The sequence below is a fragment of the Meleagris gallopavo genome, chromosome 7, assembly GCF_905368555.1.
Source record: "Meleagris gallopavo chromosome 7, MGAL_WU_HG_1.1, whole genome shotgun sequence".
NCBI classification, from domain to species: Eukaryota; Metazoa; Chordata; class Aves; order Galliformes; family Phasianidae; genus Meleagris; species Meleagris gallopavo.
This window is the reverse complement of record NC_139410.1, coordinates 7,918,783-8,206,172: the sequence shown is the minus strand read 5'-3', so window position 1 is coordinate 8,206,172 and position 287,390 is coordinate 7,918,783. Positions and strand designations below refer to the sequence as shown.

The 287,390-nt window shown below is 44.1% G+C and overlaps 1 protein-coding gene, 2 long non-coding RNA genes and 1 pseudogene across 16 annotated transcripts in view; all 4 read left to right on the top strand.

Moving 5' to 3' along the window:
• The window catches only part of LOC146543945 (uncharacterized), a 10,939-nt gene extending 4,734 nt beyond the window's left edge, over positions 1-6,205 (top strand). The window contains exon 3 of the long non-coding RNA XR_014884457.1: positions 1-6,205. This exon is cut by the window's left edge and continues 29 nt beyond it. This is a non-coding gene — a long non-coding RNA (uncharacterized LOC146543945).
• A 4,384-nt stretch (positions 6,206-10,589) lies between these two features.
• Positions 10,590-24,269, top strand: LOC104911605 (uncharacterized). Of its 2 annotated transcripts, XR_014884449.1 has the most exons (4): positions 10,590-16,392; positions 18,299-18,467; positions 22,085-22,317; positions 23,250-24,269. It is a non-coding gene; the product is annotated as an uncharacterized LOC104911605 (long non-coding RNA). The 2 variants fall into 2 exon arrangements; XR_014884448.1 differs by having other exon boundaries at positions 10,590-18,467.
• A 36,182-nt stretch (positions 24,270-60,451) lies between these two features.
• HDAC4 (histone deacetylase 4) lies at positions 60,452-275,843 on the top strand. Of its 13 annotated transcripts, XM_085228647.1 has the most exons (29): positions 60,590-60,722; positions 67,854-67,961; positions 83,437-83,531; positions 83,647-83,686; positions 136,262-136,333; positions 166,765-167,009; positions 180,985-181,135; positions 185,042-185,162; positions 191,160-191,281; positions 202,795-202,926; positions 205,709-205,821; positions 209,975-210,091; positions 210,173-210,371; positions 213,888-214,117; positions 224,061-224,318; positions 225,693-225,879; positions 232,575-232,708; positions 238,804-238,924; positions 245,858-245,904; positions 253,442-253,549; positions 254,093-254,148; positions 255,120-255,207; positions 256,475-256,594; positions 258,531-258,628; positions 264,980-265,098; positions 267,228-267,361; positions 272,332-272,416; positions 274,420-274,561; positions 275,032-275,843. In XM_085228647.1, exons 3-29 carry the CDS (start codon positions 83,505-83,507, stop codon positions 275,069-275,071), a joined length of 3,306 nt encoding a protein of 1,101 aa, XP_085084773.1. In that variant the 5' UTR covers positions 60,590-60,722; positions 67,854-67,961; positions 83,437-83,504; the 3' UTR covers positions 275,072-275,843. The 13 variants fall into 13 exon arrangements, with proteins under 13 accessions (XP_085084771.1, XP_085084768.1, XP_085084769.1 ...); XM_085228646.1 differs by lacking the exon at positions 67,854-67,961 and having other exon boundaries at positions 60,591-60,722; XM_085228651.1 differs by lacking the exon at positions 67,854-67,961 and adding an exon at positions 103,053-103,377 and having other exon boundaries at positions 60,666-60,722; positions 83,437-83,686.
• Positions 275,844-278,504: 2,661 nt separating this feature from the next.
• LOC100546653 (uncharacterized) lies at positions 278,505-280,076 on the top strand (annotated as a pseudogene).
• Positions 280,077-287,390: the final 7,314 nt, after the last annotated feature.

Here is a 287,390-nt window from a genome sequence, read left to right as displayed (position 1 = left end):
ATCTTGTACAACCCCCCTACTCAAGCAGTGCCATCTAAAGCTGGCTGCCCAGAACCACATCCAAGCAGCTTTTCAATATGCTGTATCACAGAGCTCAAGGAAGTTTAATGACAGCACCAGAAGCTAGGCAATCCTTGCTGGGCGCCATCTGGCTCTGCCTCTCTTTCTGTGCCTGGGAAAGAAAGAAGAGGCTCACTCGTGGGAGCGAAACCATGGCACATCCCTTTGGAAGTACTGCAGAGACCCACTGGAAGGAGCAAAGCAGGCTGCAGTGGCTGTGATATGACCCAAGTAGCAGTGCTGTGGTGATTGGCCCTGCTCAGGGAAAGGCCATGCATTTTGGCTCTGCAAAGATGCGAGCTGCCCTGCCAGCCTTGCACAACCAGTTTCCAAGCCCAGCGTATCTTTCAGCAAGATGTACAGTTTCACCACCTGCTCCTTTAGGCCTCTGGTTGCCACGCTGCCTATTTGTCGGTGTGTTTGTTTGGCTTTCTGAGATGTGCCTGTCCGGCTCCTCTGGCATCCAACATGCTGCTGCCTGCTTCGTGCATGCTGCAGATTTGGGTTCCTCCTTGGAAAGCATTCACATAGCCAGCTATTTTTGGAACAGAGGCATCTATTGTCTTGCACTACTCCCCACTGGGTTGAGCTGACAGCTGCCAGGCCTCCTTCCCCCAGCACCCGCTCCTTTCCCATGGCATGACTCCTGTGTGCTCCACAGCATCTCCCAATATAGTTCTGCTGGAGCCACACGAGGCAGGGCAGAGCCCTTGCTACCATTTTGTGAAAGCCCTGAGCCTGTGTCTGTGATAGCTCAAATTCAAGCCTAGCTCCTGCATTAAGCAACACTCAGAGAAATTGCTGGACAAGCTGGGAGTTTGCACAGGGTGCATGTCCTTGAGCTGCCATAGCATCATAAGATCATTAAGGTTGGAAAAGGCCTCTGAGATTATCTTGTCCATTCCCCAGCTCCCACCCCACCATGCCCACTGCCCATGTCCCTCAGTGCCACATCTCCACAGCTCATGAACACCTCTAGGGATGGTGACCCCACCATTCCTTGGGCAGCTGTGCCACTGCATCACTGCTCTTGACAGTTGGACTTGGTGATCTTAGAAATCTTTTCCAACCAGAATGATACTATGATTCTGATTCTATACTTCGCAAATCCTTCAGCTATTGCACGCCCATGCATCTCTCCTTGCAGCATGGTGGGTCACCACATGCTTCAGCAGAGCCACCAGCAGAGCTGCAAAAGCAGACACCAGCAAGGGGAACACACAGAGCCATCAGCTCCTTTCCACCTCATGTTCCTCTCCCTGCAGTCAGTTCCGCATCACAGAAACAGTGATTTCGGCATTGATGGCCCCTTAGAGTGTTAGAAAAGTTTCATGCAATCTGTTTACTTTTGAACATATGCTGTGTTCATGCAGCCTGGAGTCTTGCTGCCTCTAATAACTTTGGGTGTAATTTCCTCTGGTTTGATGCCTGGGGCACTGATTGACACCTGTGGAAACAGGCCTCCAAGGGAGTACAAAAAGACTTTGCTCTCCTGGGGTAGTTCATTTACTGCTGCTATTAAAAAAATTGCACATGTTGCTCCTGAGGCACAGATCCTCCATGGGAAGTCACAGGAAGGAGATGGGAGGAGCCAGGAGGCTGCAATTGAACACCTTAGGAGCCTTAAGGAAGGCTGAAATGTCTGCATCTACATGCGTCCGCATGGCTGTGTGTGTGTATAGAGCTATAATGATAGACACGTGTGTCTCAGAGACAGCAAACAGTGCTGCCAAGGACGAAGACTCTTCTCTTTGTCTCAAGGATGTGAAGTCTTTGCTGCATCTGGAAGCTGCCTGGGTGGATGGGAGGTGTGCATCTAACACACAGAATCTCTCCTTGCAGAAAAAAGAACAGCACAACATCCCGATTTTTCTGGTCTCCCTTACTTTCTGAGCACTGCTCCAGAATAATGCCACAGGGGGGTCTGCTGAGCCCACAGCTCCATGCCACAGTGCTCTGTTGCATATGCCCAGTTCACCAGCATGGTGAGCATCTTCTTCCTCAAAAAACCATCCTAAAATATAATGATTAAGGAAGAGCACTACTTAGGTGGCTGGGAAAACCAGTTGTCGTCTTGTTTCAGCAAGAGCAAAGCCAATGGGACAGAGTTCTTCCAGCATCTTTTCTGATCTCAGCAAAGGAGTTTGGGCTGCGATGTGTGCCGTGAGCCAGGTAAAGCTGCATTCAGCAGAACTGGCTTTTCGATGTACATATTAGCAGTATATTTGCAATGTAAATTAATAAGTGCCATCTGCTTACCTCTGATGTTATGAGAATGTTGTCTTGTGACTGTGTGCTATAAACAAGACAACATTGAAGAGGTAACACCTGCTGGTACATATTATCGCAATTTATTTTCAAACATTAGAAGATTAATTTGGTTGGAAGAAATAGGTATAATCTCCTCTTGCTGTGTATTAAGTGCTAATGAGAGGCGCGTGTGGGATTGCCAGGCGATATCCCAGAGGAAGGATGGAGCACATGGCATGCCAGAGCCTGGCTGGTGCAGATCCACGGGGATGTTTGGCTGGTGAAAGGTTGCTGCTTGTTAGAGATGAAGCTTGCTGCAGGAGTGTGTTGATTTCAGGCAAAAATGCCCTCTAGGAAAGAAAAAAAAGATGAAACATCTCTTGTTAGCCTTTGGGAATGGGACAGTCTGAATTTTCACTTCAAAATCATGTCCGATTTCTGAAATGGAAATTATTGTAATGCTGAGGCAGAGACAAAATCCTTCCATTTTAGCAAAATAAAATGCTTCGTTTGAGCCTAGACACGTTTCCCCCCAGTTTTCAGAATCGAAAAAAAAACTTCAGTAATGGATAGCAAGATTAAAGGCAGGGATGCTTGCAGACAGCCTCCCATCGCACCTCTTTATGTCCCTTACTCCTTCTGTGGATGGGCAGCACCACTGGGCAGAAACTCACAGGCCTGGAGTTCGGTGCCTGGCAGCAAGGAGGTTATGAATTCCAGCATGGCTGTATAGGTATTTATGTAGGCAGTTGCTGCTTTGGTGACTCGCTTTTGTTTCATGCTGCCTGAAGCACCTCGAAGCGGATGGGAGTGTGGTGGTGCCGATGTGTCTGCATGGGAGCAGCAGCTTTCCCCATTTTGTACAGCCTGCAGGCCAGGAATTGCCCCTGATGTGTGGGATTAGACCTCTTACCCAATCCCCACCCCCAACACATAGAGCCAGAGGGAGCCTTTTATAGAGGGATGAGGAGAGGAAAGCAGGAGCATCCCTGGGGTCAGGCTGGTGCCATGGCCCATATCAAGAAGGTGGGGAAGTCTGAGCTGGGCATCCTCTAACACCCTCATCTCACCTGTCCCCTGTCCCTCGCTGTCAGGCTGTGCCTCACTAGACAATTAATTAAATAATTAATTTTCTCTCATGATGAATTACCACTGTACTTCCTCCTCAGCTTAAAACTCCCAGTCTTTTAAATCACTCTGGAGATATTCAGCTTCCTCTCTGCCCCTTGACTTCCCTCCCGTGTCTCTCCCCAGAACCTGGGTGATAGAGTCAAGCCTTAACGAAGCATTGGTGGTGACTCAGGCCTGTTGGTTGCTAAGTGTGGTGGCACATGGCCCTGCGCAGAAATGGCACTGCAGGTGTTTGCATGGGGCAGTGCAGGCAGGACGTGGGGCCATTGCTGCTGGGCAGGGGGATGCTAGGGCAGGGTGGGGAAAGGGGCTGACACCTCCATCCCAAGGCACCTATGGCAAGGTGCTACTGCAGATAGGAGTGGGAGGGAAAGGCCCATGTGTTGCATGTCTCCCTTGCTGGGGATGCTTTTGGCAATCGTTGGGTGAAGCTGTGACCATGCAGCTGCTTTATCAAACAGGTAGATACAGGGCACCGTGAGCATGCCATGCTCACCTGCTCTATAGGACACCCCTGCAGTGCTGTCTCCGCCCTGTGCCAGCCGTGGACTCCCTCACCCTGCCAAAGGTGCCACCTTGCATGGAAGCACTGGGAGGAGACGCTGGTAATTTTCCACTATCCCCAGCATAGGGAGGCACAGAGCAAGCACTGAAAACCTGGCGAGGCTCCACCGCGGGTTCACACCTATTGCTTTCGCAAGACGTGTGATGATAAAACCCTGAAAGGCAAAGAAAGGCCATTGCTCTGATTCACTTAGCATGCTGCAAGCTGTCCTGTTTTGTTCCCTCTCTTCTTTTATATTTTTCCCTTCCCCATGTGGGGAGCTGGGGGGGTGGGGTTTCGTGCTCCCATGCTATGTCAGGCCATGCAGTGTCCCAGGTATCTTGACCCTGTCACCTTGCTTCTGCCCAGCGCCCACAGCAGACACAGGCTCTGCTTGTTAGCTGTGACAATTCCTAATTGCTCAAGATGGATTGCTGAAGAAAAAGCCTTCCATATGGTCCCCAGGATTTAATTTTTTTATGTTTTTTTCCCCCCCCTGCTTCTACAACTGTTACAGGAAAAGATATTTTTCTCCCTGTTTGACATATATGTAATCTTCTTCTGATACACAAATGCCAGATGGCACTGCAAAAAGATAATAAATGTGTCTGCAGCCTTCAACAGCTAAGTGTGTGAACCTTGAAAATGGCTATGGAAGAGCTGTGAGTAGCTGGGCCTTATTTTTGGGGGGGATTGCTGAAAACTGAGCGTTTCATCGAAGGTGGTTGGGTGAGCCTGGAAATGCTCTGTGTTGGAGCCAGCCAGGGATGCTGCTGGTGGCTCTGCATGGGCAGGAAAGCTGGTGGGCTCCCAGCATGGGGATGCAGCAGGAATATGTATTTATTCTGCTTGGATAAAGGCTGTTTTTTGATGTGCTGGAAAATACAAACTTTGTGATAGAAGCATCCCAAATTCTTAGCATTTTTATGATGCTGGCTATCTTGCTGGCTTCTCCCAGTGAAGTTCTCCTGCCCAGCTCTAGTTGTGGCTGTTGTTGAGATACAACACAAACCTTTCCAGAGAGCCTTATATGATCCAGGCTAGGATTTACACAGCGGTGAGCAAATAAAATCTAGCTCACCTCTGCTGGGAAATCCAAACTGCAGAAGGATGTGGGCCTTAATACCACCAGTTGGAAGAAGTTCCATGATCCAATGAGCAGCAAGGAAAGCAGATGCCTGAAACAAAGCTGGTGGCAGCCAGTGGACACCTTTCGGTCAGATTTGGAGGGACTTTAGGTTGGGTGTTGAAAGCCCCAGGGAGGAGTGCTATGTCCTGCCTGCTGCAAGGGTGGATGAGCAACGTGGCCCTTAATTTGGTTAGGTGCACCATCCCACAACCATGTTACTGTATGTAAATGTTGCTCAGTGCTTAATATGATTGTTCTAAATATGGGGATGAAAAATGACCGCTGTCTTGCTCTGTGCTCTGAGATAACCTCATAAATGCATTATTTCCTTCCCAAATCTCTCTTTAATAAACAGATACAAGAGCAATCGGGTTGCAAGGCACTTTTGGAAAAGAGCAGTGTTTTTTTTTTTCCACTGAAGCCATTGGGGGAGGGAGGCCATGCGTTTTTCTTCACACATTCAGCTTCTTTTCTCATGCCAAGCCACTCCTGGTGGCCATGACTCAGCCTGGCCTGAGCAATGGATGTGCTTTGCTGCAGAGGTGGCTCATCCTCCATGGGACAGATCTGGCTCCATCTCACAGAACCAAAGTTGCCCAGAGAGGGCCTGACCTGCACTACCACAATTTCTGAGAAGAAATTTTTCCTGATATCCAACCTGAGAGCACCTGGGAAATCATGCAGCTTCCCTGCAGGACATGGCTGTAAGGTCATGGATGCCCTTCTCAGCTCATCCAAGGCAAGCTTGCTACATGTCTGTATCTGTCTGAGGGCAACCATATCTCTCCAGCCTCCTACCAGCTGTCTCCATCACAAACTAGGGAGAAAATATTTGCTGGCTGGATCTCCACCCTGCAGCTGACAACATCTGGGCTTCTCCAGGGGTGGCCAACAGGGCTCACCAGGGAGGCCTGAGGCAGATGTGCTGCTGAGTTAGGACTCGTCTGAGCATGGGTGTTCTCCAGGCACCCGCAGAACCCTGGCAAACTGGGCAGCGCGGTGACCCCAGCTTCTTCCTTTCCACCTGGGAAGCGCTGGGCTTGCTGCTGCAGAACCTATGCTCTCTCAGGGTTAAATAACAGTGAAGACACTGAGAAAGAGCCTGTGGTGCTTTTATCAGCTAAAGAGCTGTTGAGACCGGCAGAGCGGTTATTAGATTTGTCCCTAACACTTATTAAGTTTGAGCCTGTCGCTGAGATGTTCATGCTATTCCTCTATGTATCTGTGGACATGTCAGCCACACTGAGGCATATCCAATTATCCTGTCACCTACACGATAAGGTGATCTCAAATAGTTTCTTTTATTTCTTGGAAAAAAAAGGAAAGGAGAAATGCAGCAACAAAGGGATTCTGCATTTGAAATGCCATTCAGACAGCACATGCACACTCTGTCTCCTTCAGGAGAGCACAGGCACCTGTATATATGTGTGCCTACATACCAACACCACTGTGGGCAGATAACATTGCATCCCACCTTTCTGCCCTTTCCATTGACATTTCCTCTTAGGTTCCACAGAGAGTTTTGCAGACAAAGAAGAAACAGATATACCTGTGGCTCTTTCAGTGTCCATTTTTTCCCTCCTGTGGTGCTGTTGAGAACTTGCCTCCAAAATGTGTGTCCAAGTGGGCCATAGTGCTTGTCTCTGTGCAGTGTTTGTTGCATGCTCCCCTGCTCCCCAGACTCAAGGTCCTTACCACCTGCAGAGGTGAGGACAGGGAAGTGCACGCAGTTTGTGCTCTGCTGACCTGTGTCTCGGTGACCCAAGGTTTCCAGCTTGCACAAGAAATGCCTGGGGCTTGATTGCAAAAGGCATTTCATTTCTAACAGGCAGGTGAATTTGGTGTTTAACTTCCAGTGAGATCTAACTAGCCAGCCTAAATACTTTTACAGCCCTCATTGGGTGCCTATCTGTATCTTTAGGTAGAGAGATACAGGGGGAAATGTGGCTTTTAATAGCTCGTGAGTCAGAGTGAGGTATGTCTGCACTGAGGGTGAGCAGATGAACTGTTGCAGGGTGTGGATGGACCCAGGGACTGCTGAAGGCTCCCACGCCATGAACCATCCAGCCAGGACCTGGCAGGGCTCAGCCTGAGCTAATCTGCTCTCCAGGTACCAGGAGCAACATGGTGTGCAAGAGACCAGCCTCAGGAATTTGAATGCTTGATTTACCAGTATGGTCTCTATTGTTTTTTTGTGTTCCTTGGGGAAGTCTCAGTTGTTCCCAGCAGTGGGTCAGAGCAGCACATGAGACTGGAGATGGAGAGTCTGGTTGGATCACAGTGTCCCATATGGAAAAGAAAGAAAAGGTGTAGGGATGGGGATGGAGATGCATATATTGGGTAGGGAATGGAGATGGAGATAAAGGTGGAGATAGGACACAAAAACATAATGGTGAACAGAGCTCAATTTGCAGCTCTGCTGCACTTTCAACATGACCTGAGCAAAACCCTAAGCCTTAATGCACATGTTCTGCCTTTCTCTGCACTGGTGCTGTGAATTCTGCCCTTCCCTGCAGGGGTGCTGTGCATCAAATGAGCTGTCTGAAGTCTGAAGCAAACAAGCCTTACAGAAGTATTTCCTTTTATTTCTGATTGTGTGGACTCCAGGGTAACTAATTATCATTTTTCCCCTTGATCAAAATAATAGTAGTTATCATAAAGATACTTCAGGGTTTAAGACAAATTCAGACTCTTTTAACAGCATTTATTTCTGAAGAACCTTCATCTTTACTCTCTTTCATGACAGCTGGTTTTTGAGTCATGAGCTGGTTGCAATTATTTTGCCTCTGTAATTCCATCTTCCTCACACTCTTCCTGGCTTCAGAGCCACTGGAGGATGGTCACCTGTGTGGAGCCATGCATGAAAATCGGATCCCAGCTGCAGGCAAGAGTAAGAGGAAGTGAATGTGGAATATTTCAATTTAAAGTGTGTTTATTGTGCATTCTGTCTCTGATTTGATGTAAAAAAATTTGCATGCAAATGACAGCAGATTTGCATCTCTCCTTTCATTGACTGCAGATGTTGAAAAAAAAAATATATTTGAGGGCCTTTTTTTTACAGCTTTCAAAACATCTTAGAGGAAATTTTGGCAGCTGCCCTATTAATGCATCCATGTAAATCTGCTGACCTCTCCTGAAAGCAGCGAGCTGATGTCAGGGTGTTTACACAGAGGTGCTCACTGCAGCTCTCTGCAGGCTTTGCCTTTCCCAGATTTCCAGCATCTTTTGAGAAACATGCACTGCTGACAACCTTGGACACGGAACCACATCTCTTACAAAAGTACATTTTACATGGAAACATGTAGGAGAGTTTTTCTGATCACCATGAGGATGTTTGTTGCATTTTATAAGTTGGAGGTGGAAGAAAATGACAAGCAAGGCCCTAAGCAGCCAGGAGGCATCCAGAGATCCATCGTCTTCCATCAAGCAGGCACCAAGATCATAGCAGCTTTGGGCAACAGGGCGCTGAAATTACTTTCCCTTCCCTTAAACTAGCCTGGTTGTTGAACCCATGGGACAACCAGCACTGTGGGATGTGCCTGGGGGAGGCCATCCCTGCAGTGCTCCCCACGCAGAGCATCCTGAGCAGTGGCTGCATTCCCAGGTATGCCACAGAGCAGAACAAATGCCTTTTCTTCACTCTGGACAATCTGCTTGTCAGAAGAGTGCTGCATATTTACATACAGGCTGCATGCACCAAATGGCCCTTCGTTGAGTGCCCTGCTTTGCCTCTGCAGGAAGAACTCCTGCTGCAAATTTGCAGCCCCAGCAGTGCAAGTGATTGACTGGCCACAAAGTGGGTCCTGAAAACCTCTCAAGCAGCAGGTGATTTCCTCTGCTAATCTCCTGAGTGGTGAGTTGAAAGTTTAGCTTCTCTTTTGGCTTGATGTATTCCAGTTAGCTATGCTTTAGTCATCAACGCAGGAATGAAAGACTTTCTTTTTTCCCCAAAGTATTTTTTTGACTGAGGAAGCTAGAAAAATCACCAAAGAGAACAAAACAAAACAAGAAAACCTGGAACAGGTTGCCCAAGGAGGCTGTGGATGCCCCATCCCTGGAGGCATTCAAGGCCAGGCTGGATGTGACTCTGGGCAGCCTGGTCTGCTGGTTGGTGACCCTGCACATAGCAGGGGGTTGGAACTGGGTGATCGTTGTGGTCCTTTTCAACCCAGGCCATTCTATGATTCTATGATTCAATAAACCAGCCACCAAATATAAACAGGAACAAATCTGTTATGAACCAAACTCTGCTGAGGTTGCTGCAACGCTACAAAAATTGGCAAAAAAGTGCCTCTTCTAAGGCTGCCAGCTTCAAGTAAGATGCTATCTGTGCAGAGATTTTCTTAACATCAGCTCTGTATCTGTCTTCAACAAAGAGATATAAATAGATTTACACCTTTCTCTCTATGGATATGATCTTATATATAGGTGTGAGTGCATGTTAAGTGTATGCACGGGTATGAGTATAAAATATGTACATCTAGACAGAGCCATCCATCTATCGAATGATGGGCCTATCTCGTGCTCATTCTAGAAAGGGTTTAAAAGAAATTGCCTAAATACATAATACATGCTCAGTTTTTTTCTTTTTAAGAGATGAGTCAAGTCAAATGCTATGATATAAATTTTTAATACCCCTATGACCTGATTTTTTTTCCCTCTTGTGCAAGGAAGTTAACAATATGAAATGTCTTTCTGTTGTCTCTAATCATGGGCTGATTTGATAAGCTGTAATTATTATTCATATTTGAGATCTGCAGCTAGGGAGATGCAGGAGGTGTGGGGGCCATGGAAATGTTTAGCTTTGTTATTATTTATTGCTGCTATGAATAAAAGAATAACTATTAGAGAGATTCTGCCAAGTAGTTTGGGCTGCAAATTTAACTGGTTTAAAAACTGTTGCAATCCATTTGCATCTTATATATTCTGGAATACTCTTTAATCACATTTTTTGGTTCCTTACTCCATCACAGAGATTGTAAAACTGGAAGAAATGAAAGGAATCATTTTTGTAGGCCCTATCAAAATGCATCATGTTTGTTGTTTGACCTTGGGCACTCTGTCTCCTTAGGAACACTGGAAGAAGATTGCAAGGAGTAGTCGTATCACAGCTGCAGTTGTGGTTGTTATTATTCATCATCTTGCTGCACACAGCACTCAGCTTGTGCTGAGCAGAGAGAGCTGTGATCCCCATTATTATCAATGCCCACTGCTTTACAAGTTCCTCAGCAAATGTGGGGGTAAGTGGGAAACAGCAAACAGAATCTTCAAGAGTTATATGTGCTCCTGTTGATTTCAGCACTGAAAAATCTATGCGCTAGGGTGATTTCTTTTAGGTCTGTAACCAACGTGGCACCAACCAAGGGACAGAAACAGCTGTTTTTTTAAGAGTCTGGTTAATTTTTCAAGTGATGTAAGTGCTTTGGTCTGCTCCATGTAAAGTCTTTCAAATCTGTGGGTGCATGGGTGCAAATACATTGCTTATTTGTTCCTCTCACCCTCCTGGAGTCATAGCCAGAATTACCTTCAGTTATTATTCTATCCTGTGTCTGTAAGTATAGACTGTTCTTGGAAGAAAAACAAATACATTTGAGTATCTTCCTTTACAAAAAATGTGGGTGTCAATTCCAGGAAAAATGCTCACTTAGAACTCATTGTTGAAGGAGACTTAGCCATGTGATGGCTAGAAACACCAAAAGGAAGAGCCCTGCAATGAGAGGCCATGGCTTGAAAAATACATGGTCAGTTTTAGTCCTGAAATACCCTGTAGAAGGAGGAACACCAGCATAATGTTCGCAAGCAGTAGCCTGATGCATTTCCTGATGGTTTGAAGTGGAAAAAACTCCTGAGTAAATGCTTTCTTCAGGCACTCTGGTATCCAGTCTCTACCCAAAGATCCATTAGTTGATGTAAATGTTGAAGATGACTGTAGTGGAAATGCTAAGTCATGGCCTAAAGCAGTGATTGAGCACCTGGTGGGAAGGCAGGGCCAAACCAGGGGAGCTCAGCTGCATGCAATGCATCTGAATGACTGGAAGGGCTGGAGCCAGGATCCACCCCTTCCCAGACCTCATTTAAGGGTTGGCAGAGGATGTGAGGGTATCTCTTGCTGGAGATTCCTGCCTGCTCTGAGGCCTTCTGAAGGTAAGCAGCTCTTTTCTTTCATTTCTAGTTCTGTGGCTGCTGTGCTTGCGTTTATCCTTACTTGCTGCAGCCTGGGACTCTGCTCCCCTGCTGTTACTGCTGTGTTTTCCATCACATTATAGCATTACAATGGCAATACTATGCTGAGACAGCCAGTGAGCTTTTAAGAAGCTTAAGATTATTTAAGAACAATTCATTAGGGCCATTTGGAAAAACTACACAGTTTCAGTGCATTTCTTTATTCTATTTCTTCAAGTTGGATCTCCTCTGTAATGTAGTCAGAGGCAACCTCTGTGTCCTGGATCCTTTTTTTTTCCAGTGAAGGCTATGCTAGACTTCACATCTGCTGACTCTCTAAGCGTTGTATGTTTACTATCCACCATCACATGGCACAGCTTCAATAAGTGTCTGTCCTTTCTTTGCTACTGCAGAAGTTTGAAGACATGAGATGCAGCATATACCATTTTCCCTTCCTAGAGATGAACAAAGTATATTGTTACGCTCAAAATGCAAAGCCTTTCTCCTCCATTAAATGTTTTCTAACTGCATAGACCAACCATCTGTTTCTCTTTCTCTTTCCATCATTCAATTCTTTGCACGTTATTCAAATTAATTATCAATTAAGAATTGGAAAGACTGGATAATCAAATTACAGAAGGGTAAGATGGTCAATGTACCTTATTAAGAGCCTCAAGGTATTTATTTAAGACAATAAATTCCTGATATTTTGCTTTAGAGATGAACCTTCAGCTCAGTAAGTAAAAGCAGAGTGGCATGTATCTCTTCTTGGTCACTTATTTATGAACATAAGAAATTACATTGACTAACTCCCTTTCCATTTCAGATTGTAATCTTCTCATCTCAGATGTCAAACTAACCCAGATAACAGCTTGAGTCTCAAGACATTCTCCGGAGAGATAAGAGGTTTTTTTATTTTTATTTTTTTATTTCTTGTGCTAAAGTGAAGCTGGTTTATAAGGCATGAAATTAGCTGTCCTTTAACACTATGGTTATCCCAGAAAGAAGAGGGAGTCTATATTTGGGGTGAAGGCTGAGCAGTGCTGTCTGTTGTGCCCTTGGGCAGCTGTAGGATTATGCAGTTTGGCCCACATTTCAGTATCCCTCTGTTGAGCAGTGCTCAGAGAGGGGAATTTATGAGGCTTGGCAGCATGTTTGGCATGCAGAGAGTGCCTGGGAAGATGAGGATAGAGGAGAGCTGATTGTGCCCTGTGTGATACCTGAGAGATTCTGGCTCTGATCATCAGCACAGTCTGATGTGTCTAAACCTCTTCTGGAGTAGTCCCTCTGGCTTTTTGACTTCTTATTTTAGGTGTAAACACATCGTGCGCTCGCAAAGGTAGCGGCTCATCCTCAGGAAAGAAGGCAGAGATGAACCAAAATTCAGGGCTGGAAGACATGACGTGGTCTGGCCTGTAGCCTCAGGGGATGAAGTTCACCTATCCCACTCCTGGTGACCAGGCTGCCACTGGGGTTTATTTGATTGCTTTAACTTTAAACTGGAATTTTACTGATGGGTCTGAAAACCGGCTTTGAGACTGTGCCACAAGCACAGATGCCCTGTAAGTCCTCTGTCCTCTGGAGAAGCCTCTTTGAGGAGCTGGAGCTTCTATCATTTGGGACCCTCAGGTCTCCTGCAGCCAAGAACATCATTGGGATCAATGGCTGTCACCATTTTGTGCAGTTCTGATGAAAACTCATTTGCGTTGATATCATTCCATCTTTTTTTTTCCTCTCTTCTCCAAAGCCGCTTCGATTACCCCCATCCCCTCCAAAGCAGAACCCATCAGAGCCCTGTAGCCATCACAGCCTGCAAAGCGTCCTCTTCACATTTCTCCTAACGCAATTGCACATAATTAAGCAGTACATTTACATGTCAGACTAAGCCCACTGTCCAAGCTGCTTGTTCTGCTTTGTGCAGCGCTGTGCCAGGCATCCTCCAGAAAGGATGCAAATCATGGCACAGAAGACATATTACAAGTGGCATGCAAGATCTGTGCCCACTTTGCCCATTGTGTCAAGAAAACAGAAATGCTTGTCAAAATACCAGCTCGAGTAAGAGCTCGCGGCTTCTGAAGGAATAAAAGAACCATGTTGGCAAGCACAGGACTAGACAGGCAGATGTCCTCCTCTCCACCCACTAGAATTTTATTGGCAATTGAGTTAAAAACCTCTTTGCATATGAAAGTAATGGAGAGGCGCTGCTGTGGCCTTGCTGGCAGGAGACTTGGCTGCAAAACCAGTGAGACATTTGACAAGGAAGCAATATGTTAGCAACGTCTCTTCATCCGTGTTATCAGGGCCAAATTGCCACGGCACTTGCAGCCATGTGGAGGCATTAGATGCAAAGTGATAGACGCCCTGCCATTCTTCCTCATCATTTTCTCCTTTCTCTTTTTTCCTTTTTCAGCGCAGCCTGGTCCTGACACTTCTTTTCAACTGTCTCTGGAGCCAGTCCTGCCTTGTACTGCTGTATGTCCTTAGAAAATCAGCTGCCAGGTGCTGAACACTCATAGTTTGGAGTGATCACTCATGGTTATATGTGGTTCTGTTTGTTTTTTTTTTTTTTCTACTTTTTTTCTATAGAAGCAATTGCACATTCATGCTTTCCTTTCAGAGGTCACATTTCCCACTGGATGACTGAGAGGAATGCAGGCTGGAAGAGTCTTTCCCTCCATTGAATCATCATACAGATGAACTTGTAACTCAATTTAGTTTTCTCCACAGTCTTCAGATTTGCACGATCCCTGAATATCTGTATTGGAAAGCTGAATTCCCTGCAGCAAACTCAATCTTGCTGTGCCAAGCTATGGTGTCTGCGAATTGCCACATATTCAAATGTGCCTATGGATCCCCAGTAGAAAGGTGCTGTAGAGAAATGCACAGCAGTCTGAATGAGCAGGGGAGTGTAGCCATGTCAGCAGTCTATGGGTTGGTTTGGGGAACCTGAGTATATGAGGTCTGCAGGCAAACTGCTGTTCTTATCAGGTTGGAGGGAAGAATGAGGAATGCTCTAGGAAATCTGCCCAATCTCTCAACCAGCTATAACACCCTCCCAGAAAAACAAGCCTAATGATGCAGCAAGACAGAGTTTCTTCTCATCCCCTCCTTCCTATTCTCTTCTAAGGATCATTGGGTTTAATAAGCCATTGCAAGCTGCTGGAGTCACGTTTTGCTGTCTGTACAGCTTGGAGATGAACAACTCTCTTTGATTAAGCATCAAAATATTATGAAAAATTCCTATATGGAACCAAAAGAATGCATCTGTGGCAAGAAAGCTGGAGGGCATCCTGCCACCTCTGCAAAGTGCTCCTGACCCTGGCACATGGACAGCACAAACTACACTGGCTGTGCACAGGGCAGTGTGGAGGCAATGTATGATAAGGCTCCTTGTGAAGGTGAACAGTCTATTCTGAATGAAACTCAAGTTTGTGCAAGAGATGCATCTCATGCCGACCCTGAGCTTTGGAGCTCATCTTCCCTCAGGGTCAGCAGTGAGTTGGTATGCCATGGCAAGCAAGGCTCTTGGCACAACTGCAGTGTGTAAGCTGAAGATGCACACTTATTCTCAGGTTGGCACAAGTTGCTCTCCTTGCAAGTTTTCCCAGCTTGCCTGCCAGCTCTGGGTGGGACAGCCACATCTTCCTGCCTCCCTCTGCTCCCTGGCCCCTCTCTGGCTTGTTGTGTCATTGCTCCAGCCTTAAGTGAGTTCTAGGCAATTTCTAGGATGAGAAAGCAAGCTTTTCTCATTGCCTCAGGTGAGATTAAACATCACATTTTGCTATGATACTAGGGACAAATTGGCTTGTTGAGAGTGCCATGGAATTAGTTTTACCATAAGTATCAAATCCCACCTGGCAATTTCTTTCTGCTTCTCACCATTCCTCTGGTCGTATCTCCTGAGTATGGACTGGTTGCTTCTTGCCGCTACATCCCTGGCCCAGACACAGCAATCTCTTTGTGTTGACTGAAGGTGTTGAAGTTGGTGTATCATCCTCCTTCCTGAGCTGTGATGCACCTAAATATCAGCTGTTTGTTGTGTGCTGAATTGTATGCATACAAAACATGCGACCCTTGGGCAAGGTCAGTGTGCTGGTCTAGGGTCAGAGCCCTTTGGTTCCTCCTTGGTTGGGGGAAAGAAGCCCCAAGAGCTGAGCTGGGCTCTGAGTTCAGCAGCAAGCCATAGGCAGTGCCATAGCAGGTCAGGCCCATGGCTGGCACCTGGATCTAGGTTGCAGCTAGTGTTCAAGAAAACTTTATAGCAGGCTTATGGCTTTCTTTGAGTGCGTTTCCAAACACAGTCCTGCCAGCCAGAAATTCCTGGTTGCACCATCTGGATTCTGTCAAAGGAAAGAAACAAAGGTTGCCCTTTGAGATGTGGCAAGAGGAAGGAAAGAAGCTCTGGCAAGGATCCACCTTTCTGAGGTTGTCAGTGAAGGAGTTCCCAAACATTTCTGCCGTTCCACTGAGCTTCTCCAAGTGCCTGGGCAGTGCTTCCTGGTAAGTCTTGCTTTGCTGCGTACATGGATCCAATGGATTCTTATATCCTGTGCAGCGCGTCACAAGGGAAAATGCCTGCTGAATGCTATAACCAGAGATGTTGTTTCTTGAGCTGCTGGTGAAGCTGTACCACTGTATTGCAGAGCTATGTGTATCACTGTAAACACACATCCTGTGCATTTTTCCAGGGTAAAAAGTGCAACCACAGTTTCATGTTTTCGCGTTTTCCAATTCCATGCAGTAATCAACAGAGTACTTACATTTCTGTTGTCGTGTATCTCCTATGCTGTCAGGAACGTTTCCAGCCTGGGATCCAGGTACAGAGCACCTGACATGTGCAGCCCAATTTTCTTTCTTTTTCAGCCTTATAAATTGCAGACACTATCTGAAATATCACATCATCCCTCAGCAAATGGGCACCAAGTTGATCAATTGTTACTCTGCCCAATAGGTTACTCTGCTCTCAAAACAAGGCAGGAAAGGGGCTGTCAGAGGTGTTACACCTGCTCTGTGTGCTAACATGGTTTTGCCTCAGGCTGGAAAGGAAAATATTATCTGCTTCAGACCTTCAGAGCAACAGGACCAGAATCAGCTGCAGCAGATAGGGCTTTCCCAGGTACGTGCAGTATGGAAAGCTCCAAAAGCTGTTGTCTGGCTTGGGGTATGTTTAAGGATAGCGTCAGAGGAGAAAGGGGCACAGAATAATTGAGGAATTTCATGTGAAATACAACAGTAAGAAAATCTCTTTCAACTGTGCTGGGGGATTTTGTGGTTGAGACTAATGAGGGGGAACGTTCACTGCTCATACTTTCCCCTGTAGATGCAATCCTTAGAGAGGACTGTGTGATTCTTCTGTGTGATTTTTAGTCAGTAAAACATCTGTTAGTGTTTGGTGATGCTTCCTCCTGGTGCAGGTCTGTGGTAGAAGCTGGAGTTCCCACAAATTCAACTCCCAGTACCTTTATACAAGATGTGCAGATAACCCAGAACACACTGTGATGTGATGGTGAAAAGGTGGCTCTTTGCCCAGGCCTACCCTGTCATGTGCAGGGTCTGTGGGAGGATGTGCTTGTGAGGACCTCATCCAGATATTGTTATTGATAAGAATGGAAAAATGAGTCTCACCTCCAGAGGATCTGACCCAAGGTATTGTGCCAACAGTCTCCAGATGTTGATTGCTTAACAGGCTCTTGGGTACCAGACTTTGGCTTCGGAGTTACATCAGTGTAAGGAGGTGCCTTCCCTGCATCCCAGTGGTTTGGAGAGGCTGTTATCCCAATGAGGCATAGCTTCTCCACCAAGGTGCTTGAATAGAAATGTTGGGAAAGAAACCAGGAATGCCAAGAGATGTCTCGGAGTAAGTTGACTGTAGGATATGAAGCATGTGTCTCTGGCCACTCCGGTTATTATTGCAGTTCACTGCCATGCTGCTCTTCACAGTACAGAGCATGTAGTGAAACACGAGTGTATTAGAAAGTTTGCAGTTGATTTTTCCATGCCCAGTCAAGTTCTAACCAAGCATGGGATCCTTATTTTCCTCTTTCCAGTCCAAAAGTCCCACTCATCGCCCCCATCCCAATGGCCTGTGTTCACCTAGAGCATCCCATCAGATCTGGAGGAAAGCAGCTGTTAAAGCCCTCAGTGTAGATGTGTTCAATCACAACATCAGGAATGTGTGTGAATTAATAAAAGTGAACAGTAAATCCTTGCCGTTTTCTGGAGAAAAAAAAAAAAAAAAAAAAAAGGCCCCTGTCATGGAAAGCCATGCTTTCCATAGGCATTTTTGTATCCTTTTTTTTGTGCTTGAGAATTTATTCCTGGTATCAAAGGCTCAAGTCTCTCCTGATAATTTCTTCTGGCCAGGGAATAAGCATCTGTTCTCTCTGATTGTGGGTCACTTCTCTCATGCAAAGCTTGATTAAGACGTGCGCGTCAAGGTCAGAAATGAGGATGAACTTGTATTTTTCACCTAAAAAATAAAATAAAAAAACCAAGAATCTGTAAAAAAGAAAATAATGTGGATTTGTAGTGGGGATGGGTAGTGTGCTTTTGTTGTATTTATGATGTAGAGAAAAGTCAACTGTAGCGTTCTGATGCATTAATTGCTCGTTAGTCATTAGGTTTATGCATTTTTCCCAGGAAAGAATGGAGATATTTGGATGAAAAGTGGTTTATTAAGAATAGCAGGAAGACTAGATGTTTAGAAAGGGGAGGGTGAACGCGATGTGGTTGAAGCATTAAAATAGAGAGTTACAACCAAAATGAAGTGTGCAGTTATCAATGGGGCCATGAGATGGTTGTTGGTCAAAACCAGTTTTGCACAAACATTAGCTGCCTTTGGGGTTCTTGGAGGTGACACGGCTGCAAAGTGCCGTGGCCTTCAGGGTGGTACAACACAGGAGCGTGCTGGATTGCTCATCTGCTGCTTGCAGGGCTGTGAAAAGAACTGTCTTTGGAGGGAGAAAAGACATTTCTGAAATACTTATCATATTTAAAAAACTTCTTATTTTCTTTCTGTAAAGGATGTATGTCTCTGATGGCCTCCAAAGAGATTGGGCTGAACTCCATCCTCTTTTGTCTGGGTCCTGGAGGTGTTCTCAGCCCTGCTCCCTCCATCTCTGCACCTGATGTCCTTGCCAAGCACATTAGGAAGAAGCTCCAGCCTGGAGCACAGCAGCATACACCCCAAAGGTAGGTAGCTGCAAACACTGCTGATGAGCTGCCTAGGTGCTTCCCTTCTGCTCTTGCCTGAGATGTGAAGATCATTCCCCCCATCAGAGTAGCGCTGAGGTCCCAGAAGAGGATCTCCCCTGGTCCTTCCCATGCTGATGAGCTGCTCCAGCAGCATGTATGGTTTGTCCCCATATATCTCCCTAATCCTAGGATCTGCAGCAGCCAAGTGAGATACAGTCTGCCCATCTGAGAGATCCAGCAGAAATAACCTGGCCTGTGGGAATTAGTGTTCTGCTGCTACCCCAGCACACTTAATCAGCTGATGATTGAGCTTTGCTTTGCATACATATGAAAAGTTAACTTGAGCCAGCTTGCTTGCCTTCCAGACTGCTCACCCTGGCCAGCAGGGAGCTCAGAGCTGCATACACACAAGCTGCCTGCACCAGGGGCTGTAGCAATGGTCAGCAGGCAGCATCCCAGCTGCTGCTGCTGGTAGGGTGCTGCAGGGCTGAGAAAAGAGAAAACTCCTTGCTGGGCTGTGTGACTTCAGCTGTGGGTCAGCGTCCAGCTGGAAGGCGGGCAATGCCCTCAAACGGCCAGCATGGATTAATTATTAAATAGATGGCTGCGGGGACCTCAGCCACAGTTGATACCGTGCATTTTTAATCACAGCAACACATGTTGCCATGCAGTGGGGCAGATCACCCTGCTAGGAGATGCTGCTCTGCATCCCCAGCCTCCTGTGGCCGTCAGAGTCATCCTGGGAAGCAGAAGGGACCCAGGTTGCTGCCTCTGTTCATCCCAGGGGTCATATCTCCTGCCTCTGTGATCTCCCTCTAACCTTTGCTTTTACAGACAGGGAAGATGATCCTATTGATCTTATGTGGATTATGATGTTCTGCACATTGCCCTGAAACCTGCTAATTGCACATGCAGCTATTCATAGTGTCTCAGAATAGGAGTCAGAGATTTCTGATGGTGAGGCAGATTATCTGCAGACATGTCCATGGAGCTGAAGGGCATCATTTGGGCATGAGCAGGAGCTGCTTGTGGCATTTCTGCATTTTCCTTGAAGTGACAGTATGGAACATTTCAAAGTAGACGCTTTCTGTCCAGTTCAGATAGAGCAGGCCTCCCAGAGAAGCTACAGATGCCCCATCCCCGGAGATATTCAGGGTCAGGTTGCATGGGGCCCTGGGCAGCATGAGCTTGTGGGGGGAACCGGCCCATGACAGGGGAGTTGGGACTGAATGGGCTCTGAGATCCCTTCAAACTCAACTATGCTATGATTCTATGATTTTATGATTCTATGTCTCTACTATTCTATGACTCTTTGAACTGTGGACTTCAATGGAGAGAGAACTGAATGTAGTCAGTGTGCATACTGCAGTCCTGGTCAAATTGGTTATATGGTGTTAGTACAACTTGGCTGCCAATCTCTGCTGGCTCCTATCAGCTTTTTTTTTTATTTGAATGTAGGTACTATACCAACCAGCTAAAAGCTCATCTTCTGCTGAACAGTGCATTTGTTCTGCTACACTTGCTCCTTGTATGTCCAGTGTAAGCTCTGTGTGCATCCTTTCCCTTCCCTGAGAAAGGAACACAGTGTTAGTTGTATTCAGCAACTGAGATCTGGAGTAAAGAACAATCTTATGTATTTTTTTTAGCTATTGCTACACAAATTCTGCTGCTTTTCTCTCTGGCCCCAGATGCCTCTGGGTTATTCGTTCCTTTACTGACTTTTCTCTAGATGAAAGGAGAATCACTGGACTGGTTTAGGCCATACTTGAACTCTTCAGTGCCAATAAATATGGTTGCAGCTGCATCAATCCATTGTCCTGAGTCTAAACTGCTGCTGCAGCTGTAGTACCTTGCAGAATAAGATACTGCCTCATCAAAGATGCAGCCCACTGACTCCCTCAGTGAAAAGAGGGATGTATTTTTTTCCATGCCTTGGGTTAAGTGTTCACTTACAACAGCCTGGAGCACTCATTCAGAATATTTTAAGAGTATCTTTCATGCTGTCTGAAACACCTGACGGTTCACAATTACTCCCTAAAGTGGGAGTAATTGACTGCACGATTATTCTGTACCTCCTGAAAGAAAAGCAAAATGGCTGTGAATGTGACAGAGCCTCACATCTACTCTGTGATGTTCATTGAGTCTTTGGGTGTAAGTATCCCATCCCATGCAGGTGGCACAAGGCAGCGCTACGACACTGGAATCATGAACTGGAAGAAAAGGATCAAGGTCTTTGGAGACTGGAAGCCTTGGAGATCTGTAAGAGCACAGCATTTGTCTTCAGGCAGTGACTCCTGGAGGTGGATCTTAACAGGAGGGAAAACCTCCTGTGAGAGTACCAGGGGAGTTCACATGAACTTCACAGGCTGGCTGCAGTGGTTGTAGGCTGCATGCAGGCCATGATGTGAGACCTTATGAATGGTAACAGTCATCTGGGATCTTTCCAATTGCTGGAAGATAGATTCTAGAGCCTCAGCAATATGAAGATACCTTGTCTGTATCTTCAGGATATTCAGACCAGCTTCTGATATACCTACAAGGTATTCTACAAGACTGTTTTTTTTCCTAGTCAGCTGCTTGCCTCTTGCCCCTAAATCATCTGAGTGTGATGTTCAATCAGCCAAGGCTCATAAAGGATTACAAAACCTTGCTGCAAGACAGAATTCCTTGTAAAATCAAGAAGGTGTGTAAAAAAGAAAATAAGTGGAAGTAATGAGAGAATCAAAAGAGGGGTGTCTTGGCTGAGAAGAAAAAAATCTTGTTTGTAGAGGTTTATGCTTAACATGGAAGGAGAGGCATTCATATCTAGTAGGTGTCTCAGGCAGGGCCTCCTTGGGTGCATCTTAAAGTAAGATGGTGCTGCTGAGAGAGAGCAGAAGCACTCACTCCTGTGGAGCTGTGGAGCTCTGCACTTAGATTGACAATGTCTTTGCTTCTCTTAGCTAGGCCACAAATGGTTATGCATGCAATCAAAGGAGATGACATGCTGCAGGATTGCAGGCAGCATCATGGCTCTTCGTGTGATGTCTTGTGTGCATGCTTTGACCATTCGACTCACAAGACCATGCATTGCTAAATAAACTCTTTTTACAGCAAAATATGAGAATGATGTATGAGAACTGTAAAGAGTTGGTTAGCCCCCCAAAGTGGTGTAAGGTAGTTTGCTGGACCTTCATGAAGCTCTGCCACCTTACAGCTATCCCATCGTGCTTTCTCTGAGCAGCATGCCACTTGGGCTGTCTTATCATCTCATTGAGGGACAACGTCTTGAGAACAAACTTCTCTGTGAGGCACCTGTTTGCCTGGCCAATGAAAGTATATTTGTCATGTAGCACTCCTTTTATCTTAAGATCTTTCTCTTCTTTTCAGGATAACACCTTTATTAGATGATTTAAAGAGATAAAGATTGTAAATAAGCCAGCTGTGATTTCTGTCACTTGGAAGGAGCTCTTACTTGGCCATGTAGTTCAATAAAGATGCTTACTCTGATTTTTATTTCTTTTTTTTTTTTTTTTTTTTTTTTTATAGAGGTAGGCCCTAAGCAATGCTGCTGATTAGAATGTGTATAGCAGCCTTCAGATTTCCTCTGAGCTTCAATTTCTCCTTTAAAACAGGTCATGAATTATTAAGGAAGGAGATTACCTTAACTGGAATGTATGTGGCTGTTCCATCAGTGAAGTTGGGGATCACTCTGAGGAATGGACAGGTTTCCCGTGGAGGTTCAGAAACCTGAAACTGTAAAGCTCTCCTTGCTTTCCCCACCTCTTACGGGAAGCCTGCAACAGCTTGCAGAAACTTCTGCTCCTCATCATTCCATTCTGCTCTGGACTGGATACAAAATCTTCAGGTTGGATGTTTTCATTTTTGTTTTTTAACAACTTCCTCCCAAGAGCTCTACTTGCTATTGCATTATTATTATTGGGTGGAAGCAAAGGTTTATTTTACCTTTATTTTTATTAAAATCTATTAAAGTATTTAATAGCCTTATTAAAATCCATTAGGGCCTCCCCTACTTGGTGTGGCGTCCAGCTGGATGCAGCACTGAGGTACCCCACAGTTAAGCCCTTAGCAATGCTTTTTCTTGCCCTACTTGGCTTAAGAGTTGTTTGCTGGAGCAGGTCCATGACCCTTCTCAACTCTCCCATGAGTAATTTCACCAGATGCCACTAGAATTAAGGGAGTTGGTGGGGACGAAACATCCTCATAACATTCCTGAGAGAGAGGTCAGTAAAGTGAGGGTACAGGGATGCCCACCCCCTGGGGCAGAGTCCAGAACTCACCACAGAACATCCCTCTCTGGTGGAGCCAGCATCCCTTCAGCTCTTCCAGTGACCAAACCCAAGGATGGACAGTGGAGATATTGCTGCGTACCCACTGTCCTTTCTCAGCCACTGTGTTGGAGCTGGTGTATATCTCATTGAGCTAGCAACACGATTTCCCATTTGTGGCAGCTGGAAGAGTCATAAAAGTCAAGAAGATAGCTTCAGACAGTGTTGCTTTCAACAGCTGGCGTATCAAGAAAAAAAACATCTGATTGCACACAGGCATAATATTTAATATTAGGTGCTTTGAATTTGTCTTTCTTCTTTCCCCTTAAACGTGGTTTGCAAATTCCACCTGGATGGGGGAAGCAACGAGGAGGGTCATGGTGACTTGAGTCCTAAGCAGGCTTTTGCATCCTGGTTGCTGCTGCATTAGGTGCCTGTGCTCATTCGGGGAGGTGAACACCAATCCTGGTTGCCCACCTGCCCCTTCCCAGACTTCTTTCTGTCCCGCTAGGTTCTGGACGGGCTTTGTACTGCAGTGGAAATAAGTTACAAGGACCAATGTTGGCAGCACTGAGCCTCTTGCGTGCTCCTCTTCAAGTACTCGTATGTCTCCATTCCAAGCTCTCCGGATCACCTTCTGAATTCATAACTGAGATGAGCATTCGACCCTGCATTAAGTCGAAGGTGTCCCTTGGGTCTCATAGGTGGTGATAGGAACATCTCAATTCCTGAGTTTATATTCTAATAAATCTTGAAGAAGGTGATTTTTCCTTTCTTTTTTTTTTTTTTTCCTCCCCCTCTCTCCCTTCTTTAATTACCAGCCAGAGGCATGGCACTGATGAACAGCACTGTGCCAGGCATGCTCTCCTTGTCTTGTCCTGATCATGAATCCTGCCCTGCCAGCTGTGCACCAGCTCGGCACTAACAGCAGGTGTCCTTGCAGAATTGCCAAAATCCATCCCTATGGAGATTACCAAGGGCTCTGTTACGCTCCACAGGGATGGCAACACAGTGACAGCAAACAGGACTGCAGATCACTTGCAACTCCTCTCCTCTGTACGGCTAAATTGGCACCAACACATCAGTAGCAACATGGGATCCAGGGAGGCCCCACAACCTCCTCTCTGCTAAATCCGTACACCCTTTGGGATTTTTGCTTTGGAGAGCAAATATTTTAGGCTGACAGTGTCAACGGCTGGTCACAGCACCCTCCCGGGCAGCCTGTGACCAACATGAGCCAACCAAAGGCTCAAGTGAAGAGCAACCAAGGCTGAAAGATATGAATTATTGAGTGGCACTTTGTTCATGCTGCTCTACTCTGCACCTCGTGTGGGCAGGTGTAGAGAGAGATACATTTGACTGTGGGCCCATTTAGAATTAGTTTTCATGGTTTTATGTTCTTCCTTTGCATTAAAGCGTTACGACACTGCAGCTGACCACTAAAACCTAAAACCACCCATAAGAAAATATACATTATATGAAGCAAAACAAAAAAAAATGAAAACCACAACTTGGAGAAATTAAGTACTCTGGAGCGAAACACAGTATAAAACAATAGGAACTGTTATAAATAACACCAGACCAACAGAATCAGCATACCAGTATCTGGTTTGCCAGCACGTACTTAACTCAGATAAAAATAAACTGTTCTTGGAATGAACCCCTGCTTTGATTTGTATCTTGCAGTCCAAGTACACACAAGAAGGATGTAAAATCTGCTAATATAAATATCGCTGGTCTCAAGCTTTTATCAGATGTTTTGTACCAGGAAAGAAAAGGCTCTGTTTTCTGCTCAGGTAATTATTGTGTTCCTCTGAGCCAAGCTCCCATGTTTCCTCCTTTCTCAAAGCCATAATCCTGGGTGTGGGCCCCACACTGAATTACCCTAGCGCTCTGTGCCAGTGAGCATCTCCAAGCCCCACACCCGCCCAGGCTGAGAAGTTGGGAACTTCTAGAGCAAGCCTGGCAGCACAGATGAGCCACAGACTGGGCTGAGAACACCTTGCATAGAACTGAGCATCTTCTGTGGCCATGCCCAGTGGGTGCAGGAGGGGATAATGGGCTTTGAGGAGAGATGCTTGGGAAATGCCTACTGCTGGTGAGGTGGGAAGAGATCCCATCTCCTTTTGCAAAGCCCAGGCACTATCTCATTTCCCATCACATGTGCAATACGCTGAAGACGGAGAGATGCTCTGTCACCAGGGTTTCACAGGATGCTCCCCACCAGGCTGGAAGTGTAGTGTCTGAGCACCCAGGACAGGCCCATGTCCCCCAGCTGTGGGATCTGGTGCTTGCGTCTCACGTAGTGTGACAAAGGGATTGTTGCTGAGCTGCCGGCTTTGTGAATGCTCACTTCTTTCTTGCTTCATATTGGGCAAACAATCTGTGATTAATAACTTATTCTGCGAATTTTGCCTCTGTGGATGAAATCTAATGATCCAAGCTGTAGGCCAGCTAGGCATTGGAAACAGCACAGGAATCGAGAGTGTTTTCTAGAGTTCTCATTTACCCTTTGTCATCTCATTTTCCCCAAGTGAGGCAATTGGGATGTACCAGTTGGCTTGTACCAGCAACCACACCTTATGGCTGTACATGGATGTCAGTCTTTCTTCTGCAGTTCAAAACTATCTGCAGGACCCCTTGCTCCATCTGTGCAACTGTCTGTGCCTTGCCTGGGGCAGGCACTGTTTTACCCTTGGCAACATAGCAGCTGTAGTCATTGCCCTTCTTAAACTAGTCCTGCCCAATTTCCCAGAGATGCTCCTCACCTCAGTGTTCTTGTCACTAGAATGCAAAAAAGAAGATAGCTGGAGCTGCTTCTTGTCCAACATGGGGACATCAAGTGTCCTTGGAACAGTCCAAGCATCTCGAGTGTGTTTGTTGGAGCTCTCAGCTCTGCTCCGAGCCAGTCCTATGGGTCTACATGGCAGTTTAGTGGTTGACAAGATCTTCAGTCTCGTGTAGCATTGGAAACAAAATAATCATCATTACACAGACACCTCCTGGCTCCTGGATAATTTAATCTGCTCGGCCCTTTACAAAAGGCTACAATCAACCTTCAATTGTGTATCTGGGAAATAATGCACATGCAATGCTCCAGAGACTGACGCACAGCAACTCTGCAGAGATACAGAAATGCAAGTGCTGACCACTCTGAAAAACACCGCTTGTAATTTATTTATAGAACAAACACATGCTCAATAATTCCTGGATGCCCAGGCTGGAAAACTACAGTCTAAATGTTGTGGGATAAAATAAAAATCTTGTCTGTTTTCCCTCTGAAGTCTGCACTGCCAGGACGTTGGACTGGCACACCTCAATAGGAGCTCAGTTTTATCCTCTTCTGTTGAATGTATGCATTATTGTACTTATTTTCTTTTTGAAAGGCTGTAGGCTACTTGGAAAGTGCAGGCAGGACTGGTTTCTCTTTTGTCCACTCCTACCTTGCTCTATGGCTCACTGGTGCTGGATTTCCAAGATAATTCTCTCCTGAGTTTCTGCTCAAGTTTTTGCTCAAGAAAGTGCCTCTAGAGGCTCTATCCTGGGATGGGGAGGGATATCCTCTTCGGGTCAGAGAATACTGACATTGCTGAGACAGAAATTCCTTTCAGTGGCTTCTCTTATTTGCCGCCAGGCAGAACAGCTCAGCAATGTCAAGGCACTGATGATACACACATCTCCTTCCCAAGGCTTTAATTGCCAGAAAATATGCAGAAAAGTGCCTCGGTTCTGTTAGGAACCACCTTGGAAGTAGCATGGTCAGGCTGCAGAGCTGGTGTTCCTTTGTCAGTCTTGGTGATTTCCCTTTTTTGGGGAGATTTATTTTTGAGGCTTGTGATTTTCTGTCAAAAGCTGAAGGAAATTCAGTCTGTATCTCTGGTGCTGGTGACAAAATGCATCTCTCTTGGGTTGAGCAGGATGAGGGGAAAAACACAGACAAGTGTGAAATGTTGTGGATCCACATCCAAAACAAAGAGATCAGTCACACAGTGCGCAAAAGTCCTGGTTTGAACCCAAGCCTCCTGCTACTGTAAGGCTATCAAGAACCCCTTGGCTGTTTTGAATCCTGTCCTGATTAGTAATGATGTTTTTAATTGAAATTTCAAGGTTCATTACTGAACGCAGATTAATTAAATTGCAAGGAGAGATAATGAGAAATGTTGCCCTTGGACCCATAAAGGATGGCACGTGGTCTAGCAGGATGCTCACGGCCCAACCCGCAGCTGCTTTCCCCAAAGAACATCTTCCAGAGGGGGAGTCTGGCTTGCACAGGGCTGAGATACGTGTTCCTCCCGGCTCTGCGAATGCTGAGCAGTGGCTGCACACTTGGCACCTTGTAAGTCAAACCAGCATTGTCTCTGAGTCAGGCTTGTTAGTTTTGACGCTGTCCTTCCTAAGGGAAAGGTTTGAAACTGGTGGGTTTCTCTGGGGACGTGTTAATTGGAAACCAAGGCTGCGATTCTGAGGTTTGCTGTGATGGTGGTTGGGTGCCAGGGAGCTGGGTGATACGGCTTGCTGGCCATGGATGTACCCAGGAAACTGCCCTGCAGAGCTGATGGGCTGGATGGATGCCCCTTATGTATCGGCTTTCTTGGCCACAAATTCCAGCCAGATTGGGTCACTTAAAATCATAGAATCGTGGAGTGTCTTGAGTTGGGAGGATTTTAAAGTTTATCTGGTTACAACCATCCATTCCAACCATTCCAACTTCCACCACCTCTTTCCTGACAACCTCACCAACAGAGACACAGCTGTCCAATGGCCAGCTCTGCTCTCATGGGAACAAAGTGAGACCTGGCATGAGCCACACCGCAGGGCTCACAGCCAGGCTTGCCACAGCCATGGGAGGAAGGAGAGGAAGATAGAGAGCCTATCTGCCGTCTCTGATCAATGAGGATGACAGCAGTAGCAGATTGCAGGAAGCATGAAGAGCAGCACAGTCCTCACGAGGTCTTTGTAGCCTTTGTTTGCGACTTATTTTCTGTAGGGGTCTGTGAAAATTAGAAAGCGATGGCTTTAATTGGGCTCAGATGGACCCTGGTAGAATTTCTTCTGACTGCAATATGATGAAGCAGAAAAAAAACAGTGCTGAAGATATTATTTCCTGGAAGATTTTCTATTTCTGTCAGATCTTACTTGCTAGCTTTCTTTCCCTTCCCTGGAGGATGAGCTCTGCTTTCATACACTAGTGGGTTTTTATTTTGGCAAAAAAAGTGTGGTTTTGGCAGAAAAAAGAGACAGTACATCAATGAAGAAGGGAAACCATTTTTTTTTTTTTTTTTCCAAATGCTTCAAAGCTACCGGTTAAGGGTTTCCAAAAAGCTTTGGAGTAGAGACCGAGTGCTAAAGAGAAGGGAACTGGCTCGTATCCTGAATGACTTTCATTTTTTGCTTGAAAAAGCCACCGAGATTTGTTATTGTTTGTGTAGACCACTGTGCTGGAGACTCCCCACTGAGGGATGGGGTTATTTTGTCCAGATATTGCACGCAGCACAGAGAAACACTGACACGAATAAACCCATCTAACAACAGGCACACACTGGGAGACTGGAAATGCCGTGGAAGTTGTGCAGATCCTGCCCTACTTGAAAGGCTTTTTTATGGGACTGATGGCCTGAAAGGCTGACAAGTGTTGTGCACAGTGGTCGGTGCTCCCCAGCTCCCTCTGTGCTGCAGGGTGCAGGCAGTGTCAATGTCCCTGTCCTGCAGAGCTCCCCAGGAGGTGGGAGCAGCTCCTGCCACAGTGCACCAGGAAGCCTTGGAATTAAAATTCTTTCATTCCTTTTGTCCACAAAAGGATTGTACAATCCTTTAACCAGCTCGTTTTATGTTAATGATCTGCATGAAAAGAGGCTGCGGTCTGCCCTGTTTGCATTTCCAGAGATTGGGTACTAGGGAGGGGATAACAGCACACCCTCTGTGTCTGTGAGTTGTAAGGTCTTTCTGCACAAAGTGCCACCTGAGAGCAAATTATTATCATCACAAATGCTTTCTTCTGACACAGACTTCACAAATCATCAGGACTGCCCTCCTGATCTTTATTTATTTTTCCCTTTCCCCACAGGTAGATGCATCCTCACAGGTAGATGCATCCTCACATACCCTGCTCAGTATCAGCTTAACACGGGGCAGACCCTGCTGCCAGCTCTCAGCTGCAGCTGCATTCATCCCCACTGTGCATCCCATACCTGCTGCAGCCCCGTGAGTCTGAGAGGGCTGAGGGCACCGTGCCGGCATCACAGCATCACTGGGAGGGAAATTCTTGCTGCCTGTGCCTGCATGTTTGCAAACGGCCATCGCGGTGCTGTGCATAACACTTAAGCTGAATGAGAGACTAAAGAAAGATGAAATGGAGATGGATGTCCCTGTTTGCATTAGGAGAGGTTTTGAATCTCTTCTCATTTCCTTTCCCGGAGCAGTTTGCAGGCAAGCTGCTGGCCTGCCAGGCCCTGTGCAGTGAGGACTTTTATCCCTGAAGTTTGCTTTCTTTCCAGTAGGCCTCTTAATTACAGCAAATTAAAAATTAAAAGAGGGGACAGGCAGTGAGCGATGGGTAAGCATCATCAACAGCTGCATGTGATGCAAGCTCCGTGAGCGAGCAAGTGGCTCCAGAGATTGCATTTGTGCTGAAATAAAGGCAGAGTTAAAGTCGTGAGGGACCCAGAACCAATTTAGCGCCTTTGTGAATAATTAGCCCCAAACTTTTTTTTTCCGGCTTGGTTGTTTCCCCTTGAAAGGCACTGTTTAGTCAAAATGGACCGTCTTTGTGGGGAAGAATGAATTATTCTGAATCCACCCAGAATTTCTGAGAGCTCTGGGTCGAAGCCCTCCATCACCGCATCTCTCATGCCCATCATGTCCTCAGCCCTCACCAGCAATGGGGAAACTGGATGGGGTGGGGCTGCCTGTGCTAATAGGGAGCATCTGCCTGTCCCGGTGCTTTCTGCTGGGCTTCCCGAGCAGCAGAGCCATGCCTTCAGTGTGAGAGCTGCCTTGTGGCAGCCCCAGCACACCCGAATGGCACTTTGAAGAGTGGAGCTTTCAGGGAGCAGCTGTGGATATAAAAATAAAAGCAGCAGGGAGCAGGGTTATTGGTGTCAGCGGGAAACACGCTGAAGTAGGGACTGGAGCATGGATGAGCCTTCTGTTTTGCTTTTCCTCCCGGCATCCCAGCGTGGTGGCATTGCCCCAACTCCCTGCTTTTCCCTGGGGAAATGCCCACCTCCATCTCCTCCGAGTGCCAAGGCTTATTTCCAGACTGCAAATCATTTCTTTCCAAGAACTCGGTGTGCAGTGCTAACGCAGGTGGGAAATTCCTCTTTTCCCTATTTTCCCCCGTTGCAATGACGCGTTTTTAAGCTGCGCCGTTCGCAGTGTTGTTCCTCTGCCATTAGATGTCTCTGCGTGCTGCAGGCAGCTCGGGCAGGAGGTCACTGCTGGTACACAGAGGTCACTGGGCTGGAGCTGGAGCAGCACAGAAGCTCGGCAACTCACAGCTTTATGTCTGCTTTCCTTATGAACGCGCATTCGGTATGACAGGTCGGCCTCACAAACCCCTTTTTGTACAGAGAAGCCACGCTGCATCCTCTGCAGATACAGCCCCATCCATAGCAGCAAGCACAGCGCACATTATGGATCGCATGCACTGCCAGCACTTGGTGGAAGGGCCGCGCTCTAACAGCTCTCCAGGGGACACTGGAAGCAGCACATGCCTGTCTGTAGCTGTGCATGATTTTCTCCACGTTTGTAATTGCAGCCTTTTCCCCCTTTTGATGGTTATTAATGTTGTTCGTTTCCTCAAAAATTACATCTGTTTAGATGTTAATTGAGTTAATTGTTACCATTCAGCAGCTGGAGCAGCAATTTAGCACCTGCTAATAAAGATGCTCGGTTTGAAGTTGTGTGAAAATGACCATATTATAGGATTGCTGTTGTACCGCTGTGCCAAAAGCGAGGCCGGCAAAGTTAGCAAGCTGTAATGGATGGAGAGAAGTGCTGGAGGGAGGTTTCTCTGAGCAGTGTCAACTTCCAGAGTCACAGATCAGTAAACAAGCTGAGCAATCCTGGTGCAAAGCCGTTGTAACCAGGAAAAAAAAAACCAGAGAGAATACAGGTGGTGAATATGGAGTCAGTATTAAATACTCTCTCTTTTGGATGGAGAAATACAGCTTATTTATGACAGGCTAATTGGGTAGAATCAAAGGAGGAAGGAAAGTAAAAACAGAAAGACTGATGGCACATGGGAACGGATATTTAACTGGGAGTTCTCTTTCCCAGTTACATAACAACTTATCTATAAGAAAAATGCAGGGACTTCATGGGGAGTGAAGAGGATGGTGTTCGGGCAGAGCAGCTCTGGCATGAGCTTCATGGCCCCATGATCAGCAGGGTTGCCATTTCACTGAGGGGACAGGTTACATTTCCCATGGGTTCCCACCTCACTTTCCTCTGGAGAAAAGGGTATTTGAGAGCAGTGGGTGAGTCAGGGCCGGGCTCACTCCCACGCGGCTTCACTATTTTGGCTCCCATGTACTCACACAGCTGCTTCGTCTCCCTGTCTGCCCCCAGCCAGGGCACACAGAGACAGCAGGGCACAGCATTTTGGGGCTGCACAGTGCCCATTCCCAGCACCGCAGCACGGGGAGCTATCTCCGTGCATGGGGACACCAGCATGGTGCAGCAGTAGACAGCATCCCTTGTTTCAGAATGCAGAGCGCTGCATGATGTCCTTCACTCCCATGTAGTGCCTGAGGCTTCTCCCATTGAGAAGCTGGAGCCACGGCAGCCAAACTGCCTTTCCACCTCTCTGCTATTTGACTTATGGTCTTAGCAGACTGACAAACACAGCAGAGATTTGGTTTCCAGGAGACTCCTAAGAAAAGCCTGTGTGCCAAAGAGAAGTAAAATGTGACTCAGTGCGTGGCACAACATAGCTGCCAGAGGTGTTTCTCTGGCTTTAAAGAGATGAGCCTTCTTTGAGGAATTTGGCATAAAATGTGCAAGGTGGAGAGTGATACAGAGATGGCATTTGGGTGATGCCCTGGCACAGAGGGAGCCTATGGCCATGCTGGCAGAGAAGCCAGGAGCTGCATCTCCCTCCTGGCCAGCACGGACACGATGCTGCAGCTTGTCCCATCTTACCACCCTCTGGCAGGCTCTTCTCCAGGCTGCTTTCGGTGCTCGCTAGAGGTACATTGTTGCTTATTGTGATCTGGAAGGGCAATTCTTGCCTTCTTCCAGGAGCCAAACTCAAATCTGAACCCTGGAGGTGCAGCCATGAGCCTCTGGATGTTCCTCACAGTGCTTTCTGGAGGTGGGCAGCCTTGGCTTACAATGCATGCATTTCCCCACTCAGAGGAAGGTGTGGTGCTTCATCTCCAGCCTGGAAGAGCATTTGTTTCTCCACTGCTTGTCATTCACTGCTCTGTTTCTGCATGGCTGGATGCTAGGACTTAGCATGCTGAAGATAAAAGGGTGGAATTTAATACTCTCAAATTGCTTGCATTCCAAAACCTGGTATGGAATCCCTGCTTATGCTTAAATAATCTCTGTGTTTGAGTGAAGGATTATGAACTGGCAGAGGAGGCAGAACTTTGTTTCTCACAGGGAAGTGCATAAGGCAGTCCTCAGGGAAGTCAGCTTGCTCTGGAGCAGAAGGATCAACCCAGGGATGCTTCCAGCAAGCTCCAAATGAGAGCAAGAGCCGGGAGACAGCTGCTCACAGAGGCAGGGGAAGCAATAAATAGTGAGAAATAACATTTAATTCTCACTCCTACTGGTCTTGGAAAGAAGATCTCTGATGCTTCCTCCTACTGAAATCCTGCACCTCTAATGCCTGGAGTAGAGGCACCCATGTGCTGGCTATGGTTGATCATTGTTTGCTCAGTTACAGAACAAGCCTGTGTAACAGAGATCAGAGCCTCCCTGCTGGGCTGGGCTGCAGCCCTGGTACAGTCCTGCTGGCACTGAGCACAGCACTCAAGGCGTGGTCTCAGCAGAGCAATGTACAAAAGGGACCTTCCTTAGTACTGCCTTCCTAGTGCTGCTGGCTGCACTGCTCCTGATGCAGGCCAGGTTTCCCTTCCTTTTGAAGGCAATGAAGGAGTTGATTGCTGCTGAAACAAAATGCCTTGGCTCCAGGTGCCATTTTGACACCTGGAAGCATGTGCCAAATCTACCAGGGCTCTTCTACCTTCTCCTCCATTTGTCAGCCCACTACCATCCTTCCCCTGCAGCTCCAATGCAGAAGCCAGCCAATGGACATGTTGTGCAGGGCTGCTCCTCTCCAACAGATCCCTCTCTGGTACCACTCTCTGTTCTCTCCTTTCCTAAATGTTAATTTGAGGCACACCAGGTAAACACCCAGTAACAGTTTGGCAAATACAGGCTGGGAAAATGATTGCACGAGTCACATGTGTGGGATCCAGAAGGACTCGCTGCATGGCCAGCATCAAAGGTATGAAGAGAGGAGTACTCACTTGCCATGAAACAGTATTTCCCATGAAAGTACTGTGGTGTTACATGGCAGTTACTACATATTTAAATAGCCAGCAGGCACTATCTAAACAAAAGAGACTGAAGGCTTAAAATACAAGGGTGTGATGAAGGGGGGAGCAGAAATGTCCTCCCTTGCCTGCACAACCCCAGCACCGATCAGGAAGGGGCACCCCACATTTAGCCCCACGTGCTGCCAGCCCCCAAATCCTGGTCCCCATGATGTTGTACCGCCTGTTCTGCTGCTTAGGGGCTGCTTTCAACCCAGCAGTGATTCCTTCTGCTGCGTCTCTGCCATCGTGTTTCCGCTGCTGTGACTTGTCCCCGCCTGACTCCCGTTACAACTAATTAGCACCTTGACATTTACCCAGTGAGCGAGGCAGCCTTGATGTTTGCGAAAGAACAGAAGGCACATCTGTCTGCATGATCCATCTGAAGAGGAGGAACACGACTATGTGGTGTTTATAGCAAGCAGTTGGGGGAGGAATTAATTTACAAAATTTTTTGAATGAAAACAATTCCAATAACTTAAGTGCCCCTCTCCCTCCCACATCAGCTGTTTACAAACTGCTGAGTTGAATCTGTCCCACATGTCCTTTGAACCTAGCAGTAACAGAGGAAAAACTTGAAATGCATCCTGAAAAGCTAATTTTGAAAAAAAAGGAAAAAGAAAAAAAAAAAAGAAAGCCTGCCCACGAAGTTCAAACAACTTGTCTTGCTTTAGCTTATAATAATTGTTATGTACTTAGACAATGCTACCAGAACCAGATTTAATTGACTCCGTTTTGCTCTTTAGCCTCATTAAAGTGGATTGTAGCTGTAGCTGGCTGCTTGCTGTTTCTTCCCCCTCCGCACCCACCTGTGAAGGTGCAGTGATTGATTTCATGATGGCAGCAGACTCATGATGTTGGAGTTCCCAATTGTCATGGTGATGGAGCTGGATCTCTCCTCCCACACAGCCCAGCCTTGCCCTGTCCTTCCTCTGGAGGGAGGTTGTGCCCAGTGATATGGAGCACAGAGACTTTCAAGGGTCTGAAAACACTTCCCCAGCCCCATCTGGGACGTGAAGGGAGGAAGAAAGACTCCAAACCTTTTGCATTGTGATTTCAGCTACCCTGGTCCAGCACCCATCACTCAGGTGTTAGTGAAACATCTGAAAGCAGCGGTTTTCTCAGGTTTGACTCCAATTCCTGATGACTCGTTCCTGCTTCTAAGCAAGGGAGGGGGCTAATGGAAGGGAAAGGGTTGCAATTAAAATGATTCTTGTCATTTTTTTTTTCCTTAAGGAAATCTCTAGCTCATTAGCATCGTGTAGCTGTCTCCTGCACAACGTCCCTTGAAGTGCTCCAGAATCAAAGCTGATCTCTGCCCCTTGGTATTTAGTGATCTGCTGCAGCCAAGGCTGATGGTGAAGAAAGAGGGAAATAATTGGCCTCCCCACCCCTTTTTTTTTTTTTTTTTTTTTTTTTTTTTTGCAAGGAGATGATGGAGGGAAGGCCAGAACTAAGTGGGGCAAAGTGATGAGGTAGCATCTGCGTGGGGATGGCTGAGGCTTGTTTGGGGCTCACTGCTTACAGGTAAAAAGAACTGCCCATGTGGTCATAGTGGGGCTAGCTGGGATGAGATATCAGAGTGCTGAGCCCAGTGGGAACAAGCCCTCAGCTTGGTGTGGTTTGTGGGAAGGAGCAATGCATTTTTATCTCTCCATCCAAACTTCTTCCAAAGTCAAGATGTGAAGATGTCCTCGGTGGCTCTAAGTCAGGGCATGGCCATGCAGAGTTTGGGACAGAGGGTGTCTCCAAATGCTTCAAGAGGCCAATGAGCATGGGTGACTTCAAGCTTTCTCTCAGCCAGAAGCTGCCTGTTTCAAGGGACTGAAGTTTGCTTTGCTCTGCTTCGCATTCACACATATAGGCCAAACAGAGCACACGAATAATTCTGTGAGGCTGCCCTTGGATCCAACTGCTGGTACACTTGCAGTGAGAATCATGATGGTGAATGTAGTACTTGGTTGTGAGCTTCTGTGGGTTTATCCTCTGATATCAGCACAGCACAACAACCTGCTTTGCAGGTCCATGCTGTGCATCTCAGAGATGTTTGGTACCTTCAGTCCCCTAGTTCAGAATGCTGCCCAGTCTCAGAAAGTCTTTAGAATTTTTTCAGTCTAAGAAATGCTGTTCTCCTATGGGGTGGACCAGAATCTGGTGGCTCCCCTGCCTTTTGGCATTTATTCTGGAGGAGCCTGATTGCAGATGGGACAGCTGTCCTTCATGCAGTGAGACACAGGACTCCATGCTCTCATTCCACATACCAGCAGCAGGTATTAGGCTCACACACCATTGCATGCAGCATACGGGGACATATACGGAGGGCACAGCTGATGTGGAACAAGGTGCTCAGGATAATGATTTATTTCGGGCTGCCACTCCCCCATGTTGTTGAACATCTGCTTAACCACAGGAATTAACACATTTACCAACAGTCCTTTGATTAAGGATAGAGCTTTATTTTACAGTGAATGCTAACCTGAAACATGCAGAAAGAGGGAAGGCAAGGGGAGAAACACGTGCAGCATAGTAAGCAGCTGCGTTTTGAAGGCTCTGGGATGGCTCTTCTTTGTACTCTGCCTTGTTGGCTGCTCCTAGCAGCATTGCCCATAGCAACCCTGCCTGGAGCAAGTGAGGCTGCTCCGATCCCACGGGTGTCCCTGCAGCGAGAAAGGGACCTGAATTTCCCCCCAGCCCTGCGGAGCAGTGCTCATGCCCAGCATCCATCTGGGAGGAGGCAAGGGATCGCCCATCCATCAGGGCTGCTGAATGAGAGCTACACCTCTCCTCGCTGTGAATTCAGCCAATCTACAAACCTGCCCCTTTTATATTAGCAACTTTCTCCATGTAGCCACGTTCCTGTGGGTTGGGGTTGAATGAAGAGAAGCTCCTCTTTTAATTTTTGCTGTCAGGAGTAACGGGTAAGTGTAGGAGGAGGAATATTAATCATACCCAGCAGGCATTCTTCAAACTTAGAAACAGCATAAGGAAGGAGCCCAAATGATTTAAACATTGTGGGGACCATTTGTATGGGAATCTCATGCTTGAAAACGTGCAGAATACTCTTTTTATTTTTTTCACCCCAATTTAGTTTAAAAGGGAAGTCATTGCTCTCCCACCTTCTCTCTGCAGTGCGGGTCACTTCCGTTAAGAACTCCTTCTTGTCAATCCTCTGCTTCTTTTCCTAATTTCGTTCTATTTCTAGGTTCAAAACAAAATGATGGACAGTGTTTCTGTTACTTTGGATTTTTCTGCTGATGTGGCAGCATGGCATAGCCCTGTGGTAAGAGAGTTGTTCCAATCCCTCTCTTGGGTATGGATAGGCCCCGGACCTACCCACTGCCCTGCATAGGTGCAGGGCGCCTGATGGCTCACCACACATCACTGATAGGGCGCAGCATCTCTCAGCCTGAGTGCATTGGTCCTCACTGCATGAGCCTGGGTGAAGAGCAGCATCCTCTTGGGCCTCTTTCCCTTCCCCTTTTTCTTTTCCTCAACCTATTTTTTCAAGAAGAGAAGCCCACAGCAAGAGCAACTAGTGACCTTCAGTGGTCCTGAAGGCTGCCTAGATTTTCTAACAGGGTTGGAAGATTTTCCATCTCCCATCCTATTGGCATAGAGCGAGCTGATCTCCTTCACTAGACAGAGCACCCTTATTCCAGGTCAGCCTGCTCTCTGGGGTCTGTCCAGGGTCAAGGCATGAGGCACCAGCCCTTCTCCCACCTCTTTCCTTCTGTTTGGTTACTGTATCACAGAAGCTTTACTCAAATCTGCAGGAGTCTACAGCAAACATCACTGCACTGCTGTGCAAAATTGCTATTGTGTCTCACCACTGCTGAAATTGGTTAAGAGCATCTGACTGCGGGCCAAATTTCCTCTCCATCATCTCCTTAAGCATACAGATTGTTTGGCAGATTTTACCACCCCTCAAGCATGAGTTTTAAAGTAAAAAAAAAAAAAAAAAAAAAAGCCAACCACTTGTTCAGAGAGCTAAAATCCTACAGTGAATTTTCTCAAAACAAAACAAAGCAGTCCTGGTGCAGACCCCACATAGGATGCTGGAGAGCTGGGCTTTGCGAGCAAGTGGGCTTCTGTTTTTTGTCAGCGGATCATTAAAACAGATGCTCTAGTGTAGCATTTTGGGGTTTGAGACAAAACTTCATTCTCCCAGCTTAATCTGCTTCCTTGCAGAATTCCCAGCCACTTCTGGTAAGGCATTCCAAGCTCAGAGCTTGTGTGAGGCTGTGGTATTCCTCACTCACAGAAGTCTGAGCCCTGGTTCCACATGTGCAAAATGAGTTGGTCCTCCTAAATTGGTGTATGCTCTTTTCCAGGAACACAGGGTTGATCTGGGCCAGGAAATGTGTCCACTGAGTATGTTGGAGGTGAAAACACTAGATGAAGTGGATAACAAAGCTCTTTCGAAACTGATCAGGTATGGCATCACGAGCCAAAAGAATTTATGCACTCAGGGTTCAGAAAACTCCAGAAACCTCCTGTTGTGCTCTGAGCCTCTGTCTCAGGAGCTGTGGGCAACCCTCGCTCTGCTTTCAGCCCCGTGGCAGAAGCACCCCGAGCAGCAGCACAGAGAGCAGCAAGCTGTAATTTGCCAACAGGGCTGTGTATCTCAATGAGCGCTTCCTACGTGTCTATGGTAAGATTATCCTATCAAGTCCCATGCTTCTCTGAAAGGTAAGTATTTAAAACATGACTAACGTTGATAGATGCTATTATTCTATTTTATTCTCCAGCTTGCGAATAATGTCTCATTATAAATGGGGACGCATTCAGAAAAACATCATCTCCCTCCTGGAACGTGGGCTGTGCCGTCACATGGCTGCTGTGCCTACGGATGCCAGGTCCCTCTCCTCGACCTGGACACCTGCTGTCCCCCACCCAATATCTTCCTCCTCCTATGGCCCTGAGCACTTGCATTTTTGGGATCGCTGCTGAGTGATGGAGCAATGGGAGTTGGGTTAGGGTTAGGGTTAGGGTTAGGCTCTGTCCTGAGCCTTCCAACCAAAGAGAATTCTCAAAATGTGCCAACTTAAACGGCCACTTTGGGAAAATAGTTTGGTTGTGTTGTTAAGCACCATCTCGCCCAGGCCTTTGTGTTTTGGTGGCTCATGCTCGTGTCACAGGACTGGTGCAGATCTGTGGTCTTATCCTGTGAGGCCCAGCATCCCTCGTGCAGGTTCTCACTATCCTCCATCCATCCTTTATAACTCACGCAAAAGAAAACTAGATTTTTTTTTAATTTCCAAGTGTTGCTTTTTCCCTCACCTCCTGCTGTGTGGGCTGGGTTTTTTTTCCCCCTCCCCCCCTTCTTTTTGGTTTATATTATTGGAACATTTCCTCTCCTGTTTTTATTTTGAAAAGGGGAAGAGCGCCTGCATCCCCTGAGGTGTTATTACGCTGAAAGGCTGCTGATTTGACTGTGAGGCACGCTCGCACCTCCCACACTTGTGCAGTCGGTGACGCACACTGCGATCAGTGGAGAGGGGATGAATAAATCCAGCACTCGCTCCTCGCCTGCCATCCCAAAAAGAGGGGGGTGGAGGAGAGAGGGAGGAAAAACTGGGATCCAGGAGTGCAATTTTAATAACTGTTTTCTATAGAGCTAAGGAAACTTGTTAAAATATCTATCTCCATCACACAGGTCTTCCTGGAGCCGTGGAGCTTGCGGGACCACTGAGAGCCTGGCTTTGGTGGCCCTCACCTTATGCTTCTTTGACCCGAGGCAGCACACTTCAAGGCTCTTCCCCTGCTGGAGTGCAAGTTACAGGGGTGCCTGAGGAAGGGGAGCATATGGTCCTGTTTGTACCATAGAGACAATGGCAGGATTTGGGCATCACTTGTCTGCATGAAGACAGCATGCCAAGCAAAGCAGCAAAGTGGTTGTCAGGTACCTGGGCTCCCTGAGCTTAACAGATGACTTGAAATGGCTGATCTGGAGTCAGATTTTTTTTCTTTTTTCCCCTTGTTCTGGCATGGGTCATGCCTGTCTGCACATGACCCTCTGCTGTGGTGTGTGGCTCTGGGAGAAGATGTGCAGCAGGATTAAAGACCAGCACTGAGGTTCCATCTCTAGTTCCCCTCAGAAAGCTTTGCCTACAGCTTCTCACAGTCAGAGAGTGCTTCTCCAGCAGCCTCCACCCCCAGCCTTACTCTGGGAAGGAAGGGGCACAGAATCATAGAACGGCATGCAGAGGCTGCTGCTGCTTATCTGAGCAGTTAGCGCCAGCCCTCAGAGCTGTCACATTAAGGATGCAGCCTGGGTGTAGCTGTATCCTAGCTGTACCCATCACTCACGGCCAAGTGTTTTTATGCCCCACATTTCATCCCTCAGACTATTTTAAATAATTGATATTAACACTCTACAATGAAGAAAATGGACAATAGGCCATCGTTTACCCACTGCATCAATAATAAATGGAGCAATGCCAAAACACATCAATAGCAAGCTTGTTTGTCCTCCTCTCACATTCACGGGGCTCCTGACCTGAAGAGGTAGATAGAGCACGAGCAGGTGACCAGGCTAGGGTACCATCAATCAGGTGAGAGGTATGGTGTAACACAACACTATTCTTCAGGAGACTTACAGTTGGGTAAAGTTTTATGTGCTGTGTAAATGCAACACATGTTGTTTCCTGGTTAGCGCTGCATCCTCTAGAAACTGAAAACTTGACTTCAGCAAGTAGTTTCTGACACAAAGACCCATGTTCTCTAAGCCCCTACTTGTCCTGATGCTGCCAGCATCTCAGTGACGAACAAAGCAGATGCTGAAACATCTGTGCTGAGCGCACTGCTGTGGGCTCCCACATAGCACAGACTGACCACATTAACAATGGATGCATTTGCAGTGATGTGTTCTGCCAGATCAGGGGTGTAATGCCTGGCTACCATTAATGGGCATATGCATTGCAAGATTAGACTAGTTATCCAAAGTAAAACCCTAAAATATGGGTAGTATGGATGTAGAGTGACTGTTTCACACTACAAATCCATTGCTGTCATTTTGCAGTGCTGCTTCACATTGATGCTGTCTGGTCAGCTCCTTAGCAGAAGAGAAATTCGTAGTTTGGAGCATGGGAACTGATAATCTGTGCTCACGTTAAACCTCGTAGTTCCTCATTTCTTGCGGTCTTTGGACTGGTTTCCAACTTGTCTGTGTGCAGCTGCTGCAAGGGAAGATTGGGTCCATGTGCAACGTTGTTTTATTCTTTGTTGCTATTGCAGTTTGTCTTTTCTCTTTCCGTTGTCAAAGTGAAAGCTGCTTTCAGGTTCATCTGCTTCTAGCATTAGCTGCAACTGCGCATGCTGACAACACATCTGTAGTGGCAGTGTTAAGTCAGAGCTTGAAGCAGTGATTGAGCACCTGGTGGGAAGGCAGGGCCAACCCAGGGGAGCTCAGATGCATGCAGTGTACCTGATGACCAGAAGGGATGGAGCCAGGATCCACCCCTTCCCAGACATCACTTAAGTGTGGGCAGTGGAGGCAAGGGTGTTTTGCTGCAGAACCCTGTCTACTTGAGGCCTTCTGAAGGTAAGCAGCTTTTTCCCTTTATTTCTGAGCCTGTGGCTGTTGCTTTTGTGCTAATTCTTACTTGCTGTAACCTGGGATCTTGCTGCTCTGCTGTCACTGCTGCATCTTCCATTGCATTACAGTATCTGATGCTGCATGTTGTTCTGCAGGCCATGTACAAGAAACATCTTCATATCTGCCTGAGCTATGCTGCAGAATCTTTGTTCAGAATTCCTAGTACTGCAGACATGGCATCCAACTGAGTTGGTTGTGCCTCCCACACCAGTCTCTCTGTGTCCTGACCCTCAGTGCTTATGCACGAGTGGCTGCTCTTTAACTGGTTTCCATGGATAGACCTGTTCTGACTATTTGGAGCCATTCCTCTAGAGTTAAAATTCCCATTGACTACAGCTTTCTTCCTTTACAGCAGTTCTTCCTGAAAGCCAACATTTCTAAAGGAATTGCTAGAGATCCAAAATTAACTGTGAGAGTTTCAGCTTTGTACCTTGTTAATTCAATTCCTAACTCTTGGCACCAAGCAAAGTGAAACACCCCTCATGCCTTGCTCTGTCCTGGCTATTACTCTTGCTGTTCTTACCACAGTTAGCTGATTCAGGTGTAATCCTGGCAATAGCATCCCTCCCTCTTTTTCCTCTTTGGCAGGCCCAGCAATATTTGTTTTCCATACCTCTACTGCTCTGTGTTCTGTATGCTATTTTGTGCTCAGGATCTTTTGTAGAAATCCTTGGTGCTGGACAGCTGGCCTCTTCGCTAGCTCTTGTTTTACTTTCTTAGCCCACAAGCTTCATACATCTGAAAAAAGGAGCTGATGCTTTTCAGAGAAGAGAACCTGGAAGACCTGGCTGCTTCTGGGACAATCTCTGCTGTGCTGCATGCTCCTCGTAACCCACATGAGAAACTCTCCAGGCAGCTGGTAATACTACCGGGGAAAAAATCCTCTTGAGCTGAAGCTGAAATGTTTCACTGGCTCATTTTGACATTAAGGAAGGTGTTGGGGAGTCCAAACAGATTTCCACTGGATGCCTACCTTTTTTTTTTTTTTTTTTTTTTTTTTTTTTTTTCCTCCCCTGCTGCTTTTTCTCTGGCTACAGGGCAGAAGATAGAACTGCCCCAACATCAGTTTCCAGAGTCCTCTGTGCCTGGGCAAGGCGCTTTTCCTCCCAGTGCCTGCTGGCAGCCCGGCCCTGCAGCTTGGCTGCCTCCCCTTCCAGTGGGAAGGTTAAAAAAAGAAAACTCAGACCTCAAACCGACCAAAAAATCCCTCCTTGAAACTAAACCCGATTTCCGACTCCCCTTTGAAAAGGAAGTGCCTTTCTTCCCATGCAGCTCTAACAATGACCCTCTTTGCTGTCTGAAAAGTTAAGCTGCTCTGCTCTGATGTCTCATTGAGTCCCTGCAGATTTTAAGTAGCTTGATGTATATGGCTCTCTGCCATTCCCTTGCCAGGGATATTTTTAAATAGCCGTTATTTTGGTGGCAGACGTGAAAAGCCAAGTTCTCTCTACTGCTGGCCGTGCAAATCCTGCTCCTGAGGCTGTGTTGAAATGGCTGATGTCAGGATGCAGGCAACGGCATTTTTGGCACTGCTGGGAGGTGAAATTGCTCTTGGCAGGAGTAGCCCAGCTGTCTTTTACCTCTGCTCATGGCAAGGGGCTAGGTGGGGAAGGGAGGGATTAATGTTTGCTACAAAAGTTTGAATATTTTGGAAGCACTCTAGTGTGTGTTGGGGGGGAAACAGTGACACTGTCTTGTCAGTGTATGGTTCAGCTTATGTTTGCCTCTGTCTTACAAAGGCCTTGAGCCTTCCTATACTGGGAGCTAGTGCAAAATTGCTTGCTAGCTGTGAAGCAGCCTGCTTTTCTCTCTGGAATAGTGGAACTGTTTCAGGACATTATTAGCACTGGGAAGAACTACCCAGTGTGTCAGAAGAGAATTTAAATCAGGCCCAGAGCAACTGGCACTTGGATATGACAATTTTATGGGAGTACTGCAAGGCAGGTATGATTACAGCTCATATAACAAGCTGAGAAGTGAGAGTAAGAAACTGTGAGCACATTAAAGACAGCAGTAGTGTGCAGTCTGGGTGCTCATAAAGATACAGTTCGTTCTGTCTCTTCATAAAAAAAGACCGTTACCTGTTGGATGCTGCTCTGGCTTCCAGTGATACAATTAACGGAATTTGTTTTGGACTAGCATTGATGATCTAACCATGAATAATGTCTTAGATTACATCCTGAAATGTCAGCATCACTGATGGCAGCTACCATCTTCAGGATGTCTTCACGGCAGCGTTCTGGATGTGTTATTTTTCCAGGTGGTTTCAGATAATAGCAGGGTATGAAGAGCTCTGCTGTCAGTAAAATATCAACATAGGCAACTCTCAGCAGGTTGCTGGTAATAAAAGATTCTCATGCTGGCAGCAGAATCTGTGGATTAGGATTTACTGCTGCTTTGGCAACTAGAAAGAGTGAACATTAAAACTATCAGTGCCTGAAATCTCTGGTGTGAAGGGAGGGAGTTTTCCACCTGGCTGGGACCCCAAGTTTGTGTCCCTGTCTTCCTGTGCTGGCCAGCTAACAACCCCCTGGATTTCCTCCCCTTTCCAGCTCATTTTGCTGAAATGCTTTCCTTCTCTAAAAATACTTCCCATCCTTTCTGAGGCTGCTGCTTAGAAGAAATAAAGACAAATCATTTGGCTGCTGAGCATGTATTTTGCAGTAAAGGTTTAAGTAAGAGTTGGGGAGCCCCATGGACCTTAACCAACAGCGCCCATGTACATGGCAGCATGTGAACGGAGATGTGAGGGCTGTAAGAGTTAACTGGCATAGGCTCTGCTATTAAGAGCGCAAGTGTTTCTAGCCAGAGGCTCTGGAAAGAAGTAGTAAGGGCCAGTGGCTACAGGCTTAGCAGCTGAGCTGCAAGGAGACATTCCCACGAGCATCCTTTGATTTATCTCTTATTCCTATCAGCCTCTAAAATGAGCCCGACTGCATGGGGGACTCCCGTGGCCAAGCTCTCATGCAAGTTGCCTTGGGAAGGGGTAAAGCAGACAAGCACCAGTTTCCTTTAATAACTACCTTGCTAGGGAAAGGCTGTTTCTCAGCAGGGCCAGGTGGGATCAGTGAAAGAGATGACAACTACACTTTCAGTGGGAAAGCTAAGGAATAACTGATCATGGGAGAGCTCATAAAAAAAAAAAAGCTGGAAGTCATGGACTGGGAGGGAAGTGAAGATGCTGCTTTGTATTTCTGGCTTCTTCAGAGGTTTCTCTGCCTCGCAGCCCAAGCCCTGGTCTTGCAACAGACACAGACCTGGAAGGTTTTCTAGAGAGTGATCAGTGGAAGGTTTTCTAGAGAGAGAACTGGATTTAGGAGGTCACCCAGGTGCTCACTGCTTGCTGCAGGATGAAGAGAGCTATAGATGAGGCTATGTGCTTGGTCCCACTCATACAGAGTGTGGTTTTAGAACAGACTTTATCCCTTTGTCACCAAAATAAGCACTTTATCCAAGTCTTGCAGCTCCTTGGTTTTGTTGCTGTCACAGACAAAATGTTTCCTTGCTCTCAAATTCTCCACCTCTACTGCTCTTCAGCATAACTTCCTGTATGGCCACAAGCAGTACTGCAGCTAATCATTTTGAGCTGAATTGCATTTGATGAGTTGTCTTGTTGGTGACAGGAAGGGGCAGTTCTCTGAAGCCTTTTTTGTCAACTCTTGGATCTTGTGTTTGGCACAGCGGTGTGCATAGGGATCACAGGTCTCCCTGATAACAGCACTCAGTCCATCAGGGAAAGCACAGAGCTGCAGCTTTGGTTCTAGTCCAATTGCACCACCTTTTTCATCACAAAGAAATATAGTCCTACAATGCTTAACAAAGGCTACTTGTTAGCAATAACTCAGCTGAATGTAAACAAATCTACATAATGCTCCATATCACAAGTCAGCTGTTTAAACACAGAACCTAAGGCATAGCAGTAGATCATCAAAATATATGGCAAATATTATCATAATATCATAGAACTGCTTCTCAAAGAATTAAAATGATCTTTTGGGGCATTTGGCTATCTTCAGCTCTTGAAGGAAATATTTCCCTAGCTGCAGTAAATTCAACTGTCTGATAACTACAGTCAAACGAAGAAATTAGATTGCCTAGTAATAATACATGGGAAGAAAATAACATAGCCACTTTGGGAACGTTACATGGCCAAGTGTGCAAAAATCTGAGGGTAGGAAATCTGATCTTGCTAAAGAAGGAAGATGTTGCAGTAACACCTCAAAAGGATGCAGGTTCCCAAATAATAGGCTTCCTGGGGGTCTCTCTCAAGCCTAACTTTTGGAGAAGCTTCACTTCTGGGCTTACCCACTTGCCTGACAGGGGAGAACTCTGCTGTGTGGCTGAGTTGTTCCAATTACTCTTGCTGTTAACACATCCACACTTTCACTGGTTGTCCACAGCCTGAGGCTTACTGTGCAAGTTGAGCAGACCTCTCTTGCTAGAAATCTTTCCTTCTGCTCTTCCACCATGGACTGCTATGGTCTGGTCAGACCACCTCTCCATCCTTAGAAATGAGTTGTCTCATTCCTGGCCTTCAGTGTGGGTTTTCCAGGATCCAGCCTAAACCTGCTGCTCCTTCTGCCTCACTGCTTTCCAGACGTGCTTCCCGTGCTGCTCCAGCCACAGTCTCACCAAAACTCTCCGCAGATTTTCTTTTCAGTATTTATATAGGCACTGCAGTGAACTCTCCCTCCTCCTTCCTGCTGGCTCCCATGCAGCTGGTTATTTGCCAGGGACTCTCTTGTTCAGTCCCCAATGAATGCACTCCCTTGTCCTGAAAACGCAACATATCCTCTTGTTCCTATATGCAGTGACTTGCATTTGGTTGTACTGAAAAATAACAAGCTGTTCTGTGGAACTCAGCTTCCCATTGCTTTCCAGATTGCTCTGCATCCTTTCTGCCTGTCAGGCTTCTTACATTGCACCCAATCAATCTGAGATTTGCTTGCTGGGGAATGGAAATCATAGTAAATATTCTGCAGTCTGTGCAAAATGAGTTGGTGCTCCCAATGCAGTTGCCTTCAGGCAGGTGCTTGCATATCAGCCCTCAGACCAGTCTTACATTTGGAACCTGCTGTTGTGCTTCCCTGTGGGTGTTGCTGCAGGATTTGAGCTAGATCCTGCACTGCAAGCCCCCTGGTTGCTGGGAATGTGCTGGCTGCACTGAGCATTGGGCTGGGGACTTCAGGTACCCCTGTGGTTGACTTTGTGATGTGATTTTCTGAAGGGCTGAGCCAGTATCTGTTGATATGAACAGGAATTATTCTGTTGGCCTCAGCACTGGATGTGTTTCTATACATGTGTATCACATTCCAGGTTAGTTTTCAAAAGAAGAGAGGGGATGAGTAGAGTCAGGGCTGCGTTCAGTGTAAATAAATACATATAAGTGCAGCATTCTCTTCCTCACAGTGATTTTGCAGAAGAGAAGCCACCTTTTCCAGTGAGCCCTGCACTTCCCAACGCAACCTTTTTTTTCCTTTGTGTTATACTTTCAGTTTTCCAACCTCCAGTCTGGGTTAAGAGTGCCCCACCACTTAAACTCACAGCCCTACATTCCTAAACAGAGCAATTATCCCAGGCAGGTGTATCCATCAGCCTCAGCATTGCCTTCAGCTGCCTCTATATGGGGTGTGCTTGGTGGCAATCCTCTGGAAAGAAGCCTCACCAGGGACACTGGCTAAAAATAAAGTGTAAAAGACTGTGGATTTCTAGCCTGCTTCAAAAGTACTTTGGCTGTGTGAATATCTTTCCAACAAACCCACTACCTGCATGGTAAGATTGTTCAAACAAGGTTCATGGAGATGCGGGGAACCTCTGCTATGCGGCAGAGCAGCCACCAAGGTATTGCTAGCAACCACAAATCAAACTGCTACCGAAAAACCAAATGAACTGCAAACCAAAGCAGAGATCTCATTCCTTGACAGGGAAGGTGAGCCAGAGTTTCAATGAATGCAACAGGGGAGTGCAGCAGCTGTGAGGGAAGAGGCCCTACCACTGTGGTGGTGGGCAGCAGTGAGACAGCAGCTACCCTGTTCTTTTCCTGTGAAAGCAGGAATGAGCACATACTGAAACACCCAAGTTAATTCTGGATTGCCTGCTTCAGCTCACATTAGCTTTGCACCTTCTGCTTGCTCTTCTTTCTTGGGTTTTGTTATTTTCTAATCTGTGTAGGGCATGTCAGAGCTTCCATTGATGAAGAACACTGGAAACCTTCTGAGAAATCCAAGTAAATTAAGACAATTCTGCCTACCTTAAACCCATATGTTTGCCAACACCTTCTCCACACTACCATATTTTGATGAGACAGAATTTTCCCTTGCTGACTCTCCATGGATGTATTCTTACTCATCCATGTATTTTCCTTTTGTAAATATAAGAACAGTGAATGGTTTCTACCAATATGTCCTGCATAGGTGTGAGTCTTGATAGTTTTCACTTCCCTGGATCTCCACATTTGAAGAGTGGTTCACTTTACCAATACTTAGTCCTTTGGTGTTATGGAAGCTTAAGATGATGGGTCACAAGCTTGACTGCTAGTTCAGTTATTTCATCTTTAATTTCCTTTAGAAAGCATAAATGACTTTGCTGAGGAGAAGACGTTAAATCTGGAGGCTTAATTATTGCGGTTGCTTCTTGTCTCCTGTCAAGAAGGTTGGTCTAGGAAAAATTCCCCTTGCTCCAAATACCCTTTTTTCCTATGCCAGTAGCTTGCTTAGAAGTTTCATCCATGCTTAAACCCTATTGACTTCAGTGTTTTTTGGAAACTATATTTAGATGAAAGCGTTAGTTTTGAAAGCGTTGGCTCCATTAGGAACGCATACTACACATTCTCTCCCAGAATTTTTCAGTGTTTTCCTTCTGTACCAATTGTGCCTGGATCCAAAGTTAATCTGCGAAACACAAGAACAGCTGTACGAAGGCAGACCAAAGCCTTGTGCACTATCTCTGACACAGCCTGGTACGGTGTGCTTAAAGGGAAGACCTTAAAATCAGAAGTTACACCAACTCCAGCAAACGCTCCCAGCAAGTTGTAGTTTAACAGCTCACTGCACTAGAGATTTTCTCTATGTTTTTATATTTGCTAGACCTTTATGTTCAGCTTACTTTCCTTTATTCTGGCTAACTGCCTTTGGAGCAAGCTTACGCTTCTGCAACCACCTATGGCAGCAAAGTTCACAACATGCAGAAAAAAGTGCTTCTGCTTGGTTTTCCACCTGCTGTCTGGTGAAGGATGTTCATCATACTAAGCCAGTAGTGACAATGCATCCACTGCCACCGTGTTTCTCCTGATGTGGTGGGAGATCCAGAAGTCGCTTCTTCTCAGGTAGCAGAGGAAGTGGACAGGCTTAAGCTGTGCCTTCTTGGGGAGGACTTCTTGTGCCATTTCCTCACACCCAGTTCATCTCTCGGCTCACTGCTTGGGAAAGAATCAGCATTCTTGTTGATTTGGGTTCTCCTTCTCGAGTGCATAATATAAAATGAAAAAACTATAGTGAGGTCAGCTTGGTTATGTGCTGCTAGATATTTGTCAGCTATTCTGTTTTATTACCATGCTCCTTAGTCCTTCTGCAGCTCCTTATAGACAGCACTAATTTCTGCAACTTTAAGTAATTTTTTCTTAGCAACCTCAGCAGATTTTTTTTTTTTTTTTTTTTTTTTTTTTTTAGTATTCTTTTTCCAGACCAGTGCCACAGCCCAAACTGATTCAGGATTCTACTAGGATTCCCTCCTCTTTGAAAAATAACCATTTATTCCTACCTGTCCCTTCCTATTTTCTACTAGTTTTGAATTCTCTTGAGAACCTCTCTTCTAATCCCAGGAGAGATTAAATTCCTAGGAGTGAGAGAGCTTTTGAGAACCAGAGCACACTGCGTCAGCCGAACTGCCCCTACTTACACGTGCACTGATGCCTACAGAGCATTCCCCAGAAGGCATGATTCCTGCTACCAGAAGCATGCTTTCTTTATCCTACATCTTTAACGTTGTTACGTAGCCTCTGTTGCTTTGCCCAGTGTTACATCTGGACTTTAAGTAGCTTGCTGATTTCCCTCTCAGTTTTATTTCTGCCCACTTCCCTTTTCCAGAGGCTAGCAGTGCTGGAGTTGATGCCATCTTATTCCTGGGCTATTCCTATCTCACCTATGACAGTACACACTGGTGGTGAGACAAGGCATCATCTGGATGTGAAACTCTGCTTTTCTTGGCAGATGGGAAATGTTTGAAGTCCCATAAACTCTTATGGCATCACCTGCAGCTTGTATGCACTGCTTCAAACAAATGCTCAGGGCACTGAGAATATTTTGGAGTGAAGTGCTGCATATTAGTAGCAAGCCCATAGCTGCTCAGATGCTGTCAAGTTATTTTTGATTTTTAAGAACTACAGAATAATTTGCGAGAGCACATAAAAAAGGACTCAGTGTCAGATCTTGCTTTTTCCAGAAATGCAATCAAAAATTATTCTACTATAATCAAATTTGTCTTTGCACGTGGAGAGAAACACATGCACTGCAGGAGGTGGTTGTGTTCAGGTCCCTCTGTGTCCCATAACCCAGGTGTCTGTTCCTTTTATGTCAGGAATGGGTTGGCATCAGTGTTGCGTGGCCTTGCTATCCAAAGAAAAAAAGTAAAGGTTTTGATGAGAAGGTGATTTGTTTGTCCTGCTGCAGGGTAGGAACACTACTTCGGCTGACCAGCTCAGTTCCAGAGAAGCTGAGTGTTCCCCAAGTCTGCAAAGGGCAGGCATTTTTCTTAGCAATATTTACAGCATCTCTTTGAAGCCAAATGTTTTTGGGGTTTTCCACCACTCCCCTCATTCCCATTGTGACTGTTTCCCCCGTGGACAATTTCTTATGGTTTCAGGAGTGATACCACTAAGGGCTGGCCCAGCATGGAATTTCTGCAGTCCTGAACTGCTCTATTTGTACTCTCAGGGCTGGATTCAATTGACAAGAGGCTCTGCAGCCAACCCCCTTGGACTGCACATGTGTTTATTTAAATGTCAGTGGCCCACACAAGCTGAATACCTATTAGCTAGAGCATGCATAAAATTCAAAGCACAGCTACAGTTCATATTTATTGCTCAAAGTACAGCTCTCTTTATTGTTGTCATTTCGGTACCCTTGTATTTATGGTATTATTCAGTCAGCTCTGAGAACTTAACTAGCACTTTGTAGTGTTTCTATACTGCAAGGGTATAATATCCGTCTATAATAAATATATAGGTGAGGGATTTAAGAAACAAAACAAAACAGCAACAACATATAGCATGTGAAAACTTCAGTAAGCAAATATCCCCTGCTAGAGCTGAGGAAGAAAACACATGTAGACACATGCACAAAACCCACCAGTATCACCTGAAGTCACTTAATGAGCAGTAGATGTGAGCTTCCACTCTGTTTTTTCATCTCTGACTTTTGCCATTCTCCAGTGGTACTGTAGCATACATGCTGTAAAGCACCCAGCTCCCATGTGAGGTAGTGGCAGATAGTGCTGTTATGGGCTGGGTGTAAGTAGTGCTCTTCTGGTGCTTGTCCACGAATGACACTGGAACACTTCTGTCTGCAGAGCTGTCAGCCAAGCTTCTCAGCCAGAAACATGATAAGACAGCTCGCTCGTCCCGGGAACGAAGTGAGCAGTTGTGGTAAATGGGTGTATTTCTGGTATACCTGTTAAAATAAAAAAAAAAAAAAAACAACCAAAACCTCAAATAGTTAAATCCAGTGTAGGAAAATAAAAATGCATTTATTCTAAATTGTGAGTTGTTAGAGTTAGGGTAGTATGGTGAGGCTGCAGTTGGTCTTGATGATCTTGGAGATCTTTTCCAACCTGAGCAATTCTGAGTCTAAACGCAGGTGGAGAGATGAGAGATGTCTCTTGCTGCTGGTATTCCAGAAACCTGCCCGATTTCAATTCTAACATTTGCCTTGGTAAGAAAATATTCTGTAAAGGACAATAGTTTATGCTAAGTGTAAAGCTATTTCTAGTGGACTTTAAATTTCACTGGCAACACTCATCTGTGTCCATTCTTTGTTTGGAGGGAGGAGACTTGAGAGAAAAACAGTTTAATTAAAGGAAAAAGAAAAAAAAAGAAAAAATTTTGTTTGGCTATGTTGTTCTGCTGACATGAATGTGAGTGACTCCAAGTGGGATTTTGGGCTCAAGCCCAGAAAAGCAAAAGCACTCCTTTAAAAATAACTATAAAGTTGGAGTTTTGGACCGTGGCTTCAGAGGCTGTTTGGTAGTCAGTCAGGCCTTTGCTGAGCCGAGCTGCCAGTGACAGAGGTGCCCAAATCAGAGTGATGTTCCTCAGAACTTGCCTTTAAATAGAGTTCTGAGAACTTCTTTCACAATAATGTAAGAATCCACCTTCCTCAGTCTCGTAGCAAGGTGTGCATGGGAGGAGCAGAGGTCTGCAGTGGCATAGTCACCTCCAAAATACATTCAAGCACCTGTGTAGGACACAGCCCCTTCCTCTAGCCTGGTCATTGCAATTCCTTTGCTTTTCTGACCTTGATAGCCCTTATTTTGCTTCTGTAATGATAAAGATAGCCACTTTACTCTTGGCTGACTGCAGGGTGCTAGCAGCAAGGCTGAAACACTTGATAGCCTCTATCGAGAAGAGGATAATATCAGCCACAGCTATGAGAATGAACTATTCTCCTAAATATATGATCAGAATCAACAGCCTTGCATCTGTAGTGTTACCAATACTTTAATACATAATGTTTCCTGATAAGGTTGCCAAAATCAAGATGACAAAGATATTCTCATGCTTTTGTCTTGGAATCCAGCAGCTGGGGCTTGCAGTGTCCAGAAGGAAGTATAAAGCTGACCAGCAGAGCTCACCCACCACACGGCCTGTCCTCTTCCCCTGCCAGCCTCCACTAATGCTTTCACACCTACTCACCTCATCCAAAATTACAAACCTGAGCTATCAGGCTACTGTCTGTGACGTGTTCACTTGATCAGACAAACAAATCAATCCAAATCTAACCAAAGAGCTGTACGCTAACACTCTCTCTCCCCCTTGCTTATACAGAAGCACAACCCAGTTTCGGGCCATTACGCTTCCTATCAAATGATCTCAACATTTTGCATTGCAGTCTCTATAAAGGAGCCAGAACATGTCCTGCCCCTCATTCAGTACAAGGTAGAAGGCCTTGTTTAATTAATCCTACTCTCATTCCCAAGCCACACCAGCAACTTTCCTAGAAGTTATCCATATTAGCCTGCTAACGTGTGATGTTTGGGAAGCTTACATAACTGATCCTTTAATATGCACCAAGCAACCTACTAACAAGGCAGGAAGCTCCTGATAAGGATGAATCAAGATCTGTGAGTCTCGTCTCTTTGATGCCAGCGTATCTCAGTGTGAACAGCCTAAACCAAAACTGCTGGAAAGGCACAGACGTATTCCATTGCAACATCCTCTCAAGAGGTACCTATTGTAGACTCTTCCTTTCTTAAAGGAAAAAAATATATGGTGCTTATTATGCAATGTAGATATTATTGATCTATATCTCAATTACTTACGTTCCTTTTTTGGGTTGGACTCCATTGCCTTGCAGATTTTTGAAACAGCTTGTCAGTTTTAGTCCCCATCTAATTCTGTCCTTTCTGGGTTAATCTCTTCTCTGTCCCACTCAGCCCTTTCCTTTAATCTAGTCCTCAAAATCATGAGGTTTCTTTCATTTGTTCTTTTACAAAATGTGAAATTTGACTTTTTTCTTCCCTTTTTCCTGGAAGAGATATCCTGTCCTTTTACAAGACTGATCTTTCCTACTGATCCTGGAAAAGTGAAGTACCTTTCTTTTGTGTCCATATTTTATGAGCATATGCAGATATTTCTAGACTGGAGAGGTTTTGATTCATCTGATCTTGTCATAGCAGATTCTAAATGATATTTTTAACATTAATGGCTAATTATTTATGTCTTAGCTGTCCATTAAACAACACATCTTCAAAGGAGAGGCCAAGATTCAGAGTTCACAGCCAATTATCCAATAGAGCGAAGCAGGATGTAACTCTTTAGTCTTTGGAGATGTTCCTTTCATGATACTATTTTCCACAATTCTATTTCACTGTCGCTGTTCTGGACACCTGTACTTGTGTTGACACATCATGATCTGCTGTGACATTCTTTAAGAAGTCAGAGAAAGTGCTCGCAACTAGCAAGTCTTTAAGATACAACAGGAAAGGTAAATGCAGTGAGAAAATGGTGTTAAAAAGGAGATAAAGGACCTGAGCATTTGCCCTCTGTAGATGCTTCTGTGTCTCTGCATAAAGGAGCTGAACCACTGCTATAGGAATGATCCATGGATGTTTTGGTTTGGCATGAGACTTGTACACCCACTGACTGCCTCCCGATGTGAGCTCAGTGCTGTAACTTTCAAAAATGGATGATTTGTGTGAATACGTCCAGTTATATTCAGCAAGAATGAACCTTTCTCCTTACTATATTGTTTTCTAATGCTCTACTTGGCTTCCTGAGTGCACCCAGCTCATGCTTCAGTTTATATATACCTCCTTTTTTTTTTTGCCCTTCCTTTTGCCCTGTATTTTCTGAATGCACAAGGAAGGTTCTATCTGAAATGATGCTATACCATTATGATTGCTCTCCTATAAGTAGATAGAGAAAATCTGGGGTCTTCCTGTGTTTCCTAGCAAGTTCAAATCCAAAACTAGCTGTGGTTTTAGTTTTGCCATAGGAAAGGAAAAGCGAGGTGAGGTTTCGCCAAGTACAAAACACAGCTGCCCAAACCTTTTAATAGATACATATATTCAGGAAATAAAATAAATAAAATAAAAATTTACTCTAAATTAAAAAAAAAAAAAACCCAAACTTTGACCTATGTGCAATGAAATAGGACAATATTTAGATAATCTAAACAAAGGGAGGAGAAATTAGGAATTTGAAAGGTGCATGCAGTTTTGCCCACTTACTTCATCTACCAGTTCCCCTTTTAGTCCCAACTTTTTAAACTAGATCTATCTTTACTTTTGGACCATGCTCAAAAAGTACCATGTCCAACAAAAGATGATTTACTTTGGTCTGTGCTGATCTAATTTGTGTCTGTGTGCTCTTGTCTTCCATGTGAATAAACCTCATGGCCTATGGGGCTTTGATTCCAGTGTGCTTATCAGCATCGATGCCCATGGCAATCTCCCAGCAGTGGACAAAGCTAATGATGTCAATGCATAGAGTCTGTGATCAGTAATCTCGCACAATCATGATATGCTCTGAATGGCTGTTTTTAATGGAATAAAGCTACAGTAGGAAGAAATTGTCAGGAACTTTATTAGTTTGCCATCGCTTGAGTATTTCATTCTTCTATGCAATGACAAAAATGCCTGGTGATGGATTCTGTTGTGGTTATTTTTTGGTATTATACTGCCTCATTTGTATCTTCAGGTCTCCCAGTAATGGATAAGAAGTCACAGCCTTTTATCCTCATCTTATTCTTAGGTAGGGAAACAGTAATATTCCTGTTTTACAGATGCAAGACTAAGGCACTAATGAGGAAAAGGACAGATCCAGTAGTTTCATTAGCTTGCAATTAGTAACTTAAGATCAAAGATGCTCTTTCCCAGACTACACTACATTGCTATCCTATTTTGGAGGCAGCTATGAAGTATTCCCCAGAGCTCAGCTTCTGAAGTGCAAAGCCCGGAGATATCTTGGTGCTGTGCTGCTAGTCCTGTCAACATTGGTCTACACTCAGATGATGTTCCAGAAAATAAGTATTTTTTAACCCTCCTCCACAGCCTGTTAGCTAAGAGATGTAACTTCTTGCCTGTTCTATCATCTTGTGCATCGTGCTTCTGTCCCGTGGCCTGTCTTTGCAGCAAGGAGATGCCATCCTTTGCTACTGTGACCACCAGCATTTGGAGAGGTGGAAGCTGCATTTAAGGATTCTGCCAGGCAGACGAGAGAAGTGACCCTGGACCCTTCATGGGTAAGTGCTCTGAACACTTGAAAATGCTCTGAACAGTAGGCATGCTAAAAAAGAATAAAATTATGATTTAAAAAAAAAAAGAGAGAGAGAGAAGGAAAAAAAAGAAGGAAAGTGACTCTGATTGAGATTCTGACTGAGGGAAGGTGAGTTGTGGACCCCAAGTGAACTGCAGCGATCTGCAGGCTTTAGCCAGAAGATACATTTCTGACCTGTGAGTCCAGTCACTCTGTGCAACCTCTGCCTGGGTCCAAGAGCTCTGGTTCTGTAAGCTCTACCTTGCCTTCTTGTGTTTGTCTCGAAGAGACTGAATAGCAGCAGATCTGCAAAAGGAGTCTGTGAGTGCAAGCTCTGCCAGCTGCTACTTACCTGTGAAATATGAAAGTTGTTTCTCCTCAAAGGCAATTGCTGCTCCTGAAACCAGGCATTCGTATTTGCTTGAGAAAGCTATGACTGACTGTGAGATGATGCAAGCCTAGGATCTCACTTAAAAAAAAAAAAGTGTAGATATAGGTTTGTTTCCTGCTCTGCCTCAGTTTAGCAGCAATCCATTTTCTTTTGTGCTCCCCACATTTTTAGAGAGCTGGTTGGCACTTACTTTGGTTGGCCCAAAGGGAAAACAATCAAGTGTGTGTGAAAGAGCAAGCACTAGGTCACAGCTCCGAGAGCAGCAGTAAGAAGCATTCCTTCTCTGCAAAGCAAGGGGCTTATGGGCAAAATACAGCCATTCTCAGACAGCTCAATGAAACACACACAACCTGAACAAAAAGTAACTATTCCATTCAACTTATGAATGCTTGTGAAATTTATTTTTTGCCAGCTTTTACAGTCCACAGCCTTCTCATTCAATCTTGAATAATAGCTTTGAATTGAACTGTAAAAGCTTCCGAAGTTTGAAGTCTTTTGACAAGTTAATTTAGCTGTATGGTAAAAAGTTTTTCCCGCAGATAGAATAAAGACATTGTATCATGAATGTAGTAGTCATCCAAGGGAAAGAAAACACCATTAGGATAAGAAATGATGGGCTTTATGGAGATAGTTTGTGGTATAGTGTAATCTACTATCAATATTTCAGTAGAGAAGTATTCTACTTGTCATTCAGCTGCAAGTCAATATCTTCACTTAAAACCAACACCCAGGGACCAGACTGCACATATATATTTTTACTGAAAAAGTAACTTGTTGCTTTTTGTCAGTGTTCTCCTTTCCTTTCCTTTCCTTTCCTTTCCTTTCCTTTCCTTTCCTTTCCTTTCCTTTCCTTTCCTTTCCTTTCCTTTCCTTTCCTTTCCTTTCCTTTCCTTTCCTTTCCTTTCCTTTCCTTTCCTTTCCTTTCCTTTCCTCTTCCTTTCCTTCCCTTCCCTTCCTTCCTTTCCCTTCCCTTCCCTTCCCTTCCCTTCCCTTCCTTCCCTTCCCTTCCCTTCCCTTCCCTTCCCTTCCCTTCCCTTCCCTTCCCTTCCCTTCCCTTTCCTTTCCTTTCCTTTCCTTTTTTTCTCTTCTCTTTTTTGTTAGTCACAGTTATTTCTACTTTATTTATTTATTTTTTTAATCCTATATCAAGCTGGATGCTGCCTCTTTTTTTTTTCTGGTTGAAAGAGACAGAAAAATGAATCAATATTTTCTCTAAGGCTCCCACTGTAGAGAAACACACACACACACACACACACACACACACACACGTGTTTTTTTTTTCTCTCAGCAGCTGCCAAGGATGGAAATTCAAGGAATTCAATAACATATATAGAAAGAATCAGAAAAAAAAAGTCACTGATAAGCTAAATGATCCAACAATTACCCTGGCCTCAATTTCAGAAAGATCTCATCTTAAGTACAGACTTATTTCTTGTGTATTTCTAAATTCAAGCCTCAGTGTGTTACTAACATTGACAACTGAAGGCAGTTGAGGAAGGAAAAGAGATTTGCTGTGTCCTCGTAGCTCATCAGTCCGATCAGGAGGGATAACATCTTAAGGTAAGATCTTAGGGACAGTAGTTTGTAATGGCTGCACCACATTCCTTCTCCATTTCCTACAACACAGCTCAGAGAATCAATGTTATTGCTAAACAAATATGGAATTTATAAAATTCAGCAAAAAACACTCGGAGCAAATTTTGGCAAGGAAACATTTGCAAAGTGTATCAAGCTGAGGATAAAATGACTGCTATAAATATCCAACATTATCTTAATTAGCCTTTGTTGCAAAGCTTTTTCTGTACATTTTTGGATCCTACATTTTCTTTACCCAGTCTTTTCTTTCCCAACAGCAGCACCATGGCTTTTCCTTGTCGCAGCTCAAAGGAGGGAGCAGCTGCCTCTGCTACCCAGGCTGCACGCTGCTGCAGCACAGCTATTTCCAGGTGTGTTTTCCCTCTGCCAAACCTGCAGCATAGGAAGCAAGCCCTGCCCGTTGTGTGGCTGGCTAATTTCCTATCACTCGTTTTTCCATTCAGCGACATAGCATTGTGTGTTCTGTGTTTGGTATTGCTGAAATAAAGAGCATAATTTGAGACAGAGTATGTATGCCTGAAGATTTTCTGAAAAGCATAAATCTGAAGAACAAATTTTGCATTGTGACCTTTATTTTGAACTTATTTTCTTGAAGTGTGGGACAAGGACTTGATTTTGTCCAAGACAACATCAATTACTTTTTTCTTTGAGACTGGCCCTAGTGCTGCAGAATTTAAGCTCTTTAGTCCTTGAGTGATGAAGACTTGATGAAGTGCTGGGTCTGCAGATAAGCTGGAAGAAAAACTTCTGCAGCCAAATACAGGCTTCTTCACCTCAGCAAGCACTCTTTAGTGGATGTCATGGTTTTATGTTTTTTGTTTTTTGTTCCCAGTATTCCGCATCAAAACATCATGTACTGTACTGGGAGTTAAAGTGTTAATGCTCCAATTCCAGGCACCTATCCCTATACATTACAGATGCGGATGAGAACCATCTTGTTCTCCTTTATAGCTCACATTAAGCCAGACTGCTCTGCACAGAAGACAGATTTCAGAGGGTATTGAAAAAAATAACCACAAGAGAGAAGTATCTCTGCTGCCTATGGTCCTGTGCAAAGATAGAAGGTATCAAAATTCACCGGGACAAGAATAGAAAAGGTATACCTGAAAGAAAATGCAGGAGGGGGGCAATGTGGATGTAACATTGTCTGTTTAATTACAGCTGTGTTTTAAATCTAGTGGTTGCTGTTTTTTTATTTGTTTTTTTTTTGTCCTGATGGGAGAATGGATGAAATGAGTACGATGTAGGGAGGACACAGAGCAGATGGGAGTGGGAGATGAGGCAAAGAAGGGTGACTGGCAGGAGAAAAATATCAGGGGAGAGCGATGATAGCAACTAACTGATCAGGAGGGAGGAGAGAAAGCAGTCCACACATGGACGCTCGTGTCTGGGCTTGACTGCAGCACTGGCACTTGGAGTAGGTGTTGCTCTTCAGTGGCAAGGCTCTAGAGGATGCTCCTGCTGGCTTTCTCCCTAACTCAATGCTCTTTTTCCGGCTGAGGAGGTGGTGGAAGGGGCAGCATTAGGATGAAAAGCTGAGAGACCTTCTTTTACTTCCTCCAGATTGCTGTGATTGGGGAGGGAAATGAGCTGGAGCATTGTGATGGATGTTACCTGCTTAAGAACATCAAAAAATGGAACCTTTTTGACAAACAAGAAGTAGAGTTCAGGTAGAGATGAGGTGGAGGTAGGCGGGAAGCTCTGTAATTGCATTTTATTTCAGTCTTTATGAATTAGCTCTGCCAATTTTCTTTTTCACCAATTTTTTATTTTAATTCAAATGGCTTTTAAGTAAACTTCTCAGCTGCAATTACAGTAAAAACAGACCATACTATATACAGTCAGGTTTAACATATAGGAAGAACACTTTTTCTTGCTCATGTCTGAATTCTAGTTTATAGGAACAATGGCAGGGTTTAATTTTCTGTCATTATGCACAGGTTAGCCTAGACTGGATATTAATAGACACATATATTCACACCCACGACCACAAGTAAAGCATCAATCAAATTTGGAAGATAAAACTTACACTCCATGGCAACTTTAAGGGTGCAATTTTCTTTATCTTCTTTCATCTTTTTAAAACACCTTCAGCCATGCAGAAGGCACTGGAGGTGACAGACCCAGCCTGCAGAGGCCTCTGCAGCTTGGAGCTGCAGGAGAGCATCTAGGATACATGTGCGGGTGTGGATGCTGCAGGGACCACTTAGCCAAAGCGATGGTGAGCAAAGCACCTCGCAGCAGCCCAAGAAATGGGGAGCCTTAGGAGAGGGCAGGCAGCCATGCAGCTGTCCTTACATGGGTCCTGCCATGGCCACTGCTCATTAGATCCATTGGGCAGCTTCTGGCATATGCAAATATTGCCTTGTTGTTGGCTGCATGGTCTGCACTCGAGAACCTCTAGACCTAAAGCACTTACACCCACATGTCTCTGGACACTTTAAAATAATTTAGAAGCTTATTTATACATGCAGACATACATGCACGTGAGCACACAAACTGGCCCTGAATAAAGATAGCAGAACAACCATAGAAGGAAACCTAAAACCTCACCGACCAAAGAACAACAAACAAACAAGCCCACAAGCCAGTATATGGTAAAAATGAGACAAAAACGGGCTTCAGCTTTATGCAGAAGTTGTGCTCTTCACTCCTGCGTATCCTTAAACACATACTGAAGTGAGAATATCCCCAAACTTCAGGTCCTCTGCAAGGCAGGCTGTGCTGCCTGTAGGCTCAAGCTTAGAGTAATCAAAATTGTATAATCACAGGATGGCTTGGGTTGGAAGGGATCATGAATCTCCAACCCCCTGCTGCATGCAGGGCCACCAACCTCCACATTTCATACCAGCCCAGGCTGTCCAGGGCCTCATCCAACCTGGCCTTGAACACCTCCAGGGATGGACAGGGCACCCACAGCCTCTCTGGGCAGCTGTTCCAGCACCTCACCACTCCCATAGTAAAGAACTTCCCCCTGACATCCAACCTAAATCTTCCCTCCCTCAACTCAAAACCATTTCCCCTTGTCCTGCTGTTATCAACCCTTGTGAATAGTTGACTCCCCTCCTGTTTGTTGGCTCCCTTTAGGTGCTGGAAGATGTAATGTTTATTCCAAATTGCTGCTCACAAATTAATCTCTTAAAGTAAGACAGGAAAGCTGAACTTAATGGGATGATTGTACTGATGGAGCCATCAGACCGATTCTGACTTCTGCCAAGAAGCAGGCATGTTATTCACGGCATGGAAAGAGAAGCAACCACAGGGGTCAAATGAATACGATTTTCAGATGGCTTTGTAATTGTTAAGCATCTCAAAAAAAAAAAAAAAAAAAAAGGAGAAAAAAGAGCTGTGATTGTATGCAAGAATACAGCTGTTAATTATGAAGGAGGGACAAAGTCGTTAGCGATTCCCTTCAGGTCCCAGCCAGCCCGTGGCTCTGCGCCTTTCGCTTCTCACACAGTGATTCAGGCGCTGTTTCAAGCGGCGCAGCCCGGCTCTGGGACGGGGCAACACAACGGACGGCGCCCAACGGCCGCAGCCCGTCCGCGCGCCGCGCCGTCACCTAGGCGACGTGCGGAGGGGGGCGGGGCTAAGAGCCGAGGCGGGGTCCGATTGGTTCCCTTCCCCCGCCGCGCGCCCAGCCGGGATGAGGCGGAGCGGCGGGGGGGGGGGTGGGGGGGAGAAAAAAGAGGGAGCCGCGGCTATAAATAAACCGCGCTTCCTGATTGGCCGGCGGGAAAAATGGTCGCACCACGTGACTCTCCATCTAAAAATTCCAAGATGGCGGATCCCGTCACGGGCTGAGTCCGTTGGTGGCGTGCGCGCCGCCCGTGTCTGCCGCTGGGCCTTCGCCGCACGGCTCCCACGCTCCTCCCGCCGTCACCCAGGTCAGTACGCGGCGCCTCACGCCGGGCCGGACCGCACCGGGTCCCCGCTGCCCGCAGCGCGGCGTCTTAAGGCTGCGCGAGTTTCTGCTCGCCGGCTTTTAATCCCGGCCCGGGCCTTGCCGTGGTTCCCTAAAGCTTCGACGGCGCGCGGCTGTTTTCCTCCGGGCTCCGGCCGTGCGGCGCGGAGGGTTCCGCAGGGGGGAGGTGACGGGCAGCTGCCCGCACCAATCGCGTTCTCCCTCGTGGTATTGGCGGGTGGATTTGAGCCGCTGTGCCACGCGATTGGATGCCGAGCCCGGTGGGGGCGTGGCTTCGGCTCGCCCTCCTTCGGGCGGTGGGGAGGTGCGGCGGGCGGCGGCGCTGGCGTTTTTTTGTGAATGAGGCAAGGGGGCGGAGCCTCCTGAACGGCCACGCCCACTCGCGGGCGGCCGCCGCTCCTCCCACCCCCGGCAGCAGCGGCGCCGCCTCGGAGCCGCGCGGGGCTCGGCGCGGAGCGATGCGGGCAGCGGTGAGCGGCGGGGCCGGGGGCGGAATGGGCCGGGGGCGGGGGGGCCGTGCGGGGCCGAGGAGGCGCCGGTCGGCACTTTCTCGACCCCGCACGGCCCCGCCGCCTCGGGTTTGGTGGAAGTCCCCAAAAATGCTGTTTTTTCTAGGTTGGGGGGATAAGGTTTGTGCTGCGATGTTGGGCTCCTAACTTAAAAAGCAGAAAAAAAATGGCTTATAGCGCGCGTGGCGCTGCGTAAGGGAGGTGCTGCCGAGCGCCGGTGCGGGTTTTGCTGCAGGAATTTGTCAGAACGATGCTCAGCGCTATCCGAGCGGCGTGGCGAGCACAGCGTGGCCTCTTAGCAGGGGAATGTGTTTGCGGAGCGATTATTTGCCGTTATGGTAGGGCTGTATTTGGCGTTACGGAGGGAGCTGAACCGGCCTTTTATTCAAAGCACTTGCGTAATTGTTTGGGGCATGATAGGGAAAGGTTTTGTTGCTTATTCGCCTCCGAAGATTGGCACCAACCCGGCTCGTTGTTTTAAACGCCCATTTCCTAGCACGGCTCGTTGCTCCCCGGCCCCAAAAACGCTCCCTTGAAGCGAGGTGTGGGTGTGCTGGGTCTGATGGGTGCCCCGTGCTTGTCCTCAGCTCCGTGCCATGCTAACAGCACTGCGATGTGCTGCTGTCACGGGCTGCTTCCAGCTGAGGCCGTGTTCCTTGCCAAAAAGCTACCTGAAGTTAATTATCTGAATTAGGCTTTGATAACAGCAACGTTTCTAAAAGCTAAGGAGCTCTGAAGTTTATATAATAATCTGCTTCTTGGCAAGGCTGCTTTTTTTCTCCTTTTTTTCCCCCCTCCCTCTGCGTTCAGTTCTGATTGCTCTGATGTTTCCAGCCCTTCCTCGTGGAGTTCCCAGCCCAAAGGCTGCCTTTGTCGCTCTGCAGCCTCTCAGAAAGAGTTAAGAGGGCATTGAATTAAGAAAGCTCAGCTGCTTGTATACAAATATACTGCAATTACAAGGCACCAAAGTTATTGCAGAATCCTACCGTCACCATGGCGACGTGCTCACTCAATTACATTTGGAAATGTAAAATGCCACCCAGTTAGAAAGAGTAAGTTTTTAGCACTGCAGATTTTCTGTACGAAGCGAAACGTGCATGGCACGGCTCTCCAGGATGCTCTGCTTCTCTCTGTGCATGAATGGCACGTGTACCTGACAGGTGTCATTGCTGACGTTAAGCTGTGCTCTCAGTTGGCTGAATTGAGGGGAAAAAATGATTCTAAAAGTCTTAAATCTTGAAAATTTATCTTCCTGTTCTTGATTTTTTTTTTTTTTTTTTTAGGGGGGGAGGGGGTGGAGGGAGTTTGCTTCAGGGCTTGGTTTTGGAGCAAGGATGCTTTAGAACAGCCAGAAATGCTGAAAATGACCTGAGGAATTTGTCTTTTAGTGGATGGGATGGAAGCTTGGGATGGCAGCTTTCATCCTTTGCACAGGAGCTGCCCTTTCAGAAGTGTGTGTCCGTGACCTGCAAAACCACTCAGCTCTGTGGCTTTCTTTGCCATCTCTGTTTACATAGAGTTACTAGCTGTGGTTTAGTGGGCAATATTGGTGCTAGGTGGACGGTTGGACTGGATGATCTTAGGAGTCTTTTCCAACCTTAATGGTTCTGTGATATGCAGGCAGGTTTGAGCTGTACAGCTGGGGTTGGGGGCAGTGGGTTCCATGCCCCAAGTATGTGATGTGGTCATTTATCACTTAGTGTTGGCTTACGAGCAAAAAGAATAAAACGGAAGAAAGAATTAAGCAAAAAGAGGTGGAAGCATGGGGGCTGCTTGGCTATGGGCTGCTGGAGAGGTGGAGCTGATTCCAGCCTGCAGCATTAAACTATGCAGTGACCTGTAAGGGCAGGGAGAAGGGCTTAGCGAAAATAAAAGTTAAAGTTGAGCAGGAGCCCGTGGGTTTAGATTACATTGCCCTCCTAATCTCTTTGAAGTGGCTTACTGCTCCCTGGAGCAGACTTCTTTAAAGCCATCTGAAGATGCCTCTGGGATCGGAAGCTTGGTGCAATGGCTGAAGCTTTCCCTCTGTGATCATTTGTGGGTTTCCAGTTCTGAGGCAGCTACAGCCTTTCTATTACATGAACATACCCCAAACCAGATAAAACAAAGCATTGAGGAAGAATGTTTCCACCGCCTATGTAGTATATGGAAGAGTCTCATACTCCAGGTCATCCTTCTGTTTCCAGAGCTGAGAATGGCTAAGAGCTCACTGTGCACTTACCAAGTAATTTATGCTAAAAGGAATTTGCATGCTGAATGTCCTTTAGAACCTGTTGCACAGCCTAACCTCAAGGACTGCAGGCTGACAACATGAGGTGCTTGTGTTCTTGCTTGGCTGAACGCTGGGCATGCCCCACTGAAAGCCCGCTGCCTTTGTTTTTCAGCACCTTTGGGCTGCATTCCTGGAACTCTTGTTGTGTGCCATGCCTTTGTAATATCACTGTAAAATGAGTCCTTGAGTTTGCTTGAGTGCAGCATGTGCTGTCTGGGTTAAGTGGCCAGGTGTGTGCTGAGCAATGCTCCACACAGGGTATGACAACCTGAACGCTCAGGACCCAGCTGGGCTGACTTCATCAGGGGCTGAAAGCACTCTTCTGGTCTCCTGTCCTTTTCCAGCTAATAAAATGGCTGTGTTGTGCTGGTTGGCAATATGTGGATTTGTATTTACTGGGAATACTGCTGTGTGTATGTGTGTAATAATGTGTATATAACACAACTCTTCAAACCCCTAGGACTCTTCTCACTTGTCTCGGTTGGTTTACGATTGGTGTACATGGTCATGTTACCAGAACGTTTTATTTGCTGCATGGTATTTGCTGCTGGCCTGTTCCAAACTACCAAGCATAAAGACCATAAAGAAATATTAATTGGAAGTATTATTTGGATAGTGATAATGATCTTCATTACATATTTGCTAAGTGTTCTTGACTCTTCCTGCTGGCCTCTTTGGTGGTGTCTCCTTCTGCTTTGTTGCTCTCCTAGCTTATCTGTAGCTTCTTTTTAGGCATCCCATCACTTCTCTTCACCTTCTGTTCTCAGTCCTGCTACCCAGCCTGCAAAGTCGGCCATTGGGTTTGTATTCTATCAGATTCCTGCTGTAATACATGGAGCTTATTTTGTTAAATGTGTGTCATTGGACAGAGAAGCTGTCAGGATGTGTCTTGTCACTTCACTCAGGATTGCTCTTCAGTTTTGCATCTGCTTCCCTTATAGATAACCCATGCTTTCCATTTACAGTACTCAAGATCTAAGCACACCAATGCTGTACAGCGATGAAAGGGACCTGGTTTCAGACTTGCAAACAACAGCAACGATTAAAAAAAAAAAAATCAAAACTGAAAATATGATTTTGCCTTACATTGTGTCTTACAGCCGTCTCTTATCTGCTGCGTTCAAGACCTTGGCTTGAGGGGTCTTAAAACTGCTGTAGTAATTAATGCCACTCACATTTTGATTATGTTATGCAGGAAACTGAAGTGAGCCAGGTTTACTTTCTTGTGCAGCGGACCATGTTGATAAGGCAATATATAACAGATGATTCATGAAGCGCTGCTTGTCATTGCCTGCACTGCCTGAATAGCAAGCAGATTTTGGGCAGTGCTCCTTCACTGGGAAGACTTTAGGCAGTTTAAGCTGGGAGAAGAGGAGGGAACAAGTAGATGTGCGTTTATGGCTGTCTTGAAGGATAAAGACAGCGAATTTCAGAGAATTCAGAGGAGCAAAAATGGGTAGCATAAGTGGGGACAGAGAAGTAGGAAAGCACACAGGAGTTGTAAAATGATGTTGGAAAGAGGAGCAGTTAGAACAGTGTAAAATCTCCTGGAATGTGTTCATCCTGTGGTTCTCCGTTTGCAAGGAATTGCAGCTTGGCTGCCTCTGTAATACTTGAATCTTTTTGCACAGCATTCATTACTGGATACATCTTAATCAACTTCATTCTTTTCCTTCATGTTTTTTCTGCTGGATTTTATCTCAGTTTGATAAAAATCTGCCCGATGCTGCTGTCCTCTAGTGCAGAGGAATATGTGCTGAGTTGTGGCCGTAGACACCGCAGCCATCTGCCCCCATGGAATGACTGAATGTTTGTTTCAGACACAAGAAGTAGTCAAAAAGACCAAAAAAAAAAAATAATTGCAGTTTGGAAATTGAATCTTAGGCCAATGAAAAACCTCTTTCTAATCTAGGTAAGATTTTGTTCATGGTTTTTAACCCTAAGAGTGCTCCAAAAAGCCATTTAAAATCATGGAATCACCAAGGTTGGAGAAGACCTCCAAGATCATCCAGTCTGGCTGTCCTACTGCCACTATTTCCCTACTAAACCTCAGTACAACATCCAAACGTTTCTCGACACCTTTAGGGATGATGACTCAGCCTCCTTGGGCAGCCCTTTGCACCTCACTGCTCTTTAGGAAAAATTTCTTCTCCAAATGTCCAACCTGAACCTGTGGCACAACTTGAGGCCGTTTGTTTAGCTTGTAGGACCAGCAGAAAGCCAGAAGGTTGCTAGGAGGAACTGGAGGCTGAGGGTGAAGGTGATGTGTCAGCTCCTGTCAGGGGGCTGTGGAAAGGATGCTGACTTGCCTTGGGGCATCAGTGGCTCAAGCAGGCTCAAGGGTTTGACGAAGCTTTGCAGTCCTGGAACCCAGGAGGTGATGTGGCACACTGGGGACCCTGCAGGTACAGCCTGGTGAGTTTTGGTGACTCTTGTTTGCTTTTGAGTTTACTATCCTCGACCTCTCCTGGACATGTGTATCAGTGTGTTTTATAATGAGTCAGTAAGCTGCTGAATCATAAAATGGCTTAGGTTAGAAAGGAACTTAAAGATAATACAGTTTCAACCCCTCTGCCATAGGCAGGTTGCCAAAGTGAATGAAGTAGTGCATTGTAAGTGTTTGCTTTACGTGGTTGTATAGGATAAGTTAATGTATAGGAGATTAAAATCTGGGCACTGACGGTGTAGCTGTGCTTTGTGTAAATTGGCCTTTTAAAGCATCTCGTTCTTTCATCTCGGTAAGCACTGACATCTGATTAATCTTAATTCCATTTATCTATTATGAGTAGCGAAGAATCTTGATGTTTCACGTGTAGGAAATAATTTAGTTTATTGATTTATTTTCCAAAGAAACAGCGCTTTAATGATGTGCCTGTCACCAAGACTTAATTACTGTTAAATTCTGGGAACGTTAGTGTACTATGACTCGCTTTATGTGAAATCACATTGCGTTTGTCAAACGCACAAGATAGCATTAGTTGGCAGATATAATTTGCATTAACTTAAATCTGAGAGCTAGCTGTGATGGTGGGCCTGTCCCCAGTGGGTGAGCAGACTATGGTGTGCCTTGGCCTGTGCCTACAGCCAGCAAAGGGAAGGTGCAGCATCACAGCTGCATCCACACTGGTGTCCTCGAGTTTCATGCTGAATAAGCAGTTCTTCCAGGTTGCTGCTCAAGATTAAAGATAGATGAGCACGTTGCTCTGTTCTCCTTTCTTCCAGTTTTGTTCCTGTTTCGTATCACTTCAACAAAAGGGGAGGCCTGCAGCTTTCAGTGGGTTGTTTGTAGTAAGTTAATGTATTTTTATTGCATTAAATTATACTAAAATAGCTTACTCAGTCGCGTTACGTGTGCTCTGAAGAAGAATGTTCCAGCTAGTTTTGGTGTTTCCATTTGTTTGGGTTGCTTCTAGAAAAGGTCCCGAAACATAAGCCTGAAACAATGAATGGATTCTGTTGTATGCTGTTCCCAGCAAGGCTTTGGAGAAGGGAGTGCTGTTTAAAGTTACATTTTTATCTAGTTTGTGGCTGGTCTGGGAGAAGGTGGGCTGAGGAGAATGGGAGCATCAGCCTTTGTGTCGGGTGGGATAACTCAGCCTGGAAATGATTCAGGACTTAAAGGCTGTCCATTTCCCTAGGACCAATGGGAGGGGAATACAGGCTATTGGACAAGGGAGGCCCTAGGGGGAGGATTTGTAGGTAAAGTTGAAGTTCCTAGCAGGCTGGGTTACATTTTAGAGCACTGCCTATATACCCGCAAGGTCTCTGCTGGGCTGCAAGCACAGCCCTTTCTTTCCCCATGTAGGAAGAAGAAGGCCTACTCTGCTGCTGCTGTTTTCTACTGCTAGCCAACAAACCCATAGATTTCTGTAACTTTCTGTAGGCAGTGATTAGTGCCACAGACTAACTGAAGCTTTGCAAGTTAATGCCACTGCTGCTCACGGGCACCATGACGTAGGGAGAACCAGATGTGGTTAGTACTGAATATGCTCAAAAAGGTGTCTTGTCTTCAGTCTGTGATGAAGAGAAAGGGAAGGTGACATGAAAGGCCTCGTGCAGTCAGGTTTACTTGAGCCTGGTGTGAGATTTCCTGCTGGTAATTGATTCTTCCAATGGATTGGAACAGACGTTGGCTCTGCATTTGCATCTCAGTTTTTCCTCATCTATTTGATGTAAATGGATCTCCTAAAATAACAGGATCCATACAGAAGATTAATTTATGCACTTTATCCCTTCTCCTAGGCTGATTTTGTTTGAATCGAATGGTAATACTTTGGTTGGGAGAAATTTTATTTTATTTTTTCTTCTTCAGCCTCCACCAGCAGATGTGTTTGAATGAAATGCTCAGCCTGGAAGGGAGGCTGGTTCTCTCCCTAATCCCTCAGAAGTGAACGGCAGGGAGTTTATTCTGCTGCACATGGTAGGTGGTGAATGCTTCGTTGAAGGTTGTGCTTATCCATCCTTCCACTGCGCTCTTCTTCCTCATCCTTGCAGAGAAGGAAGGCTGCTGCCTCATCTGTTCCCAGTGCCATAAGCATGAAGTGTTTGATGAGCTTAATCATAATTATGAGTGAAGTCACAGCATTAGGAAAAAAAAAATGCTTTAAGCTTTGCTAAAGCAGTGAAATGGTGCATGGGAACATGTAACAGCAAAAGGCAATCTGAGTTTTTCACGTTCTGAGTTATCAACCTTTGATGTAATGAGAAGAGCTGGATGCTTCTGGATCTGTACAGAAAAGGTTTATGTACATATCAGTGCGATACAGAACAAAGTGTAGCACTTTGAGTATTCCTTCAGAAAGATTGCCTTGTGTGCTGAAGTGTTGTTCATGGACTGTGAACCACTGCAAATAGGAAAGACTTGTACTACATAATTTTATGAGTGCTCTGTGGTGTTTTCAGGTGGATTTACACAGGTTGTGGTCTTGTGTACCTCTGTGACTGTGTGTGGTTATTATTTTTCCTCGTGCTCTCTGTGTTAGTTTATGCCTTATAAACAAAGATAGGTGGTGGTGGTACCTGGTGCTTGTGTGTGGCCCAAGACATGGCAAATCTGAAGGTAGCTGGTGTTCCTTAGGGGGAATCCAGTCCTCCTCGTTGCCTGGGGTTAGGGAGTTCTTTTAGATGGCAGACCTTCAGCTAGCACCAGTTTTCAGAAGCCATCAGACTAAAGCATCCTTCTGCCAGTTAGTGACAGTATGAGAAATCTCAGCTGAATTCTGTTTGGTAGTGAAAGTGTGCTGCTTCTGGTCTTTGCTATGAGAATGCTGTTCTAAAAATAAACTGAAGTAAAGGGATGTTGAAAGCGGGGGAACAAATGAAAACTTATGCTTGACTGATTGAGGAGATAGTTATCATGGAGTAGTGCTGACTGCAGTATGAGTGAGGTCAAGGCAGGAAAGTTCTGCACCAGGCGGTAGTTGCATTGTAAGGGGAGAAGTAAGAAAACTGAGACTCGTAGATAGACATCAAACTTTTCTGTAAGCCTACCAGCAGCCAGGCTGCCACACCACAAAGGTTGTGCCCCTGAAGCCCAAATAGCAGTTGGGTAAGGAGTATTAGACAGCAGACATGAAATCCTGTAGTGTTGCAGCTAAACCAGACTCTTATCTGTGTAGATCGTGTTTGAAATTGGAGTTTGGACTATATAGATAGCGTAGGAAAAAAAAAAAAAAGGCATTCATGTTTAATTAGGTGTTTACCTAATTTAAAATGTCAGAAAAACCAAGCAACTTGAGACGTGTCCATGTAACATAGAAATGAGAGCATCTTCCTTGCGTGGAGTTTATCATCCCTCCTTGTCAGCAGGATATCCAGTTGTATACCTTCATAGAATCATAGAATCTTTTCATTTGGAAGGGACCCTTACAGGCCATCTGGTCCAACTCCCCTGCAGTGAACAGGGACACCTACAGCTCCATCAGGTGCTCAGATACACATCCAGCCTGACCTTGGGTGTCTCCAGGACGGGGCACCCATCACCTCTCTGGGCAACCTGTGCCAGTGCCTCACCACCTGCATTGTAAAAAGCTTCTTCCTTATATCCAATTTAAATCTCTCTCTTCTAGTTTGAAACCATTTCCCCTCATCATTTTACAACAGACCCTGATGAAGAGTCTGTCCTCTTCCTTCTTAAAGCCCCCAAGTGCCATTATGAATGACATTCCCCAAATCCTTTCCTTTGCTGGAAGCAGCTGATCAAGATGGGATGTTGGGAAGCAAGCTGAAAAGCTGAACAAACTATTGCCTGGGCTTGTGTGTCCCTCCTTTTGGAAATATTGCTAGTGTGGTGTACCCCAGGCTAAAGAGTTAAATGTAGACTTCCTACCCACTGTCTTTTTGCCCTTCTAAGAAAAATCAAACCATACGGCCATATTATTATTGGTGATAATTTAGACTTTTGCTGTGAGTAATGTAAACCCACTTGGGAGCCAAGGTCTCTTGTGAAAATCAGCTCCAGATTTGATATCTTTGACAATTTCTCTGTATGTCTTATATTTGGGCTTTCATTTTGGTAGCACAGATGCAATGTGTGTGCTTCTAGATGTTCAGATTGTTTAAGAAAAAAAAGTAAAATCATCAAAATAACGTAAGTATATAGTGTACCAATGGGGCTTGTATTCCGAGTATTGCAACACAAGGTGTTCTCTGTTCTAGACTGTAAATATTTATCTCTTGTCAAAGCACAGCAGTTACTACTGGGAGCTGATCTGGCGTGCGAAAAGGTTTTCCTTAAGGAATTTGTTTCCTTTTATTTACAGTGTTATCGTATATTTAAATTCCAGGGCCTCAGTGTATAGCTCTGAGACTCATTCTTAACACTGGCAGCGAAAACCTAAATTATCGCATCCTCTGAATGCAGATAACTGAGTTCAGAGCATATGTTGTAACCAGCCAGCAAGTGTGGGTGTGAAAATCAAGCAAACATAGGAAAAGGTACCGTCTTCCTGCAGCTGGAGGAGGCTGCTGAGTGAGGATGAGAGCCGACCGTGTCACTGAGTGCCTTCTTGGCAGCAGGGAATCTGCTTCCAGTGACAACTTCTGGAGTGGCTGCTGATAGAGCGTTGCCTGGGTGCAGGCATAGTGTTCCTGCACTTGGCTGTTGCTTGTCCCTCTCCTCGCCCTGTGGATTTTGTCTCCTTGAGCAGGTGTTCACAAACCTTTGAGCTTTCACTTAGCCTCACTGACAGCACACCTGTTTTGTCCTAAGCCTTCTGCTGGAGCTCCAGTGCTGTGCTGAGTGCTACCTGCGGTGTACTGCTGCTCTGCAGAGATTTATGGGTGATGATGCGAAGCCTTGCTGCTGGCTGAAGCTCCTGCTTTTGAGGAGCTGTAGGCTGCTCTCATCTCTCTGCAGAGATTTATGTTGCTGGGAAGTTGTTTCTAATCTGTTGTGCCATATGTGGGTGACTTAGCTTGAAAAAGGTCTGTTTTTCTTTTTTACTTAAGCTTTTCTATATGCTTGCTGTTTGATACTGACAATTACTGAAGTTTCTGTGCTCCCTATGCTTGCCAGGTAGATGACATACCCCTGCACTTTGTCCCAAAAGAAGCCAAGGGCTGTCAAGCAGGTATTCCAGCTGGAATGCTTTTTTCCTCCCTTAGGAAACAGGCGTATTACCAAAGCTGCATTGCTACCACTGTAGCACTGAATAGCTGTATTTGCTCCCTGGCACTGTCTGGATTACAAAATACAAAATGCGTGTCTCATGCTATGTCCAAACCTAGCTTCTGAGCTTGTCTCTGTGGTTCAGAGCTAGCAAGCAGATAAAATGAAGTGAAAATGAAAACAAATGCTTTCTTTGGCTCCAGTGTCTATAGATATAGAATATATATCTATATAATAATATATAATGCATCTGTTAGGTGTCTCTTCCTCTCAAAACTTCAAGAACAGCAGATGGATGTCCTAGTATCACCTTTTGGAAACAGCTCTTTGCTTCTGAGGTTATCTGCTACCAAGTCACGTCAGCTTCAGCACCAGCTCTGTAAGGTCAGTCTTCAGGGATGCACAGTCAATACAGCCTTTATTTTCCCCTCTCTCTGAAATCTTTTGCAGAATTCACTGTTTCATCTTCTGGGCAAGAAGCTCTTTCCCGAGGCAGCTTTGTCAGGGTGTTTTACAGCTTAATGTCGAGTCCTTTGTGTACTTCCAAATGAGAGTAGTAAAAGATAAATGTCCAAATGATTCTTAAGTACTGTGATATTCAGAATTGAGCCAAATTTTCTACCCCAAAATATCTCAGCATTCCTCTGAACAAAAAGTAAGCTTGCTTTGATCAAGGTGAACTGTTCTGCACAATGTCCTGTTAGAGTTGTGTAGCTCACTTCTATGCAGTATGTTTTAGTGGGCTTGAAGTAGTTTGCAAGAAACCAAAAGCACGTGAACTCTCAGTAGAAATGTCTATTTGCATATTTACTGGCTTATGTGCATGCAGATCTGTCAGCAGCCTCTGCTCTTTTTTGCTTGATCTTATCTCTCCATTCCATTTCAGAAATAAATTCCTACAGTCTACTTCCCCTCGCTCCAGTCTTGGAGCATGCTTTGTGTGCAGAATGTCTGGAAGTGACAGAGGCACGTTTACTTTGTGGTGTCCGACGTTTTCAGAGAAGTCCAGGGTCTTCATCTTCATCAAAGCCAACCAATTTCTGGTGGTGTGTTTGCTGAAACTGAACGTGGCCTCGTGAGGAGGATATCTAAAAGCGTGCGAAGGTGTGAAAATCCAAATCCCAGGAGACTGAATAAGAGACTTCAAGTTTGGGCTATGATGCTCTAATAATTGGCAGTGAAGACTGAAGAGAGGCCAAACAGCATTTAAATTGCTTTGCTTGATTCCTTGCCTGTCTTAGAGAGGCGAAAGTTGTCATGTAGCGTATAAAGTTGTAAAGAGCAATGTAAGTTGTAATCTACAGCACCTTGTGTGAAATAGGATAGATACAGAAACTTGACAAAATGTGAGCTGGGGAGTTAAGCCTTCCTTGATGGCAGGGAGCTGAAGTTTTCTCAAGTGGCAGCTGACAGTGTTTTAAAATACACCAAAAAAAGACCCCGTGGCAGGTACTGCATCAGTTCATGAAGTATGTCCCAGTTTTTGTGCCAGTTGTTCCTTTCTTGCACATACTACAATAGTTCTTGCTTGTCAGCCATGAGCTTGAAATTTTTGACTGAAGATTCAAGTTTTTGTTAAAGAGTGCTCTCTGTTATTACAGTTTAACCCTATTTTAGTTCAACATGCGTGTTAACATTTGTCTGGTGATGATGTTAACTTTCCATTCCGGGCATGTTGGTGGTTTGAGAGAGCCTGACTTGTAATTTAAAAACAAAATGGGTGGAAAAGCCTGGATTTTTTTGTACATAGGAGGATATACCTCTACTTTATCTTCTAATGGTGACTGCTGCCTGTTGGGCATGTTCCTGCAGTTAAATTCTTATTGCCTCAGCAGCTTGGGCAGGTAAGTCAGAGACTGAACAGGGCACCTTGTGTTCATTGGGGTGGGAGGAAGACACTTTGAAGGCGAAGCTCTAGGTTTTGATCAGTGCAATATCCTGTGTACTCTTCATATAAAATCTAGGGGTAGATAAGGCTGGAGGGAATGGCCTCAAGTTGCATCAGGGAGATTCAGGCTGGACGTTAGGAAATATTGCTTTTCCAAAAGAGTGGTCAGATTCTGCAGTGGGCTGTCCAGGGAGGTGGTAGAGTCACTGATCCTGGATGTGTTCAAGGAACGTTTTGATTTTGTGTTGAGGGATATAGTTTAGTGAGAACTATTGGTGATAGATGGATGGTTGAACTGAATATCTTGTAGGTCTTTTCCAACCTTGGTGATTCTGCGACTCTGTGATGCCATATTGGCATTGAGAAAAGGTGTGCAGGTAATGCAGTACAGCTACATGCCATACTGCATAGGAAAACAGAGGCACATTAAAAAAAGAAATGTGAAGTAGCACCAGAAGTTGGAGAGGGCTCTGAGGTCAGTTGATGGAAGATGTGGGAGACATGGTTGCCCGTTCAGAAGGCTTCCACCTTCTCATCCATCTTTCTTACTACAGTACAAAGCTGCCATGCAGCAAGATCTGGCACTGGGAAGAATGGGGTAATTAGACTCAGTGATGTGCCCACTCTTATGGAAGTGGAGGAGCAATTGCAATCAGAAGTTGCATTTTCTAGCTGTGCCCCAAAAGCAGAAGGCTCCTGGGTTGCTGCTTTGCAGTGGGAAGTGTGTTTTGCTTTTAGTATTTGCATGTAAGAAGAAACGAAATACAAGAAATGTTTCACTGCAAGAAAGAAGCAAGAAAACACAGAAACTGTTAATTCTAGCTTTTGTGGATGAGAACATGCTGCTGTTTAATGAGTTGAGCTGTAGCCAGCACGCAGGGTACAGCTACAAGCACTGTGCTGTTAGCTGGGCTACCTGGGCTAACACTGTGCAGTGTGAGCATTGAGTGCTTGAGCAGCCTTCATTAAGTTTCTGGTTGAACTTAATGCTAGTTCAAACTAGCATTACAATGTTTGTTCTTAAAAAAAAAAAAAAAAAAAAAAAAAAAAAAAAAATTAATAATAATTGATATTTTTTCAAGTTAATGAAGTAATTAACAGTGATTGATGACACATGTACTTAGCTATTTTCTGTTGGTAGACCAGATGGGTTAGGCACAGCTAGTGACCGGTAGTTTTGATTTCTTGTCAGACGGAACATGAAGTTCAGATGTGGGCTGTAACAGCTGAAGTAGAACAGTAAAGTTTGATATTTTTCTCTCTGCTTTCCCCTACCTATATAAGAAAGCTTAAATAAACAATCTTAGGTAAAAAAAAAAAGTTGTGATTTGTGCACTTTCAGCAGTTGAGAAAACTAAGCTGAAGTGAAAATGCAGTTGGAAAGTTGAAAGTTTTCCTTGGTTTCCCAAAACTAGGTGCTTAAAGGTGTTGGCATTCTTTTTTTGTCTGTATCATGCTACTTGGAAAGAGGAAAGCTGTATGTGTATGCTTGTCCAAGCAGGTAAGAAATTGCATTTCGGACTTGTTTTGAAAGCTGCAGGAAAATGGTGGCTGAGTCCGCTTGGTTTGGTCAGCAGTGTAGAGAGAGAGCAGTGCTGCTGAAGTGTTATAATGTGTTGCAGTGGTAAGTATTGAAACACTGCTGAAACTTGAACAAATAGGATGATGTTTATGTTGAAGGACTGTGTTTGGATCACAGGTATTGATAGGAAGCTGGTGCTCGTGGTGTGGTGCTTCAGTTGGACTTGTCTGCTGGTCAGAAAACCAGCCTGGCACTGAGAGTGTTGTTGAGGAGGCTTTGATTAAGACTAATACTCCTTTTTCTATCGCTTCTCGATCAAGTACTTTCAAAGAGTTCTGACTTCTTGTGGTTCTGAATTATTGTAGCTATTGAATTGTGTGCAGGGTGCTCTACAAACGAGTGGAGAAATAAGACAAATGCTGTCCTTAATACGCTGGTATTAATCCACCTTCTGTTAAGTGCTGTGTTGAGCTGTCTGATTTGAACTCTTTCAAGTGCAGGAATACTAGGATGGAGGAGAAAAATGGAAAGAGGGAAGAACAGGGCTTCAGAAATGGCTGAGACAGAGTAAATTTTTATAGGTAGCTGCCCAATTTGTACCAACTCCTCTGAGGCTTCAGTGGCAGCTGGAGGAGGCTCTTGAGGCAGACTTTTATCATTTCTCCCTCCCACGCGGATCCATCTGTGAGACTGCTTGTTCTTGCTGCTCTTGCTGAGAAACTGGATCGAGCTCAGAAGCATCCTGCTCTTTCAGACCCTCTGCCAGAGTCTTGCTAGTCAGGGAAGGTTCTGTAATCCTGCAAATTTACATATTCCCAGGTTTTACACACAGTCGGTTGTATTTCTCAAACTGTTGCTCTTCTGTGACCTGTGTTGGCTTAAAATGAGGTGGGGGAGAATCCAAGCCATTGCCCACTTTTATTGGAGCTCCACAGGCTGAACATGAGGTGATATTTACAGATTTGCTAGGACTCCTAAAGATGATACATTCACAGACTTGGGTTACATGTCAGAGAATTTAGACCCGCTTGTGATGAACTTGATTATAGAACATCCCAAGTTGGAAGGGACCCACAAGAGTCACCCAGTCCGACCCTTGGCCCCACACAGCACCTCCCAGACCCAACCCCTATGGCTGAGGTTAGTGTCCCAACGCTCCCTGAGCTCTGGGAGCCCTGGAAGCTGCTCCATGCCCACCGCCCTCTGGGGCACAGCTTTCTCCTCTCCCCACCTCACACAGCTCCATGCCCTTCCCTCAGGCCCTGTCCAGTAACTTTATGTGCTTTTGTGGTATCTTATGGAAGGCCTAAAACTTTCCTTTTTAGGATACAGAGGAGGCACCTTCAGCTTTCTACCTTTTTTTTTGTGTGGAATATGCAAAAAGAATATTCTTCCAAGGTAGCCCTAGGTAAAAAAAAAAAATTAGTGAGGAAGGCGTGTTTAACTTGCAGGCTTCTGCTGGGGTCAGCCTTTAATAGTGGCAGATACAAGCTAATTTAACTTTGAAATTCACTTCTAATGTAGTATCAGTGTCTCACGCTGTATTTTCAGTGTGCTCTGGTACTTTGGCTTTTAAATGACTGAAGTGACAGGGCTACCACTGGATATCCATTTGAGCAACTGACTTGACTGAAGCGCAACTGAAAAAAGCTTTGGAAAAATCAACCTTCCTTCAGAAGTCTGTGTGCCATGGACATCTGTAGTTGTGTGTTTCTTCTTATAAAAAGTAGAAGACCATGAAACTGTAGAAAATGGTGTTTTAATTATTTTTGAGAAGCTTTGTTAGAAATAATGTAACTGCGTATGTTTGTTTGCTGCCCTTGAGTAGCTACAGATTGTTTCAGTGAGGTCACAATCAGTTAAGTTTTTCTTATTTGTTGCTGCTGTTCATTTCCTTTTGCACTGGATGGTGACTTCGGTGCATGTGCAGTGCTGTTTGTATTGCAAGGCCTTGCTTGACAAGCCACTGTCTAAAAATAATAGCAGGACTGCTCCAAAAGCAACTACCAGGAACTGTCTAGCAGTGTATTATAGCCTTCCTTGAAGAAACTGCGTAAATACGAGGTAGGTATCAGTTACTCTTGTAGTCTTAATGTACATATACTATAATTTAACACTTAGAGCAAATATAGTTAGGTACTGAATCCCTTTCTTAGCGCTGTACCATACAGAACCTGTCACAGAGTTAAAATGTGTAGTGCACACATGTAAGTAATAAATCCTCACAGCGTGCACTTGAATGTGAAAGTTGAAGGGAGAGGCGGAAACACAGTATTTGTTCTACCCTTGGCTGCCATGTGAGAATAGCACTTGTAAGGGCTGGCATTGAAATGTCAACACTTGCTAAACAAACGTAGTGTTTTAATTCCTTGAAGTAGTGGGTAACGCTCTGTGTTTCTTAGCTGGTTAGTGCATTCAAATGGTTGTGTTGGGCTTTTGATCTTATGGGTAAGTACTTCTCATTTTGCAGGTACAGAAGTATAGAGACAAGAAGCTGAGCACAGACATGGCACACCACTATCCAGTTTGGTGACAGGCAGGCTCCTCTTGTACCTTTGGTGAGAAGCTATTTGTAATAGCTGAATTAGCTTAGGTTTTTCATTTAGTTGTTAGATGGGTCTAAAACCCATACTTCAGGTACTCAGACTGGTTTTCTGTTCTTCCTCCAAGTGGATGACTGAGTGCAATGCAGGTACTTTTGCAAGATGGATCTCCATCATGTCAGCATGGGGCAAAGCAGAACTGCGTGTGTGGCTTTTCTTGATGACAGAAGAGAAACATGTACTGGTGCAAGAAACAAACATTTCTCACTTATATTCTAGGGAAAAGAAGTTGCACAAGTATATTCTCCTTTCAGCCTTTCCACTGGAGAGCCAGCTTTGGATAGCTGATACAGTCTGCCAGAGTACAGTTCTCTGAAGCACACCCTGTGAGGCAGTGACTTGTCCCACGGTCTTCTGCAGAAGTACTTGCTGTTTGTCTGTTTGCTTTTGTAATTCATGAAAACTTTCTCCTCACACCCTGAGTCAGAGTTTCTCAGTACTGCTTAGAAGGAGCATGTAATGCTTTGTTGTAATTTGCAGCTGGTATATACTGATACTTTCCTCTCTTAGGTGTCCACGTGAAGTCTTCCCTAGAAAAAGAATGGAAATACCTTTTGTGGTGATTGGTAACTTCTATTAATTATGTTTCTGCATACTGTCATGGTAATGCCTCTCAGTGATCTCCAGGCTGAAGGCTTAAAGTCTGCAAAGTGGAATTTATGCCACACCACTTTGCTCTTATTTTTTGTCACACTTCTGGTTATACAGTGTACTTGGGAATGGAAAGGGGAGTCCGGTTTTTCACACAGTGTTTCTTATTTTGGAGGAACTGGGATACAAATTGATGTTCTACTTTTAGTTTCTATTACTGTCGTGGCATGCTGACACGTATTTGTCAAGTGAGCATTGAGAGGATGCTGTGTCTTACGGTGCAGTGTGTTTATAAAAAAATGTAAAAGCTATTACTCCTGCAGGATTTGTTTAGACAGAAACACAGTCTTCAAAGAATTAAAACACGTTGAGAAGATGCCTTGTGTTGTTTGAGGCTTCCAAATATGTTTTCAGTGACAGTTCTGTTCTGGATATTGTTGAAACTATAAGGAATAAATGCTTCTGGAACTGGACGATGCTTTTGAATCCTGGTCTCTTGGGACAGCTTCAGTGAAGTTGTCTTCTGCTGGAGAAGAGTTGAAGTGGTGTTGTCAAAGGGTTGCATGAGTCCTAAGAACTACCACCACTATTTTTGTCATCTTGCAAAGTGGTGGCTCTGGAGGCACGGTCCCTAGAGAGAAGAGTCAGCCCAGGAGGCTGTTTCACACTGCCTCTGCTGTAAATAGATGTAAACCATTATTATTATTGTCTCAAACCACTGTATGCCTGCTCTCTTCCTTGTCTCCTCCTTCCTTCATATATAGATCCTATATTGATAGTTTTTAAAAAACAATCCCTGGACAGTGAAGGCAGCACTTTTTTTTTTTTTTTTAAGGGGCTGCCTCATCAAATCCAGAAGCCTGTACGAAGCTCATGTATGCTGCAGCACTGGACTGTTTGCAGGCTGTGTGTTATGAGAAGGAATCCGAGCAAGCATCAAGCTGCGGTTGTTGTCATCTCAAGCTGAGCATGTGGGATTGAGCTTAAAACTGTTTGCTTGTTTACAGAGCAAGAATTGTAAAACCTTGGTAGATTTTGAAGAAAATCTTGTTTTCTGCCTCACATTGCATATGTAAACGCAGATGAATTAATGCTTTTTGGAAGAAGGTGTTTCCATGGCTTTTTGGAGGCTCCAAGGTGCTGGAGTGCTGCTGCATGCTCAAGAAGCATGAGCAGGCAGAAGGCTTTTGCCTTGTGTTCCTTCTGGTGCTACCTTCTCTGAGATTACTTGCTTGTCCTCTTAAAAGGCAGAGCAGCGCTCATTGGACCCAGAATTGAACTTCAAATCAGAATGGGCTGTGCAGCATGCATATGACTTGCAGCATGTTTAGATGCATTGAGTCAGCAGACAGATTTCGTTTAACTGTGATTTTTCAAGTGATCTTGTCAGCTCACTGTAGAGTTGCTGTCTGAGGTTGCTGATGGGATGTGTCTGATGGGGGCTGCAGATGAAACGAGGTCACTGAGATATGGGTATCCTGCAGCAAAAGGACTTACTTGGCTTAAAACAATCCTGGTACTTAACCCTCAGGCCAAGATTTTGATCTTGGCTGAAATACCATAGTGATTTAAACTCTGAAGAGTAGAGCTTTGCAGACACAACTCTACGGTAATCTTAATTATTGGTTAGTGCACATCTGCAGGTTTGACTAGCATGGGCATATCTGAGATGGGCTGAGAAGAGGAAGATGAATATCTGCACCGTCAAAACATTTGTATGGTGGAACAGCAGGAGTCTTGTTAATTGTTTTTAACTAAATGCACACACAAAAAAAGCTTCCAGCAGCTGCAAAATGCAGGGAAATAATCTTGGAAAACAGTCAGATTTCTTGGACTTTCTGGTTCACATGCAGTCCTGCATCCTAATTGTATCCAGATAGCCAGTGTGATGGGGGGTGGGGGAAAACATGTTGAGATGTATGTGGAAGGAGTGCTGCAGGAAAGAGTGGTGGAGTGCTGTCTGTATGGGTGCACTTTTGGAGGTAGGGGATCCAACCTGGTCATGCAGTTAGAAAGGAGGAAGGCAAGGAAGCACTGCTCAGTGTTAGGAGCACAGTTTTTACAGAGAACTGTTAAACGATTTTGTGTATAGAGCCAAATGCCTTCCCTCTTGGCTGTCTCACATGTGTTATTATTCTGGTGTATAGGTGGTTTGTTGGGAAATGTGATGAATTGATGCCTGCTGGTGAATTTGCTCTTGCTTGCTTTCTAGATATTAGAAGAAGTAGTTGGATCCTCGTGAAGGTGTTTTGTGCAGGTGCCTTCTTGAAACGCATAATGGAAGGCTTGCCCGCTGTACTGCTGAGCATTAAGTGTGCTGTGTGTTGAGCTTGCTGGTATGAGATGAGTAAGATAAGAAATGAAATTAACGTCAGTGCCTTTCATCTAGGGAAGCTGTGTCATAAGGCATGCTGGTTTGTTGAGCCACCAAAACAACTCGGAAGCGAAGGCCTCAAGCAGCTGCAGCACTCCCCCCCCCCCCCCCCCCCCAGTGTCGTACCATATGGTGACTGCAGATACAAAAGTTCCTTATCAGTTGATGGCAAGAAGGTGACAGCACAGGCAGGCATCAGCAGCTACCTGAGGGCTGTGACAAGGGTGCAGCTGAAGCAAAACCAGCTTTCACTGGCTCTGCTGGAGCAGCCCTGCAGCTTTGGAGCCTGAGCTGCAGGAGTGGGGGCTGCGGGTGCCTGTCTGGCCAAAACAGTGAGTTGTGAAGCTGCCAAGGATCATGATGCTGTAAACAAATACCCACTCATCCCCAGGTGGGCTGCCAAAGCAGCTCTTCCAGGTCTTGACCCAGTCCTTCCTGTGCATGTGGGGCAGAGAGAGCCTGTGAGCAGTGTGGGCTGAATCCCTCCTTCTTAGAGAACCACAGGATGGTTTGAGTTGGAAGGCACTTTTAAGATCATCCAGTTTCAACCCCCTGCTATAGGCAGGGACCCCTCTCACTAGAGCAGGTTGCTCAAAGCTCCATCCAGCCTGGCTTTGAACAGCTCCAGGTGTTATAGCCAAGGTGGTGGTTGCCCTTGTCTTGGAAGGCAGTGGCATAGAAATAAAACAAGTCCTGTGTTTGTTTATTCTTTTTTTGTGGATTCTTTTTCTTTCCTTCTATGAGAGAACCTTCTTGGAAAAGCCATGTAGGCTTCAACATATCTGATGCATAGGAGTAAGCAACATTTTGCTTCTCCACTTTTGAGAAATGCTTCGCTGGTGGCGAAATGACAAATTTACAGAAGAACTGTCTTAGGTAGGACACTGAAAACAACTTTTGGCTGCTGTAGGAACCTCTCATTGGACTGCATTGAGATCAGTTCAACTGGTAACTGAAAACAAGAAGCTAGTGGTGAGATAAGTCATGAAAGGGCTGCTGTGCCTGTCCTGGGGAGGTCTGCTGTGCTTGTAATTTAGTCACTCCTGTATAAGATGTGTAGGAATTCTTTAAAAGTAGTAACAAATGTATAGGTGAACTGAATTTGAGTGTGGTTCTTCCGTTGTCTTTGCTCTCCCCAGGCAGTAGTAGCCCCAAACACGCAGAAGTTTAATGTTGATGATCTCTTTTTATGCATGACTGAATTTAGATAGACCTTTGGGGGAAGAATTGGGTACGTGTCAACCAGAGGTGCTGTTATATGGATTTGCTGCTGCTGTGTCAGTCGAATTTCTTCAAGAAAAGGAAAAAAATATATATTTTCATTGTTTTCTCTGTTATTCATTTTGCATCATGTAAATGGGCAGATGGGAATCACAGAACACTAGGGGTTGGAAGGGACCTCTAGAGATGCACCTAGCCCAACCAACCCCCTGCCAAAGCAGGCTCCCTGCAGGTTGTACAGGTAGGTGTCCAGATGGGTCTTGAATATCTCCAGAGAAGGAGAATCCACAACCCCTCTGGGGAGCCTGTTCCAGTGCTCCATCACTCTGACAGTGAAGAAATCCTTCTTTGCATTAGTATGGAACTTGTGTGTTCCAGAATCTGTTAGCTCTGTTCTGAAATTTTATCTGCAGCTGAGATTGTTTGTGCCATAACATTACCTGCTATTTTTATTGGACATGAATGATAGTAATATTTGCTAATGTCTGGTCCAAGCTGACCTGAGTCTTCAACAGGATGTGCAAATTAATGGAACTGGAAGATCTTGAACACTTGAGATGGCAGAGACCTGTAGGGATTAGAAATGACACTTAAGTAATTTTCTCTTAATTTAATATGTAATGTAAGAGAGCATTCCAGGTCTCTGAAAATGCAAGATAGGCAGGGAGGCTTGGAGAGCTGTAATGCTGAAAAACTTGCAGTAGAGAGAAACAGACAGTGAAAGGTTTTGGGTTTTTTTTGTTTTGTTTTGTTGTTCTGAAACAGCATGTGCTTTGCATTGTTCTGCAAACCAAAGAAGTACCATCATAAAGCAGGGCCCAACAGAAGTGGCTGCGCTGGTATTTAAGTCTCAGATTTGCTGTTGCTGCCCTACTGAAAGGGAACACCAATATCTAATGACAGGAGGGAGAGTAAGGTTGAGTATGGTAAGAGCTCTTCCAAGAATAAATGGGACTGTTTGGAATGCAATGGCAAAGATAAATTGTGGGTAGATGCTCATTGTGCAAGTAGCAGTAGTAGTTAATATCATAATTGTCCTCCGCCCAGGGAATATTGCTGCCTTTGCTGAAGGCTACCACACCCTCAGATCTGCTGCTGGAGCAGCTTGGGGTGAGTGCTGCCTGCTTTGCTTTCAGCAACATCAGCTGGTTTAATGGAGATGGGCTGTCTGGTTTGTGCCAGCCTGGCTTGCAGTGTGAAGTGGGTTATGGAGTGCTGGGTGTAAACTGCTCTCACTAGCAAAGCTGTGTGGGCAGTGATGTCTGTTTCCTCCGGACTGTTGTCTTCTAACATGGTGTCCTCAGGGTCTACAAGTTTTCTGCTGAGACATTGAGTGCTGATGATGCTTTCGGTGCAAAGGAGGGAAATAATCTGTGCTCGTGTAATGCTTTGTGTAAAGGAGGCAAGTCATTCTGTCTGCTTCAGTAGCTCTACCTGATAGCATGTATCAGTGGCAGGTCTGGATTATTTTTGGGGTGTGTAAGGGTACCTTAGGTGAGCTAACTTGATGTTTTGCTCTCTTCTTTCTTTAATATGCAGCTTAAAAATAATGGAGAGCGGTGGATTTTTCCTGGGCAGTATGATGTTGCTTCTCAGTAAACTGCTGGAAGCTTGCACAGAGTGGGTGTGAAATGGATTGTGTGGGCTTTTTTCCTTCCTGCTCCAAGACCACTTCTTGGCACCAAGAAGTTTTTCTTTAGACTTCTTTGGGGAACAGATGCGTGAAGTACAGTTACCACTCATACATATGGCTTTTAAAATATGGAAGCTGTTGGACTGAAGTGGCTTCATATGGTATTGTTGAAGGATCAGAATGAACATGCAAGTTTAGGTTTTCAAGGCTTGAATGTGTAGCTGAAAAGTTTTTTGGTTTGTTTTTACAAGGTTAAATATTTGCATTTTCATGGTTATTTAAGATTACACCCATAGCTGTGAAAGTTATTCTTTCTGTAACTTTCAGTGCCGAAAATGATATCCTCACTTAGTCTCTTCTCTTTGGGGGGGGGGGGGGGGGGGGGGGAAGTATAATGCGTAATTAAAATAGTTGTAATTCTTAATTCTCTAATGCAGACATCTTTTTATTGCAGGTTCACAGTTTGAAAACTGTTAGAAGATACTCTGCCACCATATTGGATTACTTTGTGTGCAACTCAGCATGTCACTTTGCCCTGGATTTTATAAGGTGGCCATAATTTAATCCCCACTTTCAGTTTCTATGTATCGGTGAAGCATTGGAGCTCTTTAGAGCTACTGTTACTTGTGTGGAAACTGATCTGTCTCAAATCCCTTCTCCAAAGGACTTGACATTACCAGCAATGAGCTCCCAAAGCCATCCAGGTAAGGACAAAACCCCTTTAGAAACGAGAGCCAGACATCACTGTGCTTGGCCAAAAATGTGCTGTATTTGAACTGCATAATAGTTTATGTGGCACTAGAAGGCTATGTGTTTTTTTTGCTTTTTGCTGCTTTGTCAGAGTAATAATCCAGTCTCTGCTTCTTTCTTCATGATTGAGATCATGCAAAGATGGAAAGTTGCATTGCTCTTATCAGCCATGAGGAATTTCTGCCTGTTTTAGGTTTTTTGATGGTTGTGTCATGTGCACCTGAATGCACTGAAAGGTCTGGGTGTTTGCTGAGATGTTAACCTGATCATTAATTCTGCTAAAACTGCACTGATAAGTCTTAATGTTACATGGTATTCCTACAGGGAGTGGTCACAGTTCTGCTAGTGAGTGTTAGTTGATGTTTAAGAAGAAATCTTTTTAAATTTGAAGTACTTTTTAGTTCGAAAGCAGAGTTTTGTGGGAACAAGAGTTCATTAATCCATCTCAGTGCTGGCTGGGGGATTATCCCTAATGTGTTTTGTAACTTAAGACATGAGTCATGGCTACAAAATTGTGCATTTCTGTCTGCCAGGAGGCTCTGTAGATGGATGCTCAGTTACCTGCTTTTGAGCTTAAAGTCTTGTCAAATGTTTGCATTTAGTGAGTGTCAGGTAAGCTACTGTTAGGCTTTTTAGATTTGTGAGCTTGGAAGAAGAGTGTTTATTTGTGTTCCAGTATGTCTGCTGATTGTTTCAATTCTTGGTTAGGAATAGCGACCACAGAAAGGTAATCCAGTAATGGCGAGGCATGTGGAACTGCTTGTTTAATTATGCTTTTGACAGGTTGCTTTTGTGACTTCCATTTAATCAGTTTTAGGTTAACAGCCAAATAAGACTAAAGTTAAGTCAGCATCTCCTTAGATTTAAGGAACCATGTGTTTGTATGGGAAGGATTTTATATGTGCTTCAGGATGATTAATAGCAGTCCATTAGTGGCTTCTGAGGCTGGGAGCAAGAAATATTACAGCAGACTGGGATGCTGGAGGTTAGAAGCAGCATCGCTGAAAATCTGAACCTTGCATAATACCTGTTTTATAATTCTGTAATGTAGTAGTCTGTTAGATTTTCAGACATCTTTCTGGTGTTACAGGGAGTGGGGAAATTAAATATGTATGAGTAGTGTTCTGCATGTAGGTATTCAGCTTTGATACAGTTTTTGCAACACAGTGCTTTTCTAAAGGTCTGTTTTTCAAGAATGTGGACGGTTCTTATTGGAACAGGTTGCCCAAGGAGGCTGTGGATGCCCCATCCCTGGAGGCATTCAAGGCCAGGCTGGATGTGACTCTGGGCAGCCTGGTCTGGTGGTTGGTGACCTGCACACAGCAGGGGGTTGGAACTGGATGATCATTGTGGTCCTTTTCAGCCCAGGCCATTCTGTGTTTCTCTGTGAGACATTGAGGAGCTAATGGCTTTCTCCATTTTCCTGTACAGTAGTCGGATAGATTGAGCACACAGCTGTGTTAAGAACCAGCAAATAAACCTACTGATGAGCAGCATCTCTCCAAATGTTCTGGAAAGAGAGATGTCATTCCTAGCTGAGCTGTTCTGTTGACTCTCATTGCTGATTTGTCTTGTTCTCCTTTAATTCAAATGTGAGCTCATCCCTTTTTCACCTTGCCCTCGTTTGGTGCCCAAGATCTGTACTGATGATCTGAGAGAGTCCTATAAGAAGTGCCGAGGATAGAAGGCAGAAGCTTCCCATGCAAGAGGAGTTTTTGTGGTGCTAAAAATCAACTTAAGACTTTTGCAACAGACATGTTTGTGTGATTTTTTTGCTGGAATATTTGGTTGCCTCAAACCCAAGGAAGCAGCAGCTCAACTGGGTGGTTCTGGATACATATGCATTCTCCTGAGCTACAGCTCCTAAATTTCTTGGCCCACTGTCACACAGAGGAGCTTGGAGTGAGGTATGCATTGGCTCAGAGAGACTAAAGCTGTGAATCCTCAGTGTTGGGGAGGAAATTTCATATTGGCAGTAACCCTTCAAGTGAAGGACTCCTGTTGTCGACTGTTTTGCTGGAGATCACTTAATTTTTGCAAGTTTTTCACCTTAAAAAAAAAAAATAAAGTACAGGAAGTGATCTTGACAGTATTTTTACATTACAGTGTTTTAGATGTTGGCTTTGTATCTCCAAGTGCTGGGTTGATATTCTAGAGTGTATTGTGATGGGTTTTTACCTCTAGCTCACACCGTGGTGTTCTTACTGCTTGTTTCTCTTTGAGAGTCAGTTTTATAACATTTACTAAAAACAATATCCAAACGTGACATCTGGACTTCTCATGTCACTTGTGATAGCTATTTTGATTATACAGCTACGGGTAATTATTACTAATGATATGCATTATTTAAGGGAATGCTCTGCTTTAACTCAAGAGCCTATTAAATTTTGCTTCAGTGGATATGAGCTTTCTTCTCTAATCTTCTCCAAACCTATCACAAATGGGATTTTTTAGGAGCAACACCATAAATTTGTTGCAGTGTAGCTGAATGAAAGTGTTTTCTTGTTTTTTTTTCCTTCACTCTGCAAAGCTGTCTTGTGGGAATAGCTGCGTACTGAAGGCTTCTCGCTGAACGAGGCAAAAAAGATATGGACAATTAGGCAGTCTAAGGAAAATGACTTTTCTTCCCTTATTGTTGCCATTTCTTTTATTATATTTTGGAGTAACTTTGCTAAAAGAATCTCTAGAGAAGAAATGGTGTTCCCCCGTAGGGGAAGTGAATCCTCAAGAGTTTCCAGTGGATGTTCCAGGCTGTGTTAAGCCCTAGCTGTAGGGTAAAGACCATGACCTTTTATTGCTGATTTCTGGCCTGGAGGCTCTCTGCAGTTCTTACTTGAGCTCTAGGTTGGGATAATCAGCTCCTAGGAACTTAAGGAGCAGGAGGAGCAGCAGTCTGCTGCTGGGGTCCCTCTTTTCCACAAGCACTGCTCCTGATGAACCACCATCCAGCTCCCTGCAGGTACTGGTAAGCTCTGTAGCTGCCTGGGTAGGAATGTGAATCATTTTAGGTGGAACTGCTGGGCAGGCTGGGGGCAGGGGGAGGGGACAGGGCTGCAGTTGAAGGCTGGGGAGGCAGGAGGAGGAAGCTATGTGGAGTTCATCACCACAAAGTGCAGAGGTATTGGGTGCCCTTTGGCGGAGGAGTTGCTGCTTGAGTGCTCAAAGCTGAAAAAAATGCTGAAATTGTGCTATAAAATATCAAGATGCTGCAAAGCATAATTAAGAAAATTAGTCAAATTAAGATAACATTTAGGATTATGACGAAGTTTGGGATGCATGGATAAGCATGTTTAGTTTCACTTCTTAACTTGCTACGTCGCCCACAATTTAGGCTTACCTTGTGTAACCTTTAGTGCTGGTACCAGTTGTGCACAACCAAGTCTGCCTGGGCAAGGGATGGATGTGGGCTTTTTTTTTTTTTTTTAATTTCCTCCCATTGACCTGAAGTGATTTTTGGCTGGCACCTTCTGCCTCTCACCTAATTTTCAGTGGCTTGAGTTTCGCTGTAATGTCATTCTTTAATCAGTAAAGATTGTTCTACTGATACCAGTTATACATAGAGATCAGTTTAAAGAAACCTGAATGCTTAAAGTTAATCACTCAACTGATTTGTATTTGTTTAAAGTTCACTCTCCTTTGTAAAAACTGGAAATCTCCATGCTCAATGAAGCGTTTTGTTTATGAAATGTTATCTTACAGGAATTAGTCTGAATTCAAATGCTGTATTCATTCTTCAGAGCTGCTCTTGTAGGGATGCAAGTGTTATTTACATCTTGAAGTGCTGAATGTTTGATAATTAGGAATATTGAAATTTAAGAATGAGTTGCCTATCTAGTATGGAAAAATCTGCAGTGCGATCATTAAAGCTGAGAGGAGATCCCAGACAAAGCAGAAAAGCTTCGTGATCACAGAACACAAGGAAAATGAGTTAGCAAGTCATGTGCTGTGATTTTGCTAGACTGAGAAGTACTTTTGTGTGGCATTTTATCTGCCAAGTGTAAGAAGCCACTCTCCTTTCACATTCCATGACTTAATGAGGCATGGAAAGCCATTTCATGCACTATACATAAGAGCTTTCCCTGTTAGTCTTTCAAACATTTTGCACCATAAAATAAATATTTTATGCATTCTCTTTTTAAAGATTAAGAAGTTTCTGTGGAGATGCATTTCAAACTGGCTTTAAATGACACTGACCTACTTTCTGGCAGTAATCAGTCTGCTTCTGTAAGTTATCTGGGGACAAGAGCATTCTTTCAATAAACATAAAGAGAATACGAGTAAATTCCAGTCCTCCTTCAGCACAGCTTGGGCACGGCTGATCCTTGGTGGCTGTTGTCTGGAAGGTGATTTGGATATGGCATATCTATGCTTGCCCCTGCTTGTCTGGTGTTCCACTTTGCTATAGCTGAGTTATTTTAGATTGGGCATCCAGGGTTCTATTTACAAGTAGAACACTGAGTATGGGCACAACCATTATCTCACATCCTGTCTTTTCTCTACATGAAAAAACAGGGATTTCTAGTATGCCTACTTTCCCCACTGCTGAGAGTGTGAAGCTGGTTGGATGGAAGAATTCAGCTGGTGGGCAGGACCAGCAGAGGAGCGGGAACTCAGTGGCAAGAGCAGGCATTGCTTGTCTTGAACCTGTTGCTCTGGGAGGAGTTTCAAGACAACCAACTCCTTCCAGGCATGGTGGTCAGTTGAGAAATAAACTCAGCAGCATGATCTGCCATTAAGAAATACTCACTGCTGCTTCTGTTCCACGTGGGATAAAATAAGCTGTATGGCAGCCACGAGGGTGATAAGTAGAAGAAACACTGAAAACCTTACTTTGAAGATGTCCCCGCTTCAGACTTACGACTGACTTTCTTCCCTGCGTTTGTTGGAGAGCTTTGTGTCATTCTTGGTCAAAGCTGGTGTTTTGAAGCCTCTTCTTGTGTTTTTGTACTTGTCAGCTTTTTCTTCTCTAAATGTGTTATTGAGAAAGCATGTGCTAAGGGAATCTTTCTGTTGCCTGGGTTGAGTGCCCTAGGTTGTTTTTTCAGAAGGGCTATTTGTAGTGGCTATACTGTAGATATTCTATCAGCCCAAGGAAAAGCTTTGGCAGCTATCTTAAACTGCAACATATGGGGAAGTTGCTTTGAGGACTGCATGTTATTTTGACAGTGAGTGGAGGTAGGAGGTGTTCTGCAAAATCTCCTGTTACAGTAAAGTTGTCAGCTCTGGAAGAAAATTTGAAAGGCATACCAGTGGAAGATTAGACTTCTCATTATGCATAAGAAATGGCTGCTTCATGATCCTTAGAATGTGTCTCTCTGGGTTTGGTTGTCATTCATGTGAAAAGCGGTGTGGTACACTGTCATATGTAATGTGACTCGGAGAAAGATCTGTATTTCATCAAATGGTGAAGCAAAAGTTGTGTTGATCATTTAGTTGCTGTGATGGCTGCAGAATGATTGGAGTTCACAAGGACAGTGATATGAGCGCTGTTAGAGCTCACGAGTTCTGTGATCCAAACAATGTGTGCTTGATCTGCAGAGATGGTTCTTTTCAGGAAGGTGATACCAGCCTATGCAAAAAAGCTTTGGTTAAAAGAGCTAAACACCTTTGCAAGTCCAAGTCTGTATTTACCTTTCTTTCTTTGACATATTACTGAATGCATATTCCACCTGCGTTCAGATTCCTACAGATGTGTAAGCTGAGCATGTCCTGGATTTCCTCTAACAGGAACAGTATCATTGTGAGGACAATGCAAGTTAAGACTGCTGCCATGATACCTGTGAAGTTTTTACTTTCTGGAGCATCAAATAGCGGAGACTTTCTGTATAAGGTTTTTATTGTACCCTCAAAAGAGAAAAATTGTTCTGTGCTTCAACTTGAGGTTCAAGTTGAAGTTCCTTCTAGGTCAGCGTCCCTGCTAAGTACGTTCCTCTTGCTTCTATTTTTTCTTTAAATGCAGTTCTCGCACTTTAAAGCAGGCTTTTGAAGAATCCTAAAGTAGTTTTTTTAGCCTGTGATGTATCTTGCAGTATAAAGATGAGAAGCAGGTACTTATGGTGAGAGGGAGATAACCGGATTATTTTGATGAGATGTGGGATAGGAAAAGAGTAGGAAAAAAGGTTGCACTTTTGAAGTCGGATGATAATGTTTAAGATAGTCCTTGGGCCATTGTATCTTACTAGGAAAGTAAAAAGACCTTTTTCCATATCCTTATTGCATTTTTGGTATTTACCTCTGGTCAACTTTAGTTTGACCTGTATCTTCTCATGTATGCTTCCCCTAAGTTAAATTTGTTACTAGACTGTAAGGAGTATATTCTCAGTATTTATTTTAAATTATTCAGCTTGCCTTCTTAAGTGCCAGGCTCTTGCATTGATGAGGCTTGTTTGCTTTGCTGTGGTCAGATCAATTAGGACAGTGCTGATCTCGAAGAGTGCTTCAGTTATTCCTCTAACTCCAACTGATTCAAGAGCAGAGGCAGAAAATCCACTTACTCTCAGATGAATGTCAGCCATACATAGCATTTCTCCTCCGTTAAGAGTAGGAACTTGGCCATCTGATTACCTGGGCTTTGGTAGGCATTGTTTGCCTCCACTTGAAAAGAAAATGTTGCTTTATGAGAGCTCTTGGTCAAAAGCTTTGACCAAGGTTTTTTGATTTCTTTCAGAAGGTTTTTATTATTGGTTAGGAGGTAGAAGGATGGAGGAAAAAATTGCACTGATGCTTCTTTTACTGTAGTTTTTAGGATTTCTTCTTCTTGTTTTGTATCTCATATATCTACCAAGACTGATTTTATAGCCAAGAGTGATTGAACAGGGAGTACCAGGTTCAGAGAAAGAAGAACTGTGGATGAGTTGATTCTTCAATTCTTCAGTAAAGGCTTTGACAAGTCTCTCTTTCACCCTGAGCTGCAGTATTTCATGAGTATCCCTGTGCCCTCTGTTCATATCTATTTAGACTGTGTCTCAAGAAAGGCTTCTGTTACCTCTTCTGTTTGTGGCTTTTTAATTTTTCAATTTTTTTCCTTGAACTTCAGTGGTTGCTTTTCTTTTCTCCTCATCCATGGGTGTACTGGCTGGGCAGGGGCTATGGCTGCAGTGACTGTGCAAGAAGAGAACAGGCAAGTAAATCTCTGCTAATATCTTTAGCATCATAATCAATGAGAAATGGTATATGCAATTAATTATTCCCCCAAGAAAGCTAAAATTCAGTATATTAGGGGATCTTTTTTAAAAAAAAAAACAACAAAAAAACCCAAAACCACACAACAAAAAGTTGTTTTATAGTTAACCAAAACTCTTGTTCTACTAGTTACTGGGGAAAATGGATGCTTCAGCTGCTGTGCTCTTACTTGCTTTAAAATACACTGGAAGGCAAATGTTGCTATTTATGAACTTCATACCACAGCCATGGTCTCTGACTTGTCACCTGTGCCTCTGCAGCCCACACTGAGAATCCATGTATGAGTACAGTAATTGGGAATGTTAGTTAATGTAATCAGGTGAATAAGTTTGGCTGGTAGGCCTGTTTTTATAGGCTACTATTAAGCTATTTCTGTGCCCCAAGGAGATGCTGAGGTGCAGGAGGGAGCAGAGGCCAGCTTGGCTGCTGTTGCCTTGGTGAAGGGTTGGCACAGCATGGCCTCCTGCCTGGGAAGGCCTTGCACTGCCTGCCTCTTGGCCAGTGTCCCTGGGGCAGCTAAACCTGAATGTGCTACTGGTGGCACTCATTTTTGGGGTGTTACAGAAGCACATGTGGGGTTCTTTGCCCTGTGGTGAACATGCATCAACAGTCTTCCAGATGACCCAGCAGCACTGGTTTTGACAGGGAACCTGCAGCCGAGGCTGAAGCTTTCTTGTGTTTGCATCTGGCCTGTTTACCTTTGTAAAAGCACTTCAGAACAGTCCTGTGAGCCTGAATTCTGGGGTCCCTGTGCATTCTACAAGAGTGATCATACAGGGTTGGTCCAAAAGTCAGGAGATCAGGATCCTGATTACTTCTACTTGTGAGGATCTGGCAGAGGCCAAAAATTGATGACTCTGGGGGTCTGCACCATTCTGCTAAATGAGGAGCAAAGTGGCAGCATCTGGATGTATGAGCAAGAAGGATTTTGCCAGTGCCACCTAATCCTTCTCTAGGTACTTGTAAGCGTGGGCAAGATGCAGTTGTTTGCAGTGGAGAGAACTTGTGGAAAATCTGGCTGTGCTGCAGCTGCACTCTGTGGTAGGGCTGGGATCAGGATGTTGGAGGAATGACAGATGAATTCAAAGAAATCATTTTAAAAAAGAAAAAAAAAATCAATCCTGACCCTTTCACTATTCAAGAATCTATGTACTCATTCTGTTTGTAGCTGTTATGTTGCCAAACCACATAAATAGCTTTACAGGGAAAATTGTAATAAGAGTGAGGTGTAGCCAATGTGCTTTGACCCGCTAGCCTTGGCTTCAGGTACCCATCTTGTCCCAAAAGGCTGCTGCTGGAGCCATGCAACCCTGTTGGGTTTTGTGAGCTAACGGGGTCTGGAGGCTGTGGGGCTGAATGGCTCTCCGGGCGCTTCACTCACTGAATTGTGTATGTTGATTGCTTGTTGGTTTTGTTTTTTTTTTCAAATTTTTTTTTTTTTTTTAAGGCGTTGCTGTCCATGAACTACTGTGTAATGACTCTTTGCTCTCAGGTTTCACCTTCTGGTCGATAGGCCAGGATCAATGCAGTTATTTGTGGATGTAGTCACTGAGACATCCAGCTAGCCAGCTTGGGTGCTGCCCAGCCTGCCACGGCTGCTACCACACTCGGTTGCCTTACTTGCTGAGCAAAGAGAGGACTGTGGATTTATTACTACTAAACTACTCTAAAGTTGGTTCCGTTATTTTGATCAATTGAAAATTCTTCAAGCAGAGAAACCTTGCAGTTCAGTAATGTTAAGATGCACTAGAGCTAGAAAAGCATAAAGATGATCCATTGAGATTTTTATTCTGTTTCAGTGTTTAAAACTTGTGCTTTCTAGTTTAACAGACTGGTTTCCCTTCTTTAACTCTAATCTTAGTTTTACAGTGGATATAAAAAGAAGCATCTTATTTTAAAACTTTTTCTCCCACAGTAGCATGTTCCTGTTCTATAAAATGCCTGAGCTGCTCTTGTGGAGAGAGATAAAAGCCTGAACTAGACCAAGCTGATATTCCTTCTCTTTGCTGGTCAAAAAACAACCCAGAACAGTAGAAAGTCTGTACATACAGACCAGGCTCTTGTAGTCCATCCAAGCCTTGACTCTTTGACTTGTCACTTTGGGAGAAAGTGCGAAACTTCTTAGCACTTTATTCTGAGCAAGGTGTCCTTGATCTCATGCAGCCTTTGCTGGGAGAAGGCATGCAGTCCTTACAGCTTAACAACAGAGGAGGAGGGCTTAGGAAATCTATTCCCTGCTGACAGCAAGGATCTGATTAGCATTAGATGCTTTTTCTTTCCAGCAGGTGGAAGGCCTGTTCTGCAGGCTGGTAGCTCATGACAGGTTTATCGTGAAGGCTTCTTGGCAGGTAGGGGTGAGCTCCTCCTTTAGTCTGACATTTTTTCCTCTAAAAGCTGTCTTTGTGCAGTAGCTGTTTTAAATGGATTGTTGGACTCTGTCTTTGGGTGCTAAGAAAGAAAACAGAGTTGCAGCAGGTAGGACCAGCCGCTGTCTTGCAGGGTCAGTATCCTATAATAATTGTCACCCAGAATGCATGTGAAATGCGATTGAAACAAACATAGCACTGGTTTGTATTGCTGAAGGATCAAAACCACTTTTTTTTTTTTTTTTTTTTTACATGACAGGAGCATGCATGACATTTCCCTCTGGTCAGTGGGTTCTGTCTTAAACTGGAGCTGCTGTGTCCCGACTTCTGTGTCTGTCATGTAAGACCTCGGCTTGTTTTGTAAGCAGTTTACCAAATCACTTTCTAACTGAGTGCTTAAAGAGAGTTCCTCCTCCTTCACTGATTAATTTTTGGCACAGAGCACCAAATAGCTCTTGCGTCAATAAGTCGTCACAACCTTTGCTTGTCTCTGTCAGCGTAAATACAGTTGGACTCTAATGTGCCCAAAAGTAGGCCAGAGGTTGCTAACACTGCAGCTGCAGAGTGGTCAGGTCCAGAAGTGCTGCGGGATGTATTATTCCTGCTGTGAGAGCAGAGCTGCTGCATGTCAGGTTACAAGCTGGGCCCCTCTCCCCTCTCTGCTCTTCTTTTTTCTTTAATTCTAAAGTTGTAGTTTATATTAAATACATAGTATTAAAACTATCTTATAAAAAAAAAAAAAAGTGTTAATTACCAGCAAAATGTGTGTGCACTGCTTGCTTTTGTCAGGGCGAATGTGGATGCTATTACATAGGGGAATGGGATGTTTTGGGGATAATTGCTCAAAGTAATTGGGTAACAGTTACTTAATCTTTAGAGGGTTCTAGCAGTCAGATGAGAGAAACTTTCTGCAGGGCGGTTTGCTTGAACAGCTCTCAGTGTGCACATCAGGTGCTGAGTGCTTCGGGAAATGGATGGGAGGAAACTTGGTGAATAACTTTGCAGCTTTGAAAGATGAGGTAGAGCTTAATTTTCAGGAATTGTCAAGACTGTGTTTGTTTATTAGCTGGGAATCGGAATTTTACCACAAGGATGACAGCATATTTCAAGTACTCCAGACACTGCTTTTGTTTTCTTGTTTTGTTATCTGCTTGTTTTAAGTACAACCGAATGGTAAAACTAGTGCTCCTTCTCTGGTTGCTATTCTGTTAGAAAGAGCAATACAAAGCCTTTTTTTTTTTTTTTTTTTTTTTTTTTTTTTTTTTTGTCTCTGAGTGAGGTATTTTGCAGTCTTTCTGGAAGCTTCTTCCTTCTGCTGGGATCACTTACCAATGGCTCAAAGCCGCCCTGTTGGTAGGTTTGGCAGGAGACCAATGTATTTGTGCAGATTCTGGCACAAATGGCAGAGAAATATCAAGAATGTTCTTAAATTTTAATGTATTTATTTTTTTTTCCCCCTCATTCTCTGAATCTGTATCTAAATAAAAACAAAACCTGCTGGTGGAGGGAAATTCTTAGAAATGCCATTTCTGCATCAAAGCTGTAGATGTTATTTCACCAATCTGGAGAGACCGGCTGGTAGCAAGCAGTGTGCTATTGAACTTTCTGAGTAGTTGTTTCTGTCCTTTAAAATAACAAGCTGTTGATCCTGATGCATATGTCAGCGTGCTGCAGGCATGCATCAGCCTGGAAGGGCAGGCCTGTGTGAGCTCAGTTAGTGAATACTTGCAGCAATAGTCCGTGTCTGTTTGATGAGAAAGTTGTCCACTTAGAGTTCACTTTCCTTGAGAGAAAGGAGAGTGGCTTGTTCTCAGCCTGAAGCAGGGATTTGACAAGCCCTATATTTTTTTAGTAGGAAATCCTTCATCTTTTGCCAAGTTTTGTGGCAGATGCCTCCTCTTTCCCTTCTTCCTCCCCTCTTTAGCTGTAAGCTGACATTCACAAGGGTATTTATATGTTTTGGTCAAGTTTAATGCATAATCTGTGCAGAGAATGGTTTTCCTCTTTTTCCTGTTACACCTTGAGCTTTGAGAATGGAAGTGATATTTTTCAGTATCATTTTGTTCCTACACCTTAGATGCACCTCATGGCACTGGAGAAGCGGGGTGACCTCGTTGCAGCTTCCAGCGCTTAAAGGGAGCCTACAAAAAGGAGGGGAGTCAACTCTTTACAAGGGTTGATAATGGCAGGACAAAGGGAAATAGTTTTAAGTTGAGGGAGAGAAGATTTAGGTTGGATATCGGGGGAAGTTCTTTACTATGAGAGTGGTGAGGTGCTGGAACAGCTGCCCAGAGAGGTTGTGGGTGCCCCGTCCATCCCTGGAGATGTTCAAGGGCCCTGGGCAGCCTGGGCTGGTATGAAATGTGGAGGTTGGTGGCCCTGCATGCAGTAGGGGGGTTGGAGCTTAGTAATACTCGAAGTGCCTTCGAACCCAAGCCATTCTATGATTCTAAGCCACACAGTGACAATAGTACAGGATGAGTCTGTGGGTATTGGGGTGCTGGCATAGCAGCAGCTTGTCCTTACCTGTACTGATGTGCAGATGGTGTTTGCTTGCTTTACCCTTGTTATAGAGTCAGCTGGGTGTTGGTTGTGCTTGTGTGTAGTTCTCCTAGTGAGACTGAATTGGAGAATCTTGGCAGAAAGTGGCTGCTCAGGAGTGTACGATGCTGTTAGACAGCAACAAGGCTGTTTTGAGTTGGCTCAGGAATTGAGGGTTATGTGTATTCATGTGTGCATATATTTTTGTGTGTGTATCTATCTTAACTCTACTTTGGTTGCTAAATCTTTAACTTGCCAAGGAGAGAGTGAGTGTGTGTGTGTGTGTGTGTGTGTGTGTGTGTTCTTCCCAGACAGGGCAGCACAGCTGCCCAGGAGTGCTTGAGTCACCATCCCTGGGGGTGTTCCATAAGTGTGGAGAATGTGGGCAGTGGGCATGGTGGGGTGGGTTGGTGTTGGACTTGGGGATCTGACAGGTCTTTTTCAACTGGAATGATTGTATGATTCTCAATGAGTGCAGATCAGCTCCTGTTAGCTGGCATGCTTCGTGCTGTGATCTGTTTGCTTGTCTCTGGCCAGGCTCCTCCATTCTGGTCTGGTGAGGCCTGTTCCTGAGGGCTGTGTTTGGCTCTGGGCTGTGCTTGTCAGTGCGACAAGGAAGGCTTGGGAGCCTGATGCTTGTCCTGGCTCATCGAACATCTGCTCACCTTCCCTGTTTCAGGTGTCTGGCATGCCTGGAAGCGAGCTGAGCATTGGCATGGTGTTGAGAGCATGGTAAGCAAAGCTGGGCACTTCATAATGAAGAGAGCATAGACTTCCTAGGTGCTGAGTAAAGCTGTGTGTTCTTTCTAGGTCTGCTTTGCCTTTTTTATTGTTTTTTTCCCCTTAGAAACTGATCACGGAAGAGCTGGAGTTGAATGTGAGAGTTAGTCAGGTAGGGAGGTGGAGTGCTTGTTTCCCTCCCTGAAGAAGACTGCTTGCTCTAGGAGCTTTTACATCAACTTCGGTATAAGAAATGTGCTGGTTATCACGTCCTGAGTTTTCTCTCTGACTTCATTCATGCCTAAATTCCCGAGAGATGATGTCTCATGCATTGCTGCTCTTGAGTGGCTGCTGCAGGACCAGCCTGAGCTTTTAGCAGCATTTTAGTAGATTTTTGGTTTCGGCCAGCCAGATGTCATCTAGGCAAGTGTCAGTCTTGATAAGACAGGTTGGATAAGCAAGTTGAAACTGGATATGTTCACAGGGCAGCTGCTGCATACCAGCTGGTTAGCAAGGAGCTGGCTCTGTGTGTTGGTGCCAAAGCTAGAGTGGCTGTTTTCACTCACAGGCAGTCCCCATCCGCCTTGCTGCCCCATGAAGACTGCAGCACCCTTCAGCAGCCAGGAGCAAGTGAACCAGAGGAACATGGCCTTGAGTCCTGACTGCCTGAAGGCTGCAGATCTTTACTGAAAGTGCATGTTTGCATGCAGAAGGAAATTACACGTGTAGTAGGTGGAGATGCATGTGCATAGGTGGCTTTAGCAAGGAAAAGGGTAAGATGCAGTTGTGCTGAAAGATAACTCTTGCTGTGCTAGAAGCTTTTTTCCTCTTACAAGAAGCAAATGGAATGTGAGCCTGTTTCTTGTGAACACTACAGTCTTTCAAACATCTTAAAGTGGAAGTACTTCACACAAAAAAAGGCATGTGTAGTGTTTATAAACTGTTGTCTGCGAGGTTGTAACTGGCTTTTATTTTGAAGGAGGCATAATGCTCAGCATTTGCTTTTTCACTGTATTTTTCTATGTTACTCCACACATTTTCATCGTGTCTATTAGCTTGACTGCTTTTGTCACGCTTGTTAGTTGTTGTTAGCATCCTGGTCAGTTAATATGTTTTTTATATTGGTAAATTTTAAGTAATTTATCAGCTCAGATAGCCTGCCACTTCTGAGATATTAATTCTGCTGAGTAACTGGGTGGAAGATAGCTTTGTGTGCAGGGATGCTGCAAGGAAGAGCACCCATCCTGCCTGGGGTGTTTTTGCCACATGGAAGCCAGCAGCTTCCTGGACTTGCTCAGGAACAGCCCTGCTGCCAGCTGCTTCTCCTCCCTTAGTAAGAGAATGACTGACATGGTTCTTCTGTCTCACCCAGCTCACGGTTCCAATGTGTTCAGGGGTAGGAGAGCTGTGAGGCTGTAAAGCAGGCAGCCCTGCTAGTGAGAGCCTGCTGTGTGCATCAGTGCCGGTCTCCGTGTTTTGGTTTCAGCTTAATCCTTTTTTAGATGCTGAGAAAACAAACTGCCGTGCGGGTTTTTTTCCCCGATCTTGGACTCATCAAATGCCACTGCAGACCTCTTTCCAGGATAACAAACCCTGAAACATCTAATTATGGATCAGTCTCTCATTCCAAGCATCGCATGCTCAGAAGGCTTTCTGATACGCTGCACAGATTTTTCAAACTGCTGACCTTTGCAGAGTGCCCTTGGCTGTGCCAGCAGAGAGCACGCTGGCAGTTTGAAGATGTTTTGTCTGGCATTTGAGCAGAACTGAAAACTTACTGCTGGTGGGAACAGATGAGAGGGCAGAAAATGCAGTGTGTGCCGAGGCTGGCTTCGTGTGTCTGACAGTGAATGGTGGTGGCACTGTGTCCTTCTCTGCTAGGAGGTGATGTGAAGGGGGAAAGCTCTGGGCTGAGCACAGATTGGACAGCAGCCCCAAAGCAGCAGTGCTTGGTGGGCTGCAGGAGCCCTTTGCTAATTGCACTGCCCTATAGATGAGCACGTGGCTCTGTGCAGACTGCCACAACTCCCCCCAGGTAGAGCGATGGGAGGAAAACACCCACAGCTCCAGGAGACAATAGCTGAGCAGAGGGAGCTGGGGTGATGTGTGTGAAGGATGTGTGATTTGTGATGCTGGAGGCTTACAGGCAAAAATAGCATCATTTATAATAGTAAAAGCGAAGACTTGTGCGCTACGCCTTTGCATTCTGCCAGTCTGTAATGAATGGAGGAGTAGTTTGCTTACAGATGACAAGGAGGAATGAATAAGCACTTAAAATCTCAGCGCTGAAGAAACAGTGTTTTTGTTCTGGCCTCCGAGAGAGCCACAGCCATGCAGCCCCTTTCCTCACTTTAAATCAAAACACCATGAAGGAAACAGCCTTCATTTTGTGCATCCCTTGCTCTCCCTGTGGAGCTCTCTGCTCGCTTCTCAGCCTGCTGGGGCTCTTGGTACAGAGATGGCCATGTGCTGAGCTTTTGGGGAGAATTCCTTTGCTGACAGCTTTTCCCTTTCTCAGCTGAGGAGATGCTTAAGGAGGGGGATCTGCTGCTTTGAGCTCCTTCCCCTGCTGGAAGTCGGGATGGACTTCAGGTGCTGCACTGTGAGTTCGTGTGTGCAGTGGGGATTTCCTAGGAGGAGGAGTGCTGTGGTTTAATCCCCCTGCTTTGTGAATCTGGCTCTCCTTTGGCTATCAGATGGTTGCCCTCTTGCAGTGCGGTGACTTCCCTCTGAGTGTGGAGTGTGAATGTTGCACAGCAGCAAAGGCTGCATCTGTTCTGGACTTTGCAGTCAGAAATGGCAGAAATGGAGAAGCAGCTCTCCTTACTGACATGCTGTGGTGAGAACTGGTTGGTTTTTTTTTTTTTTTTTTTTTTTTTTTTTTTGGTAGTCCCAATAAAATGTTTTTACCCCAATTACGATGTTGCCTGACTAGTGAGCAGGCAGGCAGACCTTGGGCTACACAGCCAACCACCATAATTGCTTCTATCTGTAGTAAAGCTATTGCAGCTCAATTGTTTTAGGTATGCAGTGTAACCTTGACGTAGAATTTGCTTGTCTTGTTGTGAAATTAATACTCTTAATTACTTGGTGCTTAATGATGGACCTGTTAAGATGTGGCCAGAAGTGTTTCTTTCACCTGCAAAATATCCTTTTTCCTGCTACATTTCCCAGTGCCAGCAGCAGGTACGTGTTAGGGATAGGCTTCCTAACAACTGCAGTCTTACGGAATGATTTTGTATTTTCCTGCCATGACTGATACTTCCAGCATTTCTGGTGGCATCTGCACACCACATAATGTAAATACGTGCAGATTTGTGCAGGAATAAGATGAGCTTTTGAAAATCGGAAAAGATTAGGTTGATATCTGTGAATGCTTTTATTAGTTTCATATTTGGCTCTGACTTAAATGGTACAAACCTCCTGCTCTGAGAGGTCCCATCAGCAGGGAGCCCTGGCAGATGTTTCCCAGCCAAAATCATGATGTCTCAGCTGGAGTTGGCCTTCAATGAAGCTGCCAGTCCCATCATACAGCTTGTTGGTACGTGGGCTGACCATGTCTCTCATTCAGTGTCCTGCTTTTAGGACCTGGGAAGCAAAACAGGGAACCCAAGTGAAATACAGTGCAATTCTTGCCATGAGCTTTTGATGGCTCAAATGCTCTGCCTGCGAATTGAATGTATGCAAAAAATGCACCTTAAAAAAGGTGAAATGGTTGAATTATGTGTTCGGTGTGAAGGCTGGAGGCGATTTGCAGTTGGTGTCACTTGCTGCACATTGTGACTGTGGAGAACACATAGTGGATGTGGTTTTCTGTGAATGTGGGATTTGTGAATGAGTCAGGATTGCTCCGGAGAAAAGCATCCTGCAGGGGAGTGCAGGCTGCCAGTCCCTGTGGGTCAGCACAAGCTACGGAATGCTGCAGCCTGAAGGGTTTTAATTCCTGTATGTTGTGTTTGAGGGGAGAATTCATTATATCTTTGCTGTGAGGGTGGTGAGACACTGAACAGATTGCCCAGGGTGCCCTCTCCCTGGAGGGCAGGGTCAGGCTGTGAGCAACCTGGTCCAGAGAGAGGTGTCCCTGCCTATATATATATATATATATATATTCCTATAGCAGGGAGGTTGGAACTAGATGATCCTAAAGGTCCCTTCCAAACCAAACCATTCTATGCTTCTATAAGTGTGGGAATAAAATCACATTTGAGTGCATGATTTGGAAGTGTTAGAGGTGGTAGCATAGGTAACTGTAACTCTGTATTTCCATTATTGTGTCCTGTATCTGAAATGCAGATGTTTTGTTGCATCTTTCGGTGCTGGCAAAGGAAGAACATGCAGGCACGTTCTGGGAAGAAATCTCATCTCTTCTGATGCAGCACATTGCACGGTTTGTGTCATGAAATAAGGCTGAAACATCACTGGCATGTGAGAATCACCTGCATTCAGCTGAATCAGCTACAGCTGCTGCATGGCTGCCTGAATTGATGCAGAGGAAGGATGTGTTGACTCAGAAGAAGGTTTACCATGTGCCTAAGGTCAGCAAATACGTCTGATTTTGAAGATTACATATTTACTGTATGTCCTTAAGACCATGAATCACCATGACAGCAGAAATTACTTAGAAGCACCAGTTAGGGGAAAAAATACCCTGCATGTATTTATGTTGGTAGATGGCCATGTGCGCACGTAGTATATCTATCTATTTATCTCTAAAACTTTGCAGACCGAAAATAAGAGAAGGAGGTGATGCACATGGTGCAGAGATGCTTTTTTGGTAGATAATAGTAACATGATGGGGCAAAGTGGAATTCGTTTGCATCAGTAAACTTGTGAAACAGTTACGTAAGCAAATTACCTGGGTGTAAACTTGTGTGTTCCTTGCGGCTTATTCCTATAAACGTTTGTCTGCACAACTGTGAGGGCTGTTACATGCAGATTAACCTTTCTGAACGGAGTTGTGAAATAGGATCTTTTCTATATGGATTTAAACACCCATCCCTCCTCCCCAAATCAGGCTTACTTTTGCCTTTGGAAACTTCTCTTTGCCTTCGGTGCCTCTGCCTGCTTCACACACAGCTGTGTGTGTGTGTGTGCCGTTGCTGACATTTTTGTGAGCAAGAATGTAAACACCAAATTCACACAAGACTTGCGGAAGAACTCGGCGAATCTAGTGCATCATCTGTTTGTTATGTAATCTGATATAATGGCAGCAAAATAGAAACCAGATGTCAAGGCAGAGCAATTACGATTTTTCATCCGCCGGTATTACAGTAAATGCACTCGGTATGCCTTCCTCCCTGAACGTGGAGTTTTATTTGTTGGGGGACTGGGAAAGTGCTGCAGGGGACTTGAGAGCTCTCTGTGTGATTCTTGCTTAAAGACTTTGTTATTCTGCACTGATGTTCTTTCATGTAATTAAGGTCTGCGTGCTGCTCCAGCTCTGCTGGCTGGGGTATTTCTGACTCAAAACAAGCTGGGTAGAACTGCGCATTCCAAGGACACCACCTCTGTGTCCAGCTGTGTAGGTTGTATGGTCAAGTTGCAGGCTTACTCTAAATTTAGCATTCAAAACGAAGCTGCTTTATTTATCATGGCTGATTAAGCTTTGTAAGAAAATCCTGCCCAAACAGGTTTGGTGCTGACCTTGCCATGGATTCTTGAGCTGAGGAGACAGCCAGGAGGAGAGCAGATGGAAGCTGCGGTCAGCACGCTGTCTCAAATTCACCGTGAGACCAGGGGGAGAAAAGGGAAAATAGATCATCACTGATCCTTGCTTTTGGGGAAATGGATTCTTTCTCCAATGGTCTATCCAGGAGGTTTATCTCTGGTATTTTGCATTAAATAAGGTGATCCCTTGGCACCTATCTTCATATGCACCTTCACAAGTTGAGGCATATGTAAGATCTCAGAGTGTGAGCTGAATTGGATTCATCTGTTTTCCCCTCCTGTTTTTTTTAACCTCCCTGTTGCTGTTATTGCTGAAGATTTTTTTCTCTTCCCTTCTCTCTTGCTCTGCCTGGTTAAGCTCGGGGGACAGCAGCCCTGCTCTGCTGCTAGAGTTGGTGAATGGGGAGGTTGGAGGTGGAGGCTGGAAGTGCAGATCTCGTGTGTGCATTGGGCATTCTGTCTGCTTCCTGCAGGCTGGGATTGACGCTGCTGATTTACGGTTCCTCTCAGTGCTCTGTTCCACTGACAGCTGTGGAGTTTGTTATAGATGAAGCTTTCATGTCCCTGCGAGTAAAATATCTTTTTATTTTGCATTGACAGCTTTTTACTGGGCGGCTGCTGCTTAGCGTACCTTCAATGCAAGCAGGCCTTTATTTTCTGTCTCTCTGTAATTAATAATAAGTCAGAAATCTTTCATGAAGCTTCTATCTTCATTTATCTGTGTTCCACAGATAACTTTAAGAGACTCTTAAATCAGTTGCTTGTTCCAGCCGAGGGAAGTGCTGGCAGTGAATTAAAGATTCTTGTTTCTTTTAAACAGCAAGTTTCTTCTTTTTAAACGCAGCAAAGCAGAAGGATATGAGATCAATGTGAACTCTTACTGCCAGTCTCTGCAAATAGCATCCAATCCTCCCCACTTCGCTCAAGGACGAGATGGAAAGTGGACAAGAGCACCTGGAAAGGAGTCCATTACGTATGATTACTGCTGAAATCTCTGCTAATACCAAGTAACGACTTCTGCCCATTCCTGTAATGAGCTGCCCTTAGGAACAAAAGAATGGAGTCTCCCCAATTCTGCAAAACCAGATGCAAGATGGGTTTTCTTCCTTTTCTGAGCAGAAGGCTGGCACTCTGCATGTTGCTGGATGGTGGCAAATGATCTTTGGCAGGTGAGACTGGTACCATGTGAAGCAGCAATCAGTGAGCCTTGGTGATGAATGCTGTGCTTGGCTTGCTAAGGAGTGAGTGAGCTTCACTTCAGTCCCAGTACTGCACAGAAATGCATACTGGAGCTTCATCTTGCTGAACCTGTACAGAGTGTGTCATCTACAGAACACGCTGAGCTTCAGGAAGGGGCGCTGTGTGGGATGCAGATAGGAAAAAAATATTTCCTCCTGTAATTTGAATCTGATCTGATTATTTAGATTCAACCTTACGATATTAATTTGCAGTCTTTTCTCTCCACTTCTTCAGCCACTGGCTTCCTGTTGTCTCCAGCATCCTGGCAGATGGATGGAGGAGGGGCCATTCCAAGCGCTGCCTCTGGGCACTGTGTGCTGGGCAGGATGCTGCTCCTCTGCTGAGCCTGCTGCCACGGGCACGAGACTGGACATCTCTCCTGCCTCATCTGTGCCAATGCTTTTTCTTGCTCTGCACTGCCTCTCATGTTACTGAAATCAGGCACTGCACGAGCGACCTTAAAACCATAGAAACGTGTCGTGACCGCGCTGGCCTGAGAGAAATGACCTTTTTTCTTTCCAACATAAGTTAGTGGGGATTTACAAGGAGGAGCAATTTCAAAGGAAAACAAGTCAATCCAGTGGCTGCTGGGCTTGATTTCTGTGCTCTGGCTCTGTTATGTTGGTTGTGACCACACTCTGTGACCTTCGTTCTCAGCCAAGCGAACCTGATTGTCCCCAGAAAGCACTCTGCTCCAAAATACGAGCAGTAGGTGGTCACGTGCAGCCAGGAGCTCGTACTATAAAAGCAGCACTTCTGTGCAAAGCGACCTTCAGAATGGCTGCGAACGTTCGCCGTGTTATTTTTAACCTGTTTGGGTAAATTTCCAATACAAATGCGAGTGCCAATCTGATGTGTAACGCTTTCCCAAATCCTTATCTTCTGCTTTCTAGTGCAGTGACACATCAGATGGAACAGCTAGTTTCATAGCTGGGTACAGCTCCACTTTTATGTCTGCAGAACCAGAGGGAATTAAAGACTTCAGCCCTGTTACATCATTACGTGGAATTTTTTTTAAGAGGTTTTCTAAAGACTTGATTTAATGACTTTTTTTGTTTAGTTTGCTTTAAAGAAAAACCACTTCAGGGTTTAAAAATACACGAATGTACTTTGATTAGGTTGTTCTGGCACTGACGTCAGCGTGTGACATTTATCTGTGTACGGATTTGTCGTGCTGTTGACTAAGGCTGTATTTACACAAGTGGGAATATTTTTGTCTGTTGCGAGGACAGTGGGGAACATCTCGGCTCAAACGGTGGCCTTGCCCTTAGTGTTCATGAAGCTTGGCTCTCTCTCTCATACTGCTTGATTCTTATATTGGGATAGCGGGGTGATTTTTTCATGTGTTGATGCTGTCACAAGGATGCTGGGCACCAGCTGGGAAGAGAAGCAGGCAGGTAGAGTGCTGCTGAGCTTGCAGGCTTGGAGAGGTGTAAAGTGAGGCATGAGCCTGCACTGGCCATAAATACATGCCTTCATAAATAAATGTGTAGTGGATATGCTACAAACAGCTGAAAATAGGTGAGATGTACATAAAAGCTGGGAGCGGTGTCAGATGAGTGTGGTTTTGAGCGTAGTGTCAAAATGTATTTGTCAAGCATTTACCTGTTCAGATTGTATTTAGAGTAGCTGCTGTCATTTGCTCTGATTTCTAGTTTGAATTATTGGAAAGCTCTTCATATGGCAAATATCACTTGGGTATTCAACTACTGGAGCATCTCAGAGTCTCCTCCATCTTCTCAGAGTAATGCTTATGGTTCCCTCAGCCCCAACTCCCACTGCTGTGACAGCAGCAGAGATAGCTAAGCAGTTTTCTGTAAGCACTCCTTGTAAAATCAGATTGCTGGAGCATGAGGTTTCCCTAAAGCTGGTTCTGGATGGTATGTATGTTTCAAGAAACTGAAATTAAAGGGCAGAAAGTAGTTGCTCCTCCACCTTTCTGTGCAAATCCCAGTCAGAGCTGGGTACAGTTCTCAGGCTTTTGGCTGTAAGCTGCAGTGGCATGGAGCAGCATTGAGAGCAGGAATTACACCTTTCTGGAATAAGGTGCTGCAGCTGCTGAGGATGGTACCATTGGGATGGCATTGCTATGGAAAAAAAGCCCCATCTGTTTTTCAGTCATTCAGAAAGCAAAGGGCTGCTGCTGTTGGTCGATGTAGCGGTTCAGATGGAATAAATGGTCTGTGAATACTGCAGCAGTATGGGGCCAGGTGTGCGTGCACTTAAGACTAAATGGATGGTACTGTCTGAATGCATCATTCAGCCTGCATTTCCATGCTTGGTTCTTCCATTCTTACTACTCTGTGATTAGAAAGGCAGCTTGTTGGTACTCAGATCCCTTTGGAAATAGTTTTGACCAAAGGATGAGGAGAGGAGAAGGAAGTTGGTAGACTCGAGATGTGAGCAGGTGCAGATGATCCTTTGGATGGTGCTTTCTCACACAGTGAATTTACTTTCTGAGGAGCTTAGAAGAATCTCACTGATGAGCTCAGTACATGATCCTTCTAGCAAAGCAGGCTGTCTTCTTTTTGTTCTTGAAAGATGTGAGAATTCAAATTGTTTGCCATTGGAAGCAAGAGGAATTCAGCTCAGTTTCTGCCTTGATTTTTTTACTTACTAGTTTTTTTCTGCATGCACTCATGCAAACAGAAGTAGCTCATGGAGAAGAGATATCGAGGCTACTGTGAGAATGATGCTGCTTCATAAAATTGTCTTGACGGTCTTTAAATGCTGAAATGCTTCACCTGGTCAACTCTACAGCTGCAAGACATCATCCTATGGTCTCTAGAAAAGATGCTTTAAAATCATAAGGCTAGAAGAAAGAAGCCACGCCACGGTGTTGAGCTGAAAATGCAGTACTGCTGGTAGGCTTCTGCCTTGCAAAGATGTTTTATGATCTCTTAATCATGTGGAACATAGCACAGCTGAAGTACCAGTGCAAGTTAAGCAAAGTGCTGGATGTGTTCACGTCCAGGTGGAGGCTGAAATCTACTGGGATTGTGTTGAGGAGTAAGCTCCTGGGAATGAGGGCTTCTGAGAGGGTCCTTAAACAACCTGTTTGGGTCTAAACAGCAGAAAAACTCTCACACTGAAATGCCCAACAATAAAATTATGTTTTCAGGCAAATTGCAAGTAACTGGATCAAACAAGTTGAAGAAAGTTCACCTTGCGACTTGAGTATTTTTCACCTTCAATACTGGTCTTTTACTTAGGTCAGCATCTCTGGGAAAGTTTCAGCTTCTGCTAGAAGTGTTAAAGCTTCTGCTATTACAATACCTGATGAAACAAACAGCTGGTGCCAGAGGAATGAATTCCAGGGACTAAAAGAGTCTGTTCTCATGTTCAGTTTACCCCATTACCACACACTTAACCCAAAACTTTTAGCTAGAGAGCCATTACATTTTGTAAGCATGGCTTCAGCTGCTTTGCAGAGCTGCTGACACATTCCTCTCTCAGAGCTGGGCCAGTTCTCCAGGGACGCAGCTTTGTCTGATGCACCCAGCAGAGGATGAGGGCTTTGCAGGCCTAAATACTGGGATTTTCATCTGGAGATGGGAGAAACTTTAACTATATGCATAATGAAAAGGAGTTGGCATTATTTGGGCTTGTGTATGTGTCCTTTGCTTATGGATTTGAGCTGTACTGTGGCAACAGGTACCAGTGGTAGTGAGTCTCAGAGTTGCTTGATGATTATAAAGGTGCACTTGGCATCTTTGTATTGACTTTTTATTTGTCACTGACATCAAAATAATAATGAAGGAAACCTGAGTAAAATGTCAGTTTTCTCCACTTCTGACCCTTTGTATATCTCTGAATTTTTTGTAATAGTGATTCAGGAATCTCCCCTCAACTGTAGGCTTGCTGCTATGGCTATGCGTTTTGCATTTGCTGATCTGAAGCATGGCACAGAGTCCAGCAGATCATTTCACATCAGCCCAAAGGCAGCTGCTGTTTTCTGAAGTTTTGTGATCCTTCCCTGGAAAAAAAGAGCTCGGAAGAGCTCTCTGACCTGTGTTGGCTGAGAAGAGGTGTTGCCTTCATTCCTTCTTTCCCTTCTCCCCAAAAATCTAGATTTCCACTGTCTTGCCTGAATCTCAACGAAGGTCGTAAGGTAGTCCATGGGATGTTGGTTTGGGGGTTCTATGCAGACTTACAGTGGGGAAGCTGAAGATGCTGGAACCATGAGTGCTGGCTGGCTTTTCGGGATCCATGGTACCCATACCCTCCATCTTTCAGCTGGGGACTGTTTTACCTTGTGGGACATTCTCTGATTTGTGTTGAAAGAGTGCATTGGAGAGAGGTGGGTGGCAATGCCAAAGGAAGGGACTAGCTGTTTTAGAAGACAACGTGACTAGATCTCTGACCGGTGCTGTTTTTAGCTTTTCTGCCATCTTGCATCTAATGTTTCTTTTCTTGAAGATGTAATGCATTGCCATATGCACAGTCCTTGCATTTATACACATCTTACTCTGAGCATTCATGGAGTGCAGATGTTCATAAAACAGACATTCATGTCTTGAGAACTCCGCTCGCCTGTGGTGAATGGGAAGCCTTCCCAGGTAAGCTGGAGAACCGCTGTAGTCGGTTCCTGAATAAATGAACCTTTCAGCACGTTGGGAAGGGAGTGGAGGGGGCACCTCCTCACTGGTGGATGCAAAGAGTACCTTCCAACGCCAGAGCAAGCTGTCTTCCCTGCTGCTGAGCTCCGTGAGCAATGGGAGCTCCATGGAGCGTGTACTTGGAGGAGGAATAGAACAATCTGTGTGTACTGAAGCAGCATCATTGGCTAATGGGGCTTTCATGAAAAATAGAAACTCTGCTGCTGTTAAATATCTGCACGTACATATATGCATCTTCCAAGGGGAAGCGGATACCTTGTGTCTGTGTGCTCTTTGCCCTTGGTGGTGTATGCAGGGATGGCACTGGTTCAACAGAATGGCTCCATTTCGCAAATATTTTGTTTATTATAAGCTAGGGCAACAGGCTGACTTGAACTTGCTCCTTTAAGTGCAAAGGGGAATAAAAGTACCTGCTGGCCATGTGTTGTGCAGATGTGGGCTGTGATGGGACAAGTGGCTCTGAGGCTGCAGGAAAGTGTTTGTAATGTCTTTGGTGTATGGCTCTTTTCATGCAAAGAGGAAGAAGAATAATTGATGTTCAGATAATGCTCTTTAAGTACAAGTTCTTCTTCAAGAACAGGTTGCCCAAGGAGGCTGTGGATGCCCCATCCCTGGAGGCATTCAAGGCCAGGCTGGATGTGGCTCTGGGCAGCCTGGTCTGCTGGTTGGGTGACCCTGCATGTAGCAGGGGGGTTGGAACTGAATGATCATTGTGGTCCTTTGCAACCCAGGCAATTCTGTGATTCTGAGCAGGCGTGCTGGTTTAATGCTGGCTGGTTACTTGAGATCCTCTGGGTCTTAAAGCAAACGTTCTGATGAGAAACATATAGACCTGAGAGGAAGGTCTGAACTATGCAAAGGGTGGCATAGGACAGGCAGCTGTGTGTGTGCTTAGTACTGAATGAATACTCCTGGTTAAAGACTGGAAATCCTGATCTGGAAAGTAGAGAAACAGACTGCTGGAAGCAGAGCTGAACGTTGCTGTCCAGAAGTTGTGTTTGTTATGATCCCCACTGCTCTGTGATGGATGCTTGCCTTCCTGTAAAGCGGAGTGGAGTTGTCCTGGTGGTGGAATGGAGCAGAACCTGAGGGGGGGAGCAGGCAGAAGGTATTCCTGAGTGCATTGTCCAGCTCGGCTTCGGTTACAACAGAGCCATAGAGCATATTGCTCAACAGGCTGCTCTTTAGGTAAGCATCGATTTTGCAATGCACAACTAGCAAAATTAAGCTCGGTAAATCACTGATGGGAAAACAAAGATTTTCTTTCTTTCTTTTTTCCCAATGGCTTCTATCTGTGGATGAAAGCGAGTTTCGGAGCCCTGAGCACTGAATATATGCTAACCACGTTCTGTTCTTTAAGCTATAATCAAATTTTAAAATGGAGGAATGAGACATCTGCATGCAGGGGACTCTCCTTGCACCATAAAGTTAAAATGCAGCCATTGGGTCCTTCTCTGATGGAGCTCTGATAGCCTGATTGACTCAAAAGACACAAGGTGTGCACTGGCTAATGCCAGATAGAAAAAGGCACTCAAACGTGCTTAACAGCTCACTTGTTGCATCTCTGCCTGTTTAGAGCAGGTTTCTAACCCTTGTTTGCTGTGATACCATCACTGGGGAGCAGCAGCAGCTGAGGCCTGTGTGTGCCAGAGGAGATGCCCCCAGACTGAGCAGCAGGAGCTCTTTCTTGGAGGGCAGCTGCAGTGGAAAGCTCAGTGTTGAACCTGGTGAGATAGATAGGCACAGAAAGGTTTTGCTTCTCTCTAAGGGAGTGGAGAAGAAAGCACATCTCTCAGCATTTCTTCTCACTGGAGGACTGCTGTCAGCCATAGGTGTTCCAGCAGCGAAGCCCTCGGCACACTGAGCTGTTTGTCACGTACCTTTGACCACCTCACCCACTGATCTCTGCCCGTGCACGGCTATTCCTGGAGCTCCCAGCCATCACCAGCACACTCTCTCTCCAGCAGCAGTTCCTCTTCTCACTGCCAATGGGAATTTTTTTTGCTGTCTTAAACAAACGAACCGCTTCTTCTGACGTTTGGGGTTCCTTCTGTACAAGGCTGTTGAGGCAGAGTGGTTGGCAGCCCTGCAGAGCGGGATGATCCAGCCCTACAGCACTGAGAAGAGAGAGGTCTGCAGCTTTGTATGCACTGTGCTGTGCCTGCTTCCAGAGCATGTTGTAGCTGTGTCCTCTATGCAGTGATGCAGAAAGGTAAGGGTACATGCAGAAAATAACACTCCGTTGACACACAGGTAATGGCTTTAAGAGAAGTAGGACTGCCGTTTCGGAAAGTGGAATCCAGATAGAAGTTTGCTATAAAAATTCCAGAAGATCATTGCAGTTATTTTCAAACTGGGATTTCCAGCAACTCAAAGTGGGAAAACTGGCTTTGTGCTCTGCTGCAGGAGAACAGTGTGGGAAGAGATTACTGCTCTCCTGTTCCTGGATGCAGCTGCCTGTGACAGCCTCACAGCTGTATTTCTGCACATCTTCACAAAGCTCACCTAGAGTTCCAAGCCACAGACCTTGCAGCTGCTAACAGCTCTGCTGCCTGATGGCAGCTGCTGTATTGACAAGCACGTTTCTATCAGGGGAGATGCTGGGGGAGTGGAAATGAGCAAGAAACAACTGTTTATGTAATCCATGCTCTATAGATCAGTGATGGCGAAAACAAATCATTTACATGTCTGGTGCTGCTGCACCTTGGGCTGTGCGTGGCTGCGAACAGCAGCATTGCAGGGAAAGCAACCAAAGTGCCCACCTCTGTGCTCTGCAAGTGTGGGCATGGACTGGGAGCTGATCCTTGAAGGAAGAGTAGTTCCCACAGTGGCACAGGTCTTGTTGCTCGCATTCACTTCTTAAATAACACCTCCTTCTCTTTCCTTCTCCTAATTGCCAAATAGATCATTTTTATTTCTCTAATACCTATCAGCCAGAGCTCCCAGGGGATTCCTGTAGCTGCTGGTTCCTCATGCATCTAGAAAACTCTTACCATTCTGCGTTACTCAGAGCTGGTATGACTGAAGCTGCACGTGTCAAAAGCATGCTTGAGGTCAAATCCAGAGTCGTATATAGACATGGCAGTCACTTAACGAGCTTATATCAGATGAATTTGTTGACAGAAATGCAAAAAATAAACTAGTACAAGGAGTTCCAGCTGCAAGGAGCAAAGAGGAATTGAGGTATTGCAGCCTTGAGCCGCGGCATTGATGGCCATCCCTGATTTCTTATTGCTTCATCCTATTTTTCTGCATAGCCTGGTAACTCATTACACAGACAGCAGTGCTTTCTTTTTCCTCGGTCACATTGTGAGCTTTTACAGCCAGATGAAGATACTGGCAGCTGTGTCAAGGCCTCTGCGGGCGCTCATTTCCAGTAAAGGGGAATGCTTTATTTCCCGTAATTGGGATTTGGGGAGCTCTGAGGTGAGTATTTCCATTGGATTGGGAAGTCCAGGGAGGTCTGTGCTGCAGGTTCATCTGCCTGCATTCCCAGTAGGAGTCTGGGGATTTAGGGAAAAGAAGTTTCCTTGCTGTGGCTGTTATTTATTATTTCTCCCATCTAAAGTCGAGCTTCTCTAACATCAGAGAAAAGAGATCGAACAATCTGTTGCAGGTTTTGATTTCTTTTTTCAAAATCCTTGAAGGCACTCCAACACAAATTGTGCTTTACATTTCTGAAACAACATGCTTTGGATTTGGTTGTTTGTAGCTATTGATGGAAAGCTCTTCCTGAGGTATAAGCACGGATCTTTGTCGCTGTGTCTCTTCCATCCATCACCTTATCTGCTGTTCTCACTGTGGCTCTGAATGCCCCTCGTTCTGCTCATTGTGTTCTTGCCAATTCCTAGCGTTAATATAGGAAAGTCAAGGAGTGAACACCCTAAAAAAAGACCTGCCCTCTAAATGTACCTCTCACTGTTATGTAGCACTCCGTGTAGCGACTTTGGGTTGCAAATGTCTCCATTATTCATGGGCAGTGAAGCTCTAAGAGCTACCCAGGTCGTTCCAAACAAGCGTCAATAAAACCTCCAACCACACTATTCTCCATGTGCTGTAGTTTGCTGTCTTTTTATTTTATTTAACAGTTGAGATTGGAAAAAGGGGGAGGTCCTTAGAGAGGAAGGTAGATTATTACTGTACAATATTTAAAAACAGGAAAAGCTCTGCTAGAAATGAAACCTTTTTGAAATAAACAGGGCAGCTCTTTTTCCCACTTGTCAACTTGTTACCACAATCTGTTTACTGATTGCGAGCTGTTTTGGGTTGTGAATGGTGGTTTTGGAGTCTGCTGGAGCGTGCACAGAAGTGCTCTCCTGATAGGAGTGCTGGGATGCTGGTCCTGCCTGGAAGGCTGTGCTGGGAGGACTGGAAGGCATGATGTTCTTCAACCGTGTTACACAGTTCTGCTATGAGCCTTCAAGAACAGCTCAAATTCAGGAGGAATAATCTTAGACTGCATCGTGTCATTTCTGTATCAGTTAGCAGCTGCTCTGCTATGGTCCTGGGTGTCCTTAATAGACTCTGGCTCCTCAGAGGGAGCCCAGAGTACCACCGAGCCTCTGAAAAGTCTTTAAAAAGAGCCACTGGACAAAGGGGAAAACAAATGGTGTGACAGTAACCACTTTGATTTGGAATGCCATTGGGGGTGATACTGTGTGTAAGTTGTGTTTCAGACTGGGGATGCCCAACAGTATTGCTTTCAATGTGTTCTTGCTGTTATCCTAAGCTATAAGTAATAATTTTTGTGATAAAACAATACATCCTTTCTCCTATGGCAGTTATTTTCCACAGTAGTTAATCCTGATTGTGAAAAATTCATGGTGAGGGATGTTCGAAGCATGAAACTTCCAATGTGCAATATTAGGGAGAAGTGACTTACAAGGAGGTGATGGAATTGCTTTGAAATTGTATTTTTTATGTCTCCTTTTACAAGATGTCAGTGGATGCTTACACGTGCTTCGCAGCAGGGAAAAATGCTTTGTTTTTAATTTTTGCCCCACTAATAAACTTTTGTCATGGATGTCAACGAAGAAGAAAGAACATTTCTAGAGCTGACTGTAGGTCGTCATTAAAGCCAGTTTGCTGCACTAAGCCAAAAACAACACAAGCTTCAGTTTCTGGACTTCCTAAATATATTAGTCACACTGATGTTTTCTTAAGCCCTGGCCCCAGGAGCTATAGAAACGTCCTGCGGGGACCATATTGGAAAGCACTGATGTGTTCTTGTCTGTCATCTTGTCCTGCCTCATGTGGTGTGCTGCTGCTGCCCTCTCCTCTATTTGAAGAGAACACGCTTTGGCTTCCAGCTGCTGACACTCACAGACAGCTGCTGGTAGCATCCTGCTGAAAATCCCTTCCTCTCTTCCTTGGCCAGCGCAACAAGAGGCAATCTGTTGTTTGGAGAGCACAGCTGAAGGTGCAGCCTGCCAGGTTCTTGGGCAGCAGCGTAACAGGACACAAGTCCTGTCATGGCTGCATGGGTACTCAGTGATCTGCTTGTAGCAAATGGGAACTCAGTGCTACTTTAAAAACAAACTAAAAGAAACAACCATAAAATCTTGCAATCAATCAGATTACGTACTAAAAAGCAGAGAAAGGGGACCTATGCTCGTGTGAGCATAGGTGGGAAGCCGTAACTTTAAAGCTACCAGTTCTGAGGCTGTGGGAACTCTGGTGAAGTGGTTGCTCCAGTGCTCTTCTTCCACAGTACTTTACCTGCAGCCGTACTTACTGATGGGGTCCCTGGAAATGCATGAGCTGCCAGAAGGTTTTTAGGCACCACTTGTTCTAGCAGCTTGTAATACCTCGAGCCTCGAGGTTGTTCACCTCCGGTGGCTGTGTGTTTGACAGAGTGCTTAAAGCCAACATGGGACTGTGTGTGTTTATACCGAGAAACAGCACGTCAGATTAGCTTCTTAATTTCCTTTCCAGCAACGTGCTGCTGTGCTTCATCAGCTAATTTCATTAGGGTTTTGTGCTTTAGGTTGAGTTTGTTTTCAAATGATGACTAAACCAGAAACTGAGGAGGGCTGGCCACTTCAGTGTCGCAGTGCTAAACGTGCAGTAATTCACTCTTTCATGATGTTTGTCCTTCTGACAAATTTTCTTCTGTGTTTCTGCTCCCCTCTCCCTGTTTCCATCTCGGTGAGTAGATCCGTTGGTCCTGTGTGGGTGGGAAGGCTTCTTTAGGCTGGTCCCAGCTGTACTAATGGAGATGTCAGAATGCAGATGGGAGCTGTTGAGTCACAGCCTGAACCACTGATCGAGCACCTGGGGAAAGGACGGGGTCAGCCCTGGGAGCACAGGTGAAGGCAATTCAGGGATGGAGCCTGACTACACCTCTCTTAGATCTCATTTAAGGGCTGACTGCTTTTGTATGCTCTTCCCTCATCCACCAGGCCAGTCACTCAATCGCAGGAGATGAGGTTGGTCAGGCAGGACCTGCCTTTCATGAACCCATGCTGGCTGGGCCTGATCCCCTGGTTGTCTCATACGTGCCATGTGATTGCACTCAAGATGATCTGCTCTGTGACCATCCCTGGCACGCAGCTCAGGCTGATGGTCCTGTAGTTCCCTGGATCTTCCTTATGACCCTATCCTGTGTATTAACGTGGAGGAGGGGAAAAGAAGAAGGAAACAAAAATGTCTGCCATAAGGGAAAAAGGGAGTAGTCAGCAACCGGGAATAGAAAGGTCAGAATGCATGGCTGGCACTGTGGCAATTGTGTCCAACTGGGGTGTGGTTATGGGCTATCCCTGAGCTCTGCTTGGATTATGCCTTTGCTCTGTTCAGTGTATTAATATTCCCTGCCAAGCTGCAGGGAAGTGCAGCAAAATGGCTCTTGCACACACTATGTTTGGAAATTTATTACGATGCTTTATGTTACCTAGGAAAATCCAAATTGTGTCCTAGAGGGGAGTAGGGGACTAAAAATGACGTTATGGAGAGGTCTGTGTTCGGCTCTGCCTCTCGGTACGTGCTGAGTGTTTGAATGCATCAGCAAGTTTGTCCACATGCTGTTTTTATGCGAGCGTTACGGTCTGACAACTATGAATCACCCGCTCAGCTCTTGATTTGCGTCAATCAAACCACATTTAAGAGAAGCTTTGTTCGCTGTTGTGATCACAAGACCCAGGCGAGTGTGTGAGCGATGGCTTCAAGCAGATTCTTTGGAATGGAGGCTCAATGGTGGGTGCTCAGGCTCTGGGGACGGAGCTGTGGTTGCGGTGGGAGAAGGAGAGCTGCCATTCTCTCCTACTGATGTGCTGGGTTGTCTCTGAACTGTTTGTCAGTTTGGGCTTAAATTGGAGAGACTTGTGTACCCGGGTTTCTCTGTGTGTGGTGGTTGTTTCTTTGGTTTTGTTTTTTTCCCCCAAAGTTACTCTTCAGTGTTCTCTCTAATACAGATTTGTCTTTACATTCAGTTGTTTGTTTGTAAGATCAGAAGGGCTTTAATGGAGCTAAGCTTGTTAGAATCACCTTTCCGCATCTCCAAACGTGGGAGTCCTTTCTTCCAGAATTCTCTCTACTTTTGGGCAATAAATCTGTGCTTCCTGACCTAGAAACTGGGACTGCAGCAGGACTGTGAGCCAGGCGATGTCAGCGCTGGAGCAGAGCTCCCACCTTGAAACAATTTGCGAGCCCAGAAATAAATCTGTATGACAAACTCAGCCATGGGGTGGGAAACAACTTGGTGCCGCTGATGTGCAGGAACCCTTTTGCAGAGGGACTAGAAAAAAGAACAGTCACTGGATCCAGAAGTTTTCCCTGCCCTCCACTTAAGAGTGCTGCTGTGCACAGCTAGAGATCTCTCTAGCAGTTAGCAGTCTGTTCCCAGAAATACACCGAGTTTTGTTTGTTCCCTTTGCAGCCCCCTTGATGAAGGTATGCCTTCGAAGTTAGACACGCTGAGGTCTGTGCTGTCTTGTTTTGTGAAGTGTCAATTCCCTTCCTTGGCTTAACCCCCTGCTATCATTCTGCCCTTGCAGATGAGAGCAGCCATTTTCTCCCAGCCTTTAGAATCCATGTGTGAGGTCCGCTGCTCTTTGCTAGCTCTGATCATCCTATGAGTGCACTCTGCTTCCCTGTTTCCTCAACCTTCCCGACCCAATTCATCCTCAGTCCTCTTGCTCTCCCCATGCTTGCAGCTCATTGAAGTCTCTTCTCCTCCTTCCCGTCCCCCTCTGGCACCGGTCCTTGTGCTCATCAAAACATTGATCTCATGGCCTGAAAGCTTGCCAGCATAAGGCCACTGCTCTTCCAAACACTTTTCTTTCCCCTCTTACAAACGGAGAGACAATATTTTTTTCTTCATTGGACTTGTTCTCTCTGTTTTTTAGAATGAAATTAGAAGATTAATTCCCACTTTCCTTCTGACAGCCATGGAAAAGAGCTAATTTCCCAGAGTCAGAATGCTGATCCTGATCTCATTCAGTTCCCAAAGAAAGTAATAAAATAACTATAGGAATAAATTGCTGTAGCAGATGCAGCATATGGGTGTATGGCAGTCTATTTATTACTCATACTTTACCCAACTTTTTAAATAAATCAACAAATGTTGATAAAACACTAGAGAGCAGGCGCTGTTTTTTCTCTGCATTTGACTCATCTGGACTTGTAAATATTAACTTTTAGCTGGTTTTAACTGTCCTGTTTTTGGACAGCCTTGGTGCCTCCCTGTGGAGATAAACACCAGGACCTGCTTGCCTCTTCCTTTGGGCTTGGGGATGGCATTGGCTGCCTGTAGAGGGAAAGAAGATGACTGATAAGATGTAATTAGCAAATGCTGAGACCTGCCAGTAAGCAGTTTATTTTAACCAACTCCAACCTCCGCCCCAAAACAACAACAAAAAAAAAAAACACCACAAAAAACAAAAACCCCAAACAAACCAAAAACCCACAAGCATTAAAAAAAAAAAAAGGCAACAAAAAAAAAAAACCAAACACTTCTAAATGCTTTTACTTTCAACCTGCTTTCTTAGTTCATTACATCATATATTTATGGCATAGCAGTTCTTAGCATCTATACAATTACTTGAAAGCAGGGTGGAAACAGTCTTAAACTTTGCAGAGCGCTCTCCTGTTCCTAACCATTGTTGTATTTTTCTTAAGCAGTGGCCACCCCCATCCCTCCTCAGTGTTCTGATGCCAGTGGACTTGAACATGGGCCAAAGAATTGATTATGGTGGTGGCAGAGGGCTGTTTCATGCATTTACTGATGCTTGTGGATTATATGACTATGAAACTGGTTGGTTTGTTTTTTTCTCTTTGTATTCAGTGAATAGAGACAGAAGGAGTGACATCCTTTGTGCAGTGAGCAGCCCAAAACTGAACATGGTACTCGAGGTGTGGCCTTATCAGTGCCATCTACAAGGGACGATGACTTTCTCGCCCTGCTGGCTGCACTATTGGTTTTATTTGATTGGAGGTACATGGGAGGAGATGTTCTGGGTGTGTGTGGGATCTTTCTTTACTTGAGGTTTTTAAGTGAAAACTTCCTGTTTTGCTATGCTAAAGAAGCAGAACTTTAAGAAGAAATCTTCTTGGTCATTGTGTTTTATCACAGATAACCACATGCATAGAAAGCTTCTGGATAGCAGAGCTTTTGTATAGGAACTGTGGATAAATTACAGTGCGGCCAGGAACTCTTTGGAAAGGTGCCACAGTCTGGCATCACGTGTGTGGGAGGCACTTGCTTCACCTGGTGCATATATGGATTCCTTTTAGTTGGACATTGGAAATGCCCTTGCCTATCAGTCTGGCTGAGACAATCCCTCTTTGGGTCCCTTCTGAGTTCTCATGCAGGTTGTTGTGGGTGCCCAGCAACTGTGTGGTTGGTCACAGCGCTCTCATCAGTGTTCTCACTGACACTTGGCCACCTGTCCTTGCCTCTAATAAAACCCAAGCACGTTGCTTCAAAACCAGGGAGTACTTGGTAAGGTGCCTGGGATGATGCTGCCATTAGGAGGGTATTTCCAGAGCTGAAAAGATCAACGGTCATCAGCTGCAGTGACTGAATTGTTTTTAAGCACCTTTTGAACTTTGATTTATGAACAACTGCATTTCGAAATTAGCAAATGGCTGCACTTAAGGCTAATGAGTGAGTTAAAGTGGAGGTGCCACAAAAGGCTTTGAAGAAGTGAGGCTGTTCTTGGACTTGGAAAAGGGAAAACTTAGAAAAACAGTGCAGGCTTGTTTTTATAAGGCTGCATGTGACCAGCTTGATGGTCTATCTCCAAATTTCTTATACCCACAGAAGCTTTGAAATGTTGAAGAATGCAGGTCTTACCCAGCAGCTGCTTCCTGATGGAGTGGGTTATAATCCGGCCCACAAGTCCAGCAGCATGGGGGAGGGATCGGCCCCAGCAAGGGCCAAAGGCAATGGGGAGATGCAGTCAGTCAAACCGGGCTCAAGTTTTGGCACCTTTGTGCCTTGTCTCCATTTGGAGCTGTATCCGAAGCGAGCCGAGAAAGTAGGAGGGGAAATATTTCCATCCTGAACCAAAGGAAAGCTTTTGGTTGTATTTCAGTGGAAATTCAAGTTAATCTTTCTATTCGCTTGAGTTCAGTGGAAATTATTAAATCTTCCAGGATATTGTTATATTCTAGCTGCAGTTTGAAGATTTTTGGGATGTTTTCTCTCTGCTTCCCCACCTTTCTGAGTGCTTGGGTGGCTCAGCACCATTTGAACAATGAAGGGATCTTCTGTAGTGCGTGTTGTTTTATTTTAAACTCTTTGTAAACAGCACTCCTGGGCTCAGACCTGTCAATATGAAGTTAACACAAAATCCATCAGGCAGTGCCACCTGTTTTATGGTGTTTTACTGGTGAAGTTAGGTTTTATGAGATAACTATGTAGCTTTTACATGCTGGCGGCATAGAAGCTGATGCCCTTCCAACACTGAGTCCTGAGCATTTTGCTGTCCGCATGGATTCTTCACTCATAGGGTGGTGAGGCGTTTGCACTGCTGCCCAGAGCTGTGGGAACACCATCCCTGGAGGACTCAGGGTCAGGCTGGATGGAGCCCTGGGCAGCCTGGTCTGCGGGGACCTTTGACAACCTGTAGTAAAAAAGGTTTGCAGTGGGATTGCTCTCATTCTGCGTTGGAATGTTTTTTGTCACATGTAGTGAGTGCATGGTGCTGTGTGCCTGGTGGAGCCTGGCTGTACCTATGGAAGGCTGAGCAGCGGTGCTGCAGCACCAGATGAGTGCTGTGCCTCCTTAAAAGGGGAAATGCCCCCACTGCAGGTAAACAAGAGCCTGTTTGATTGATCTGTTTGTATCCAAACTGTGCGTTCAAAGTCCTTCTTTCTCTTATATATAGCATCTCCTTTTGAGGACAGATAATAGCGCCCTGTGAGTAAAAAGGCATTTACAATGGTCTTGGTGTCCTTCAGGACAGCAGGAGCTTGCTGGGTGCACTCATGGAGCAGCAGAGCTCCATCAGAAGGAGCCTTTCACCCCACAGGCTGATAACAAACCCACTATGCAGTGTTTCCCCTCATCTTCTGTATCTGTTTGTATGTCTGTACAAACTGCAGCCCTGACAAAGTCACATGTGAAGCTTTTGGCTTCGGGGATTGCTGCTATATGCAATGCATGCTTTATTTGTGTGTGTCTTTGCTTCTCTGTTTGTCTCCTAACTCAAGTAAAGTGCTTGTCTTCAAAGGGAATGGTACTGGAGCAAACCACTCGCTTTCCAGCATTGATAAGCAAGGTGATTGCCTCACAGCCTGGGAATAACATCCAAAATAATGGAGCTGTGTGATTTTTCAGTCTGCTTTAATCATTAACACAGCTTAATTGCAGGCATTCTCTTAAAGACTGACAATGAATCATACGTCAGGGTTTAACTGCAGCCCGACTTTCTAAATTCTCCTGCCTTCCAGCTCCTTGCATGAGTTCATTGCCTGCTGTGGAGGAGCTGTGACTTAAACCCCTGCACTTTGCAACCTTACTCACATTTACTACATCGCATGTAGTGCCCGACGAGCCTCATTCATTAGGAGCTGCTTGGCACGTGGGGCTCATGCACGATATTCTAGTAAATAATGGGCTCAGGACACTTGAATAGAAAGCTAGCTTCTGGAAACCTCAGCCCTCAAACTGAGCACTGCTTTGCATGGAGCTGCTTTCCTTGGGATCTCAAGACTCCCATGTAAGGGCCAGCAGCTTCGTGCCCAACCATGTACATTGCAACATGAGATGAAGCTTTGGTTAGAAAGAAAATGAACATGTGTTTTTGTGGCTGGTTTTTAACTCTTCCACTGGCACAGGTTGTCCAGAGAAGTGGAGACACCCAAGGTCAGGCTGGAGCTGTGGGTGTCCCTGTGCATTGCAGGGGAGTTGGGCCTTCAAAGGTCCCTTCCAACTCAAACGATTCAATGATTCCATGATTCAAACACCACCTCTATGGGTTTAAGTCTGCGGTGGCCTAGGCTGAGTGTGGGGATGCTACCAGAGAAATGCTGATGGTGAGCAAGCTGGTGGCCCCAAGCAGCACTGTCAGGGTGTGTTTCTAGCTGGCTCTGGCTTGTTTCCCATTTCTTGATACCTTTCTTGGAGTCCTCCTTGTCTCACGTTCCAAAGTTCTTCCCAATACTCAGCCCTGCTAAGGCACTGAGCTGTCTCCTCTGAAGTCAGCTATCAATTTCTTTTCTCTCTCTTTACCTTTTTGCAGGATTTTTGTGCCTGACACTGGTCAATAGGTTTTATTGATGGAGACGAGATGAACAGACTGCGTTTCAGTAGTTTAGGAATAATTGCTGAAAACACAGGCGAGTATTTCTGATTTTGTACAAAGGTGCTCTACATGTACCATGCCGTGTACAATGCTGGTAATGAGATGTTGGAGAACTTTTGGGGAATGAGAAGAAATGGTGTGGCTATTTGAAAGCAGCCCCATGCTTTGCAGGATGGTAAAACTCCAAGAGAAGTAGCATGTCTTGGTACGGGGATATATGGGAAGATGCTTGGGGATGCTGCTTAACCCATCCCTGTTAACATATCCTATCTCCTCCTCATCATGCCCTTTATTTGCAGTAATCAAAATGCTAAAGACTAAAGGATATTAAAAAAGCTTTAACAGTTAATTAGTAAGATTACTGGCCAAGAGGATTTCTCCCCTAATGAGAGAAGTCTGTCATGCCATAAATTCTATTTCGTGTTCTTAGTAGTGTTTTTGGATGTGGGTGCTTTAGGACCAGGGAGACCTGGTTTGGGTGATGCTTTGGGTAGCCGAGCCCAAGGGTAAGGATTCTGCATGTAAAAAGGGTGACCATACCTGGAAATGGAGCTGGGAATCTGGTTCTGCAGGCCTGTGCAGGTAAAGTCAGTAAGGCTGTGCCCACAAGTCCTGTGCCGGGGAGGAGGAGGGGTCTCTGTTTCATGCCAGCTAAGTAAATATGGCATCTGTAGAACAGAAGAAAAGCAGTATGAGAAGTGTCCTACCAGGTGCCTTGTGTGTGTGGTTTGTTTTTTTTTCTAATTTGAATTACAATTGCTGGTCTTGTTATTATTATTACTATTTTCATTCTTAATTTGGAGAGCTGTTTGCATTACCCCTGAACACTTGACTACTGAAGCATCTTCATTTTGTGTGGGCGGACGTGGAGATCTGTTTTCCATCTTTCAGAAGATTCCAGCCAGTGGGGTTGCTTTTTTCATTCACTTCTCCCTTGTTTACCGGAGTATTAGCAAACTGCAACACAAACAGTATGTGTTTTGCCCTAGGAAACAGCAGCAGTCCAGTCACCATTCCAGAAATTCCTCTCGGTTCATTTTTCTCTGTAACAGAGCTTGCAGAGCTGCTGCATGTTGTAAATGTGAATCTGAAAAGGTCAATCCCCATTGTGCTGGAGACGGGGATACGGGATGACAACAGCGCAGTGGCATGGATGAATTTTAAACTGTAGATTGAGAACAATATGTTCAGAGAAAGCTCTTCATGTACATGCCTTGGGTACTGAGGAGTGATTGGAGGTAAAGCAGCGAGGATTTTTCCAGCATTACTCAGGGATTTCTGAACTGAGGGCGAATCAAAAGGCCACATCCACAGCTGGAGAGGGGGAGGAACTGTAGGAGCTGAGACTGTTTTCTGCTTCTCTTTGCTTTGCTGATGCTATCCCATTGGCAGGATAACCGTCACTTTGAGGGGTGTTCCTGTTGGCCTACACTGTGTCAGACATGTGGCTTTGAGCATTGGTGCAGAGCTTGCAGCTGGGGCTTGGTTCTTGTTCTTTAACTAATATACAGGTGGGATCACATGTTCAGGATAACCACATGCACTGCTTTGAGAAACAAAGGAGGTGAATGCTGTGCTGGCAGCAGATGCCCCAGGCAGACAGGAGCAGCAGCTCCTGTCCTCCAGCAAGCACAGGGACAGCCCAGCCCCTCCAGCAGGGGAGCAGCAGCCACATGGGGTACTGATACCTATAGACCTTTAATAAGCTTTCCTCCATCCCCAAACAGCCCTGAATCTGTTTTGTGCCTTTCCAAAATGTGAAATCACCCCTGGGCCGTTCTGCTAACTGAGAGGCTGTGGAACAGCTCCTGGTGGCATTGCCTGCTCCACGGGATCACAGCAGAGGGAACAGCCCAGCAGCTCCAGGAGCAGAGCATTGCGTGGCCGTGCTCACCTTCTTCTGCAGTGCTGTGAGCAGTTCGTTTGGGTTTCCCCCCACCCCCATTTGCTGAAGCCTTGATTTTCAGATACTTTCTGATTACTAAGAATGATGAAACTTCTTGGCATAGTTGTTTTGACAAGCAGCCTTATTGCATTGCTTGCAACTCTCAGTCTTTGCTTTATTTAGCTGTGGCTTTGAATTTCCTGCTTGCGGTGGGGCCTGTGTTTGTTAATTCCCCATAGCTCCAATAGTGGGCCTGCCTTTCCTCTCGCAGCTCTCAGGTTCCGTGCAAGCTGCCCACTGGGCTCTACTTGGCTGGCTTGTGCAGCCCAGAGCCTGGTACTATCAGTGCTATCAGTCAGCGTTGGGTTCTACTGAAGTGTGGAGTGAGCTTTAAACTAAAACATCAGTAATGTGCCATGATCATATGGGAAATTCTGTTTTGAAACTTAATGTTCATTTCTTTTTTGGAATTAGCTTCTTATTGTTGTCTTTCATTTTTCATTTACCTTTAAGGCAGCATCCTGGAGGGAATGGCAAGAGGGCTGGAAGGGCCCCTGAGACAACCTAACAGCCTGGCACGCAGGCTGTTGGTTTGTTGTATCTGCTCTTCTGGACTTTCAGTGTGTTCTTTTGCATGATATTGGGGTTGGTTCCAGTAGGTTTTGCTCAGTTTCTCTCATAATTTCTCTGCTTCTGAAGGTGAGTCCTGGCAGTAGTGTCTTTGGTTGAGAAGGAGATCAGATAGCCAAGCACACAGCACATATTCCATTTCTGTAACATCTGTAGACCTGTACAGGCCCAGGCCCTGGCACAGGGTGCCCAGAGAAGCTGTGGGTGCACCCATCCCCAGAGGAGACATTCAGAGCCAGGTTAGATTAGGGAGCCTGATCTGGTGGGTGGCAACCAGCCTATGATAGAGGGGTTGGAACTGGATGATCTGTAGAGTCTCTTCTGACCTAAGCATTCTGTGATCTATTTTTTAAAGAAAACATGTTTTTTCTTTTGTAATACACGAGAAACGTTTCATCATGCAGCCACCTGCTTCTGCGTTCAAAGAAATCCCCGTGGATTTTGGACTTCACCTTGACGTTAACAATCTCCTGAGTTTTCTTACTGTGTCATTACCACGGTCTCTGGACAGACCTTGAGCACTATGCTCGTGCAGGTGCTGGTGGCATTTACACAGATGCAATCTGTGGGGTTGTTTGCTGCTCTTGATTTTTAGTCCTCTGTGAGATTTCATGTTGCAAGTAAAAGCTTATGGGCTCAAAAGGAACGACCAAGTAATACTTGTTAATATGCTCTTATGTTTATTTTGTCCTGTTTATCATGGAAAATCTGGCACAGAATATAGGTGTTGTGAATTTCTCTTGGCACATTTTGCTGTTAAAGTTAGCACTCCTTTCCCTTATTTTGAAGCCATTGAGCATCATCTGGCAGGTGAACCTAATGTCAGGAGCGCTGTTGGGCTGGAAATGGAGCCTGTGCTGGTTGGGTAGGGAATGGAGACTTAGTTTTCATCAAGTCGCACAGCACTGCTGCACATCCTGCAGTCTCTGTCTAGTGGTTTTTCCATGTGGGGGAACCCATTCTGCAGCTCTCAGTAGTCCCTTTGGAATAGGGAATGACACTGAGCTGTATGTTGAGCAGAGCGTGTCTACACCTCTGTAGCCTGTTGGCTCAGTCAAGTCCATAAAGGAAGGAATAATCCTGAACTTCCATGAAGCCATTCTAGAAGTCAGTACGCAATGCCATTGTGGGTGGATCCTCCAGTTGCTCATCGCTGTAGTCAGCTGGAGGTGATGTTCCTTACCTTCATGTTCCCCCGTGACTGCACACCTCCAGCTGACTACAGTGATGAGCAACTGGAGTGTTGCCGTTGATGTAGGCTGGAGGAGGAAGGATCACCTTTGCAGCCCTGCTAGCAAGAGCCTGAGTTCATTCTGAACTTAAACAGAGCTTGTGCTCTGGGTTGACACCACGGTAATACTGAGTACTTCCACATGTGGAGTCCTCAGTACAGGAGAGGTGTGGAGCTGTAGAGAGGATCCAGAAAAGAACCACAAAAATGCTCCCAGGATTGGAACACCTCTCCTACGAGGACAGACTGCCTCTTGTCACAGCAGGGTCTGTTGTGACAGGATGAGGGGAAATGATTTCAAACTAAAAGAGGAGAGATTTAGATTGGATATAAAAAAAAAGTTTTTTACAGTGCAGGCGGTGAGGCGCTGGAGCAGGTTGCACAGAGAAGTGTTGGATACCCCATCCTTGTAGATATTCAAGTCCAGACTGTATGGGACTCTGAGCAACCTGATCAAGGTAGATGTCCCTGTTCACTGCAGGGGAGTTGGACCAGATGGCCTTTAAAGGTTTCTTCCAACTGAAACTATTCTATTCTACTTGGCTTGAAAACTGGGGTTGCTCCTGAACAGACCCAGGATTTGAAATTTCTGCTTCAAAACTTGCTTTTCTCATGTTACTCTATTTAGTTCAGTGCAAATACCCACTATTTACCCAAATGCTCACCTGTGTCCCAGCGTCCTCTGTCCTGCTGATGTGAATTTACTGCAACATCCCATCTCAGTGGAGTGAGAGGAGTAGTGTTTCTTGTGAAGAATGTGGAGAGCAGAAGGGATCATAGCAGCAGAAGAGCCTGAACTTGGCAGTAAGTCAGAGCCAGAGGCATGCAGGATTAAGCCATTGGTACCATTACAGGCAAAGATCAGAGCTGCTAAAAATGCAATATAAAACATGAAGCAGTATGCTGCTATTTGCATCCTACAGAAACTCTCTGTGCTGAGATCTTGTGCCATTTCAGCTGGCTTTGGGGCCCATTATGAGGGTGGGGGAGCACATGTGCTGGTGATTAATACAGTAAAAGAAAGCATAAGATACTCTGGGAGGGGCTTTTCCATGTACTCCATTGCTGAGACAGTACTGAAATTCATGCAGACTAAAAGGTGCATTAATGGTTTTGATGGGATTTCTGCCTTTCTGGCAATAAATGAAAGGCTTGTCCTTGCTGTCAGCATTGCGGTAACAGCATCCATCTAGTGTCCTTTGCAGTCTTCCTCTCATGTGAGTACAGGCACATTGTTACATATCTAATTGGTTTTCTCTATCTCCATCCAGTTCTCTGCACAAAGCCTGGGTCTTCCTGGCTCTAACATGGTCATTTCCACAAAAACAGCCTCGTTTGAGTATTTTAAAGTGAGAGTTTGCTGTTGAGTGGCTCTGACTGCTGCACCCTTACCTCCTGTTAAAAATAAGCTCTCTTCCTCGGCACTTTCCTTGTGTTGGTTTGTTTATTTTTAGAGCAGATTTGGAATACAGCATGAAAAATGGCCAGCGGCTCCTTCACTGCAGTGCTTGTGTGTCAGCAGTCTCTGGGCTGCATTCAGGATATCTCAATCACTAACATCCAAAATCCTAATCCTGGAGCGGTACACAGTGGCAGGTGGAAGTGTGTCATTTAGTTATGTTCTTAGCAATTAAAAACCCAGTGATTAGTGGTTGCTCCTTCTACCTGGGCTGTTACTTTACATGCTCATGGTGTCACAAGTCTTCGTGCTGGAGCATGTCTGGTAGGTGCTGCTTTGGTCTTCCAAAGGAGTGAGCAGAAGGAATTATCTAAACTTTATACGCTAGTTTCTTAAATTTTAATGACACCTCTTGGAATTATGAGTGGAGCAAGCAAACAAAACTTGTCTCTTGTCTTGTCTTTTAAGAGGGGGGATTGCATTTTAAAATGCTAACATTTTTCCTGCATACATCTTCAATCTGCCTAACGTTCAGGCTGCTGATAAGCATGCTTGGCTCGGCTCTGCTCTTTAAAACGTTTGACCAAAAGGATTGCTTACTGGTGAGGGCTGCTGCTGAGTTCTGCCAGCTGGATGTGTTGTGAAAACAGCAGAAGCTGGGTCAAACAAATGGTGCTGCTCTCTGTAATGCAGCCCGGGGGCTGTGCAACCTCTTGGGGTCCCTCAAGCTCCTGAAATAGCTGCTCCCCAGGCAGGAGATGCGTCCAGTCCAGCTACCCTTGGCTTACTGCTTGTGCCTCTGTGCCTTTGGCTAGAAGCTTTCTCAGACCCCTGAGGGATGCTTTTACTTGGGCAGGGGGATGTCTTCACAGGTGTTTTTGCTCCTGTTTTTTCACCAAGAAAGGCTTGGTGGAACACGGAGAGCTTGCAGCCTTGATTGCTGGGCACGCTGACAGCTGCCTTGGACCCTGCAGCTCCATCAAACCCAAGTCCTCTGTTTGCTGACAGATCTGTTTCCATGTCTTTGTACTTATTTTCTTCGGTGAAGAATTCTCCTTATTTTCCTCTGCTCTTTCCAGTTCTGCCATGCACCCAAGGAGCTGCAGCTTGTGAGGCTGGGGAGCATCTGGTTAGCAGCTAGCGAGATCCCATTGCCAGTGTCCAGGGACCATCAGTTTCCTTTGCCTCCCTTCTCCCTGCCCTCTGCTCCATCCAGGAATTTTCCCCAGGTTTGTCTGCTTGTTGAAAGCACTGGTGTCATGGGTTGCTGAGGAATTATTATTGCTTCCCTTTACTGCTGGAAATGCTCAGAGCCGTTGGACACAGATTGCCATGGAAATAGTTTCATGGACAAGTCCTGTGTGGTGTGGGCTGGAAGAAGGAAAAAAGCCCGTGCTGCTTTGTGCAAGTAAAATACCATCCATTCCCTCTTTAAAGAGACAAACTTTTTTCCCCACTAGCAGGTCATTAGCTTGAAGACAGTGAATGCAATACAGCTCGGTAGTTTCCTTCTTCAGGTGAGCAAATTTGTGCTGGCCAAGGCAGGAATAAAAGGGTTAAGAGGGTGAGCTGAGCTTTGCAGTACATCTCATTCTTCCTGGTTTTGTAGCTTGTTTTGGGAGGCTTCTGGATACAAAGCTGCAGTTGCAAACAATTCTGTCGTGGTTTATGAGTTTTGCCAGCACTCAGTGTTTAATGCAGGTGTCAGAGCAGTCAGTTTGGTGCAGGCTTTCTTTCAGGGCCGGGATTGGAATTGGAGACACATTGGAACCTGTGGAAGACCCAAGCTGTCCTTCAGCTGGATTTCTTCCTGATGGCTTATTCACCTGGAGAGAAGGGAAATTGAAGCCGGCTGTCCAGCTTTTTCTCCTGCCTTTATAATGTGCTTCTTCCTAGGTTTCCTTCTGCTGAGAATTGGTAATAATTTCAAGGGCGTTTTTTTTTTCCTCTCTCTTCACTTTTGTGTCGCCAGTCATTTTTTAAAACCTGCTTAAATATTAGTTGTTATAGAGAAGGCATTATATCTGTGAATTCGTAGCTATCAAACGTGAATTGTTATGCTCTGAATAGTCGGTGATTGTGAGATGGCTGGGAGCCAGCAGCACCTCTCCTGCTGCACGGGTTGTGCTTTTCTGCTGTGCTGGAGCTCGTGGCATCTGTCTCAGCACATTAAGCACCTTGCTTGGCAGTGGGGATCTCCTCTAGGAATATTGGCTTCATCTTCCTGAATCTAGCTAGGATGGAAAGTTTTGCTCCCTTTTGGTAAGGAATCTGCATTAAAACTTAAGAAGTCACCATACAGTTAACAGGGAGAGCTTTGCAGAACGGCCCGTGAAAGAAACGCTTGGCTGAACTTCTGTTCCATATTTAAGCTCAGTACTTGGACTATGCTAATTTCTTGAGGACAGTCACCTCTTCAGATGGCAGCCCCCTGCAGATGGCGGCAGATTGCACCCTCCTCCCCTCCTGCCAGCAGTGTGTGCTCACTGGCAGGATAAAAGCAGGAGGGATGGAGCTATCCGTAAGGCCTGATGAATCTCTTGCCTGCATAATCAAAGTGCTTCATGCCAGGGAAAATATCTAGGCATATATTTATAGTAATAAACAGTGTAGTCTCAGCTCCTTCATTGCAAGCAGGGGTACTGCTGTTCCACCCAGTCTGTGAAAGTAAAATCTACTTTTCGATACTTTGAAATGGTAGTCTTTTTCATTTTTCTTTTTCATTCTTCTGGGATTTAAAAATATCTGAATTGCAAATTTTAGAAATCTGAACATTAATTGGCACTAAGTTGTTACGTATGGATTGTCTGAAGCTGGTAGGTACCAGCGTGGTGTATTCAGGAACAGGTATCTTGGGGCAGTTTTCCTGATGTCTGCAGCTGACAGTAACTGACCTCCCATCGGGTAGGGCTGGGATAGCGGTGAGATGCTGTGCCAAGGTACCAGGTTGGCTCTGCACACAGCACCGTGTCTGAGCCATCAGTGTCAGGCCCTTGCAGGATCTGACAGCCTCCACTTTGAGGACGTGGACACAGCTACATCCCAGTTTCATTCCTCATGGAAGTCCCGAGCTCTTGTCCTTCTGGAGCTTTAGGACAGCACAGGCAGGTGGGAGCATTGGATGGATGGCTGCAGAAGAGAGCCTATGGGAAATGGTTGGGTAAGGTAAGCCAAAAATAGAGCTAAATCTGATGCCGCGCTTTCCTGGTATCGCGTGCTGGGCTACAGCTGTGTGTATGAAATATAATAGCAACCTCTTCTGCCTGTAACCAGAGCAGAACCGGCGGGTGTTTGGGCTGACCACGTGCAGAAGGTGCTGAGTGTCGCAGGGAAGCTGAGCCGCTCACACACTGGGAATCAGAAGGGTGTTTGTGAAGAAACAAATGCTGTAAGTGGTGCTTAGTGCGACTTAGGGTAGGCTGCGTTGGCTGGGTAAATGCTTGGTGTCAAACGGGAGCAGGTAAGCTTTCCATGCTTGGTCTTCCATCTTGCCTGACTACCTATAAGACCGAGTGATTGCTCAGCCTGCCAGTGTGCATGCAAGGGGTAGTCGGGGTGTAGGATGCTGCTTTGCTTCTCGTGCAGGTGCATGCTCCAGCTTGTCCAGAATGGGTTGATTCCTGTTCATCAGTTGTTTTGAAAATTGATACAGAAGAATGGAATGAAAAACAAGATGAAATATGAATATCTCACAGCAAGGGACTGAAGTACACAGTGGCATTAAGAGGTAGATCACAAAACTTCTATCATCTGGCGCTTGACAATTAGTGCATGGACACATCTGCAGTGGTCTGTAGACACCTCGAGGACCTCAGCATTGCTTCACATCTTCGCTGTTTGGCTTATAGCAAAGCTTCATGGCAATCAATTCAAGGTTGCTTTTCATGTTAGCTATTTGAGTGCTGTTTCTACTTTAAGATTAACTGTAGGGAAATCTGCTGGGTGTCTCCTTGCTGAGTTCTGCATAGGAAAGCAGTGGAAACAGGGCTCCATACAAGACTTGCTGATGGTTTTTCTGTGCTGTGCCACATGCTGGCAGTGGAAGGTGGCTAACCTTGAGCGTTAGCGCTAATAAAAACAAGAATAAAACAAATCCAACCCTACATAAACAGGACTGGATTGGCTTTCATCTCTGTGGGTAGCTTCTTCATTATGCTTGCAGGCCATGCATATTTAGAACCCAACTCTAAAATACTTTTATTGTCTTCTCTGGTCTAATCCCTTGTTGTTCCTGTAGGTATCTGCAGAATTTTATTTTTACCATCCACCCTTAAACTATGAGTAAACAGTGCTTAAACACTACGTTTATTTTTGTTCAATTCTATATGCTGTTGTGATGCAGTGGGTTTTTATAGTAGTTGCAGTCAATTCCAATTGAAACCATAATTGGTATTTCTACTTGATAGCTGCTGTAAATCTCAAAGAAAGGAAGAGGAGGATGCTCTCATTTTGTTAGGCTGCTTCTCTTTCGGATGCACAGTGCATCTTCCAGCTCTCTGGGCTAATTAAAATGCCATTACAGTACATGTGGTGCTACAATACAGTCTAGGGAGACGTCCAAAAATAGATTCTTGAGTGCAGACAAATTAGAGAGGAAATATGCGCTGAGCATTTTCTCATAGGTTTAAAGAGAAATAATCCATTTGCTGCCTTAATTGCTTTCTTGTAAATGTTGAAGATTTTTTTTCTCTGTAAATTCCGAATGAGTAGACAAATAAATAATACATCCATGATAATTACTGTTCTCATTACTAATATTTTAACTTGTTGTTATACACCACAGCTGTTAATATGCAAGTCAGGATGTTTTAGCGGGCTGTGCCTAATGGTCGAGGGCAGACTTTTATTCCGAAGCCATTCTGTTTTTGTCACCTGGTATCCCAAGGCTATGAGGTTAGCACATACCTGTTTTTAGCTCTACAGTAATGCCTCTGAGCAGAACCCCACCCCAAGAGGCAATGCAGATGAATACTGCTTGCATGTTGTGTGCAGCGTTGTGGTTGGGAGAGCAAGTGCTGTGCAAAGGGTCAGCTCTGCAGAGCGTGACAGTTGGTGCTGAGGAGGCTGTATGCAGGCTGTGAAAGTGGAATTTTGATTTAATTTTTATTTTTAAGCTTGCTTTAGGGCTGAATTAAAATCCAGTCTCCCAGGCAAGGGTCTGCATTAGTGGCTGGACCTCATTAGGTGAACTGGCAGGCACTGAGTTCGAGTTGTGTCCCTCCCAAATGCAGCTCTGTGCTCAGCCTGCTCCGTGCTGGAATTGAACACATGCAAAGAGAAGAAGCATGGCCAGGAGCACAGCCTGGGGCTGGCTGTAAGCCCTCTGCAGTTGCAGGGCGGCATGCAGATGTAGGGGGATCTGCCGCCACCCTGCTTCTCTTCTTACAGGCTCTAGTTGTGGTGCTGGTCAGGCATGCTGAGCTCTTATCAAAGAATCATAGAACGGTTGGGTTGGAAGAGGCCTTAGAGATCACCCGGTCTCAACCCCTGCAGTAGGCTGGTTGTCCCCACAGATCAGGCTGCCCAGGGCCCCATCCAGCCTGGCCTGGAGCACTTCCAGGGATGGGGCACCGACAGCTCTAGGCAGCAGTGCCAGCACCTCACTGCCTTCACTGTGAAGAATTTCTTCCTAACATCTAACATAAACCTGCAGTTTTTGGCTTAAAATGGTCCCCCTTGTCCTATTGCTATCACATACAAAGTCGGTCTCCATCGTCAGTAAGGATGGATATGAGGCTGGTCATCTGCCTTCAAGCATTTCTGTGTGTTGCTGCATTTAAGCGTGTGTTGGTTGTACCTTAAAGCAAGGATCCTTGTGGGCTTGGGGAGAAGGGGAATGGGTCTCTTCTTCTCCTTTGTAAGACAAGTTCGCAACTGCTTTGCTAGAAAGCAGTAAAGAGAGCAAGGTAGTTATTTGCTCGATGACAAATATAAATTCAGGAGTCATTGATCCAGAAACATCCCTTCTCTCTGTAGAGACTGTAGCGGAAGCTGAATTTCAGATGTGGATGCGTGCTCTTGAAAGGATGTGGTTGGGATATTCTCTTAGATGCCAACTTTTCTCAAGTGTTTTCTCAGAGGTTTCTCCTTGATTGCCTGCAATTCATCTTCTAAAACCAAGGGCAGTGCTTTTGCCGAGCAGGCTGTCACGTCTCTGAGTAATTACCTCCCGTGTCTTGCATATGTGCCTGCTAATGCATCCTGGAATGAACTTGTGTCTTCTGCATCGCTGCCAAACAGTGGATTCTCAGTTTGCAAAGTGCTTCTTTTTTGTTGTATTGTTTCTTGGCTGGGCATTGCTCATCCTGTAATTGTGCGTTTAACCATTATTGTTATTTAGGTGGGAGGGATCTTCCCATTTCTGATTGAACCTTGCACCCATTCGCCAACTTGTCATTGAATTCTTCTTGCCGTGCTCCCAAGTGTGACTCTGTGGTGTGATGTCAGGTCTGAGATCTAAATGCAGCTTTAATGCATTATCATTAAATAGTGAACTACCACACCATGCTGGGTATAATCCATCTAAAAGCAGACGATGACTGAAAGAGGTTTTTAAGTAGATTTGTGCTTGCTTTAGGGTGATTCATGCAGACCTGACTTTCTTAATAACGTGCCCATTGAAACCTTTCAAAGTTTTTTATAAATCCTGGGTAAAATCCCCCAAAATAATAAGTAACATCTTTTAAAAACCACCACTTTACTGGGCTGACACACTGACAACACTAAGTAATTGCCTTCAGCTTCACCTCCATCCATTGGCGGCACTAATCTCTGTGCTGCCACGTCCTTTCTTTCTTGAAGACAGAAATAACTCCTATTTACTGTAATTGTTTCCCACCTTCCCTCAGAGTCTGCCTTTGTGTCTCTTTAGGACTTTCCCTGTTCTCTGGGAGGTCTTTAAAAACAACTGGTGGTTGTTCATCACTTTGCTTGGGGAGTACAAGTAGAGCAGGCTGATTTGCATCAGGCCTAAAGATCTGAACACATGAAAAGCTATTTAAATAACCTTTTCCAGTTCTGCCCCACATTTTTTACTCATCAGAGTTAATTATAGGAAGGCTGCATACAGTTTTCTGGTGGAAATGAACTGAGTGCTTCAGCCTTCTGTTTCGTTCATCATCTGCCCTTTTTTTAGTGGGGAGAAGGAATAAAGCTGCACTTCCCTATCCTTGTCCAATTTGGTTTCACCTTGGATGTTGTGCTAGTTCATTTGGCTTCTTCATCTTTTCTGGAGGCTTTTATCCATGCAGGTTTCTCCCTGTTATTCTGTGTGTACTGTAGCCATCTTGTCTTCATTTTGCTCTTTTCAATGAGGTTAAATCCTGCAAGCCCAGCCACTTCAGAAAGTGACCTGGATATATTTTAAAGAACTCCTTGGAACGCTTCAGGACAGACTGTGATAAAAATGAAATGTTCAAATCCCTGTCAATGAATAATAGCTTCATCTCATTAATTAGTGTGTAGAATTACCCCTTTGAAAATGAAGCTGTGCTAAATCTCATCTAACCTGAGCCATCAGTGAGGCGTGTGCCTCCTTGCAGACCTGCTGGAGGCTGCAGCACGTCTCCTTGTTGCCTGGTTTTGGACTGGACCATCTGCAGCATCACTTCTGGCATCTCCTGCATGCAGCCAGCCTGAGGTCTGTGTGCAGGGCGCAGGGCTCCCACATGGCTGGGACAGCTCGCTCTGCCTGAGGGTGCTGCCTGTTAGGTGGAGTCATCTACAGCCCATTCAAGATTGCGTTTTTTTGGCATCTCTTTTTAGTATCTCAGGAAACACTCATCTAGTAGAGAGACTGAAAGTATTTCGTAGGTAATCTGCTTTGTGGTGCTGTGTGTAGCTGCTAGATTGTGGCTGGTAGAAGTGCCGAGCAGTGATTGCACAGCTTGCCCTCTGTGCATGTTCTTTGCTGCCCTTCTGCAGCAGTGAGACAAGCTGCTTCCCATCCCTGCCCAGGTTTTCAGCATTGCAGAAGCACCCTGTGATCCCCTCCAGGCAATAGCAAGGACAAAACTGGAGATCTGTGTGTGTGGCACAGATATTTTTAGCATCTTTTGTCTGTTTTTTTTTTAGTTCTGTAATTGCCAAAGTTGTCTCTAGAAATGCATGGTGAAGCTTCTAGAGGGTTGGAAGTGAATTCTTTGGAAAGGAGGGAGTGGGGGAAAAGCTTTTATTTTTGTGACAGAAACCGATGATATTCATTTTGGCATTTGCAGACCCAGGCCAATCTTTATCTTATTGCTACCTCATAAGTACTGGCATAAAACATTGTGCATTTCTTATTACACAGAAGTCAATTATGTAGCAGCTGATTTAGGAGAGAGGCTTCAGTAATGGTGGTAAGAAGAAAACAGCACAACAGTAACAGCAGATCGGATGTTTCATTAAATGGCAGCGCTGTTTTGACTTTCTGAACAAACTGTTTGCCCATTCTCTTGAAATGGATCCTTTGCTTCTTGTAGGATCCCTAGGTGGCTGTAGGAAGCTGAGCTGTAGTGCATTATTTCTTGTGTCAGGATGGTAAGGTGCATGCTCTGGCTGTGAACTAGCTCACCCCTCAATAAGTGTGCAAGTTCAATCTCTGCTTGGACCTCTTTTATCGTTATTGGTAGACTAGGAGAAAAGGTGCTTGGAGCAGATATTTCCTTCTTACAAGTGGAGCCTTTCTTTGTCAGTCGGTGTAGAGAGTACAGAACTTCTGTCTTGCATGGTTCCACTATTTAGACTGCCGTGCTTTAAAAAACATTCGTGTTTTTCTGTGATTATCATTCATTTTGCAGCAGAGATCGAAGAGACTGTTGGTTTGGGTTTTTCATTTAATTGAAAATGTAGATACTTCGATTCTTAGAATTAAAAGCAGACACAGCTCTTAAATCCCCACTCACCAACACAAGTGTTGGTGATCTTTGATGTTCTGGTGACACTCAACACACACAGCAGTGTGGGAGCGAGTCCACAGACCAAAATAAAGCCTTGTGTCACTTGATTCTTCTCCGTGCACGTTCCACTGCTTGTGGACGCAAGGCTGTCTGCCCCAGCTGTGCTGTTGATCTCATGGTAACAATCCAAAAGCAAATAATGTGTGATGGGAACAACCTGTTTTATCTGCAGGACAGTAATTACTTGCTTGGGAAGGAAAGCTCAGCGTGGCTGTAGTTTGGTTCATTTACTTATTGCCTGGGGCAGCACTGATGCTTGGGTGTTGGCAGTGGAGGCAAAGCCATGCAAGTGATGGAGAAAACCCAACCACTCTTTCTGTTCAGGAGCCCAAAATGGTGCAAACAGGGAGAAGAAAACAAAGTGTGATTTGTGTTGTTTTCTTTTTTAACATTCCACCAACAGCATAACGTTTTATAGTAGTGAACTTGGCTTTGACTGAGAGATGGGGTGGCTTCTTTGATGTCTCCAGACGGGGTTTGCCTTGATGGTATCTGTGCTGCAGCACGGTAACACATTAGAGGAGATCAAGTGAGACACAACTGCCAAAGGTGTGGGTATTTACAGTGGAACAAACCAATCTGAGATGGAGTATTCATAACCGAAGTACTGGAAACGTACTGTAGTGAAGCATCACCTACTTGAATTTAGCATTTTTATGCTTCAGCTCCTGTTGGGGGGGCAGAGGGGAGGAGAGTGGATGACTAGAAAATCTGGTCTGGCAGTCTACAGCAGCAGGGATCATGTTTTTCTGTTTTAGCTCTACTTGAATGCAAGATATAATCTTTGAAATATTTTAAATAGAGAACTGCTTCAGCACGATGGATTTCTGCATATCATTTACAAAGTATGTTTTTAATGCCTTTCTGAAATCCAAACTTATGCAAAATGGGACTTGTTATGTATGTCTGCGCATTTTAATCTCCTGCAGTGATTTGCCAGTTTTCCTTAGCATCTCCCTGGCATATTATAACCATTCCTTAGCTTCGCTTCACCAGGGATGTGTTTCTGTCTTAACTCTGCTCGGTTCTCCTGAAGAAGGAAGGAATAGCTGTTTAGCTATTGTATGGTAAGGTTTATCAGCTGTCATGTCTGTTTTTGTGAGTTGGGAGCAGTACCAGTTGGATTTAAAGACCAGGAAAACCTGAGTGTGGTTTGGGAGTCTTTTATTTTCTGCTGTAGTGTAAGCAGTTGTTAGGCAGCTGCTGTCCTGTTAACGTTCTTGTTTCTATTGATTTGTGTTACTTGTGTGTTTCTGATTCTCACTGCTGATTGGTTAGTGATTTATTATTATTTTTTTTCTGCTTGGAATATCTAAAATAGCTCAGCTAACCAAAGAGTTGTTGTGATGTTTTTTCTCTTTCCAGATGGGCTTTCTGGCAGAGAACAGCCAGTAGAGCTGTTGAATCCACCTAGAGTGAACCACATGCCCAGCTCTGGTAAGAAGAAACTTTTATTAAATGTTGCTCCTATTCTGGGAATGCAGTAAAATGTTATGCAGATCTGTCTTACAAGTGGATGAGCAGAATGCAAATGCAGTACGCTGGAACAAAGTGTGTCAGAACTTGCATACATCTACTTTCCCAGGCTGGGCAAGTGGGGTTTGGGAGTGGAGGGAGAACAGAGCACAGCAGTCTTGGGAGCTTAAATAACTCAGCCCCAGCCCTTGGCAGGGAGCTGAGGAGAGGCTGGCCTGACAGAGCTTCTCAGTTGTCCTTAGAAAGAAGGGAGCAGCAGAGCAGTGCAGTACCCTATGAGAGTTTTCACAGATTAAAAGGAGAACTGCAAACCAAAGTAGGTTTTCTGAGTTTCTATTAAGGAAAAATCTCCTTGTGTTGAAATGAGTAAAAAGTCGGAGCCAAACTCAGGCTGATCAAAGCATATCATGCTGATCTCCTGGCTATTTGCTTTTCTTCCCTGTCCTAATGATCCTGCTGCACTGTCTCCTGTGTCTTGTCCTTCTGGTATGAAGCAAGCAAAGCAGCCAATGCTGGTCTTGGAGATTGGCTGCTTCTTGAAGGGCAGAGGAGAGAAATCTTACGGCTTGCAGTTAGAGCACTTCGAAAAACAAAAGCAACTGTTTGCATCCAAAATACATGAAATGCTATGAAAAGCAATCTCTTGCTTTCTTTTGCACTCCTGCCTTCTCTTTTCCAAAAGTGTTTTGGTTCCAAGTGCATACTGATAGAAATATTTGTACTAGGGATGATTTGGTATATGAAGCATCATCTACTTTCCAGGTAGGAGCTCAAATTTTCCCAAACCCCAGCTTTCCCTTCTTGATTGCCTTCCAAAATCCCTTTAGGTCCTTTTATATTAAGGAAGAGATCTTGCAGAAGATGTAAGAGCTTCTGGTAATGCAAGTTGGGAAAATGTAAATGAAGTATATTCAAAACAACTTCGGTAGATCAGGAGGAGGGAAATGGGCTGCAATCTAACCTAGATTTTTGTGGACTTAAATGCATTTGTGGGAAAGGAAACCTTTAAGGAGGTTGAGCAGTTGTGCTGGGGGAAGAGAGGAGACCATTCTTACCAGTTATGAAGGTTTGCCTTTGCATTCTGAGAAATCTCTTTTCACTGCATGTGCTCCAAAGCTTGTCTGTCAAGTAAGGCAGGTTAAATTTTCCTAACCCTGAGAGAGATTCTCATTTTAAGTCTTCCTTGATAACACAGGTCAACTTAAAGATTTTCCTACCCATTTTGTATCTGTGTGCTAGATGGAATTTTCTGAGACTGTTAAGTGCATAAGAGGAATCACATTCCTCAGTTCTGTCAGTATATAGATCAATGGGTAGAATTATAAATGTGTGATGACTTTTAGCCTTCTACTCTATTTTGGAATTGATTTCATTGTTGCTTGTAATGTTTCACATTTTCTTTAGAGGTATTTCAGGACAAAGGGTGCTGCTGGTTAAACAGCTTGGGTAACCTGATGCTAGAGTTCGTTGTGCTCTGTGTTCCCCAGATGCTAGGAGGTTGTTTAAAGGTCTATGAACTCTTCAGGATTCATAGAATTCTTACCTTTTGTACTGCGTTTTGAGTATTTTCAATAGTTCGGCTCTCTGCCTACTGAAAAATAAGCAGCTAGACATCAATGGAGAGCTGTGCTCATGTGAAGTGGGCATAATGTGAGACAGGCAGCAATGACTCTGTTAGATGACTTCCAGCAGCATTTGAGCCACAGAAACTTCTGTCTCATGCTTGAAAGCTTAGATCATGCTGGCTGTGTGGTGAGTGAAGGGCAGGAGAGACTTCTGAGGGGAGGGAAACGAAAAAGTGACCTTACACGAGAAGCAGCATTAGCTCTGATCAGCAGTCACTCTTGGGATCCTGAACTTGTTTTGTGCTGAAGAAATCTTCTCAGCCTTGCAGCATGTATGTGAGCCAGAAATGTGCATCTTGTATTTTTAATTTAATTTTAAAACGTGGAAGCAGAGCCGGACAAAAAGCAGAAAGATATTTTGTAATGGCAAGCAAATACCACTGACCTTTTGAGTGGCTTATCAGCTGGCTTTCAAGTGTGGTGCCTGACTATACCTGTGTATCCTGATGAGTTTTTGAAATGAACTGATGGAATAATGGTAGGCAAACCATTGCCCTGTATGTTTTTTGTCATTACTATGTATAGAAAGTTTGCTGCAGATCTGTCTGAGAGAAGAAAGGGAAAGAAATGCCAAATATTGTTTTGGAGAAAGAAGTTGCATTTGGTTTTGTGGGGTGTTACTCCAAGTCTCGGGCATTGCTGAAATAATGGGATTGAAAAACAGCTTAAGGAAAAAGAAAATGCTCAGTCATGTCCTGGGATATTCCCCTCCAAACTTTATTCCCTTGTGGTAAAGCAACTGATTTGTAGCCCTCATGATGAATAAACCCACTGCTGTGTGGCAGAGGATGGTGAGCAACCTGTATCCCCAGTATTGCATTTACAGTTGAGATAAAATCATTGTGGTGAGTTTATAGGAAACCAAAATGTTTTCTCAGACAAACCAAGCAAAGGAGAAGTCTGATCCATGTTCAGTGTTCTTCTCTTGTGTAAAAAAGTAGCCAAGGGATGTAAAATACCCAAGTGCTAAGCACGCTCTATCCCTGTCTCGTGGCAGCATCTCAAGTATAGAACTGAAATGTTTAGGGCATTTCTATGAATCTGCTTCAGGAGTGAATGGGGTTGAGTAGAATGGAGTTCAGTCAGCAACAAGGTGGGGTTTTATGGAGATGCTTTCTCTCCTTTTCACAAAAAGTAAGGATGAATTTGAGAAAAGATGCATTTTCCCTTTTCAAAAATGTATCATCTGTAATTGGTACTTCTGGATTTTAGTTGCTTGTAAAAGGAAAACAAGACAAACTCCCTAAAATCCATATCTCGCTCAGGAATATTATCAACTGCTGTTGATAATAAACAACCTGTTCCAGTTGCTTTCTCTTTGTACAGCATCAGAATATTGCTGCACACTTGGCTTGGGGTAGGAAAGGGTATCAGTTATTAGATGATGGTGCTGTGTTTCCTTTCCTTAGCTTCTGCTTGCAGAATTCATAGAGATTCAGAGCAGGGACTGCACAGGCACAGACACCACGGTCAGCAGGAGAGAAAGCATTCAGGTTCATGAGCACACAGGTGGTCTGTTTGTGACCAGTGGCAGTGGATCACTTGCAGAAGTGTGTTGGAATGTTGGTTTTAAGTACTCTGTGATTTTAGGGTACTGTTTTTTTTTTTGTTTAGCAGTGAGTGTACACAGCCTGTGGCTAAGGGAACTGATTAACATGAAGAAGGGAGGGATAGAATTCTCTTGTCCCCTTACTTTTTCTTCCATGCTTTTAGAATGAGATGTCTTCCCATACTGCACATCTGGGGAGCCAGTCTTAAAGACCTCAAATGTACGGGTACCTGGGTATGTTGTAGATAATCCTCTTAAAAACATTGCTTATGTACTGTTGACTCCATCCTCTAGATTTGATAAACAGATCATCCTTAAGCGTACCTTCACTACTTAAATGGGCGTTTTTTTCTACATAAGGCTGTTTGTTTGTGGTATTCTGGGTCAAGCTGTGATAGAGGCAATAGCAATAATCATGGGCAGGGGATGTCCCAGTGGCTGCCCCATCTCCTGTTCACACAGTCCTGCCCACAGGCCTTTGCTTGTCCCACATGGGCCTGGGGTTGCGCTGGGCCCGGTGCTGCCATGAACACACACTCCGTGCTGGGCAGCCAGAGCCTTTCCTTCTTCCCTGGTCTCATTATCCAGTCTCGCTTCCACATTCATTTGAAAAAGTGCTGATGTATCTGAGAACAAATGGTCTGCGAGAGCCTCTGGACTAATATTGTTACACGATTTTACAGGCTTTTGAAATCCAAGATTAATCCCAGCCTTGACGAGGAAGGAGTGGTAGTTCATTTGGCCTAACAGAGCTGAATAGCATGCTTTTGTTAATTTATCCCTTCAAAGGAAGAGAATGCCCTCTCACTACACTGTATTTTCAGATATTTGCTTGCTTTCTATAGCACGTCTGCTTCAAAAGCTCCTTCAGAGTGATACCGAGCCGGCGTGGTGTGGTGGGGCTTTGAAGCAGGTCCGGGTTGCTGCTGGTCAGTCAGGATTTGGGGCTCCCGACAGGTTCGTGCTTCTGCAGACAGGAGCTTGTTCCTCCTTGTTCACACCGGGACGTGTCAGAATGGGGATGGTATGCAATTTTATGGTGCTGCAGGAGGGGAGCTCACGTTCTGAAAGGCCAGTGCTTTAATGTTAAAAATATCCTTGTCTGTTCTCCATGGAGTCTGGCAAGAGGGGCAAAGCGAGTTCTGGAGAAATCATTTAAATGTCAAAACAGTACGCTAAGATTGAATCATTGTTTGCTTATTAGCTTTTTGTTAGCCTATTTTTTGCTTATTTATTAGCTGCAGGTATTTTTGTCAGACCTAGTGGGTGAATTTTTTCACCGTTAAGATGCTCTGACATACGACAGCAAAGAAACTGTAGGTTAAACTGTAGGTTAAACTGGATTAGAGCCTTGGTAGTCGGTCTGTAAAACCAAGTTAGTACCTGTTGCAGTAAATACAAGGTTTTTTTCCTGCAGTAAGTTAGCAGTGCAAAATGCAGCCTCTGTGATGGCAATTACTGTTTTCCAACTGGAGGCAGTAGTGAAATTCACCTTTGTAATCCACTGTTCAGCAAGGAAAACGTTGTGTTATGCTTCAGCCAAATTCCAAATTTTCCAGTGAGCACACTGGTGTGAGTGTCATGTATGTGAAGCTCCGAGAGATTGAACCACTTTTCCTGCTGCTTTGGGTTTGCTGGAATGGGGACCACTTGAGTGCTTGCCCACAACGTGGTGCCTGAACTTGGGTGGTGAGAAGGAGCTCAGAACTCTTAACCTCTATTTTGTTGTGCTTTTTCTTGGAAGAAAAATGTTTGTCGCTTCCTTTCTTAAGCACAAGGAAACGGCTATTAAACAGAGGAGGTGGGATGAATTAATGGCTTGTTCCTGTTCTAAAAGCTGAAAGCAACACTTAAATCTTGAGTGTGTGAACACTGCAGTGTTTTCTTTGATGAGAGGTAACTAGCAGGCAAGTCTGCTTTATCACAAGACTCAACATGCTGCTTTTCTTTATTCTTCCCTCATCTTGTTAAGCTTAAGTTTGTAGTAATTCCCTATAGATTTCCCTGGATTTGCTTGGCCCTGAATGTTCACCAAATGTTATTTTCACAATACTTCTTCTCTCACTTCCCCCACCAAGGGAAAGGCTGCTTTGTGCTTTTGCTGTCGTATAAAAGCAGGTGAGGGAGGGAAGAGCCTTTGAATGCATGACAGAATTTATATTAAACTTTTTGACTTCTTAGCGAAGGAGGAGATGGCGAGATACAAGCAGACATTTAAAGGCTCACTTGAATTGTTAATCAGTAATCTGTTCCCATTGCCTCTGGCTCTTCTAAAAATAACAGTACTGTGCAGTGAATGAAAAGTGATAAATATTTCATGGAAAGTTGATCACGGAATCCGGCACTTCTTGGGGGAAAATTCTGCATTTTTCAGATGTGATCTATCAGTGCCTTTGCCGCATCGTGTTTTCCGTGTGCGCAGCGCAGTCTGTGTGTGTGTTTTGTCTGGATCCACAGCCCTGGAGAGGCTCGAAAATCAAGATGAAGCCTTTTGTTCTCTACTTCTTCTGTCACATTTTCCAGGTGACGCTGTTGCCTTATGGCTCGTAACAGACCTTTGTTTCATCTGTACGGAAGACAAACCTGTGTGTTTCCCTTTGAAGGCTGTTAAGGATTCTGGAGTGGCCTGATTTACCTTGTCCTCTTCTTCCACCAGCTTCTCCTAATGCCTGCTAGGTGGCTGTGCCCATTAGCTGCTTCATTTGCAGTGTGTATACTTTGATCCAAGTTCTTTTTTTATTGGTGTGCTCTGTACTACAGAGCTCCCTAGAGTGCTTTATGCCAAAATTAACTAGGTATAGTTTATTGCTATGGGGGAAATAGATGTCAGGCCTGTGCCCAGCAGCCATGTGCGTTCCAGGGGTTTTAGAAATACCTCTTTTGACATGCATTTATCAAAATCCTAGAAGCTCTTCCCTAGCATATATTGATTTTCAGGACTGTATTTGGCTCTGTGTTGTTGTTGGGCAGTGGAGGGAATATCAGGTGAATGGCTTTTGCAGTGATGCTTAAAATCATCCAGATGCTGATCTGGAGATTTGCTGTTAATCAATTGAACACACCTTTACTATCCGCTGCTTTTTCCTACCCCTGCCTCAAAACATCCACTCCAAACCCCAAAATAATTTGGATGAAGATAGAGTTTGCCAAGTAAACAAATAAAAATTGTAACCTAGTTACTTCAAAATGAAAAATCCCAGCAACACTGTTGGGCCAAGTTAATGCGAGACTGCTGCCAATCTGAAATGGCCTAACTCTGTGTGGACGTCTGAAGTGCTCAGGCCATGAAAGAAGGGACGTTGTCTTCACCAGATTGGGTCTTTTGAGAGCTAGATTGCAGAGCGAACATTCCAGCCCACCAGTATTGATCTCCTTCCGTGTCCTTGTTCTCCAAAATCACTTCCTCTCCAACTTCTTTAAGAGTACCTGTGGGAATGTCCTCTTACCTCCTTGCCATCTTCTTGCAGTCAGACCATAGCTTTGTCACCAAGCAAATGTGAAATCAGAATTTTCTCTGCATCACATACAGAGGAATTCACACTACAGTGGTTTCATTTAAGTTTACAGTTAATGCTGAGTTGTCATTTGCCAGTTAAATGGCTTGAATCGAGGTCTACCTTCAGCCGGTGTCTCCTTTAACTTAAAACAACTGCTTATGATTAAATGTCTGCTCCTTTGGCTTAACTAATATCTTGTGACTTAAACCACTCAATTGTTACTACTTCTCCATCTGTTTTTCATTCAAGAAATTGTGTCATATTGGATGATTCATTCATATTTGATTAGAGATTTCATTATAAGCTGGTCTTAAGTTTTTATGATCTTAATAAAAGGCTTCAGAATCACTGACTTGGAGCTGTAATTGTAATATCATACAGAATAAATGTACTGCACATTTTTAATGATTCTTTTCTATGTATTTTTTAACCTGTTACAGTTCTTGCTAGTGGATTGTGTGAGGTGAATTCGTTTAAAAGTTTCTAACAGAATTCAGGGGCTGACCATTAACATTGTTCAGAAGAGTTCTTCCAATGCTGTTGTATCCAGGTGGCACTTGAGGGTGCAGTCAGTGAAATTTTGGTCAGACTTTGCTCTCCTTAGCCCATATTTGTAGTCCTGTTCATAAAAGCAGTCATGCTGTAATAATATTATGAAGGTCTTTAAGATCCTGAATTGTTGGGGTATCTGACAAATGGAAGGTTTTTATTTTCAATAATAGAGTGAATCTTGTGTGCAAATTGTTTCTCAGATGAAAATAATGAACGCAATATTTTTTCAATTTCTTCTAAAGCTTGATTAAGCTGCTAAAATAGAGTATTTGAAATAATAATAACAATAAAAGTAATGGGAGGAACTGCATTTGTGCACTGTTTTTTATTGTTCCCAAACTATCTTAAGATCTTAAGGACTTCTCAGCTGTACATAATAATAGCATATATCTGTCCTTTGAATGCTTAGGGATTTGTTTTATTAAAAGAATATTAGACCATGTTATTTTCTGCTGTAGTTTTTGTACCATTTGGTCTGTACAGGCTAACCATCAGGCTGCTCTGAGCCATAACGTATTCTGAAAATGGTTATGTACAGAATTTGACACAGCATATTTAACATGGCTCAGAGATCACTGAAGGCAGTCCCAAAAAGGTATAACGCACAAACTCCTGTATAATGTTTTAGAAGAGCAGGACAGCTGCTTGGCCTGCCTTCCTTGAGCGGGGTGGCAGAAAATGGCCGCTCCTCATTGGCAGTCTTCGTGGGAAGCCAGGCCTCGTCACAAGCCTTGCTGAAAGCTTGCCTTTAGCTGTGGTACTGGGGGATTGGTTTAAATTGACTCTTTGAGGTGTGTTAGGAGAGAGAGGTCGGCACTCTGTTCAGCGTTGGTGATTGAGCAGAATTCTGGCTTCATGGCAGTAGTCATCCTGAGATGAGGGATGTGCAGTGGGTAGGCTGGGCAGAGCTAGAAAATAACAGAAGGGCAGCTATTTTGTCGTGAAGATAAAGAAATGAATGTTTTTGAGAGAAACTAGATGGCTTGTGTATCAGCCACAACCTTCTGGTCTGGACAAAATCGTGGCCTGTCTGTCTGGGGTCGGAGCTTGGATTAAGGAGCTGGGTTCAGAGGGGCTTTTGAAAGGACACTGCATGGAGCCCAAGGTGTGGGGATGAGGCTTGTACACATGAAGAGGAGTTGGGAGATTTAGGCCCATAAGCTGGAGCATGGGTGGGTTGTCTGCAGATGTCAGCTTTTCAAAAGGTCAGTAAAATTGCCAGCAAGCATATATCTTCATCGAGAAGGGGAATAAATGCACAGGTTGCTGCAAATACAAGCCTCATGCTTGCAACCCTCCCCTCTCCCCCCGAAAGTAGATGGGCATAGATAGCAAGGATCCTTGCACAGCATCTCCAGCACCTCAAGGCCTGGTCTGTAACCCCTGCATAGATGCTGGGCTTCTGTGAGCAGTGCGTCATGGCCTGTGCGTTGGAGAGGCATCCAGGCATTCTGAGGGAATGCGATAGCTCCTCACAAGGCTTAAAATATCCAGGATTTGTTCCAGAGGTTCATTATTCTGGTATGAGAGGCTCTGCGTTCGGTGCCAGTGCTCGGTGACCTTTGGCAACTGAGTTGGCTTTCCTTCCCCCAAAATAACAGACTCTGCCAGTCTTCCTAGGGATTTACTGTAGCTGTCACCTGCTCAATACCTGCAGCAGGTAGTAGGGAATTAAAATTAATTTGGTCCTGGGTGATTGTCCAGGCATCTGACCTCAAGTCTGTCTTACCAGCTGTTGGTCTGTGTCCTCTTTAGGAAGCCGAAGCTTGACGTGTTGGTTCTCTGAAAAAATCAATTTTTCCATGTTAAGCCTAGGGTTAACATCAGGGCTCATGTGCAGTAAATGTAAGAATTTTTCCTTATTTGTTTATTTATTTATTTTTACAATCTTTTGCTTTAGTACCACATAGTTCTGTTAAATGTTAATATACTGACTAATTCATTTCACGACTGTATTTTTATGTGCATCCACAATTAGTTCTTATTGCGCAAATAACGTATTGTGAGAGTGACTGAGTTGGATGGAGGTGAAAAGAATTTGCAGGAAATAATCTGGGCTTCTGAACTGTTTGAAATGAAGAAAATAGAACGGTGACAAGAACTGAAAAAACCCTGTCTGAGGATTAAAGCCATTGCAATGTCTGGAAGATGTTTAGAGTATTCTCAATGTTAAATCAGCACCAGGGGAGTTTTAAATGGGAAAAAGTTGAAATGGTGGAGGCAAAAGAACACTTCAGAGAAGTGGCAGTGGTTTCCTGCGTTTCAGTGTGTTTTTCTTCTTTTAATACTGTCTGTCTGAATTCTTTGTTCTTGTACTTTCTTTGAACTTGGAACGTTTTGGTTGGGCTTCTCCTGATAGTTGCCGTCCTTAATTGAAACAGCAGTAGCCTTGCTGCCATTTAAATGGAGGATTTTGGAGACCTGAACAAAATATTGTGCTCATACCTTCTTTTGGCAACTGACTTAATAAGAGGCTAAAGCTTTGCATTTCATGACTGATTAATTGTACATAAATGCAGTGTTGCAGTCTGAATATTATTCTTGTGCCCTGAATCAGCCGGCAGGAACTGGCATTTACTTCTGTTGTGTTTCCCATAAGCTGTCCTATTTATAGCTTACTGCATGGGGAAGGCAGCGTAACTTGTGCTGAGATGAGCCTCAGGGCCAGAGAAGTGTTATCTTACCCGTGCGGTGTCGGCAGGGCTGTGGCCAGCCCCGGGTGTGGGCATCTTCCCTTAGGCATATGGTGCAATGGGCAGTTCTGAATCTTGTATCTACCTCGTTGCTCATGTGTGTGTATATTTATACATATAATATATTTTATTTCAAAAATCATTTCCCACATCAAAAAACTGCTCCCCAAACATTGCAGAGCAGGAATGTCGAAGTCCTGGTTCCTCACAAGTGGTTCCCCTCTTGCTTGTTTGGTTGGTGTAAGCCAGTAGAGCTGGTCTGCCATAATGTCCACGTGGATATTAAGGCCCTGAGATGTTCCTGCTGTGAGCATGGATGTGTGTGCCTGTGGAGCCCAGGGGACTCACCTCCTCTTGCAACCAATGCCTGTTCAGTACCCAAAAACTTAGTCCTAGGTGTGCAGTATTAGAAGTGGATGTCCGTCATGTGTGCACATCAGTTGATGCTGTTCAAAGCAACACATGACAGCTCAGTGTCACGAGTTCTATCTGCATATTCATATTTCTGATCTCCTTACTGACAATAAATATTTATAACACAGAGCTGCTTTTTATTTTGGTGTGCAGTCACAAAGATAACATTCCTTAATCCTCGTGGTCATAAATGTTCTTATTTCTTTCTGTCGTTGCTAAACACACCTGAAGGTGAATGCACTAGATTTTATGTTATGTAGATTTTATGAATTCTGCCACTGTCATAATTTTTAAAATCTATTTAGCCTGTTTTTTTTGTTGTTGTTGTTGTTGTTTTTTAATTCACTTTAATGTGTGTTGCTTCTGTTGTGTTCCAACTGTAATACAGAGAAGAATGGCTAAATTGTAACATGAACTCTCTGAAATGTAGATACAGCGTTGTTAGCTGTATCTTGGCTAATTATGACCACTGTTTAATTTGCAAGGCATCTTTTCCTGGTTAAAAAAGGAGGAGGGCAAAGCAGACCCTTTCAAATGCCGTGCCTATATTGTAGGACTTGCAGGAACGGGGAACACGGAAGCATTGTAGTGCTTCAGGCTTGTGAGCAGAGATCTTCTTTTAGAAGGAGTCAGTATGTAGTCATCACACGACACAACTTCGTCTCACAAGGTCTGGTATCAAAGTGAACAAATTATTGCTGCTGTTAGCTGCTTGCCCATTAGACACTCAGACATTAGATTATTCAGGACATTCTGGGACTCACAAGATGGCAGATGAACTCACAAGAAGCCTGTGGGTTTTATTCTTCCATTTCTGGAATTGTTCTGTAATAATCAGTGGTATTTCTTTCTTCACTGTTCTTGTTAGGGAAAGGTAATGATCTGAGGCCTCAAAAATAGGTTTATGAAGAGATTTTTGATCCACTGGCAGGAAAAAGCAAGCAGATCTAATTCGTGTTCTTCTGACAGTAAGCCAAGAAACCGATATGCTTTTTATTCAAATTGAAAGTTTCTTAAGATGGTATTAGACCTGCCCCATCTGTCTCAGCACAGGCTAGATGGCAAAGGATTTTACTTAACTGAGCAGTGAAGTTATGCTGATAAAAGTGACGGTAATTCCTTTTACCTAACGTGCTGAAGCACTCTAGTGTGATACATGTAGCACACCTTGGACCTGGGCTCCAGGAGCGTATTTATTTGATTCCTCCAGCTATTCAGAAAGGAGCACAATTTAAACAAGCAGCAGAGGTCCCTTCCAAATCTTAAGGTTCTGTGATTCTGTGCTCAGCAGTTGCACGCTTGCCTACCCAGACTGAGATGCAGCCTGAGCTGGAAGCACTACCTACCTCTAAATACACAGGCAGAAAAAAACTGCTTCAGGAGTACGTCTGTCACTTGCATGAATTTTCTTAAATTATTTCTGAACAGACTTCGTTACTGTATTTCAGAGTGAAAGATGGCATTACACAAGCTGAACAGGATTTACCATGCTGTGCTAGTAGCCATGGGGCATTCTCCAGGTGGGAAAAAGCACATGCACACACATCTGTCTACCTATTTATGTGTATATAGGTACAAAACCCATAAGATTTAGTGCATATCATGTTTGGATTGCTGTGTGACGGACTGTCGTGTCCTAAAGCAGTGCCATACAAAATCTAGATCTTTGTCCTTAGCTTTGTTTTTCAGGCTATGGAGTTACAACCCTTCAGTTCCTACATGTTTATAAGGTAGTGGTGTGAAGAAGATAAGATAAAAGCTGGAGAGGAAGGGGATTGAGTCAGGGCTGTGACAGAAGTATTTTGGTCCAAACATGTCCCAGGAGAAGCTGGAGAACCCCATGCATCTTGTATCAAGTGGGTATATGGGTCAGTAGCAGTGACTGTATGCATGAGGTTGAATAGGAAGCTTTCACTTCGCTTTTTCCTTTTATTAATTTGTTTGTTTGTTTGTTTTGAAGTGTGGTTCAGGATTCTTATGAAGTCAGCAGCATTGTTAATGGTACTTTGTGGGGGAAAAGTTTGTTGCCAAAAAAAAAAAAAAAAATCAGTTCCCAAATTATCCCTTCCTTCCCTTTGACTAATTCCAACTCAGGGTATTCTGTAATTCTATAACCGACAATATTAAAACCCAATGTGTTTTAAGAGATGAGTGTTGGAGTGGCAAGCAAACCCATACTGCATTTCTCTGTTCATGGAGATTTTTTTGTCTACCAGTCAACTGTGTTATGAGCTAGACAGTGCAATTAGAGTGAATAAGGGAAAAACAGGCACCTGAATAACTTTACAATACTTGTTACTCCTGTTATGTACTTAGATGACCCATTTGATAAGAGTTTCTCTGCATGCTTCAAAGATGAAGTGCTACTGAAGCAAGTAGGAGAAGGGAGAGCTGAGGAGTAATTGCAGTGCTTGTGTTTCTCTCAGCAGGAGCATTTTCTGTCACAGTATGTGCTCTCCAACAGGACAGGGTCTTCTGTTCTGTGGTTAATTGTGCCATGTCTTCATTTGGAGCAGAAGGGGAGGATGATGCCCCACTCAGACATGTTCCTGTGCAGACACTGCTCTGAAATTCTATGCTCTTTGGGGAAAGAGTTACACTTCCCAGTTTTGGAATTCATATCATTTGTTTAGCTTCTTGGTTGAGCAAGTGAGCTTGCAATATATGAGGCATGAGGATTATCAGTGGTGAGCTTCTTATTTTTGATGGTGAGTTTGTTTTTTAAAGGGAGAGGAAGAGGTAGTTAAAATGAAAAATTAATAGTAGGGGAAAAAAAAGAAAAAAAAGTAATAAAGTAATCTTTGAAATTGCAGAGAACTGGGATGAAAGCATAGGGAAAAGTTTAACGTCAGTTTAGACTATTGCTTTATTGCCTTGAGACATGATGTGGCAGTATCTAAATACTGATAAGAGATGGAAATAAAATATCCGGAAAGACATTGGCAGCCAAGAAACTCCATCTAGCCTTATGTGAAGCCAAATACGTACAACATCTTTAACTGGCTTTTTCTTGTTCTGAGGCAGAGCAAGAGGTGGGGAGGGGTGTAATTTCATCTTGTTCAATATAACAGGGAGTTAGGAGAACTGCCACAAAAATTCCTTATTCATCATGTTCTGGGGACACAGAGATTAATCCTCTGTTCTTTAAGCTATTTGTTCCTGAAGCTAGCTGGTGGGGGTCTCACCATTCAGTACAAAAATTAAGGTTGTATGCACTAACAGAGTGGAAGACCTGTGGATCTTAAAATGAAAAAAGCAACCCACAGATTTTCCTTTTTAACATATACATTCACACTGATCACAGTGATGACACAATATATAGATGCTCTTAGGAAAGAGATTGGTTTGTATTTTGAGCAATGGTGGCAGAGGGTTTGGAAGTTTGCTCTTAGTAAAGGCTTCTGGTGTCAGACCACATACTGCAGGTCTGGGGATGCTCTTCTGCCTTCCCAGAGCATCACAGGGGACATTGGTTAGAGAATGTTCACGCCATTGATTTGCACCTTCTGTGATACAGAAAATATGCCTGGCTTGGGTGCCTGATGGATTCCTGTTTGCATTTTTCACTGTTAATCTTTGTGCCGTATCCTTTTCTTGTTCTGTCTTTGCACTTTTTTTTTATAGCAGCAGCAGTGCTTAGGGCTGATTTCACTGCTTTGAAAGGGGCTCAAAACCCTTCGAAAGTAACTGCCTGACTTGCTTCCCTGCAAGTGCTGCTCCCACAGATGGCAGTGAAGCCGTGAAGCGTTTGTGAGAAGTGATCACGGGCTTACAGAGATCTGTTGCCCTCATCTCTGCAGCCTTCCAGAGCCTTAGGTCTTGTGCAAGTTCTAGGAGATAAGGGAGCAGCAGAGGCAGCTTGAATGTGGGGCTCGGTCTGGTTTTGCAGTGGCCATGGTGTTGGCTCAGAGGCTGTCCTCTGCGCCCCATGGGGAGAAGGGCTGTGAAAAGACCAACCATACCTTGGGGTGCAGCAGGCCCAGCACTGCCAGCAGGAAGAGGGTAGGGGTGGTCCTGCTGTGCTCTGCCTGGTGCAGCCTCACCTGGAGCACTGGGGACAGGTTGGGTACCATGGTATGAGAAGGACATAGAGCTATTGGAGAGCATCCAAAGGAGGGCTGCAAAGATGGTGAAGGATCTGGAGGGCAACGAGGAGTGGCTGAGGTCCCTTGGTCTGTTCAGCCCCGAGTAGAGGAGGCTGACGGGAGGAATCATGGTGGCCTGCAGCAGTCTGCAAGTGCTGAGCTCCGCTCTTTGGCAACAGCAGCAAGGCCCCGAGGGAACAGCACGGAGCTGTGTCAGGGAAGGGTCAGGTGGGGGTGAGGAAAAAGCTCTGCCCCAGGGAGCGGTGGGCATGGAACAGGTTGTGGCCACAATCTGCTGGAGTTCATGGAATATTTAGACACTGCTCTCAGATGTAGGGTTTGGGGTGGTGCTGTGTGGAGCCAGGAGTTGGACTTGATCGTCCTTGTAGGTTTGTTCCAGCTTAGGATGTTGTATGGTTCTACAATTGTGCTGCTTGCTCTCCGTCTGAAGAGCCTTGCAGCTCTCCACATAGAGTCATCTTAGAGCATAGTCTTCAGTGCACTTTCACCAGCTTCTCAGTTGAAGAGGATTTCTTTTTGCCTCGATAGCTGTGGCTGCTTTTGTGTGTATCTTCAACCAGTGGTGTGAAATGGCACAGCTACTGCACAAGCATGCTGGAATTCAGCTCGCCTTTCTGAAATCTTTCCAAAACACTGTTCAAATATTACATCCAAGGCAACACTCTTCTTTTAAACCATTTGGGTTCTTTGCAGCCTTCTTAAGTGCTGAATTTCTTCTTGTTTATAGTTGCGTTGCTGGTAAGTGTTGCACTCAGTGTTGTTCTCCAGTGTGGCCCTCAGGATGCTGATAACAGCCTTGTAAACCATTTCAGGTAAGCGCAGGCAAACTATGCTGATAAACTGCCCTCATCTAAATCTAAGGCTGTAACTGCTTCTCTCCCTTCAACAAAAGAGAAGAGAGTTTGGATTTGATTTAGATGCTACCTGTGCTGATTTACCATCCCTCCTCCCTTGAAAGCATTGACTTACAGATGCCAGTTGTGCGTTTTCAGAGTCAAAAAAGATGGTTTTGTCATATTCAATGAGAATCATTTGTTGGATAAACTCTGTTGTGAAATTGGGTTCTTGTAAAAAGGAAATTGGGTTCTTGTAAAAAGGAAACATTTCATGTTTTCTTGCACAGAGTGGGGAGCTTTGAAGTTTTGATGCTGTTTGCTAGGTTTGAAAAGGCTTGCTGCAGTGCCTCACCAAGAGAGAAGCAGAAAATGCAGTTACTTGGCAACCTGTCTCTGTACATCATTGAATCAGACCAAATTCCTGAAACTCGTAAATACTCATATGCTCCTGCCAAGCAGTAGCTCTCTTGTGCTGTTTCTCACATGCTTACCAACGTGTGCTTTTCCTTGTATTCTTCTAAGAACTTGGGCTGCAATTGAGGGATGTAGCTGTGTGTAAAAGAGCTAACAAAATTATTGATGCGGTCAACATTACAGATGTCAGGATAGAGCACAGGAAATATACTACAGTTTTTCTACACAAGAAAAAAACCTTACTTTTGAGCGAAGTGCATGAGAGGACAGACAATAAGAATTACATGTGGTATAGAAGTCAGCAATATTAAGTTTCTAGCTCTTTAAAGCTACTTTATTCATTTTCTTCAAGCTTTCCTAGAGCATCTTTGATATTAAGTTGGCGTGCAGCTTGAAATGCTCTTTGCTCTTTATCCCAGAAAGCAGGTTCCTGTGTATGACAAAAATTTCTGCTTCTAAGTACCTACTATATAATACTGGTATTATTTTGCACATCTGAATTATAGTATTAACTGCTGTTTTATACCTAAACACTGCTTTACATCTAAAAGAACATGTTGCACATCACTTGTGACTCTAGCTGTCTGCAAGTACTGAGAACGCTTCTAACTTCAACATAGATGATAATGAAGATTAAACCCTTCTTAAATCTGCTACCTCCTTAATGGATTCAGTGCTATCTCTGCTTCATTACCTGCCACAGTCAATCCTGTTGAGCAAAGGAGGGTTGTAACGTCATGAATGTCGTGCTGTTGGTCTTCATCAGGTAACGGGTGTCCTGCAGTGTTGTGGTCAGGAAGCTGTTTGCCTCCTGTGAGATAAAACCAAGTCACTGTTACAGTCACATTGTTATAGCAAATCCAGGCAGGGCTATGCGAAGAGTATGCCTGAATTTTGGAACTTTCCCTTTTTCCTTTAGGTTTCAACCGATTTAGGCTTCTTTGGTAAAGGCGCAGAGGGTTTTAAATTACACTGAAATTTTTGTTCTATAAGCTATTTGTAAGCCAGATCTTAACATGTATGCTAATTTTAAGACAGTCATTTTCACAAGCAGCAGATATTTAGTTTTATGTGTGCCAGATGGATTTGCTACTGGCATCACATGTGAGATTATGGTCAAAGCAAGGAGAAATCAGGCATAAATTCCAAGACCTCATTGGATATGTTTCTTCCATCTACAGGACCCACTGGTTGTGTTGCTTTATTTTTGTCATTGCTAGTATGGCTGGGAAATCTTCTTCATGCATCTGAGATCACAGTGAAAGGAAGAACCTGGCAGTGAAGGATATGTCCTAACATGGGTTTAGTTTCCTGTTGTGTAGTGCCACACAACTGCACAGGCTTCTTGCTCTCGTGCATGCTCTGATGAATTAACTGTGTTCTGCATTGCTGCATATGTCAGGCTGCAGAAGCATGGTCACTTTGAATTGAGGGTGAGCAGCACTGATAACTGTATTTATCTGTAGCCCAGGGCCAATACTTTCAGCACACCATGGTGCTAAGCTTTTAAAAGCTTTCTTTATTGAAGTTTAGAACACGATTAATGAAAAATACTGCTACTTTCCTGTGAAAGGTTACCTGTGAAACCTTGCAATTATTTTCTTGGAAGAAAATGTTGAATGTGTGATTTCATTTTTATCTACTGTTAATCTGCCCAGGTTCCCACTTGTGAGCCTTTCCAGGGATGGATGCAGGAGTGGATGAGCTCCAGTTGTTGCATGACAGGTGATGGTGGACAGGCATCTCCCTGTGACTCTTTCCATTGAGTGGTGCCATCAGCAGTGCCCAGCCCTGGCCATGTCCTTCAGGCTGTCCCACACTGGCTTTTCCACGGAAAACAGTAATCACTCTCAGTGTGGGGCTGAGTGGGCAGAAGGACAGATACCACTAAGTACCTTTGTGGAGCTCTTATGCAAGCTTTTGGTAGTACCACTTTTTCCATTAGCCATGAGTATTTACACTGAGGTGACACAAAATCGAATGGCTTCTTGTTTTGCCTGCAGTGATTTTGTCATGATGCAATTGCGTACAGCACCAGGGATTTCAGAAACAACATGTTTCTTAAGCATAAATCAAGGCAGATGGTAAAGCAAAGTGACCTACCTAATACAGCAGGCTTGTTCTCCAGAAATATGCAGTACAGACAAATGTAATGTCACCTAAAGCTTCAGAGACAACATTTCTGACAAAATGTTGATTGTACAAGGAAGTCAACGTTTGGGTAAGGCCAAGGATGAGTTTTGCTACCTGTAAGTGAACGCTGCTGATCGGATATTATTTCCTGCCTGCAACTGCAGTCAGATTTATCTCGTTCCGTTTTTATCTGTAAACAAAGTTGTTACAGCAGACCTTCTGTATCAGTTTGAAGGCCTAAGTGTCTTGTGGGAAACAGCTCTGTTTTTTCCTATTTATATGCTTTGTCCCTGGAAATAAGGCCCAACTTCCTTGCTAAATAATGTACTATCAACAAATAGTGCTTCTTTACAGTTACTTTGTATATACATCCTTAGAAATTAGAGAATCACAGAGTGGTTTGTGTTGGAAGAGACTCTTGAAGGCTATCTAGTCAGACAGATGCCTGTGGTGAAGGGAAATCATCCATTGGATCAGATTAGTCAGAGCAGCTTTCTGTACCTACCAGCTTGGTTCTTGCCAAACCGATTCAGTTTTGTTTAGTTTTTGCCTCCTCTTGCAGAGTGGCACCCATTTCTCTGGTCATTCAGTAATCCAGCTTCACAGTGCCTGCCAGGGATGGACTGTCCTTCTCCTGAAACAGGATATGGATGGCAAGACCTCAAACCCCTCTGCCATTGAAGGCTGGAGAGCTACAGCTCCTGCTGCTCCAGCCCTCCCTTGTTTTCAGGCATCGCTTCTGGATTCCCAATTACCTTATGCATGAACAGTGAAGGCTTTAGCAAATCTGCTTGGCTTTTTGCAAGGCTTCAGATCAGCACAGTGGAGAAGGTGCTCTGGCACAATACCTGCCAAAGCAGGGCTCCACAGTGAAAGCCTGCTACCTTGAGTGAAGCAAGCTTGAGGCAAATCAGCTGTGAAGTGGAAACATGCAAATTAAAGCACGCTAAATCATGGGAGGATTAGACTTGCAGTGATTTAAGACTGCTTTATTTCAGCATGGAAACATTTACATTAAATTTAATGTACGTTAAGTTCTACTTCTTGTCTTTGTAGTTAAGATGGGTGGTCTGACACATAGGCAAACACAGAAATCTTCCTCTTTCTAGAAGTTTCTTCATACCCAAACTTGTAACAATGGCATTTTGGAAATGCTGAGAACTAATCTGTAATCTTAAGGCTCAGAGTTCAGGGCAGTACTGTGTGCTGGGGGAAGGAACAGCTTCTAGGACGAGACTGGAGTACTCCTGTGCAGTGAGAGCTTATGTTTGGTTAAATTATGGGATTGCATGCTTGTTTTTTTCCACTGTACTGGTACAGAGGATGATCAGAGAATAGTTAATATACTTTTTGCATACCTCTTTTCTTCCCTCTCTCCTAAAGATTGTTTCTGAAGCTCTGTTCCAGCTTCTCTGGGAGCTGGGAGAGCAGAGCAGAGCAAAGCAGAGGGGCTTTTGTAGCCTTGGCATGCTGCAGGGTGTAAGAGCTTTGTGTGGCCTTCAAGCAACGGTTTCTGGCATGGCAGGAGATGCACGGTCTGGGATTTGTCTTGCAGCTCTGAATTTACACAAGCAGTCCATCACACAGAATGCCATTGGACTGCCTTGCCTGGCTTTGCACTATCTTTAAAACTAAATGCCACCCAGAAACATTTAGGTCAGTTGCTTATGTTTTGCAAAGGATTTCCATCTGGTAAGACGGAGTAAGACGAAGTGCGGGGGGCAGATCTACCACTCCTCAGTAGTTTATGCTTCTCCATCTTGATAATTACTTTGACCTCAGCTAAACGTGTTTCTTCCAGCTGAAAGACCCTTTGCTGCTGCCCAGGAGCCCTCCTGCTTTACGCTATAACCTGATTGCTTTGCAGTTTCCATGGATTTTTCCACCTCAAATCCATCATAGTGGTGTATTCTCCACTGCCTTCTGCCCATTGTGGTCTTTTTCTCTGTGGCTGCTTGAGTTCAACACGCCTTTTAGAAACTAGATACTAGAACTGTAAATTTTTATCAGTACTATTTATAATTAAAATTCTCTTTATACTATGTCTATTTTTAGGATTTATGAGCAAGAATTGCTTTTCTGAAGTTGATTCTCTAAAAAGAGCTAAGCAGCTCATTTTCATACATGCAGTGTGTTAAGTGGTGAGTTGCCCCAGAGCTAAGCACGATCTGATGCCACTTGCTGGAATGCCATTTGTGCCTCTTCAGCAGCTTTGTCCTTCTTTATTTTTTCAGATTTGTATTGCTCTGAAGAAAAATAAAAAGCATTAAAAAAGATTTAATTCAAATGGCTTTCGAACATTTCCTAAAAAACAGAATTTCAGACTAGAGGGATGAGGCTGCAGAACACATGGTGCTTATCTAAAGCGACCTAAAAATAAGCTAGTATTTATAGAGAACATAATCAATAGAGATGAATTGTGTATCAGTATCAAACAAGAATTTTATCAGAAGAAGCTGTGGTTTGGTAGTGATCATCTGCCTGGTTAGCTCTGTCTGCCTTCTTTGAAACAAATTTTTGTATAGAAATGTTGAAATGGATAGAAGAACTGAACGTTCCATTTTTGTCACACATTTCAGGTATTGAAATGTGCTGTAAAAATAGATTCTGGGTCTGCAGACAGACTCTGAGAAACTCGTACCCAGCCTTTGCTTTTCTGCTGCTCTTGTTTCCCTCTGGGGAAAAAAGGCATACTGATCCCTTTCTAAACCTTCAGAAAAAGGAGATGTGATGGGAAGCATCCTCTTCCTCCCTATGCTGGCCTTCTTCTCCTGCTGAGAAACTCTCTAGGTTGTTACTGGCTCCTGCCCTGTGTTCCAGTTTATTCTGTGTATATTTCCAGTTATTCTGTTTTGGGTAAGGATAGATATATATCTCCAGACTTTATGTATAAGTCTCTCACCTTTGTTTCTCACAACATCTTGTTTCTTCTTGTGGAAGAAACTCTTAATATTTCCTGAGTTAGAATGTTGGATTCACTGACATGCCACTTGCTTTATTTCTCCTTGGTTTTACCACTTGAAGCTCTTCAGCTATACACTGAGCAAACCTTCCTGCCTAACTTAATGTTTCATGGAACAAAGTGTTCTGACAAAATTTAGTTTAGCTGTGATGACATCTATAGTTAATATATCGAGACCACGTTTCTTTCATTTCTGCACCATCTACAATTATGTCTGATGTGTTTTTATGCCATGTAAACCTGTACTGCCTCATTCATTGGAGCAGTAAGGGAAATCTTGCTTACGTGTCATGGTGGCTGTAGTCAACGTACTGTAGATCACAGAATCATAGAATGGCCTGTGTAGAAAAGGACCACAATGATCATCTGGTTTCAACTCCCCTGCTATGCGCAGGGTTGCCAACCACAAGATAGTATAGTAGATGGTATATAACACAGATTTTGTACGGCTATGAATGATTTGTCTTTGGTTTGAATGCTTTTCAGTTAAAAGTTTTTTATAGTGGTGTCAAAGTAAAGTTGAGGCTTTCACTTCTGCACCCAGCTAGTGTGCAGCTTCCTACTTTTCCATGCATGCTACCAAGGTTTTTGAGACTGATGGGTGCCATGGAGAAGATGGTGAAAACACAATGAAGGAATAGGAGAAGAGGGACCTCGTTTAGATGTCTGTCCTCTTTCATCTAACCTTTAAGTAAGTGTGTACTGTGATGGTACGCATCACAGTAGAATACTTCCCTCCACTGCAGAGCCTGGTGGGAGTGCTGGTCATTGCTCCAGTGTTCAGTTGTAATTAAGTCATCCAACAGAAGGAAGATGTAGGAAGGGGACAGAGCATTTCTTTTTTTAGGGCAAACTATTTTTGTGAGCCCTATAATAAGTATTTGCTTTTTTCTTGCTTTTACACATTAGTCAGCAGGTAAGCTGTAGCTGAATGACAGGAGAAATGGTGAGGGATAGGCAGGACACACATTGTGTTCCACCTTTCATTAATGTTGGGAAAACTAGGAAATGGACATTTCAAGTGCCTGACCTAGCATTTATATAAGCAACGTTTTGCTAAATTCAAATATTGTTCTCAATGTCTCAGACTCTTTAATTGCAAATGGGTTGCTTAAAGACTTGCATGCACGGGGTGGATGGGCAGTGACAGCAGTCATCTTTCTGTCATCATACAGATGCTGCTGGCAACCACTCAACTTCTATGTTTTAATTAAATACAACTTTAATTCAAGAAGCTAGAAGGAACAGAATTCAAAATTCTGTGAAATTATAACTGAATCTGAATCTTAACTGTTGCATTGTTGTGGTTCTGTTTTGTTGAAGCTCTCGTGTTAAAATTCATCCTTGTGTCACTCTGGCTCTCAACATGGGAAGAAGTGCCTATGTAATACAGTAAAGAAAATAATGTTCTTGTCTTCCCAGACTGGGGATGTTTTCAGCAGGATGACTGCTGAATTGTTGTTCCATCTTTAAAAGGCCATGCTGATGTCAGTGGCTTGAAGGCTGTACATAAATGCCAAGAAAAAGCTTGCTTTGAGTGAGAATCATTGCTGTGACGCTGGGAAACTCATCATGCATGGAGTACTACCAGGATGGGGGGTGCAAGAGAAATCTGCCATCCGCTCCTCGTGCTTTGGATCCAGTTAACTGAAAGGCTGATTGTTTCTCTTAGTCCATGCTGGTTCGGATGGGTTTCCTTAACAAAAGGGTTCTGTAATTACTCTATCCTTTATCAGCCTGCTGTGTTTAAATACACTCACTTTATCTGGTGCTTTTCTTTTCTTTTTAAAAAAGTTTTTTTATAGAAATCTTAAGTGAGAGTTTTATAAAGTGTTTGTGTTAAGGAGCTGAAAGACAACATTTGCTCATTTTGGGGAAACGAGGAAGGGCTTCAGCGTAATTTCTCCATTATGTCCTGGAATCTGACTGTTTTGTGCTTGTCTGAATTCTTTTAGAAAGCTGTTTGGTTTTTACCTTCTCTTAAAATAGCATATATATTTTTTTAATTTTATTCATTCTGAATGGACTGAAAGTACCATTCTGGGTCCTGACACAGCTTATGCACCTGTGTGTTAGAATTGCTTGAGAATAAAAGCCCAGAGAGCAATACAGAAAGCTGTGGCTATTTGCCTGCTTGAACATATGCTAGTTGTGTGGACCAGGATCTTGGTTTCTAATAAACTGCTAAAAACACTGCAGCCTTTCAGCTGCATGAAATTCTGTGAGAGCTGCTGAACTCTTTTCTCTTACAGCTTGTGATTTAGCTGCTATTTTTGCTGCTTTTCTGTGACTGAAGAGATTACATTGCATGTTTCAATGCTTGCTGTAAAGCTGGGAGTCACTATCACTTGAGTGGTGATAGAAATTAGCTACCTAGCCTATTAATAATAAGCAGTCCTGAAACAGTCAGAATATATCTTTTTGGCACACTACAGCACATGCATGTAATGGGGAGGGAAATTCCTTAGAATTCCGTTTTACATTTTCTTTTGATCATGAGGAATTGCTTACTCTTGCTTACGTTCTGGATAAATCAGTGCATTAGATCTCAAGCTGTTAGCTAAAGCCTTGGCTCTCACGGAGCAACCATGCTGATCTCGGAGGCTCTGCAGTTCCCTTGGTGGCAACCAGCCCTGTGCTCTGCACTGTTGGTGTTGCTGCTTTTCTCCTTTTAGCAATCGTGAGTCTCTTGCCTGGTGAATTGGTGGATGCAGCAGGCACAGGAGGGCGGGCTGGCTGTGTGTGCTCCGCGAGGTTTTGGCAGAGGACCAGCATTTCTCCAGCAACAGATAGGTGTCTTTGATCTCCCAGCTTCTCTCCATCTCTTCGGGAAGCTGACAGCATTTCCTCCGAGCAAGAGCTGCTTTTATCGCACAACTCGTTCAAATGGCCTGGCTGTTCACCAGCTGGCACCATCCCAACTTGCAGGCAAACCATTTCAGTTCTTGTTGCATCTATTGGAGACCTGATAGCAGCATTTCAGTGTCTAAAGGGGAACTGTAAGAGGGAAGGGGACAGACTCTTCTGCAGGGTCTGTGGTGAGAGGACAAGGGGAAATAGTTTCATACTAAAACAGTGGAGGTTTAGATGGGATATAAGGAAGAAGTTTTTTACAGTGCAGGTGGTGAGGCACTGGGACAGGTTGCCCCAAGAGCTGGTGGATGCCCTGTCCATGGAGAACACCCAAGGTCAGGCTGGAGGGACTCTGAGCACCTGATGGAGCTGTAGGTATCCCTGTTCACTGCAGGGGAGTTGGACCAGATGGCCTGTAAGGGTCCCTTCCGACTGAGAAGATCCTATGATTCTGTGATTTTGCCGCAGCATCCCCTCCCTCTGTCTGCATAGCAGGGGTTACAATGGGAGAACCTTGAAACATCAGAGTGCGGAGGAGATGCAGCCTGTGTTGTCCTCCTGAAGTCCTCTCTGACTCCTGGCACTCCTGTGATGCCCTGTAGCTGCTTCACCTGCTGTGTTCTTGCTGATGTAAGATCACTGCTTTGCTGGCTCATCAGGTTGTCCAGACATCTGTGTAACCTCAGTTCTGCTGTGTGTCATAGAATCATGGAATGGCTTGGATTGGAAGGGACCTTCAAGATCATTCAGTTCCAACCCTGCTGCTGTGAGCAGGGTTGCCACCCACTAGATCAGGTTGCCCAGGTTCCTCAAGCCCTGCTGTGCATACCTAGTTGGGTGGTGTTTTTAATGTATTATCTCAAGATGAACTTGATTCCTTTTCCTCTCCCATCTCCCCTGCCCTCCTTTCTAAAGTATTGTTTTTCCTTCAAGAAAGATTAGGGTAAGATTAGAAAAAGCATTGGAGAAATCTTGTGGGTTTGTTACCTCCCTTTTCTGTCAGATACCTGGTGAAGTGAGGAGTTTCTGAAACCAGCAGCCCGACAGATGGATCAAAGAGGTTCATTTGTTGAATAATGCTTGAAATGAGGATGCAGGCAAAATTACGTTCCAAGGTATGTCCTTGAAAAAGGGCAGTATGATTTTTTTTAATTATTATTTTTTTATTATTAATGCCTTTTAAATTATTATTTATTTATTTAGACACTTTCCCCATGGAAACTCAGGTGGCTTTCATTTGGCTATTCCCCTTAGGACAAAAGGGTGGCACAAGGGAGCTATGTGGGGAAAGACTTGCCCCGGTTGTATGAATTTTAAAGTGAGATACATTCCAAGTTTACTCTTTCTATTCCATTTTTTTAAAATTTCAGTAAAAGAACTGACATCATCTTCATTTGTTAAAGATGTTGATTGGAACAGTGAGAAAAGGAGGCAGTGCAGGAAATGTCTCCCTCTGGAGCATTCTGTCCTGCCCAGGCTCATCTCTTGATCAAGGGTTGCTGCTTGACCTTCCTGCGGATGCTATGATATGAAATCTTCAGTGTCTCGTTAAGAATTTATTTCCTATTTTGTGCGTTCTGCAGTGCTGTTTCATTTGTGAAGTGCTTGCTTTCCTGCTGCAGAAGGACATAGCTCAGAAGGTACTCAGCTGATCAGGGTGCTTCAAGTCCCCAAGTCCTGCAGATGGGAGCCTTGGAAATACATCCTGCCTGTAGGATCCTGGTATTTAGCTGGGAGAGTGCATTTTTCCCAACTGTGATGTGCTGTTCTGAGGTTGCAGAACACTACAGAGTATTTTATCTGTCTGTTGTTGATGTAGTTTAGTGACTTCTTTTTCTTCTAGTACAGAGATACTTTCTAATGTTTAAAGCCTGAGATGGAGAGAGTGGGATATGTGGTCAGGTCTTACGGTGTTATTTTCATTACATTCATGAATAAAACATGTATGGTTTTTCACAGGTTGCTAATACATGTTAACAAGCAATCTGCAAGTAAAGGTATTAGGATAAAAAAAAGTTGATTCTAGAAATCCAGAATCCCTGTGTCCTGATCGTGACTTCAGGTTCTTGGTAGTAATGAGAAGAAACTTTCTTTGCCATGAATGAATGAGTGACATTTAAAACTCCATCTGTTGCCTACGGTGTGGTGCCTCACGATGTGTTTCAGTGGCTGATGGGATGATTAATTTCGGTTCCCATTCATGCAGCATGACACGTTCTCATAGTGGGGAATGACTCCAGCCCTTGCTGAACTGCAGCATGTGTGGTGCTCATAGGAAATCTCACTGCTGTTTGCTCAGAGCTTGTGTGCTGAGGAAGGATCCAGGCTGCTTTCGCATTCACCCACACAGTTCTGAAAAAATAACGGTGTGTGCTGAGCTTAATGCTTCTGGGGGATGGCTCCATCTCCTGATTGGACTAGGGGAATGTTGTTTTAGTTTTATGTAGAGGTTAAAACCTTCTTCCTTTAAAACTCTTCTTTCTAAACAGACCCAGCCCTGCCAGCCAGGTGAGGAAAGGAATCATGTTGCTCTGCTCCGCCTGGTGTGACCTTGAGCACTGGGGGCAGGTTGGCTGCCACAGTATGAGAAGGTCCAAAGGAAGGCTGCAAAGATGGGGAAGGGTCTGAGGGCAAGGTGTGTGCAAGCAAGGAGCAGCTGAGGTCCCTTGGTTTGGTCAGTGTGGAGCAGAGGAGGCAAAGGGGAGGAGTCATGAAGGCCTGCAGCTCCCTCATGGCAGCCTGTAGCTCCCTCAGATGCTTGCAGTGTGCCATGGCCGAGCTCAGGGATCAGGCTGAGATTGAGCCTAGAGAGTGGCCTAAATGCGTATGGTGATGCATGGCCTTTTTTTCCCACTGTTCTCTTTTGGAGAAATATTGCTTATCTTTGAGGCATTTTGTAGTAATCAGCATGCTGTGAGTTCAGAGCAGCTCTGTCTTCCAGGCGTTCTAATAGTGCTGCACAGTGCTCTCAGCCGTTTCCTTACGGTGTACACAAAACCATGCATGCTGCTTTCATCCTGGCACTGCAGGCAGATACTGCAGCAGCTTGTTGCTATTAATAGCCCTGATCTCACTGTCTCTCCGTGTTTCGGCAAGTTGTGACATTTTGGGAAGCCGAGCTGTGCAAGCAGAGCTGTGTCCCCATCACCAGGTGACGGTCATAGCCGCCTGCCTGGGGCCACTGCCCTGAGCCTGATGGCATGCCTTCTTCCCCTGCAAATTTAGCGACGTGGTTTTGGAACCTGTATGCAAGCAGCCGAAAATAAAGCTTGGGGGGAGATCTGTGCACGCATGTCCCCAGCCATCAAGCTGCACAGCACAGACAAAAACAGCAGTTTTTTGTTGGCTATTGCTGAGAGGCTGCTGCTCCGGTATTGGCAAAATCCGGCCAGAGGGCAACACTGACACACCAATAATTAGAAAGCAAACTCATTAGTTGGAAATAAAGCATGGGGAAGAAGCTGAGTCAGTGGTGTCTGGAAAGTGCTGGCCAGGGATGTCCAGTCACAGCCACACGGAGCTGTGGGTACCTATGGAAGCCAATTGCTCGCCTAGCAGGGTTTGGTGTGCCTGGGCTGCTAAGCTCATGCTGTCACAGGCATGTGGTGGTATGTCTGTGATTCCCCTCCTCTTTGTCATTTTCTGTCCTCTTGCAGCTCCAGCAGTGGATCTGGAGACTTCTGGGCTGGAGGGAGGGGGGTCTCAGGGAGCACGTTCTGTGCACTTTCTATTTGATGCTGATGCTGGTTTGAAATAGAGGGGAGGCAGCTTTCTGTGCTGCTTAAATTGAAATGAAAAGAGTCCTTCTGGCGACAGCTTTTGGTTTTTAAAGAGGTAGTTTTGAAAATGTTCTTAAAGTTCAGCTTCAGTAAAGGTTACACTGAAATGAGGTTTGAATTTAAATGTTTCAGATATCCCATGTCCTTCTCATACTGAAATTTTCTTTTATCGTACATCTTAGCGTGCTTTCAGGACTGAATCCTTCTATTTTGTCAGTCCTTTAAGGACTTCCAAGAAAATGCTGTTTCGGAGAAGGAGAAAATACAGTTATTACTGCAGTTCTTATTTAAATAATGCATGCACATATCTAAATAGCATCTCCCTCTTCTAATCCCTTCCAAACTGCCCGGTGCTTGCAGAGAGGTGATTTTTCTGTTGCAGACAAGCCCAACTCTCTGATAATGTATTTATATGCAGCCTTGATGTGAAGTGATTTTAATGCCAGACATTTTCTGTAGGAAATGGATCCTTTCTTTGCAAACTGAGCTGATCGGTCTGTTACAGCAAATACATTTAACTGATAGATTCCATCCTCTGTTGATGTGATAGATGGTGTGGGCAGAGCTGGGAGATGCCAAATTTTCAGTCCCAGCCATGAGGCCGCTCTGTGCCTGCAATCGATGAGGGCTGGAATGCTTTAGGTCTTAATTAACGTGCGGCACGCAGGCAGCCTCTGATGTATAGCCGTGTTTTATTTATGTGGGGAGGGAAAAGCATCAGAGCGTTTCCATCTTGGTGTAAAAATAATGGTAACTGGACTGTGGAAAAAATCCTTGCATGCCTAGGTTAAATAATAATAATGCTAATAATTCCTTCTGTTTTTTTGCCTTGTGTTCTTACAGTGAAGGAAGAAGCAGGGTAACATGAGATAGTTTGTTATTCATAATTGAGATCTTGTCTTGTAATTCATGGGTTTGGCATTTCTCATTAAAACTCTGAATATAGTCTTTGTGCTTTTGCTAACGTCATGAATCTGATTGTATTAATATGTTCTCAAGGCAGAACCTATAAAAGCAATTTTCTAGTCTACCATAAAATATTCATAAGAATACAGGCTTTTTCTGTTTTGATGATGCGTTCATTAACTAGAGAAGGTTTTATTGTTTTCGGGAGGGCCCCGTAGGTCAGAAGCACTTGCAGCTTCTGTTGGGAACTCATGGCGTTTCCAAGAGTTTCTTGAGACCGAAATAGTAAGAGGCCGGGATGACGCAGCTCTGCGGGGAGATGAATGGGAGCTGTGGCCACAGTGCCCCAGCTGTGTGCAGTGCCAGGCGCTAGGGAGGTTTGCATGCTGCTGCCCCAGCTCCGGGAAACGGAAAGTTTGTTGGGTCTTCCCGGGAGATTGGTTGCCTTTCTTTGCGGGTTCAGGCTCTTGCTGTGAAGTAGAGCGGGGCAATTTGTCACTGGCACAGTTTGAGCTCTCAGCTCCCATGCTCCTAGGTAATGAGTGCCTGGTTTGCTGTCCTGATAGCTGGGTTTGATTCTCCCGCATTAAATTTTTGGAGCTCTCCTCCAGCACTGGGACTATGAAGTCGCATCATACCATACTCTGGTGCGTCCTGGAGCTCTGGAAAAATATAATGTGTGCATTTGGACAGGGAAGAAGGCAGGCTGGGGGAGGCTGGGGGTTCATGTGGTTTGTTACATCAGGATTTGCTTTCTGATCGCTTGGGGTTTGATTGTGGGCTGCATTAAAAAAAGGGGTGACCAGCAGGGAGAGGGAGGTGATTGTCCCCCTCTACTCGGCTCTTGTGGGGCCCCATCTGCAGTACTGCATCCAGGACTGGGGCCTCCAGTACAGGAAGGACGTGGAGCTCTTGGAGCGGGTCTAGAGGAGGGCACTGAAATGATCAGAGGGCTGAGCATCTCTCCTATGAGGAAAGGTTGAGGGAACTGGACTTGTTTAGCGTGGAGAAGAGAAGGTTTTTGAGAGCCACACCAGGCACTGCCCCACACTTTGTGCTGCCAGCCTGCCCTGTGGGCGAGAGCCCTGGAGAGAGGGATGCAGGAAGGAAAACACAGGGGAAGAACTCATGGCCTGAATAACAGCAGCACTTCCAGCAATGTGACCTTTTACAGAAAATATTTCCACCCAAGAACAGCCTCCTCCTCCCTGCATGAGATGAGCTCCTTTCCCTGGGCAAAGTGCAGGTGCCTGCGGGTCTCATTGTGGGTACCTTGTGCTCCGCCCAGCCCAAATCTAGTTGCATGCTGTGGTGTTGCATGGCAAGGATGCTGACAGCAAAGCAAGTATCCTTGTTTTTGTTGGGCAGTGTGCAGCTGGGTTCAGATGCCCCAGAGAGTGCAGTGATTGGAAGGATGTGGGCTGCTCGCTCTGTGTGCTTGTCTCACCTCCTTGGGAAGGTGGCTGGAGTACTACCTGGTCAGTCTTAAAATGAAATAACAGCTTAATTTGTAGGGAAATTTGCCATCTCTTGGTTGTGTTTCAGCATTGTCTCCCTCAGAGTCTGAGTTAGAGGCCTGTTGAGGCACTTCCCTGTGCCCAAATATTTGCACCTCTCTGGTTGTTGGTTGTTGCAGCAGTTAACTCTAGACTGTTGCAGGAGCCCTTTATTACCTGTTTGCTTTTGTTCAAGCTCCTTTCAAAAAAAATATTGCAAAGGATACAGTATGTAGTGATTTTTCTGTGTAATTTTTATTGAGAGCTTCATGTTCCTGACCATAAGAGTCTATGAATTGATCAGCTGTAAGACAAGATGGATCTTTGCTGTGAAGTCCCAGAGTAATATTTATCCATCTAAACTCAAGTGATGCTAGAAGAGTGCAATAGGGACATGTGCTTGAATACACAGACTTGGAGTGATAACAGGTAGGGTCACGTGCAGTTCACTGAAGTTCTCTGCTTTGAGAAAATGCACGTATTCATAGGAAACAGTGGCTGGAGAAAAACTGCTTGAGCTCTGTCTCCCATAGTGCTTTTTTACCGCTCATCTCTCCCATGTGTTCTCCATCTCCAGTTGATGTGAGCACAGCACTGCCCTTGCAAGTTGCCCCAACCTCAGTCCCGATGGATCTGCGCCTGGACCACCAGTTCCCCATGCCTGTGACAGAGCCAACGCTCCGTGAGCAGCAGCTGCAGCAGGAGCTCCTGGCGCTGAAGCAGAAGCAGCAGATCCAGAGGCAGATCCTCATTGCTGAGTTCCAGCGGCAGCATGAGCAGCTCTCCAGGCAGCACGAGGCCCAGCTGCATGAGCACATCAAGGTAAGCGGTAGGCAGCCCTGCTGCAGGGGGCTGCTGGTTTGGGATGGAGATGACATTCTGGGGTCTGCACACCACAAGACTTTCCCAGTTCAGCTCTCAGGCAGGGTGCTTTACCTGGCTCCGTCATGCAGGACAAAAAGGAAATCTTTTTACACACGAGGTAAGTAGGAAGTGCAGCTCAGAAGATGGCTGTTACATAGTGAAAATGTTAGACATTATATAAATATTTCACAGTGATAGACTATTGCTATGGTAACATAAGCTTTCAGAATTGCTAATAGGCTCCCTTTTCAAAGGGGGATTAGCATGGCACATGGTAAATAGTGTTAATGTAATATTAAAAAGCAACCTCAATTCAACCTTATATAACTTTCATTTTAATATAAAGTATATGTCAGAGCGGGGAAGATAGGATTAAAAGTTAATGTTGCATTATTTACAGACTTTTCAAGCACAGTTTTAGCCCGGGTTTGCAAGAATAGTGGCTGTTTGAAAGTAGATTGATTAACAGCAAATGCCTTTTCCTTAGTGGGTCCTGCCTGTAATCTGCTGTCTTTGGGACAAAGGTGTGGGGGAGGTGCATGTGTATATACACTGATATACATCCATGTGCATATGTTTGTATGCACAGATGTGCGTGGGAGCGTGTGTAGTTGTGTGTGTACATGTGTGTCTGTATGTAAGCTGATTTGGGTAAAAGTCTGCATTAGAAAAAAATCAAGATCAAATTTTAAGAAGCCAGTTCTCATGGTATATCTAGACCATTAAGTAACGAAGGTCTTCCTCTAGTCTATAAGGGTGGTTGGATAAAAACTTAAAATAGAAATGAAGTAATCCTGTACAAAAAAGGATAATGACCTGTAAGGCCATCTCCTGTAGTAAGTGTGTCATCTTGCCCAGAATTTCTTTTAAAATGAAATGGCACTTTATAATAAAATAAATCAATCCCACAGTATCTCACAAAGAAAACAAATCCTGGACCAACCAGTGAGTAATTAGGAATGTAGGTTTTTTGTGAGAGCAAACTTCTTGTGTTTGTGTTCGTCAGTCAGCATTTGGATGCTAGATTCACCAGTTTTTTGGTTACTGAGTTTCAGAGGCTGACAACTGCACTTGGTGCAGTGGCTGTAAGTGCAGGGAATCTGTTTGTCTGGAGAAATTAAACTTACAACCTCATATTTGAACTCTGAACTCAGATCTGTTCAGCTGCTTTATGGCTCATGAAAAACAACATGGGAGGGGAGAGAATATTAAAGGAAAGAAATAAAAATCTGAGCATAAGGGGTTGAAATGTGAAATATGGTATAGAAGCAGCTCTTAATGAAGATGGAGAGCTTTTTATGGAGGAATTCATATGCTTTTAGAAAATCATGCATACATACTGCACTGCTCCAAGCATGCTAGGGAAGGACTGACTACACTGAGTCAAGAGTGCTTCTCAGTGCTTTTATCTTCCTCTTTGCTGTTGATGTTGCTGACTTAGGAGTGCACGGCACTCCTAAGGTTATTAGGACCTAAATGCTGGTGCACGTGAAGATGATGGGTCTAAAGAATTGTTGCAGAGTGGTTCTGATCCATTGTATTCTTAACAGAAACACAAGACAGGATGCAGTTGATGATCTTTTCTGTTCACTCCAACGCTGAGTCTTTAGATTAACTGCGAGAAGGAAACAGCAAATCCCTGACACTCAGAATTAGATGATTGGTTTATGTTGTCACTCATGAGATTAAGAATTTCATTAGTCTCTTGTCTCCAAAGCAAACTGTTCAGTATGCAGGAATTATTCAGACTGAGTGATATAGTTAAGAGATTCTTCAACTGAAAATGTTGTTTTGTAGCCTGAGTAGTTTACAGCATTGCAATGAAGGTGTCTATCACTCCCATTAATAAATTTATATTCCCAGTTTCCTCTTCAGGCAGATATGTAGCCTGCCTGAAGACTGCAGGAGAGCCTGAGCTTGCCCGATTTCTGTTAAGATTGCATGTTAAGACTGGCAACTAGAGTGGACTTGCAGTGTGCCTTACTGCAACGTCACTTTTAGTTCTAAGATGTTTTCAGCTTCCCTCCAGATATAGGTTTTTTGGTACAGAAAGCAACCTTTCAGCAGCTACTGCAAGGTAATTGCATACCTTGCAAGCTTGCGTGCTTTCAAAAAAAACAGTGGCTCCTGCAGATTAGCTAGAACTTTCAATGTCAGAACAACCTCAAAATGTAATGAAACAGATTAAAAAAATTAAAAACATAGAAGTTCAAACCTTACAGTCATATCAAACAAAATGGCAGTTCTTTGACTTTCTCTGACATTGGTTTCCTTGGAAATGGTCAGGACCTTTGTTATTCACGCTGTTGAATTCTGAAATTGCTTTGTTATAGACTATTTCTAAAAAGACAGGAGAGTTCTGCACCTTCCTGTGTTCTGCATATTTTGATGATGCTATTTAGAATTTATTAATTTGGCTTTTCTCATTGCTACCTAGCATCCAGCATTTTAACCAAGTGTGAAGGCAGGGCTTTCTGTGCTTTATCCTGTCTTGTGCCTGTTTCTGAAACTTCATGCCTACACTTCCTAGACTGTAGGTGTATTTTGGTATGGTGGAGCAGCCTCTGGGTGCAGCTGCATACACAGAGCAAATACTGCGTTGTGTCTCCCATTTGGCAAGACGTTTGGATTAAATACCTTTGCACTCTTCCACTTGTAGATGTTGAATAGTTGTTTCAACAGGAAAGCACTGGCTGGGCGTCTGCTATGAAGAGTGTCACACTCAGGGTGTAGAGGTGAGGATAAGAATGGTTTTGATGCATTTCTTTAGCAGCTCTTGTACCCAAAGGAGGTAGAGTTTGTGTTTAGCATTTTCGAGTTACAGCAAGCAGCGCTGAGATTTTAAAGCTCTTCTTTGTTTAATGTGTTAAACTCTCGGGTAGTACAGTTGCAATTGTGGTTTGTGTTTGTTTTCTTTTTTTTTTAATACCATGTTGTTGGTGTGAGCAGTGGAACTTCTGATTCAAGAGAAGGCTAAGGGAGTGGGGCAGTATCTCTCCTTCTCTCTGTCTCAGCCAAAGCAGTACTATAAGAAACATCTTAAATTCTTTTTAAGTCAATTAAATTTGGCTTGAGAAATGCTGGCATGTTTTTCTGCATTTCTATTCCAGTAGATAACTTAATCTGAAGTTCTGGTATTTTCCAGAACTTGATTTTATTCCAGCAGCCCAGCTTTAATCGTCTGATCAAGAGCAGGAACAGGTGGGTGACCACCGTCCCCTGTCCCCCCATCCGTCCGTGCTATCACAGATACTTGTCAACTGCTCACGTTTGAATAGAAATGGCGTTTGGGAAAAAATGGTCTTCGTGTAAAAGGGGGCACATTCCGGAAGATGGTGCAATCTGGAGGAGCAGGCTGAGAGCAAAATGATGTTCGTGGAATTAAAGGCTATAATGGGACATAGCTGCAGCTTGACGTGTTGAGGGAGCGGGATCATCGCACACAGGGAGGAATGAGAAAAGTCTGACTTGTTTAGGGAAAATTAGTTGAGCCTTCTGAAGACTTCACACCATATGGAAATACAGAAAACTGTCTTTCACAACTACAGTGCAGCTTTGTAAATTGCTGCAACTTGACATCTGAAAGCGGAGCAGGATGGGAGCCGGGGCTGCAGTGGGCTGACTGGAGGGGACAGGAACTTGGCTCCAGCGCAGTTGCTCACCTTTGGTGAAGCAGATTTTCCACAGAGGCGTGCCTCTCCAGATGTGCAGCAGTGCTTATAGCCTTCCAATCTGCCTTCTGAAATAAAAACAAGGATGGAACAAGGAGCCCGGCGCCCAGGCTGTTGTCGGTGAGAGTGTGGAAAGGCTCTCTGCAGGTTCCAGCGTGAGCTCTGCCTGACCTTTGATTGTGAAGCCACCGGCAGGGAATATTTTCCTTTCTGAGTCACTGATTCCCAGCCAAGATCAGCTGGAAGTTACCAAAGGCTTTTCCATTTGCCTTCTGGTCAAGGGCTGGAGCTAGACAATCGAAGAGGGGCAGGACATGTGCTTTGGCAGTGCTGGAGGCATCTGGGGCAGCGTGAGCTCCACAGAGCAGTGAGATGCTGGTGGGTGATGCAGCTCATCCCTGCCTTTGCACTCCTCAACGTTGGAGCAGGGCTCAGAGGAGCTCTGGCTGTTTTATAGCCAGAGCCGGAAAATTTTTCAGGATGCTGACGTACATCAGTGTTAGCACATGGCAGCAGGCTGCAGAAGTGTGCTGATGGCAATGGGACGGCTGCAGGCAAGCAGCTAAGGCTCACGGTTCCTTGTGAAACTCAAATCTTAACCTGGAGGAATGCAGTGGTGTTAATTCTGCCATGCAACTCCTCATTTTTTTTTCTGGCATCAGGTAACAAAGTAGTAGAGTGCGTATTAGAGCACCCTGCTGTTTGTGTATATATAGGGCAGATAAGTGCGTATATAGGATGGTCAGAGACACCATCGGTTCGTGCATAAGAAATAACAGCACTATGCATAGGAGGGAGTTCTGTAACAGTGTTCACCAAGGAGTGATGCTGGAGTTGTTTTTTTTTTAATAAACACAGAAATTTCATACTTTCAGCAGTATACTTGTGCTGCTGAGTGGCCTCATGCCAATAAATAAAAATATGTGGAATGTTTTCAGACATTGGCTTTATATATAGCAACATTCAGACAAAACAAGGGAGATGGATCTGCTTTTGCTGTTTTCAAATGACGTGCTTTCCATTAGCACGACTTCTGATGGAGGGGAGATAACATACCTAAGCTGGCAGCACCTGAGTTGGTTATTCAGAGACATGGGGAGGAGCTCTCCAGCCATTCCTTAGTTTTGTTTGAGGGTAGAAGTCTTTCAGGGAGTCTGAAAGATTTTGTAATGCTGTAAATAAAATGGAATTTCTTTCCAAAGATATCTGGAGTTTGTATCATGTTGATGTTGAAGTGAAAAGCTGCTCTTTGCTTTCATTTGGTGACAGCTGCCCTTGAATTGGTTGGTTTGCTCACAGAATTGCAGTGACATTAGCTGTTAGTGTGACTGCTTTTTCAGCCCTTGTGTTGCACAGTCTCTTTTTGGTGGCCTCTTTGAGATGAGTTGTTTCTTACTTTCCAAACAGGAAAAGTACTCCTGTTAAAAACCTGCTGACACAGTTGATGTCATCTGCTTTCATCCCACGTCTTTGCTGGCTGCTTCCTTCCCTGTGCAACAGGCTGGGAATGCTGAAGAAACACCTTGAAGCCTTGACCAGAGGCCTGTCCTGCCCTGCTGCTGCCCCTTCTGTTGTGCTGCTGAGCTGCTTGTTGGATCTGACTTGCCTCCATGCAGCCAGACTCCCTCAGCTCCACTTTGTGACTGTTCTGCAGAGCACCCACTCCTTGCAGTCTGCACCGCTTTCAAGAGAAACTTAAAAAGCCTGGAGATACCAGGTGTCTGCCTCTGTGTTCTGATATGATAGGATTATTCATCTTAGAGAACTGCAGCTGGGTACAGGCAGTGGTAAAAACAGACTGAACATTTTGTGCCTCGTTATGACTTGAATTCATTGCACAGTGTTCTCTTGCTATTTCTAGATGGTTTTCTCTTCTTTGTCAGTGACCTTCTCTTGTTCTTCTGGTACATGTAGCTGACTCTGTGGCCTGAAAGTCTTAAACCTGGATCCTGCAAAACTTAACTTCTGATGGCAGTAGCCCCAGGGAAAGCTTTTGTAAGATCAGAGCATTTGCTCTCTTTGAAGGCTGGGGGTGACTTTCGTCATGCTCAAAGGCAAGATCTTTTCCAAGAACAGTGAGGGGCAAATCTGCACGCAGAGGTGTGTGTAATGCTGGGTTCTTAGAGAATTCTGAGAAGCATCAGTGGTTTCTGGACTGAGGCTGGATTGCTCGGCCAGGACGACTGTCTGCAGTAGTCCTTACAGATGGTCTTAGAGGATTAAGTGGTTAAAGGAGCATGTTTTCATTTGGCTCCTTCTGAGATGGACCCTGTTTGCTGGGTGAAAGGAGCAGAATGGGAAATCACAGATCTCACTCCAGCACGTGGACTCAGTGGCTTTCATCCTGTGGAACCCTGTGCCAGTGTCTGTGGCATTGGCTGTGGAGCAAGCCGTGCCCTCCCTGCACCATCACCTTTGTTTCAAGGTTCCCAGCTTTCTATCAGAATGTGGAGTCTTTCCATGGAGTCTTAAATTGGGCTGGCTCTTGGATATTCTGAAAACCTGACTGATGTAAATGAGAGAAATGTCAGGGTTCACTGGCTCACAAGTAACAAGATCTTGCTTACTTGATAGCACTTAGTCATTTTTTTTTTCAGAGGAATTCAAGCTACTTTTGAAGTGGTTAAGTGTGTTCTTTTCATAGCATGAATTTGTCTCCTGGCATAATGTGAGTGGGGCACACTTGTATTTTTTTAAAGCTTAAGGCCTTATGGTTTCTATTCAATCTAGAATTTCAAAATAAACAGCAGGAAAAAAAAAAGCACATTTCCAGTTCACACTTAAATTTTCAGCTTCAACTTTATATTATTTTTGAACTAGATAAAATTAGATCGGTATAAGGTTTAAGAGAATACGTTGAGAATCAAGGCAGGAGCAGAGAAACACCCAAGCAAATCCTGTTAAAATATCAGAAATAGTGACCTGTTAATATACACTATCACTGATTAAATTAACATTCATAAACTGTGAATTCCTGTTACTGTATATGGTCTCAGCAAGATTCAGCTGGTGTACATGAGGGTGAAGTTGTGCTTAAAATGTAAATCATACAATGAATAACCTCACTTGTCTACACACAGTACGAACAATGTTTTAGGCTTAATCTCCATGTTTATGTTTCCTGTTGAACTGGTGATGATGTGTAAAAATGATAGATGTTTGGTATTTCAGGTTGATGGCATGCTACCTTTAAACACTACGCTTCTGCTCAGCTTGCATGAGCATTGAATGATGTTGGCCACTCTCTTTCAGAAAGTCGGTTGTCTTCCTGCAGGCACAGCAGGCATGTGAGCTGTCACTGTCTCCTTTCAGGCACAGGAACGAAAGGTGGTCTGCTTCACCTCATCTCAGGGCATTAAAACTCTGACAAATGGAGCTGAACCAGAAATCTCAGACACACAAGTGGTGGCTGATGCTTTGTGGCAGTAGTTGGACTACCAACAGTGAGAACGCCAAAGATGCAACTGAATACGTCTTGCTGCCCTCCAGTCCCTTTCTGTTCAGGAGTGGAAGGCACTTCCCTGTCTCATTTCACTTTACACAGGTGCTTTGCAGGTGTTGAAGCCTGGCAGAAATGCTCTGGTGAGGTTTCCCTCCCCTCCTCTTGTGCCTGCCAGCTTACTGGTTCAGTTGCTTTGTCCCTGTTCCATTATACAGGTGACCAGGAGTGGTGGATCAGTGGTGCAGCCATGCTTCTTCTTTCCTCTCTTCGTATTTCCTTCACTGAAATGACCAAAATCTGATGGTGATTTCTCTAGATGTTCCCATTACAGGATCTTTGCCCAACATCTCCACTCCTGATACTGATTTTTGCATAAGATTTCCATTCCAGCTCCTCTATTCCCTGCACCCTGAAGCAATTTTGAAAAGACAGAATTTTTCTTCATGGGGCTGATCTGTGAGGGCATGACAAAATCTCATGTGGCATTAAACAATGAATTGCATGGCTCCAATTTACCAAGAGTCCTTATCATCATGGTCAGTTCTGGATATGCAGAGGACAGAAGTTGAACTTACTGCACAAACTTTTAGCCTTTTAGGAATAGTGAGCAGTCATAGGTGTGAAAGAAATGGAGATACAGAAGTATATATTCATGTATGAACTGCTAAACTAATAACGTGGGATCTTTTCACCTACGAAACTCAGCAATCATTCCCCTTCCTGAAGCCGTCTGAGCCTCATAAACTTGAAGACCAGACAGTCTCAGTTGGATATGTCTACCTCAGACCCATCTCTTGCCCAGGAAGCTGTCAGCAGGGAAGGATTGTTTTCCTGCGCAGCGCAGAGGCTGGCTGCAGCAAATTCTGGCACAGGACTGCCTGCTGTCAGCCTGTCTGATAGCTGGAAGGGGGCAGGCTGAATATACGTTCAGATATGTCCAAGAAAAGAGGTGTTAGGCATTTGTTTGCCTGAGCTGTATTTTCAGATGTTTGTGTCTAGGAGCTCTTGCTACTTGGCTCCTGCTGAAAATCACAACTCTTCCCCTTCCTTTCCCAGTATAACCAATTAATTCTGACTTGTCTCCAGTATTCCAGAAGGTATCTTCCATAAAGCCTGACAGGCTTTGTCCTTGGAATTAAAACCCATTGTGATGGAGCCAAGAGAGAGAATCCTGAAACAGGAGCAATAGTTCGAGACTGCAGTAAACTGGATGGGGAGAACACGAAGTGGAGAATTCAGCCAAAGGAATGGCTAGCTTCGAAATTTGTTTAAAATGACCCCATAGAATAGAGGTTCTTCCAGAGTATATCAAAATATGCTGTCCACTCATACACTGTGATTTATTTTTTTTGTAAGGTGATTTGATGTATATATTTTTCAGCTGGTGCTTCCTTGATTTTTCACCTACAATTTTCCTTTAATTTCATACAATCTGAGCTCCAGATCCTTCTGAATATATGAATTAACCTCTCACAGACTACAGAATTTGCCAAAACCAGTGGCATATGATTTACCTTAAAAACATCTTTGCTCCAAAACCCCAGCCTCATTGCCTGAGAGGTGAGAGTGTAATCCTGTGAAACCTCTGAAAGTATTTCCTGGGTCATGCCTCTGCCTTTAAGCTGCATGTTCAGCAAGTGCTGAGAAGATGGTGGGATGCTTTTGGTAACGTCCAGCATTGTCAGTTTTGAAACGTGTATTTTACTTGTACATCCTTGTGACTTCTTTGAGGCTGTTGTCTCTATCACTGAACAGCCTATTGTTCAGGGGTGGTAATGGGCAGCAGCTGAAGCTGTTGTACACAGCCTGTGAGCTTTCCTGCAAGAAGTCCCACTCCAACAGCTCCCTGTCTTGTGCTGGGGACCCCAGACCTGGATGCAGTACTCTAGAGGAGGCCTCACAAGGACAAAGCAGGAGGGGATGGTCACCTCCCTTGCCCTACTGCCATCCTGGGCATACTGTTGGCTTTCTGGGCTGCAAGTGCACATTGCTGGCTTGTGTCAAGCTTTTATTCCACCAGAACCCCCAAATCCTTCTCCACAGGGCTACTCCCACTCCATTCATCACACAGTCTGTACTGGTGTTTGGGATTGCCTTGACCCAGAGACAGCATTTTGCTCTTGGCCCTGTGAGGTTCACACAGGCCCACATCTCAAGTCTTTCCGGGTCCCTTTGGATGGCATCCCTTCCTCCTATTTTGTCAGCTGCACCACTCAGCGTGGCATCATCCATAAACTTGTTTATCACTGATAAAGATACTAAGCAGCACTGGTCACAAGACAGACTTGAGGGACACCGTTTGTCACTGATCTACATCTGTGCAAGTAGGTATGCTGGCCCATGGGGCCATACTACCCTTTCATCTGTGCTTCTGCTTAACTGCCTTGCTCTGGAAGGAGCTAGAAATGTCAAATTCAAAGAGGAGCAGAAGTGTTTAGTGTGATGTCCTGCTATGATAAGTGATGTCAGGTTGAGGTTGCAGTTAGGAGATAGACACAAAACAAAGCTGCTTTGGATCACAGCAAACTTTTATCAGCAGTAAGTGTGTCAGCTGTTGCTCACCCAGACTTGCATGTGTGGTTATCTTCAGCTGCATGAGTAAGGGTGAGCTGTCTGGTTACAGGCAGTTTTACATTGCCTTCCACTAATTGCTGTAAGGTAAAGCATTCAAAATATATATTATAAAGATAATATATATAATATATATATTATATATATATATATATATATAAGATATATTATAAAGAAGAGGAGCTATAGTTGAAGCTTCAAAACCTTTCCTGCTTTGCAGATTTTAAACAGTTTTACCATGGTGCGTCGAGTGAATGACAGAAGGACCTTTAAAGCAGCTGTTGTATGGGAAGGAAGGAGCAGAAGGGCAGAGAGCTGTGTCTGGCTTCTGGGGGAAGAATAAGGTGGTGTCTACAGCAGATTGGGGGATGCAGGAAAGATCTGCATTCTTCTGCTCATCTAGCAAATGAAGGAAAGGTTATGGAAGCCTTAATGCAGCACATCTTTGTGAAACACATCCTCGTTCTTCCAGTAAATTGGATCTTTAGTGTCAGTACCACCCTCTTTCCAGGAGGACACTGGCTTTCTTTTGGGCTGAGGCTGCTGGAATGTTTCATGGCACTACCTTGCCAGTTTTGTTGTAATTGCTAAAGAAAACCGTTTTGTCCCACGTAACTTGAAAAGAAGTTTCTCTGTGCAGAGAAAGTTCACAAATTGCGTACAGATATGGTGTTAGTTTGTGTTCCAGATAGTTGTGCCTGAGAACTGAAGACAATTATGGAATGTGATGGCAAAATCCACCGCACTGCTGAGCCCATACGGCCAGTGGAAAATTGATAAATAGCTGGAAATGCTCTACATGTTCCCTATTGCATTTATTAATATTAATATATGCTCAAGGAGCACCAGAAACACCAACTACAGGTACAGTTGAACATTTGTGCAGTTTTCATAAATAGTGGAAGCAGTGACATTAAACATATGCAGGAATCCCCATAGTTATAAATATTTACAAATATTTATTTTGGCAAAAGCACCTTATTCAGATGTTCCGAGCTGCACTCACTAATACACTGTATGTATTTGTCACTCGGCACACTTCTCAAGTTGGGAGCTGAATTATTGGTCAATGCAAGGGATTTCCCTTGCTGTATCACTTTGTATTTCACAGATATTTAGATTTCATTGCAGTTCAGAAAAGCACTCCAGCTATGTGCAATTAGCATGCAAGCCTTGCAGGAATTACATTGATTTCATTTATCAGCAAGGGAAACCAAATGCAGTGTGTGGCTCATGAGCCAGATCGGACACAATAATTAATAACCTTTATCAGAACCACCTCTCAGTGAGCATCTCTTTCTATAAGCCGTCCAGATACGCGTTGTTTTTTTCATTTACATTTCACTACAGATGTCAATGAAAGCACAGTTCCTCCTAAAGCATCATAATGTATGTAAACCATTGCAGGAAGCATAGCATACAGAGCCTTGGAGACTGCAGATGGAGAGAAAAGGCTCCTGATTTCATAAAAATAACAAAACCTGTTTTAACATATTGTGCATTAAATATTGTTCATTTGCATACTTTCTATGGCTAGGTTATAAAAGCCCACCATGTGGTGGACTTGTTGGAAGTCTGAAAAGATACTCTTTCTCCAAATGGAGATGTGTTAGTGGAAGCTGCTGCTTAATTATAAAACAAAAATAACTTGTTTTCTGCATTTTTTTTTTTAACATGATTCGTTTTTTTTACTTCTGTATGTTTCCAGAGTCAGATTTTTTGTTGTTTCCTTAGAATACAATAGCATTATGGAGGAAAGCATAGTGCAGTCACTGTGAGTTGTGCTAGCTCAGGCTCGCTGTTGTACAACAGTCTGCCTGCCTGGAGCCAGCAGCAGCAGGGACTCCTCAATTCGGAGCTTCCAGCAGATAGCCCAGCAGATTGTACAGTACCACTTGCATTATTTTTTTGCATCTTTATATAGAATTGTATAATTTTATGTACATCACAGCCATGGTTGAAACACTTGATAGTACAAATGCACAATACCACAAGTTAAAATGAGAAATGGCTGTCAAATCATAAGTAGAAAATATGAAAGAGGAGGAAAAAATCAGTGTTTTGGGTGTAGAAGTTTTGCATACACATGCACATATATTGTCAGGGCTTGAGAAAGGATGGAGTGAACCACACACTTGAGAGGAGCAGGTTCCCTGGCACAATGGCTTTGGCTTGGCCTGGTCCTATAGAGTTTCGGGACCCTAGAGCTGTGGGTGGCATTGGAGCACAGACACCCATTAAGCCCAGCCTTAGAGAATCTCAGCGATGGCCAGAGCATATGCAGCATTCCAGGTTTTGAATGCTAACACTGCCAGCTTCAGATCAATCTGCTAATTTATAAGTTGCCAACATAAAGAGTGCAGGCGAGTGTGAGGTGACAGGGGTGCCTGCATCCCCAGGGAGCTGAAGGGTAATTGGAGCAGTCTGGGGATTTGACTTCAGAGCCTGTCTTGCTGGGAAGGGTGCAGATGAAATTGGGAAGTGGCAGAAGAATAGCAGTGACCTCTCTTAAGATAGGATGATAGGATCTTAATGTCAGCTTTTATTCTTAAGAATAAAGCGATTTTCAGTGGAACTTGAGGTTTTTTAGGGGGAAGCACTGTTTGTGAGCCCTATGGAGATCAATTCACACCTTGCCAAGCTGAGAGCTGCTGGGACTTGTCATTTGTCACCTGCTTTTCTCAGCACAGCTCGCTGCTGGCCGACTGTCAGGGCACAGGGTGTTCTCTGATCACTGACAGGTATCACTGACAGGCCCAAAGCCCCACAGCCTTGCACACCACCTCCAGTCCACTGGTAAATCAGCCCCACGAGGGATACTTGGGGCTGGAGAGGATCGCTCCGTGTGTCCCAGCAAGTTGGTGTGTGCATGCATCCACTAGGTGGCTGGATCTGGGGACCTGAGTGGAGACTGCAGGGCTGGATGGGGACCCTGAGCAGCTGCCTTGGTGGCAGTGAAGCTCATTATAGGCTTGGAAGGTTACCATGCAGTTTTAGGGAAGGAATCATTTGGAAACTTCCTAACTGCCCCTTGTCAGCTTGGATGTTAGGAGCAATTTCTTTTCAGAAAGAGTGATGAGGCAGTGGCACAGCTGCTCAGGGAGGTGATGTACCTGGAGGTGCTCAAGAGCCATGGAGGTGTGGCACTGAGGGACATGGTCAGTGGGCATGGTGGGGTGATTTGGGGTTTGATACGAGAAGATCTGAGAAAGATCTGAGATCTTTTCCAACCAGAATGCTTTTATGATTCCCCATCAAATGCTATGATGTCCTTCCTTATCTTATACAAGAAGGCAAGCTGCCAAAAACTGCCTTTTCAAAATCAGTTTTTCTTATTTAAAAATAAATAAATAAGTGCCTGATCCCAGTTACCCATGGTGCTCACTGCTGGCTATGTGAAAGCCTTGTGAAGAATCACTGTGGTAAAGCAGCCTTTGGTATTTCAGCTCCTGAACACCCCATTTGATGAAAGCTTTGCAAATTTTGTGCTTAATTAAGCAGCCCATCTCTACTTCTTGCATGGATGTTGGAAGGGCTGGGGTGTATCCTTCCTAAGAGGCTATTGGAAGATGCTTTTCTAAGGAAGGAATTCTCTATAATTACGCTTAGAAATGGGTGGTGATCCTTTCCTCAAAGAAATGTTTATCTTGGGTGTGAGGTCTGCACAGCAGACAGGAGGTGACCAGCGTGTGATGAAATTAAAAGGCTGCAGTAGATGAGTTGGTCCATGGGAACTCTTCTCTGTTCACTGATAGAGAAGGACCTTTGGAGAAACCAGTGTGTAAAGTTGTGTAATTAAGGTTTATTCAGAAAAAACATGTGCGGTGGAACTGGTTTTGCAGAGCAGGCGTTGATGGTAGCATTCTTCGGTTCAAGCACCTGAACATGAGCTTAGTCATATTCCTTCAGCAAGAGTGTGTGTAAGATATCATAGTGGAGTTTTGCGATGGGGGGAAAACAAAAGCCCAAGTGAAATAGCAGGGGAAAAAAAACTATCCGACTCAGCTGAGTCAGACACTTGTCCAGCAAAGCTGTGGAGTGGTTTGTGCTGTGTTAGGACAGGATCCATAGGTTTTGGCAGGGCAGCATTAGAAATGGGGCTGCACAAAGTGCCTGGAAGTGCTTCTTTCCGGAAAGAAAATGCAGCCATTCCTCTCTCTGTGGTCTAAACATGATGGGAAGTTCTGCTCTAGCACCAGGAGGTCTGACTGTGTTAATTTGCTGCTTTTCCCTCATCCCTTCCCCGCAGCAGCAGCAGGAGATGCTGGCAATGAAGCATCAGCAGGAGCTTCTGGAGCACCAGAGGAAGCTGGAGCAGCACCGGCAGGAGCAGGAGCTGGAGAAGCAGCACCGGGAGCAGAAACTTCAACAGCTGAAAAACAAAGAGAAAGGAAAGGAGAGTAAGTAGTAAAAGCTCGCTTGGTTCAGTGATGACAGGTAGAGCAGATGGATGAAAACCATAAAGCAGCTTCATAAAGCTGAAGAAGCCTCCCTGATAGCCTTTCTACAGAGCTTCTCTGCACAGCAGCTTATGTAAACATTTTGGAGGTATTGAGGGTAAAAGAGGAATTTATTTCTATGCTTTATCTTCATTTTTGTCTTTCTAAATGCCGTTTTAGCATTTTTCAAAAGGAAGCGTGTCGTCTCTTTATTTGATTTAACATTTTCTGAAGTATTTTTGGCAGCTTTCCTAATGGAGGCAGAATATTAAAACCATAAAATACACCAGATGCACATTGCTTTTCTTTTTCTTTTCTTAATTTCACCCTTTTAAGTTGTAGGCGAGTTCTCAGTTTTTAGCTTTAAAGTGTTTTCATTCAGAAGCACTTCTTTCATGAGGTACAGAATGTGGTTGGCTTCCCCACGTGTTATTATGCACTTCACAAGATTCAGTAACATGATTATGGCCTCACAAATCCCCTTATCAAAGACACTTTGGTTACTTGTTCAGTTTTCTTTTAGAAGTGAATGGGAGGAAAAATACCTTGCGGAGTTGTACTATCAACTCATTAGGTCTCCATTCCGTGTGAAATAAGGAAGCCTGTGATGGAAGCAGCAGAGAGGGCTAAGGGCTACCAGCAGAAAAGATGCTGTTTGGGGACTAGGAACAAGACAAAGCTCTAAGAACAACTTTTCCAGCAGGGAGAAGCTGGGGTGTAGGAGGCTGCAAATATTTTCTGCAGGTTGAATTCCTCATTGCCTCTGTGTGCATCACGGGAGAACAGACTTTTGTTTAACCTGCATTCAAGTGAGGGAACTTGCAGACCTGCCCCAATGTCTCAGCAAAGGAGTTCATAGGAAGTCTAACATCTTTGTGTTTGTGTTGGGTTTTATTTGGGTTTTCTGTGTTTAAGCTGTAGGAGAGAAACCAATGGATCAGAATTTCCTTAAAAGAAGCAGTTGAACTGGGCTGTTTCCCAAATAAAAACAATCAGTTTGAACTGAGTGAGATCTGTAAGTCCTTCCACTTCATCCTGCTATTCTCATCAACTGCTTGTACTGTATCAGTGTTTCAATGGATCCCTCTGTAAAATTGACATCTGGCTATTCTCATTAAGATAGTTTGCAATAAACAAAAGCTCCTGAGTGCCTGAGCACCTGAATCTGGAGCATCTGAAGCACCTTTTGGTTGAAGCATAGGTGTAGAGGAAAGAACAGAACTTGAGGGTGCTAAGTTGAGAATCCGTGGCTACAGTTTTATTTTTAAAATACTTTTATTTGAGAAGTACTACAGCATATAATCACTATAGAAGCTTACCTCTTAGGAGTACTTATTCTTCTCACATCAGAAAATTTTACAAAGTAATAGTTAACACTGTCCAAATCTGAAATATGAACAATATGTAATAGTTGAAGAATGTAGTTTATTCTCCATCCTTCCTCCATCACTGTAAGCCAAAAAACATTGTTTTGTACCTTTTAGAAGGCAAATCACAAATAGGTTAGCTTAACAATATTAGTTCCTTTCTTTCTTATCTCAGGATCCTTGAGCTGTACCTTATGAACTGCTGTCTGTTATCACAAAGCATATGATCAAAGCATGACTTCTAAGAGAAGAAAGAAAGTCTATATGAGACTAAAGGTGCTTTTTGGGCAGGATAAGGAGTGATAGTCAGTTGTCCTGTCTTTCCACTGCTATGACTGAACCTAGAACCAGCTGTGTGCATCAGAGTTTCCAGACACACCAAATCTGTCTTCCTATCTCCCTCTTCCTGGTCAGGGACCATTCCATGCCTTTCTGCTTAGGCAGTTTCAGACTGGGGCTTTCTCCTACAAGCTGGAGGGCTGCGATCAACCTACACTATCATGAAGGGCTTTCTTTTGTTAGTTTCCATTTGTTCTGCAACCCCCTCCTTCTTGGGGGAGCTCGCTTCTGCTTCTGACCTTTATTCTCTTACCACTACCCATGCTTTATCCTGCATACAGTTATAGTTTGATTCTGGGACAGCATTTAACCTGTGTTCTTTCATTCCATATTACCATCCTGTGATCTGTCTCTTCTGGCTTCCCGTCTGTGGATTTATTCCATACATGCGGGCATTTGGCATCTGACTTCTGCTCTTGCCCTCATTGCCTATTCCTTGCATGGTGACACACCACTGTCTATGTTCCATCTTGTGCTTTTCTGCCTTTTGCTTCCTCTTCTTGAATGTCTCCACTGGGTATTGCCAAGTAGTTCTGCGTGTGTCCTATCACTACATATAAGATACATTAAAAATGAATAAGATTTTTCTTCTCATCGTTCGACTCAAGGATCAGGAGCTGAACGATGATCTGCTCAACATGACAACTTTGTCCACAGCTCCAGCATTGCTCAGGGTAGAGAAGATCTCCACATTTTTATCCTGTTAGCATATGTGGGGCCCTTCAGCTGCTAGTTTAGGAGGAAGATGTGCCAAGGAAGCTTTTGGAAACCTCACAATCCAACACCGTTTGGCTTCAAATCCTCTAAATAATGTCAGATTTATCTAAAACCAATAGAACACAACCATGTTTGAGTATTTTTAAGATGCTAATAGATCAAAGATGACACTTTTTGGAGAGATGAGGCCTTTATGTGTGAATTTGTCACCTATTCTGGTCTAGCCATGTTGCTCACAAACTCATAGGAATTTATCTCCAACTCCTCAGTTGAACTTCCCACTGGGGTGCATGCCAAACCTACATTTTGTAGAACTAGTGAGAAATGCAGGGCTCCAAAAAAGTGAATTTTTAAGCTTTTCAACTCTGTTTCAGTGGTTGAGCAATATTACATTTTCAGGCAATGCTTTACGGAATTATTGCAGTTTCCTTCTCTTGTGGAGATATTAAAAAATAAAATAAAATTGTTTCCCCAGTCTGTCAAATGGCACCATGTTGTTGTGTAGGATCCAGGAGACAAAAGATCATCCTGTCGTATTTTAGGTATGCCGGCAGAGCAGACGATTTTCCTGGCCTTTTCATTTACTTGTAGCCCAGTTATTTTCCTTTTGGAATTCTTGGTTTACGCTGTGGTGTAGATGAACCATAATTTTCCACATGTTCTGCTTGCCAAACTTTCTATGCATTACTCCATCAGGAACTCTGCCTGCGAATCTGTTCTGTCAACTGAATGATAATTTTAATCCATCACCACAGTAAAACAGACTGGTCTCTATTGTGGAGGAAATAATGATCAGAAATTATACAGTTGACATTTTAACTCTACGATACGAAATTACTGACTTTTTTCTTTAAATGTTAGATTTTCTATTTGAAGAAATAGATTGCACACTTGTAAGTGAATTGGAATATTATGTATGTCTTATTGTACACAGATACTTCTGAACAAAGAAGTCCTTATTTACAAGCTTTTTCAAGGCAGCATCTACATATGAGACATTCGTCTCGTTCCCCTTCTGCTTGCAGATGTGACATTTAAAAACTTGAGTGTACACAAGACCCTTTTTCTTAAATACCTTTGATTAAAAGAAAGCTGCAGTACCTCGTACAGTGCTTTATTCTAAGTTAACTTTTATGCAAGTGTAAAAATCCTCTTCAGAGATTTTTTGTAGTAAAATGATAAATCTCTGATTAGATCTCTGCTTTCAAACATCCGCTGTGATTATATGCAAAGCTAAAGGGGCAAAAAAAGAGAGCTCCTTACTGGAGGCACTTTGTTCTTCTCTTTGAAACAGAAGCTCCTCTATTGGACTGAAAAATCAAGCATTTAATTCTGAATCCTTTTAGAAATTTTCATTCTTAAAGTACGGTGTTGGTTTTTTTTTTTTTGCTTTAGCTTTTGTCCAAAGATTAAATATCTTCAATTTTTGTTCTTGACTTCTCAGGCGCAGTGGCAAGCACAGAAGTAAAGATGAAATTACAAGAATTTGTTTTAAATAAGAAGAAGGCTTTGGCACACCGGAATCTCAACCACTGCATTTCCAGTGACCCTCGCTTCTGGTATGGGTAAGTGGTGCTGGGCTTATCTGTATGATTCAGCCTGTACCACCCTTTCTCACAATTGCTGCAGCTGGGGAACAGTCCTGATCAACCATAACACTGATAGAACTAGAGTTTGAATTTGATGAGTGACATGAGTGAAAAGCATTTTTAAAGGAGTTCAAAGTAAATATTTTTCCTATTTTCAGTGCTATCACTGTATTTTTGTGAGTAGTGGTCTTTACTGACATTTGAATCCGTGATTATTTAAACTAAGAGGTTCTGCTGTCAAGATCTGCCTTTATAAGCTCTTTAGTTTTTCATCAGGATTTGCTCCAGATAAGGATTATAAAACATGAACTTTCAGGAAATTAGGTTTTATGCTTAGTGAACTGCAACTCAGGATAGTTGAGCTAGCATTGCTTTTATTGCCTGCTGTTCATCTCAGTCTCTGAAAGCTGGAAGTTTTGTTTCCCTGTAAACTGCTGAAAACACGAAGTGCACCCTGTCTGTAATTCTGCTGATGTCTACATTTTCTACTGAAAATGCTCTGCTGTGGATGTCCTAGAAAATCCAAATGTCATGTGAAGTGAGAAGATAGCAGGTGTTCTTATAATGACATAGAAGCAAAGAGTGATTTCTTCAATTAGTTCTAATGCACCAAAGAATCACAGGTGGCATTAGAAATGAGGTTTAAGTTCCAGTTCTAGAAATCCACTTCTTTGTAAAGAAAATTTGGAAATTTGATGTAATTTGAAAACATTCACTACTAAAACATTATAAAAATATCTATATTAAAAAAAAATAATAATGTGTTTGAAATGTTGCTTTATTGACCATAACATTGATGAAATTTTGAATGAGAAAATCCAAGAAAATTTTGCTTTGAAAATTGTTTTCAAGTTGAGAATCTGATATTATTTTCAGTCTTCAGCAATAAGCATTTATGTAGGGTTGATGAGGTCATTATCAGCTGATGGTTCCAAATGCAAGAAACTAAGCTGAAATTAAATTGGAAAGATATCCCAGCTATGAGCCAGAACAGAAATGCTGAAGTGTAGTTGGCAGAAGATTCTAACATTATTCTGCCAGGGGGAGATTGAGCAATTCTAATACGTCTGTGAAAATCTCATCTGAGATTTGAAAATTGTATGGCTGTGACGTTGGTTAAAGTGGTGAAATGTGGGTAGGGTGTGCAGAGGTAATGTTTAAGGCCTGCTAAGGTGGTGTGAAAGATAGTAGAAGAAATAGGAAAAAATGAATTTAAATCATGACAGCGTAAATATATATTTTTAAATAACTGATTTTCCACTATTCTTTATTGAGACTCACAAAGAAATTTGGGGATTTTGGAAGCATTTGAAGGCTCTCTGAGGCATTGTGTTCTTTTTTACTTATTTATTTGTTTGTTTAAAATGCCTAACTTTAATGCAGAAATTGTATTAGAATTAAGGCTAGTAAATAAATGCCTTCTTCCAAAATCTTTGCTCCTTTGGCCTTGGAGAAACCTCACCTAGAACTGTCATGATAGATGAATTTAATCTGTTAGAAAAGGAGGCTGTGGATGCCCCATCCCTGGAGGCATTCAAGGCCAGGCTGAATGTGGCTCTGGGCAGCCTGGTCTGCTGGTTGGCGACCCTGCACATAGCAGGGAGTTGGGACTGAGATGATCATTGTGGTCCTTTTCAACCCAGGCCATTCTATGATCTGTGATCTGTGACTAAAAGGGAAAAAAGAAGTTTGGGAGTGGTCTGCATACCTTATATTTTACAGTTTAGAATGAACTGCTTTTTCACCAAGATGCCAGTACTCGGCTGAGTCCAGGTCAGTGACATGGGGTATGCTGCAGGGCCAGCTTTGGTGCACTAACTTACTGAGCCCAGCTGTGCTTTGGGTTTCAGTCTTCTTTCCTCGCTTCGAGCAAATGCTGAGACCCTTCTGAATAAGGATACATTCTTTAAGGTTTATTATCTTTAGGATTTGTTGTTATTAATGTAGTGCGTTTTCATCTGAACATCCCTTTCTTTTGGTGCCTCAGGGATGCAACAGGTAGAGCCAGCATAGTGACTGTTGCACAACAGGGTAAGCCCCTTTCTTACAGGCTTACCATTCCCTCATCTCCCCTCCATCTGTTTAGTAGCAGGGTTTGGTTTCCAACACAAGACATGGGAAGGGAAGAAGGAGCCTCAGAGGCCTCACAAATCTTTCCTAGGGCATGCTTCAGTGATGAGTTGCAGGCAGATGGGAGCTCGTTTTGCCCAGCCTTTGAGAAGGGCAGCAAGGCTGTGCAACTGCAGATGAGAGTTCTGAGTGCAGCCCTTCGGTTGTTAAGGCACAAGCTGAAGATTTTTTTTTTGTTTCCGTTCTATTTAAATTTAAAAGAAAACAAAACACACAAAAAAGAGAAAGAAAACCTTTAAATTAATTATGTATTACTATTTATTTGTATATCATCTCATAGGTTACCAATTCAGTTACAGGGATATTTACGCACATACTTGTAATGTGATTTAATTGGGTGGTGGTTGGATTTGACACACGCAAACAAGGCTTGCAGAAGATAGATTTGATGCTCCTACTGTGAGCAGGCAAACCAATTAAATGGTAACAGATGCTGAAATAGACTCTTAAATGACACGCCTGCTTTTAAGCACTTCCTTTGGTATTATTAAGGTTTGCAGTTTCCTTTAAAAATTTTAAAAGCATTACTTGTAAACAGCAGTTCTCTTAAGGGTCTTGAACACCACAACAGTTCTGTGTCAGTAACTTTGACATGAAATATATGCTCTTCGCATGTGAAATAGCTGTTACTGTCCACTAAGATGTGTGGATAATTTACCTTCTGTATCTTGTATGGGCTTGAGCTTCACTCAGCACTGTCTTTTGTCTATAATATTTTCTAATTAATTACCAGTACTAAAGGACGTTGTAGGCAGATGTGCAGGTCAAACCTTGAGATGGAAAGCAACTAGCTGCAGAGGTCTTGCCAAATGTACTCATGGTCCGAAAGATCTACTAAAGGAAAGAACTAGGTAATCATAGAATTATAGAATCATTCAGGTTGGAAAAGACCTCTCAGATCCCCAAGTCCAACCCCAACCCACCCCACCATGCCCACTGCCCACATCCCTCAGTGCCACATCCCCACAGTTATGGAACACCCCCAGGGATGGTGGCCCCAGCACTCCCTGTGCAGCTGTGCCACTGCAGCACTGCTCTGAGAAGAAATTGTTTGTAATAACAAACCTGAACCACCCCTGGTGCAGCATGAGACCATCACCTCTCATCCTATTGCTGTTAACTGGGAGAAGAGGCCAACCCCCACCTCACTACAACCTCCCTTCAGGCAGTTGTGGAGCAGTGAGGTCCCCCTTGAGCTTCCTCTTCTCCACACTGAACAACCCCAGCTCCTTCAGCTGCTCCATATTATCTCTCAGAAGCTTTCACGGAGATCCTGCTCAGTATTTGACTCCATGGTATTCAAACCATTTTGTATATTCTCTAATATATACAGCTCCTGTCTAAATGCAATTGTTTAAGATTGTGTGGTGGACTATAATTTTCAGATTATGTTAATGACAGGCAACAAAAGAAGAGGTTCTTTTGAATTCCATTGTCAGACTGTCCCTCCTGTGGATTCTGGATCTGCTAGGCAGCCCTCCTTGCAGGAGGTCCTGCTCTTGAAGACACTTAACATAAATAAGAGTGACTTAGCAGGAACAAAGATAGAGCACCTCGGGCTCAGCAAACAGGGCTGTTATTTCCCTTGGAAGTTTTCGGAAATGCTCTTGGGAAGTAGCCACTCAACGCAGTAGCCATCGTGAAAGGGAGTTGAGCTGAGTATTTGCATGCCATGGGGATAGAGAGAAATAATTACACGTTAAATTATGCCAACATACATAAATGTTGTTGTTCTCTGTGCATAAAACATTCCAACAGAGATACGCGTTTGAATATGTATTCAGTTTACATTGCATGAATATGTTGGAAGTGTCACACATGCTTTGCTGTGTGCACGGGCTTTTGATGGACCTCACAGCCCAAAGAACAGAGAATGCGTTATGTGAAGATATGTACTTCCAGGAATGCCTGCAAACTCGATTTAGTATACAATTTCACCTCTTTCAGAACCTCTGAAATTCCTGAACGGGCATGCAGACCAGTGCATTTTGCTCTGAGCAGTGTAGGGTTTTGGATCCTAGTCCTCAAGCAATGAAATGCATTCATGTTTGCAGAGTGAAATGTCTGTCATTCAGCAACTCCAGAGCACATCTAAACAGGCCCTTTGAGTTCCTGCGCATTCCCTAACAAAGTGATGAAAATAGCTTCAATGTACGTGATTGTTCAGCTTAAGTCATGATGTTAAAAAAAAAAAAAAAAAAAAAAGGAAAGAGAAAAATTCTATTGCCTGTATAGGCAAGAGAAAAATGTGATTGTGTGCCATGGTGGGTTTGAGGGGCTCTTGGCTTGCGTAGCCTGGGCTTCCTGTTTGTGAAACATCTCTCTGTGCAGCCTTCCTATGGTATGAGCAGATCTGGGCAGAGAAAGCGACGTCTGTTTTCAGGAGGGATTCAAATATTTTTCAACGTGGTTCTGTTTTTATTTCAGGTGATGATTAAACTGTGCTCCATATGGGCATTTACTGCTGCCAGTGTGACAAAGGACATGTGTAGATGTGTGCGAGCGCTGATGTGAAATGCAGCAGTGTGAGAACACACAATTATTCAGCCTGTGTGTAGGGAAGTTTAGGATAGAAAGGGGGGAGGATTAGGAAAACGCAGTGAATCATGCTGCTTGGTGAGAACTGCTGGAATGAGATTCTATGCAGACACTGAACAAACTTTTCAGAAGTGTTTGTAACAATCACTTAGAAAGCGTGGTGTGTTTTTCTGCTGTTTTCTTGAAGGGTGTAACTAGAATCGCTGTGCCACATCTCACCCAACAGCCTCCTTCTGACTTGAGCTTCAAAATGTACTGCTCAAGGAATCCAATGGACTGGAGAGTAATTTTCAAATTGAGAATGGCTCAATTTTGTTCCTTAAAGAGCCTTTTAGAGCAAAATATTTTAGTCAAAACCTCTGTGAATGCCTGATTGTTAAGCAGGGTAGAATTTCAGCTCTTTGCATCTCTCAGCTAAGCACTTGTCCTGTATTGTTCTATCATTTGAAGAAGTAAAACAGGGTTTTGATTCTGTTTACTTGAGTTAAAAGCTGAGATTGCTTGACAACTGTATGATTGCCACTTGTATTGCTCAATCAATGATGTAGCTGCTCTGCTAACATGGAAATGTGGAGGTTTCCAGAAGTCTTTACCAACTGGGGTTCATGGCAAAGCTGGACACGAGGCATTAAGTAGGGAAGATGCAGCCAACACGCATAGGTAGGAGGTTTAGAAAACTCTCTTATTATTTAATATCCTTAGCAAATAGCATGTGCTTTCCTTCCAGCAGCCTGCTCAAACAAAGCTTTAAATCACCAGCCTCCAGAAGTTAACCTTGGAGGGTGCTGAGTGCTTTGGCCCGATGCATGCTAAGTGCTGGGGTCAGGGCGCAGTGCAGCAGCAAAGCTGCTGTTGGCCTGCCTAAACATGTGGTCCTTCATGTGCTCACCCTTTGGTTTGGTTTCATCCTTAGGCTTTCTCTCAAGGTTTTATGCAGTGAAGGGGAATTGTTTGTTCATGCTGTAGTTGAGGGAAGCAACGAGACCTGTGCTTAGCTTTACAGATAGAACTTACTGAAACCTAGCTCAAGTATGGCTTAAAACTGTGGTTAAATACATACTAAATACGTGGAGCCTTCTCAGCGGGGTCATTCCAATACTGAAAATTAGGCATATGTTTAGTCTCCTCCCTGTATATTAGCCTTCAGATGATCTTTTAATCTCTTTCTAGTACCTAGAATGAGAAAGCTGGTCCCAAGAGATTTTCCTTTTTATTGTTCAGAGTGGAAGATGAAACTGAACTCTCTCCCTTTATGCTTCACTTGTGTTAAATTTCTCCCTTCTCTTTCTCTCCCTGACCATGCAGGAAGACACAGCACAGCTCCTTGGACCAGAGCTCCCCACCTCAAAGTGGCGTATCTGGCACCTACAATCACCCTGTCCTGGGGATGTACGATTCCAAAGATGACTTCCCACTCAGAAAAACAGGTAATGCTCCCACTGATTTTCTGTGTTACCTGTTGTCTTTGCTGTCACACTTGGTCCTTACATTTCCAAAAGAAAAAAAAAGAGTATGTTGCCAAAAAGCTGTATTTCATGGAGCAATTTATTTAAGAAGTGCTCACACCACCCCACTCTCCTCTCCCCCTTCCAGCTGTCACTGAGCAAGCAGTGTTAGAGAGAGGCTTTGGTTGTGCAGGCTTGCAGAGCTACATGCAGAAGACAGCTTCGTTGTGTGTCAAAGCTTGTGAGATGTTTTCACAAAGTCAAAACTAATACAGAGATCTGCGTGTCTGAAGTCAAAGTATGTTTTGCTGAGTGAGAAAAGTACCAAGAAAAGTTCATTTCTTCTGGGATTTGCATTTTATATACAAGTTTATACTTTAAATAAATAAAAATGTTTCTGCCAGTCAAAGTTGTAGGGACTTCCTGCAAAGGTTTTGGTTCACACCTAGACAGTTATTTCTCAGTTAGGTTTCTCTCTGCATGGTGGCTAAGCAAGTCAGTTATTTCTCAACTATATATTATGTAAACCAGTTTGTTTTGTTTGGCTGTGGTCCTCAGCTCCATATCACATGCCTTAGCCAACACTGCCTCAGCTTCTAACTTGCAGGCTTGTGATCTTCAGCAGCCAGCTCCCTTCAGGGAAGAGCCGAGCTGCAACAAGCTCACCCCAATCTGGGGAGCTCTGCTGCTTGCATGGATGATGCAGATGATGGTGCATGTTGAAAATTGCTTCAGAATAGGAAAATCCTGTCTTGACTGAGCTTTGTGTGTCCCACAGGTGCTTCTAGCTATTTCTCAGCTGTGTTTTGTGGACCATTAAATGTACAGGGATGAGCACTGGTTTTTGTGATCGTTCTGGTCAGGAATGGGCTGGTATGTTAACAAGACCTTTCTATGGATTTACTACAGCCTTTGGTCAAATTGGCTGTCCTAAATCAGTTCCCAGGAGCTGGCTGCACCTCCATTTCCTTTTAGGAGAGGTGTAGGTATTCTCACAACATTTCTACTCCTAATAGCTGAAAGTCAAGTGGGTCTTATGTGTCCTCATCATGATTCTCATTATCTCTGTAAATTGATGTGAAGGTGGATTATTTTGTTTTTTTTTCTTCTTTTGTCATCTGACTAGAAAAACATAACACTTGTGCACTGCTGCCTTGTGCCTCCTGTCTCCCAGGTCTGTGCTTTTGAAGGCATTTTATGAACAGCTTCCACACCATAGTACCTGTACTGCTGGATGGATCTGTGGATGAATTCCTGGCTGTCACTCAGTAGATGGTTTTCCCAGTCACTAGGCATGCTGGGCTGGGTGGCAGGTACCAGACACATCAGCTGCACAAGAATCAACTTAAGATGGGAAAGTCCTTCCCAGGGTGAGGGCTCTTCCTGTACACACCCTGTGCCTTCAGGGTAAGTGACGACAAGAAAGCAGGCTCTTTCTGCAGGACTCCAGAGGCAGAGAGGGAAACAGAATTTGCTGAAGTGTAGGGCATCCTCTAATCTCCATTTCTAGATAATGACAAGCCAAACACTGCGTTAGGTGCCGGCATCTGCTGCTGCCTAGTCAATGTTGGAGACAGCCAGAGTGACGCTGTCTGGGCCTCAGGACTTGTCCTTGCATGGAGAAGGTGAGTGCTGCTGGAGGGCTGCCCTCAAAGGAGATTTCCTTCAATTCTGGAGCTGTCAGCACACAAAGATGTGCTTTGCATACATATCTGCCTGGAAGAAGGAAGGCTGGTCCTGGGCTGCTAGCATCCACTGATGCCATTTGCTTCTTCTCTGCTGAAGAGTGTCGGTCTCCTCTGGAAATTCACAGCATGTTCTCACAAGGAAGTGTCCCTTGGTGTCATATCTATTGCACAGGGCTTGTGGACAGCACGAATCTGAAGACCTTTCTGCTCTTTTGAAACCAGAACCTCCACTTTGGCGGAGCGCATCTTAGCAGCCCCATGGCAGGAATGGTATTTTAACAAAAACCTCCCTCTCTTTAGGGCCATTTCTTGCCAGTTTTAATTTGAGTATAGATCATCCTTCTCACTGCAAATGCTGTAACAGTGGATTTCTGCAGTAGAAAAGAGTGTCTGCACATACTCCTGTTGTTTCCTAGACTGAGTTCTGATTAAGCCTCTGGCTGATAAAACTGTTGTCAGACAGAGTGAATTAAAGAAGATAAACGTATCTAATGGCATTATTAAAAATCATTATTTTAAAATAGGAGGATAGTTAGCTGATTTTGTTTTTCCAGAACACCGATGCTTATTCTTTGTGGCCACTGGCATTAATCTTCTGGGGATTTGTATGCAGTGCATGCAAGTTCCCTTGCAAGGTTCAGAGGAGACCTTTTTTGTTGTTTTCTTTCATTTTCCTTTCAATGTAACAGCAGTTCAGACTCTAACACAGTGATATCCTGCAGAAACCCCATTTCCAAGAATGTTAAGTTGCTTGGACATTAAAAAGAGCGTGTCCAGCAGGTCGAGGGAGGTGATCCTCCCCCTCTACTCTGCCCTGGTAAGGCCTCATCTGGAATACTGTGTCCAGTTCTGGGCTCCCCAGTACAAAAAAGACAGGGATCTCTTGGAAAGAGTCCAGTGGAGGGCCACAAAGATGGTGAAGGGCCTGGAGCATCTCCCCTATGAAGAAAGGCTAAGTGAACTGGGTCTGTTTAGCCTTAAGAAAAGACGACTGAGAGGGGACCTGATCCAGGTTTATAAATATCTGAGGTGTGGCGGCCATAATGGTGAGGCCAGTCTCTTTTCAGTGGTACGTGGAGACAGGACGAGGGGAAACGGACATAAGCTGCAGCATAGGAAGTTTCGCACGAATGTGCGTAAGAACTTCTTCACGGTGAGGGTGACGGAGCACTGGAACAGGCTGCCCAGGGAGGTTGTGGAGTCTCCTTCTCTGGAGATATTCAAGTCTCGCCTGGACGCCTACCTGTGCGACCTGGTGTAGGGAACCTGCTTTGGCAGGGGGGTTGGTCTCGATGATCTCTAGAGGTCCCTTCCAACCACTACAATTCTGTGATTCTGTGATTCTGTGGACTCCTGAACAGCCTGGTGTAAACAAAAGGCAGGGAAGGCTGGAGCCCATCCTAAATAAAGTTCTTTTTTACAAGTGAGCTTTTCAGATTTTTGGCACCAGTCAAAACTCTGGCTTTGTATTTGTAATTTAAAACCGCCATATCACGTAGTCCAATTTTATTAAATTAGATTAAATATTTGCAGTTCAAATAACAGAGTCCATCACAGCACAGTTGAGATTAGCAGGGCTGGCATCAATCCAGTGTCATTGTTAGGGACGGGGGGACTGGGGACGCTGCAGGAAGGCACTTGGAGCAGTGATTTCTGCTAGGGTACGTTTCTGGAGTTGGCAACACGTTCTGCATGTTGAGAAATTGTTCAGAAAGAATGAACCTGTAATTGTAGTGGGTTTAAAAGTGCTACCCTTCTTCGCTCTGATTACTTAAAGCATTGCAATGTGGAGTGGTGTATAGCAGCCCTCTGCGCACCCCTGGGGATCGCTTGGTAGTGGAACACTCAAGTGTGAATGTTGCATCAGAGACGTGATCAGCTGGCCACCCTCTCTTGAGTAAAAGTACATGTGTGCGTGAGCAGTGTCCTAAGAGTGCTTGGAAACAATCAGCATGTGAAACAGCAGACACTTGCAGCATGTTCCTAATGCATCCTGCCACCTGAAATCCCACCCCCTCTGGTTTGTTTTAACAAATTATGTCCTGGTTTGTTGGCTGTTCAGGTTCTGCATGAGGTTGTTGTGCTGCCAGGCTCTGGCTGGTACAGTTACCAATGGCTTGAACTTGCACTTAGCCTGGCTGCAGGGTGTTTCACTGAGTTCTCTCTAGCTGAACCCTTTGTGGCTTTCTCTTCCTTAACCAAACTAAGAATAGTTTGGCTGATGCCATTCATGCTTTTCTCCTTTTGCTTTAAATAACTTAAGATAAGGATTTCTTATTTCCCCATTTGTGTAGTTTCCTTAACTACGTATATGCATGCTTCCTTTGCTGTATGCATGATCTTGACGTGCTGTTAATTAGGAAGCTGGAATGGCCTACATCACAGGGGTTTGTGAAAGACTGAGGAGCATTGTTTAACTTGTTAACATGCTTTTTCTTTTGCTTTTGTGGGATTTTTTCTTTGCTTGTTTTTTAACATGCCATGCAGGGTTTAGCCATGTTCTATCAGACACTAGCTTTCCTTCTGGCTTCTGCAAAGGGGCGAGGATTCCTCACGTTCCTTGGAACTTGACAGCTAATCAGGATTTCTAATGGAAGCCACAGCATTTCAATTAGCTGTCACTGAAATCAGTAGTTTTGCCAAGCACAGCACCTGCTAGACTCGCCTGGCCAAATTGCGTTCAGCTCTCTGAGATTGCATGGTCTGTGGATCTATATTTAAACCTGACACCAAAGTGGGGAAGAAAACCATTTCTTCGAAGAGCTTGTAAACGATGTTCTGCGAAACTGTAAGCATGAATGTGCCTGCATCCGCAGGAATCATCCAGGCAGGCTGTGAGGCAGGCCCAGGTCTCGCTGTGATTTTGCTTCTGCTGTTGGATAAGGAGCAAGGGACAGCTACTTGGTGTGCTTGGCTCAGACCCTGCACCCACTGTCCCAGTTTTGGAGAATCCAAGGCTCTGGCTCCTGCTTTTTGCTTTGCCTCCAGCCTCATTGGTGGCTGCTTTGGGGCGGTGATGATCAGGATGAGCATGGAGATCTTAGAGAGGCAAAGGATTCCTGTGGTCCCAAGTGTGTTTGCACTGCAGAGCCATGGAGTAGCGTCTCAGGGTGTGAATTTCCACTATTTCCAAAGCCAGTCTGAATGTAATGCCAGACTGGGAGCTTACAAAGACATCTTTGGCAAGTATCTGTCTCTCAGTTTCCTGGCTAGGTAGTAAATGAGCGTGTGCATGTGTGTGGTATGTACTTGGGGAGAAACAACAACTGGGAAGTGTCACAGGCCCCTTTTTCAGCTACTGTTCACTGGGGACCAGGAAAAAACAGGGATCCTGCACAACAACTCAATTCCCAGCAATGCCTTTTGACAGACAAAGGAGAACTGGTTATAGGTCAAGTACTGTGTCTTGGAGCTTGTGGTAAAAGCAAGCTGTCCTTAACCTTCACAGCCCACTCTTCTCCAAGGAGAAGTTTGTGGCTCAGCATTGTCAGGGCCTGGCTTGTGCACCTCTTCACTGCAGTGACTTCTTTCCAGGAGCAAAGCAAGGCGCAAATTGAGAGCTGCTCCTTGGACTTTCCCTTGGGTAGCACAGGTGGAAGGCCACAATGGCTGCTTGTTTTCTTGTACTTCAGCAGCTTCTGGGAGATACCACAGAAGGAATCTGAGAAATGCATCACCCGTGCTGATCCCAGCAACCACTATAGCTTTCAGCTAGGTGTTGTGGTGCTGGATCAAGATGGATGCTGGTGAGGAGTATAAAGGAGGAAGGCATCCAGCATCTCACCCTGGGCAGCCTAATTCAGCTGGTGGCAGCTCTGCTCTTGGCAGGAGTTGAACAGGATGGGCTTAAAGTCCTTCCAACCCTAACATTCTGTGTTTCTGTGATGCTGTTGGTTTCCTTGCAGTGTTGCTGACGCACAGAGTTGTTGGAGCTAAGCAGGTGAAATTGTTCTGAGCTTGTACTTAGAAACAATAAAGGGCAAAATGAAAGTCCATAATTAAAATACTGTATTTGTCAAGAAAGGCACAAATACCTCTGTGAGTTCTGATTTTGGAACGTTCTGAGTGGTTTGTTTTGTGACAAAGATTGTTTAGAGGAAAATAGAGTAGGCTGAAATCCTGGTGTGTAGTGGGAGTGTAATTTAGAGAAATCTTTGAGCTTTATACAGTGTGGAGCATCGCTCAAGCTGAAAAGCAGTGTTGCTCTCCACCCACCCTGTCCTCCCTGCCGGCGTGCTTGGGGGTCCTGCCCCCCGGCTGTGCTCTGCGGTGTGAAGGCTTCTATCTTGTCATAGACAGTGTGCTCTGCTCCAAATGAAGAACGTCAGTCCAAATCCAAAAATAACTTAATGAAGAAAAAAAATCACTTATTGCTGTAATGCTACAGAATAGCTCTTCAGATCAGACCATTGACATTTCAGAGAACAGAACAAACCAAAGTGCAGCTGGAGGACCAGCAAATGCTCTCTTTATTCCCTCCATCTCTTCTGAGGGCCGCACTGGCATAATAGGGAATTCAGCTATGAAATGTGCTCCATGGGCTCCTGCGCAGTGCTGAGGTTTGTTTAGAAGCCAAAGGAGGGGTCACCCCCTTTTCTTGCTCAGGAGCTCTGCTGAAACAACCAGGGTGCACTTCTAGCATGAGTGTGGGGAATCCAAAAAGGGAAAACTGGAGTTTTCATTCACAGCACTTTTGGAGCAAATACCTATATATGTGCCCAGGTTTGTTTATCGTAGGAGTAGCCCAGCACCAGAGAGAGGCACAATGCTGGAAGGACAGGACAAGGAGGTAGAAGAAGGCAAGTGGCATGGGGCTGCCAGCACCTGTGGCCCTCCACTGTGATCTCTGCTGCTTGGAGCTGCTCTCTGCCCTTGTGCTGAGTCAGCCCTCTCTGAACGAGCTCTGCAGCTTTTTGGGTCTGTATGGAAATTCCATGTTTGTCTCCTTCCCTCCTGCAGAGCTCAGTGCTGTGTTAAACACCTTACTGGAGAAACTCATATGCTGGACTTCATTTTCTTCCTTCTTTCACTTCCTTATTCCCTTTCACATCTCTTATCTTTCCTTCCAGATAATACTTTGAGCGCTGCAAAGTTGCTGTCTTTATTTAGACTTGGAAAGGGGAAGACAGAGACAAGATGTGGCATTTCCATGTGTTTGTTTTTCTAGTCCAGTTTTGGCTGTTCACGGTGGAAACCTTTGCAGCACTCTGTGACGCTGCCTTTCTGCATGATTCTATAGTCAGGCACATGACAGTGAAGCTGTAAAAAGTGTGAACGTTGTGTGCTCAGCTTAATGAAGCCTCCTTTGTACTGCTTATATGCTAAGACTACTAAGCATGAAGAAATGCCAAGTTAGCCTTCAATAAGTTTTCATTTTAAGGACACAACCTTCCACAAATATACAAAATAGCCTGTTCACAAAGCTCTTAAACAGTGCTTGTGCCAACACACAAGAGAAAACTCTGCAAATATCATCTCCAGCCCTTCTAATGTATCTGTATTCCAAGATGGACTCTTTCAGGTCATGCTCTCTAGCATAGTACCTAGCATACAAAAAATTGAGTTTGTTTCTGCAGAAGATCCAGGTCGTCTTGTTCTCATTGTCCTTTCTAGTTCAGGAATTTGCTGCTGCTGTTTGTGCCCTGTGGTACCTCTCTCCTCTGGGTACGTTTGTCAGGGATCAGATTCTTCTCCTCTATACCAATGTCTGGGATTGGAAATCAAGAATGTGAGCACCCCTGTGGTCTAGAGGGATTGTGGTGGAACAATCCTGTGGCTGTTAAAGCTTTTTGCTCAGCCACTGGTGAATTTTGCCATTGCCAGCTTTACCAGATCCTTCTGACCAGTTGAGGCAGAAGATCCAGTATTTTTGGGGAGAAGAGGCAGACACTAAATTGCATAACGTGTGATCCCTCCTACCTAAACAAAAGATCATTTGTCTTCATTAAGATTCTGTGTTATGCAAAAGGCCTGCTTCAGACAGGTTTCTCTGTTCCTCTCCTTTGTTTAGCCATGGGGTAACCTGGACTCTAGAAAAGTGACAAGGTAATTGTGTTGGCCTTTGCCTGACTGCTGTGGCTTGGAATGTGGTTTAAAAAAAAAAAAAAAAAAAAAGAATCATAGCCTTTCTCAATCCCCAGCCCCCAAAATTAAGATATGCGAGGACTGGAATTAGAGTTTTCACGGTGCATTGTTTGCTTTTTTCGTAGATGTGTAATGGGAACAGGGCAAACTCTGCCCAGGATTTTGTGTTTTTAACTTGCATAGACTTAATGTCAGATTAGTTCAGCAGCTTAGTGGATGCAGTTCCAGGAAGAAAACAATGAGAGTGACATAAATGTTGGAGAATTGGATTACATGAGTCCTGCTGCAGTAAATGAAGTAAAAGAGGGGTAACTTGGGTTTGAGTCTGTGAAAACTAAGGAAGCTTTTGGCCTGTGTTCTAGTTATTAATTTGCTCAGAGAAAAACAAAATATTCTTTGAATAAACCCCTATTATGGGCCAAATTAAGTATGTCACTGCTTAAGAAATCCCACTGGCTTCTCTGAAGCTGACTCAGACTTGGCCCTGTGCTTCATTTCTTTGCTAAGCAGGAATCGAACTGATTTTTTAATAAATTCACAACGTTTGTTTAAAATAATTCACCACCTTAAGCTGTAAAAGACCAGTATGTTTTGGTTTTCAGTTGAAAGTTCTCCATGTTACAATAGTTAACAGTCACTGGGAACAACACTTTGGATTTGAAGCCTGAAGGATGAGCCTCAAGAGGTCTTCAGTGGAACTGGGGTTATTGAAAATTGAATTTTACTAAACTGGTATTGATAGTTGTGTGTCGTAGAATTGCTCAGATTGGAAAAGACCTTAAAGATCATCAAGTCCAACCACAGCATCATCATACTACCCTAACTCTAACAACGGCATAGAATCATAGAATTGCTCAAATTCATATGTTGCCTAAATTCAGAATTTATACTTCTGAAGGACAGCTCTCTTTGGTTTAAAAACTGTTGTTTAGAAGCTGTGAATAAGCTGAAATTACTGTTCTGAGTTTTGGAAAAGCCTCTTGAAAACTTACTCTTTAGTTATGAAATGTGGTAGAGGTACATTCTTTGAACTGGAGGCTGTTCTGCACTGCTGGTGCTGAGTCTTAATTCCCTCACTTTGGGTTGTATAACACCCAATTAAAGGCATGTAGGGTTTATGCTTTCTGAGGTCTCGATGATATGTTAAATTTGGGATTATATTTGGGAGAAAAACTCAGAGTTCTATCATGGAACAAAGGCAGGGATTGTAACTAAACAAGTGTGGTTCTTAAGTAGACATTTTGTGTTTCAGAATTTGGTCCTCTGCCTGGGGGAGCAAAGCAGGAGTACACAGGGTACTTCAACCTGAAAATATTTCTGTCTGGCAAATTATCACGTACCATTTTGGCCGTAACTTCTCTCTCTTAGGTTTGTAATGCTGTATGTTTGTTCCTTTCCTTCTACACGGATGGATTTTCTGCTGTGGCTGTATGCAGGGGGCATATCTGGTAGTGCTAGGTAAACTGTGATCCCCAGATCTGTCCTTCCTGATGTCTTTTAAGGTGTTTCCAATCCATTCATTCTCTGTGCCTGAGAATCATACAATTACTCATCTGTTCCCAGCAGAAGACGTACGTCAGATGAATGCCATGCACAATATAAATCGTGTGTGAATGAAATTCACACCAAAGTACAGTTTATATTGTCATGTTTTTCTTTGTCAGAAGATAGATCCTTGCAACAGCTGTGGCATGGGCTTATATTTCATTTACTAGCTGGCAGTGCAAATGTGTCTAAAATGGAATGGATCAGCATCTAGCTGTGACACATTCCCATTTATTCTTTAAGATCTTGATAGTAGCATCTCAATGGTTACTAATCAATGATACTTGCAACATCTTTAAAGCATGTAGCCTGAGATACTGAACTCCCTCATGTCCAAAGACAACTTTAAAAATATTAAGGCCAACTTCAGCTTTGAAGAGAATTTTCATACAGGAACTAGTCAGAGCACTCACTTGTATTTTATCTAGTCCACTCCTCTAATTTTGTCCTCCAAGCAAATGACAGATTTGCATTCAGCCCCCTGCCATTTTATATGCAAATGTCCTATAAGATGATTCTCTCCTTTGCTAATGCACTTCATATTGCATTTTAAGCACCATCTTGATGAGTGACACTTTTTTTAGTGCTTCCTTTATCTCTTACTGGCATTTTTCTGTCCCAAACAGTCATGAAAAGCTCTTTTTTTCCCTTCCCAAAGTTTCATCAAAGAACTGTTTTGATGGCTTAACTTAAAGCATTTGATCTTGAATTCATCAGCTTCTGATTTTTGAGCCCTGCAATTAACACGGTTGGTCTTGATCTTTTACATGACCTGGTGGTCAAAGCCAATTGTAGGGAAATACATCCGCAGCCAGACTTAGGTAATTCAAATCAGTTTGTAAACCCCATTTTAAGTCTTCTAAAGAAATGCAGATTATTGGGCTCGGAGTGCAGGGAGCTGAGTGCGTTGGTAGTTAATGGCAAGAGCACAGGATTTGCTGGTTCAAAGGGATTAAGCTGCCGAGTTGTTAAGAGACTGAGGAATGGAAAAGATTGGGCCAGCTCACAAATCTCATAACTGTCAGGAGCCCTCAAGCACCGAAGCAGATATTTTGTATATGCTCCAGAGATTGCAAAGTTTACAGAGAAAATCATCTCGCAGGAGGAATCTTGACTTAAGGCTTCATTACCTTTGTAAGAACCTGATAAGCTGCACAGTACAAAGGTGCTTGGTGTTGCTAGCTGCCATTAGCCCAGAGATATTAGGGGATCCCAGCAGTTCTGCTTTGACTTTTAGAGAAATGGAATCCCAGGATTTGGGTACAGAAGTATTTATTTAAGAGGATATTTCAGCTGTGTGATGTACACAAAGCAAGTCAGTCTGTGGTCTCAGCAAACAGATGCACACCCACTCTGGGCAGCCCTGAATTTTCAAAGTATTTGATGTGTTTCCTAGATACGGTGTAACTCTGTGGCCGAGATGGTGTAATCAAGTATCTCCCCAAATAAATAAACCTCCTCCTCCCTGCCCTTGGCTTTGACACTGGCCGCACTCCCATGCCCTTTTTCTCCGGTTGCTGCTGGTGCTCATTGCATCCCAGCGTGAGGTGCTCTGGGGAGCTGAACCAGTGAGAAAATGTTTGTGTTTTTTGTTGTGGGATTTGATTTGTGTTATCTCCCCTCCGTCTCTCCCGGTGTCCCTCCCAGGGCCAGCTCACATCATGGTCTGGTGACTCCAAGGGTGTGGGGCTGCCCATTGCACCAAGCCATGGCGGGCAGCCTCCCAGTCCCACAGTGTTGCTACCTGCTGACCAAACAGCAACATCTCAGCTGTCTCATCTATCCCTGTGTTGATTTTTAGATCTCGCTAAGTTAGGTTCCACCTCTGGCCTGGGAGAAAGTTGAGCAGTAGCAGGAAGCGGGGGAGGTGAATTGATGCTCTCTGGTCTGGTCCAAACGAGTTCACAACAGATTGTAAGACACTGGAGAGACAATGCTGCAGAATGGTTATTATTTTTAATTAAAACAGTATTGACTTTCATTATCAGTGAATTCAGATACTGCATAGGCGGGAAACCGTTCATTATATTTAGAAGTCATTGCTCCAGATACACAGTGTGAAATAACTATTTTTCTTTAGGCTCTGCCGATGCTGAACTGTAACCTAGCTTTTGCACTGAGTAACACAGTTACTGAAATAATATTAAAACACTATTTGCTTTTCCTCCTTTTGTTCAGCATCTGAACCCAACCTGAAATTACGATCCAGACTAAAGCAAAAAGTTGCTGAACGACGGAGCAGCCCCCTGTTGCGCAGGAAGGATGGCCCAGTGGTCACTGCTCTGAAGAAGCGCCCGCTGGATGTCACAGGTGTGTTGGGCCAACAACAACAGCTGCAAACTCACTGAAGGTGTCCCTTTCCAAAAGCTGTTCTTGCATCTGGCTAATTTTGCAGTCTGGATCTCGTGTGGGTCTTAATGTTGGAGAAGGGTATAGCGACAGGGAAGGGGTGTGGTTTTAAATGAAAGGAGTGGAGATTTAGATTAGATATTAGGAAGAAATTCTTCACAGTGAAGGTGGTGAGGCCCTGGTGCAACTGTCCAGAGAAGCTGTAGGTGCCCCATTCCTGGCAGTGCTCAAGGCCAGGCTGGATGAGGCGATGGGCAGCTGGTCTGTGGGAGGTGTCTCTGCCCACAGCAGGGGTTGGGGCAGGGTGGGGTTTGGGGTCCCTTCCAACCCAAACCATTCTGTGATTCTACAATAGTTCACTAGTGGGTGATGCAGGTGTGTGCCAGCAACACAAGTCCTCAGGTACCCATCTATAGAAACAGCACTGCCAGCACAATGACCTTTTTTTTGAGCTACATTTAAGATATGTAGACAAATATAGACGTGCCACAGGACTGCTGTTTTCTTCCTGAGCATTTCTCTGATCTTCAGCAACTGGTGGTTGAGAAATAAAATTTCTCAAAAGTAATTCTCCTAATATACGTGGGGAGGCCATAACTCATAGCTGTCTTTGTCCAGCAGTAAATGCTTTACAACCTTGGGATGTTTTTGGATTTGGGAAGATTGCCATTTTTCCTTGTTAAGTAATTATGTTCCAGTTTTAAAACACTTAAGGCTTTTTTATTTAGTATATATATAGCTGGTATTTTTGACTACATATTTACAGTTCCTTGTTGAAAAATAGTATTCTTCTGAGAGTGAAATTTGTAAGGAGGGCTCTGAGTAAACTGGTTTGGATAGGTCACTATAAAGTTAATTCTTAGCACCATCTAGGGATGCCTCTGTGTAAGTACCACTATGTGACTGCTTTTTCTTTCATCTGGGTTTTAAGGCACGCTGTCATGACTCACCCAAACTCCAAGTGAGCTCTCTTTAGGTTTCAGGAGGTCCTGGGGCAGCTGTGTGCTGCTCTGTGTCAGCACCTCTCAGCTTGGAAAGGAAATGGATTTCAAGAGCTATGTATAATTTATATATATGTCACATAGCTTTTAGGATAAATCAGACCCCAGTGTCTGACTGTGTGATCCAGATAATGCCTTCAGAGATAGCAGTGGAAGCTGCTGCTTCTCTCTGGGCACAGAGCTGGTTCTGGAAGGCAGCCTGGAGTCTGCCTGGAGAAATATCTGAGCAAAGCTGAGCAGGAGCAGTGCTGTGCTTAGTGCTGGCTCTGGGTGCACAGATGTGAATGAAGGGGGTTTGAATCTCTGCTGGAGCAGTTATGGTAAGAGCAGACTTCTGAGTGTAACATAACTTTTAGCAGTCCCTCTGCAAGGGTAAGAAATCACTTTTAATCCTTGAAGAATACATCTTCATAGAGTCAAACTTTGAATGTAGTAGTTTTCCTACATCTAGGTGGTATACATGAAATCTACTACATTGTTGGTAATGACATGGTACCAAAAAAACCCCACCAAAAGACTGTTCTGCATGCAGTCAGAATGTTTTTTCATAGAGAAGTTCAATGCCAGGTGCTCAATTTGGTGTTACTCATTGCTCAGCTCTTGATAATGAGAAGCCTGCTAAACACAGAGAAAAAAAAGCCAACCAGACATCTCTGATAATTTGTTGAAGGTCCTTGCAGTGAATAGCAATATATACAAAATAATGCTACTAAAAGTAGTTAAGAAATCCTCTGAGTTGTAACAGTTGGCTTTTATTTCTTCTGGGGCATCCTAGAGCAGTTATGAGACTGCTGCAGCCTGAACCCTTGCAGCTGCTGGGAGATTCTTTTGATGTTGGGTAAATCCTGTGCCTGAGGGTGGAGGAAAGCTCAGAACAAAAAAAAATGTTTTAATGTTATTTACTTTCAAAAAAAAAAAAACGAGAAACACTGGAAGTTGTGCCATGCACAGGGTGAGAGATGTGAGGAGAGAAGTTTTCTGGCTGTTGCAATTCCATATTCTGGTTTTGTTTGTTGTTAGTTCTACATAATTAATGGGGAGGCTTTGATTTCAAGCTGGCCATCTCTGTGGTTCTGGCTGGCAAGTTCACAGGGAGTGTGTTGATAAAACATAGCAAGGTGAGAGAATTTTCTGCAAGTCCTGATGATAACAGAATTATCCGGGGCATTAATTTTGCTTTAGGTCTTCCAGTGAGAAAGTGGTTTGCTCTCAGAGTGGAGAAGACTTGCCAAAAAAACTTGTCTTGAAGCGGGTTTAGTCTCTCTTGAATCCAGTGGAGTTTCACCTGGCTTTTTGTGAAACATCCATACTGAAATGGTTCCCTTTGAGGCAGATGCAAAGTCCTGCACAAGTCATGGTGACAGGGAGTTGGGTTAGGACTGGAGGCTGATGAGGTTTAAAGAAACGTTCTGGAAAAATGATGCAGAATAATCCCACATAACTGCTGTTTGGCCTCTGCAAGCTTTCAATGTCTTTTATCATCTTCCAATTGTATTTAAGGTCATGAATACTCTTTTAAAGAGAAATCCCCATGAGGAGAATACATAAATAAGGTAAGTAGGTGCTTGGAGAAGCCATTTGAAAGTGTGTATTGGTGTTTTAAGAGTCCTGTGAAAATTTAAGGAGGAGATGGAGAGGAGGGTTGTCTTCCTCCAAAACAAAACTTGAGGGATTGTTATCTGTCTGAATATCATCTCAGAGATTGCTTGTCATGCTAAAAGTTGGTTTTGGATGTGTTTTAGACTCTGCATGCAACAGTGCTCCTGGATCTGGTCCCAGCTCTCCAAACAACAGTTCCAATAACATCAGCGCTGAGAATGGAATTACAGGATCGGTCACGAGTATTCAGGCGGAGGTACAGAGCCCTTCCTTTCTCTGAGTTTAACACTTGGATTTCTAATCAGATTGCACAGAGGTTTAGGTGTTGGGGCACACAGACGGGTGTGTGGAACACTGCAAACCCCAGATCATGACTTGGAGCAGACTTGGGGAATTACCTCTCAGGCTGGGCTGACAGGATGCATTACCTGTTTATTAAATCCAGTTTGAACCAGCTCAGGAGCTGCTTGTGGTAACTTGTGCTGGTTTTATTCTGAGTGGAGAGTAAAAATAGAGTGATTTGACAAGGTAAAACACGAAGAGCATTTCCTGGTCAAGCACAAGGGTTTTAATATATTGGGCATCCGTTCTCATATATTGTATATAGGGTGATCTTGCTCACAGGAGGTTGCTATGAGTATGGCTAAAGCAGAAAAGGATTAAATAGATTTAACTTTTTCCTCCCCATTTAGGGTTGAAAGCGTGTTGGCAGATACCATGTGCTGAGGTTTGCAATCCCATAAGTTCCCACTGTCACTTGAGGCATCTGCAGTGGCTGTCAGGGGCAGGGTGTTGGGCTGGATAGAAGGGCTGGATTCAACACAGCACTGTGTTCGGTGTTACTGAAGCCCGTCTTTTCCTAAAGGCATATTATGGGGTGTAGGCTATGTTAACTGGCCCTCACTACAAGCCTTAGAAAACCAGGTTGACTGTGTCACGTCATTGGGGCATTTCTTTTTATCCAGCTTGCCATCAGTTGTTCTCCCTAATGAATATAGCATCTGTCTTACAAATTTTCCTTTTATTTTTATTTCTGATGTAGTGGGGAGGTGGTTGAGTCATCCCTGGATGTGGTGCTCAGGGATGTGATATAGAGGAGGATTGTTAGAGATAGGGTAATAATGGTTAGGTCATGGTTGGACTTGATGGTCTTTAAGATCTTTTCCAACCTGAGTGATTCTGTGATTTTACATAGGGAATATGCATCCCACTCTATATTCTCCCCTGCCGACTTACCCAAAACTTGTCTTCATCCACTCTATAGATATTAAAGGATTAAGTTGAGTATTGTGAAGGCTGAGCAGTCTCAGTCTTAGCTTGGCCCTGGAAACTGGTGTTGTTCTGAAGAAACGTGATTTTTTTTAGATGCACTCTGTTTAGTAATTCGGAGCAGATCTCAGAAAAGATGTTGTGAGTGGGGTTGTTGGTTGGGTTTGTGAAACTGAACTGCAGGCACTTCCTAGGTATGTAGCTGTTAGCCCCAGGAGGATGAGTGCTCATCTACCAGCTTTGCTGATGCAGGAGCTGTCAATCTTATCTATACTTAGCAAACTGCAAGCCTCTGAGCATCAAAGGCCACCACCTTCCCTTCACTTCTTTTTGCAGCTGTATTGCAGTGGCTAATTCACATCAATACCACTGCATGGGAGGAAGGAAGCACCTTGAGTTAAAATTTTAAAAAAGAATAACATGTCATGTACCATTTTCTTATACAAAAAGCAGGAAGAAAATGTAGTTGTTAATCTCCCTGAAGAGAATGCATGGGGTGTTTTCACCTTTTCCTTTTTTTTTTTTTTTTTTTTTTTTTAATAATGAATATATAGCATACAAAGGGTTGTGCAGTTTTAACGTTAAAGCTGTCCAGGACTGCATAAAGTGTATTGGATCACTGCCATCATAGAACAGAATAAAGTATAAATCACTGTGTGATGGCAAACAGGACGTTGATAACCCATCGTACAAATTGTTCTCCCAACATTTCAGACATACTTGAATGGCTCAGCTAAATGTCCTAGTTCCTTGCAGTGGTTTGGGGGAAAGTGGCTCTGCATTTTGTGTTGCGTGAAACTAGCTTATCCTTTTGCCTGGAGAGGTTTATTTGGGAAAAACTGGATGTGGCAGGGTTTTGGTTTCTTTCGAATCCTCTTTGGTGTAAGAAATATTCCCTAGCAGCCCAGGAGAATAAGATTTGATACTAGTTGACCAGGCTTGCATTATTGTTCCCACTTTTGTGTAGAATATTTATTGAAATGCCTCTGAAAAATTAGTGTTGGCAACCTTCTGTTCTATGCTTACCTTTATTTTCTAATTTTAAGTGAGAAGTGTGTCCCTCTGCTTGTTAGTTTGCTATGTCATCTCTTGAACCATTCCAGGTATGTTGGAATGTGGTATTGGACTTCATTACTGAAGTTCAAGTGCTTGCCTTCTGAATAGAAAGACTCGAGCCCTCTGCCTCCTTTAAAAAAGACAATGCCTATTTTTAAATAATGTTTTTTAGGTCTGCTTTTTTTTTTTTTTTTTTTTTTGTCTTGGAAAGGTACGTGATATTCATTGCCATTGTAGCTGGTAGGAGCCTATAAAAAGTACTCGATTACAGGGGAAAATTGTGCATGCTGAAATTGCTCTCTTCTGTGCAATTCTAACATTGTTTGTGTACAATCCAGAGATGGGATTTGTATATTTAAAGTGATGATAATGCTGCTAAATATCTTATGCTTATAGTGTCAAGCTGCTGTTTTTCTCATCGTTGTTTTTAAAACAAATCCCCAGGAGATGGTTTGAGGCACAACTACACTTTATCGATTGTTCAAAGAGAAAATGGATGTTGGTTTATTTCGTTTACGGTATCAGTAAAATATTTCATTACTCTGCTGGCAATAACTATCTTGCTCTCAATGTGGCATGCTAACATTTTGTGTTATTTAAATTAAAGGCAAATTGCCAGTAGTGTTCAGAATTACTCAAAAAAAAAAAAAAGTGTGTGGGTATGCACAATCATACGCCCTTAGCAGGTACCATTCAACAGCAAAATGCTCTTTTCCAATTTCCTCCGTTGTGGCAGCAAATTTGTAACCGAGATCTTAAAAGCAGATTTACTTTTTAATATATTTCCCATAAGCTTGACTGACATTAATGAAGGTACAATAAGACAAAGGGAAATAAAAAATTCACTCTGCGGATGAAATTTCGCACAGTATCATATGAAAGTTAAGCAGATTTGCTGGATGGAATTCAGACCTGGTTGGACGCTGGGACAAGGGGCTGCAGGTTTGTGGCACAGTGGCACAGCAAAGATTGCATCTGCAAGCCCAGCCCAACATCCCATAAAGGTGACTCATGCAGTCATGGGAAGGTTTGCTCTTCCTGCATGGGCATCTCTAACCGCAGCTCACAGAGTTGGGCTCTGCTATTAGAGATAGAGATACAGATTCTGGCCCACCAGAATCTGTGCGAAAACCAAGGAGGCAGGATTGCTTCTGAAGGTTGCTGTGCATTACTTGTTTTTCAGTATTTTTTCTTATTTTAGTGCTCTTTTTTTCCCCCCTGGTGGTTGCTGCAGTGATGTTATTCACCACGTTTCACCTTTTGAGAAAAACAGGTTTTTGTTACCCAGAGCTGGCCCAGTCTTGCAATCAAGGAAATAACCTGCCAAGTCCCATTTCCTCACATAACTATTTAGGCCTGAAATGTATAAATCCGTTATCCAGATCTCTTATACTATGGGTGTCATTGTAACATACTAGATTAAACAGTATTACTTTTTTTCCACAGCAGCAACTGAGTTAAAATGATAGAAATTCCATTGAAAATCTTCCTGAAATCTGAAGGCTGTTTGATTTAAGCTGTTTGCTTAAGTTTTACTGAAGTTGATTTAAGTGAACAGAGCACTTGTTTCTTAATAGAAAAATCAGGCGGTTTAAAATAATGTAATTTTTATAATGGGCTTTCTACCAAGTATTTCAAATCAATCTCATTTCGTAATTAGGTGTTTCTACTTAAGTGTTCCTGCTTTAAATGGCCACAAGGTAATTCAGTAAATCTCACATTTCATCCTGAAAATGGGGGAATAGTAACATAAAAAGGCTTCTTGATGAAATTTTGAAGTCTGATTTAAGCTAAAGCACACTGGTAAATAGAATAAATTGTTTGTGATTTGCTAAAGAGAACAGCCACCAGAGTAATGCCTGTCTTATTGTTACGGTAATCTGTTGTAGCTTTAGAAGGGCAAACACTCTATAGAAAGAGAAGTAAGGCTGGATCTGAAGCTCCTTCTTTCAGTATTCTCAGTGTCAGAAGTGAAATTTCCTGCTCTGTACTGTCCTGATGGGCCCTCACAGCCGCTGTGCAGTGTCCTCCCTCCCATCGGTGGTACAGTCTCACTGAGACAGTGTTCTTCATTTTGTTTGCAGACCAGCCTGGCTCACCGACTGGTGAATCGTGAAGGCTCTGTAACACAGCTTCCACTCTACACTTCTCCTTCTTTGCCCAACATCACACTAGGACTGCCTGCAACTGGCCCTTCCAGCGTAAGTGATGGGGAACGCGGGCTTTGAATTGGTGCTTGATTTCTCCCTTAACCCACCCTGACCTCGCCTGTGTGTTCGCAGGGAGGATCAGCACAGCAGGATGCTGAGAGACTTGCTATCCCAGCCTTGCAGCAGCGGATCTCTTTATTTCCTGGCACCCACCTCACTCCCTACTTGAGCACTACAACGTTGGAAAGAGATGGGGGAACCGCACACAACCCTCTTCTGCAGCACATGGTCTTACTGGAACAGCCAACTGCACAAACTCCCTTAGTCACAGGTGAGCACGTGGTAGATAATGTGCTGAGCCTGACATGCAGGGTCTTGAACATTATCTATGTGTTTTGTTGGTTTAACTTACAAATTTGTAGGCTCTCCACTGTATACAATGAATACATTTCCAGCTAGGGTAATAACCACACCATCCAGAGGCAGGAGGAAGATGCCTTGTCAGTTTGGCAAAATGAAATTAAATAGCATTAACTTGCTATCTCTGCTTTTCTTATGCATGTAACAACTGTAAGAATATCATTCGAGTTCTAGCCACTGTGAAGAGGCGACAAAAATGCTGTGTCTTGTGATTACCCTTCCCATTTATCACTGATGGTTTCTGTTCCATGTCTAACAGAAGCACTCATTTACAAAATCACAGATTAAAACACTGGCTTTTTATCATTATTACAAATGGCAAAAAACGTGGCAAAACCAACTGTGTTCAAACAGATTGTATTTGTTTGTATATGTTACATTTGCAGTATGTTAATTGCTTTGAATCACTCCCTGTGTCATGTTTTCAGAATTAAGTACCTGTGGGAAGGCGTATTTCTATAAATAGGGTTGATTCAAAGCAATATTTCCCAGTAGGACACATTTCTGTTTTACAGTGTGTAGTACTGGGACAAAGGATTTTCTGCTTAACTTACAGACATGTTGATTTTTAATTTTTTCACTCCATTTCTAATGGAAAATTTCTTGGATGGTGAGACCCTGGCAGAGACTGCCCAGAAAAGCTGTGGCTGCCCCATCCGTGGCAGTGCTCAAGGCCAGGCTGGCTGGGGCTTTAGGCAGCCTAGTCTGCTTGAAGGCGTCCCTGCCCATAGCAGGGGTTGGGGCTGGGTGGGCTATGAAGGTCCCTTCCAAGACAAAAAATTCAGCTCTGAAATTACTGAGAGATGTTGATTGCTGAAACATTACAGCACTGCGTTTGAATCATGTCTGGTTTTAAATTCGAATTCCAGGAATATACATGGGGTTGCGATGGCGATAAGCTTATAAGCATGTACATACGGTGAATCTGAGACACAGAAGTGTGGTGTTAAACCAGCACCCTCAGAGCTGTGAGAGTGCTGTGTGCAGATTCCCTGAGCCTTAATGTAGTTTTCTGTTGCATTCTGCCATAGTTATTATGATGTGATGTTGTGCCCAGAGTCATGATATGGTGACATGTCTCTTCACCAGTTGTTCTTTGACTGAGAGCTGCTGATGAAGAGTCATTGCAAAAGACTTTTTCTCTTATCACCAAAACTTTTCTCCATTTGTACAGGTATTTGCATTAAAGAGCTCATAGGGAGTGCTGTTCTGTTTCCTATTCCACCTCTCTCAAAGCTTCCATCTTTTTACAGTCTATTATGTGTATTCCTTCTAGTCCACCTGCATTGTGTGGTGTTTTTAGAGCAAGTACAACTTGTAACAAACTGACACCAAGGAGAAATATTCACTATACAGCAGAGAAGCAACAAGAAGCACACGCTCCAGATGCAGCAACTGAAACAGAGCAAGCTAACACATGGTCTCGAAAGCCCTAAGTGGACTGGCTGCCAGACTACAGTTAGTACTTACAACTACCTTGGAATCGAAGTGGAGTTATTAGTATTCTGTTGGTAGCCTTCAGCTGTAGAGATAGTCTCCTGACTACTGCAGAATTATCCAGCATACAGCATGCTGGCTCTGTGCAGTTAGACATGGGGATTTGGGGAAACTAAGAGTCTCTGTTGGACAGTGGTGTGCTGATTTTATGAGCTTTGTACTGGTTTTGCAAATCTAATTTCTGGATTTTATCTGGAGCATGGTAAGTGGTTCACCTTGAATAGAAAGTGGTAATAGAATCTAGGCAGTATGATTGTATCCCCCACTAGAGCAGATCTGGCATTGCTCCTTCACCAGACTACTCTGGATCATGTCTGTCAGACTGACATTTATATACTGAGCAGGATCTATGTGTCTTCCTTGGAAACCTTTGCAGGAGGACTTTGTTATTCACTTGGAGACAAGGAGTTTTTCAAGATGTTTTTCAAGTTTTTCAAGACAGTTCCTCAACTGTCTAACTTGGACTTTGCTGTAAGGAAGATGGACTACGTCCTTTCAAATTATTCATATATTCACACACATTTATGTATGTATGTATGTATATACACGCACACACATAGTTACAAAATAAGATACTCTTTTAAACAATTCTCTTCAGAAGAGTAAAGGGCAAACTGGCCCAAGGAAGGAGGCCTCTAAATGAATTGGTTTCCTCCATGTAGGGCAGTTCTGTAAATTGACAGGACAAGGAGGCGTTGTCCTGGGCCAGAAGCTTGCAGGTGTTTCTGAACTGCTTCATTCAGCTGGCTGCAGACTTCTGTGCAGTTTTGCTCTTTTTTTCAACTTCTCCAAGCCCAGAACCAGTTCTCAACGTTACTATTTGAGTAGTTTTTACTGTTTATACAATGAGGTACTTTTTTTCCCCAAAACTATGTACAGCCTTATCCACGTTAGGGAGGTGACCATTCACACTAGTTATGACTTTCTGTCCCAAGGTGTGGCTTGCAAAGGCTTACCCTCAGCAACTCCACCCTTGGGCTTGGCTTTGTGTTGGGTGTATCTTCACATCCCAGCTTTCTAAGAAGCATGTAAAGGTATGTCTTAAGAGAGCAGAGCAAGAACTGGCTTACCAAGAACAGCTGAAAAAAAGAAAACAGTTCCTGCAGATATGCCCTTACAAGAGCTCAGGTAGGTTTCACATGGTAGTCATCCAAATTGCCCAGGGTGTATGAGTAACCCATGACATCCCAAAAAATAGCCTGTGTTTTAGTTAAGTTACTAGCATGAGTATACAGGACAGGGATGGAAATCTTTTTAACACTTTATCCTCTAAATTAACTTATTTCTAAAGAAATAATGATACCTCTTGGCTCTCAAATTCCTGAAATGCATTCATGTTTTTCCAAAGCAAACACGGTCAGCAGTTTATCGCATGAATGTCTTTATCCTTAGTCACTTCTACAGAGCAGTTATAGCACTGCCAAGGGCTTCCCTACATGATCTAGGGAGAGAACCAGCTCCATCATCAGCCATCATCCTTCAGCACGTCTGAGAGCATTCTTTAAGGCAGAGCTGCTGCATGCTGGAAGGCGGCAGCAAAGGTTGGTGCTGTCCTAGAAATGGAGCTGGAGTCACTTGCTGTACCAAGGCAAGTTGTTAGACTTCAGCTTCTCCTCAAAGCCATCACTGTGTATCTAATTGATGTCATCCACTGAGTGATAGAAGGGTCCATAAGGGATTGCTGAATTTATGAAATATTGTCTAGCGTCTCTGAGTAAACAGGCAAGCAAAGAATTTAAAAGTTTATTCCATCCAGTGGTCATTAATGGTTATCTGTTTTCTTTTAAGGATACTTCAGCTGTAAATGGTGAGGTGGCTGGTTTTAACATTATATGTTGTTGTCACCATCAGTGTTACTCAACAGCCGTTTTCTCCCTTCCTTTCTTCCTTTTTTTCTTCTCTGCTGTTTTTTCCTCCATATTATCTTCAGACTGGTATCTTTCAGGACTGCCCCTCCACGCACAGTCTCTGGTTGGTGGAGAACGGATCTCCCCTTCAATACACAAACTCCGGCAGCATCGCCCACTGGGGCGCACGCAGTCTGCTCCCCTTCCACAGAACGCCCAAGCCCTCCAGCAGTTAGTGATCCAGCAGCAGCACCAGCAGTTCTTGGAGAAACACAAACAGCAATTCCAACAACAACAACTGCATATCAACAAGGTAGGCACAACACTTTTAAAGGCTCTCTCCTCATGCGGCATCAACTCCAGTAGTAGCCAACACTTTGAGGGTTTCTTGTGTTGTAACATATGTGGTATCTGACTCCATAACCAACTGGCCTTCATCCTTGAGCCTCTTTTTCATGATTTTGAGAAATACATCAACAAGGATGGGGGCATGCATCACCGCAGTGAGGATCAATACTGGGAAGCAGTATGATTCAAACTTTGCAGTAATACTTTTTAAAGCTGTCATTGTTGCTGTTCATCCACATCTAGATCTTTTTGTAGCAGAGAACTTAAAAAGCTGTCAGGTAATATGGGAAAAATAACTGTGTGTGTACGTTTGGTGTGGACAGGAGAAGGAGCGGTAATATGAATTTGAGAGAAAAAAGTGAGAGATTTCAGACATGACAAAACTAGGAAATAACTGAAAGGGTAGACTTCCAGAGGCGTTTTTCACTGAGATTACCCTTGGAAAGAGAGAAGCTGTTCCCATCTCCAGTTTAGATTCTCTTAACTCTGTCCCAGTGTAAAACATGACAGGTTTCTATCCATTTCTTCTCCTGAAAATGAGGCTGTATTGCTGTACATCCTGCAGAGATTGTTTTGAAAATTAATTAGAAGTGATTCAGAAATTACTTTGAAGAAAGAAAGCTCTACGTTTAATATCTCGCTTTCTGTACATCACTTAGGCAACATCAGGTGAATGCTGCAGAACACTTTGCCAGCGTGCAGGTTTTGCAGCTGTTCTGCAGTCCAAACTTGGGCATCCCAATGTTATGGCTGAAGCTCAAACAGAGCTGCTCTAGGGTGATTGCTCAGGCATGCATGTAAAAAGACAACATCTGTCCTGGTGTTTGAGCCCATTGGAAGGAAAAGCTCGCTTTTTAAGGGTGAGATCTGATCACCAGTGATATGGATGGAGCTTTGCCAGCTGGCCCCAGCTGAGATATTGTCAGAAGACAAAGTCTGTTGATAGACTTACAGCATAAAAAGGCTGTGAGGGGAGGGGGAAGTACTTCATAAGCAGTGTGATATTTTTCTGGCTCTTTTATTGGTTCTGGTTCATTTCCAGGCATGGCTTTCTTTACAAAACAAGCCCACAGATAGGCTTTGGGCTCAGGGAGACGAGTCAGACAGCAGACATACACTTTTTGGGGTTGCTGCAGTTTAATTTATGGTGGAGATTTCTCCAAATATTTCCACTGTTCTGTTGTATGAGAAAACAGAACTACTGAGAGCTGAGTGTAAAAACAGCAGAAAACAAGTTTCCAATGAGGAGAAAGCAACAATTTAAAGAAAGTCCCCCTGCCCCCCGAAATGCTGTTTACGGACTGGAGCGAAGGCAGGATGATTACACAAGCTGCTGACGTCAGTCTTGTACTTCTGGATGGTGGCCATTGTGCACTGCATGTGCCAGCCCTGGGCTCGGTTTGGCCCCACACACCAGGCTGCTGGGAGCTGCTGTCGCCAGAGAAGTTTCCCTTTCCCTCCCTCCTGACACACTCCGTGCAGCAGACATTCGGTCTCGGGGCGCTAGGTAGGGTTTCTTTGTTAGGAAGTCCATTTCAGTGGTTTGTTTGTTTTAGTTTTCCAGCATTTCCATTGCCAGCACTTGGAAGAGTCCAAAAGCTCGCTGTGACGTACCTCCCCAGCTCATGCAGCCTTTCACTTAGACCTCCCAGAAGCTGCAGTGCGTGCTGCTGGGGGAGCCTGAATTTCAGCTTTGTTAGCCTGGGGATGCAGCACGTCTACGGGGGGGAGCGCAGTTAAACTCATCACACGGACAGTTTCTGTGTGTTTGATTTATAGAAGCAAGGAGTTAACAGCATTTCGGTGCTCGCTCTGTATGTGTGTGGCAAATTTATCCCATGGGACAGCATCCAAGTGCTGACATGGAAGAAGACTTTTCCCAGACACACGGATATTTTAAGACCCTTGTGTGCAGGAGCGTGAGGGCACAACTAAAAATAATGTAATAGATTGCTGCCTTTTAATTATTAGCAGAACTGACAGCGCTGTCTGTTCGGGTTGGGTTATAGTTCCTGTAAATAACGTGAGACTGTTTTCAATTGCTTGTGATTTTTTAAGATTTTGGCCTTAAACTTTCCCTGTTTGGTATCTGTGTCGGATTAGATTTTAGCTAAAACAAGTCATCTTGTTTCCAAAGGGGCAGCTAAGGAAAAATAGGTAGTTTTGCTCCCTGATAATAAAAGTAGGAATAACCACCTAGGGGATTCTGCTGTAAAGCCTTGGTGCTTGAGGCTATGGAGCAGTAACCTGAAATTTGAGAAATGGGGGGAGTATGAGGGCTGCACGCTCAATGTTCATGTTGTCACCCGGTGGTGACCTTTGTGTTTGCTTTGAGGAGGGAAAATAAAGCACACACAACCCCCCCCAGAAACACCGTTCCCTTAGAAATGGAGACAAATGGAGGGCAGACAAGGAGCAACAAGGGATGGCTGGAAGAGGTAAAGGGCTGCTGCAGAACTGGCTTTCCCTGATGCTGCCCAGCCCCTGCGCTCTGCCTGGGCTGCTTGTTGAGTGGCATGGAGCAGCTCCTCTCCTTTCCCTCAGTCAAGTTGCTGTGAGTTTGAGTGCAGTAACATTTGCAGGGATGATCATGCCCGCAGTCCGTACAAAGGTTCAACAGTTCCTTCTTCGGAGCCAGGGTTTGGTTCAGTAAAGAAGATTCTGGATGAGATACTGGATCACTTCTTGTTAACTGAGCTCTGTGCAGCCTTTGATCTGAATGAGGCATGAGCCCTGGAACAGTAAATACTAAACAAGCCTGAAAAAAAAAAAAAAAAAAAAAGCTATACATTAACACAGGTGCGTTGGAGAAATGACCTTAAATTGCAGTAGCAACACACGCCTTTGTTTCCCACCTTTTTTGCAAGTTTAACATTCAAACATTCATTGGGAATATTTGTGGGGTTTTTTTCATGGTCGGAGGAGCTTTGCTGGGGGTGAGGAATTGTTGTTTTGCTGTGAAATAAATATATACACTGGTCCTGGCAGCATTTCACCTTCACTAACAGTCATTTCTCTGCGGGCCTCAGTCTCTTTTAAGACACAATTTTAGCCCTTTTTATGTGTGAGAGGGAAGCAGTGTGTTGCTTGCAGATCTCTGTGTCATTGGAGGTTGGCATCAGGGGGTATTTTTGTCGTGCCAGCCTTCTGGAGCCTGGAGAAGTAGGATAGTGTTCTTTGGGTGTTTTGAGTTAAAAGAATAGCTTTGCAGCATGATGAATCTTGAAGCAGTCATTCCCTTTCTGAAGAGAAAAATGTAAGTGAGATTTCCATATATCCTGTGCCAGAAGACTCAGCTTTTTGCCTTTCTGTAGTGAAGATGAGTGTTTTGGCATTAGTCCACTGAATGTATAATTCACGAAGCCTTCATAGATCAGATAATCTCCCTTTTAGTCCTGAATTGTACTGTTAAGCAGATTAACACAGAGCTTCTGTGGTCAAATTATGGTTCTCCTGGGTAAACCCCGTTTTTTGCACACTGGAAACAGCAGTGTTTCTCCAGCTGTGGCGTATATATGGCAATGTATATATGCCAGACTACAGTGCCTTGACTTGTCTGTGGTGCAGCAGCGTTGGGTGGGTACGTTTTTACTAACACCTAGAATTTAACCGTGCTATTTCCTGATTTTTTTCTTTTTTGGAACACATTGGCTGTTTAGCCTCAAGTGACTTCTGGAGTGCTTTTTAATATATAATGTTCAATTTGTACAATTGGAAAAATACGCTGTAGATTGTATTGCACAACGTTCAGCTAGGGTTGTTATCCATTGAAAGCCTAAGGAAAACCTGTTTAGGAGTAGTCCTTACTCACTTATCACTCAAACAATTTCCCCCTGCACTCTCTTCTCTTTACTTTCAGGCTGATGGATAAAGTAACAAGGAGTTTTCATCTTCACCAAGAAATGTGCCTGTTGCTGCATACATGCTATTAAGGGGCTTTGGCAGGAGCTATTGCTCTGTGGGTTGTTGTTGCAAAGCTCGACACACCTGATATAATCAAGTCCATAATTCCAGTTATTTGGGAGAAGGAGGAAAAAAACAGCTTCTGCTGTTGCCAAAGCATTTTTTTCTTGCTTCCCTTCCTGTTCTTCTCCCAGACAGTCCTCCCTGTTCTTTGGCTTGTTGCAGCTCAGTTGTTCCCTCTTGCCTAGGCACAGAGGTGAGCAGGCTGGTGGTCCTTCCAGCAGGTATGCTGCTTCCAGCAGGTACTGTTCTTGCTGTCTCATCACTTGAGGGGGTAAAAAAAAAAAAAAAAAAAAAAAAGGAAATAAAGAAATTTTTCTTGGCTTCAACCACTGTAGAACATTCTGCCAGCTGCCTGCATCGTGGCCTGTGCCCAGTGCTGCCTCTCCCCATTGTTCCATATCATCTCTTCTCTTTAGCCTATGAAAATAAAAAACTATATTTTTCCATTCTTCAAGGGAATACCTTGTGTGGGAAGAGTCAACCTTGATAGCCAGAAGAGGAGGGCTTGTGTTGCCATTTCTGAGTGGTTAATTTGAGCCCTCAGCAATATATTTTCTCCTCCAAAATCTTGTCCATGTGCTTTGTGCCTCCCTGCTGGTGTTTCCCTTTTCCTTGAGCATCCCTGCCAGTAGTCACTCCACTGCCTCTCAATTTTCAATTCCTACCTGTATCCTTAACTCGAACAACATTTTTTTTTGCTTAGGATGCTTATGAACTGAGTCCTTATTACCGCTTCATCTTCTCATTTTTACCAGAGCTGCCTCTCCAGCTCTCTGGAGTTGTTCTTTTTTCCCTGAGTGTCCTCTTTCATCTGCAGAGGAAGGAAAGGGAGGTTTCCTCTTCTCTCTTCCTCTGCATGATTGATGTTAGCAGTGAAGGAGAGTGGGATCCCAGCTGGTAACATCCACTGTTTGGCCCCATTACCCAAACAAGGAGGCTGCTCCATCCCACTGGATATACTCTGCCATTCCAAGCACAGAAACGAGCTTGTTCTCAACAGTAATGTTGTCTGATCTACCTTTCAGCATCTTCCTATCTATGACCTTCCTTCCTATCTAGGCCCACTCTACTTATCTAGCAAAGTGGAATGGGTTTTTGGCACGTTGTCAAGCATGATCTCTTTGAGCTCGTTCTACCTGTAGATAACCCTGAATGAGTTGTATGGAACTGTGACAGTTTATCCTGAAGTTCAAAGGTGTGTGTGGTGCTTTCAGCCCCCCACTCATGTCCTTTACACACCAGTCTATCCGGCAGCCATGAGTATTGTGAAGGACATGACTGATGTATTCCCTTCAGCAGGTATGCTGTATTCCAAAAAAACCTGCTGTTAATCTAGTTTTCGAAAGCAGTCCTGTCAGTGATTCTTAGTTCTTCTATACTTTTCAGGAACTACAATGAAGAGAAACACCAGGTTCCTTTGTTGCACTCAGAAATTGGAAGAGGTCTTGAGATCTTCAAGTTTTACCTACACTCATGCCCTGCTCTGCCAGAATTTCATTTCTGAAAGCCTTTTATTTGTGTAGGATCGGAAATTTCTTCTGTAACTGCTTGTCTTCTAGGGAACAGATTCAGAGATGCACAGTTTAATCAGAGATTTCCAATAGGAAGCTTTGCTATAGAGCCTCATTAAATACTTCATCTCTGCATCTGCTTCCCAAGGAGCTCTTCATCTGCCTTTTAGCATCAGAAAAGATAACGAGAAGCAGTAGATACAGAAGTATGTAGTAGATACAACAGGTGCCAACTTAAATTTTACTAACAAAAAACATAGTTTCCTTTTTAAAATTTTTCTATATGAAGCATTCCATGGAAAAATGAATAATTCTGAGAGTTTCCTTGTATTGGGACCTCAAGTTGCTATGTTGTTTTTTTTTTTAATATTTTTCTACTCTTTGTATTTTAGAGAGGAAGACGAGAAATGTGGCCACCTGATGCCTAATTCTTAATAATGCTTGTGAATTGAGTTGTTACTTTGGTACTGAAATAGTTGTCCAAGACTAGAGATGCAGTGCCTTTCACTGTTTTATGGTGACAGTGTGATATTGGAGGTGACAGTGTTTAAAAATAGAGGAATAACCTCATTGCAAAAGGATATGAAAGAGCTAAGTATGGGAAGGAGATGTTTATGGTTTACTGTGTAATTGTTTACTATTTAAGATACATTTGTGACCATTTTAAATGCTCTCTTAAGTTTGTATTCATTCCCCTGCATTTAGGTTACCATAGCTTTTCTTCAGTTGACATCTTGGTTTTGAGCATGTGTCCATAGAATTAGAAAAAAAGGAGGATTTCCAAGTCATTTTTAGTCATTTTATGGGCCTGGGGCACATAGCATTGTGAAATATGTGAAATTTGTTCATAGCAGTACTTTCTTTGCAGAATTGTCCTTTAAGAAGAATTGGTTTGCAGCAGCTGGAGCAAGTGACATACCGACAGACTCAGTTTATATCAGCAAACAGAATGTTTGAAATGACCTTGTCATGGACCACTTGATCTTTCAGCCTGCACTGTAGTGTTTTACAATGTGCTTTTCATTAAATTACTATGTCTTAATGGAATTTGAATAATTTTAAACTTCTAGGGAATTATGCTGCTTCTCATTTCCATTAGATTTAACAGTGACATTGTAAGTTATTTTACTAGCATTTAACTCACCTTGCATAGTTCATAAGTTGAAAAGGTATCAAGTTCAAAGCCTGAGAGCTGCAATCCAAGCAGAAAAAAGTCAGTGGTGATTTATGGTGATTAAATTACCTTTAAGACAGATTATATTCATCAAGCCTCGGTGAGCTTAAAGAAAACTGATTGAAGAAGTACCTTTAGCTTAACGTGGTTTAGCTGTGCAGTATGTGTAAATAGCTATGAAACTGGAGAGATAAAGGCTCTGTGGGGAAGAACCCACAAAAATCCTCAAGAAGTTATCTCAGAATAATTTAGATTTGCAGGCTCGTCTTGGGCTCGTCTACTCCAAACAGGGTCAGTTAGAGCAGCTTGCCCAAGACCACATTCAACTGGGTTTGCAGTATCTCCAAGGATGGAGACCTCCACAACTTTTCTGGGCAGTCTGTTCCAGTGTATGACCACACTCACAGCAAAAAAAAAAAAAAAAAAAAGAGTTATATAGTGTTCAAAAAGAAATTCATATGCTTTAATTTCTGTCCAGTGCCTCTTGTTCTGTCATGCGTGAGTGAAACACACCAGGCCTGATAGGCCTAGGTATGTATAGTTTAAATACTGCCTAAATCTGGTCTTCATCCACTGCTTCTTTGCTCCAAGACTTCCCCACCAGTCTCAGGGGCATGTGATACCTGAAAGCCAATCTTAGTGGTGAAAAAGGCATTGAGTATCATGCCCATGTCCATGTAACCAGGCCCTTTGTTCTCTTTGGCAGTGGGCCCACATTTTCCCTGATCTTCCTTTTGCCTGTTTCCCATCGTATCCCTTGCCAAATTCAATTCTACGTCAACTTTGGGTTTCCTAGCATCATCCCTCCAAGATCGTATGGCAACACTGTTCTTGTGGGTCACCTGTGCTACTTGCACCTCTATATATTGCCCATTTGTGTCAAGTTCAGGTAGGAGATCTCTGCTCATCCGTGCTGGCCTTCTGCTGTCTGTGCTATAGCCATGGGGCTTTTCCAAGCAGATATCTGAAGAGGCTAAAGTCTGTTCTGAAATCCATGGATATGGTCCTGCTATTTACCGTGCTTTCTACTCTCTGGGTTTCGAATTCCACAGTGGTGTCACATTGCACCAGCACTTACTTCAAAGTAGCCCTCACCTACTTCTATCTGATCAGGAAGTCTGCAGCAGCCTACCCATTACATAATTATGTAAGCACCCATTTTGATCTGCCTGCTTGATCTTGACCAACTCCAGACCCATACCAAGATGCAGAACTCCGTGCATTCCTTCCTTTTTCTCAGTGTAAAGGGTCTTTTCCTTACATCCCAACTTGTCCTCCCTAAACAACCAACATCCCTCCATCACAGCACTCCAGTCATTTGTGTTATTCCACCAAATCTCCATGCTTCAGGGGAGCTTATGGTCCTGTAACTGCGCACGCAATTCAGATCTTCCTGTGTGATCCTCATGTACTAGTACAGAGGGGTTTCAGAGAATCACCCAAGTATGCTAATTTCCCCAGGACAGACCTGAGAGCTTTCCCCGCCAGGCTGTAGTGCAGCCACCTCCTTTATCACATGCCTGTACACAAATGGGTGCAATTTCAGCTATTTTGTGGATTGCTGTTTCATATTTTCTCGCACCACTTTGTGTCCTTAGCTTGACTACAGTGTCCACAGCTGTCTTAGATGCTTGTTGAGGAATCACTCTCTGCCCTGGCTTTTTTAGGGTAAGCTGACTCTACCACGTTGACTAGCCCATTGAGAAAGCTCTATCTGGATAGGTAGCTTCTATCTCTTCCAAGCAGCTGTTGACTCTCAGAGAGGACCCTGTGGATATGGAAATTCACTCTTGCCAACAGCAGCCATTCAACCAGTCACTGACCAGAAAAAGATTGTTGGTTCTTTGTGACTAGGATGGATGGGCTGCACCCAATATATGCATTCGGAATCAGATGAACCCCACAGGTTTTGCCTTATGCTAAGCAAGATAAGGCCCTTCTGCATAGTATGCTTCTTTCAAGAGTTGAGATACACAGAACTCAGCAATCTGCAAGTGCTGGAAAGCTCTAGCCCTGCATCCTAATCCTTACAGTGCTCTGATGATAAGGGAAGTTTTGAACCCCATTTCTGACACCTTTTGCTGTAGTTATGAACAGTTTGTTGCTGTCCTTAGTGTGATACTTTCAGGCAATTAATCCTTAATATGGCCTTTTTATGCCTAAATCTTCTTTGAATAGATTTGCTGAAGTTACACGGCAGAGCTTCTCTCCTTACATTTAGGGAAAAAGGCTTAGTTTCAGATTTGAGTCAATGGTCTTCAAAGAATGAGTTACTTTTAAGTAGTCACTCCTGCATGTGTTCAATAACCGTGTTTTGATTTAGCTTTATTAGATTTAAAATCAATATTGCTTTTCATACCAATGACCTAATCCCTATTAAAGCTCTGCCGTGACAGCTTTCAAAGTTCAGCATTTTTTTTATAAGCTTGTGAAACGGGTACAGTCTGAACTCTTTAAAAGAAAGAACATTAATCTATTTACCTCTGCCGGGTTTAAAAATAGTGCACGTACATTTTTGCTCCAAATAAAAATCATAAGCAGTTTGAGACCAGGCGCTGAGAATTTTACCTCACTGATCTATTTGCAAAACGTTTGAGCTTGTTGAATTACAGTGAAATTACATTGTTCCCTTTGTTTTAGCAGGCACATTTGGAGAAGCTCACTACCTCTTGTTAGGAAGGTCTGATTAGAATGATGCTCTTCTTGCAGTTGGTTTCTGTAAAGATGCTGTAAGTTTAGTGTCGTCAGTTTCCTCTTAACTAACTACAAAAGAGCACAAGTTTTGGAGGAGTCTTCGGGGAAAATTCTCAGTTATTTACAGTAATTTGTGAAAATTCTTGATAAAAATCATTGGATGATGCTAGAAGAAGCTGGACAGTGAAGCAGAAGCCCTTTGAGAGCATTTGTCTCACTTATTTTTCAGGATTTTAATTGCTGGACATGTTGATGGTTGTTACACTATTTGTGAATTCACTAGCATCCATAGATGAGTAGGCATAAGAGGTTCTGATTGTTTAAGGGGGAAAATCAAGTGCAAATTAAGGGGCCTTCATTACTTAGGACGTAAGCGTGATAGCGCTTAATGTTGAGACTAAACTGACCTTTCTGTTGCTTTACTGTTGTTTCAGACCTTGTTTATAAGATAAGAGCTATAGTTCATGATTTCTCTTTTTATGAAGCTGACTCAGGAGAACACAGTAAACTTGACCTGCAGTGAGTTACATTTTGCTATCAATTAACCTCCTGGATGTTTGCAGATAATATCAAAACCCAACGAGCCAGCTCGCCAGCATGAAAGCCACCCAGAGGAGACAGAAGAAGAGCTTCGAGAACACCAAGCCCTTTTGGAGGAGCCATACAGTGACAGAGTGTCAAGCCAAAAGGAGGTCCCAGGGCTGGCCAGTATGGTGCAGGTGAAGCAAGAACCCATCGAGAGTGATGAGGAGGAAGCTGAGCCGCAGCAGGAGCTGGAGTCTGGGCAGAGGCAGGCTGAGCAGGAGCTCCTCTTCCGCCAGGTGAGCTCAGAATGCGCTGGGCGCTCCTGGAGTTGAGTTGTTTAGCAGCATCTGGAGTGACAGGTTGAATCTGTGTATGCTATTGTGGATGAAAGTCAAGGAGGTAACCAGCCCTCACCTCACAGATACTTACAGCTGCTAGGAGTCGGTGTCAGAAATCTGTTAGTTACAGACCCAAATTCCTAAAAAATAGCTTAAGATTTTCTGAGCCTTTCAATGGCAGTTTGTAATCATCATATCATATCCCTTTTATATGTAGAGAATGGGAACGTTAGTACTAAACTAATTGGACATACTTGGCTTGTACTTGCAGACACATCCCAAAGTGTCGCAGAGAGAACAGGACTTGGTGTTTGTGAGGGTGATGATACAAGCCTCTGGGACAGAGGGCGGTGGGAAAAAGCCTTGCAAGAAAGCAGTGCAATTGTTTTACAAAGTAAATCCTTTATTAGCCAAGTCCCAAATGGTCACCGTGATTTTTGTGACTACTCCTAACATTTTTTGAGCAGTAAGTACTAGCAGAGAACTTGCTCATGCGAGGGATTCTAGCAGAGGATTTTGTTTTATGATTCTGACATTCTAAAACAAATTGACAACTGCAGAGAAGGGTTGGAGTGTCAAAGTGGTTTTTTTGGAGGAGATTCCTTCTTCAGCACTGCAAATCTCAGAGATCACAGGTGCACTCCCTTTTGATGGGAAAGACCAGAGGCTTGGGATTAGAAGCATTAAATCCAGTAAACGTGTAGTATGGCATTACCTCCCAATTGTGTGGCAGTCTCCCAGAAAACACTGTATGTGGTAGCAGTAATGAGTGAGAAGGTTACAATTTGCTGGAGGGACCTGAAGTGCTCAGCTTGTCTTTACTGCCCTTAGTGCCTGACTGTACCTTGAGCCTCGTGAACCCCTGCACAGCCCCTGCAGCCAAGAACAGATTGCTGAAGCACTGCCAGGGTGTAGCTCTCAGAATAAATTCACGACCCTTGGCTAGGGAAGACAGACTGGTGCCAGGCTTGCTGTTGTAATGTCTGAATCAGGTGCAAATTGCTTGCTCTGCGTAGATGTTTGCATTGAGCTGCTTGCTGCTGTCTCCCTGGCACTGCAGGGCCAGCTTATGGGCCCCACATGTCACTGCCTGCAGCTCAGAGACATCTCCAATCCCAAATTGAGGAGCACTGTCTTCATAACGGTGCTGCCTTGAGGGGTTGATGCCATTGCCAACCATGCTTGTGCATAGCAATTTCCTAGATTTATGCAATCACATGTAGACCTCATTTCTCTAGTAAGACTAAATACATGAACATGATGTGACATGCTGCTGATGCTGGACCTTTTGTGAGGCTACCTTCAGTAGCTACCTGCTTCTCTTTCCCACAGCAAGCCCTCCTGTTGGAGCAGCAGCGCATTCACCAGCTGAGAAACTACCAGGCATCGCTGGAGGCAGCTGGCATGCCAGTCTCCTTTGGGGGCCATCGGCCTCTGTCCCGTGCACAGTCCTCACCTGCCTCGGCCACCTTCCCTATGTCTGTACAGGAACCACCCACTAAGCCAAGGTTCACTACAGGTAATGTTGGAGAGCACTGGAAACCAATCGGTGGGGTTGTGGTACCTGTTCTGCTTCACGTTGTGTTTTTCTGCCCTGTGTCCCTGCAAGGCCGTCTGTCCAAGAGCCGAGTCTCAGCTGGCTGTGGGCTCCATAATATCCTGTTGTCTTAAAGGATGTGATTGGTCATCCTATGCCCTGTTGTCCTGCTTTTGCATTCCTTTAGGGACAGACACCCTGTAGTCCAGACGGAAAATAGTTTGCAAAAATCAATAGAAACACAGCGTGGTACTTTAATTATGTATCTCCCAAAAAAAAAAAAAAAGGGCAAGTCATACACTATGACAAGGCTGATTTAGGCGCAAGGAGGAGAGAGGCAACGTTACTGAAAAAGGACAGCATGCCAAATGCAGTATCTGTCAGCTGTATTTTCTGCACCTTCTCCACTCCCTGCGTAATCTCATGCTGTAAGTTACCAGTTTGGGCTTTGTGCCAGACTACTCTTCCTTCCACAGCACTCTGCCTGGGAGTCTGTTGCCTGTGGGTTAGGAAAAGTGAGGCGAGTTGATCATTCCAAGATGTCAGTGTGGAGAAACAGAGGGAAGAGCATTTTCATACCTGTTCAGTCTTCATCTCAAAACAAAAATTATGAGTGCAATCCTGTATTTGTCTCACGAAAATCAGAAATGCAAAAAAGATGTTAGTCTCCCCACAAAGATTTAAGGTCAAGAATAACTATTCTTCCTAAATCAGGGAGGGCTTATGAGTGCCTTTTTTCCATCAAAATCTTTTCTGTCTATTCATAACAGATAAAAGTAAGTTATGTGCAACTTGTCAGAACCCACGTTAGGTAATTAGGCAACCTTATTTTGAAGGTTCTGCCTTCTTCCCAAGATGTCAAGCTCTTATTTTGTGAATGAACATTTTGCCACATGATGTATGCCCTGAGGAAAGGAGAAAAAAGTGCTGCAGCAAGGGCAACTCATGATTTATCCATTTAATCTTATTTCACCCACTCTTCTTTTTTGCTTCATTAAAATCAGCACTGTGAATTAGATACTGATGGTATAGTGATAGTGATGCATTAAAGTTGACTTTGTTCTGTAGCTGTTAATTGCTGAGTGGGAAGCATGTGCAATCAGCTCTCTAAAAGTCCAGGTAGTATCTAATTTTTGAAAATCAGCCTTTCAAGTCTCCATCTGCTACTAATATTTAAACTTTGAATTTTAGCAAAACTACGTTTCTAGTGTAGCCAGTTACAGCACTAAGATTATTCTAGCTTCTGGCTTTTGCCAAGTGTGTAAAGAAGGGTAATCCTCCAGCTCACAGTCAAACCAGATGAAACTTGAGCATCTAACACTCTTAGTCCCAAACCTTGCTGCTTTGAAAACAAATGGAAGCATGGCCCTACTGTAAGAGATTATTCTTTCTTCTCTCTGTTCCCTTCTCTTCCAGTAGTTAAGTTGCCTTGTCAATCATGCACAAGACTGAATATACAGTAACATTTCCTACCAGAGGATATATGTTTCACTCAGATATGTGCCTCTGAATTTCGTTAAAATTACATAAATTTGTGACAGTAAGAGTACAGGTCTGGAGAACGATGCTGCATTGGAAGGTAGAGTGTTATGATTTGTGTTCCTTGTAGGAAAGGTTACAAAAAATGGCCTACAGTAAGAGGTAAAAAAAAAAAAAACCTGCATTGCTTTTATATAGCATTGTACATGTATTTAAACCAGTGCAATGACCTGCACAATGTATAGTGTATTTCACCTGTTAAACTTCCTTTTTATGGCATTTATCCATGTCCAGACTCCGAGGGCTTGATTTTTCCGCTGCCTTGCATCTCATGCACATCTCTTCATTTACAATAGATGGATGGAGGAGGGAAAACACAATTAACTGCTGCCAAGAGAGAAGGTGGTTCTTGGCATTTGCTGGCACTAGTAAATTTGAAGCCCTTTCCACACTAAGGCTGGCAATGTCTTGCTTCCTTCCCTTTTTAATTCCCAGAGAGAGATCTTTCAGACAAGCAGAGTTACTGTATTCCCCACATGCATTCTTACCCAGGCGAAGGTCTTGTTTGGTTAACCAGCACTATTTGCCTACAGCGGCAGGAAAAAAGAGCCTACTACTCTGAGCATGCAGGCACAGAAAGGAAAGGCAGTTATCTCAAATGTTGAGCATGTGTGCGCTACTAAGGCTGGTTCTGTTTTTCTGAAGCAGTCTGTAGTCTATCAGTGATTGTGTTTTTGGAGGTGGATACTAAAGCTTAATCGCTGGGATTGAACTTTTCTTTGAAAGGCAGGAAATTAAAGCCTTGGGGATTTTTCAAAGCAAGTGATGCCAAAGTGCATCAGGCTTCTTTTTCACTAGGAGAACCCATCTGTTTGATAAGTGGCTGCTTTGGAGTCTGATTCTAACACAAATATGTGCTTTGGATTTTGAAGAAGTTAAGATTTGAATTCTTGTGATCATTTGGTGGGAGAGCTGGAAAAACAGATCTCTTTCAGTGGCCCTACTGAAGCCAGCACGATTACTCTAGACACAAATGTGGCTCCTACGGATCAGGTATTGTCTAACAAACAGAGGGATAGTTCATCACTTTGCCTTCAGAATACTGTACAGAAAGGGCTAATGTTTTCTCTGGGCAGAAGTAGGACCAGATAGTTTGTAATTCTGTTCTTTATGTATAATTTGTTTTCCTGTCTCTCTCAGTGACTAGTACCTGAGACTTCAAAGGTAAAGAAAAACAGCAACACAATGTATTTACTACTCAAACATGATGTGTGTTACTGCACATGAAAGTGAAAACAGTGCCCTCCCTGACTTCTGCAAGCAGTTCATTTTGTATCCTGAAGCATGGCATTAAATCTTCCTTCATAGCAGAATATGAAAGAAAGTTAGTTGTTGAACTTGCGCTCACTAGCATGAGTAGCCCTCTGACTTTAATGAGTACTTCTGCATGCACTGTTCTACACACTTCAATAGGGCTTTTCAGGTTAGGCCATTAATTTGCATAGCTCCAATTATCCAGTCTCTGATCTCCTCTAAAAACGGTACCACAAATTATTCTGATGTTCTGCTTTAAAGTATTTTTCTTTTCTGATGAAGGCATTTATTCTCTCCTGTGCAGAGTGATATAATTATCTGAACCTCAAATCATATGTTTGTTCTGCCAGGAAAGGCGAGTTGGAAGTGTAGTGCTGACCTTTAAAAATGATTGTCGTGTCTGAAAGAGTATTGCTTCCAACATCACTTACTTTAACTCATAATGGCCAATGTAATTAAATATTTTAAGCTTAAGTTATCAAGATTTCCTTTGTGTATATGTCTTCATCTGAGTGTCCACAGCCACAAAAAGCAACTTGGAACAGTTCCCTTCTCTTTGCTGAGAGGTGGCTGACTGCTGTTATCAGTGAATCTTTGGAGAAACTTTATAACTCATCCAAGCTATATAAGCTCAGCTATAGTGCTGCAGTTCCCATTAACTTCAGAAATAGGGACGAGTAGGCATCCTACCACCACGTTTTCCAAAACCTTTTCCTTTAACTCCTTTTTCTATCTCGTATTTAACAGGCTCAGTTAGTAAAATCCATTTTAAATGTACATGTGCATTTTAAACACACCTGCAGCTTTCTGGCATTTGCAGATTTGGATGAAGAGGTGTTGGTTTGTGTGGCTGGGAATCAAGCCCACGTATACTTGTGTTTGCTCTCCCCATTCTGGCACCAAGTAAGGTGAGCTGGTAAATGCCACTGCCTGGTTCTGAGCTGATGCCAGGCTTCTCCAAAAAAATCTGGGAGGCCACTCACAGTTCTGCTGTGCTGGAGGATGTCAGGAGAGTGACAGAAGAGTGTAAGACATTGCAAAAATCTGAATTTTCATTTGTTTTTATCACTGGTTTGATCTGTGTTGCATTCTGCCTTGCCAGTGCTACCCAGGCACGAAAGGGAATAAGACAGAAGCCACTGATCTGGCCAGACATTGCTTTGCTTGCACAGCTAGGGTTACATCCTGATGGTATTACAGGAGTTACTTTTTAAAGATAAGAACTTGGGAAAAACACCTTTAAAAAGAAGCACAAATTGCAACACAGACTCTCATACTTAATATAGTGTTGGACCCCCTCTCCAACTGTATTGTGCACTCAGCATAATTCACAGTCGAGTTGTGACAAGTTCCCAAGAAGCCAAAAAGATTTGCCAGAGCTACAGTCGGGGAAACAAAAGACTGCTTAAAAACTATTCACAACTGCTTGGAAATACTTGATTATTCCTCAGATTCTAAGGGCGTGATATTGAACTAGCCTCAGGCTCAGCTGCAGGGTGGAACATCCTTTCCAGCTTCTAATTCTGCATGTTCCTGTATTATATTTTACTTTCTCAATTTATGAGTGAATTCCTGGTGCACTCTCTCACCAATTCTCCATGCAGCATGCTTTCCTCTTGCCCTTCTCTTTGGCCATCCCCAGAATGCCTCACTTGTTCTGTCTTTTTGTATTTGTTTGCAGGCTTCTGTGTATGCTGTCCTCACTGCTGGGGAGTGGTATTGCTTTGGTATTTTTTTAATTGCTTTTCCAACTAGTCATTATTAGTAGAAACTCTTGATTACACGACAGTATTTTTTCTAAGCAGTTCTAAACAGCTGACTTTAAAACTTTCAAGCTATGAGTAAATCCCCACGTTTGCATGCTCTGTAGAAAGTTATGCTTTGAGCAATGCCAGCAAGAACATCTTCAGCGCAGGATTTTCCAGTTGGACTTGCTGTTCTGTCATTTACCGGTATCTGAGCACTGGCAAGCATTGTGTGTATTCCTACTGTGCTGCAGTACAGCCTGTCTCTGGCAAGGGAATGCAATGCAATGCACGTGTCAGTGCCTTGAGAAGTTACCATCCTGACCCCAAAAGCAGGATGGTCCTGCTCTGAGTCAAGGGTGTACACAGGCAAGTCAGCAGCGAATTGCTTGCTGCTCATGCTTCTTTTTGCTTAAACTCAAGGTTCATTGTGTCTGAGTATATATGTTCAATGTATACATGTGCACTCTTTTGCTTTAAATGTATAATGTGCAGTTGAAGTCCCTGTAGATGTGTCTGGAAGCCAGAGATGACAGAACTGCTTTCCTTTGTTTAGTATCAGCACTTTACCCAAACCCAGTGCAGTCTCATGCAATCTTGGAAGACGCCTACATGGAGACCTTTTGGATAGCAAATACTTAGTCAAAGTGCCTGACATCCTCTGAAGATGACTTCATTAATTAACCTCAGAGGAAAAATGAGCAGTTACAGACCTCACACTGGTCTAATTAAACTGGAGGGGTTTTAAGGACAGTTAGCCTTACTGTTGGTCTTCACTTTCTCCTTGGATGGCATTGCAGTGCTTGGCTTTGCCCAGCAGCTCCTGCTGGCATTTGATGATGAATCAAACAGGGGAGCCCTTTACAGAGCACTGCGGCACAATCTTATTTAACTGAACTTTGGCTAACCCAGAGCCCATCAATTCACCAGCACTCCATTCCCTTCCTAGAACTGAATGGGTTGTGTTGTTTTTTTTTTTCCTTTGCGCTCACCTACAGCCAAGCAAGGAGCTGCCAGGTACCTTCCCTGAGGCACAATAGCTGAGTGTCAGTGCCAGACTTTGCCTCAGAGGGGAGGGCCAAGTTTTGCAGTGGCAGAACATGCCTGCACTCAGTCAGAAGGTGCAATTTCAGCTCCAGTCAGGCCTGCTAGCTGGAGTTTCATGCCCTGTGTGTACTCAGGCCTCTTTGAACTCCTTGCAGCTGCAGATTGTGCTGTTTATCAGTACTTCAGCTGCTCACCTGAGGCTGGCTCAGGTAGGCCTTGCAAGCTGCCTTGGCACTGCTAGGTCCAGTGGGATTTAGGAGGATCAGTGCCTGGCTGAAGGGAGGGGTAGACTGAAACGTTTCACTGTGTCCCTTTTGCATAAGGGAAGAAAAATGTTGTGTCACCAGGAGTGTGTAGCTAGGGAGGAACTGCTGGCTTTGTTCTGTGAAACACTGGCAGTGAAATTGCAGATCCTGTTCCAAAACTGCACCCAGGCAGCTCCATAGCACGAAGCAGTCTCCTACACTGCTGTCATGCCATAAATAGTTGCAATGCAAAGGGATTAAGCTAAATACCTGCATATCGTGCTGAATAATTATTCCCAAGTGTGTTCTAATAGTCTTAATTAGCATGTTGTCAAATAATGTTGATGCGAAGACTTCAGCACATACTATGTTATAAAACATAGTGCCTGCTAATGACTTATTCCTTCTTGTTTTTAATCCCAAGCCCTAAAGTCATTTTAGCAGCAATTATTAAAGTACCCAGCGGACAAGTTTGAAGTCAGCCCCCTTCTAAATTGTGTTCCAGCTCTGGCACACTGCACTCATACCAATGCTGTCATTCTGTCACTCTCACAACCTCTGCCTGAAGTGATGATGGTGACACTTTTCTGTATCTGCTGAGATTTATAAAGGAGGGGATGGCTGCAGGTTTGGTTCTGTTTCAGAGCAGCTGCCCGTCTCCTTTCTTGGCACCTTGGACTGTCATCTCTTAGAGCTCTGTGACTCCTGGTGAGACGTGTAATTATTCAGTTGAATGCAAAGTGCTGTAGACCAAAAGGGGCAAAAAAAAAAAAAAAAATTTTTTTCTTCCATATATCTGGCAGAACAGTTTCATTCAATTAGAGTAATTTTGTAACTTCTGCTGCAGGCCTTGTCTATGACACCTTGATGCTGAAACATCAGTGTACCTGTGGAAACACAAACAGCCACCCGGAGCATGCAGGGAGGATCCAGAGCATCTGGTCCAGGCTGCAGGAGACAGGTCTCCGTGGCAAGTGCGAGGTAAAATGAGCACCAGTAAGGGGGCAGGGTGGTGGGCCTGGGGGGAGAGAGCATCTGGTTTGCATGGTGGGTTGCACCGGTGGATTACAAGCAGCTTTAGGGGCCAGGTTCTGGTTTGGAAATAGTGTGTGTTTACCGAACCTGCAGCTCGGACTGCTGACTGCTACCTGGATGTGCAAACTTTATACTGCATTCCAGCTTTATTGTTTTATAGTTCCAGCTGTTGGCAATGTTTGGCTGTATGTGGCTTAAATTTAACACCTAGATGACTGTTAATGCTTGTGTGTTTGCTTGTCAGGAGTGCTTTTCTAGTAGTCTGATTTCTTTGCATTGCAGTGACTGTTAAAATTTTGTGGGATGCTGGAGAAGGCTCTTGCCCAATGTGAACTGTAGAGTTTGCAGTGCAGCTTCTCATGTAATTTCAGTCCTATTCCCTGTAACCTGGAAGTCCTTATCAACTGTTAGATTTTGAAATGGCCAAATATAAGAGCATGACATGAAGTGACCATGTCATTTGATATCGCTCCAATCGTAACAGGAGCTGTGGAGCAAAAAGTGTATTTCTCAGAGGTTTATTAACTTTTTTAATATTTTCTGGTAATTAATGATCAGCCTACAGTGAAAACACTGTGAAAAGAATGAGGGTAGGTGGATGCAACTAGATCTTGTTCCTTCACAGATTGTTAAATTAATTTTATTGGATGTGCATGTTTTAAGCAAACTATGCAAAGCAAACTATGTGGAGGTTGCGAAGGTAAAAAGACTGGTGTTTAGAAATTATTATTCATAGCTAGTAGTAATGATGATAAATTAACAGTAGTGTTTGTTCATCAGTTCTCTGAGCATCTGAGGGGTTCGAATCACACTGTAAATATGAGTTATGTCAGCATCTATCTAGAACGATTTTCTGAGCAGTCAAGAAATACATCCACGTGGTGGCAGCATTGCCATTAGATAAAACTCCCCTGTCATAAGCTTATTTATCTCTCAGCAGAGTAAGGAAGAACTTCAGAACTGTTTCAGTCTATGGAGACCCATGTAATTGAATTCTGGGGTTATGGTGTCTTGCAAAATAAACTAAGCACCTCACTGCTGCCTAGCTCCTCTGGTTAGAAGTAGTATTTAATTCACACTATGGTAGTTGCTCTGTTTTCTACAGTTCCGTAATGTGTGAAATTCTTCATCCCAAGCAACTGTTGTTTTCCTGAAGTTACTTCAGGTTGGTCTTGCAGTAGGAGCTGGATTTGATGTTCACCTGCTTTCTACTGTGTTTCCCTCATAACCACTGGTGAAATTCAGCTTCATCTTGACTCTTCCCTTTTCTGAAAGCATTAGATATGTAATGCTAGCTTCCTACCTGCAATCCTGCGTTTCCTTCTCTGCTGTCTTTCCTAAAGATCTCACCTGCCCTTTCTGGATACCAAGTCCTGTTTTTCTCTCATTAGCTTCCCCATTCCTTTACACCTACTGTCCCCTACTCCTGCTCATACCCACATTCAAATTTTCTTCTTTATTCAGGCTTTGTGGGCATAGCATTTCCCTCTCTCTCCATCTCCTCCCTCCCTCCTTGCTTCAGTGTTCTGTACTTGATAGGGTTTTTCCTGCAGCTGCAGACACTCATTCACCTTCTGTTGTCCTTGGCCAAAGTAATTCATTCCCATGTTGCAAAGCCATTTCGTCGTTCCCTGTCCTAGTACTAGGTTTGTGGCAACTGCAGCAAGTCAACAGCAACACCAGGGTTATGGCAGTCAGCAGTTTGCCAGGTGTGTACATACCTTTTTTCCTCAGCTTCTCTTTTATTCTGTGTTATATTTTAGCTGGTATTGGTGACACTTCTATGTGTGCTCATTTTATATTCGCTGCTGCAGGTCTTGTGCCACAGACGTTATGAGCCAGTTAAGTAAGCCCAAGGGCTGATGTGAAAATTGTTTGTGATTATTTAGTTAATCCATTTTTTATAGCTCACGTCTGTAAAAGGACAGTTTGAAATTTGAAGTTTCCTTATTCTTGTGTTTCCTCTTGCTTCCTGACCAGCCCTTTGCTGAGGTCTGGTTGTGGGTATAGTTTGATTCTGTTAGCAGCAAATGTTTGATAGAAATGGATTAAAACAGCACCCTGCATAGCACATAATCCTATATACTGTGTATTGTTCATGCAGCTTCATTGGGACCTCCATTCCTCTTCCAGAAGCAGTTCAACACTTGGTCCCCACACAACTGCGTGCTCTGTTTTTCTCATGCTTGAACAATTCTCTGTGTCTGTCTCCTGGAAATTTTCTTTTGGTGGTTCTGTCTTGTGCCAGGAAAGGACTCACAGATAAATATTTTGTTATGCATGCAAAAAAATGCACGCTTTGAAATTTCAGAAATCTGAAAACCCATTTTCATCAAGCAACCCAGGGGCTCCTGCACAACCTGCCAATCGACGAGTTCCTGTCATTTCTCTTGCAGGCAATAGAAGGGATCCAGAAGGGGCATGAATATTTTTAGAACAGAAAAAGCACAGTGCTTCCCACCCACCCATCCCCCTATTTTTCAGCAGTGAAACAGATATGTATTTGCTGAAGTTGTCCAAAAAACATTTTACATCCAGCTGAAGGGAAGATGTGCAGCAGATTTGCAGTGTGATAGGTAAAAGTCCAACAGATTTGCATGAGTTTAAAGATGACCCTTTGGAGTGAAAGCTGTTGTCCGAGCGTAACGGCATCTGTGGTTTTAGAGCATGACTTGTTTAATTTGGTTAGCTTTATAAAATATGGCAGTTACTCTGGTATATGTTCAGAATTTAAAAGCAACAATTATACTAATTGAAGCAATCGCAATAAAATAGGCTCTCCCCCAAACAAGAACCCACAATTGTTGTATAGCATAATCCTTCCAGCCTTCATCAGAAGCACAGGAAATCAATAGGTTTTGTTGTGTGTTTTGGATATAATCAAACCCTTGGACTGCTCGACCAGGATTGAGAAGAATTAGTTCCTGAGTCAGAGCCTGTCTCCAGGCACATCTTGGCAGCAGTCCTGTGCTGTTCAGAGTATGAGCACTGCTGGCTGAAGCCCTTGGGTGAATTGGAGCTGCAGAGGACAGATGTGAAAAATAGAGCCTGGGCTGAGCCATCTGCTGGAGCGGAAATGCATGCAGAGTTCCTGACAATGCATGGTGCTTGTGTTTGGCTTGAAGGCACGATCGGTCGCTGCTCGACACCACAAAACTGCTGGGCATCAGCTGTGCACCAGAAATTCCTCATTGCAAAGCACTGAGGTAGTGCTGGTGCCTGGGGAAAAAAAATCTTTGTTGCCATTTCATGGCTTTGTGTGGCACAGAGCGGGAGGGGTGTAGGTGGGACAAGATCTGGTTCGCTGTCTCTCAAGTTTCATGTCCTCTCCTATTGAAACATCATGGGGTGAAAGAGTGAATAAAATGCAAACCTAGCATTTAGTGGTTTGAAATGAGGAAAAACTAGCTATGAAAAAATAGAAGACAGTGTATCAAGCAGTGTGAGAGATGTTGTCGACATCAAGTTCCATGCAGAAGAACGCACAAATGAAGTGGATCAAGAGTTCCGTTAGAGTTAAGAAACCAACTCCTGAGTTGTAAAGAGTGGTTCTGACAGCCAGGAAGTGGGTTAGATTATGGGGGTGTTAATAAGAGTGAGACTTGGATAGAATCATAGAATCATTTGAGTTGGGAAGGACCCTTAAGACCGCAAATCCAGCCATCCCCAAATGCTAAGTCCACCGCTAACCCATGTCCCTATGCACTACACCTACACATCTCTTAAACAATTCTAGGGATGGGAGCTCCACCATCTCCCTGGGCAGCCCTTTCCAATGCCTGAGCACCCACTCCGTGAATATCCAACTGAAAACTCCTCTGGCAAAACTTGAGACCATTTCTTCTCATCCTGAGCACTACAAAGTCTCAGGGCTAACCAGGCAGCTTGACCGAAGAGGTTAAAAGCTCTTGAAGTGAAGAACTGCTCATATTTGGAGCATGGACAGCGCACTGAGTAACATGTTGCGATAGGTTTGGGAACCCATCATCCATATCCGAGGAATGTTTTGTTCCTTCTTTAGTCTGAGTGGGGATTGAGTTCATTTTCTGGGTATCTTTGCATTAGAACTGAAGATAAAGATTTTGGCGAGTGAGCTGGGAGATAAGAATGGTGCAAAAGCATCTCAGGCACAGTCTTTTGCAGTCAGTTAATACTTGCTTGTTTCAGTAAGGAGTAGCTTTTTCCTCGCATGCATTTTACTGGAAGCACATAAGAAACTTCTCTGTCCTCTCGCAGCTCCCATTCCATTCATACTGCCATGAGGCAGGGAGGTCCCCCCACCCTGATGTTGAGCACAGACCTTGGATGGGCTTGTAGGGCCACCGCTGTTAACCAGGAGCATCCACAGAGGAGCTGGTGCCTTATTGCAGTAGGCGACTGTTCTTGTGCATCCATAGGATGCCAAGAAATACAACAAACTATTTATGTCTGTCCACTAAATGTAGCAGCTGAAAATGGGTCAGTACGTCTTGTTCAAAGGGAAAGAATTGGCATATGGGCAAAAGGGAAGCTGTAAAAGCCTCTAAGGGTAACTGAGAGAGGCTTACCATGAACAAAAAAGGAAGACAGGATGAAAGCTCAGGGGGGATTTGCCAGATATTTCCATCCCTTCTGGGTCTAGCATTTTTGTGATTATTGCCTCTTTAATGGGATGGTATATTTTTGCCTCATCATTAACCCCAGGAAATGCTAGGTGGTGGAGCAGAGCACGGAGAAAATGAAAGAGGAACTGGAGAGCAGAGATGCCAAAATTACGAGAGCCAGAGCGCACGAGCACTCCTGCAGTGCTTTGATTTCTGCTGCCTTATGGCTCAAATGCTTTTACAAAGGGATTTCCTGCATGCTTTGAAACACGTGATGAGGGCTTCTGCTGAAGTTTTGAGATGTAATTCCCTAAAGTTTATTTTGCAGACTGTGCTGGGTACATGGAGGGGCTGGTGCATGGACATTCATGTGCATACACATTCCTGCACAGGCTGTGCAGCATACGCTAGGTGACGAGGGACATGTCTGCATGAGAGTGACCCTGGGATCTCCACAACAGGCTTTCAGAGCTTCCAGCATGCTTATTGCCAACTACTTATATTTTACTATTACATAAGGAAAAAAAAAGTATAAAGTAATTCTATTTTTTCTTTTTTTTTCTGGAGAGATGAGTGCATGCAAATTTCTGAAGCAAAGCCGTCCCTATTTCATAGTAACTCCTTCCCCACCTCTTGCATTATCTCAAGCCTCAGCACTTGCTGACTCTGCGTATTTCCCTTGCCACCATTTCGGAGGCAGTTGCAAGTTCTCATTGCAAAAGACAAGATGTTTTTTCCACTGTCAGGAGTTGGTTGCCTTCTCTGGAATACCTGATATCCTCCAGGCAGCATCTGCCTGCCAGAAAGTGCTCGTTCTTTACAAGAGGCCAGCTTGTACTACCCAGCACGTTCTGGCAAGCAGACAAGCATGTTACATCACAAATGGGCAACAGAAACAAAAGGGAAGCCTCAAAGATCACAGAATGGTTTGGAAAAGACCTTATAGCCCATCCAGTTTCAACCCCTGCCATGGGCAGGGTTACCACCCACTAGATCAGGTTGCCTGTGATTCCATCTGACCTGAAAGATATACTGGGACTCTATGTAAAGACCCTAGTTTGTAAAATTCAGAATGAAGTTGGATCCTGTTGACATCAATAAAAGTTTGGAATTTTTTTTTCATCAGTAAATCATTCCATAATGGTTTATAACTGAAATCCTGAATAATCAGTAGTTAGCAGTTCCTGTGTAGGTCGGCAAGTGCTCTCTGGTAAATATTTTTAAAATAAAGAAATAAAAAATCCAAAGATGACTTTGTATGTCAAGCTAATATCTTCAACAGGGGCCTAAACCAAAATCTGTCCTGGGAAGACTTTTTCATGTGAGAACCAGTGTTAGGTTTTTTGGTCGTTGTCTTTATGACTTGCTAAGTTATACAAAGAAAAAATGCATATATTCAGCAATGAGAGCTGAGCATTAAACCAGTGAACTCATCGCTCCTTTTTTTTCCTCTTTCAGTGCATTCGTGGAAGAAAAGCAACTCTAGAAGAGCTGCAGACAGTTCACTCAGAAGCTCATACACTGCTGTACGGCACAAACCCTCTGAACAGACAGAAACTGGACAGCAAGAAACTTCTAGGTATTGTTCACTGTGGGGTGGGCTCCCCTTCCTGACCCCCAGCATTCACACTACTGCCCACTGCCCCAGTTCTGGTGATCCCTTAGTCCTGCTGGTGTGAAAGGTGAGCACTTGGTGCTCCCACCAGCCCCAGCTATAGGCAGTTCCCAAGATGATTCTTCCCCCACTACTGTCACTGTTGTCTTGAGTTATACAAGTTCCTTTCTTTGGGCAGATCCCTAAACCTTATCCAGCTACAGCTTCCTTGAATGAATGCCTTCAAAACCTAAAACCAACCTTTCTGAGGAGAAAAGATAATTTAGAGTTTATTATATCTTTGCACAGTCTGCTCTGCGTGTTAGAAGGTTCTCCTTTGCCTGATAGGAACCGGAATACCCTGCTAAGGACCTGGATCTGCAGCACCAACCAGCTGCACAGGCATCAACAAATAGATGTCAGCACTGTATGGATAATCCACAAGAAAGATGCAGGGGCCGCTTATTAGAAGTCCTACGTTTGTTTAATTTTGGACAAGATTGTTTATTCCTTTCACTGGGAACTGAATCTTCCTGAAACAGGGCTGCTTCTGTAGACTATTTCCTTGCAGACTATCTAGAGGATGGTTGTTAGGATAGCCATTTCCAAGCAGAACAACCAATTCACATTGATTTTGGCACCTTACCATCATGGAGCATCTTCTTTTCCCTTTGTTTTTTCCTCTTCACAGCAGGAGGTAATAAGCTGGAGGGGCAGTTTGTGAAGTTCTGTTGTGGGGATCTGCGAAAAGATAGTTCTGGAATCTAGAAGTTTACAATGTTTATTTGGGGGTTAGCTTCACTTTGAATGATATAAAAAGAGGATTAACTTGATGACCTGCACATTGCAGTAGTTATAGCAAAAGAGCTGGAAAGATTTTTGCTACATTTTCAGTATATACGTTAGATACCCAAAGAGGAAAGCTATTAGCCAGTTGTTTAAACATGTAATTAGCACTGTATTTATAGCTAAGTTGCCATTTCTTTGAAACCCAGAGAAATGGGAAATAGACATCTCTGGCTGAATGATAGCACAATTAGTATATGCAGTTTAAGAAATTTATGATGTCATATCTTTGGTTGTATGAAAGTCTTGCTTTTCAAAAGGCATATCCATTAATCCAGAGAAACAGGGTGTAAATCTCCTCTGTAAATCTAAGAGGGCTCCTCATTTGCACTTGCACCACCTTCATTCTGACTGATCTCACTTCATTGAGCTGTAGTGATGAAGCAGAGCTGAAGATGATGACCTGTCCCCATGAATTCCTCATGGCAGGATGCAGGCAGTCCTTCAGCACTGTTGGCTTCACCGACCTGGATCAGATGGGGTTGATAGCCTGTGTGGGGCTGGGAGAAGCTGTGAATCACCCTACACTCACTGCTTCAGAAGCAGCTTAAAGTCAGCCATTTGATATCCCTTGCAAAATGTAAATATGCTTTTGGAGTGAACTGGGGTAACACTATAACTGTTTCCTTCTTGTTCAAATGTCACGTCCTCTCAAAATACTTTGTCATTTGCATTCAACTCTTGGCACAACCTGTATCAATAGTTCCACAGGTGTATTTGTGGAAAGAAAGTTTATTGTTATTCCCACATTTTGACTGAAACAAACCTGTTTAGAGAACCTGCAGGAGGATAAACTCTACCCTTGAGTACTTCAGTATGTGTGCTGTGCACCCCACATGTCTTTCAGTTACACATTTTAAAATATCTCTAGAAATTAAGTTTCCTCTAGTGAATAAAAATAGTTCTAACACCTGAGGGCATTCCAGTACAAAGAGTTGCATGCGTATGTGTAATTTGCAAAGAACATTAAGTTGTCAAGGGGCTGTACTCGTGATAAATCAGTTCCAAGAATAACCTATTTGTGAGTGAGACCAGAGTTTGGCTGGGATTGCAGCGGAAGCTTCAGCCATGGCCCAGCATTGCCCAGCAGTTTTTCTGTTACTGTTTGAGGCTGAAAATGTAGAAAGGACATTGAGATTGTTAGTTGCAAGGGATTTTTGGTAGCACTTAGCTGAGCTTACAGCTTGTCTTTTGAGACAACTTTTGTCTCAAAAGTTAGTACAGTTTCCTAACTTGTTGGCTTCCATAGTTCTGGGCTGGAGCTGAGAGAACAGCTTCTGATGTGTTGGGAACCCCCGCAAAAAGCCTTGGTATATGTATCTGTGCACATGTATGGCAGGTTTGAAGTCTGAGACCAAAGCTTCACATGAGGCTCATGTATGCAAATGTTAGCTTGGAAGACCTGAGTATCTTGACATATATATGACTGTGATGGGGTAACTTCCTCTGTCTAAGCATGAGAAATCTCAGTCTAGAAGGAAGAACTTGTGAAGCTGAAAGATGAAAACAAGGATTGCTTGGAGGAGAGGGAGACGTCTTCCTCCTGCGTACACAGTCTCCCTGAGCAACAGATACAAGGCTCTGGGGCTGGAAACAAAAGAGTGCCTAGATACCAAACAGAGCCCAGGATGCAGTAAGCATGTAATACAGGTCCAACCAAAGAATCGTGTTAAAACTAGTTCCACCAAAAAAGAGCAAAGAGTCTTAGTAACTGGGGACTCCTTGCTGGAAGGCACTGAGGCCTCCGTTTGTTGCCAGATAACCTCTCCAGAGAGAGTTGCTGTCTTCTGGGGACGTGTGTCAGAGATGTTAAGAAGATTCTACTGCATTTGATAAAACAAGATGGCTACTATCTGCTCGTTGTCATTCAAGTAGGGTCAGGGAATGCTGCAACAAGGAAAAAACAGAATATTAAGGAAGGCTTTGCATCCCTTGGAAAGATGCTAAAGGATCAGGACCACAAGTAGTATTCTCCTCTGTACTCCCAACTGGTGGCTGGGTCCTGGAAGGAAGGAGGAGAATTGATCAGGAAAATTACTGACTGAGGGGATGATGTTGGGATCAAGATTTTGGGCACTGTGATCTTGGGCAGGCCTTTGAGAGACCAGGTATGCAGGTGTCAGATGGAATGCAACTGAGCAGATGGGGCAGAAGTGTTTTGGGGAGCAAGCTGGCTGGATTGATTACAGAGCTTTAGGTTAGATCTGATGGGGAAAGGGGGTGGAGTTACTTGTGACAGAGAGGGGCCTGATAATGCTGTCTTTTTAGTAAACTGTGGAGACAAGCTTCTCAGTTGTCCAGTTGGATCTTGTGATAACATCACCAGTAGGGTTTAAACCTTCTTGCATCCCTCTAGAGATACCTGCTTCCCTAAAGTACCTCTGTATACCAATGCATGCAGCGCTGGAAATAAACAGGAAGAACTAGATATCTGTGACGTGTCACGGGGCCGTGATCTCACTGTGATCACGAAGACATGGTGGGACAGCTCACTTGACTGCAGTGCTGTCATGGATTGATATGTCCTCTTTAGGAAAGACAGTCTGGCAAGACAAGGAGGTGGAATTGCTCTTTATGTGAGTGCAACTAGAATGTATCAAGCTTCACTCAGAGGGAATGATGAATAAGGGGAGAGCATGAGGGTAAGATTTAAGTGACAGGCTAACATAGGTGACACTGTTGTGGGTGTGTATTGCAGGCCGCCTAGTCAGGAGGAGGAAGTGGAGGAGGCCTTCTACAAACAGCTAGAAGTAGCCTCATGGTTCCTGGCACTAGTTCTCATGGGATACATCAGCTATCCTGATATTTGTTTGGTAAGCAACACAGGCAGGCACACAGAGTGCAGGTGGTTCCTGCAACATGTTGATGACTTTCTGGTGCAGGTGGTGCAAGAGCTGATGAGGAGGAGTGTATTACTTGACCTTGTTTTTACTAACAAGGAAGGCTGCTCAGGGGTGTGATGGCTGAGGGAAGCTTGGGATGCAGCGATTACAAGATGGTGGAGTTTAAGATCTTGTGTGAAAGAAGTAAAGCATAAGTAGAATTGCTACCCTGAACTTCAGGAGAGCCAACTTTGACTTCTTCAAAGACTTACTTGGAGGTACCCCATGGTCTAGAGTGTTAGAAGGTATGAAGCCCATCATAGCTGGTTGGCAGTTAAACACCACTTCTTCCAAGCATCCCTAAGAGTAAGAAATCGGGGAAAGGTGGCAAAGAGACCTGTGTGGATAAACAAGGAACTCGTGGATAAACTGAAAGGAAAGAAGAAGGTCCGTGGGAAAAATATGGGAATGCTGTCAGAGCCTGTAGGGATGCAACGAAGAAGGCTAAGGCCCTCTTGGAATTAAACCTTGCAAAGAAAGTAAAAGATAAAAAGAAAAGTTTAAGTATGTCAACATTAAAAGGAAGACTAGGGAAAATGACTGCTAAACTGCTTTCTTCTTTCATCTTTGAAAGGACCTGGCAAATGGGAGAGGTGCCTGAAGACTGGAGGTTAGGCATTATCACTCCAATCTTTAAAAAGGGCAAGAGGCAGCATCCGGTAAACTACAAGCCAGTCAACCTCATCTCCATCCCTGGAAAGGTGATGGAACAACTTGTTCTGGACACTGTCTCCAAGCAATTGGAAGAGAAGAAGGTTATCAGAAGCAGTCAACATAGATTCACCAAGGGGAAAGCATGCTTGACCAACCTGATTAGCCTTCTACTGATGTCATCACTGGCTGGATAGATGCATGGAGAGCACTGGGTGTTGTGTATCTTGACTTCAGCAAGGTGTTTAACACTATTTCCCACAGCATCCTTGTTACGGAACTCAGAAAATGTGGGATAAATGAGTGGATAGTGAGGTGAATTGAGAACTGGCTGTCTGGCAGAGCTTAGAGGGTGTTCATCGGCAGTGCAGAGCCTGATCAAAGGCCTGTTACAAGTGGTGTTCCCCAGGGGTCAGAGCTTAGTCCAGTCTTGTTCAGCATCTTCATCGACAACCTGGATGAAGGGATAGAGACCACTCTCAGCAAGTTTGCTGATACAAAGCTGAGAGGAGTGGCTGACACATCTGAAGGCTGTGCTGCTGTTCAGCAAGACCTAGACATACTGGACAGTTGGGCAGGGAGGAATCTGATGGGGTTTAACAAGAGCAAATATAGAGTATTGCACCTGGAATACGCACATGCATCGCTACAGGTTAAGGGATGACCTGCTGGAGAGGAACTCTGGGAGGAAGGACCTGGGGGTCCTGGTGGGCAGCAGGTTGGCCATGAGCCAGCAGTGTAACCTTGTGGCCAAGAAGGCCAATGGTATCCTGGGCTGTATTAAAGAGCATGGCCAGCAGGTCCAGGGGGGTAATCCCCCCCCCTCTGCTCCTCCACAGTGAGGCCACATGTAGACTACTGTGTCCAGTTCTGGGCTTCTCAGTTTAAAAAAGACAGGGATCTCCTAGAAGGGTCCAGCAGAATAGTCCTGCAGTTGTTGGTCTCACTCCTGTGAGTGAGACTCAAAAAGTGCCCTTCTTTACCAGCAACCACCACTGACAATGAAGACCACTTCCACAGAGTTAGAATCATAGAATCATTCAGGTTGGGAAGGACCTCTACAGTCATCTAGTCCAGCGCCAACCCATCCCCACCATGCCCATTGACCACATCCCTCAAGTGCCACATCTCCTGGTTCTGGGACACCTCCAGGGATGATGACTCCACCACCTCCCTGGGCAAGCTGATCCAATATCTCACCACTCTTTCTGAGAATAAATTTTTCCTAATATACCCGTGTACCTTTCCTAGTACACCTCAAGGCCCTTACTTTTTTTTCTGTCACCAGTCATATAGGAGAAAAGGCTGGCCCCCTTTGGGCGTTACAGGGATCTTTGCTGTGTTATATCAGAAGGGCTTGAAGGTGGCAGACTGCACAACTCTACCCCTGGAAAGGTTGTTATAGCCATTGAAAGTCTCAAGATAAAGAATATGAATCCATTTATCACTTCACACTGTGGAGATTTGGAACCTGTTGAACAAGCTTAAATGCAGGCAAATAAGACTGCTTTTAATTTGTGGATAGCAATCATAAATTGTTAAGAAGATAAATACTGGAATAATAGGTGGATTAACAGTGAAAGATGTGACAGGAGGTCTAAAGCAGGATGAACTAAGATTTTCATGTGGATCTAATCACGGTGTGAGTCTCACTGTGCACTCAGATGGATAATGCAGATGCACTAACTCCATTCCCAGTCAAAGGGCAGCGTATGTGTCTGACTATTAGCTTTCATTAGTTCTAAAGAGGTATCAGGCAAATGAATCTCTGACACTGTACTGTAGATCTTTTATGGTGCTCACACGTGCATATTTTCTTCTCCCTACTTGCCTGTTGTGCATAGATACATATACAAGTCATGTACAAAGGGTAGCAATAGACATGAGAGTTTTCAGTGCATGGTTTATAAATATGCAACATTTTCAATGGATAATATTGCTGCTACACAAGCTGAGGAAGTGATGTTAGACTCATTATAGTTACAAAATTATTTCTGCAGATGGCTTTCTTCATTTTTCCCAAATTAATAACATTGGTTTTGCTCTTTCAGTTAAAAACATGTTGTATTTGCTTGCCACCGGTTTATTTTTTGTCTGTCTTTTATGAAGACTGAAAAGTCTTCTAGTGCCTGTGCAGATGACTGATAATTAGAGGGTTTTCATTATTTCCATCCTCTTTCAGTTGAAAGTGGTTAAAATGTTCACCTCAGACATGCTGAGCAGTCGTTGGTAGTATCTCAATCATTTATAGTCAGCATGATTGCCTGAAATGTGGAACAGTGCAGAACTGTTGCATAAAAATGGGTGATTTATAGAAGGCTTTTATGTCAGAGAGGCTTTTGAACATGTCCAAGTGTGTATATTGTTTATGTGCATGTTGTAATATAGCAAGGTTGGCTGCGTGTCTTCTGAAAATTGCAAGAAAACTGTGATCTGTTACTGCGTTCAGAAAGATTTCAGCATTGCCATAAAATTGGACCACAATCTGGTGAACTTTGACTTTTTGACTTACTGGCTATGTATGTTTTCTTTCCTACAGGTTCTCTAACGTCGATGTTTGTCAGGCTTCCTTGCGGTGGTGTCGGGGTGAGTACTGTCTTTAATGTGTAAATAATGTCCTGTTTGTTCTCTGAGTCCCATTGGTAACAAAAATCGATGCTTTGCATTCCATCAAGTGGGTAATTGCTACCAGATGTTCTCCATAAACAGGGTCTGCCTGGGGTGTGGGTTTGCAGTGACAGCCTCACGTGCCTTTCTTCAAAAGCAGTGTGATGATTTGAAACTATTTGGAGCACTGAAAGCGTGGGTGACATTCATAGGCATGTTTCGTCTCTGGTTTTGGGGACAGGAACCTCATTTCCCAGGCAGTGATGCTTAATGTCTAAGAGGTTACTGAATTTTAAAGCAACCTTCAAATCCAAAAGTGCACCACAACCACGCAGAAAGCAAGATGTGCTGCTTGTGCTGCGTCGCTGTTTCTTCTTTGGTATTTGTGCTTCAGAGCTGCCTGTCTCATAGGGCAGGTGGAAGATTTATTTATAAAATAATGATACAGAAGGACAATATTTGAGAAGTTTCAGTAAATAGTGAGTTATTTGCATCTGGACTTGTGATATTGTCCTAGAATGAAAAACCTCACTGATTACAAAGGGTAAAATTGCAGTCGTCGGTATTTGGCATCTTTCATTTTTTTGAGGCTGAATTCTGAAAGAAGTGACTAAAATACCCGTCCATCCATCACAGAGCAGCTGAACATCAGTTTTCATCTGTCAAGATTTCATATAGTTAAAAAAAAAAAAAAAGACATCTATTCCCTGAAGACTGAAAAGAGAGAATATCACTCCAGTGCCTTGTGCTGAAGATTTGGGTTTGTTGTTTGGAGCCTAAAATCTTGAAAGTTTTCTTTTCAGCTCGGACTTTCTGTTCCAAGGTTTCTGTGCAGGGTGACAGTAGAGAAACCCTCATAGAGGAGGAAGGGAAAAGAATGAGAAGAGACAATAAAAGGCACTGTGTTTGAAAATTCACAGTGGTAGCTCTTATGCATAATTGTAGCTCGTGAGGTTGAATTTGGAGGTCTGGATTCTGTTATGGAAATGAAACAAAATTGTTTTCTTCCTGAGTCTTTGCAAAATCACTGCTTTGAAAATTATCCCGTCAAAAAAAAAAAGAATAATCGGCATTTATTCATACCGCCACAACTGAGCACTCGTAGAGATATTTTATTTTGTATTGTAAATATGCTGCAGCCTCCTAATTCATGACAAATTTTTGGCTGGAGTTTAAAAGGTTTGGATTTACCCTGCCCTGCAGTCAGGCATGCCATTCAAAGCAAAAATTATCATTTGCAAATGAAGACTGAATGGTAACAAGTAGAGACAGTGCCTGAGCCTAATGCAGTCCCAGAAGTCTTGCATTAAGTCCTAAATCAGGGCAGGAAGCACCATGGCGCTGGTATTCCTGATAGGCTGCTGATAAAGATAGTACTTGCTGCTCGCTGGTCTCCACTGAGCCTTAAATATGAAATAAAACAGTTTTCCACTTTTCTGCAGTGTTTCATTCATCCCGACCAATGCTTTCATGTTTTGGAGGAAGAGCTTTGTGTAACTGGTAATTTACCAGTCATCAACAACGCGCTTGTCAGATTTTTCATGGAAAAAAAATGCATTCTGGTTGTTTTGCTTGGTTTTCCTTCCCCCAGTTCCATTGGAAGGCAGCACAAGCTCTTTGTGTGCTTCTACTTGCAGGAGAACAGATTCCTCACTGCTTTTGGGCTGCATCTGATCAGTATATACGCTGCAGCTATGTATCTGTGGGGAAAATAAGGCCACAACACGCACTGATGGGCTATAGCATATTGAGCATTACACACCTGGGTGGGTTGAAGTGGTTACCCCCTCCTTTGGGGGTAGGAGATCTGCACACCGATCGCACAAGCTCCTGTCAATCCTATTTTCTGCTGTCCTTCAAAGTGTGAAATCTGTCAAAAAAGCTGGCTTAGCAACGTTGCGTGTCTATTGAAGAAATGGAGGGAAAACTGTACTCTTTGTTAGCATGCCAGTTCTGTCAGACAAGTTGCTCTTGGTTTGATTTGCTATGGGAAAACGTTGGAAGAAGCTCTACAGTGGGATTTTAGTTGGGCCACAGAGCACGCCTCTCAGTAGCAGATGAAAAACAAGTTATTTTCTGCATCAAAGAGGATGACAAGACGTTTTTGAGACACGTACAATATTTTTTGAAGAAATAAAAAGATTTTAAAACATCAGAGCCCGGGGTAAAGTATCAGTTGTGAAGAATTTTGGTGAGAGAGGAAGTATGATGCAAGCCTGAGAAGTTTTCGCATGTGTAGACTGCTGAGAGATCGAGTGCTTGTTATGGTATAATTGAATAATTTTAAATTGATTTAGCAAGAATGCTTGGGGGTCCTGCTGCTGTTGGCAGGCTGCAAGGTGACCGTGTGGCTCCTCTGATGGACGAGGAGCATCAGAGCTGTATTTAGACTCTCCTTTGTTCAGGAACACCAGGTTGGCAGAACGTGACTTGCTTCTGAACAGTCATCAGTCTTACTTTTGTCTTTAACTTAGAAGCTGAGGGTGTTCTGGGGAGGCAGCCCTGGCAGTGACAGAAGTTGGTGTGAGCTCCTATGGCTTTGCACTGGTTTTACTGGTAAGGGAGCATCAGGAGCACGGGATGATCCGAGCGCCTGTGGGACATCTGGTTTGTAGTCCAGAGCTGAAGGAGAAGGGATTTATTTCAGCAGAAGGGTAGTTTTCTCTGACTCTGTCACTTAATAAGTGCAGCATAGTGAATAATTCATGGTTCACCAGGGCAGTAGACAGCTTTCCAGCTGGCTGACTGCTTCATAAGGAGGATTTGATCCAGAACACTCAATACTGTTCTGGCAAATGCATGCCAGGGGGCTAACATGATCCATAAAGAAAAAAGAAAAATCAGGCTACCGTAGAGTAAGTTGGGAGCAATCCTCTTTTGGATACATCACTGATTAGAAGATAGAGAGCAGCAGTCGGAATTAGTCCAACACATTCTCTGAAATGTTGCAAAGCAAAGGATTGGTCTGTAAGCACATGCTGGTGATGGTATGGAATTTATTCAGGGTCACAAAGACAAAAACTGATTGTGGAGAAATATTGATGTTATGAGAACACAAAGCTAAATAGGAAGGTAGTGCACAAAATGCAGTGTTGCTGGGTGCAAAATAATGCTTGAAGGCATGAGGGAGGCCTGGCCTGGCGTGGGTGAAAGCTGAATGATTGCTGTTTCTTGTAATTCAGGAGGGGAGCTGGGAGTGTCACATTGTATTTATGGGATGGAAAGCAGGAAGTCAAGTCCTTTTTCTGCAGACAGACACACAGCTCTTGTCCGTAGAGGTTGTCATGTAAGTTAAAAGAATAAATGGGCCTGAAAGGTGATGTGGAACAACGCTGTGGGGGGTGGGAAAGCCCCCTAAGCTGTTACATCTCCAGTGGCTGTTCCCCAGTGACATGGCAGTGTTGCTTTGCCTTTTCATCTCATTAGGGCTGTGGGTTAGGGTTAGGTGCTGTGGCGCTGCTCAGAACCTTGCTCAGGCCTGCCAGGTGCTCTGGGGCCAGCAGATACATCAGCCTTTTTTTTCTGCTTTAAACAATGAGAAGCTGTGAATTTCCATGAGTTCTTTGTGCTAGCACAAGTGTTACAACAGGAATTGTTTGAAGGAGCAGGAAAAGGTTTAGGGCAGATCAGTTCACCACATAACACCTTTTGATCTCCCTTCTAAAACGAAGTCACAGCTTTGCAAGATCTTGTAAAGCTTCGCAAGATCTTCGCAAGGTTTGTTCCCCTATGGTTGGAAACTCTTGGTTCTTTTTCATCATCAGTTTGTTTAATACGAGGAAGCTCTCACATCGTCATAGTTAACACTAACAAACCTCCCCACCTGCACATGTCCGATCCTAGCAGAGAAGGAAGAAACCACAGAGCCACTCATATCAACAGATGTGAGCTCTGATTTAAACAAGTCATTTATTCCCACTGATCTTCAGCAACATCTGCAAGAGTAGTATTTCCATTTAGTGCCGTTCCCTTCACTTCGCAGCACACTCACTTTTCTTAAGCTATGGTTTACATGCACAGAGTGTTAGATAATCCGGGGTAATTAGAAGAAAATTTAGCAAAAGGTTTTGAGAATCCATAATCTAGTGGTAAGATCCAAAATCTTACTGGTTTTGATCTCTTCCAGAGTTTGTTCTCCTATTTTTGATTGCAGGGTCTTGTTTAGAGTGTAAAAAAATCTTTACCCATGCAGGTATACAGCGTGCAGCAAAGTACATTCTTGCAGAGCAGAGACCAAAAAAGTCCATATTCCATGAAATGGAAATGAGAAGAAACTTAATAGTGAGTCTTAGAAGAAAAAAATATGTGAGCAGTGACTTAACCAGAGCTTTAGGAGACATGAGAAGGGAAAGACGGCTCCCTGACTGGGTGAATGCTGAGTGCTGCTGCCGCCTGAATGTGAGGATGAGCTGTGATGAGAGGAGAGCAGAACTCCTTTGTTTCTCTCCGCTTTGCAGTCCCTTGCCCTGTCTGTCACTCTGTTTCCTTGTTCTAATGAAAACCTTTTTTAAGATCCTCCTCTTTTTTTTTTTTTGAAATAGCTGCCTAGCAGTACATAATTTAGTGCACAGTGTGAGTCAGAAGCTCATCGTATGTATTTTTTAACATTTCATATTTATAAGGAGGGAAAAGTTCTTTCATGTTTTGCTCAGAAACATCTTAGACATTCCTCTTAAAACAAAGCCTCCATCAAACTGACCTTCCCTCATCATTTTCTAATAACTGTGCATGCTGTGAAGGCTTTAGAGCCTGCGGCAGGTCCCAGGAGCTGAATTCCCTCTTCCCATGTCCGAAGATCCTCAGCTCTCCTAAGAGTCCATGAAGCAGAATCAGCAGCTCCTCTGGCTTTAATATTACTCTCAAGCAAACAAGCATGCTTATCCACTCCTCATCCAGCAGATGTGGAAGACTTGGTATCTCTGACGCAGTTGAATCTTCCAGTTCGGGAGAGAAAAAGAGAAATATACGCTCTTAGATCAACAAAAGGCAAGAAATGTGCTTCCTCCCTCTGTAAAGTCCTTCCAGATGGTAAGGCTTGATGTGCTGTCCCAGCAACAACTCCTGTGATGGCAGCTACATCAAAGGGCTCATGGATGGGGAAAGCCAAATAGTGTCTCCCTGTAATGAACTTCAGAATTCAGGAATGATGGAAGGGTCAACAGCAGCCGGAGCACCGAACAGCAGCAGCTTTAGAGCCGGAGTGCAGCTCAGCTCAGGGCCACATTAATAAGATTTTCCACTGTGGCAGAGCCTACGCCCCTCTGCTGCAGAGTGCTGATGACTTCAGTGGGACCGTTCAGACACTTCCAGTGTAACATGATGAAGTGCTGCCTTGGATTAGGGCCCGGCGATCTCTTTCTGGGAAGGTGGCTGGGTGTTAAATCCTTATCATGGAGCTGCATGCACGTGGGACAAAGCAGTGCCAAGCTTGGCTCTCTTGATCCAGTCATTCTCCCACTGGGTAGCTGGGCATGGCAGAGACTGGCTTCTATGCTGCAGGCAGAATGCTTTTTCTAAGTGCTTAATTTCTGCAGAAATCATCACTTTAAAACCTGTCTTGCCCTCCTCTCTCCTCTTGGAGTGCTACCAGCACAAGCCTGGTTTCTGCAGACAGTATGGCCTGAACTTAGCAGTGTTTGGCTCGGGCACTGGTGGCTTTGGTGTGCTTTATGGGAAGGCTGGCACAGATGAAGATCTGAGGGTCCTTACGTGAAGCTGTGCACCGGTCTCATATGAGTTCTGCTTTTAGCTATTTGTTTCCTTGGTGCCTTTATGGTGAATAAATGTGACCCTTTGCAAAATTCTGCATTCAAGTGAGGGACCTGGTACTTGGAGGGCAAAGAGGGAGAGGACACCTCTTTCTGTTGCTGTCCTGCAGCATTTTCTTTCAAGACTTAAGACAGATGGATTATATTTGCCCATTCCAGGCTGCATGGCATAGCTGTATCCCTCGAGTTAAGGAAAATGGAACCAGCACAGAGTGGCCCTTCCACAATAGCAGTGAGGCAGCAGAGTTCTACCAACCTCGTCCTTTCCCGAGATACCAAGAACTGAAATTAAATTTGCCGGCACTGAGGCTGTAATTTTCTTTGCAAAAGTCAAACTGGTATTCTCAGTTGCTTAGGTTAGGCATGTCTGCCATCTGCAGACAACATCTTCAGCAGGCGTGCTCGTGACTCCTAGCAGTGTTGTATAGAGCTCAAACCTGTTGTACTTCTGTTCCCATGTTTCTGCCCAAACTTATTAACTCAGGGGAGCCCTGGCACTTTTACTGGCTAACTGCAACTTCAGAACTGTCCTCAGAGCAGCTGGTGCCAGAAAGCATCCCCAGTAATGGGCCTGGAATGATTTCTACTGCCTTCAGCACAGCCACAAAGGAGATGGCTCAGTGTTGTGTGAGGTGACTTGCACCTCCTTGCAACTCAGTAAGCAGGTTGGCTGCCAGACAAAGCAAGTAATCCATTTCTCCCATTCTCCTGTTCCATTGTTTCCATAAATGCTCTCAACGCGGAGCAATATGTGAAAAATAGCTGGTGATCCTTCACATTGAGAAATGTTGCATTTATCCTGTGATGGATAGGAGGACTGTACAGCAGAGCTTTCCTGACATGGGATAGTCCCAGCAGTGTGAATTTCACAAGGGCTGGGGCTGGCAGGAAGAAAACAAGCTCTGCTCTCATCACAGCCTGCAAACAGTCCAGAGTGCTGGGGAAGAGATCCAGGCCCCGTGCTGTTTGTCCCCCCACAGCCTCCAGCTGGATCACAGCAAAAGCTATGCAGGCATCTCAGCATCTGTCTTCGAACCCATCCCATCTTTGTGCAGTCAGTGGGGTGAATGTGGTAAAAGCCAGCGCTCCCTGCTTTTGGTTTCAGTTAGGGCAGGATCTTGTAGCATAACTGCACGGAGAATGCCTGAAGGATGCCGTGCCTTTGGCCTGCTGGCACATCTTCTGGGGGAAACTGTGGAGGATGCTGGTGCTGTCAGATATTCAGCACTGAAGTAAATGTCTGTAATCAGCACTTAGATTCTGAAGATCTGCTGTTAGCTTTGATGGGATGAGAGAAGTTGGTGTCAGCATAACCTTACCCAACTGGCAGGCCTGGGCTAGGTAGGCATTGTTAAAAAGTTCATTATTAAGTACCCCTCTTGTGGTGCTTTAATTAAGAGGATTATTGAATGATTTTGTAAACCTCTTTTTTCATCCGAACTCCAGCAGTTGAGGGGAAATGCTGCTGTGGTGGTAGAAGTGCTGGTAGGAGACACCTGCAAAATATGGTGCTGAATTTCCTCCTCTGTTAATGCACTGACCCTAAAGCATCTCATAAGTATCCTTTGTTGGAACAGCCGTTGGTGTTGTCACCTTTAGGTGATGGCGATCCTAGTCCTGGTGTTGCTGAGATCAGTTCTGCCAATTCCCACATTTAATACATTCAAGTAACTCCATACAAGACATGAGTCTCTGTTTCCTGGCTGTCTTCACTGTTGCTAACCATGGTTCCTGTGTGTCTCACTTAGGTCGACAGTGACACGATCTGGAATGAAGTTCACTCATCTGGTGCTGCTCGCCTGGCTGTGGGCTGCGTCATTGAGCTTGTTTTCAAAGTGGCCACAGGAGAACTGAAGGTTGGTATGACAATAAGCAACACTTTGCTTTGAAAAGGGCTGTGTACGGGAACAGCAGGGCTCAGATCATGACTGTGTTGTGCAGGAGATCCAGCAAGCTTCATTTTAATGGCACCATCTGGCTTTGGTCATAAAAATCTTTGAGGATATCAGCAAGTGAACAGCAGACTCCTGGTGAATGTTCTTACATGCTGATTAAAAGGAAGAAAGAAACCAGAACAGCAAGCAAAATCCCTGTTCCAGTGTTATCTGAGGGTCTTGCTGCTGGCTTCAGCTGGGCCAGTCAGCTCAGTGACCTCATGCAGAATTTATTTTTTTTTCCTGAGTGGAAGGAAATGCTGTACCAGCCAGTTTCCCTAAAATTCATGTGGATATCTTCCCCTCCAGAACAAGGCAGGACATCATCTGCTGCTGTGCAGGAACCATTGAGGACAACTACATAATTGCAAGGCACAATTAGTGCTCCTGGCTGCATGCATCCATCCTTGTGAGATGAACCTTCCTACCTGTCTCATTTCTTCCTTTTCTTATTTTCGTGTGTAGAATGGATTTGCTGTTGTTCGACCTCCAGGTCACCATGCAGAAGAAAGCACACCCATGTAAGTATGCATATGTGCTCTGTGATCTTGCTTCAGTGTTTGTCTGTTGTGTGATCTGCAGCCTGAAAAAGGCTGTTTGTTAGTTTACTGTTGCAGAATTTTTTTGCAAAACGGTGTCATATTCAAAGATTCCCTTGAAGAGGGCAAATTCCTTCTTTGTGCTTTTGGGTGGGTAGTTCTTAGCACAAATTGACATTGCAATCATGCCTTGGAATAACGCTGCTGCTTTTATTTACTCTTGTGAGTTGTTTTAAGATCAATGTTAATGGCTCACACAGTGTGAGGAAGGCAAGAATGCCATTAATAGCAGTATAGCAAGCATAGCTGTGTCCTGAGGTCACAACACTGACTGAGGAAAGAAGCAGAGCAGGAAGACTTCACAAAGCCAAAGTTAAGTCAGGCAGCTGACGTGTTTTAAACAGCAGGGTTTGTATCAGGGTTTTCACCAGATATCCCATGCATTCTTTAGAGTCGCATGCTTGGATTGTGTTGGACTTGTGTACCAGGCTTATTGTGATAAACTTTCATGCGTGGAGTTTCTGTGCTTCAGGATAAAGTTCTGAGCTTCCGTGAGCATATCTCCTCTCTTCCAGCTGATGGCATCTCAGCACTCCAGGCCTTGGTTCTGTCCTTTCTTTGTCCTCCTTGCTTTGTCTTACCTGTCCCCATCTCTTACATGTAAGCACTGGGGATCTGAGGGTCACTCGTGGGCAGCTGGCCCCCAGCAGCATCTCACTGCAGTGGGCTTAGGAAAGCATTTCCTGACAGATCACAAGGCACGTGCTGCTGTGTGGCTATTTTGTGTTTCTCACTGAGCACACATACATCTTCCAGGGAGGAAAGCAGAGTGAAAGCAGAAGAAATTTCTTCCTACTGTGTTTTGTCTCAGATGATAGATGCACTGGGACCAAGGAGACCTGTATTTAACACCTTTCCTTTTCCTCTTTTCTCTTCCTTCTCATCACCTCCAGGGGCTTCTGCTATTTCAACTCCGTGGCAATTGCAGCCAAGCTGCTCCAGCAGAGGCTGAATGTTAGCAAAATCCTCATAGTGGACTGGGTGAGTAAACTCTGTTTGTTACCATCAGGAGAGCAGGTGGAAATTTTTCATGAGATTTTCTTTGGGTTTCATGTGAGGCCAACCCAGGCTCTGTAAGTCAGTGAAAAAATGTTGTCTGTGGTCTGTAAGCCAAAATTTGTTTGGTTGGTACCTTTTAAAAAAGATTTTAGTTCAAAACAAAACAAAACAAAAGAGTCTATAGTTTTTCGAACAGAATTGTAATTAATAAGTAGTTGCCTTCTAAAACAAGCCCATAACACAGTCTCAGGGATAGGTAACTGCAATCTGTGCTGTTTTGATTGGGGTTTTTTTTTTGTAAGCTTTTTGGTCTCAACTGCTAGGATCCATCCCAGCTTTCTTTCTGAAGTGTGAGGACTGGTTTCTGAGAGGAATGGCCTGTCCAGCACAGCTTTACTCTTGGTTTCAGTGTGCTGCTTCTGGGCCAGGCCAGCCTCTGTGCATGTGGGCAGGCAGTCAGAAGTGTTCTCCAGGTTGGATTAGGTCAGTGAAATACTCTGAGAGCTTGCTTGGGATTTTGCTACGGTGACGTATAGATTTAAAAATGTGGCAGATACATTTTATTTATTGATTTAAAAATGTTTTTTCTTGGCCGTGAAGACATCTGAGTCCTTTGGAGTCAGCCAAGAGTTTTGATTAGGTTGCAACAAATCTCCTGTGGGCAAGACCCTCAAGTTAAAATGGATGTATTTGTCTTTTTGCCTTACTGGATGGACATCCTTTTCCTCACTTCCCACCAAGTATTTTTAATGTCAGAAGAAGGAGTGTTTCGCAAACCCATCCTGCTACAGAGTGCGTTTCTGCACCAAGTAGAACTGCAGGAGAGGGTCTTGGCAGCGAGTTTGCGTCCCTTAACATCACTGAGCTAGACCTGACAATTTTGCAGGGTGCTTTTGCCAGTGGTCACCCCGTTGATTGATTAAAGCCTTTCTATGCCCAACATTCCTTAGGATTAGTTACGAATGTGATTCTCTAAACCCAACTAAATTGATCCTGTTCTCAGGTAAGTGCTTGCGATTGTGCTTACTCCCATTTATCTTGTGTGTTAAATGAGAAGTGTAGTCTGAAGCTGGCTGTGCAAAGCTTATTACTCTCGTTTGCAATGAACTGCTTCAGTTAGCTCAGAGAAGCACAGAAAATGAAGCTCAACACCAGAGGAAACCCCTCCGAATCCCAGGTTGATGCTTTTAGTTTCCATTTTGAATGAGACATGAACCTCCCTCATATAATGCAATCTCTGTCCCCAAAGGATGTGCACCATGGGAACGGTACTCAGCAAGCTTTCTACAATGATCCTAATGTTCTTTATATTTCACTACATCGCTATGATGATGGGAACTTCTTTCCAGGCAGTGGTGCTCCTGATGAGGTAAGAGCATGGATCTGCATAGCACCCTCCCACGTCCAGCAGGACCTTCACAGGGTTACAATTCAGGTGCCCCCAAAAATTTTGGGACCGTCTGCCTTGGTTAGGTCTGGAGGGCAGCTTCTGTCACTGCTTCCACCCTTGTGCTTGTTAGTGTCTGATTAGTAGTGCATTGCCCACATTTGTGCGCTTGGTGCGTTCTTGTCCAAGTCCTCACAGCTGCGGGCATCATGGAAACTGGCAGGAGAGCACACACTTTGGCAAACAAGCTGAAAGGAGTGAATACAGTCAGGCTGCCCAGTCCTGATGGGACAACCTGTTCCAGAGCCCTTTGCCAGCTGTCCCAGACAGTGCTTTTGTCTCCAAAGAACAGTACTTTGCGTACTTTTCCTGCCTTCCCTTAATGGATGTAAGATGTGGGTGTGAGGAATAGATTGGTCCATGGCTGTGCCACCAGCACAGTGGTCAGCTTTCCTGGCACAATCCTCAAGCCCATCTGCTCTTTATCCTGCCCAGCAGACACCAGTGCTAATCTCCAGCTGCCATCAGTGCTGTTGGGCCAAGTCCACCAGTTCTTGGTGGTTTCTCAGACACTGCTGCAGAAGGACTGGGATGCAGCCCTTTCTTCTCCAGGCAGATGCTACTACATACATCACATCCTTCCTCATCCTCCAGGCTGAAATGTAGCATGCTGCAAATAGGAGGCGTAGAAACAATCACAGTTTGAAGTATGTAGTCGATAAAACCTTCCCTGGCTTTAAGGTACAATATGTTCATTTGAGCTGTAGTTTTGTCGTAAATTTAAATTGAAAATGGGTCATGCCTAAGGAATGTTCCACTATCATCCTTCATGTGTGATTTATCAGAGTTAAATTCTATCAAATATGTAGTTCTGTGTTCTCTGAGGCATTTTAGATTACATCTTAAAACTCCTAGAATTTGTTCCCTGCCCATTTTATGTTTTCCCATCCAGCAAGCATTCTAAAGAAACTGAAATGTAGTGAGATAGTCCTTCATGAGTCTGCTTGTGCACTACTATATAGTGAATACACAGCAGCTCTTTGCAGCAGGCACTTAATTTCTGCCTCAGAATGCACAAATCTCTGAGACCTACTTCTTGCAGCTTTATCTAGCTGAACTATCTGGCTGTGTATTGTATAACATCATTAATTTTTAGGTTTCTTTCACATGCCAAGACCTAAACAAAACCATGGTGCTTAAGAGAGCAGAGCCCTGTGCTGAGCTGGCAGCAGCACTGCAAGGGGACATTTGCAAGGTCCCCTCCAATGAAGGCACCGAGCACAGGCTTTTAGGATTCCAGATGAAGGGAAGCATGACCTTGCTTCTTGGCAGATGGGTTACTAGAAGGCTGTGGCTTACTTTTAACTTCTCACCTTCCCCCATTATTTGGAGTGGATAGAAGGAGAGGCACATTTGCAGTAGGGGCAAGGATGGGGATGCAGCTGCATTTAGCATTCGTGTCCCTCTAGCAGTGGAAATGTCTCTGAATCATATTTTCCCCCAGCAGAGGGGGAACTCGCTCTGATTAAAATTGTGTTGTTTTATTCCCTAGTTAAAACTACAATAAGACACAACAGTGTACTTCTAGATAAAACTGAAAACAAATTAAGGAAAGAAACTACATGTAATGCATGTCCTACAAGAGGAAAAGGATCCACTTAATGATGAGGTGTTTTTTAGGCTAGCAGCCTGCCTGCAGCTCCCACAAGCATCAGAGCATTTGTGAGCATGGAGGAGCTCTGTTTTCATCCTTGCTTTGGGGACTGTGTCACTCTAGAAGGAAAAATTAACCTAGCTAGCACCCAGCTATTGGATCAAAATCCATATTCAGCTGGAAGAATCATGATACAGCAGAAAGGTGTTGCCAGAGTTTGCTGTTTCTACATGTATAATTAAGAGAACCGTTTACCATTTTCAGGTTGGCACAGGAGCAGGAGTTGGGTTCAATGTTAACATGGCCTTCACTGGAGGCCTTGATCCACCGATGGGAGACACAGAATACTTAACTGCTTTCAGGTAATATTGACGTTTTCCTCTTACAATTATATTTTTCATCTAAATTGGGTTTCTTTGTGCAGTCATGAACTTAATCATGAGTTAAGTAGTTCTGGATTTTCATCTAGTTGCAGTGCCACGTGGAATAAAGCTGAATTAAGCAAAGAGGATATTTCTGGCCACAAGAAGTGGGTCTGTGACATTAGGGGATTTACGTACTCACTGCTTAGCACTGACTGATGTATTATATTATATAAAGTCTACTGATATGAGTGAGCTCTTCTGTTGTTGGTTAAAAATCTTTAGCATGAGTGCTTCTGTGCATATACACTTGGATTGGGAAGGGAATCCCAAATGATTTTCATGAGTTACCATGAATTGGAACTTCAGGGTGCAGCTGTCCCAAGGCTTAAGGCATCATTACTGTGATATACATGATGGTGCATGACTTCTAGGCATGCTGGAATGCATTGTCTCCCTTACTTGAGCTCTGCTTGTGACTACCACCCTACGTCACTTCTGAGGGTTCCTAGCAAAGGGAAGTGGGCCTTCTACCAAATAAGTGTTATGCTCACTGATAGAGGGTGAATGGAGGTAAGCAAAGCTGTGGGGTTAAATTAATGTGTTGCTGAGATGTCTTCCTTGATGAGCAGTAAGAGCAGTGCCAAATGTAAATCACGATGTTGGGTTGTACGAGCATATTCAAGTGTGCTCCAGAAAACTGGCATTGTTTGAGTCTGCAAATGGAGAAGGGCATGGAGCTGTTTGTTGATCTAGTTGTTTGTGTCCCAGTGCTCTTACTGTCATGCTCTCATGATACCTGGGGATAGCAAGGAATTGTTTATCTGACCCTTATTTTCCTCCTCATGTCAGTATCATTAGAAGAGGTGTGTGAAGCAAAACATGCATTGAACATCTTGCTGATCCGGGCAGCTATGGGGCAAAACGCTTTGATGGGGTGATTGTACAACACTGGTGTTTTGGGGCCTTGCTGAAAGCCTGGGGTGTGATGCATTTGCTTCCCAGACCCACAGAGAATGGGAAAAGGAAGGTATTAAGATGAACTATGGAAGCAGTGGAATAACACAATAAAATGATAGTTTTTCTGGGTGGAGAGGTAAGCAGAACAGTAATGAATAGAGTCCTGTGTGAGACTACATTTTCTTTTCTGATACTCTTTCCAGGAGAAGGAATATAATTCCCTGACCTGTGGATACATGGGCTTCGTTTTTTCTTGAGACTGTCCTGTTCAGCCCCTGTCCCCCCATATGCCTCGTGCCTCCCTACCTTGCATCTTTTTTAACAATTACCAGTTGAAGTGATTTTCTGTCCTCAGACCAGATTTAGTGCACTTCTGGCAAACACCCGGCATAAATTCAGGGGGACACATGATTGCCAAAATATGAGATGCAAATTTCTGGCAGTAGCCAGATGGAATATTGCCTTCCTGGGATAGCAGTGCATGTGTGAAATCTGGGAGTGTTATTTCTGTCCTTTGCTGTGCCTGTATTCATATTGCGTTATATTGAGCAAAAAGAGCTTTTACCCTCCAGCATGCCATTAAAAAGCCTTCAAAGAATGTATACAATTTAAAATAACATCTAGTCAAATAACTCTCATTTGTCTTGATGTTTTATTCCTGGTACAGGAAAGCAGCACTTTCCTCCAAAGTGGAAGTCTGTTTATCCCAGCAGTCAACAAGACTGATATCTGCATTATAAAGAGAACCTGTAGCTGGCAACTGAGTGACATACTTGCTATTAAATATTAATTGAGTTTCAAGGCTCCTGGAAAATTGTTCAGAGCAGTCTGCAGCACAAGATCTTTGCCAGCCATTCCTTAATAGACGCTGGTGTCTTTTTGCCCAGAGACTGCAGCTACGTGAGAAGCAGATTTTGTACCTAATCCCAGCCCTTATTTTGGGTTCTGGGAAGCGAAGTGCTTTGTGACTCATCCTCATAGGTAGCACCTCCCGTAGCCTGCCTCATATGCACACCTTCAGTCAATAAGTTAAATTGGAAGCTTTTTTAATCCTCTGCCAAGATTGGTCATGATAATACATTATCAAGTGACCTTTTCAAATCTTAACCAGCTTCTTTAAAAAACATTTTTTTCCTGAATCTTTCTATTGATTTTAATGTAAAATAATGCTTTGAAGTTTGCAATTTATAGTCCCCTGAGAGTTAGAAAGTGAAGGGAATGGGTCATATATCCTTTTTTTCTTCTTTTCTTGCGCTAGCCCCTTGAGACAATGCATGCCTTCAAGGCAGCACCTTGTTATTCCACCCCATCGAATGCCACGTTGCATTTGCTGGGGATCAAACCTAAGATGAAGAAAAGATAAGAAAATTGGCCATAATGAACTCCAGAAGCAGCAGGCATTTTCACCATGAACTTGGAAACTCACAGTGGAGAACTGAGCTTTAATTCAAACCAGTCCAAATGCCAAACTGTGAGGCTTTGATGTCTGCAGAGGAATCAGTGGAAATCCTTTGAGCTAGGCAAAGATACCGATATACTTTTTCTCCATTTTTTTTAAGCCTTAACCCTTCACATGCTTGCCCACTTTTAGGGAGGAAAGCCATCTTTCTATGTAAAAACATTAAGAAAAAGCCAGTGTCACGCTTTCCATTTATTCTTCTGTTTTGGGATAAGCTGGTGTATGAATTGAATAAAAGCATGCTCTCTAATGAAATAATAACTGAGATAATCGTCTTCGCAAATTATTCTTCCGATGAATAAATAACTCCCAATGAAATTTATCACTGAAGCGGAGAGCAGCCGTGCCTTGCATTTTGCTGCATGTTGTCTTCAGAGCTGAGTTCCCAAATCAGCACTGCAGAAGATCGGGGTGAAATCCCAGCTGCTGTGCATGGGGGGAAGAGGTGTGGGGTACCTGAGTCGCCCATGGAAGGGACTGGGGAGTTTGCTGTGAGCTTGGCACTCCTCCACGCTGTCCTAACTGCAGCCCTCGGTAGCATTACGTTATAATTTAGCTGACCATATACTGCGCAAATGTTCCACGGCTGAAGTCACCACCAAAGTATGTGGGCAATACCGATTTCACAGATTATGCAGAAATGTATTAAAGTCTAACGCGTAAAATGCAGGGCATATAATTTAAAAAGTCCCTAACTCATCAAAACGTTATTGGTATTCATTCCTGTTATTCCGTAGTTATAGAAACAAACGGTTGTAAAACTCTTTATTTTTTTATTTTATTTTTTTACTGGAGTCTTTTGTTCCCTGACTTGTTGTACAAGAAACAGTGGTTGCTCCTATGAATTCCCGTGGCATTTTCAAAGGCTGTATAAAAGCATAGCGTGCAGACCCTACTGGGAGAGCTGCTGAAGCAACATGAAGGCTGTGCCTGGCTCCTTATTGCACAAGAACAGCAGTTACTAGTGAGATTAATTCGTGTTACATGCAGGAGTTTTCCTCTAAACATGATGTAAAATACCTTTCCCTGATGATTCTAGAAAATTGTCTTTTCATCTTAATTTTACCTACTCTGACACTGGTCTCTCACACAATTATAATTCTGTGTGGGGCTTGGTTTCACGTTGGTTTTATTTCAGACACCCAGAGCAAAAGCAAAACCAGGGCTGCGAGGTCCCTCCTTCTGCCTTTAGCAAGTCTGGGAGCTGAGTTGGTGGGATGGAGGGGTTCTATCTATAAAACATCCCAGAAGCAACGAATTGGAAGGGGGAACCTGTTGCTGTTTTGCCTCAAATTGTTGTTTCTGTCTTGTAGATTTCATGCTCTCTGATGCCTGTTTCGTCCCCAGCAGCGCTTGAGCAGGGGGTGGCACCTGGTGTTGTATGGCCAGCAGTGGGAAGAGAGCATTGGAGAAATTCTCTGTAGAACTGTTTAATTTGCCTGTTATTTATTAAGCATTTGACTGGTGAATTGGCCAGTAGTAGACTAAGCATTATTCAGTCTTATGGCAAATGATGGAAAATTTTTTTCCCCCCGAAGTGTTTGCAGAACATTATAAGCAGTTTTTGCTGTTTGCAGCCATTGGTATTAGTTAATGCACAGCCATGCAGCTTAGCCACATTCAAAGCCTAATGAAAGGATTTAATTTACATTAAACAAGCAAAACAGTCTTCCAAAATGTAGGAAATTCAAATGTTTGACCCTCGTACTTTAAAACAGATTGGTGTGGCTTGAAGGGAAGATTCAGTGTTATGAACTGTTTCATTCTTTTGTGAATGGCTTTGCAGCCACCTTAGCTAAAAGACCCAGTTCTGGAGAAAACTGCTCACTTTGCTTACCTTGCTTACCTTGATAGTAACTCCAATCTGTGGATTTCTTTTATAGTATGGTCCTCAGGACAGAACAATAGGCTTGTTTGAAGTTCAGTAGCTGTTTTCTCTTGGGGACTTGGCTTTACTGTGATGCATCTGAGCAAAAAGGGCATTTTCTTCCGCAGTGTGGCTGTTTCTAACTATCACCAATGCGATTTACTTCCAAACAGCAAGCACTGCTTTTTCTCTCCTGAAATCTCTGCAGATTTCAGGCACTGTCTGTGTGGTGCCTGTGCTGCTAGACAGCATCTGACCTGCTCACAGCCGAGCACCATGCCCTGCATCTCCCTCAGCTGCACTGGGTATAGAGAGCTGTGCCACAGCCAACAAGATGCCATCACCTCGCAGCACAGAGCTGGCTGGGTGCTGACAGCCCATGCAGCTCCACAGCTCGGGTTTGGGTTTAGGCTTTGGGTTGGGTTTGCTCCACCAATGGCGTTATGGCAGCTGGGATTGTAGCATCTCTCACGGCATTGTAGCTTTGGAAGAAATCTGATGATTTTAGCAGTTCTGCTATGGTTATAAATTAAATAGTTCAGCAGTACTTCAAAGCTCAGGGAAAAAAAAAGAAAAAAAAAGCCCTTTGCCACGTGCACTTGCTACAAAAGTGCTGCTTTAGTCCTTTGTCAGGGAGGTGGTTTCCACTTAAGATGTCTGTGGGTTTCACTAAGCATGCTTTGTCGACTGTAAAGCCATCAGCAGAAAAATGCACTATTTTGTCTTCCTTACATAATAATCTCCCTGAGGACAGAAGTTGAGTTGAGCCATTGGAGGAAAAAAATAAAATTCCTCTTTCAGTCTCTGTCAGAATTAAAAACTTTCTCAGCACAGAGAGGGTGAATGCTGCCCAAAAAGCTCTGCAACTTTTAACCACCAGCAGAGAATTGTTTTATTTTTGTAGATTGCATAGATTTCTGTGTTTCTGTGCATGGAGAGTGGCAACCAGGAAGATGACAAAAATGAAAGCTTGAAGGGTTTTTTTGGACTGCACATTGCCTCAGCACATCTACCAGACCTGGGATGGTACATGGTATGCTGGGTACCAGTGTCCCTGCCCACACCAGGGCTCTGCTCTGCATTGGAGATGACTTGCTGGGTTTGACTAACACGGCAAGTAGCTCATTGCATGGGAGATGCAAGTGCTCTGTTAAAACTGTGTTCTGCAGAGGGTGAAATGGCGTGAGCTCAGATTGGTGTTGGGGCAAATAGAACCTCGTTTTCAGAGTATTCTGTAAAGGCTGTCATCAGTAAAGGTGCAGTTGTGCTTACAGAGATGTGTTCTGGTATATAAGTCTGTGTTTCGGAATGCTAACCTTGTCAGAAAAGATTGTGTGTGTGTCTCTCATGTTTATTCAGAAGCTCTGTTGCTTTGATGTTTTTCACTGCTGTAATTTCAGTTCTGCTGCATTTGTGCTGGAGCTATTAGGTGAAGAAGCAATTCTTGCTCTCTGCAGAACTTTTCCTTTTTGCTTAGTAGGCATCTTGATGTGGGAATTGGGATGTTAGCAACCTCACGTGGATTTTGAACAGAAATTTTGTACATTGAAGAGAGACACCAGAGTGAAAATGCATTTTGCTGAGAAGCCACAGAGCTGGACCTCTTGTCTCATTGAAGTACTGGTCCTAATAGGCAGTAGTTTGCAGATGCTAAGCAATTCTGTCTCGTTTTAGAGAACAAAATATCAGAGGATGGGGAACTGGAGTTAGGTGGAATAATTTGCACGTTAGAGCTTCTTTTGTCCCTTGCAGTTGTGCAGTGCCTGTGATAACTGTTCAGTGCTGCCTGCTGTCTTTTTGTTCCTTGTTGGGCTGGTTGAGCAGCAAGTTCGTAGCCCCAAGCCTTGCAGTGCCCTCCACAGCTGCATGAGGCAGCAGGCAGAGCAGTGCTCGCATGCATCTTGAGGTCCCAACCTTTCATTGTGAGCAATGAGAAGTGCAGCATCTAAGAAAAAGGAAAAACTATTGTGGAAAAGCAACATAAGGCTTTCTAAGGGACTTGTTCAGGATCAGTTAAATATTCCTTCATTTGTAACATGTCTGCCATGTTTCAATTCTGTTGCAGGACGGTCGTAATGCCCATTGCCAATGAATTTGCCCCAGATGTTGTGCTGGTGTCATCTGGTTTTGATGCGGTAGAAGGCCATCCTACGCCTCTGGGAGGATATAATCTCTCTGCAAAATGTAAGTTGTGGATTAGAAAACAGCAAATACTGAAATTGGTGTGAATTTTTGTTGTCCTGGGGATTAACGTGCAAGGGTTGCTCTGAAAGTAATGCCTCCTATTTTTATGATGTTGGCCCAGGATGTCAGTGTCGGGTGTTGGTATGGCAGTAGAAGTCAAACCTTCTCAGCAGTATTCCATTACACTCTGTTGCTGTATGACAGATGGTAGCAGAGGGGCACTGTGACAGACTGGTGTCTGACACGGAAGTGTGGGTGAAGCAAATGTGTGTCATTGAATTCCTCTATGCAGAAAAAATGGCACCATTGACATTCACTGACATTTACTGAATATTAATGGAAACCAAACAGTGGATGTGAGGCTTTGGGTGGTGACTGTGACGTGAGAGACAGGCCATGTTCTGGATGGCCATGCACAGCTGCCATGAAGTGAGGAGCATCTCAATCAGGTCATCCATGCAAATCAACAAACAGTGGTGACTGTTGAAAGAGTGTTTCATAGCTGAGAATTTGCTATGTCAAATAGTGTTGTTGTGCTCTTTGTATCTGTTGTAGTTTCCATGGAAATAAATAGGAGGCATTACTTTCAGGATGACCTATGTATAATATTTCCAGGTTTTAGCCTGTGAGGATGTAGGTTCAAACCTTCCATTTCAGTGGCAAACTTTTTGGATTTTCTGTTGCATTTTCATTTGATTTGTTACTATTTTAGTCTGCCAGAAGACTGCTGCTGAATTTGAAAAAACTATAGTTGTTTTAATGCAAAATTGCAGAAGGGAGGCAGTGTCAGATGTAAAGAGGTAATTCCCTGCTCTGAGTGCTAGAAGGAATCCATTTCTTTCTCCAGAGTCCTTTACGAAATTTTTTTTACAAATATTTTTTCTTTATCCTTGTAACAATTAAATCGGCCCATTTTGCTGCATGTCTTCATGTTTTGCATGACGTAGGAGATGCACTCAGCTCTGGGCTGGCCTTTTTCTGCAGTTCTAGGTTTATCTGGTGTCATATTATTTCGATCAACCAAGTTTTTCTTGCAAAAACAGAAGGATATTCTTTAAGAGTTTGTTTCAGTCGGGAAACTTACTCTGCACAGTGAACTTCAGATCTTCGTAAGGTAGCTGAGCCTATAAACTTTATACAAGAATAAAGTGGAATAGATTTACAAGAGAAGTTATTTAAGATATCCAGAAACACTTTGTAATGAAAAGGTCTTGTTTACCTGCGTGTTGCATTTCCCATGCTTTGCTATTCTCTCAAAACATGAGGCTGGGTACCACATTACGGGCTCAGCCATGAATCTTTTATCTCGCTGTTAATTTGCTGATTTGCAAAGGCACTCATAGGAGTTATAAGACACTGCAAAACAAAAGCAGGGAGCATGCATGAAGGGTAGAAATGTGCTGGGTTCTCTTTCGTTTGGATTTTTTTTTATTTTTGAGGGGGAGGGTTGGTTTGAGGACATGTTTTTTTTTAATCCTCACAGCTTGGTTCTGTTTTGTTTAAAGGGCAGAAATGTATTGTGTGTCATATGATCAAAGTCCCGGTGCCTCAGGAATTTTTACAGCATATTATATACGGGAAGAAACGTCTGTCAAAGACCGGTTGTCAAATATCTCTGGGGCTCCTCAGTGCTGAGATCAGAACCGAGAGCACCGGCAGCAATTTCACCAGTTCCCCTTGCCCTCCTCCCCTCATGCCTTCTGCACAACTTCTCTGACTTTGCCTTTTCCTTCTCTCACACAGCAGGGCGAAGGCAGCCTCCTTCCATCCTCCTCCTCCCCTTCCCTGCCTGGCCTCTGCCACCACCCCTAGCCTGGGGCCTGTTGGAGGGCTGCTGGGGGGCTGAGTTGCCCCCTCAGTGCCTGGGATAACCTCCAGTGAGATGCTTGCTGCGGCCCAGGGGTTGTGGATCTATCCCGCACCGCTCCAGCAGGGAAGCGTGGCTGGAATTCTGAAACGAGCGTATGAAAATCAAACCTGGCTTATATTATGCGTTTAGTCCGCTCAGATCCCTTGTGGTTTTTTAATATGATGTAATTCCTTTTTATAACTCTTTGATCCTTCGCCAGGAGCCTGATTCCAGCAACAACCTCTGCCCTTCTCTCGCATTTCCTCTTTTCCCCTCACAGGCTTTGGGTACCTGACGAAGCAGCTGATGGGCCTGGCCGGAGGCCGCGTCGTCCTGGCCCTCGAAGGAGGCCACGACCTGACTGCCATTTGCGATGCCTCAGAAGCATGTGTTTCTGCTTTGCTGGGAAACGAGGTACAGAGAAACGAAAAATCCTGCCATGGCCTCCTGGTGGCACGTGCTTGGGGGCACGTTCCATGTGCCACAGCCTCTGCCCCCTCATCCTGCCAAATTTCCAGTTGTGGCGTCAAATGTTGGCTTCTTGTTCTCCAGAACAGGGAATGTGCCACACCTTTATCCAAGTAGTTTGCACTGTGCTCCTAAGAAAGTCACTGATTAGTTTTTATTTACTTCTGAAGTTATTGTCCACACCTTCCCCTCTCCTTGCAGTCCTCCTGCCAGTATATCTGCTTCGTTGTGCAGCGTGCTTGATGCTGCTTTCTTTTCTATTTTTTCCTCAACATTTCATTTCCTACCTTCTGCTCATTGCTATTTTGAAAGAACTCTTAAAGAAGTTGGCTGGAAAAGCCAGGGTGTTTGATTGCAAGATAAGAAGAAGGCAGAGAAGTACACAAAGGAAGTCTAGTTTCTGGTTTCTGGAAATGTTGGGATATTTTCCTACGGAGGCAGATTCTTTGGCTTCTCTGCCTTTTCTTTCTGTGGTAGGATTAAAGAAAAAGTGATTCAGACTTTTCTCAGCCCTCCCCTTGATGCAACCAGGCTTTAGCATCTACTGTAGCTGGCACCATTTCTTCCAGCGTGACTGATAATTGAAAGGTTCCCAGTGGTGGCATTTGACGTGTTTTGGGCTCAAGGTGTTCAGGCTCATCCACTACAGAAATACTGCAGCAAGTACAGCAATCAGCTGCCAACAGTAAAATCTCAGATTGGGAACCTTGTGCATTTGCTGTGTCTCTACCTCCGCATATACTTCTGTTCAAGAAGCATATTTATAATTTGTGAGTTAGGAGTTTGAACAAATTATTTGTTTTGGTCTGGCCTCTTCTTTTTTTTTTTGTACACGTGTTCTTCGCAGGGAGGACAACCACAGTCATCCTAATGGCTGAGTCTCGGACTGGTACAGATAGACTGCAAAAGTGCCTTGCATTGATTTTCTACCTAGGAAAATTGTACTCTTCGCAGAGAAGCACAGACTTACTCAGCTGGAGCCATGGACACAGTCCCTATTTGTTACTTGCTGCACTTGTCCTGGTGTGTTTGGCACTCTGGACCTGCTCAAAGCGATTGTTGAGGGTTGATGACATACATAACAGCAGCACAAGGCTTCTCCTTTGGCTGTGTATACTTAAGAAGTTCAGCTTTGTGTTGGAGGATCCATTCAGACTTGAAGTTGGAGGTGGCTTGGCTAGTGTGTTTGAATTTTTTTTAGGTTGCCTTTTTAGTTTGCCTTCAGTACCCCGTGCTATTGAGAAGTTTCAAAAGGCTGCAATAAATGGACACAAAGAGGCTGCTGAAGTGACTTCAGAACAGACCTCTGAAGGCATTGGTCTCTTCTGCAAAGCAGGAGACCTTCCTGCCTGTTGGTGAAGAGAGGAGGTTCTTCTCAAAACTTTCACCTGCCGTGGAGAGAACAGCCAAGGCTCCCTTTGCTGAAGAAGCCCGAGTGCAGGAGCTGATGGAAGCCCTGTAGTCAGCATCTGAAGGTGCAGTAAGTAGCACAGAGAAGAGAAACCAAGCAGAATTTCAGCTGTCAGTCTGCCTGTGGTGGGAGCTGACTGCAGGGACTGATGGTGAGCCCTGGGCAGGCTTGCTGTGACTCAGTTCAGGTCAGTGATGAGTGGCCTTTCTCTGGTCTGGGAAGCTGGAGCAGGGAGGTACAGATTGCCTGTGTTCCCTGACTGCCAGCCTTTAGAAGGAGTGCTTTGTCTCTCAGTATCCAAACTCTTTGTGAAGGATGACAGTGCCTGAGGAAACCTCACCAACCAGTCTAATACATCAGCAGTGAAACAGCTGGGATTCATAAAAAGCATCTGCTTCAGTCATCCAGCATCCCATCTCCAACCATCCAGAGAGTATCCATTCCTTGCGCTTGGCCAGACAGCTCTGATAAGACATTCAACATAGGTAACCTGTCCAGCACACCAACCCGTGGGACAGACGAAAACTCAGGAGTCAGCAAGCAGAGGAAGAGCAGAGTTGATGTAACAGCACTTATGTCTCTTCATCTGGCAGCGATGGCACTGTTGTCAGCACGGATGACCCCATCAGCTCCACACAAATGAGGACACAGCCAGCTCTAATGGCAGGATGCACTTTGAAGGAGAGACTGAGGAAATAACATGTGAAAGATGTCATTCCTCTCACATAATGTAGCACTGTGGTGCAGGCGGGTGGCTGCAATGTGGGGTGAGGATCTGCGTGCAATAAAGGAGTGCTTGATCCGAGCCACAAATGTGTTTGGGAGTGCGTAGCTCTGGGAGATCTTAGCATTCATGATAGCTTGGCTGTTGTCAGCTGGCTGAGTGTTTCCATTTAGCAGGGTGAATATTGATCCTTAAAGGTAAAAAAAAAAAAAAAAATCTTTGTTTTTTTAATCACTGCATCGGGACATCTTAAAGCGCTTTTAAATATTTAAAGATGGAGCTATTCTCACTTTTCCTAGGTGGGCTGTAAGGCTGCACAGATATCATGATAATGTTCTCTTACCCGCACATCAAAAAGCAGGAAACACTCGTTTTATCAAGGTCTTTTATAAAGCCTTTTTAATGCAAGAAACTTGGAGGGAACTGCTGTTGCTTTGTCCTGCGGCCCTTTGATGGGGTTTGATATACAGTGTGCTAGGCAGCTCTGCATGCGTGCACGTGGACAGCCAGCTGCGGCCGGCGACGGGTGCGGGGAAGTGTGCTTGCTGCAGAGAGCTGGTTGTGTTACGTGAGGAAATGGTAGGAAATGAGGGGAGCAGTGCCAGTCCACACAGCGTCTGCCTTCACCGGCAGAGATCAAAACTCCCGCTTTGGAAAAGCGTTATGCAGAGGCAGTTCCCAACTGCCCAGGAAATTAAAGCGGAGCTTGAGCTTTGCAGCAGATTATTTTAATGTGAAATGAGTTAGAGCTGTGCGGGGTGGCTTGAGAATGTTTGAGTTGCTTTGGTTACAAATTCAGTTGTTCAATACTGGCATGATTGCAGCTGAATGCAGAGAAGATCACGTAGAGATGAGTATGCCGGTTAGGAAGCGGTGCCAGCACTGTGCCCCAAGCTGTGCCTGTGCAGTGGGAGCTGCTGGTGGCAGGGACAGAGCCAGAGCTACAAGTTGTGCTCAGCAGCACTCACAGCACTGCGAAGACTGTGCCATTTTTCATGCACGAGCAAGAGAGATGTGTCCAGTGTCAGACTCTGGATGTCCTGAATGAACAGGGAGGTGATAATAAGCAGTTGTTTAAAAACGTTGCCTAATCCCCAGAGGTATTTTCTTCCTTTCCCAAGTGAGCGATGAGTGAGGCTGTTGTCTGTGAGTGTTGGTTTCAGGAGGAGTACTGCACGGTGGAAATGATTCATCTGTGAAATAGCACACGGCTAAGCTGCCTGGTGTTGTGTGCTTTATGTCAGCATTAACCGAAAGGCACTGGGAAGCTCTTACTAAAGACTTGTCCAGGAATAGCGTTCGCCTTCACTTAATGTCATACAGAAGCTAGCCTTGCCAGAATTATTTTTAGAGTAAAGAATTTATTAGAAGTGCAATCCTTAATTATTAAATCTAGAGCAGAGCAGTTTCGAGTCCTGATGGAGCACCTATCAAATGGCTGCCATCTGGTCGCGAGAGCAGATCTCTTGGCTGGAGCTTGTCTTGGCTTTGGTCAGAAGTTGCAGTTAAACTTTGCCACAGTTTTTATTAACTATTAAACTGTGACTGCTTCTTTGTTGAGGAGGACCCTCGGATGAGCACTGGTGCATATTTTCAGACACAGTCAACAGCTGCAAGCATTTCTTGTTTTGGATACTCGGCTTTGTGATGAGTGTGTGTTCTTTGTGGAGAACCAGGGGAGAAAAAAAAAGAAAGGGAAAAAAAAAGAAAAGGGTTTGGAGAAAATCGACTCAGCTGAAATTTTTTTCTTGAGTACTGAGTTGTGAGATGTCTAGGCTCCAGCCATCAGCCACATATGTGAGCCAAGTAGAGCTGCCCTGCTGGACATCCTCACCTACCAAGCAGACATCTCTGCTGTGCCATTGAAAAGTGGTGCTCTACACAACATCACCCAGTTTCCTTCCTTGGAAGATCCTTTTTAAAGTTTTCAATTATTTATATTCTCTTCTTTTTAATATAAATTGATATATCCGGACTGCAGATCTGGCTTCTTTCCTGCGGAGGGAGGAAGCCCTAGCTCCTGCCTGCTGTTAGAGCCATGCCTGCACAGTGTTAAAATGCTGCTGCTGCTGCAAAGGATGGCAGGAGCCACTTGGGTGTATCTTAGAATATTCTTCAGCAATTTAGAGAAAAAGATGTCTAGTAATAGCTGTGTTGTTGGGGCTTTTTTTGTTGCTTCTTGGCCAATGGGAATCAAGGCGGGCATCATACCAACAACACATGGTTTAATAACTTCACGAAGGGCAGAAAGGATAGGTCAGCTTTTCAGAAAATAGTCCTTTAAAGTGAGGAAGGCACCCCAAGTGAGAAAACCAGCTGTTTCTCTGAGTCAGTAAATGCAGAGGAATTAAAAAGCTTCCCCTTTTATTTCTTCAGAGGAAAGAAAGAAGTGTGGTCATTGTTGTATTTTTCAGTTGCTTTTATTTTCCTTTCACACTATTAATAGTGAAAACTTTGCACAAGGCAGTCCAGAGCCCTAGTCTTACATGGTGTGAAAACAGACAGCAGCACTTGCCTTATTTGTCTGCTCATGCAAACAGTCTCCATCCAGGGCTGCAGCATTTTGTGCTTGTGGAGGAGTGTTGGGGCAGGGAGGCTGCATGGAATATTGCAGGAGCATTTAGGAAGTTCTGTCTATTTTGGATATTTAACTAAAGGCAGATAATAGGAATCAGGGGAATGGGGTGGAAGCTTAATGTGGCAGAGCTGTTGCTAAATCATGCTTAATGCCTGGTCTGTAGTTTGAGATAACATTTCTTCATTCTTCCTCTCCCTCTCCAGCTCGACCCTCTTCCAGAAAAAGTTCTCCAGCAGAGAGCAAATGCTAATGCGGTGCATTCAATGGAAAAAGTGATTGAGATACACAGTGAGTATAGCCCATTCAAAGAGCTGGTTCCCTGTTAGGCTGACCTTACTAGGGTACCCATTCCAGTTCATCATTGTCCTGCCAGCTCCGTGTTCAACCTCAGACCACTGCATACCCTCACCCTACTTTGTGGATTGTCACTGTACTGTGGACTGGGTTTAAGCAACCACCAACTGGTCTTACTGTACACTCAGTAATTTATTGAGTGATGCCCAAGGAAAAGTCAGTTCAGGGAGGTGGTTTGGCTCTTGAGAAAGGACTGTATCAGTGCTCTTGTCTGCAAAGCCCGCTGCTTGGCTTGCACAAGTTGAAGCTGTTAAGTGCAGAAGTTTGTGTTCAGGAAGGTGAAGCAAGCTGGGAGGCACCCCGGTCATTGAGCAGGTTGTTCTGGTCAACTGGGGGAATTAGTATTAAAGCCAGTGCAGTAAAACCTTTAAAATCACTATAGAGGACAGACTGTCCTACTCTTTAGCGTGGGTGCTTATATCTTCAGAAGCAATTCAAGTATCTCTGACTAACACAAGTCTCATCATGCATTGTTGCATTCATTAGTGAAGAGTGGATAGGGATGAAAGAACATTGCATGAAACTGCTAATATTGTGGGTTTATTTAGTTGAGATTAAAATCATTGTGGTTAAAGGTTTCCTGGGGATATTCTTGAGGAATGGAGTGAAAAGAGTCTGAATAATATATAACATAGGAATCCCACTGTGCTAGGTCTTGACATCTTCCCACTTCAAACACTTGTGGTGTAGAACTGGAGGGAGGCTAGTCTCCTCTTTATAGGAATAAAGTAGAGCTTAAAAAAGGCCAAATGATTTCTCCCCCTCAGAAATGCCCGATAGCTTTAGAAATCTCAATTCCATTTCCAGCAGCCACTCTACTGACTCAAATGCTCAGCAGCGATGTGATACCTTGACTCAACTAGTGACTTTTCTTTTTTTTTCCATTAAACTGAGCAAAGCAACTCAGAAGAGGGGTTTTAAGTAAGACCATCAGGTCACCTTTCTTCCGTAGCCAAAGGAGAAGACTTCTTTCATTGCAAGCCAGTGATTCAGCCCTGATTTGACATCCTAGTTGTCTTTGGGGGAGATAACTGGTTCATTTTTGTAGATGCTTTATTAAAACATGTTTTCCCCTACAAAACATCTCTCAGCCCAGGAGAGCTGTTACGTCTCCATTCTTCCTGTGTGATTCCAGCTGTGGAAATGTGTTACTTTAGCCTCCCTCCTCTATTTTTAGTTCTTTTTTATGAATAAGGGTTTTACCCTTCATAAACAGGGAATACCTTGGTTGTCCTGCTGCACAGTTTTCTGCTGAAATATGTCCTGCTGATTGTATGCTTGCCTACATAACAAAACAAGACAAACATTTATTCAAAACATAGGTCTTCAACATACAGCAGAATTGCAGCACTATTGATTAATATGTGGCAAGGAGTAGGAGTTTTGGCAGTTCTCGGATGTCGCTTTTGATATTGTATAGAAAGCAGATTGGATTTTTCTGCATAGAGAACAGAGCAGCCTCTCTCACAGCAGCCTACTTGACCATAAGGGTCAGTGATGATCTCCTGCTATATCAGAGCTTGTGACAGAGAGCTGTGAGCAGGAGAGAGAAACCCGTTTCATCACTTCCCACAGCCTGGATGGCTCCAAGGGGTTTCCCTTGGCTTGTGCCCCCAGAAGTTCCCTCCATACCCAGGGGCCTCAAGGCAGGCCTGGAAGTGACAGCAAGTATGGCTTAAGTCTGTGTTTTACGTAAGCCTGGTGTGTCCTCCCCAGTCAGTCCTCAGCTATCTATTACTGGGCATAGGAAGGTTGCTTGGGTGGAGCTGTAAGCTGCCTGACCTAGCGGATGGCAGCCCTGCCCACAGCAGGAGGTTGGAACTGGGTGATCCCATTAAGGTCCCTCCCAACCCATGTATTCTGTGATTCTTTGAACAGGTTACTTGACCCATCCTGATAAAGGGACCCTAACTGCTGCTTTTCTCACCTCTCCCCAGGCAAGTATTGGCATTCACTCCAGCGCTATGCCTCCACAGTGGGCTATTCCCTGGTTGAGGCACAGAAGTGTGAGAACGAAGAGGCTGAGACAGTGACAGCCATGGCATCTCTGTCAGTAGGCGTGAAGCCAGCTGAGAAGCGGTGAGTTGCTTTTGTCATCACGGGTGGCCTTGGGGGCAGCCTACTGGGTTAAACTTCGCCTTTTACCCATTGCATATGGATTCACCCATCTCCTTCCTTTCATGCATTCTCTAAAGAGCTGGGCTGCAAGACAAGTTCACTTGCATGAGCCCCGGATGTTACCTTAGTGTTGTGCACACATTGCCTGATCCTTCTGCTCCAGTGAGAGCAGAATGTGTTTTTGGACCATGAGAGGAAATAAATTTTGCTGCAAAAATGTTAAAGTTGCACAGTGAAAGCACTTTGTTTGAAAAAACCCTTTTTGGAGGCAAATTTTAATTCTAGGTGAGCCAGCTGAGCAAAATTACCTGCAGGGAAGGTGATAGGAACATAAGGTGTGAGATTTAGCGTTACGAATTATCCGGCTCTCGTGCTCAATCATCTTTTCTCTCCTCCCTCTTCCCTCCCTGCCTGGCTGTAAAATTGCTCAGACCCGATGATGAACCTATGGAAGAGGAACCTCCCCTGTAGCATTCATCTTCGAGCTGGAGTTCTCCTGTTTGTTTGTCTTCGTCTTGAAGCTCTGCCAAGAAGCTTTCTCTTGTTACTCCTGCGTCCTGTCATGTTTTTTTCCAGAATACAGAAGGACAACCAGGTGTAAAGCAAAGCAACCGAAAAATCTCTCCATATCTATATGCGTCTACAGTATATATTTGCTGAAAATGAAAAATGCTGGTGAAGAGCAGTAAAGGACTGACAATGCTGGGCACTCTTCCTCTGGTCCTCACCAGGAGTGGAAAGGGGAACGACGCCCGTGAAGTCTTTGGCAGAGTTGCCAAAAAGTCAAAGATTCAACAACACACGTGAAAATAAAACAAACAAACCTTAATGTGAAACTGGTGCTTACAATTTGATTACCCACAATTCAGCAATCTCCGCTTGAACCACTTGACCCATCTTGTAGTTTCATTTCTTGGATTTTTTAAATGGCTCTTGCCTGCCTGTGAGTCAACGACACTCTTGTCGAAACCAGAACAATGTGAGATGGTGTATTTTTAATGGGGAGGGACAGGGAAAGAGGACTAGTCTTACATCTAAAGGAAAGGGAAAGAGGGGGGAAACACAAAAAAGGAAACGGTAGCCCAGATGGAGTCGGCTTTATTGTCTCCAAAGCCATCTGAAGATGAGTTTGTGCCTTTTTTTTTAATTGATGGATATGGTGCAGCTGGATTTTTGAAGTTTGAGGAACAATGCCTTAAGTAAAAAAAAAAAAAAAAAAAAAAAAACACAAAAAAAAAGAAAACACAGCAGTTCGTGAATATTTTTCCTCTGGTTGGAAAGCCAAGAACTGCCATCAGGAAGGAAGACTTTTTGGCTTGTGCTGGCATGATGGTGGGAAGCAGGCATCAGCTGAACAGAGCGTCTCCAAAAACTGTCTACAAGTTTGGATTTGTTTTGTTTTCTTTCATTGCTGTTTCAGAAAAAAAAAAAAAAAAAAAAGAGAAAAAGAAATAATTAAGGTAGTTGCCAAGAAAGTGGCAAATACTGTTGGGTCTTTGAAATTCAACCATTTTTAAAATCAAATTTTCAAATGTTTTCTCTCTTCTACATTATCTAGTAATTGAACTTATCAATTTGGTTGTTGAAGCATGTATTAGACACAAATGCAGGTTTAAGACTGGAATGCTTTTTATTAAAAGCAACTAGCATGAGATATTGCTTAAATTGTTAGGTATAAATATATATATGTGTATAATGTATATTCCAAATGTATTCCAAGCTTAGAAACCGGATTCCTATGAATTATTGATAAAATATTTATAATGCATTTATAGAAAAATATATGTAATAAATGCATACTATAACAGTAGCCATTGAAAGTTCCCTAGGGACAGATTTGTGAATTGGAATGTTGAGGTGCTTTTGGAAAAGGATCCAGGTTGAAACTTGAGGACTTTCAGACAACAGGTTGGAAAGTTTTCAGATTGCCAACACGTTAGCCACTGGGCAACTACCCTAAACATTTGTATTTTAATTTAAGGTTTTTAGTTACGATCCTTTTCTAAAAAAAAAAAAAAAAAAAAAAAAAAAAAAAGAATGAGTTTTTTATAGCAAAGACTATGAATTTGCTGTTGATTTTTATATCAATATTTCACAAAACCCTACAGAAGCCTTGTTTGTGTGAATCTGACATTTGTTTTCTATTTGGCAGGTTTTGTTTCTGAATGGCAATAGTGTCCAAATCTTTCTCCTCCCATTTTTTTCTTGCTTGTACATTATTTTCTTTCTTTTTCTTTCTTTCCTCCCTGCCCCCCCCTCCCCTTTAAATCTTTTCTACAGTGAGTAGCTTTCTGCAGGCGTAAGGAATTGTTGCAGATTGTTAGAGTTTATTTTTGGAAAGCGTGCGTTTACCGAGGAGGAGGGAATGCAGTGAGCTCTTTTGTATAATACCGCCGACTGTATATTTCCTCAGTTCTGTTATAGTAACTCTGTAAAGAAAATAAGGCGTTTTCTTACCTTCAACATAGTAGTATTACAATGGGTGACGTATTTATCCTCCATGTGAATTGTAGCAAGGATTCCACGCGGCTTTAGTAGCTATCATACGGAAAGCTTGTCAGACACTCGTGGGACAGCTGGCATCTTCTCTCTCGTGCACACGGACACGCAGACACACAGACATGCACACACACACACCCCACGTGCTCTTCCTCTCTCCCCTTCTTTCTGAAGAAGTTGCAACTCGAGCTGCCTGAAGAACTGTTTCCTGAGCGATTTTTCCAAGCCAAGCTGGAACGCAGCCCCGGGAGCAGCCCCTCATCTCTGGCTCAAGGAAGAGGCGAGCAGCTTAGAGGAGACCAGATTGGCGAGTGTACCTTCTTGCAGCAGCGTAGGATAGCACAGATCCCTCGTCTGAACAACCAAGAGTAGATTTTTCTTTTATTCTGTTCTTAGGAGAACCAACGGGGTCATTTCTAGTAACTTCTTTTCCAGTTCTTGAAGGGGCTGTTTTCATTCCATTCAAGACTCACTTGTGGAAGGAATTTGAAGCATACCATACGTGTGAGCAAATGCAAGAGGCTTTTGTTTTTTGTTTCTCAGTTCATAATACAGTTGAAAAACCAGACACTACTGTATTTGAGTTTTGCAGACCCAAGTACGTTTTTAAGTCACAAATGGCTTTGGTCACTAGGACCATCCTCGGCGCGTTCCGCACACAGCCTTCCCGTGTGGACGCACGGCGTGCCCGCAGACGCTGTTTTTTCCAATGACCGCTTTGCTGCTGTGATCTAAAGTCAACCTGGCCGCAGGATCTGGTGACTGCCTTTCCATTTTCCTTTGGCCGTTTCTGAGCTGTGGGCAGTGACCACGTTTACATGAGCATTTCTGTTGTCAGATCTTCCTGGCGGTTTTGTATTTCCACTCTCTGTTTGGGGCAAACCTTTTTGCACTCCTGAGAGCCGGCCATGCTGGGCTGGTTTCCTACAAAACCGGCCTCCCATGGCTTTCAGGATGCCACGTTCGTTTCTTGCCATCATTTCTCTGAGCCTGCCCAAGGAGAGAAGGGCTTCCCAAGGCTCCGGAACTCGTCTCCTCCCCATCCCAGCCCACGTGGATCCACTTCCAAGCTGTGCCCATGGCCCAGGCCAGCTCTGGGCAGCACAGGGGAGGAGGAGCCCTTGTTTTGAGGCATTTTTCCCTTTTTGAGCCGACAGCTTCTTCCTTTCAGGTGCTGGTGTCACGGCACAGCCCCGCCGGCATGGCTGGCAATACACAAGTAACCATTTGTTTTTTACTTTCGATACGGAACATTCCTTTTTTATTAGTCTCGGTCATGTATTCATTCCATTCTTCCTTTTGTAAACTTTTTGGGCCCACGTCTTTTATGGGCATTGATATATATAAATATATATATAAATATATATGAATATATTTTTTTAAGTTTCCTACACTTTGAGGTTGCATGGTCTGTAAGGTTGGCATGTCTTTATATTGTATACAGATTTTGCACGCCAAACTTGGCAGCTTTGAAAACGGAGGAAAAAAAGAAAAAAAAGAAAAGAAAAAAAAAAAGTTGCGTTGTTTTTTTTGGTTTTGTTTTGTTTTGTTCTTCCTTCTTTTGTTTTTGTTGCTGTTGTTGTTGTTGTTTTTTCCTCTCGTGGCATTTGCGGAGACTGAGGTTGGGACGTTTTTGTCACACGCACGCACCCGCACCCACCCACCCACACACACACACACACACACACAAAGGAAGGAGAGTGGGAAACGTTTTTCACGTTTTACTGAACTTAAGAGATCGTGCTTTTTGTTGTTAAGAAAGAGTTAAATAAAAAAGGACTACTTAAACATTTCTCATTTTAAGAAGAAGAAAAAGACGTTTATCTAGCACTTGTGACTTACCAATAATAGAGTTTATTGTATTTATGTGGAAACAGTGTTTTTAGGGAAGCTACGCAGAACACACAAAGTTAACTGCCTGTGTCATTATTATTATTATTTTTTTTCTAATTTGGTTGGGTATTTTATTTTGATTTCTTGGCTGGGTGGGGAGGTCGGATGCAACCCTTTGTCAACACACGTAGTCGTTAATTCTGAGGTGGTGAATGACGAGGACTTTAAAGAGTTAACTCTGCAGCACAGCTGTGTTAACTTTTTTACAATTACTTTTACATGATGTCTTGCTAGGTTTCACTTTAAGCAGTCGTGTACTGTGCAACACTGTGGTTTAAAACAAGACTTTACATCGAAAGGAAAATCATGTTTCTTCATTGTCATGAAGTTGAGCTCGTTCTCAGCTCATCTTCACTTTGTCTTTGATATTGATGAAAAAGTATCCTATTGAAAGAAAATAAATTAACACTTTTCTGTGCTCCATAGTGGAGGCGCTATTTTCCAATTTATGAGGATGACAAACTTATATATATAATATATATATAAAAGTGGGGGGAGGGGTTGAAACATTATTCACCCGAGAGCTTATTACAGATATGTAGTATCAAAAAGTTGTAACTATATTATATTCTACTTTATACCTATACATGCTCAGTATGATGTCACCATTGGTAGCAGCTACCGGTTTACGCTGTAATTTAGACACAATTTCACTCTTATTGTATGGACCCTTCTTTAAGTGATGGTAGCATTCTTTGTGCTAAATTTTCTGATGGTCCTTTGTTTTACTTGATGGAGTTGGAATATTTTTCTCACTCTTGTTTTTGCTTGCTATTTTTTTTTCCTCTTTTCTCTATTTTTGGTTTTGTGGGTTTTTTTTTTTGTTGTTGTTGGTTTCTTTTTTTGTTTTGTTTTTTTTTGTTTTGTTTTGTTTTTTTAACTGGCCAATGGTGTCTTTCTCTGACAGTACCGACTTCAATTTCAACTTTATTAGGAGTCCAGTATTTTGTACCACATTATGACAACTTGTTATTCTTGTGGTGTAAATAAAAAGAAAAAGTTAATTATAGTAACACCTTTGTTTCTGTGCCTGATCTTTTTTTCATCCGGTGCTTTCGGGCTCATGTCATATTTGACATCATAACAGGCTGCCCAGAGAGCCGGTGCCCCATCCCTGGAGGTGCTCAGGGCCAGGTTGGATGGGGCCTTGGGCAGCCTGAGCTGGTAGGTGACAGCCAGCCCACAGCAGGGGGGTTAGAAATTGATGGGCTTTAAGGCACCTTTTAACCCAAACCATTCTGTGATGTTTGATCCGCCCATATCCAGGTGTATATCATGATATCCATGGAAAGAGAATTGCTGGAGCTTCTGCCCAGTCTCCTTTCTGTTTCCAGCCATCTGCATGCAGAGAAGAAAAAAAGATCTCTCTGAAAGCTGCAATGCATCCATGCAGTCCCACAGCACATTTCCAGGATCATGGCACGTCCCATTCACTCACTGACTGCAAATGAAACCACAGGTCTGTCGTCCTTTGCGAGAGAGGAGCTGAAGAGGGCTGGCTTTTGGGAGTGCTACTGGCTCTACTCTCGAGAGGATCCTATCTTGGAAGACCTGGATGCATGTAGCAGAGGGGTTGGAGCTTGATGATCCTTGAGGTCCCTTCCAACCCAAGCCATGTTATGATTCTGTGATTCCTCCATGGGTTTCCCCAGGAGCAGGGCTGAGGATCTCAGTGTGGATGAGTTAAGCAGACTCACCCTTTTTTCTTACTTTTAGTCTCTGTATTTTTCTTCTTGTGTCTGGAGCTCTCTAAACTATCCAAAGTCACGTTTTCCTACTCATCAGCAGAAGCATCATCTGACTTCAAGGCAAGCTCATTTCATACTTTCATTGTTGGGATGATTTTCATTCTCCTGGATGGAGAAGGCAAATCCCTGGGGCTCCTGCTTGAGCTGAGGGTCATTTACATCTACAGAGTGGAGAGATCCATCATATGCGAACTGCTGCAGAACAAGCCTGATGCCATCTGCCCTGGAGAGCAGCCCTCAGAATAGTGTTCCAGAGTTCACAGAGGTAAGAAGGGCCTCGGGAGCTGCAGATTCCTACCATGGGGTGATCTGGCCCTGGGGCTGAGGGCTGGAGATGGCAGAGTGAAGCATGCTCAGACACATATTCAGTATGGGTGCAGCATGCTCATCAGAAGCTGTTAATGTTTTAAGAAGCCCCAGGTCTCGTTCTGCAAAATCAGACGTGCATTTTGGGCTTTCATAAACGCCCACTGCTGAGTGATGTGCTTGAGACCCAGCAACCTGGGATGGTGGAGGGAGGATGCTTAAAAGGGCCAGGTTGGAAGTTGTGGAGGACAGCCTGTGGCAGGGCTTCCTTTGGTGTCCCTGCGACCAGCGGTACCTGATTGTCTTTAGAGGAGGAAGAGGCTGTTTCTCACGCTGAGCAACAAGTCAAGACTGTGCTTTAAATGAAGGTCCCCTCAAGGATCATCAGGTTCCAACCCCCCACTGCAAGCTGGGTTTCCAGCCACTAGATATGCTCTAATAACTGAGTGAGAGATAAAAGGGAAACCTCCATAGGTTGTGGAGAAGCCACTGTCTGCCCTGTTTTACAACAGCAAACTTTGCACAAACAGTTCCTGCTGAGAATGTATTCATATTTCATGGCTGTGCAAATAAAGTCTCTCCCAGGCTGTGCTAATGAAAAGTTTCTGCAGAGAAGAAGCAAATCCAGAAAAACTAATTACGGGCTTTGAGAAAAAAGCAATCATCTCTGTATGTTGTGGGGACTTGCTGGGTTTGACTGTGGGATTTCTCTTTGGTGGTTATAAGGACAAGTGAGGAGTCTCTTTTCATAGGTGACAGGAAATGGGATGTGAAAAAAATGGCCTCAAGTTGCATTGGGGAGGTTTAGGTTGAATGTTAGACTTTCTTCGTGGAGAGAGTGGTCAGGGATTGGAAGGGGCTGCTCAGAGAGGTGATGAGAGTCTTTGACATATTTGAGAGATGTGTGGCACCAAGGGCCATGGTTTAACAATGGGACTCGATAAGTCAATTTGATAGTTGGACTTCCTGATCTGAAAAGACATAGACCCTAAATGGCTCCATGGCTGTGTGTAGAAATCTGGGAGGCCACCTGGGGGTGATGGCACACTGCCTAGGCATCCTCCATATGTGCAAGGAGAGTAGCTCTGGAGCATGTGCTCAAGCCACAATTTCTGCTCCTTGTGGTCTCCATTCTGCTAAGTTGCTGTTCATGAAAGGAAAGTTTTAGAATCTGCAAATTCAATATATGTTAAAGGAAAAATAACCTTTTATTTTATTTGGGAGGATCTGGGGATGCATGTACAGACAGCACAGTGCATTTGTCTTTGTGTCAAGGCAGAATTATCAGACGGTCAGCAGTTACAGAAGGGCTGTGGGAGCAAGAGACCTGTTTCCCATTAAATAAGGCAGAGAATAGGGAGCAATTCCCGTGTTTTAAAGAGGATTAAATATCTAAAGTCCTTGAGAAAGCTTTCCAAATTTCACTCTTCAATTATGTGTTTTAGTTTGACGGAGAAGAAAAACAAAATCCCTCCTTCCCCACTGCACAGAGCAATTTCTGCAATCCTCCCAATCTCCGTGAATAACGCAGCCAGCTCAGCTTAGCAGCTGCCCGTCAGTAGACTCGGCAGGAATCCGTATGGATCTGGGGGCTGCTTACAAACCAGGTGGGTCCCAGCGCTGAGGAGGGTCCCTGCCTATCCCCCCTGCCCAGCAGGGCTTGGTGCATCCCAAGCCCACCAGTAACCCTGCCAGGCCTGAGGAATCCAAGGCTAATATTGCTGCAGCCAAGAGGAGAAGCCTTGCAGACTCCATCCCTTTCTGTCCCAGGTTCTGCTGGGGACATCTGCAGGTCCCCAGCCCCATGCCTTGGGCATGCAGCATGGGAGGATGCTCACAAAGCTGCTGGATGTCTGTGAGCACAAACCACAGCGTGGCTTCCCATGGCTGGAACCCAACAAGGGCGGTTTGGTTTCCTCTGCACTGATTGATGATGGCTTCTAGTAGGTTGATATACTTTTCCCATTCTATGCGACGGTTGATGCTTAGCATGTGGTTGGTGAAATGGCTCTGTGTTCAGTGCTGTAACAAATTGCCTTGGCCAGGTTTATCTGCTGGGCTTCATTAGGGACCTCTGGTGCGCCAGATTCTGGGGGTGCTGAAAATGAGACTTGAATTGAGTTATTCCTTGTGGGTTGCAGGCTAATTCTTCTTTCATCTAAAGCCTTTTCATATTTCACCTCTCTCCCCCTTATCTGTGACGGGTAATTTGATTTGCACTGTTATTTCAAAACAATTCCTTTTGGTTCCCTTTATGAGTTGAGAAAGGCAGGGCTTAAGGACTTAAGCATCACAAGGCTGCTTCCAAACTCTGTTTTGAAGGGACTTGGGAGGACACCGGGGGGGGAGGAAGAGCGATGCAGGAGTGCAGCAAAGTGTCTGCAGAATCCATTAGGATTCCTCCAAAGTGCATCCCAGCCTTGCTCCAAGGGCTGGCACGACGGATCACACCACAGTGTGCCAAAGCTCCTGTTTTGAAGGATCCCAGCTCAGCACGCTGGTGCTGCTGCTCTTTTTAGCAATTTATTCCTGATGCAGCGCCATGAAACTCATCTAGCTGAACCATGTCAGCAGTTGTTTCTGTAGGGAGAAATATAACATGCAGCCATGGAGATTCGTGGCTCACAGCTTCCCACTAGCCTGAAAGCACTGAGCCATGATTATATTCTAGAATCCAGAGCAGTTTGCTTCCCCAGTTCATTAGCAGGGTGGGCAGCAGGTACCCCCACACAGCTCTGCAAGGAGCCAGCCCTGCCAGAGGGGCATCCCAGTGGCACTGGCATGAGATCAAGGGTCAATGGAGAGGCTGAACAAATCCCACGCCAAAACCCCGAGGGCCATCTTGTTAGGTTGGAGGTGCCAGAAAGAAGTTCCTGAGAACAAAAGACCTCCAAAAGCAGGTGGACTTCTTGCCTAGAATCCCAGATTTATGCCAGATGCCCAAAAGATGGCAAGCTCTGAGTCATCTGCAGAACAAGAGGTGAGGGTCAGAAGTGGTGTCAGCGAGACATCTCTTAGAGATGGCCAGGAAAGAGAGTTTTATCCTTTCCCCCTATCCCACTGCATGACTGGTTTTCTGTGTTTCCCTTTCCCCGTCTGAAGGAATTCTTGTCTGCCTCTTCCTCAGCTCTTGGACCTTGGGGAACTGGAGCTTCATGGCAGAGCAGCTCAGACAAAGGCCAAAAGGAGGAGATGAGAAAGAAATCACTGTGAAAATATGCTCTGAAAAATGTATTGGCTTGCAATGCTCCATGAAAGTTCTCAAAGCAAGAAAATCTTTATTGAGAAACTAAAAATATTCTCCCAGTCTTTTTTTTCCCAGGCAAAATAATAAAAATATGTTAACCCAACCAGTATTTTGTTGGTTGGTGGTTGGTTGGTTGCTGGAAAAGTTAAGTGAAATGAGAAGAGGTCCACTGATCGCCTCTAAAGCCATCTGTGTGCTTGGGCAGCCTCCCCCTGGCCCTGCTGGGCAGCCGCTGATAGTTCACGTGCTTTTCACATTTTTAGTTGATTTTTTTTTTTTTTCCAGACAACTTGGATTTCACTTGAAATCTGTCTGGCAAGACCTGGCCTCCAGCCTGCTTGGAACTGAGGCCTGTGGAGATTAATGACATGGAAAATGAGGAACGCTGACTGTAAAGCTCTGAAATTGTGGGAAAAGGCAGCTTAGAGCCAGGCTTCAGTGAGGAGGTGTGTGACTTGGTCTGGGATGGTGTTTGGAGAGGCAAAGGCTCCTGCTGCTCTTTCAAGGGAACAGCCTCATATTTAACAAGAACTCTCTCCTCACAGTGGAGCTGGAGTGTCTCAAGTACAGCAAGTCCTTTCCTTCCCCTCCTGGCGGTGTCCAGGTTTCCACGGTCAAGAACATGTTCATGAAAATATGGACAGCACGAGTTGGAGGAGGAATCAGCCAGGAACTCCCGTCTCTGATTCCACCTCCTGTTCTGTGAGGAGAAGGAAGGTGCTCACCCTGTTAAGATCAGCGGGGGGAGGGTGGGGTCTCCAGCAGCAGATGGAACATAGAATCATAGAACATCCTGAGTTGGAAGGGACCTATAAGGATCATCAAGTCAAACATGCTTGGGGAATGGAGATGCAGGTAATGTCCCTCTGTCCTGGCCCCATTGGGCCTTCCAGCCACAGGGAACACGAGTCACCTCCCTGTCACAGGATACAACACTGAGATGTGTCTTAAAATGACCTCCTGCTTAATGCTGGTAAGAAGGAATAAGCAGGGTGGGTTAGATTATACCAGCAGGAAAGGATTTATGTAGCACATCATTTATGGGACATAAGAAAGTGGCACCTGAGACAATATGAGCCATGCATGGGAACTCACTGTCATGTACTTCTTATGGAGATCTAGAAAGAGAGGCTGAAGAAATGCAGATTTAAACACCTATTTGTGCCCAGACAACAGGCTCTCAGCTAGGAAAGTCCTCCGGGTAAAGCGTGCATCCCTCCATCAGGCAGGTGTAGTTAATTCTGAGCAGCAGAAAACCTGTGAGCACTATGACTGAAAATTTCCCTGAGCCCCTGGGTCAAATGAAAGAGAAACAGAAATCCTTAATCAGTGGGGGTGATACATTCCCCTAAGGATGTGCCCCAAATTATTATCTCAAAGACTTTAGCCATGAGAAGCATTACCAACACCACCAGGCTGCCATCAGACCTCTAATTAATAGAGAAGTAGCAGTGCTAGGAGCCTATACTCCTAACAAAATTCACCTATGAATAACTTTTTGGGCTTATTGTCCCAACAGAAGGGGCTTGGACACCACTTACTGCTGAAACCAATGAGGTTTCATGGGGAGGTGAGGATGAATGAGTCCTTAGATGGGGAAAAGTAGAAATCAGTTGGAAAGAAGAAAGAAAGATACATTTGTGTGTATGCATATATATATGTATTTTTATATGGATAAATTTATGCAAAAATCTGACCCAGACCTGAACTTTTCTGGCATGGAAGCAACATTAAGGAGGAAATACAGCCCTGCCTGCAATTCCTCATTGTATCAGTGGGAGCAATGTTACTGGGTCCAGTAAATCTGCCAGATGGCAACAGGGGATGACATAGGAAGATGGGACTCGCAGGAGGGTGCTGCTTTGCTCCTCCTCTGCCTTCCTTGTTAAGGAATGTTAATCATCCCAGCTCCCAAAGTGCTCTGGGAGATTTGTTTGTGGTGCTTAGAGGCTCTTTTCCTTCCCTCTGTCCTAGAGTCATAGAACTATGGAATCATTCCAGTTGGAAAAGACGGCTCAGATCCCCAAATCCAAACCCCAACCCACTCCACTGTACTCACTGCCCATATCCCTCAGTGCCACATCTCCATGGTTTTGGAACATCTCCAGTGACAGTGACCCCACCATTCCCTGGGCAGCTGTGCCAGTGCTTTACGCCCTTTTCTGAGAAGAAATTGTTCCTAATATCCATCCTGTCAGCATTGTTTTCTTAAGTAACCAGTACAGCACTGCCGGGTGAGGGATGATCCCAGCTGGGTGTTGGGTGCCCTGAGCTTCGCAATGCTTCTGACACACCAAGGAAAAGTCTTTTCAATAAATGCATCAACAACCAGAGAAAATAAAAGATTAGAAACCGTCCGGCTGGCAGAGAACCCAGCTGGCTCCTTTGTCCTTGGACTTGTTTATTTTCCATAGCTGTCAAGATTGTCCTCACTGCTCCATCACACCAGGAGGAACCACAGCACGTTCTTCCCCAACTGCTTTGCCTTCAGCCTCCTGTCCCTCCTCTTCCTCCCAGTGAGCTCTGACAAATGGGCAGCTCTTCTGGAGGGGAGGGGAGGAGGAAAAAGCACTTCCCCAAGGGCTCGCTGTCATTCCTTGTGAGTGTTTACAGGATTAAAACTAGCAAAAATAAAGCCGGCGGCAGCCGTGCCAAGGAAATGATATCACAGGGCTGATGGAGTCCAGAGCTGCTCAGACAGATCTGTGAGAGATAAAAGGGGAAACTCTGATTACAGCAGAGCCCCACCCCATCACCTTAAGAAGATATATGGAGTATTTCTGGGGGGAGGCTGCTTTGAGCTCCCACAACCAAGCTGAATGGCTGGCGCTCTTCAGAGCGCAATGAATTGTTTCGGTGACCCAAGGGATAATTGTACACGCACACAAATGAGCAAAATATTGAACAGTTTGCTAATGATGAAGTCAAGCAACCAACTACACAGCTGCAGAGCTCTCTGCTTCCTCGTGTGCCTGCCGATAAAAGCTGTCCTCTGTGGTGGAGTCAGTGAGCAGGGGTGCAGCTGGTGGGGAGCAGGGAAGAGCTCAGTGAGAAGTCCTGCTCCTGCTTTCCAGTAGTTCTACAAAGCTTGTGTTAG

Coding starts and splice junctions, on each gene's coding strand:
- HDAC4 (XM_085228642.1), top strand. CDS start 60,482: ATGAGGCGGAGCGGCGGGGGGGGGGGTGGGGGGGAGAAAAAAGAGGGA. Junction 225,880..232,574: donor TAAGCCAAGGTTCACTACAG/GTAATGTTGGAG, acceptor CTTCTGCTGCAG/GCCTTGTCTATGACACCTTG. Junction 265,099..267,227: donor ATATAATCTCTCTGCAAAAT/GTAAGTTGTGGA, acceptor TTCCCCTCACAG/GCTTTGGGTACCTGACGAAG.